Genomic DNA, 288,358 nt, shown 5'->3' with positions numbered 1-288,358 from the left:
TGGGATATGACCCCCAAAGTAACAGGCAACACAATCAAAAATAGACAAATGGGATTACATCAAAATAAAATTTGCTGCACATCAAAGGAAACAATCAGTGGAGCAAAGAGATAATCTATGGAATGGTATAATATATTTGTAAAACATATGTTTGATAAGGTATTAATATCCTTAATAAATAAACAAGCCAATTCAATATTAAGAAAATAAATAAACCAGTTGAAAATAAATGGGTAATGGGACTGAATGGACATTTTTTTCAAGGAGACTTACAAATAGACAAGAGATGTACAAAAATTACTCAACACCATTAATCATAAGGGAAATAAAAATTACAACCACAATGACATATCACCTCACACCTATTAGGATGTTTCCTATCAAAGGCTCCAAGATAACAAGTGTTATTGAGGATTTGGAAAAAGGGGAGCCCTCTTATGCCATTAGTGAATATGCAAATTAGTTTCATCCATTTGCAAAACAGTAGGGAGGTTCCTCAAAAAATTAAAAATAGAACTACCATATAAACCATCAATACCAGTACTGGGTATGTATCTGAAGGAAATGAAAGTATGTCAAAGAGATATCCATACTCGCATATTTATTGCAAAATTATGTTGTTGTTCCGTTTTAACCCCATTGACTTCCTTGGAAGCTGGCTAAAGCAGAGGAGGTCAGCATGACAAAGATTCTTATGTTCAGTTATTGCACTGATGAAGCTGAAAGAGGCAAGCACTCTGACCGGTAAAGAGGACAATGCCACCTCGTCTAAAATCTCATCAGCCTTTTTATCGTGTTTACATAATCATTGACAATATAGCATTAGCTGAAAATATGATTATTTAGGAGTCAAGGAATCTATGTCTCCACTCTTGACATATGGGTGGTCTCACTTAAGACCTAAGAGGAATAATGTATAGGAGAGTAGACAAAGAGTCAGTGTTAATATTAACTTTTAAAAGAGGAGAGATGTTACTTTTTAATCTATACTGCTGAACTATTTCATCTAGCCCAAATGGCTGCTTTCTATCTAATCTTTTAACTTGTTCAAAACCAGTTAAGCATGTTATACTTATGGCTGTATTCAGCATTCAAAATAAGGAGCCAGGATCTTGCTGTTTAAACACCTCACTCATAACTGCCAAGTCATGGAAACAGCTCAAGTACTCATCGACCCATGAATGGATTAACAAATTGTGGCTTATATATACCACGGAATACTATGCAGCCATAAAGAAAGATGATGTCACATCTTTTAAGTTTACATGGATGGAGCTGTACTCAATACTACTATGAAATCAATATGTAATCATCTACATATTTATACAAATGGTAAAACATGACTGTAGTTCAGAAAGAAGGAGGGAAGCAGAGGGAGAGGGTAGGGGAGATGGGAGACCTGGATGAGGGAGGGTATTTGGGGGGAACCTCACCCATTGTGCATAATGCAATGGTACATTTCAAAACTATTAAGAATAGAGTATAAATGTCTTACCACAAGAAATAATTAAGCAAGGAGATGGTTATGTTAATCAAATAGATGTAAGCATTCCACATTGTATAGCAAATCAGCACATATTACCCCATAAATGCATTAATGTACACAGTTATGATTTAATAAAGGAAAAAAATGAAAAACTAAGATTAGAAGAGAACTTCTTCAGTAGTATAAAAAAGCATCTACAGTTGATTGGATAGATATAATGTGCTATATTCATATGATGGAATATTTTTTAACAATAAAAGGAAATGAAGTGCAAAAAAAAAAAAAAAGGGCAGTGCCTGTGGCTCAAAGGAGTAGGGCGCCGACCCCATATGCCAGAGGTGGCCAGTTCAAACCCAGCCCTGGCCAAAAACTTCAAGAAAAAACAACAACAACAACAACAAAAAACTCCCTAAACTCAAAAAGTAAAATAACATAAAATAAACCCCTCACAAATGTTTACCACTTTTTTTCCTTTAGAATTTTTCTAGCCTGTCCCCACAACATTATTCACAATACCAAGAGATGGCAACCTAAGTGTTAAACAATGAATAGATAAAGAAAATATGGATATATATATATATAATGGAATACTATTCAGCCATAAAAAACAATGAAATTCTGTCATTTTTCACAACATGGATGAACCTGGAGGACATTAATTTAAGTGAAATAAGCAAAACACAGCAAGACAAATACCACATAATCTTATTCATATGTAGAATCTGTAAAACTTGATCACATAGAAGTAGTGAATAGAACTGTGATAACAAGAGACTCTGATGGTAGGGGAGGGAAAGGAAAAGTGTGAGGAAGGTAATTTGGTACAAAGTTATAATTAGAAAGGAAGAATAATTTCTGGCACTCTATTGCTCAATAGGATGACTCCACTTAATAATGTGGTAGCTATCTCAAAATAGCTAGAAGGGATGATTTTGAATTTTCTGACCATAAATAGTGAATGTTACTAAGGTATACATGTATCATAACATCACATTTTACCCTATAAATATGTGTAATTATCATGTTTCAATTAAAAATGAAAATAAGGAATACTTTATTCTTAGCAAAGCATCACAACAGTGGAGAACCAAGAATTCTATGTACTCAATTCTGATAGGACAATTAATAATCTAGTACACATAGAGCAGAGAGGGAAGGAGGGAGGGGGTCGGGGGATATGGTGTGTAATACCCCTTTTGGAGGCTGGACACAATTATAATAGGGACTTTACCTAGCAAATGGAATTAATGTAACCTTGTTCTTTGTACCCTCAGTGAATCCCCAACAATAAAATAAATAAATAAAAATGAAAATAATTTTATTTTTTTTAAAAAGGTAGACTTTAGTCTTTATCTACAGGACACTGCAAGATATGAAATTCCACATAGAAATAATAAAACCCTTTCAGAGGACGAGTTCTGTACAGTATGTACAGTTTGGAACTGTTCAAGTATTGTTTTACTTTAAAACATGCTACCATAACAAACCACTTTTAAAAGAGTTCTTAGCAGAGAAATAGTAAAACAAACTTATACCAAACATAGTACACAACAATTATTTTGTGCCTTAGCTATACAATATAAAAGTTAAAAGTCCCAAGATTCCCAATCCAGAACTTGGAAGGAATAGCCATCAGAGGTAGTTTCTGGTACTACATTTTGATCCCCCTCTTCCTTGACAGAGAAATACTTCTCAACTAAGTTTAATCAAGCCTGGTATCCAGACTCATGTTTATGGTTTTGTAAAGCTTCAATATTGTCCAAACCTCCACATTCTTCAATCATTATACTAAGTTTCTTAGTTTCACCTAGAAAAAATAAAAATAATTTAAAAAATAGAATAGTCAAGCTGGCATATTGATCTTGGACTTCCAGTCTCCAGAACTATAATAAAATAAATTTCTACTGTTGGAGACAAGAAATGAAAATTGCTTTAGAATGAAATAGATGTTGTGGAAAACACAGTACAGTGACACCCACCCACCCCACAAAAAAAAGGAAAACTGACAATATAATGTATTTATTAAGTTGCTGAATCTATCATTCCCAAATAGCTTCCTACCTCTGGACTTCTGAGTAAGATATAAATATTATTATAGTTCATACCAGATCAGTTAAGATTTTCTATAACTTATGGATGAAATCATTCTAACATACAATGTCCAAAGCTATTTTAAGTGGTGGTGCTATAACAAGGTTTTATTTTCTTTTTATTCTTGCTAACTTTCATAAATATTTTACAATACATAAGAATTACTCACTGAAAGCCTCAAGAGAATGAAAAGAGATGAAGTTAACAACTTAATGGGACATCTCAAGCAACTGGAAAAGGAAGAACATTCCAACCCCAAACCCAGTAGATGAAAAGAAATAACCAAAATTAGAGCAGAATTAAATGAAATTGAAAACAAAAGAATTATACAACAGATCAATAAATCAAAAAGTTGGTTTTTTGAAAAGGTAAATAAAATAGATAAATCTTTGGCTAACTTAACCAGGAAAAAAAAATAAAATCTCTAATTTCATCAATCAGAAATTACAAAGATGAAATAACAACAGACTCCTCAGAAATCAAAAAAATCCTTAATGAATATTACAAAAAACTTTATTCTAAAAAATATGAAAATCTACAGGAAATTGACCAACACTTGGAAGCACATCACATGCCAAGACTTAACCTAAATCAAGTGGAAATGTTGAAAAGGTCAACATCAAGTTCTGAAATATCATCAACCATATGAAATCTCCCTAAAAAGAAAAGCCTGGGACCAGATGGCTTCACGTCAGAATTCTATCGAACCTTTAAAGAGGAACAAATACCTATATTACTCAACATGTTCCAAAACATAGAAAAAGAAGGAAGACTACCCAATATGTTCTGTGAAGCAAACATCACCCTGATCCCCCAAAAATGAAAAGACTCAACGAGAAAAGAAAATTATAGACCAATATCACTAATGAATATAGATACAAAAATATTCAACAAGATCATAACAAACAGAATCCAGCAACACATCAAACAAATTATACATCATGACCAAGTCGGTTTTATCCTAGGGTCTCAAGGCTGGTTTAATATACCTAAATCTATAAGTATAATTCAGCACATAAACAACTTAAAAAACAAAGACCATATGATTCTCTCAATTGATGCAGAAAAAGCTTTTGATAATATCCAGCATCGCTTCATGATCAGGATACTTAAGAAAATTGGTATAAAAGGCACATTTCTTAAACTGATAGAGGCAATCTACAGCAATCCTACAGCCAATATTGCATTGAATGGAGTTAAACTGAAATCATTTCCACTCAGATCAGGAACCAGACAAGGTTGCCCATTGTCTCCACTGCTCTTTAACATTGTAATGGAAGTCTTAGTCATCACAATTAGGGAAGAAAAGGTGACAAAGGGTATCTATATAGGGTTAGAAGAGATCAAACTTTCGATCTTCACCGATGATATGATTGTATATCTGGAAAACACCAGGGATTCTGCTACAAAACTCTTAGAAACAATCAAGGAATACAGCAGCATCTCAGGTTACAAAATCAACATTCATGAATCAGTAGCCTTTATTTATACCAACAATAGTAAAGCTGAAAAAACAGTTAAGGACTCTATTGCATTCACAGTAGTGCCAAAGAAGATGAAATATTAGGGAGTTTATCTAACAAAAGATGTAAAAAATCTCTGTAAAGAGAACTATGAAACTCTAAGAAAAGAAATAGCTGGAAATGTTAACAAATGGAAAAACATACCATGCTCATGGCTGGGAAGAATCAACATTGTTAAAATGTCCATACTACCCAAAGCAATATACAATTTTAATGCAATCTCTATGAAAGCTCCACTGTCATACTTTAAAGATCTTGAAAAAATAATACTCCATTTTATATAGAATCAGAAAAAAACACGAATAGCAAAGACATTACTCTGAAATAAAAACAAAGCAGGAGGAATCACATTACCAGACCTCAGACTATACTATAAATCGATATTGATCAAAACGGCATGGTACTGGCACAAAAACAGAGAAGTAGATGTCTGGAACAGAATAGAGAACCAAGAGATGAATCCAGCTACTTACCATTATCTAATCTTTGACAAGCCAATTAAAAACGTTCCGTGGAGGGCCGCGCCTGTGGCTCAGTGAGTAGGGCGCCGGCCTCAAATGCCGAGGGTGGCGGGTTCGAACCCAGCCCCGGCCAAACTGCAACAAAAAAATAGCCGGGTGTTGTGGTGGGCGCCTGTAGTCCCAGCTGCTCGGGAGGCTGAGGCAAGAGAATCGGGTAAGCCCAAGAGTTAGAGGTTGCTGTGAGCCGTGTGACGCCACGGCACTCTACCGAGGGTGGTACAGTGAGACTCTGTCTCTACAAAAAAAAAAAAAAAAAAACGTTCCGTGGAGAAAAGATTCCCTATTTAACAAATGGTTCTGGGTGAACTGGCTGGCAACCTGCAGAAGACTGAAACTTGAGCCACGCCTTTCACCATTAACTAAGATAGACTCTCACTGGATTAAAGATTTAAACTTAAGACATGAAACTATAAAAATACTAGAAGAGAGTGCAGGGAAAGCCCTTGAAGAAATTGGTCTGAGCAAGTATTTTATGAGGACCCCTGGACAATTGAAGCAGCTTCAAAAATAAACTACTGGGACCTGATCAAACTAAAAAGTTTCTGCACAGCCAAGAACACAGTAAGTAAAGCAAGCAAACAGCCCTCAGAATGGGAGAAGATATTTGCATGTTCTGTCTCCGACAAAGGTTTAATAACCAGAATCCACAGAGAACTCAAACGCATAAGCAAGAAAAAAACAAGTGACCCCATCGCAGGCTGGGCAAGGGACTTGAAGAGAACTTCTCTGAAGAAGAGAGGCACATGGCCTACAGACATATGAAAAAAATGCTCATCATCTTTAATCATCAGAGAAATGCAAATCAAAACTACCTAGAGATACCATCTAACTCCAGTAAGACTAGCCGACATCACAAAATCCCAAGACCAGAGAGGTTGGCGTGGATGTGAAGAAAAGGGATCACTTCTACACTGCTGGTGGGAAGGCAAATTAATACATTCCTTTTGGAAAGAGATATAGAGAACACTTAGAGATCTAAAAATAGATCTGTCATTCAATCCTGTAATCCCTGTACTGGGCATATACCCAGAAGACCAAAAATCACATCATAACAAAGATATTTGTACCAGAATGTTTATTGCATCTCAAATCATAATTACTAAGTCATGGAAAAAGCCCAAATGCCCATCAATCCACAAATGGATTAATAAACTGTGGTATATATACACAATGGAATATTATGCAGCCTTAAAGAAAGATGGAGACTTTACCTCTTTCATGTTTACATGGATGGAGCTGAAACATATTCTTCTTAGTAAAGTATCTCAAGAATGGAAGAAAAATTATCCAATGTACTCAGCCCTACTATGAGACTAATTTATGGCTTTCATATGAAAACTATAACTCAGTTATAACCTAAGAATATGGGAAAGGGGGAAAGGGAGGGGGGGAAGGATGGATGGAAGGAGGGTGATTGGTGGTATTACATCTGTGGTGCATCTTACAAGGGTACATGTGAAACTTAGTAAATGTAGAATATAAATGTCTTAACACAATAACTAAGAAAATGCCAGGAAGGCTATATTAACCAGTGTAATGAAAATTTATCAAATTGTTTATAAAACCAGCGTATCATGCCCCATGATTGTATTAATGTACACAGCTATGATTTAATATTAATAAAAAATGAAAAAATAAAATAAAAAGAAAAGAATTACTGTTAAAATTGGAGGAAAAATAGCTGTGACTTTCAAATAATATTTTTTCCATAAAAAATATGTGCTCATTACAAGGAACATATGAAAAAAAAAAAAAACACAAAGCAATCAAAATTAATTGTAACCCCTTACTTGAAAATAATCACATTTGTTGTGATTTCTAGTCTTCTTTCTATATATGTACATTTTTTACAACAATGAAATAAAACTCTACATAATCTGTTCTTTTCACTTGTTATTTTTTGGATGCTTTCCATAAAATTAAATACATTTCTGTAATATATTAATGATCACATAATACTTCATCATATGAATATACCAATATGTACATCCTTTTTTTTTTTTTTTGACAGAATCTCACTTTTTCACCCTTGGGATAGTGCTGTGGAGTTATAGCTCACAGGAATCACAAACGCTTGGGCTCAAGCAATCGTCTTGCCTCAGGCTCCAAAGTAACTGGGACTACAGTAGCCTGCAACAATGCCTGGCTATTTTTGAAGACAGGGCTTGCTGTAGCTTAAGCTAGTCTTGAACTCCTGAATTCAGGGAATCCACCTGCCTCTGCCTCCCAGAATGCTAGGATTACATGCATGAACCACCATGCCCTGTGTGTGCATTCTTACTGGATAATAAGGTTGCTCTTACAATTAGACATTTTAATTTTATTATTATTTTTTATTTCACAATATTAAGGGGATACAAATTTTTTTTACATGGATAGTTGCTATAATGCTTAAGTCAAGTCTACTAGTGTTGTCATCACATAATTATTGTTCATTGCATATATTAGGTATGTTTTGTCCCTCCCTTCTCCCCTGATTAATTCCCAATGAGGTTTACTTCTCTCTGTTACCATGTCTGCCCGTTTATTATTTCCAAAGAATTAGAGAGTACATATAGTGTTTGTTTCTTCATTACTGAGATACTTCACTTAGAAAAATGATCTCCAGTTCCATCCACATTTCTGCAAAAGACATTAATTCATTCCTTTTTATACTTGAGTAGGACTACTTTTTCTTAGGGTAGATGCCCAGTAGTGGGATTTCTGGAATGAATAGTCTGTCTATATTTACTTCTTTGAGGAATACTCTTACTGTTTTCAATAGAGGTTAAACTATATGTGTTCCTTTCTCTTTGCTTCCACACCAGTATCTGTTCTTTATTTACATTTTAATAATAGTCATTCTGATAGTGGTAAGGCGATATTTCATTGATTTAAATTTGCATTTCCATGATTACTAATGTTGAGCATTTTTTCATAAGTTTGTTGGCTGTTTGTTTATCTTCTTTTGAGAAACTTGTTTTTCCCTATTTAATGAATTTTGTTTTCTTGCTCATTTAAATTTTTTGTAGATTCTGGATATTAGCCCTTTATCACATCTACACATAGTTTCCAAATGCAAACTCCCATTCTGTAGGTTGTCTATTTATTCCTATTATTTCCTTAGCTGTGTGGAACGTTTTTTTTAATTTAATCAACTCCCATTTATTTATTTTTGTTGTTCTAAAAATTGTCTTTGGAGTCTCACTCATAATTCTTTGCTGAGGCTGATCTCTAGAAGAGATTTTCCTACAGTTTATTTTAGAATTTTTATGATTTAATGCCTTACATTTAAGTATTTAATCTATCTTGAATTAACTTTGTAAATGGTGATAGATGGAGGTCCTGTTTCACTCTTCTGCATGTGGCTATCCAATTTTCCCAGCACTATCTACTGTGTAGGGCTTCCTTTTCCTGATATATGATGTCTACTTTGGTCAAGATGAGTTGGTTGTAGGTAGATGGTTGTATACCTGGGTTGTCTGTTTTGTCCATTGTTATATGTCTGTATTTTTGTACAGATAGTATTTTGTACAATAAATACCATGCTGTTTTGTATGCTACAGCCATGTACTATAATTTGTAGTCTAGTAATGTGATAACTTCATTTCTTTTTGCTTCTGATCTATTGACTATTAGGACTCTTTTTTGGTTACAAATGAAGCAAAAAAATATTTTTTCTTAGATTTGTGAAATGCAACATTGCTATTTTAATGGGAATTTCACTGAATTTGTGAATTCTATTGGGCAGGATTAACATTTTAGCAATGCTTATTCTACTTATCCATGAACATGAAATATTTTTATGTTTGTGTCTTTTTTTTAATTTTCTCTATACATATACATGTGTTTATTTGGTTTTCACTTTTTCCCATCACAAAATTAAAAAGGCTTAAAATTTAATAACAACAATATTTAAGATAAAGAATGGAAACAAAAACCTCATAAAGAATGAAGATAAATACATTCAGAAAATAAATCAGACAATTACTTCAATAAAATATTGAACAATAATAATAATTATAAAATGCAAAAAAAGTAACATTCTCATTGTCAGATAAGAGTATGTTTATCATAGAATGCTTTGACTCTGAGGTTCACTATAAAGTCATCAGTTAACTTCTTCTTACTTTTTAACCAAAGTCTCAAAAAATAGACAACTAATGTTTATAAATAAAAATAGAAGATAATTTCAAAAAACAGATCATGCCAAATCTTAAAGACAATAGAAAAATAAGAAATATTTCAAAATAATTCTACTTCATCTGGATATACATGATATTAAAATTGGAAGAAATTTATTATAAAGGGAAATTGCAAACATATTTCACTTATAAATGAGGATGCAATATCCTAAACAACATATTAACAAGTTGAATTAAAACTTAATGATCAAGTAATGTACTTTGGTCAAAATTAAATCCAATTTATGTGAGAATTAGTCACTATTTTCTTTTATTTTTTTCTTTTCCTTTCCCTCACACCCTCCCTCCTTCTCTCTCTGTCTGCTCTCCCCTTCCCCATGCCCCACGGTGTCATTAATTGTCTTCATATCAAAGTTGAATACGTAGGATTCATGCATCTCCATTCCTGTGATGTTTCACTAAGAACAATGTGTTCCATCTACATCCAGGCTAATACAAATGCTGCAAAATCTCCACTTCTTTTAATGGCCGGATAGCATTCCATGGTATACATGTACCACAGCTTGGGAATCCATTCTTGCGTTGAGGGGCATTTAGGCTGTTTCCACATTTTAGCGATTGTAAATTGAGCTGCGATAAGCAGTTTACTACAAGTGTCTTTATAATAAAAGTTTTTTTATATAAAAAAACCTTTTTTTAGAGCTGCAATAAACAGTCTAATACAAGTGTCTTTATAATAAAAGGTGTCATCTAGAATTTTTTGCATCAGGGTTTCATGGTTATCCTTATAAAGAACTTTCACCTCCTTGATTATGTATATTCCTAGGTACTTTATTTTCTTTGTTCTATTGTAAATGATATTGAAACCTTCATTGGAATTTCAGTTTGACTGTTATTGTTGTATAGCAATGCTCCTTATTTTTGTGCATTGAGTTTGTAACCTGAGACTTTGCTGGGTATATTTATCAATTCTAGGACTCTTTTGGTAGAGTGTTTATATTTCCCAGATAAAATGTTATATATTTCCCAGATAAAAGGTAATATCATCAAGGAAAAATAATAATTTTACTTCCTTTGTCTAGATTTGGGTACAATTTATCATTTGTTTTAATTGCCTGAATGCTCTGTCTAGGATTTCCTATTCTGTGTTGAATAGAAGTGGTGGCAGATCTTAGGGAAAATACTTTCAATATTTTCTCATTTGGTTTTATGGTGGCTGTGAGTTTGTCATATCTGGCAATTTTGAGATATGTTTTTTCTATACCTAGATTATTGAGAGTTTTAATCTTAAAAAAGTTCTGAATTTTGTTACATGTTCTTTTTGCATCTATTGAAATAATGATATGATATTTACTTTTGCTTCTTTTTATGCAGTGAATCACATTTATTGATTTACCTAGGTTGAATCATTCTTGTATCCTTGGAATGAAGCATATTTGGTCATAGTGGATTATATTTATGATGCGTTCTTGAATTCATTTTTTTTTTTACCATTTTGTTTAGTATTTTTACATATATATTCATAATGGATATTTATCTATAGTTTTCTTTTTTCCTGGCTTTGGTATCAAGGTATAATGGTTTAATAGAATGAGTTAAAAGGATTCTTTCTTTCTTCAAGTTATTAAATAATTTCTGTAGGAGAAGTACTATCTCTTCTTCGTATGTCTGGTAGAATTTAACTGTGAATCCATCTATTCTGAGGCTTTTTTTTTGTTAAGAGATTTCTTTTATTACTGCTTCAACCTCACTGCTCATTATGGATTTGCTCAGGAGTTTTATTTCATCCTTATTCAATCATGGGATGTTGTGTCTTTGCAGAAATTTGTCCATTTCCTCTATGTTTTCTAATTTTTGTGCACAGAGATTTTTGTAGTACTCACAAATGATATTTTGTGTTTCTGTGGTACCGGTTGTATTATCTCCCTTTTCATTTCTGATTGGGCCTATTTGAGTCCTTTCTCTTCTATTCCTGGTTAATCTAGTAAAAAGCATATTGATTTTGTTTATTTTATCAAAGAAACAACTTTTTGTTTTATTAATCCTTTATTTTTTTCAAATTCATTTAGTTCTGCTCTGACCTTTGTTAAATCTTTTCTTTTGCTGTCTTTGGATTTGGTTTACTTTTTATTTCTAGTTCCTTGAGATATGATATTTGATTGTTAATTTGTACTCTTTCTGTCTTTTTAATGTAGGCATTAATGGGGATGAATTCACCTTAAGAATGCTTTTGCTCAATCCCGCAGATTCTGATATCTTGTTTTCCTTTTGTCATTCAGTTGGAGGAATCTTTTGATTTCCATCTTATTTTCATCATTGACTCAATAATCATTCAGCAATAGATTGTTTAATTTTCATGATTTTTGTGTAGATTTGAATGTTTCTCTTGAAATTGATTTCTAGTTCATTCTACTATAGTCTGAGAATATACATCATATTATTTTGATATTTTTGAATTTGAATAGACTTGTTTTGTGGCTAATATGTCATAAAAATTGGAAAATATTCCCATATATTGATAAGAAAAATGTTTCTTTAATAGTTTGGGGGTAGAATATTCTGGAAATATCTGTTAGTTCCATTTGTTTTGTAGTCCTGTATAAGTTCAGGGTTTCTTTATTTTCTACTTAGATAATCTGTACACTTCCATCAGTGATGGGTAGAAGTCCACCATAATTATGGTGTGTGTGTGTGTGTGTGTATACATGCACACACACATATAAAACTTTTCTCAGATGTAGTAAAATTTTCTTTATAAATCTGAGAACTCCAATATTAAATGTGTGTGTATATATATGTATATATATTTATATGTATATATATACACAAACAAACATTGTTATGTCTTCTTGTTGAATTGGTCCCTTTACTATTGTACAATTATCACTTTCTCTTTCTTCACTGTTGTTGATTTGAAGCCAATTTTACCTGGGGTAAAATTTTTGAAGCCAATTTGAAGCCAATTTTACCTGGGGTAAAATTTTACCTGCGATACATGAATACTGCACTGCTCTCCTTTTGTTTCTGTTCATGTGGAGTATTATTTTTTTCCCCTTCCCATCACCTTGAGTTTTGTGATCCCACATTAGGTAGAAGTGTTTCCTGGAGACACTTGTTAATATTTGTTTTGTGTTGTTCTGTTTTGTTTAATTCCGTTCAGCCAACCTATTTCTTTTGACTGGAGCATTCAGACCATTAACATTGAGTGGTAGAATTGTTATGTGGAATGCTGTGCTGTCCATCATGTTGGGTAATATTTTACTGCTTTGTTTTCCTCTTGTGCTATTGTTTTACATGAACTGTAAGCTTTAGCTTTGGGGTAATTTTGCGCTAGTGGGAATATAATGTCCTGGTCTGAGTATAATGCAGTTCTGAGTATTTTCTGTAAGGCAAGTCTGCTCTTGACAAATTCCCTCAGTATTTGCTTGTCTGGAAAAATCTTCATTTCCCTGATTATTATGTAATATTGTTATGCAGGATACCAAATTCTAGCCTAGAAGTTATTATGTTTAAGAAAACTAAAGATACTCCATGAATCCCTTTTTGCTTTTGAGGTCTACGCTGAAAAGTGTGCAGTTAGCCTAAAAGGTTTTGCTTTGTAAGTTAATTCTTGCTTTCATTTTGCTTTGTATACAAAATTTTCCTTCATTTTGACTTTGGCCAGGTTGATTACTATGTGTCTTGGAGATATCTTATTTGGTGTAAATATACTTGTTGTTTGATGATCATCTTGTTTTTGGATGTCTGAATGTCTGGAGATACCAGCAAACTTTTCCTCAGTAATTTTCTCTAACAGATTTTCCAAGATTTTTGCTTTTTCTTCTTTTCTTTGAGGGATATCTATTATTAATGTATTAGTTTGCTTTGTGTAGCAACATATTTCTCTAAATGATTTTTCATTCTTTTTGATTCCCTTTTCTGCATCTTTGAATGACTGCATTATCTCAAAAGCCTTGTCTTCAAGCTCCGAGATTCTTTCTTTTGAGAGATTACACATACACTTTTCAAAACAATTGTAGATTACTTAGATTAACTTAAATCAATATTTTTAAATTCAGTTTTTGAGTTTTTCCTTCTTATTATAAAATATGATATGTATACAAAAAGTATATAAGACATATATATACAATATAATTAAATACTTACAAGACAAACATTCATATAACTACCACTCAAGTTAAGAAATAAAGTATATTCAGAACTTCAAAAGCACTGCATGTGTCCTGCACAAAGTTCTTTTTATTTTCTGAGGGAACTATACCTTAAATATTATGATCATTTCCTTGGTTTTATTCATAGCTTGACAAACTATGCATACATTTCTAAATTATTTATTTAAATTTTGCTTTTTTCCAACTTTATATGAATAGATTGAAATGCATGTAATCTATGTGTCTTGCTTCTTTCTCTCAACACTATGTTTTTTATGTTTGTATATATTATTGCAGGATGACATCTATTGTACGAATTTATCAAAATATGATATCCATTTTACTGGTCAGTATCATTTATACTGCCACCAGTTTTTTAATATTATGAGCTCTGCTGCCATAAACCTTTTTGTACATTCTTACTGGTATGCTTGTGAACAAAATTTTGTATGCTGTTAATTTAGTCATGGAATTAATCATAAAATTAAAGACACTAATTAAAAACATTAATTAAAATTAATTAGATAATGCCAAACTGTTTTCCAGAGGGGTGGTACTAGTTTATAGTCAAAGTAGAACTGCATGATGATTTCAATTGATTTACAACCTTTCCACAATTGAAATTGTTTAAAGTTGTTTCCCAATCTAATAGATGTGTGATAGAGCATCTCATTTTAGTTTTAATTTCTACAAGCATGATTGCTAATGAGTTTCAACATAATTTTTTATCTTAAAATTAGATTTCCTGTTAGTGTTTTTTTCATTTTATTTTTATTTGTATTTTTAATGGCTTCTAGAAACTACTTGTGATTTATTAGTTGTATGTGTTATAGACATCGTATTCTACTTTCTACTTGTCCTTTCATTCTTATACACTCTTGATCTCTTGATGAAAATGGGGTTGTTGAACTCACAAAACACCAGATGCTAGCATGGATGTGGAGAGAAGGGAACATTTCTACCCTGCTGGTGGGATTTCAAACTAATACACCCATTTTGGAGAGAAGTATGGAGAATCCTCAAAGACCTAAAAGTACACCTTCCATTTGATCCTCTAATCCCATTACAAAGTATCTACCCAGAAGAACAAAAATCATTTTACCACAAAGAAATTTGCACCAAAAAATTTATTATGGCTTACTTCATAATTGCCAAGTCGTGAAAGGAATTTAAGTACCCACCAATCCATGAATGGATCAACAAATTTTGGTATATGTATACCACGGAATACTCTTCAGCCATTAAAAAAAAGATGGAAATTTTACATCTCTTACATTTACCTCGAAGGAGTTGAAATACATTCTTCATAGTAAAGTATCATAAAAATGTAAAAATATGTATCCAGTGTATTCCATACTAATGTGAAATAAATATATAAATAATTACACGCTTACGATAACAACAAAACACAAAAATAGCCCAGTATAGGAGAAGAGGGAGGCAGGAGTGGGATAAGGAGGAGAATGATTGGCAGAAGAGGGAGGACACGAGGTGGAATCACACCTAATGTGCACATTATGAGGGTGTATAACATGCCCCCTGGGTGAGGGGTCTATACTAATGGAAATTTACCCAGAAAGTGAGAACAATGCAAAAATTTGTCTCTCATATTAATATGAAATAAAAAATAACAGAAAAGGGGGTTGTTGAAGATAAATGCTTTTTTGCATATTTCATGTGTGGTCCAATAAAATATGGTACATGTATACCAAGTAATACTATTCAGTCATAAAAAAAAGATGGTGATCCAGCATCTTTCCTGAATGGAACTGGAAGCCATTCCCCTAAGTGAAGTCTCACAAGAATTGAAAAACAAACAATACATGTACACACTAAACTGAAACTAGTTGACTGGCACTTTTGTGCTCATATGGAAGGAAAACACTATGAAATGTATTATTAAAAACTTTCCTATGTGATTCTCTTGCACATGTAATATCCTGAAAGTTTTATATTCTTACATTTCCCTTTAATTTTTTAATTTACCATATGCGTCTATGTATTTGTGTGTGTGTGCACATGGTTATATGTACTGTCTAAGATTAAGATCCAATTTTATTTTCTCTACATGGATACTCAATTATCTCAGGATCACATATTAAAAAATCTATCTGCCAGGAACCTACCCAGCAAAGGTTATTAGAGACACTGGGAGTAGACCATGCAAGATGAGAAACAAAAGACAGAAAACTAAGGGATCAGGAGGGCTTTTCTCAGTAGGAACAGCAATCTCAGCTTTATTGCATAGCTTTATATACAGTAGACTGAACATATGATCTTGTCATAATTGCATAATTTGATTAAAAACAGCCTAGGGTGGTCCCCCACACCCTCCCTGTCTCCAAGCTGCACAGTGGGTCTCTAGCCCTGCAGCCAGTGCCCTCCCTACCTCTGCACCAGCCTGCCTGACCAGAGACTGCTGAGGCTGAATGCTGCACCCCACCCATCCAGAGACCGCTGAGGCCATGCACAGTACCCCATTGTCCAGAGACCACTGAGGCCATCAGCTAGGCACTGCTGAAGCCGAACGCTGCATCTGCCCTGCCTCTGTGCCAGGCCCATGCCTGATCAGAATTGCCAGTGGAGTAGTGTTCTCCTTGCTGAAGTCACCAGGTGCTGGACACTGCCAGAATTGCATGCAATGTACCCCGCCCTACTGCCAGATTCATGTGCAGCACACTCCTGGAGATGCCCCTATACCCAGAATTCTTTGGCTTTGGCAGTGGCAGAGGAGCTGTGCAGGGGCACTTCCCAAAAAGATCCAGCAAAAATAGAGTGATCACACCAGGGTCTAATCTTGGAGAAATACCCTCTCGACTCTGTGCACTGCCAGAGGAAACCAGAACTCACTCTATAGGGATATTAGAACTGCTAAGCAGCAGTGGCAAAGGTGCGGTGGCTGAGGGAGATAAGAATTTGCTGGCCTGGTATGCTCAGGATTAGTCTGAGCCCAAGTGGAACACTCGCCAGTGGCTATTGAACACCCGAGGCAGGCAGGCCTCGGCTCCACCAGGTGGCTGGTAGCCAAGGGCAGTGGCCAGGCCTCGGGGGCATTGACCTTCCTTTCACTCTGACAGGCACTAAACCCTGGCACTTCGCATTACTGGAGGGAGCAGGACTGCAGCCCTGCGGGGTCACCAGTGATTGGGCATGAAAAGTGAACAAAGTGGAGAAAAATAATCAGGCCCCAGATCCTACTGTACTACTGGGTGGGCCTTTCTGACTCTGTAGAGCACCAGAGTGAGCCAAATATGAGCAGCCAATAGACCTCTGCTATGTAGCTGCTGGAGACCTTTCAAACTCTCTCACCTGAGAGTTCATACTGACTGGGTCAATTGGTTCAGAACCCTTAACTTGGGACAATCACCCAAGCACCGTCTTGGGTGATACACTGGTGTGTAGTAACAGGAAGGGACGATTTTCCCATTCCAATTGTTATCTGGAAGGTGGAGTTGCTTAATTGCTTGTATTCACAGCTAAGATTTCACCAGAGTAACTGATCCACCAGGATCAGACAAGAACCAGTTGAATACAAGACTGAGCCACCTAACCCCACCACATCAAGCAGGTTTCTCCAGCCTCAGACTGTAATACTGTACAGGTCCTTTGCAAACCTAAAGAGGAAAAAGCTGCAGTCATCAGTCCCAGATCCTTAACAAAGGGCTGGTTAACCACAACTCCAGGAAACCCCAATCCAATCTCACCTTACCACACCACCTAGCCAACAGTGAAAAACAATCATCAGGCAGAATCAGCGGAAAAACTCTGGCAACATGAACAATCAGAGTAGATCAACTTCCCCAAGAAATGATAAAGCAGACACAGCACAAGATCCTTTTCACAAACACATGGCTGAGATGTCAGAAATCAAGTTCAGAGATTGGACAGAAATAAGATCAACAAAATGGAGGAAATGATGAAATTAGAATTCAAAGCAGAAATTTGAAAGATGTCTCAAGAATTCAACAAATTTAAAGACAAAATGACCAGATATTTTGACACATTAAAGCAAGAATTTGCCACCCTCAAAGATCTAAAAAATACAATAAAATCCCTCAGTAACAGAATGGAGCAGGCAGAAGAAAGGATCTCCGATATTGAAGACAAAGCTTTTGAATGCTCCCAAACACTCAAAGAGGAAAAAAGGTGGAGAACAAATATGTATCATTCTCTCAGAGACCTCTGGGATAATTCAAAGAGGTCTAATATTTACCTTATATGAATACCTGAAAGTGATGAGGTTGCTGCAAAGGATACAGATGCTTTGCTTCATGAAATAATTAAAGAGAATTTTCCAGACATACCCAGAGATTCTGACATTCAGATAGCAAACAGTTATAGCAAAAGCTAAGCAAAGGTTTAGAACACTGGCATGACTCAACCCAAATAAAAATTCTCATAGTCACATTATAAATAATTTTGCTAAAGTTAATATGAAGGAGAAAATTCTGAAAGCTGTAAGAAGTAAGAAAACCATAGCATACAAGGGGAAGAACATTAGAATAACTGCAGATCTCACTATGAAACCTTTCAAGCTAGAAGAGGGTGGTCATTGACATTTAATCTCCTTAAACAAAATAACTTTCATACAAGATCCCATATCCAGCTAAACTGAGTTTTATCTATGATGGAGAAATTAAATACTTTAATGACATTCAGATGTTGAAGAAATTTGGCATAAGTAATTAGCTCTTCAGGATATTCTCAGACCTATCCTCCATAATGAACAATACAATCCTCCACCAACAAAGTAATATCACTCAGAAACTTTTGATCAAATTCTAACTTCCATAGTGGCAAAAGGATTAAAAATGTCCACTGGACTTTCAAAAAACTGACTACCAAAAACTGTCTGGCTTATCGTTACTCTCAATTAATGTGAATGGCTTAAATTGCCCTCTAAAGAGACACAGGTTGGCTGACGGGATACAAAAACTCAGGCCAGACATCTGCAGCATTCAGGAATCTCACCATACCTTAAAAGATAAACATAGACTCAGGGAGAAGGGATGGTCATCTATAATTCAGGCAAATGAAAATCAGAAAAAAGTAAGTGTTGCAATTTTATTCTCAGATACAATCGGCTTTAAACCAATTAAAGTAATAAAGTACGGTCACTTCTTAGTTGTTCAGGGCAACACTCAACATGATATTTCAATTATCAACATATATGCACCCAACCAGAATGTGCCTCAATTTATAAGAGAAACTCTAACTGACATGAGCAACTTGATCTCCACCAGCACCATAATTGTTGGAGACTTTGACACGCCTCTAGCAATGTTGGATAGACCCTCAAAAAAGAAGCTAAGCAAAGAAATTTTAGAATTAAACTTAATCATTCAACATTTTCATCTAATGGACATATATAAAACATTTCTTCCTAACAAAACTGAATACACATTCTTCTCATAAGCCCATGCATCATCCTTCAAAATTGATCACATCTTAGGTCACAAGTCTAACCTCAACAAATTTAAAAGAATAGAAATCATTCTTTGTATTTTCTCAGACCATCACAGAATAAAAGTTGAATTCAGTAACAACAGGAATCTCCACATGCATACGAAAACACGGAAACTAAATAATCTCACGCTGAATGATAGCTGGGTCATAGACGAGATTAAGAAGGAAATTACCAGATTTTTTGGAACAAAACACTAATGAAGAAATGAACTATCAGAACCTCTTGGATACAGCAAAGGCAGTCCTAAGAGGAAAATTTATAGCGTTGCAAACCTTCCTCAAGCCTTTGGAAAGAGAGGAAGTTAATAACTTAATTGGACATCTCAAGCAATTGGAAAAGGAAGAACTTTCTAACCCTAAACTCAGCAGAAGAAAATAAATAACTAAAATTACAGCAGAACTAAAAGAAATTGAAAACAAAAGAATCATATAACATATCAACCAATCAAAGAGTTGGTCTTTTGAAAAGGTCAATAAAATAGATAAACCATTGGTTAAACTAATCAGAAGTAGAAGAGTAAAATCCTTAATTTCATCAATCAGAAATGCTAAAGGCCAAATAACAGACTCCTCAGAAATTCAACAAATCCTTAATGAACACTACATAAAACTCTACTCTCAGAAGTATGAAAATCTGAAGGAAATAGATCAATACTTGAAAACATGCCACACTCCTAGACTTAGCCAGAAAGAAGTGGAAATGCTGAACAAGCTTGTAACAAGCTCTGAAATTGCATCAACTATTAGAAATCTCCCCAAAAAGAAAAGCCCAGGACCAGATGGCTTCACATCAGAATTCTACCAAACCTTTAAAGAGAAACTAGTACCTATGTTACTTAATCTTTTCCAAAACATAGAAAAAGAAGGAATACTTCCCAACACATTTTATGAAGCAAATATCATTCTGATACCCAAACCAGGAAAATATCCACCAAGAAAAGAAAATTATAGACCAATATTTCTAATAAATATTGATGCAAAAATATTCAATAATATCCTAGCAAACAGAATTCACCAACACATCAAACAAATTATACACCATGACCACGTGGATTTCATCCCAGGGTCCCAAGGATGGTTCAATATACATAAATCCATAAATATAATATGTCGCATGAAAAAATTAAAAAACAAGGACCATATGATTTTCTCAATCAATGCAGTAAAAGCTTTTGACAATATCCAGCATTCTTTCTTGATCAGAATGCTCAAGAAAATAGGTATAGAAGGAAAAATTTTTAAACTGATAAAGGCCATCTACAGCAAACCCACAGCCAATATAATAGTGAATGGAGTAAAATTGAAATAATTTCCACTCATATTAGGAAGCAGGCAAGGATGCCCACTGTCTCCACTGCTTTTTAACATGTAATGGAAGTCTTAGCCACCACAATCAGGCAAGAGAAGGCAGCCAAGGGTATTAAAATAAAACCAGAGGAGATCAAACTCTCAGTCTTCACAGACAATATGATTATATATCTGGAAAACCACAGAGAATCAACTACAAAACTCCTAGAAATGATCAAGGAATATAGTAACGTCTCAAGATACAAAATTAACACTCATAAATCTGTAGCCTTTATATACAGCAACAATAGTCAAGGGGAAAAACAATCAAGGATTCTATTCCCTTTACAATAGTGCCAAAAAAGATGAAATATCTGGGAGTGTAACTAAGGATGTGAAAGATCTCTATAAAGAGAACTATGAAACTCTAAGAAAAGAAATAGCTGAAGACGTTAACAAATGGAAAAACATACCATGCTCATGGCTGGAAACAATCAACATTGTTAAAATGTCTATACTAACTAAAGCAATTTACCGATTTAACGCGATCCCTATTAAAGCACCTCTGTCATATTTTAAAGACCTGTAAAAATTAGTACTTCGTTTTATATGGAAACAAAAAACCCACGAATATCCAAGAGATTACTCATAAATAAAAACAAATCAGGAGGAATCATGCTTCCAGACTTCAGACTATATTATAAATCGATAGTCATCAAAACAGCATGACACTGGCACAAAAATAGAGAGGTAGATGTATGGAACAAAATTGAAGACCAGGAGGTGAACCCAGACACTTATCATTATTTGATTTTTGATAAGCCTATTTAAAATATAAATTGGTGGTAAGATTCCCTATTCAATAAATGGTGCTGGATGAATTGGCTGGCAACTTGTAGAAGACTGAAACTGGACCCACACCTTTTTTCTCTAATAAGAATTGACTCTCACTGGTTAAAGGACTTAAACTTAAGACATGAAACTATAAATATTCTTAGAGAGAGTGCAGGGGAAATGCTTGAAAAAATTGGTCTGGGAGAATACTTCATGAGGAAGACACCCCGGGCAATTGAAGCAACATCAAAAATACATTACTGGGATCTGATCAATTTAAAAAGCTTCTTCACTGCCTGGAACACACTAAGTAAAGCAAATAGACAGCTCCAGAATGGGAGAGGATTTTTGAAAGTTATACTACCGACAAAAGTCTGATAACCAGAATTCACAGAGAACTCAGTCTTATTACTAAGCAAAAAACAAGTGATCCCATTTCATTGTGGGCAAGAGACTTGAACAGACACTTCTCTGAAGAAGACTGGTGCAAGGTCTACAGACACATGAAAAAATGCTCATCATCTTTAATCATGGGAGAAATGAAAACCAAAACTACTGTGAGATACCATTTAACTCCAGTGAGAGTAGCTCACATCACAAAATCCCAAAACAACAGATGTTGGTGTGAATGTGGAGAAAAGGGAACACTTCTGCAATGCTGGTGGGAATGCAAGCTAATACATTCCTTTTGGAAGGAAGTTTGGAGAACACTCAGGGATCTAAATATAGACTTACCATTTGATCCTGCAATTCCTGTTCTAGGTGTATATCCAAAGGACTAAAAATCATTTGGCAATAAAGATATTTGCACCAGATTGTTCATTGCACCTCAATTCATAATTGACAAGTCATGAAAGAAGCCCAAGTGCCCATCGACCCATGAATGGATTAATAAATTGTGATATATGTATACCATGGAATACTATGCAGCAGTTTAAAAAAATAGAGACTTTACCTTCTTTATGTTTACATGGATGGAGCTGGAAAATATTCTTCTTAGTAAAGTATCTCAGAAATGGGGGAAAAAAAGTATCCAAGGTACTCAGTACTACTGTGAAACCAATTTATAATAACTCACATTTACATATGAAAAATGAAACACAAATTTAGCCTAGGACGAAGGAGGGAAGGGGAGGGAGAAAGGAGAGGATAAGGTGGAAGAGATAGTAGGGTATAGTATGGGGACCACAACAATGGAGCACATTGCTAGTACAAGTTGGTTCTATCATGTGTAGAATACAAATGTCCTAATGCTATAATTGGGTAAATGAGGAGAAAACTATGCTGATTAGTATGATGTAAGCACTCCAATTTGTCAAAATAATCAACACACTGAAATTGGCATAAATGTATTTATCATATATGTTCAAAAGACTTAATAAAAAAATTAAGTAATCATATATACTATATTTTTCTTTCTTTTTTTTATTTATTTATATTTTTTTATTAAACCATAGCTGTGTACATTAGTATGATCATGGGGCCCCATACACTTGGTTCATATATCGTTTGACACATTTTCATATTTTTCATGCATTTAAGCAATAAAGGAGTTCCAAATATTGAGATGCAGTTTTTTAGAAAAATGTTATTGTATATATATAAACACTTACTGTTATTTCCATGCAGCACAAAAATCTACATCTGCCACAAAAGTTTGAAGTTATTGCCTGTTAAAAAGTTACAAAAACATGAATATGTTAATTTGAAATACAATAAACTCTAAATTGCAATAACTAAAAAAAAAAACAGCCTAGGAGCCTAGGGGCAAAACAGCATCCTCAGCAGTCTGTTGTGATCAAAGGGACATGGCTGCAATCTAATCTGGTTCAGAAACCAGTCATAACAGGAAAACCACTGAGGCCAGGTTTTCACTCAGTCCTTGACTGAGTACATTTCCTCAAACTTGTCAAACTGGGTGGCTGTGCCTTCCAGGAGGTCTGCTCCCAACAGCTCCCCCTTCTTTTCTTTCTAAGCTCATGAAGTGAAGATAAGCCTTTAATCCTTGGACTACTGTGAAGGTTCTCCAGAGGGCTGTAGGAAATACACACAACAAGATCAAAACCATTGTCCCCAATCCAATAAAGGCATATATCACTTATGTGTGATATATGTGTGCCAAAGGCCAGTTTGCAACTGACCTCCAAGGGTAGACAACATTGTCATAGTCCAGTCCCCAGTGGTCTCTCCCAATTGGAGGAGCTGCCCCACCACTGAGAGCAACAAAGAAGGGGACTTGGCTTCATTCATTACAGCCAAAAAGGGATGAAACCAATCATATACAGAAAATGAGGTGCCAAAAATATTGTGGATAGCTCCAGGGGTATAAGAACAAGCTCTCCACAGAGGGAAGTCATTGAAAGAATGTTCATACTCTGGTAATTGTAAGGGAGGTAATTGTAAGAGTCTGGGGGAGATACCCCCACAGTGATGGCTTACAGCTGTGGGAAACCGTAAAAAGTCATGTTCCACTCAGAAAAAGGAAGTATTGGATTTGAGCCAGATGGAGTTCCCCCACTGCTGTGGCTCAAAATCTTGTACAGTTCCATGGCCACCTTTAAACATCTGTGTGATTCACTGGATGAGTCATACACACGCGCAGAGGACTCAGTATAATTATAGAGAATCTGTTGAGTATCAATGGGTTCCCCATCAGGGGGCTCAAACAAAAGGTATTGTTGACAAAGACTGGCACATTAGGATCATCCCAACCAAGAGGGCAAAGAAGAAGGGGATCCGGGATATAAACCCAATAGGTTTCCCCTCCCACCATGCCAACCTACAATGTTAACAGTGCTAACAGCCACAAAAAGGTGATCAGGCATGGGCACTGTTCCCTGCCTCCAGATTAGGTCCTCCACCTGAGAGGTCAGCTGCTTCACGTGTCCCCAGGTCGGGAGCTGGGATGACTGGTTTCCCTGAGATTGTCTGGAGGGCCCATTTGCTGCATTGTCTCAGTGAGGGGGAGCAGGATCCTCGAGCCTCATTTTCTTGAGAGAGGGAATCAGGCAACTGGGATTGCTGCAAGGGAAACCCCATTGCCTTGATGAGCCTTTCCAGAAGCCAGCGGGGTCCATCCATAGTTACTGGAAAGACACAAACATGCCCACATCCCCAAATGAGCACTGGGTTAGGGCCAAACCACTGTCCTTTGAGGGGATCCTTCTACTTAACCCAGGGGAAAGAGCCAGGACGGGGATGCCAAACTCGGTCCACTGCAGACCAGCCTTCCTGATCTAATGAAAGAAAATTAAGGACAAAAAGGATATGAGAGAGATAGTTTTGAGGTGTCAGGGGATACAACTCACCCTTTTTAATTTTTTTTTTCCAATTGGTGCTTTAAGCATGCATGAGACCATTCCACAATGCCCTGGCCATGACATGACCAACATAACCAAGCCCACATGACAGAGAGAATCAGCAATGGCATTGACTTCAGCTAAAGACCCAGGCAAAGCAGTATGACCAACATAATAGGTGGCAGATTGGGCATGCAAAGTATGCTGAACCTGTAACAAGAGTGTTTGGGGAGCTGAGTCTACTGAGGGGCCAATTGTGGCTTCTTCCAAAATCTGCAAACAGCTAAAAACCCAATCACCATCAGTGTAAAGGTTAAGGGAATGGGAAGACTTTTGAAAATCCAAATGAGCAGTGTCTAGCTCGACCCCTTGGGTGGAAAAGAAAGAAGTACAACGGTTAAAAGTTTGACCATTTAAAACTATAAAGCAGCATAGCCAAAAGAGGATCCATCAGTAAATGCAAGGTCTGCATAAGGAAGTGGGACAGCCGAATGAAGGTGAGAAAAAATTAAAGGGTATTGGCTTAAAAATGAAAGTAGCTTGGATCCAAGGTAATTATAAGTAATCTGGCCTGTAAAACTGGCAGAGGCAAGCTGTCAAGCAGTATTAAACTGCCACAATTGACTCACTTGTACTGCAGTAAAGGGGACTATAATAAAATGAGAATCAATCTCACACAATTGATGTGCACAGGTGTGTGCAGCAGTGATGAGTTGAGCAACTAAATCAGGATAAGGGGACAGCATGCAGTGTCGAGAAGACAGCAAATGCAGCCATTCTATAGGGGCTTCCTGACAAAAAAACAATGGTAGGAAATGAGGAAGTATCCAAAACTATAAACATTAGAGGAGAAGCATAATCTATTTGAGCAATCTGAGCTGTTTTAAAGCCTGCTCCACTAGTGTTAAAGCAGCATGTGCTGAAGGAGTAAAAAGAATGGGGAGAAATGGTAGAAGGGTCTCCCCATAAAATGTCAAAAAGGGGAAGTAACTCATGAGTTCTGATATGAAGTTATGGGCACAGCCAATTAATATCACCTAACCATTTTTGAAAATAATTCAAACTCTGCAGACGAGAGGTATCCAACACAAGGCATTAAGGGTGCACAGTACTTTGGAAAACTTTCATACCCAAATAATCCAGGGGATAAGTTTGTTGAATTTTTTCAGGGGCTACAACCAAATTACGCTGAGCAAAATGGTGAGTTAAATGACTCAGCATTTTAAACATCTCAGGAAGGATGAGACAAAAGAATATCATCCATCCACAGAATACCTGTGGATACTGCTGTCAGAGGGAGAAGAGAATTTAAGCTACAAATTTTTGGCAAAGAGTAGGACTGTTAGCCATTCACTGAGGTAGAACACACCATTGAAAATGATGCATAGGCTATTGAAAATTAACAAATGGAAGGCTAAAAGAGAAATGCTGGCAATCCTGGTGCAACAGGAGTAGTGAAAAAATAATCCTTAAGATCAATAACATAAGCAGCCAGGAATTAGGCATGGCAACAGAGGATGGTAATCCAGGCTGCAAAACTCCCATAACTTCTATAGTAGCATTAACTGCGCGGAGGTCCTTTATAAACTGCCATTTTCTTGATTTTTTTCTTAATAACAAAAAGTGGGAGTATTCCAAGGGTTATTACAAGTTTCAATATGACTAAGGTCCAGTTGTTCTTGTACAAATGTCTAGGCTGCATGAAGTTTTTCTTGAGTCAAAGGCCACTGATCTACCCAGACTGGGTCAGATGTTTTCCATGTAATGGGATCCACAGTCAGACGAGAAGCCACAATCAGTGGCCTTAAGGAAAAGGCTCAAAACAGAGGCCCTAGCATCAGGACCATGCAAAGGCTGGGTTATTCCCTGAGCATGTTTACCCAACCCTGATAGGGAATTAAAATCTTGTTTAAGCATCAGATTAGATAGTTTCATTTGGGCTGACAAAAAGAGCTCCCAATTATTTGAGAACATCCCTCCCCCATAAATTGCATGGAAGGTGTTCTAGCACAAAAGGTTGGAAAGTACCAGAATTACCTTCAGGGTCAGTCCAAGTAAGGAGGGCAGAGCTTTGGAGGGGATTTTGACTCATACCTATTCTTTGTATATGAGTTATAGACGTGGTCAGAGGCCAGGCTGAAGGCCAATGTTGCTTTGACATGAATGAAATATCTGCCCCAGTATCAAGGATACCCGGGAACAAATGGCCTTGAATAGTAAGTGTGAGTTGGAGGACTTCCTGAGAAATAGCTGCTCTGACACAATAGGCATCAGAGGACCCAAAGCCCTCAGATCCTCTGCTCCATCCCTTTTGAAGCTGCCTACATTTTTTGAAAGTTTTAAAGAGAATGGGTTCATGGTATTGCTGATTAGAAGCTGGATCCACATGAATAGGAAAAGTATGAAAGCCAGACATATCCTCCCAAGCTTCCCCTGCCAAATGCAAAGCTTGCTGCAATGGAGTAGCAAATGGGGAACAGCATCCCCAGTGAGCAGCAAAGGGGAATCTGCTCAAGGGGGAGAAGCAGGAGCAGGGGGACCAGAAGGTGCAGGAGCCAGAGGAGCATACGGAACAACAGGAGCTGTAGAAGGAGGGAACATAGAGGGATTCCACTTCTTTTTCTTAAAGGCAGCATGTAAGGCTGTGAAAGCTTTAAGTCTTTAGTAGGCACTCCCTCAAAATCATCACTATAATTTTCATTCCCAGGAGGCTGCTCTTCCTCCTCAAGCTGTTGCACTTCCTCCGGTGACAAATGATCTTCTTTAGGGAGAAAATCAGGGGCATCCCAATCATTGAGAGTGGGCTCAGAGGGAGTGCACTGAAGGGGACTCATGTGCTCAACCTCAGCTTTTGGGTTGAGGCAATCTTTCACTAAATTATAGATGGTGAAAGTTTTGATGAGGATCCCATCGGCCCCTTGGGCAGTATAATAAGCTCTCAAGTGGGACTCAACTTTACCCCATGTATCCTGATTAACAGTTCCTTCCTCGGGGAACCAAGGACATATCTCCTGCCGAGATGCAAAAAAAATGCTCCAATTGATGAGTCTGCACCAGGGCTCCAGGAGCTGTGAGCATAGACTTTAACACTTGCACATACAAATCATAGTCCTTTGACCCAGACTGTCCCATGCTTTACTCATGACAAACAATGCACCCCCTTAATATAACTAAATTTACAGAAGTATATGACCTACTTTACATTAGGAACTCACCTATGAGTCAGCCACAGCACTGCAAAAAAAACTTTCTCCGGGTGTCCTGTGGAGTCAGTATTCCTCAAGTCCCCATTTGGAGTATCACCTGCCAGGAACCTGCCTGGGAAAGGTTATTAAAGACCCTGGGATTAGACTGCACAGGATGGGAAAGCAAAAACAGAAAACAGTGGGATCAGGAGGGCTTTCCTCAATAGGAACAGCAATCTCTGCTTTATTGCACAGCTTTATATACAGTAGATTGAAGGCATGATCTTGTCATAATTGCATAACTTGATTAAAAACAGCCTAGGTACAAAACAGCATCCTCAGCAGTCTGTTATGACAAAAAGGGCATGGCTCCAATCTAATCTGGCTCAGAAACCAACCATCACAGGAACACCGCTGAGCCCAGGTTTGCACTCGGTCCTTGACTCAAGTACATTTCCTCAAACTGAGCAGCCTTGCCTCCCAGGAGGTCGGCTCCCAACATCTATCCTTTTCCTGACTGATCTACCAATATCATGTTTGTCTATGTATGTGTGAGCTTGCTTCTGGATATTCTAGATGTTGCAATAAATTGCTTTGGCTATAAAACTTCCACACTATATTAATTACTTTGATTTTATAATAAATCTAAATATTTGACAGAAAAAGTTTTTCTATCTTGATCTTCATTAAGTGTTTTGACTATTTGTGGTTCTTTTTATTTCCACAAATTTTACAATCCACTTGAAAAATGTTTAAAATGCTAAAATTTATATTTGGATTACATCATTTTGTAGAAAACTTAGCTTTAGAAAATATTCAATAAAAAGATTTATTGGAAAAAAGGAAGGCAAGATGGCTGACTGGAGCCAGCTTTCCACAGAAGCTCCTGTCCAGAGGAGAGTTAAAGGACAGAAGTTTAGCAAGTAAGCCAATGGTTTGGAGCTGACCCAAGAGAGAAGGTTGAAGAACACACATCAACCCTGCTGAGGTGAGGTGCAAATTCAAAGATACAAACAACAGGTACAAAATCCATTGCCAAGCAGATGGGAGTCCCCTCTCCCATGAGAATGGCTTGCAGTACTCCATACAAACAAGCGAGCAGAGTTCAAAAGTCCTGCCATTTTATGCTACAGGAGAGACCCTGTAAAAAAGGGACCTCCTTCCCCTATGCAATGGTGCCTCTGGCACTCTCCTGCTAGTCATAAAACTATATATATTCTCCACCGGCAATTCTGAACTCCCAGCACACCCCTCCATTTTCACCCTGAGGTCTGGAAGCCTGTCTCCCATGGGGTTCAGATTCTTGGGTATTTTCTTGAGAGGTGTGGACAGGGCATGGACTGTGCTGGTCAGTTCTGATTCTGCAGCATGTGAGTAGGGAGAAGATGGTCAGCTGAGAGGGAACCATACAGGAGCAGTGATGCCCCGAGGCACAGAGCAGAAGCTGCAGTGGCAACAATAGGGCTCACACACCTGGGGATTTTCTGGAGTCACAACCCCTCTCTCTCTGGGCAACCAGAGGAGGCCGGGCATCTTCTCTGGTGGGGGCCATTAGCAGGACAGATCTGGGATAGAAATGCAGGCCCTGTGAGTAAAGTGTATGCATGAGGCGGTACTGGACTGGGCAGAGAGCAGGAACTAGGATACACACACACACACACACATACAGCCAACTCTCAGGGTAGGGCTGAACCAGAGGACTGCTTTACTGAAACTAAGACACACCCAGCACTCAGGGGATTATAGCTGAGACAAAGGCAAGCAGGCAGAGACTGGAACTGACAGCCAGGTGTAAGCTCTAACCGGACTGCCCCAAGACAAACTATAGCTGACACTGGAGAGTGGCACAGACTGAGCCTGAGTTGCAGCTTCTGTGAACTCAAACTGTCTGATCCACAGGGGAATATAGAAGGGACAGAAGTAAATTCTGTGAAGTTGTTCTGTTCTGTCAGCAACATCAATCGGTGCAGGGCTGAAACTGAGTGAACCACACCAGCCTCCATTAAGCACCCGAGGTTGTCAGTCCTCACCACCCCCTGCCGGATACTGGCAGAGAGCAAAGACCTGGCTGAGGAGACATAGATCTCCCTGTGACTGAGGCAGGTACAAACCCCTGGAGAATCTGCTCATTGGAGGGAACTGGGTCACAGCCCTGTGGGGTTATCAGTGACTGGGTGTGACAGAGGTGCAAGGTGGGGAAGAAGGCATCAACCTTCACAGACTAATTTATTTGCTTGGTGGGTACTTCTGAACTCCCAGAGCACTGGAGTGAGTCTAACTGAAGCTGCCAACAGACCTCTGAAATCTAGTTGCCTGAGAACTTTTAAAATCTCCCACCTGAGACAGGAGTTTACTGAGACAATTGATTTGGACCTCTTGAACTGGGCCAATCACTCAAGGACTATCCAAGTGGTACACTGGGTGTGTGGTTGTGGGAAGGTTTGATTTTCATTTACAATTGCTGCCTGTTGGGGGTGGGTGGGTGACTTAATTGCTGGTATTTCTCCACAGCTGAGACTTCACCCCAGAGTAACTGATTCACTAGGGTTGGACAGAGACCAGTTGAAAACAAGACAGAGCCACTTAGCCCCACCACACCAAGCAAGTCCCCAGTTTCTCAGGCCATAAGGGTCCTTGGCAAAGCTCTAGGAGAAAAGGTACAGACACCAGTCCCAGATTTGTGGCAAAGGGCTGGTTAATCACTACTCCTGGAGGCCCCAGCCCAACTTCTCTTTATCTGCTCATCTAGTCAAATGGTGATAAATAATCAAGAGGTGGAATCAGTGGAAAACCTTCAGTAACATGAATAACCAGAGTAGATCAACCATCACAAGGAAAGATATGGTGAACACAACTGAAGATCCCATTCATAAACAGATAGCTGAGATGTCAGAAATCAAATTCAGAATCTGGATTGCAAAAAAAAAAATAATAATAATAATAAAATAGAGCAATACTTGGAATTAGAAGTTCAAGGAGCATTTCAAAAGCTGTCTCAAGAATTCAACAAATTCAAAGACAAAATCACCAAAGATTTTGACACATTAAGACAAGAATTAGCAGCCTTCAATGATCAGAAAAATGCAGTAGATCTCCTTAGTAACAAAATGGAGCAAGGAGAAGAAACGATTTCTGACATTAAAAACAAAGCTTTTGAATGATCCCAAACTCTCAAAGAGGAAGAGAAATGGACAGCAAAAACAGATCATTTTCTCAGAGAGCTCTGAGATAATTCAAAGAAAACTAATATTTGCCTCATAGGAATACCTGAAGACAACGAGGTGGCATCACAAGGCACAAGGCTATTCTCCATGAAATTATGAAAGAGAACTTTCCAGACATGCCAAGATATTCTGAAATTCACATAGCAGACAGTCTCAGAAACCCAGCACAACTCAACCCGAATAAGACATTCCACAGGCACACCATAATTAACTTCACTAAACTTAATATGAAGAAGAAAATTCTGAAAGCAGCCAGATGTAAGAAAACCATAACCTACAAGGGTAAGAATATTAGAATGACTGCAGATCTCTCTGCTGAAACCTTTCAAGCTATAGAAGAGTAGTCATCAAATTTTAATTTCCTAAAACAAAATAAATTTCAACCCAGGATCCTGTATCCAGCTAAATTGAATTTCATTTATGATGGAAAAATTAAATACTTTAATGACATTCACATGTTGAAGAAATTTGCCATCACTAAACCAGCTGTCCAGGATATTCTCAGATCTATCCTAAATAACAACCAGCACAATCCTCCACCACAAAAATAAACTCACTCAGAAACTTTTGACCAAATTCTAACTTCCACAGTGGCGAAAGTATTAAAAATGGCCATTGAACTTTTGAAAAACTCAATACCCCAAATTCTGCCAGGCTTATCAATATTCTCAATTAATGTGGATGGCTTAAACTGTCCTATAAATAGGCACAGATTGGCTGACTGGATACAAAAATTCAGGCCAGGCATCTGCTGTGTACAAGAATCTCATCTTACCTTAAAAGATAAATATAGACTCAGGGTGAAGGGATGATCATCTATATTCCAGGCAAATAGAAAGCACAAAAAGTCAGGTGTTCCAATTTTATTTGCAGATACAATAAGTTTAAACCAACATAAGAAAGGAAGGATAAGAATAGTCACTTCATATTTGTTAAGGGCAATACTAAATATGATGAGATTTAAATTATTAATATTTATGCACCCAACCAGAATGTGCCTCAATTTATGAGAGAAACTCTAACAGACGAGCAACTTGATTTCCACCAGCTCCTTAATAGTCAGAGAATTTAACACTCCTTTGGCAGTGTTGGATGGATCCTCAAATAAGAAGCTGAAGAAAGAAATTTTAGATTTAAAATGAACCATTTAACCTTTGAATTTAACAGATATCTACAGAACATTTCATCCCAATGAAACAGAATACACATTCTTCTCATTAGCCCACAGAACATACTCCAAAATTGATCACATCTTAGGTCACAAGTCCAACCTCAGTAAATTTAAAGGTATAGAAATTATTCCTTGCATCTTCTCGGAACACAGTGGAATAAAGTTGAACTCAGTAACAGCAGGAATCTGCATAATCATACAAAAACATGAAAGCTAAATAACTTTATGCTGAATGATAGCTGGGTCATAGATGAGATTAAGAAGTAAATTACCAAATTTTTGGAATAAAATGATAATGAAGACACAAATTATCAGAACCTCTAGGATACCGCAAAGGAAATTTATAGCACTAAAAGCCTTCCTAAAGAGAATAGAAAGGGAGAAAGTTAACAACTTAATGGGACATCTGAAGTAACTGGAAAGGGAAGAACATTCCAATCCCAAACCCAGCAGAAGAAAAGAAATAACCAAAATTAGAGCAGAGTTAAATGAAATTGAAAACAAAATAATTATACAACAGATCAATAAGTCAAAAAGTTGGCTTTTTGAAAAGATCAATGAAATAGATAAACCTTTGGCAAACCTAACCAGGAAAAAAAGAGTAAAATCTCTAATATCATCAATCAGAAATGGCAAAGATGAAATAACAACAGACTCCTCAGAAATTAAAAAAATCCTTAATGAATAGTAGAAGAAACTTTATTCTCATAAATATGAAAATCTGAAGGAAAATGGCCAATACTTGGAAGGATGACACCTTCCAAGACTTAGCCAGAATCAAGTGGAAATGTTGAACAGGCCTCCATCAAGTTCTGAAATAGTATGAACTATACAAAATCTCACAAAAACAAAGGCCCAGGACCAGATAGCTTCATGTCAGAATTCTACCAAACTTTAAAGAGGAACTAGAACCTATATTACTCAACTTTTTAAAAATATAGAAAAAGAAGAAATACTACCCAACACATTCTATGAAACAAACATCACCTTGATTCCCAACCAGGAAAGGACCCAACAAGAAAAGAAAATTATAGACCAATATTTATAATAAAAATTGATGCAAAAACATTCAATAAGGTCCTAGCAAACAGAATCCAGCAAAACATCAAACAAATTATATACCATGACCGAGGGTATTTTATCCTAGGGTCTCAAGGATGGTTCAATATACGTAAGTCATGAACAAATAATGTTCATGTCCTGAATTATATTTCAGGCAATATTTGTACAAAGGCTATATTTGTAGCATCCTACTACAAAACTCTTGGAAATGATTAAAGAATAAATTAGCATCTCAGGTTACAGAATCAACACTCATTAATTGGTAGACTTTATATACACCAACAAGAGTCAAGCTGAAAAAACAGTGAAGGACTCTATTCCATTCACAGTAGTGCCAAAGAAGATGAAATATTTGGGAGTTTACCTAACAAAGGATGTGAAAGATCTCTATTAAGAGATCTATGAAATTCTAATGAAAAGAAACAGTTGAATATGTTAACAAATGGAAAAACATGCCATGCTCATGGCTAGGAAGAATCAACATTGTTAAAATGTCCATACTACCCAAATCAATATACAATTTTAATGCAATCCCTATTAAAGCTCCATTGTCATACTTCAAAGACCTCGAAAAAATAGTATTTTGTTTTATATGGAATCAGAAAAAAACCTTAAAATAGCCAAACAAAGCAGGAGGAATCATGCTACCAGACCTCAATTTATACTCTAAATTGATATTGCTTGAAACAGCATGGTACTGGCACAAAAACAGAGAGTTAAATGTATGGAACAGAATAAATAACCAAGAGATGAACCCAGCTACTTACCATTATTTGTTCTTCGACAAATCAATTAAAAACATTCAGTGGGGAAAAGATTCCGTATTTAACAAATTGTTCTGGGTGAACTGGATGGTGACCTATAGAAGACTGAAACTGGATCCACACCTTTCACCATTAACTAAGATAGACTCTCACTGGATTAAAGATTTAAACTTAAGACATGAAACTATAAAAATACTAGAAGAAAGTGAAGGGAAAAATCTTGAATAAATTAGCCTGGGCAAATATTTTATGAGGAGGACCCCCTGGGCAATTGAAGCAGCATTAAAAATACACTACTGGGACCTGATCAAACTAAAAAGCTTCTGCACAGCCAAGAACACAGTAAGTAAAGCAAGCAAACAGCCCTCAGAATGGGAGAAGATATTTGCAGGTTATGTCTCTGACAAAGGTTTATCAACCAGAATCCTTCGAGAACTCAAACGTATTAGCAAAAGAACAGGTGATCCCATCGCAGGCTGGGCAAAGGACTTGAAGACAAATTTCTCTGACGAAGACAGGTGCACATCCTACAAACATATGAAAAAGTGCTCATCACCCTTAATCATCAGAAATGCAAATCAAAACCACTTTGAGATATTATCTAACTCCAGTAAGATTGGCCAATATCACAAAATCCCAAAACCAGAGATGTTGGTGTGGATGTGGAGAAAAGGGAACACTTTTGCATTGCTGGTGGGAATGGACACTAATACGTTCCTTTTGGAAAGATGTTTGGGGAAAACTTAGAGATCTAAAAATAGACCTGCCATTTGATCCTACAATTCCCCCACTAGGTATATATCCAGAAGACCAAAAATCACATTACAACAAAGATATTTGTACCAGAATGTTTATTGCAGCCCAATTCATAATTACTGAATCATGGAAGAAGCCTAAGTGCCCATCAACCCATGAATGGATTAGTAAATTGAGGTATATGTACACCATGGAATATTATGCAGCCTTAAAGAAAGATGGAGACTTTACCTCCTTCATGTTTACGTGGATGGAGCTGGAACATATTCTTCTTAGCAAAGTATCACAAGAATGGAAGAAAAAATATCCAATGTACTCAGCCCTACTATGAATCCAATTTATAGCTTTCATATGAGAGAATTATAGCCAAGAATATAATATGCCAAATTATAGCCCAAGAATATGGGGAAAGGGAGAGAGGGAGGATGGGTGGAGGGAGAGTAATTGGTGGGACCACACCTATGGTGCATCTTAAAGAGTATATGTGAAGCTTAGTAAATGTAGAGTATAAATGTCTTAACACAATTAAAAAAAAAAAAGATTTATTGAATCTTCCGATCCTTGAGCATCGTTTAATCTCTTACAAAATGTACATCTTGGCCATTCAGCTGCAGAAGGAGGGAGTGGCGCCCAGAGCTGCTGGAGGATTTAAATCTATCTGGACTATTGTGACCCTTGCCATGATTTATTAATTCATATTCATTCTCATATCTCCATCCACAATGTAGGATGTGGCAAAAAAAGAAGTATTGCTTTTAGGTATCAGCATATGGAAATCGATGAACCAGTTCTTCCCTCTGAAGTCAGTTCATATCCAGTTCCCTACCAGGTGACCCTTACATTGCAGATCTCCTGCAAGTGGCCGATAACAGAAGCTCCCATCCAGAAGGACAGTTAAAAGACAGAAATTTAGCAAGTAATCTGGTGGATTAGAGCTGCACATCAACACCACTGAGGCGAGCTGCAACCCCAAGAATACAAACAAAAGGTACAAAATCCATCACCAAGTGGATGGGAGTCCCCTCCCCCATGAGAATGGATAGGAGTGCCCAGCAAACGAACAAGCAGAGTTCAAAGTTCCTCCCACTACACTCCATGGGAGAGACCCTTTAAAAACTGGAACTACCTCCCCTACTAGGGTGCCATGGCATTCTCCTGCCAGGCATAAAACTGTATAAAACTTTATATATTCTCTACCTGCAATTCTGAGCTCCCAGCACTCCCCTCCACTCTCACTCTGAGGTCTGGAGGCCTGTTCCCGAGGATTCCAGATTCTTGGGTGATTTCTTGAGGGGTGTGAACAGGGCCTGGACTGCAGCTGGTCAGTGCTGATTCTGCGGCATGGGAGTGAGGAGAGTAAGGTCAGCTGAGAGGGAACCATGACGGACCGGCGTTGCCCTGAAGCACAGAGCAGCAGCTGTTTTTGGCAACAATAAGGCTCACCCCCAGATATTCTGAAGTCACACCTCCTGTCTCTCTGGGCAACCAATGGAGGCCGGGCATTTTCTCAGCTGGCAACCACCGTGGAACAGATCTGGGATGGAAACGCAGGCCCCAAGATTAAAGGGTTTGCCTGAGGTGGTAGAGGCCTGTGTGGAGCGTGGGGACTAGAAAATGCATGAGCAGAGATGGTAGATTCCCAGGGTGGGGCTGACACAGAGGACCATCTTACTGAGCCTAAGATGCACCTGGCCCTCAGGGGATCATCAGTCTATAGACAAAGGAAGGCAGGAGGTTAGAACTGGCAGCTAATTGTGTTGCGAATACACACCTGCAGGAGCAAAGACAGGGCCTGAAGCACAGGTTCTGGGAACTCAAACAGCTTCTCTTCTGCAGGGGAATTTAGCAGGGGCAGAAACAAATTCCCTCAAAGTTGTTCTGTTCTGTCAGTAACATCAATCAGGGATGGGATGGAACTGAGTGAACACCCCCAGCCTCCATCAAGCCCTGGAGGTTGTCAGGCCTCACCTCCCCCTGCAGGATAGAGGCAGAGAGCAGCAGCCTGGCTGAGGAGATATGGATTTCATTGTGATTCAGGCAGGTGAAAACCCCTGGAGTATCAGCTCATTGGATACAACTGGGTCACAGCCTTGCCGGGAGGGGGGGGGAGGGGGGTATCAATGATTGGGTGTGACAGAGGTGCAAGGTGGGGAAGGAGGCATCAACCTTCCCAGAATAATCTACTCTCTGGGTGGGGCTCCTGACTTCACAGAGCACTGGAGCAAGTCATATTTGAGTTGTCAGCAGACCCCTGCGATCTAGTTGCCAGAGACCTTTGAAACTCTCCCACCTGAGACAGGTGCTGACTGAGACAATTGATTTGGGCCTTTTGAACTGATCCAATTGCCCTAGGACTATCCAAGTAGTGCCCTGGGTGTGTGGTTGTAGGAAGATTTGATTTTCCTTTTCCAATTTTTACCTGTGGGGGGCGGGGTAACTTAATTGCTGGTATTTCTCCACAGCTGAGACTACAACCCAGAGTAACTGTTTCACTAGGGTCAGACAGAGACAAACTGAAAACAAGACAGAGCAACTTAGCCCCACCACACCAAACAGGTCCCCAGTTTTTCAGGCCATAGCACTGTATGGGTCCTCAACAAAGCTCCAGGGGAAAAGTCAAAAGGTCTAAAATAATCATAGTGCAGAATCACAGGGAAAACTGGTAAAATGAACAACCAGAATAGATCAACCCCCACCCCCACCAAGGGAAGATATGGCAGATGTAACTGAAGATACCATTCATAAACACCTGGCTGAATGTCAGAAATCAAATTCAGAATTTGGATTGCAAACAAGTTTAATAGAATGGAGGAAATTTTGGAAACAGAAATTCAAGGAGCAATTCAAAAGTCAGAATTAGAAATTCAAGGAGAAATTCAAAAGTTTTCTCAATAATTTAATGAATTTAAAGACAAAACACCCAAAGATTTTGATGCACTGAAGCAAGAATTTGCCAGACTCAAAGATCTGAAAAATACAGTAGAATCTCTCAGTAACAGAGTGGAGCAAGCAGAAGAAAATATTTCTGACATTGTAGACAAAGCTTTTGAACGCTCCCAAACTCTCAAGGAGGAAGAGAAATGGAGAGCAAAACAGATTATTCTCTCAGAGATTTCTGGGATAATTCAAAGAAGACTATTATCATTTGAATCCCTGAAAGTGATGAAGTGTCCTCAAAAGGCACAGAGGCCATTCTCCATGAAATTGTGAAAGAGAATTTTCCAGACATGCCAAAAGATTCTGAAATTCAGATAATAGACAGTTTCAGAACCCCAGCATGATTCAACGTGAATAAGACATCACCCAGGCATATCATAATTTACTTCAATAACGTTAATATGAGGAGAAAATTCTGAAAGTAGCCAGATGTAAGAAATGCATTACCTACAAAGGGAAGAATATTAGAATGACTGCAAAACTCTCTGCTGAAACTTTTTAAGCCAGAAGAGGGTGGTCATTGATTTTTAACCTCCTAAAACAAAATAACTTTCAACCCTAAATCCTGCATCCAGCTAAACTGAGTTTCATTTATGATGGAGAAATTAAATACTTTAACGACATTCATATGTTGAAGAATTTTGCCATAACCAAACCAGCTGTTCAGGATATTCTCAGACATATCCTCCACAATGACCAGCTCAATCTTCTACCACAAAAGTAAACTCACTCAGAAACTTTTCATCAAACTCCAACTTCCACAGTGGTGAAAAGATTAAATATGTCCACTGGACTTTCGAAAAACTTTACCAGACTTATCAATATTCTCCATTAATGTGAACGGCTTAAACTGTCCTCTAAAGAGGCACAGGTTAGCTGACTGGATACAAAAACTCAGGCCAGATATTTGCTGCATACAAGTGTCACATCTTACCTGAAAAGATAAATATAGACTCAGGGTGAAAGAATGGTCGTCCATAATTCAGGCAAATGGTAATCAAAAAAAAAGCAGGTGTTGCAATGCTTTTTTTTTTTTTTAGGTGTTGCAATTCTATTTGCAGACATGATAGGCTTTAAACCAACAAAAGTAAGGAAGGATAAGAATGGTCACTTCATATTTGTTAAGGGTAATACTCAATATGATGAGATTTCAATTATTTATATTTATGCACCCAACCAGAATGTGCCTTAATTTATAAGAGAAACTCTAACAGACATGAGCAACTTGATTTCCTCCAGCTCCATAATAGTCAGAGATTTCAACAATCCTTTGGCAGTGTTGGATAGATCCTACAATAAGAAGCTGAGCTAAGAAATGTTAGATTTAAACCTAACCATCTAACATTTGGATTTAGCAGACATCTACAGAACATTTCATCAAAACAAAAATGAATACATATACTTCTCATCAGCCCACAGAACATACTCCAAAATTGATCACATCTTATGTCACAAGTCTAATCTCACTAAATTTAAAGGAATAGAAATTATTCCTTGCGTCTTCTCAGACCACCATGGAATAAAGGTTAAACTCAGTAACAACAGGAATCTGCATACTCATACAAAAACATGGAAGCTAAATAAACTTATGCTGAATGATAGCTGGGTCATAGATGAAATTAAGAAGGGCTTCACATCAGAATTCTACCAAGCCTTTAAAGAGAAACTAGTACCTCTATTACTCAACCTGTTCCAAAATGTAGAAAAAGAAGGAAGACTACCCAACACATTCTATGAAGCAAACATCACCCTGATCCCCCAACCAGGAAAAGACCCAACAAGAAAAGAAAATTATAGACCAATATCACTAATGAATATAGATGCAAAAATATTCAACAAGATCCTAACAAAAAGAATCTAGCAACACATCAAACAAATTATACATCATGACCAAGTAGGTTATATCCAAGAGTCTCAAGGCTGGTTCAATATATGTAAATCTATAAATATAATTCAGCACATAAACAACTTAAAAAACAAAGACCATATGATTTTCTTAATTGATGCACAAAAAGCTTTTGATAATATCCACCATCCCTTCAAGATCAGAGCACTTAAGGAAATTGGTATAGAATGGGCATTTCTACAGCCCCTACAGCAAACCCACAGCCAATATCATATTGAATGGAGTTAAATTGGAATCATTTCCACTCAGATCAGGATCCAGACAAGGCTTCCCATTGTCTCCACTGCTCTTTAACATTGTAATGGCAGTCTTAGTCATCACAATTAGGGAAGAAAAGGTGACAAAGGGTATCCATATAAGGTCAGAAGAGATCAAACTTTCGCTCTTTGCAGATGATATGATTGTATATCAGGAAAACACCAGGGATTCTACTACAAAACTCTTAGAATTGATCAAGGAATACAGCGGCATCTCAGATTATAAAATCAACATTTATATATTGGTAGCCTTTATATGTACCAACAGTAGTCAAGGTGAATAAACAGTTAAGGACTCTATCCCATTCACAGTAGTGCCAAAGCAGATGAAATATTTGGGAGATTATCTAACAAAGGACGTGAAAGATCTCTATAAAGCGAACTATGAAACTCTAAGAAAATAAACAGCTGAAAATGTTAACAAATGGAAAAACATGCCATGCTCATGGCTGGGAAGAATCAACATTGTTAAAATGTCCATACTATCCAAAGCAATATAAAATTTTAATACAATCCCTATTAAAACTCCACTGTCATACTTTAAAGATCTTGAAAAAATAATACTTCCTTTTATATGGAATCATAAAAAACCTCGATAGCCAAGACATTACAAGAAATAAAAACAAAGCAGGAGGAATCACCCTTCCAGACCTTAGACTATACTATAAATCAATAGTGATCAAAATAGCATGGTACTGGCACAAAAACAGAGAGTTAGATGTATGGACCAGAATTGAGAGCCAAGAGATCAACCCAGCTACTTACTGTTATTTGAACTTTGACAAGCCAATTAAAAACATTCAGTGGGGAAAATATTCCCTATTTAACAAATGGTGCTGGGTGAACTGGCTGTCAACCTGTAGGGGACTGAAACTAGACCCACACCTTTCTATCACCATTAATTAAGATAGACTGTCACTGGATAAAAGATTTAAACTTAAGACTACTATAAAAATACTAGAAGAGAGTGCAGGGAAAAACCTTGAAGAAATCGGTCTGAGCAAGTATTTTATGAGGAGGACCCCCCGGGCAATTGAAGCAACTTCAAAAATACACTACTGCTACCTGATCAAACTAAAAACTTCTGCACAGCCAAGAACACAGTAAGTAAAGCCAATAAACAGCCCTCAGAATGGCTGAAGATATTGGCAGGTTATGTCTCTGACAAAGGTTTAATAACCAGAATCCATAGAGAACTCAAACGTATAAGCAAGAAAAGAACAAGTGACCCCATCGCAGGCTGGGCAAGGGACTTGAAGAGAAACTTCTCTGAAGAATACAGGCGTACGACATATGAAAAAATGCTCATCACCCTTAATCAGAGGAATGCAAATCAAAACTACTTTGAGATATCATCTAACTCCAGTAAGATTAGCCCATATCACAAAATCCCAAGACCAGAGATGTTGGCGTAGATGTGGAGAAAACGGAACACTTCTAAACTGCTAGTGCGAATGCAAATTAATACATTCCTTTTGGAAAGATGTTTGGTGAGCACTTAGAGATTTAAATATAGATCTACCATTCAATCCTATAATTCCTCTGCTAGATATATACTCAGAAGACCAAAAATCACATGATAACAAAGGTGTTTGTACCAGAGGTACAAAAGATGTTTATTGCAGCCCAATTCATAATTGCTAAATCATGGAAAAAGCCCAAGTACTTATCGATTCATGAATGGATTAATAAATTGTGGTATATATACACCATGGAATATTATGCAGCCAAAAAGAAAGATGAAGACTTTACCTCTTTTATGTTTACATGGATGGAGCTGGAACATATTCTTCTTAGTAAAGTATCTCAAGAATGGAATAAAAAGTATCCAATGTACTCAGCCCTACTGTGAAACTAATTTATGGCTTTCATATGAAAGCTATAACCCAGTTATAACCTAAGAATGTGGGGAAGGGAGAGAGGGAGGAGAGGAAGGGTGTAGGATGTGTGGAGGGAGGGTGATTTGTGGGATTTCACCCGCTGTGCATCTTACAAGGGTACATGTGAAACTTAGTAAATGTGGAATATAAATGTCTTAACACAATAATTAAGAAAATGTCCTGAAGGCTTTGTTAACCAGTGTGATGAAAATGTGTCAAACGGTCTATAAACCAGTGTATGGTGCTCCATGATTGTATTAATGTACACAGCTATGATTTAATAAAGAAAGTAAAAACTAAAACATACATCTTTTTAAATTGCTTTATAAAAATTTTATATTTTACAATTTTTCCATAGTAGTTATGCATATCTTTTGTCAGATTTATTCCTAGATATTTCTCGAGGTTTTTGTTAATGGTATTCCTGTAAATTTTTATTTTCTAATTGTTTGATGCTGAAATACAGGAAAAAATATTTTTATATTGATTTTTTGTACATTACCTTGCCCAACTTTTTGTCAGTTCTAATAACCTTTCTGTGTATTTGTTTAAAGTGCCTATATGCAGAATCATATCATTTTTGAAAAATGGCATTTGATTTATTGTTTTCATTTATAATATATTTTAGTTATATTTCTTACCTTGTTACACTGCAAGGATCTCTAGGACAATGCAGAATTGAAATAGTGAAAGAAGACAGACTTACTTTTTTTTTTTGAGACATTGTCTCACTCTGTCACCTATACTAGAGTGCCATGTCATCATCCTAGCTCACATCAACCTCAAACTGCTCAGTTCAAGTGATCCTCCTGTCTCAGTCTGAGGAGTAGCTGGAACTAGAGGCACACACCACAAAGCCTGACTAAATTTCCTTTTTTTGGTAGAATTGGGGTCCCTCCTGTTCAGACAAGTCTCCTTCTCCTTTGCTCAAGCAATGCACCTGCCTTGGCCTCCCAGAGAGCTAGAATTACAGGTATGAGCCACCATGCTCAGCCACAGACAAATATTCTTTTATCTGTTTTTGTTTTAATCTTTAGCAGAAAGCTGTTAACATTTCACCTTTAAGTTATATTTTTGCTGCTTTTTTGTGTAAAAAACACATAATGGATTAAGGATGGCCCTCTCTGTACCTTTTTTTCTGAGAATTTTTATTATGAGTGGTGGTTGCATTTTATCAAATGCCTTTTCTGTATCTAATAAAATCATTTTTTAAATTTTAGTAGATAATCTTTGAGCAGTTTTGGGATTTCAGCAAAATTTAGTGGAAGGTACAGAGATTTTCCATAAGGTTTTTGCATTCTCATATCTGTAGCTTCCCCTATGATCGACATACCTTTAAAAAGAGGTACATTTGTTACAATTAATGTTCATACCTTGACACCCAAAGTCCATAGTTTATATTAGGATTCGCCTTTAGTAGATTCTATGAGTTTGGGCAAATATATAATGTATCTACCATTATATACAAATATATAATGTATCTACCATTATGTTAACACACAAAGCAGTTCAACTGCCCAGAAAATCCTCTTTGCCTCACCTACTGAACCCTCCATCTCTACAAACTTGGAAGCCATTCATTTTTTATTATCTTGATAGGGTTACTTTTTTCCCAGGGCATCATACAACTAAAATCATATAGTGTGTAGCCTTTTCATATTGACTTCCTTTATTCATTTATGTACATTTAAATTTCCTCCATGCCTTTCCATGATTTGACAGTTATTTCTTAATAGCCATGAATAATATTACATTTTGGATGTACAACAGCTTATTTATCATTTTTCTACTGTGGGACAACTTGGCTGCTTCCAATTTTTGGCAATAATGAATAAAGCTGCTAAAAACAGTCATATGTAAGGTTTTTTGTGAATATAAATTTCCAATTCCTTTGAGAAAATATTAAGGAGGTCTATAACTAGATTCATTTTTCATATATGTGTGACCAGTTGTTCCAACACATTTTTGAAAATAATTTATTTTCCCCAGGTATTTTCCTTTTCTTTTTTGTCAAAGATCAGTTGACAATATTTATGTGTATCTATTTCCAAGGCCTGTTATACTCTATTGCTTCATTTTACCACTCTTTCACCAATGATACACTGTCTAGATTACTATAAATATAAATCTTCACACAGGGTAGTTTCAGTCTTTCAACTTTGTTCTTCTTCAATATTGTGCTGGCAGTGCTGATCTTTTGCCTCTCCATATAAACATTAGATTCAGTTTATTGATATCCACAAAATAACTTTCTTGGATTTTGATTTAAATCTATAAATGAAGTTGGGAAAAACTGACACCTTGACAACAATGAGTCTTTTCATCCATGAACTTGGAATATATTTTCATTAATTAAATTTAAAAATTTTATTTCCTGAGAATTTTGTCATTTTCCTCATCACTATCTTTTGCATATTTTATTACATAGATTTATACATAATTAATATATTTTGAGGATACTAATGTAATGGTGTTATGTTTTTAATTTCAAATTATACTTGTTTATGTCTGCTATGTCAGAAAGTGGTTGAGTCTTATGTATAATAAACCCTGTATCCTACATCCTTGCAATAGCTTTGCTTATTAGTTCCAGGAGGATTTTTGTTGATTCTTTCATGTTTTCTGCAGAATTATAATGACACACCTGAACAAACACTATTTTATTTTTATTTACTAACAACTATTCCATCTATTTTGTCCCATCTTATGGCATTTTCTAGGAATTACTGTTGAAAAGCAACAGCAAGAAGAGATATCCTCACCTTGTTTCTGATCTTAGTGGGAAATCTTCTAAGATATTAATTGTGGGAATTTTCATAGATATTCTATATCAAGCTTAAAAAATTCTCTAATATTCCTATTTTACTCAGAGATTTTAACATGAGTGGGTATTAAATTTTGTCATATGCTTTTTCTGCATCTATTGATATAATCATGTAATTTCTTCTTTAATTAATTATATTAATTGGTATTAAATATTGAACTTGCCTTGCAGACATGGAATAAATCCCACTTTGTTTATTTGCTAATATATTGTTGAAGATTTTTGCCTCTATGTTCATGAGAGATACTGTCCTGTCATTTGCTTTCTTGTAAAACATATGTCTAGATTTAGTATTAAGGTAATTCTGACCTATAAAAGGGATTAAGAAGTACTTCTTCTGCTTCTACCTTCTGAAAAAGATTGTAGGTAATTGATATAGGTTTTTCCTTAAATGTCAATAATCTGTGACACCTTGTGGGCCTAATTCTTTTTATTTTATAAGGTTATCAATTATTAATTCAGTTTATATAAGAGGTATGTCCTGGGCGGCACCTGTGGCTCAAAGGAGTAGGGCACCAGCCCTGTATGCCATATGGTTCAAACCCAGCCCCGGCCAAAAACTGCAAAAAAAAAAAAAAAAGTATGTCCTATTCAGATTATTCAGATTGTCTGTCTTCTTATGTGTTTTTTTGTTTGTTTGTTTGTTTTTTATTGTGCCTTTCTATGAATTGGTCTTTACATCTAGGTTATTAACTTTGTATGCATGAGTGGTTTATAGTATTCCTTTACCTTTTTTTTTTTCTTTTTTTGAGACAGATTCTCACTCTGTTGTCCCAGATTGGAAAGCCCTGACATTACATAGTTCACAGCAACCTCAAACATTTAGGCTCAAGCAATTCTCTTGCCTCAACCTGTCAAGTAGCTGTTACTACAGGCACCTGTTAGTCATTTATTATTTTTTAATGTCCATGATATCTCTAGTGATGCCCACTCTATCATCTCCAGATGGATATTAATAATTTGTGCTCTCCCTCTTTTTTGTATACTTAGCTTAACTAAAGGCTTACAAATCATTGTTTTCAAAGAATGAGCTTTGGTTTCATTGTTTTTCCTCTATTGATTTTCTGTTTTTAATTTCATTGATTTCTGCCCTAATTTTTATTACTTATTTTCTTTTGGGTACCTAGAATTTAAGTTGTTCTTTGTGTTTTCATTTTCTAATTTTAGATGATTGACTTTAGATTTTTTCAAATTTTCCAATGTGTTATTTTAATGCTATAAGTTTTCCTCTAAGCACATCTTTTGCTGCATCCCACAATTTTGATAAGGTAGGTGTTCATTCATTTCAAGCTATGGTTTGAATGTTTGTTCCCTTCCAAACTCATGTTAAAATTGAATTACCATTGTAATAGCACTGGGAGATAAAACCTTTGGAGGGTAATTTGGTCATGAATTTTCTGACATCATGAGTGTAATTAAAAGCATAATACAAGGAAAAGTTTGACCTCTCTTGTTCTCTGTCTTTGTCCACCATGTGATGCATTCCACGTGTCTTAGTATATTTTCTGTTATTCAGAATACTTGAAAGTGGGTGATTTATAAAGAAAAGAGTTTATTCCTTACAGTTCTGGAGGCTGAGAAGTCCAAGGTTTAGGAGAACCACCTGCTAAGAGCCTTCTTGCTGGTGGGGAGACTACCTCATATCTCTTTTCTTCTAAAAATGCCATGATCTCCCATTAAACAATCTCTCACTAGTCCATTAATTCATTTGCTACAGTCAGATGTTGTTTCCATCTAAGTCTAAGGTTGAAATTTAATCCCCAGTGTGGCCATTTGGCGAGGTGCAGCCTGATGGGAGGTGTTTGGGTCATGGGGGTGGATCATGGATGTCTTTTGCATGGGTTAGTGCTATTCTCAAATGAATGAGTTCTCACTCTTAGTTCCTGTGATCACTTGTTGTTGAAATGAGGCTTGAACCTTCCCTTTCTTTCTCTCTCACCTCCTTTCTCACCATGTGATCTGCACACATCAGTTCTCCTTTGCCTTTCACCATGAGCAGAAAACAGCCTGAATCCTTTGCCAGAAATAATGCTGGAGCCATGCTTCTTGTACAGCCTGCACCATAAGAAAAATAAAAATATTTTTTAATGTAAATTACGCAGTTTCAGGTATTTGTTTATGGTAACACAAATACATCAAGATACCATCAACCCATTAAACTATGAATGGATCAATCCATTCCCTCATGATCCAATTACCTCTTTAAAGGCCTTACCTGTCAATATCATCACATTGAGGGTTAAGTTTTAACATGCATTTGGAAGATACATTCACACCATAGCATACCACATGCTGATGCTTAGAAAATGCCATTGACAGATGCTAATTTTGCCAGAATTACTCTCTATGCCAAGTCTTTAGTGTCCAGGTTCAAAGGATGAAACCACAGACCATGCAGATAAGCAACAGGATAGAGTTTACTAATGGAAATATTGATAAGCAAAAAGGAAGTAAGCAAAAGAGAAGGAACAGAACCTCTGGAAGTGGAGAGAGGGAGCTCAAGTGGGTATTCAGACTAGGGACTTTAAATCCTATCCTGCAGGCAGGGGATTTGGGGGAAGTATGTCACAATTGGCTAGATGTTTTCAGGCAGAAAATAATCCTAAAATTAGCACAGGAATGTGGTCCTTGCAATTTTTGCCTCAGGCAACAAATTAGAGTATGATCTCCCTACTTAAGGAGGAACCACCCGGAATCCATCAGGCTTCTTTGTTCATCATTTTGCTTGAATTCAGCCTGAAAAAGGGTTGTGTCTGGAGATGAGGGAGGTCTAAAATGGGACTGATTTCTGAGTTCACCCATATCTAGAAAATGGGGGGGTGGGTCCCTGTCAAGCTCTGAGTAGAGAAGCCCTTTATCACTAGGCTCTTAATATTAGACATCTCACCTGCAGACTTGTGAGAAACTACATTTCTGTTCCTCATAAATTATCTAGTCTAAGGTGTTCTATTTTAGCAGCACAAATGGAATTAGTACCAGAGAACTGGTGAGTTGCTATAATAAATACCTAAAAATGTGGAAGTGGCTTTGGAACTAGGTACTGGGTAAAAGCTAGAACAGTCTTGAAGTAAAAGCTGAAAACAGCATGCTGTCATGAACATAGCATTAAGAGTGATTCTGGTTGTTATCAGACAAAAAGGGTCCTGCTACCTATTACTGTGAGCCAACATGCAGAGACAGGGATAGGTCCTTCAAACATTATTTGTCAGAAGGATGGGTTTCTGAAGTCTCTCCAAGACTGTTCTGTTCTTCCATTTTCAAAATCATAGTTTTAAACATAAAAGTTAAAAGCAAGAACCTTACTAACCCTATTTTAAACAACAATGATTAGCACTTATCTTAAACAATAGTATAGTCATAATACATAATAAACAATAATTGACAACCCATTATTCAAAACAACATTTCTAATTCAAAATTCAATCTCTTAAATCAATCGCCCTAAACTACCCAAGTATATATCTACAAGTTAAAGCTAAATTTCAAAAGAAGAATGGGAGATACGAGGTAAAGGTCACATGGGACCGAAACTGACCAGAGCAGCTGTGTCATGTTGGCCCTAGTTTGACTGACTCCATCTTATATGCATTCTCATGGTAAGGGTTCAGAAAAAGAAAATAGCTATAAGGAAAGTCTGAATCTTCTTAGAGATTACTGTGGTCTTGAACAAAATTCTAGTAATACTTGGGGTCACTTATAACTATTCTGATGAGATTGCACATGAAAATGATGTGCAAAATATTGAAATTGAATAATAGCCACCCTACAGTAAAGTGGCAAAGAACTTGGCTGAATTATGGCCTCTGTCCTAGCACTTTATGGAAGGTAAAACTTAATAGCAGTGAACTAAAATATCTGACTGAGGAAATATCTAAGCAAAGCATTTAGGGTGCTGCATGGATTCTTTTAACTGCATATAGCAAAATGAAAGAAATAAATTATTTAAAACAAAAAATTATAATTAAAAGGAATGCAGACTTTAAAGATTTGAACTCCTGAGTTCAGGCGATCCACCCACCTCAGCCTCTCAGAATGAATAGGATCACAGGCCTGATCCACTGTGCCTGGCCCAGAACGTATATTTTCCTCTAACTTCTTTTAAGGTTTTTTTCCTTAGCTATGATTTTCTGCAGTTTGATAATGATATGCCTAAGTGTAGAGAGTTATTGTATTTTGGAAGCTTTTACATTTTGTGTTGTTTTTGCTGTATTTGTCCTGCTTGGTTTTTACTGAGATTTCTGTACCAGTGGTTTGGTATATGATATAAAGTTGGAGGAAATTCTCAGTAATTATTATTTCAAATATCTTTTTTGTTCCTTTTGCTCTTTCTTCTCCTGCTGGTATTTGCATTACACATATGTTAGAACTTTTGTAGTTGTCCACAGTTTTGGGGTATTCTTTTCTGCTTTTTTGTAGTTTTTTCTTCTCTTCTCTTTTTAGTTTTATAAGTTACTATTTAGATATACTGAAGCTCAGAAATTCTTTCTTTAGCCATTTCTAATCTGATGAACCCACCAAAGGCATTTTTCACTTCTTGATTATTTATTATATCTAACATTTCTTTTTGGTTTATTCTTGCAATTTCCATTACTCTTCTTATATTTGCCATCAATTTTTGCATGCTAACCACTTTATACATGAGAATTTTTAGCATATTGATCATAGTTATTTTAAATTTCTAGTTTAATAATTACAACATACCGACCATCTCTGAGCCTAGTTCTGATGCTACCTATCTAGTTTCAACCTGTCTTTTACATCTTTTAAAATGCCTGATAATTTTATTATAATATGATAGGCATACATGATAAACTGGGCAAAATAAACTATTATGAATAGGCCTTTAGTAATGTTGTGGTAAAGGTGACATAGGGAAGCAATCAACAGTCTTATAATTAGGTCTTAGTTTTTTTTTAATCAAGCCTGTCCTCTGTACTTTATAAGTTCTTCTAAGCCCTGACCACCATTAATGGGACAGATGGCTGAAGGGGACCAGAGTTGGGTACTTCTCTTCACTTGGATGGAAAACTAGAAGGGGTATGGAATTAAATATTTCCCTTCCCACAAATTAAAAGCTAGAGCTAGCTGCAGCTAAGTATTTCCTGTATTTTAAGTCAGTTGGGCACTTAAAATTATAAAACACCAGGCGGTGCCTGTGGCTTAGTGGGTAGGGTGCCTGCCCCATATACTGAGGGTGACAGGTTTGAACCCAGCCCTGGCCAACTAAAACAGCAGAGGCAACTGCAACAAAAATAGCCATGTATTGTGGAGGGTGACTGTAGTCCCAGATACCCAGATACTTGGGAGGCTGAGGCAAGAGAATCTCCCTACCCCAAGAGCTGGAGGTTGTTGCGAGCTGTGACACCATGGCACCCTACTGAGGGCAACAAAAACAATAAATTATAAAATACCAATAAAAGGAATTAAAGAGGATATAAATATATGAAAAGATATCCCCTGTTCAGTATCTGAAAACATTCATATTTTTAGAATGCCAAAATTACCCACAGCAACTACAGATTCAATGCAATTCCTGTAAAAATATGAATTATATTCTTCACTGATATACAAAAATCAATTCTGCACTCCCATGTTCATTGCAGCATTATCCACCCTAGCCAATACATAAAATCAGCCTAAATGTTCATTGATGTATGAATGGAAAAAGAAAAATAGAATCTTTTCTTGATATGCGAACATTGAGAAAGTTTTCCACAACAAGACCAGCTCTACAGGAAATACTTCTTCCTGTTCTGCACACTGACCATCAAAATGGACTGCCAGCAAAGTAAACACTCAGATACTAAAGGAAAAAAACCTAGTTTCCATACTGACACAAAAGATAAAACCAAGCAATGGATTTTCACAAAATAATATGGCTGGAGCACCACCACAATTATCAATTCTCTCAATAAATGTTATGGCTTAAATTTAAGCCAGAGGCATCATTTGGCTGATTGGATTTAAAAAAAAAAAAAATCATCCATTTTCTATCTGCAAAAACACACTTTGCCTCAGAGGGCAACTTAAAACTCAGAGTTAAGGGATAGAAGACAATTTTTCAGGCAAATGGAATTCAAAACAAAAGAGAGGTTGCCATTTTATTTTCAGATACAAGTGAATTTAAAGAAACTACAATAAAAAAAGACACTGATGGGCACTTCATATTGGTAAAGGGAAAAATACAGCAAGACATTTCAATATTAAATAGTTATGAACCCAATTTAAATGCTCCCAGATTTCTGAAATAGATCTTAATTGCTCTGAGCAATATAATATTCCATAACACCATAATTGCAGGGGATTTTAACACTCCTTTTACAGAACTGACCAGCTCCTTTAAAGAAACTAAATAAAGGTACAGGGGACTTAATTGTGACCCTGGAACAACTGTGCTTGATAGATGTATATAGAACCCTCCATCCCAAAACTAGAGTATATGTCCTTCTCATCAGCCCATGGAACATTCTCCAAAATTGATCATATCTTAGGACACAAAATAAACCTCACCAGAATCAAAAGAATTGAAATTTTACCTTGTATTTTCTCAGACCACAGACTTTAAAGGTACCCCAAACAAAAATGTTCAGCCCCACATGATGGCATGGAAATTAAACAGCCTTATGCTGAATGATAGTTGGGTGCAAGAAGAGATAAAGGATAAAATCATTAACTTTCTTGAGCAAAACAACAATGAAGATACAAGCTACCAAAACCTGTGGGATACAGCAAAAGCATTCCTGAGAGGAAAATGCATCATTCTAGATGCCTACATATGAAAAACAGAAAGAGAGCACATCAACAAACTCACAAACTATCTTATGGAACTTGGGAAGAAGAACAATATAAGCCTAAACCCAATAGAAGAAAAGAAATATTCAAAATTAAATCAGAGATTAATGAAATTGAAAACAAAAGAATCATACAGAAAATTAATGAAAAAAAAATTTTTTTTTTGAAAAAACAAATAAAATAGATAAACCTTTGGCTGGACTAACTAGAAATATAAAGTAAAATCTCTAGTAACCTCAATCATAAATGATAAAGGGGAAATAACAACAGATACCACAGAGATACAAGAGATTGTCTCTGAATACTACAAGAAGCTCTATGCACAGAAATTTAACAATGTGAAGGAAATGGATCAATATTTGGAATCACACTCTCTCCCTACACTTAGCCAGAAAGAAATAGCTCTCTTGAATAGACAAATTTCAAGTACTGAGATCAAAGAAGCAATGTAAACTCTCCCAACAAAAAAACCCTGGTCCAGATGGCTTCACAGAAGAATTTTATCAAAACTTTAAAGAAGATCTTATACCCATATTTCAGAAATTATTCCAAAAAATTGAGAAGGAAGGATTATTGCCCAATACTGTGTATAAAGGAAATATCACCTTGATATTAAACATCACCCTGATACCAAAACCAACAAAATATCCAACTAAGAAGGAGAACTATAGACCAATTTTGCCAATGAATATATATGCAAAAATCTCAACAAAATCCTAGCCAACAGAGTACAGTGTTAGACCTAGACTAAGGTGAAAAAATACTGTCTAATTCCTGGCAAATTTCTGGGCTACAAGCCCTCAACAAAATGGAGTAAGTCTGGTTCACTCCCGAGATAGATGGGAAAGTACTCATGGATTACTTATTTGACTAACTCCCTGAAAAATGGACCGGGAGGTACCAACTAGCCCCACACTGACCTTTAAGAAATACCAGGTGGGAAATTACTAAAACAAAGATGTATGATTAACTAACCACAAAATTCTGCTTCTGTACAATGCTTGCTAACCTACACAGATGCACCTGGAAAGCCTTCCTTCCAACTAGGAAGACCAAGCCTTAAGAATTCGACCCTTTAAGTACTCGAGACTGCTCTCTGAAACCCCATTTTAGGACACTCAGGCAGTCACTGTCTGGCTCTTCAATAAAAGGACTCCTCTTCAGGGCGGCGCCTGTGGCTCAGTGAGTAGGGCGCCGGCCCCATATGCCGAGGGTGGCGGGTTCAAACCCAGCCCCGGAGGCTGAGGCAAGAGAATCATGTAAGCCCAAGAGTTAGAGGTTGCTGTGAGCTGTGTGATGCCACGGCACTCTACCTGAGGGCGGTATGTGAGACTCTGTCTCTACAAAAAAAAAAAAAAAAAAAAAAAAAAAGGACTCCTCTTCAAATTTGACTTGTCTGGTGGTATATTCTTTGAGAGTATGACTGGGCATAACAACAGATTTTCATCAAGAAAGTCATACATGATGATCAAGTAGGTTTCATCTCAGGGTTGCAAGCCTAGTTTAGCATACACAAGTCCACAAACACAATCCACCATATAAACAGAAACAAAAACAAAGACTATATGATCCTCTCAATAGATGCAGAAAAGAATTCAATAAAATCCAGCGTCCTTCTCTAATTAGAATGCTGAAGAGTATAGGCATAGCTGGCACATTTCTTAAACTGATTGAGGTCATCTAAGACAAACCAACAGCTAATATTTCACTGAATGGAGTAAAACTGAGAGCTTTTCAACTTAGAACTGGAACCAGACAAGGTTGTCCTCTATCGCCACTACTATTTAACATAGTGCTGGAAACTCTAGCCAATATAACCAAGCAAGAGAAAGATAAAGGGCATACAAATGAAAGCAGAAGAGGTCAAACTCTCCCTCTTTGCTGACGATATGATCTTATTCTTAGAGAACCTCAAAGACTCAATGACAAGACTCCTGGAAGTGATCACAAAAATCAGTAATGTCTCAGGATATAAAATAAATGTCCACAAGTCATTAGCCTTTGTATATGCCAATAACAGCCAAGATGAGAAGCTAATGAAAAACATAATACCATACACAGTAGCTTTGAAGAAAATGAAATACCTAGGAATATACCTAACAAAGACATGAAGGATCTCTTTAAAGAAATTTATGAACCCCTAAAAAAAGAAATAGCAGAAAATATTAACAAATGAAGAACACACCATGCTCACAGCTAGGAAGAATTAACATTGTTAAAATGTCTATACTTCCCCAAGCAATCTAGATTTAATGCCATCCCTATTAAAATATCAACATCGTACTTTCAAGACTTGGAAAAAAATAGTTCTTCGTTTTGTATGGAACCAGAAAAAAACCTGTATAGCTAAGGCAGTTCTTAGTAATATAAACAAAGCTGGGGGCATCAGCTTAGCAGACTTTTTGCTGTACTACAAGGCCATAGTGATCAAAACAGCATGGTATTGGCACAAAAATAGAGACATAGACATTTGGAATTGAATAGGAAACTAAGATACAAAACTAATATCTTACAGCCACCTAATTTTTTTTTTTTTTTTTTTTGTAGAGACAGAGTCTCACTTTATGGCCCTAGGTAGAGTGCCGTGGCATCACACAGCTCACAGCAACCTCCAACTCCTGGGCTTAAACGATTCTCTTGCCTCAGCCTCCTGAGTGGCTGGGACTACAGGCATCCGCCACAACACCCAGCTATTTTTTGGTTGCAGTTTGGCCGGGGCCGGGCTCGAACTCGCCACCCTCGGCATATGGGGCCAGCGCCCCACCGACTGAGCCACAGGCACCGCCCCAGCCACCTAATCTTTGATAAACCAAACAAGAACATACACTGGGGAAAAGAGTCACTATTCAATAAATGGTGCTGGGAGAACTGGCTATCCATATGTAAAAGACTGAAACTGGACCTGCCCCTTTCTTCACTGACAAAAATTGATTCAAGATGGACAAGACCTAAATTTAAAGCACAAAATGATAAAAATCATCATGGAAAGCATACTCACAAAAAAATACTCGCCGATATCAGCCTGGGGAAAGACTTTATGAAGAAGACTTCCTTGGCAATTACAACAACAAAAATAAACAAATGGGACGCAATTAGACTGAAAGGCTTCTGTGCAGCTAAGGAGATAACAACCAAGCCTAATAGACAACCTTCAGAATGGGAGAGGATATTTGCATACTTTGAATCAGAGAAAAGCTTTACAACTAGAATCTACCAAGAACTTATATTGATAAACATGAAAGAATCCAACAATCCCTTATATCAATAGGCAAAAGAGATATGAATAAAACCTTCTCTAAGAAGGACAGATGAATGGCTAACAAACATATGAAAAAAATGCCATCATCCCTAATTATTAGAGAAATGCAAATGAAAACCAACCTAAGATATCATCTAACCCCAGCAAGAATACCCATATCACATCTCAGGACTGCAGATGCTGGCATGGATGTGGAGAGAAGGGAACACTTTTTCACTGCTGGTGGGACTGCAAAATAATACAAACTTTTTGGAAGGAAGTATGGAGAACCCTCAAAAAACTCAGACTAGACCTCCCATTTGATCCTGCATTCCCATGGCTGGGCATATACCCAGAAAAAAAAGAACATCTATACTAGACTGTTGAAGCACAATTTACAATAGTCAAAATGTGGAAATAGCCTAAAAGCCCACCAAGTCAGAAATGGATTAACAAGTGTGGTATATGTATACAATGGAATACTATTCAGCCATTAAAAAAGAGGGAGACTTCACATCTTTTGTATTAACCTAGATGAAAGTGGAACGTATTATTCTTAGTAAAGCATCACAACAATGGAGAAACAAGAATCCTATGTATTCAATTCTAATATGAGGACAATTAATGACCCAATTTATGGTGGGGTAGGGGAAAGGGGAGGGTAGAGAGAGGGAAGGAGGGAAAGGGCTGAGGATTCACTGCGTGTGACATACCTTTTGGGAAGTGACACAATTATAAAAGGAACTTTACCTAACGAGTATAATCAATGTACTCTGGTTCAAAAAACTAAAAGAAAAATATAAAGGAATAGGTTACTCACCTTATGAAATACTATATCACAGCACCCCTCCCATTTTAAGACATTTACCAGGGACCCTGAGATAAGTGGAAAAAACAAAATTGACTAACTTACTAACCAACTAATGTCACTGAGAAAAAATAACAATACAAAGATTTCAGAATGTGTGAATAGATATCCTGTTAGTTTATCATCTCCAGTCCATCCTCACTCTCCAGGTAACCAGGTGTGGATTAGATATTGGAGCCTGAGCCTGCTGAAGCCATGATGAAAAGGCCCCTACTTGGGGATCCTGTCCACACCAGTGACAATGAGGGCTAATGGCATCCCTGCCTGGATGCATCGCTCACATGTGAAACCAGCAAGTGATGGGGAGTGGTTGGTCCAATGACACCCAGAGTATCACCACTGTCTTACCCTGAAAAAACAGAATACAGCCCTGCACCAGTCACATACCAGGAACTAACTGGCCTGCACATGGCAGAAGCTTGAGGATGAGCAGCAGCGGCTTGGGACTGATTATTGATTCTTTGCTTTGGATTTCATCACTTTTCTTCTTTAATCTAAGGTATAAGACATGATGAAGGTTGTGAAAATGTATCCAAAAGGTAACTCAAACTAGAGAAACTGTCAAAATTGTATTATTGGTTTATTGTTATTATGAATATACAGGAAATCCTGAAGGTACTTGCATATATAATAACACCCAAGATCAGATATGTGTGCAAGTGGGCCAGCTGTTTGCTACAGTCCTTCTAAACACCCAAAGCAAACTGAATTTGTTATGTGGCATATTGATATCTCTGGAAAGATAATTACTCGAGTTAAAACAAAAGGAGTACCTAAACAAATAAAAAAATCATTAATAAGAATTTTGCAATGTATGCAGACATATTTTCAATAATAACTAGAAGTTTTACATGTAGAAAGACTGTATATTTCTAAAGAATTATTTCTATGTATTTCAGATTTTTTGTTGTCATGTTAACTTTAATTCTCTTATTGTTAGCAGTATATACAATGGATATTTGTATATTGAAATTTAAAAATAATAAAATAATAGTAAACATTTAAAAAATAGATAAATCTCAAAAATATAATGTTAAATAAAAAAAGCAAGTTGTAAAAGGATATGTAGAGTATGATGTCATATGTTTAGAAATAAAAAAAAAATTACCTGTTAAATAAAAGAGAAAAGTGAAAAAGCATCAATAAAATAATAACAAAAGTGGGGGGTAAAGGACCCAGGTAATCTGGATAAAATATGGGCTTTAGTCAATAATAATAATACCAATACTGGTTCATTAATTGTGACAAACCATGTATCCTGCAATGTAACATGTTAATAGCAGGAGGAACTGGATATGAGTATATTGACAACCCTGTACTCTGTTTGCAATTATACTGTAAATCTAACTGCTCTTAAAAAAAAAGTTTATTCTAAAAAATGCATGAAAATCTGGTATGCCCCCTAAAAGGCAAATTTCTTAGGTTCTTTGAGAGGGTGAGATCCCTTCACACCTCCTTCTATCCAAACTAAAGTCATTCACTTTTTTCCTTTCATGGCCTCCTAATGTTCCAATTTTTGAATCTGTACTTATTTGCACATTTTATTATTTAATGTTTAGACTGTAAGCTCTCAGCAGAGTGATTGTGTCTGCTTTATTGACCACTGGATCCAGCATACAGTGTATGCTTAATAAATGCTTTTCCATTTTAAAAAGAAAAACAAAGAGAAAAATGCTGTATAAGAATGGAATACAATTGAGCCATAAGAAATAATGAAATTCTGTCACTGTGACAACATGAAAGAATCTAAAGAAGAACCTGTGTTCAGTTAAATAAGCCAGACAGAGAAATACAGGTATAATATGATCTCACTCCTGCAAAGTCTTAAAAGTTTATCTCATAGAAGTAAAGAGTATAACAGTGTTTACTAGAAACTAGGAGTGGGATTGAGGTAGAGAAGAGACTGGAGAGAGATCACTTATGGCAGCCATTGGATACAAAGTTACAAAGGTCTGGTATTTCATTGCACAGCAGCATCACTATAGTTGAAAATTATGTATTATATATTTCAAAATTGCTAGAACATATTATGTTAAATGGTCTCATCACAAAGAAATAATAAATGTTTGAGGTGATGAATATGCTAATTACCCTGACTGGATCATTGCACAGTGAATACATGTATTGAAAAACCACATTGTACCCATAGCTGTGAGTTATGATGCCAATGCAAATGCACTCAATCCAGGGCAACAGAGTAATCTCTGTCTTAAAAACAAAAACAAAAACAAAAACCTACACATAGAACTAAAATTATAAAATCAACAAAAGAAAATCAAACTCTTTACAATTTTGAACTAGAGAAATATTAAGTATATTAAACCAATAACACAACATATAAATGAAGAAATAAAAATAAATTAGACTTTGTCAAAGTTAAAAATCTCTTCTTTGAAAGTTATTGTTATGACAATGAATATACAAGCCAAAGACAGTGGAAAATATTTGTAAACTGAATATATAACAAAATACTTTGGTTTTTTTTTCCTTCTTTTAAGTCATATATACATAGATCATGAATACATTTATGCATGTGTGGGATTCCATGTGTTGATTTTTTATACAAATTAGAGTGGTTACATCCAACTAATTATCATAGCTTTCACCTCATTTACTTAATCACTGTGTTAAGACATTTTGTTCTATACTTGATAGATTTGACTTGTACGCTTGAAATATGCTCCATACGTGTGGTCCCATGATTTACCGTCACTCTATCAAACATCCCCCCCCTGCCTGTCTCCCCTTTTCACCTTCATCCTAGGCTGTAGTTGTGACTCATTTTTCATATGAAAGTGTGAGTGATTATAAATTGGTTTCATAATAGTACTGAGTAGATTGGATATATTTTTTCCATTCCTGAGATACTTTAATAAGAATATTTTCTAGTTTCATCCATGGAAACATGAAAGAGGTAAAGTCTCCATATTTTTTAAGGCTGCATAGTATTCCATGGTACATACACATACCACAGTTTGTTAATCCATTCATGGGTCGATGGACATTTGGGCTTCTTCCGTGACTTGGTAATTATGAATTGGGAGAACCTGACGCAAATATCTTTGTTGCTGAATTATTTTTGGTATTTTGGATATACATCTAGAAGAGGAATTGCAGGATCAAACATCAGGTCTACATTTACATCCCTGAGTGTGCTCCAAACTTCTTTCCAAAAGGAACATACTAGCTTGCATTCCCACCAGCAGTGCAGAAATGTTCCTTTCTCCACATCCACACCAACATCTGTAGTTTTGGGATTTTGTGATGTGGGCTACTCTTAGTGGAGTTAGATGATACCTCAAGGTGGTTTATGTTTTCATTTCTCTAATGATTAAAGATGATGAGCATTTTTTCATGAACTTTTCTTCTTCAGAGAAGTGTCTGTTCAAGTCTCTTGCCCACAATGAAATGGGATCACTTGTTCTTTTCTTATTAATAAGTTTGAGTTCTCTATGGATACTGGCTATTAGATATTTATCAGAAACATAACCTTCAAATATTCTCTCTCATTCTGAGGGCTGTCTACATGCTTTACTTATTGTGTTCTTGGCAGTGCAGAAGCTTTTTAGTTTAATCAGATCCCAGTAATGTATTTTTGGTATTACTTCAATTGCCTGGGGATCCTCCTCATAAAGTATTCTCTCAGGCCAATTTATTCAAGTATTTCCCCTGCATTCTCTCCAAGAATTTTTATAGTTTCATGATTTAAATTTAAGTCTTTTATCTTGCAAGAGTCAATTTTTGTTAGAGGAGAAAGGTGTGGGTCCAGTTTCATTCTTTTACAAGTTGCCAGCCAATTCCCCCAGCACCATTTGTTCAATAGGGAATCTTTCCCCCAATTTATATTTTTGATAGGCTTATCAAAGATCAAATGACTATAAGTGTCTGGGTTCATCTCTTGGATTTCAATTCTATTCCATCCATCTACCTCTCTGTTTTTGTGCCAGTACCTTGCTGTTTTGATAACATAGATTGATAGTAAAGTCTAAAGTCTGGCAGTGTGATTCCTCCTGATTTGTTTTTACTTCTGAGTAATGCCTTGGCTATTCGAGGATTTTTCTGTTTCCATATAAAACAAAGTACTATTTTTTCCAGATCTTTAAAGTATGGCAGAGGTGCTTTTGTATGGATTGCATTAAATCTGTAGGTTACTTTGGGTAGTATGGATGTTTTAACAATGTTGATTCTTCCAAGCCTTGAGCATGGTATGTTTTTCCATTTGTTAACACCTTCAGCTATTTCTTTTCTCAGAGTTTCATAGTTCTCTTTATAGATACCTTTCACATCCTTTGTTAGGTACATTTCCAGATATTTCATCTTTTTTTGGCACTATTGTAAGGGTAATAGAGTCCTTGATTTTTTTTTTTCTGCTTGACTATTGTTGGTATATATAAAGGCAACAGATTGGTGAGCATTGATTTTGTATTCTGAGATGCTGCCATATGCCTTGATCACTTCTAAGAGTTTTGTAGTTGAGTCCCTCGCATTTTCCAGATACACAATCATATCATCTGGCAAGAGTGACAGCTTGCATTCCCACCAGCAGTGCAGAAGTGTTCCCTTTTCTCCACATCCACATCAACATCTGTAGAAGAAAAGCATCTGTTCCAGTCTCTTGCCCACACTTGATCTCCGCTGATCCTGTTTGGATACACTTAATTGCCTTCTCTTGCCTGATTGTGATGGCTAAGAGTTCCATTACAGTGTTAAAAAGTAGTGGAGGGGGTGGCGCCTGTGGCTCAGAGGAGTAGGGCGCTGGCCCCATACGCTGGAGGCGGCATGTTCAAACCCAGCCTCAGCCAAAAACTGCAAAACAAAACAAAACAAATTGACTCTAAAAAAAAAAAAAAAAAAGTAGTGGAGACAATGGGCAACCTTGCCTGGTTCCTGATATGAATAGAAATGTATTCAATTTTACTCCCTTCAATATGATATTGGCTGTAGGTTTGCTGTAGATGGCCTCTATCAGTTTAAGAAATGTCCTTTCTATACCTATTTTCTTAAGCGTTCTGATCATGAAAGGATGCTGGATATTATCAAAAGCTTTTTCTGTATTAATTGGGAGAATCATCTGGTCTTTTTTTTTATTTATGTGATGTATTATATTTATAGATTTATGTATATTGAACCAGCCTTGAGACCCTGGGACAAAACCAACTTGATCATGGTGTACAATTTATTTGATGTGTTGCTGGATTCTGTTTCCTAGGATCTTATTGAATATTTTTGCATCAATATTCATTAGAGATATTGGTCAATAATTTTCTTTTCTTGTTGGGTCTTTTCCTGGGTTAGGGATAATGGTGATATGTCTTCATGGAATGTATCCCACACGTTCTGGTAATTTGTGTCTTCATTATCATTTTGTTCCAAAAATTTGGTAATTTCCCTCTTAATCTCATCTATGACACAGCTATTGTTCAGCATTAGGTTATTTACTTTCCATGTTTTTGTATGAGGATGCAGATTCCTATTGTTACTGAGTTCAACTTTTTTTCCATGATGGTCTGAGAAGATACAAGGAAAAATTTCTATTCTTTTAAATTTGCTGAGGTTAAAGTTGTGACCTTAAGATGTGATCAATTTTGGAGGATGTTCCATGTGCCTATGAGAAGAATGTGTGTTCAGTTCAATTAGGATGAAATATTCTGTTGATGTCTGTTAAATCTAATTGTTGAATGGTTACATTTAAGTCTAGAATTTATTTGCTTAGTTTCTAATTGGAGGATCTATCCAACACTGCCAGAGAGGTGCTAAAATCTACAACTATTATGGTGCTGGAGGTTGTAAAGTTGCTCATGTCTGTTAGAGTCTCTTTTATAAATTGAGGAGCATTTTGGTTGGGTGTATAAATGTTATTATTTGAAATCTCATCCTGTTGAGTGTTTCTCTTGACATAAATGAAGTGACCGTTCATATCTTTCTTTATTTTTGTTGGTTTAAAGACTATTGTGTCTGAGAATAAAATTGCAATGCCTACTTTTCTGTTTTTCATTTGTCTGAATTATAGATGTCCATCCTTTCACCCTGAGTCTATATTTATAATTTAAAGTAAGATGAGATTCTTGAATGTAGCAGATATCTAGCCTGAATATTTGTATCCATTCAACCAAACTGTGCCTCTTTAGAGGGCAATTTAAGCCATTCAAATTAATTTAGAGTATTGATAAGCCTGGTAGTATTTTGGGTGTCAAGTTTTTCAAATGTCCAGTGGACATTTTTAAATCTTTTACCACTTTGCAAGTTGGGATTTGATCAAAAGTTTCTCGGTGAGTTTACTCTGGTGGTGGAGCATTGTGTTGGCCTCTGTGGAGGATGGATCTGAGAATATCCTGGATAGCTGGTTTAGTTATGGTAAATTTCTTCAATATATGAATGTCATTAAAGTATTTAATTTCTCCGTCATAAATGAAACTCAGTTTAACTGGATACAGGATTCTGGGTTGAGAGTTATGTTCTAGAAGGTTAAAAGTTGGTGACCATCATCTTCTGACATGAAGTTTCAGCAGAGAAATCTGTAGTCATTCTAATATTCTTCCCCCTGTAGGTTATGGTTTTCTTACGTCTGGCTGCTTGCAGAATTTTCTCCTTCATATTTGCTTTGGCGTTAATTATAATGTATCTAGGAGATGTTTTATTTGGATTGAGTCGTGCTGGGGTTCTGAAACTGTCTGCTATCTGAATTTCAGTATCTCTTGCTATGTTGGGGAAGTTCTCCTTAATTGTCTCTTGGAGTAGAGTTTCTGTGCCTCTTGGAACATCTTTTTCTATTTCAGGGATTCCTATAAAGTGAATGTTTGCTTTTTTGAGTAGTCTCAAAGTTCTCTAAGAGAATGATGTTTTTGTTTTTGTTTTTGTTTTTTTTTCTCCACTTCTCTTTGAGCATTTGGGAGTGTTCAAAAGCTTTGTCTTCAAGGTCAGATATTCTTTCTTCTGCTTGCTCCATTCTGTTACTGAGGGAGCCTACTGTATTTTTCCTATCTTTTGGTGGGCTGCAAATTTTTTTCTCAATGTGTCAAAATCTTTGAGAATTTTGTCTTTTAATTCATTGAATTCCTGAGACAATTTTTGAATTATTCTTAGATTTTCAAATTCCAACTTTATTTCCATTCTGTTAATCTTATTTGCCATCCAAATTCTAATCTCTATTTCTGACATCTCAGCCATTTGTTTATGAATGGGATCATCTGGTGTGTCTGATTTATCATTCCTTGGGGGAGTTGATCTACTCTGGTTATTCATGTTGCCAGAGTTTTTCTGCGAATTCTGCCCCATGATTATTTTTCACTGTTTAGCTAGATGGGCAGGTAAGATGAAATTGGATTTGGGGCTCCTGGAGTTGTGGTTAACCAGCCCTTTGCCAAGTAGATGAGACTAGTGACTGTAGCTTTTTCGCATGCAGCTTTTCAAAGGACCAGTACAGTATTACAGTCTGAGACTCTGGGGACCTGCTTAGTGTGGTGAGGCTAGATGGCTTTGTCTTACATTCAGCTGATCCTTGTCCAAACCTAGTGGATCAGTGACTCTAGGTTGGAGTCTCAGCTTTGGAAAAATACAAGCAACCAAGACACTCCACCCCCCATGGGTAACAAATGGAAGAGGCAAGTCAACCCTTTCCATTACCACACAACCAGGGTACAATCCTGGAGGATCCTTGGATGATTGGCCCAGGTCAGGACTGCCAAACCAATTGACCAAGACAGTACTAACTCTCAATGGCAGATTTCAAAAGGTCTCCAGCAACTAGACATCAGAGGTCTACTAGCTGCTCAAGTGTGGCTCATTCCAGTGCTCTGTGGAGTCAGAAGGGCCCACGCAGTAACAGAGTTGGACCAGGGGTCCTGGTGTCTCTTTCCCCTCCTTATTCCTCTTTCACACCCAGTCTCTGGTAACCCCACAGAGCTGTGGTCCTGTTCCTTCCAATAAGCAGATGTGCCAGGGCTTTGAGCCTGCCAGAGTCAAAGGAAAATCAATGCCACCTAGGCCTGGCCACCACCCTCTGCCACCAGCTGGCTGGGGGACCTGAAGCTTGCTTGCCTTGGGTACTCAATGGCAACTGGGGAGTGTTCCACCTGAGCTCAGTCCAAACCTGAGGATAACAAGTCATCAAATAATTTTCTTCTTCATCCACCACATGTTTGCCCCCAGCTGCTGTGCAGCACTGGAATTCCTATGGGAAAGGTCTGGCTTCCTCTGGCAGTCCTCAAAGTTGGGGAGGTGTGTCTCCAAACTTAGAGCCCTGTAGGATCACTCTACTATTGCTCAATTTTGATGGGAAGCAACCCTGCACTGCTCCCAGGCAGCTCCCATGGCCAGAGTGGTGGCTCTGGCAAGGTGGGGCACAGGGCAGCTCTGGCAGTGTGGGGCTCAAAAGTCTCCTCCTGCAGCTAGTTTGCACTTTCAAAGAGCCAAGTCTGACATCCTCCCACCCCTTTATCTGTCTGTACTACTGCTGAGCTCACTGTTACAGTGCAGCTTTTCTACCACAGCCCTTGCAGTGCCTTGTTCTGGCAATGAACCACAGACATTCTGATCTTTGCAGGTGTTAGGCCTCTGGACCATCAGGCAAGGATGAAAGTGTGGACTGGAAGTTGTAATGGGGAGGTAAAACATTAGTTCAACTTTCAAGCCTGGGAAAAGAGTGCTCAGGGTCACTGCAGGGTCCCTCTGGAGAAGTAGTCCCCACTTCCAGCATCTCTCTCCAGTCGGGTGAGACAAAAGGTCCTCAGTTCACCTCTTGCCTGTAGCAAACGCAAGACAAGCAAACAAAAAGAAAAGAAAAGAAAAAGAAAAACCTCTCTTGTAAGAGGAGATGGACACTCCTTTTCCTTGGGATGAGTTTTATACCTGAAAGTTACTTTCTTAGAGTCACAGCTTGCCTCAGCAGAAGTTACATGCAGTTACCACTCTTCTCTCTCAGCTTGGCTCCCAGTCCTCAGCTTTATTGGGTTCTTTCTGGTCATTATCCTTCTCTTTGGAAGGGAGCTTCTGTGAAAAGCTGACTCCAGTTGGCCATCTTGTCCCCCCATGGCTTTTTTTTTTTTTTTTTTTGAGACAAAGTCCCAATCTGTCACCCTGGGTACAGGGCCATGGTACCATCATAGCTCACAGAAACCTCAAACACATGAGCTCAAGGGCTCCTCTTGACACATATTTTCTACTTTTAATAGAAACAGGGTCTTGCTCTTCCTCAGGCTGGTCTTAGACTCATGAGCTCAAGCAATTTGCTCACCTCAGCCACCGAGAGTGCCAGGATTACAGGTATAATCCACCACACTCAGCCTCTAATAAAATACTTGTCTTCAGAATACAGTAAAAAGTCTCTCAAACCCTAGCAATAAAGACAATCTCTTGAGAGGAAAAAGAAAGATTCTAACAGAAAATAAACTAAAGAAGATAAAAGGATAGCAAATAAGTATATGAAAATGCTCAGCATGGAGTCTTTAGAGAAATTCAAATTAAAACCATGATGAAGTAATTGTGGTTCAGGCCTGTAATCCCAGCACTTTGGGAAGCCAAAGTGGGAGGACCCTTTAAAGATAGACATTTGACATCAGACTGAGCAACTTATTGAGACCCTGTCTTTACCAAAATATTAATACATAATTAGCCTAGTATGAGAGCCAATGCCTATAATCCTAGCTATCTGAGAGGCTAAGGCAGGAGGATCATTGGCACCCAGGATTTCAAGGTTGCAGTAGGTTCTAATCATGCCAGTGCATTCCATCCTGGGAGACAATGCAACACTGTCCTCAAATGAAAGAAATAACATATAAAACCATAGTGAGATACCATTAAACCCCAATTAAGGTGAAAATAAATGTTATAGTAATTAAAAACTTGATACTACCAAGTACTGTAAAGGATAAGTAGCAACTAGAACTCTCTACCATTGCTGGTGGAAATGCAAACTCTCAGTACAACTACCCTGAAAGATAATTTAGCAGTTTCTTTTAAACACATACTTACCATGCCACACATCAACATACTTCTATGTATTTATCCTAGAGAAATAAAAATGTATGTTCATGCAAAAGACTGCACTCAAATATTTTTTTCAGCTTTATGTATAATTATTGAAATTTAGAAATGGTCCAGATCCCCTTCAACAGTAATACAATGGAATCCTACTTAGTAGTAAAAAGGATTGAAATATTTGGATAGATAACAGCATGGATGAACCTTAAATTCACTTTACTAAGTCAAGTTAGCCAGATTTTAAAAGCTACATAAAATGTGATTTCATTTATATGACATTGTGGAAGAGACAAAAACCATTGAAATAGAAACATATTTTTGATTGTGAGTGGTTAGAGATGAGAATAGTGATGATTATAAACGAAAAGCATGCAGAATTTTTGGAGTGATAGTTTATGTTGGTATAACTGTGGTGGCAACTACATAAGTCTATGCTTTTATCAAAATACATATAACTGCACACAACAATGAGTGATTTTGTTATATGTAAACTATATTTAAATCCTTCCACCTTGAAAAAAAATCTCTCTAATACTTGAAGTGAAAACTAACAAGTTGTGACATGAAGAGGTTTATTATGTAATTGTTCAAAATTTCTATTTCTCTATCTTTCTTTTGTTCTTTTTTCCTTTTTATTTTGAGAGAGAGAGTCTCGCTCAGTCACCCTGGTGTTGTGTTGTGGCATCATAGCTCACAGCAACTTCAAACTCTTGTGCTCAAGTGATCCTCATTTCTCAGTCTCCCAGGTAGCTGGGACTATAGGTGCCTGCCACAATGCATGGCTTCTATTTCTATTTCTTAATAGGATTATTTTGATTTGCAGGTTATAGATGGGTTTCTTGATTTCCAAGAATATATACCTTTTAAGGATTTATTTCTAGCTTAGTTTTATTGTAGTCACAAAATATGTTATAAATTATTTCATTTTCAAAAAATAATTGCTATTACCTTTATGACCCAATATAAAGTTCCATTTTAAAATTCACCATGCCCTTTAAAAGAATGTATATATGATGCCTTTTGGAGGTACAGTATTTTGTGTATGTGTATTAGCTACCTGCTATGATTTGTAGAGGATTTGTCTGTACTGACAAAACTCATGTTGACATTTTATTCCCATTTTACCAGTGATGAATAGTGGGCCGTAGTGAGAGGGGTTTGGGTTGTGTCGGAGGGTCCCTTATTAACAGCTTGGTGCTGTTCTCAAGGTAATGTGTGACTTCTTGCTCTCAAGAGACTGGATTTGTTCTTTTCAATTTTATGTATTTTTATGTATTTTTATTGTTTCAGGTTAATTTGAGGGTACAAAGAATTAGGTTACAATGTTTGCATTTGCTAGGTACAGTCCCTCTTACAATTATGTCCCATTGCCAACAGGTGTGCCATAAACCCTAACATTGTGCCCATTAAGTGGGCACACATTCATGCTATTTTCTTGTTTCCCCACTTCTCACCTTGAATTGATTTGAGTTTTTATCTTATGATAGTGTGGATTAGATCATCTACTGGCTTCAAAACAGTATTGAGTAAATTGGATACTTTCTTTTCCATTCTTGTGATACTTTACTAAGTAGAATGGTTTTCAACTCCATCTAGGTTAATACAAAAGATGTAAAGTCTCTTTTTTATGGTTGAATGTTATTTCATGATACATGATACATGTTATTTCATAATTCCTGTATTGCTGGGCAGTTAGGTTGTTTGAACACTTTGGCAAATATAAATTGAGCTGCAATAAAAAACCAAGTGCAAATGTTCTTATGACAAAATGATTGTTGTTCCTCTGGGTAGATGCCTAGTAATGGGATGGCAGGATCAAATGAATGGTCTAATTTGAATTCTTTGAGGATTCTTCATATTTCCTTCTAAAAAGACTATATTCGTTTGTAGTCCCACCAGCAGTGTAAAAGGTTTTCCCTTCTTTCCACATCCATTCCAGCATCTGCAACATTGAAATTTTGTGATGCGGGATATCCTCATTGGGGTTAGGTGACATCTCAGGGTGATTTTCATTTGCTTTTCTCTGATCCTTAGCGAGGATAAGCATTTTTTCAAATGTTTGATAGCTATTAATCTCTCTTCATTAGAAAAAGTTCTGTTAATTCTCTTGCCCAGTGGTAGATGTTGTTTACTCTTTTTGTTGATTAATTTGAGTTCTCTGTTGATTCTAGTTATTAACTCTTTCTGTGAGATTAATACCATGCAAATATCTTTTCCAATTCTGAAGGTTGTCTTTTGGCTTTTCTTGTTACATCCATAGCTGTGCAGAAGCTTTTCAGTTTAATTAAATCCCATTTTATTTTGTTGTTATTGTTGCAACTGCCACTGAAGTCTTCTTCCAAAAATCATTCCCCTGTCCAACATCATCATGGGGGTTCTACACATGTTCTTTTAAGATTTTATTATTTAATGTCTTAGATTTAAGTCTTTTACACATCTTGAGTCATCTTGTAATAGGTGAAAGAGGTGGGTCCAGTATCAGTTTTTGTTGTTGTTGTTGTTCGTTTGTTTGTTTTTGAAGTTTTTGGCCAGGCCCAGGTTTGAACCCACCACCTCCAATATGTGGGGCATGAGCCCTACTCCTTTGAGCCACAGGTTCTTTCTGGTCCAGTATCAGTTTGTATATGTGGTTGTCCAGATCACCCACCACCAGTTGTTGAACAGGCACTCTTTTCCCCACTCAGTGCTTCTGATTTGTTTTTCAAGATCAGATGGCAAGTAGAGACTGGTTTCATCTCTTGGTTTCCTATTCTGTCTCATTTTTCCATGTCTCTATTTTTGTTCCAGTACCATGCTATTTTGATTACTGTGGTTTTATAATATAACCTGAATGGTTGTATAGTGATCCCTCTGGCTGTGTTTTCATTGCTAAAAAAAATACTTGCCTACACAGAACTTTTTCTCATTCCATACAAAACTAAGTACTATTATTTTCAGTTTTTCAAAGCTTGATTTTGGATTTTTAATGAAGATTGTATTGAATATGTAGATTATGTTGGGTAGAATATATGTTTTAACTATGTTGAATCTACCCAGCTAAGAGTATGGTATGTTCTTCCATTTGTTGACATCTTCTGGAATTTATTTTTTTAGGGTTTCATAATTCTGTCTGTAAAGATCCTTCACCTCTTTTGTTAGATATATTTCTAAGTATTTCATTTTCTTTGAAGCTATTGTGAAGGGAATTGTGCCTTTCGTTTGTTTCTCAACTCGGGTATTATTGGCATGTACAAAGGTTACTGATTTTTGGACATTGATTTTATACCTTGAGATGTTACTGTATTTCTTAATCATTTCTATGAGTTTTGCAGTTGATTTTCTGGAGTTTTATAAGTAAAAGATCAAATCATCATCAAAGAGTGACAGTCTGACTTTCTCTGCTCCCATTTGGATATCCTTCATATCCTCCTCTTGCCTGATTGCAATGTCTAGAACTTCCAGAATTATGTTGAATAATAGTGGTGATAGAGGACATCCTTGTCTGGTTTAATTTCTAAATGGAAAAAATTTCAGTTTTACTTCATTCAGTATATTAGCTGTGGGTATGCAATAGATGGCCTCAATTAGTTTAAGAACTATGCCACCATGTCTATTTTATAAAGTGTTCTTCTTAGAAAATGATGCTGAATTTTATCAATCACTTTTTCTGCATCTATTGAGAGAATTATATGGTCTTTGTTTTTGCTTCTATTGATATGATGAATTCCATTTATGGATTTGCATATGTTAAAACAGCCTTGCATTGCTGGGATAAAGCCTACTTAATTGTTATGCATAATTTTTTTAATTCATGCAACATTTTATTTATTTCCTCAGATATGTATAAATTTTTTAATGTGCAGGTGTGATCTATTAGCAAAAATTTGGTTGAGTATTTTTTCATAATATTCATTAGCAAAATTGGTCTGTAGTTCTTTTAATTGGGTACTTTCCTGGTTTTGGAATCAGGGTGCTATATGCTTCATAGAACATGTTGTGGAAGACTCCTTCCTTCTCAATGTTTTGGAATAGGTTTTGAAGGATATGTAAAACCTCATCTTTGAAGGTTTGATAGAATTCTTGTGTGAATACATATGGTCCAGGGCTTAGTTTTTGTTGCTGGAAGATTTATTTATTATTTCTTCAATGTCAGATCTTGATATTGGTCTGTTCAAAAGATCTATTTCTTCCTGGTTAATCAAGGGAGATAGTGCGATTCCAGGTATTGGTCCATTTCCTCCACTTTGTCAAATTTCAGAGCATAGAGTTTTGGGTAGTAGTCAGAGATAATCTCCTTTATCTCTCTAGTATCAGTTATTATTTTCCCCATATTTTTTCTGATCAAAGTTATTAAAGAATTTGCTTTTCTGTTGCTAGTTAATCTGGCCAATTATTTGTAAATTTTATTTATCTTTTCAAAGAACCAACTTTTTGTTTCATTAAGTTTCTGAATGATTCATTTGTTTTCAATTTCAATTATTTCTGATTTAATTATAGTTATTTATTTTCTTCCGATAGATTTAAGATTATATTTCTCTTCCTTTTCCATTTATTTAAGATGATTCATTAGGTTGTTTATGTGCTCTCTTTCTGTTTTTCAGATATAGGCATCTAATGTGATAGATTTCCCATTTAGGACTGCTTTTGCAGTGTCCCACAGGTTTTGGTAGCTTGTGTCTTCATTTTTGTTATGTTTGAGGAAGTTAATGATTTCCTGCTTTATCTTTTCCTTGACTCAAATGTCATTCAGCACAATGTTCTTTAGTTTCTATACCTTTATGTAGAGATAAATATTTTTGTTGGGGTTGAGTTCCACCTTTATTGCCTTGTGGTCTGAAAAGACCCAAGTTATAATTTCTATTTTATTTTTATTTTGTTGTGTTTTGATTTGTGTTATAGGATATGATCTATTTCAAAGAATGTTTCATGGTCTGTCAAGGAGAATATATATCCCTTACCTTTGGGAAGGTGTATCCACTATATGTCTATTAAGACCAATTGTTCTAGGATCATGTTTAAATCCTGTGTATCTTTGTTTAGTTTCTGTTTAGAAGATCTGTTCAGCTCTGCAAGTGGGGTGTTAAAATACCTTACTGTCTGGTATTATAGGATATCAAATTGCTCAGACAAATTAAGGTCTGTTTCATGAACCTTGGAGCATTTAGGTTGGGTGCATAAATATTTAGAATGGAAATGTCTTCTTGCATTGTTCCCTTGACTGGTATGAAGTGTCCATCTTTATATATTTTGTCTGTAGTTGTTGTAAATCCACTCCTATCTGAAAATAAGATTATGACCCCTCCTTTCTTCTGATTTTCATTTGCCTTAAATATTGTTTTTCATAATTTCACCTGAGTCTTGTTTGTTCTTTGAGGCTAGGTGTGTGTCTCCTGAAGACATCATACAGATGACTTGTGCTTTTTTATCCAATCAGCCTGCTTGTACCTCTTCAGTGCGGAATTGAAGTAATAACAATTTATTGGAAGAATTGATAAGTGTGGTGGAGATGCAGCCGTCTTATTTTTTGAAAGTTCATTGCTTAGCTTTGTCATTTGCATCATTGTGAAAGCTAGGTTTTGTTCTGTAGTTTGTGGGTATTTACTTTGCTATTGCTCCATTGTGATTGTCAGTGTACAGAATAGGTGTAAGTATTTTATATAGGGCTGATCTTGTTGTGGCAAACTTCCTGAATATTTATATATTAGTAAAAGATTTGATTTCTCCTTAAATTTTAAAGCTTAGCTTCTAAGGTTATAGGTTTCTGAGCTGAAAATTATTTTGTCTTAATAGGTTAAAGGTAAATGACCATTCTCTTCTTGCTTGAATAGTTTCAGATGAGAAGTCCAGTAGGTGTTCAAGTGATGCTCACCCCTGGCTATGTGCAGAATTTTCTCTTTTGTCTTGACTTAGGACAGGTTCATGACAATTTGTCTTGTAGAAGCTCTGAGTTGGGATGACTTGGGTTTTGATATATCTCTGAAAGTAATGTGCTGGAGTCTTTGGTGATACTTGGGAAAATTTCATTTATGATATCCCCTGTAGGGCTTCTTCCTATAGGACTTTTTTTTTTTTCTCTTTCTGGGATACCTATAATTTGTATGTTTGAATGCTTTGTGAAGTCTCATAATTCTCTGAGTGAACATTCTGCTTTTTCCTTCTTTCTTTCTGTTTCTTTAATTGTGTTAGGTTAAAGTGCTTTATCTTCCAACTCTGAGATTTTTTATTCTCCATGATCTAATCTGTTATTGATACTTGCTATTGTATCTTTAAGTTTCTTGATTGACGCCTTTATTTCCTTAAGTTCTGCTACATCCTTTCTATATTTTTTTAATATCTTTTATTCCTTATTTGGTTCTGTTTTTATATTTCCTTTTGGTTTTACACTTTCTCAGCAACTTCCTTCATTGTGTTTACCATCTATATTTTAAATTCTCTTTCTCTACTTTCTATCATTTTTTTTTAATAATTGGAATACTCTGTAGTAGCTACCTCATAATCCCTTGAGGGGGTTGCTTTGTTTTAGTTTTTAATGTTGCCAGGAATTTTCTGTTGGCGCTTTCTCATGAGTTTTTTTTTTTTCTTGTCCCCTTCATTCCCATACTTTTTCCTTTCACTTCCTTCTCTTAAATTACCTTGTCTCTGTATTCTAGGTGTTTAATTATCCTATTTGTGTAGGACCAAAGTAAAGGCAAGTGTGAAGAGCAAGAAGGAAGAAAAGATAAAGAGAAAAGAATAAGGGGTGGGTATCAAAGGAATTATTGCCATAAAAATAAAATAACAGAAATAAAGAGATAGGAGTAATAGGGGTGTTCAACAGCATCCTTTGACCCACACCTACAATTCCCAGACTCTGGCAGTTGGGTAGGGTAGGTCCCTCGAAGTCAGGAGCTCCTTATCAGCCTGAACAAAAACAAGATCCCACCTCCACCAATAGAGAAGGAAAAACAGAAAAAGAAAACAGTAGTATGTAACAATTGAAACCTACCAATAGTGTCCTTCCAAAATCTCAAGCTATAATGACCCCCTAGACAAGAGGATCAATGTCTCCTTGAGCTCAACCAATGCTGTGGTAACTTAGCCTAGGCCTCAGTGTGAGGCTGTGTCCATAAAATGGAATATAGATTGACAAAGAAATAAAATAAATCTGAAAATTAAATAATAATAATAACATGTATTAAAGAAAATAAAAATCAAATTATATAATATGTTAAAATAAAATCTTAAAGAACCCCCCAGCAGCTGATTGACTGAAACCCCTCTTGGCCAAGGGAATCCCTTAAAACTGAGTTGCTAGCCAGGAGGAAGGAGATCAGACATGCCACATCATGTCCCACCTTCTTAGAGATGTCCTTTGTGATTTATTAACAGGACTAAAGCTATGCAAGACTCATCTACAGGTCCTCAAAATATACAACACACCACTTGAATCTGGGAATCTGTTCTATAGTTTGTCTCTGATTAACAGAATCTTTTCTTAACTCAAACATTATTTTTAGATGACTGCTGGTCTATTAGACAGCCCTTAGTTCTTTTAGCCAATTGTCAACACCTATAACCTGTGGGCTCCCACTTGGAGATTTCCCTTCTTTTTTGGCCAAAGCAATGTGTGTCTTCAACATATTGGTTTATTAATTTACCTGTAATTCTTGTCTCCCTGAAATATATAAAATTAAACTGCAATCCCATCACAGCAATTCCATATTCTCAAGCATTCTTGGGTGTGGCTCTGTGTCATGGTCCTCAAATTTTGCTCAGAATAGACAACTTTTAAATTACTTTACAAATTATGGACTAAATTTCCATTGACACTTTCAAATTTGAAACATTTTTATTTTATTTTATTCCTTTTATCCATTGGCCAGGACATCACATATGACATTAAATACGTATGGTGAGAGCAGACATCTTGTTAATTCCTTACTATAGAGGGCAAAGCATTCAGTCTTTCACCATTAAGTATGATATTTACTGTAGGGTTTCCTTTCCTTATCTCTCTTTTTTTTTTATTAAATCATAGCTGTGTACATTAATGTGATCATGGGGCACCATACACTAGTTTCATAAACTGTTTGACACATTTTCATCACACTGGTTAACATAGCCTTCCTGGCATTTTCTTAGTTATTCTGCTAAGACATTTACATTTCACATTTACTAAGTTTCACCTATACCCTTGTAAGATGCACCACAGGTGTAATCCCACCAGTCCCTTCCCTCTGCTCACCTCCCCCCTCCCTCCCCTTCCTTTTCCCCTTCCCCCTATTCTTAGGTTGTAACTGGGTTATAGCTTTCATTTGAAAGCCATAAATTAGTTTCAGAGTGGGACTGAGTACATTGGATACTTTTTCTTCCATTCTTGAGATACTTTACTAAGAAGAACATGTTCCAGCTCCATCCACGTAAACATGAAAGAGGTAAAGTCTCCATCTTTCTTTAAGGCTACATAATATTCCATGGTGTACATATACCACAATTTATCAATCCATTCATGGATCGATGGGCTCTTGGGTTTTTTTCCATGATTTAACAATTATGAATAGGGCTGCAATAGTACAAATATCTTTGTTATGGTGAGATTTTTGGTCTTCTGGGTATATGCTGAGTAGAGGAATTATAGGATTGAATGGCAAATCTATTTTTAGAACTCTAAGTGTTCTAAATACATCTTTCAAAAAGGAATGTATTAATTTGCATTCCCACCAGCAGTATATAAGTGTTCCCTTTTCTCCACATCCACGCCAATATCTCTGGTCTTCGAATTTTGTGATATAGGCTAATCTTACTGGAGTTAGATGATATCTCAAAGTAGTTTTGATTTGCATTTCTCTGATGATTAAAAAAGATGAGCATTTTTTCATATGTCTGTAGGCTGCGCACCTGTCTTCTTCAGAGAAGTTTCTCCTCAGATCCCTTGCTCAGCCTGTGATGGGATCACTTGCTCTTTTTTTGCTTATACATTTGACTTCTCTGTGGATTCTGGTTATTAAACCTTTGTTGGATACATAACCTGAAAATATCTTCTCCTATTCTGAGGGCTGTTTGCTTTCTTTACTTACTGTGCTCTTGGCTGTGCAGAAGATTTTAAGTTTGATCAGGTCCCAAAAGTGTATTTTTGAAGCTGCTTCAATTGCCTAGGGGGTCCTCCTCATAAAATACTTGACCAGACCAATTTCTTCAAGGATTTTCACTGCATTCTCTTCTAGTATTTTTATAGTTCCATGTCTTAAGTTTAAATCTTTAATACAGTGAGAGTCTATCTTAGTGGTGAAAGGTGTGGGTCCAGTTTCAGTCTTCTACAGGTTGTCAGCCAGTTCACCCAGCACCATTTGTTAAATAGCGAATCTTTTCCCCACTGAAAGTTTTTAATTTGCTTGTCAAAAATTAAATAACGGTAAGTAGCTGGATTCATCTCTTGGTTCTCTATTCTGTTACAGATATCTAATTCTCTGTTTTTGTTCCAGTACCATGCTGTTTTGATCACTAACAATTTGTAGTATAGTCTGAGATCTTGTAACATGATTTCTCCGGCTTTGTTTTTATTTCAGAGTAATGTCTTGGCTATTCGAGGTTTTTTTCTGATACCATATAAAACAAAGTATTATTTCTCAAGATCTTTAAAGTATGACATTGGAGCTTTAATAGGGATTGTGTTAAAATTATATATTGCTTTGGGTAGTATGGACATTTTAACGATGTTGATTCTTCCCAACCATGAGCATGGTATGCTTTTCCATTTGTTAACATTTTCAGCTATTTCTTTTCTTAGAGTTTCCTAGTACTCTATATAGAGATCTTTCACGTCTTTTGTTAGATAAATTCCCAAATATTTCATCTTCTTTGGCACTACTGTGAATGGAATAGAGTCCTTAACTGTTTTTTCAACTTGACTATTGTTGGTATATATAAAGGCTACCAATTTATGAATGTTGATTTTGTAACCTGAGACGCTACTGTTTTCCTTGATCACTTGTAAAAGTTTTGTAGTAGAATATCTAGTGTTTTCCAGATATGCAATCATGTCATCTGCGAAGAGTGAAAGTTTGATCTCTCCTGACCCAATATGAATACCCTTGATCGCCTTTTCTTCCCTAATTGCAGTGGCTGAAACTTCCATTACAACGTTAAAGAGCAATGGAGACAATGGGCAGCATTATCTGGTTCCTGATCTGAGTTGAAATGATTTCGATTTAACTCCATTCAGTATGATGTTGGCTGTGGGTTTGCTGTAGATGGCCTCTATCAGTTTGAGAAATGTCCCTTCTATGCCAATTTTCTTAAGTGTTCTGATAATGAAGTGATGTTGGATATTATCAAAAGCTTTTTTTGCATCAATTGTGAGAATCATATCACCTTTGTTTTTCAATTTGTTTAAATGCTGAATTATATTATGAATATTGAAGCAGCATTGAAGCCCTGGGATAAAACTGACTTGGTCATGATGTATAATTTGTTTGACGTGTTGCTGGATTCTGTTTGTTAGGATCTTGTTGAAAATTTTTGCATCTATATTCATTAGTGATATTGGTCTATAATTTTCTTTTCTTGTTGGGTCTTTTCCTGGTTTGGAGATCAGGGTTATGTTTGCTTCATAGAACGTATTCGGTAGTCTTCCTTCTTTTTCTACCTTTTGGAACAGGTTGAGTAATATAGGTACTAATTCCTCTTTAAAAGTTTGGTAGAATTCTGACATGAAACCATCTGGTCTCAGGCTTTTCTTTTTAGGGAGGTTTTGATGCTATTTCCGAACTTGATATGGGCCTGTTCAACATTTCCACTTGATTCTGGCTAAGTCTTGGAAGGTGACATGCTTCCAAGTATTGATCAATTTCATATTAATGAGAATAAAGTTTCTTGTAGTATTCATTGAGGATTTTTTTAATTTCTGAGGGATCTGTTGTTATTTTGTCTTTGTCATTTCTGATTTATGAGATTAGAGATTTTACTCTTTTTTTTTTCCTGATTAGGCTGGCCAAGTGTTTATCTATTTTATTCATTTTTTCAAAAAACCAACTTTTTGATTTATTGATCTGTTGTATAATTCTTTTGTTTTCAATTTCATTTAATTCTGCTCTAATTTTGGTTATTTCTTTTCTTCTACTGGGTTTGGGGTTTGAATGTGTTTCCTTTTCCAGTTCCTTGAGATATCCCATTAAGTTGTTATCTTCCTCTATTTCCGTTCTCTTCAGGAACGCATGCAGTGATATAAATTTCCCTCTTAGGACTGCTCTTGCAGTATCCCAGAGGTTCTGGTAATTCATGTCTTCATTGTCATTTTGTTCCATAATTTTGGCAATTTCCTTCTTTATCTTATCTCTGACCCAGCTATCATTCAGCATAAGGCAATTTAACTTCCATGTTTTTGTATGAGTTTGCAGATTCCGGTTGTTACTGAACTCAACTTTTATTCCATGGTGGTCTGAGAAGATGCAAGGAATAATTTCTATTCCTTTAAATTTACTGTGGTTAGACTTGTGACCTAGGATACGATCAATTTTGGAGTATGTTTCATGGGCTGATGAGAAGTATGTGTGTTCAGTTTTTTGTGGATGAAATGTTCTGTAGATGTCTGCTAAATCCAAATGTTGGATAGTTAGGTTTATATCTAAGATTTCTTTGCTCAGCTTCTTATTGGAGTATCAATCCAACACTGCCAAAGGAGTGTTGAAACTCCGACTATTATTGAGCTGTAGGAAATCAAGTTGCTCATGTCTGTTAGTGTTTCTCTTGTAAATTGAGATGCATTCTGGTTGGGTGCATAGATATTAATAATTGAAATCTCATCATATTGAGTATTACCCTTAACAAATATGAAGTGACCATTCTTATCCTTCCTTACTTTTGTTGGTTTAAAGCCTATTGTATCTGTAAATAAAATTGCAACACCTGCTTTTTTCTGATTACCATTTACCTAAAATATGGATGACCATCGTTTCACACTGAGTCTATATTTGTCTTTTAAGTTAAGATGTGATTCTTGTATGTAACAATGTATGGCCTGAGATTTTGTATCCATTCAGCTAAACTATGCCTCTTTAGAGGACAGTTTAAGCCATTCACGTTAATGGAGAATATTGATAAGTCTGGTAAAATTTTGAGTATCAAATTTTTCAAAAATCCAGTGGACATTTTTTAATCCTTTTGTCAGTGGGAAAGTTGGTAGTTTGATAAAAATTTTCTCAGTGAGTTTACTTTTGTGGTGGAGGATTGGAATGGTCATTATTGAGGATAGGTCTGAGAATGTTCTAAAGATCTGGTTTGGTTACGGCAAATTTTTACAACATTTGAATGTCATTAAAGTATTTAATTTCTCCATCATAAATGAAACTTAGTTTGGCTGGATACAGGATCTGGGCTTGAAAGTTATTTTCCTTTAGGATATTAAATGTTGATGACCACCCTCTTCTTGCTTGAAAAGTTTCAGCAGAGTGATCTGCAATCATTCTAATATTCTTCCCTTTGTAGGTAATGGCTTTCTTTCATCTGGCTGTTTTGAGAATTTTTTCCTTCATATCAACTTTAGTGAATTTAATTATGATATGCCTGGGGGATGTCTTATTGGGATTGAGTCATGGTGGGGTTCTGTAACTGTCTGCTATCTGAATTTCAGGATCTCTGGGCATGTCTGGAAAATTCTCTTTCATAATTTCATGGAGAAGGGCCTCTGTGCATAGCGAGTTGACTTCATCGGTTTCAGGGACTCCAATGAATTGGATATTGACCTTATTCGAATTATCCCAGAGCTCTCTGAGAGAATGATCTGTTTTTGCTCTCCATTTCTCTTCCTCTTTGAGAGTTTGGGAGCTTTCAAAGGCTTTGTCCTCAATGTCAGAAATCCTTTCTTCTGCTTGCTCCACTCTGTTACCGAGGGATTCTACTGTATTTTTCAGATCTTTGAGGGCTGCAAGTTCTTGCTTCAGTGTGTCTAAGTCTTTGGTGGTTTTGTCTTTAAATTCATTAAATTCTTGAGACAACTTGAGAATTTATCCTCGAATTCCTAATTCCACTTTGTTAATCTTGTCTGCAATCCAAATTCTGAATTCGATTTCTGACATCTCAGCCAGTTGTTTATGAATGGGATCTTCAATTGCATCTGCCATATCTTTCCTTGGGGGGGTTTATCTACTCTGGTTATTCATGTTACCAGAGTTTTTTCACTGATTCTGCCCCATGGTTGTTTTACTCCCTCTGATTTTTTTCCCCTGGGGCTTTGTTGAGTGTCTGTACAGTGTTGTGTCCTGAGAAACTGGGGCCCTGTCTGGTGTGGTGGGGCTAAGTGTTTCTGTCTTGTTTGCAGCTGGTTTCTGTTCCACCCTAATGAAACAGATACTCTGGATTGAAGTCTCAGCTGTGGAGAAATATCAGCAATTAAGTCACCCCACCCCCCACTGGCAAACAATTGGAAAAGAAAAATCAAACCTTCCTACCACCGTGCCCCCAGGGCACCACCTGATTTGTCCTCAGGCAATTGGTTCAGTTCAAAAAGTCCAAATCAATTGTCTCAGTCTCCAGCTGTCTCAAGTGAGAGAGTTTAAGTGGTCTCTGGGAACTGGATCACAGGGGTCTGGTGACTACTCTGGTGTGGCTTGCTCTAGTGCTGCGTGGAGTCAGGAGGAGCCACCCAGCCAATAGATCCGTCTGGGAAGGTTGATGCCTCCTTCCCCACCTTGCACCGCTGTCACACCAAGTCACTGATAGCCCTGCAGTTGGCTGACCCAGTTGCCTGTAGTGAATCGGTACTCTAGGAGTTTTCACCTGCCTGAATCACAAGGAAGTCTGCCAGGTCGCTGCGCTCTGCCTCTCTCTAGCAGGAAGAGGTGAGGCCCGACAACCTCGGGCTCTTGATGAAGGTTGGGGTGTTTTCACTCAGGTCCAGTCTCGCCCCTGATTAATGTTACTGACAGAACAGAACAGAATAACTCTGTGGTTCCCCTGCAGAAAAGAAGCTGAATTGAGTTCCAAACTAGCTTGTCTTTGCTCTTGTATTCAGTTAGCTGTCATTTCTTTCCTGCTGCCTTTGTTTGTCTATAGGCAGACGATCCCCTGAGGGCCAGGTGCATCTTAGGCTCAGTAAAGCGGACCTATGGATCAGCCCCGCCCTGGGATTTTTCCTGGTTTGCAAGTTGGTGTTGCCTCATGCAAATCCTTTACTCATGGTCTGTGGTTGCCCAGGGAGACAGGGGGTATTTTTTCAGAATATCTGTTAGTGAGCCATATTGCTGCCAAAAGAGGGCTGCTGTTTTATGACTCAGGGAACCACTGCTCTGGTGCGGCTCCCTTCCAGCCAACCATCCTCTCCCCACTTCCACACCCCAGAGTCTGCACCGATTGGCTGCAGCCCCGGCACTGTCCACACCCCTCAAGCAATTGCCCGAGAGTCTGGACTCCTGGGGGACAGGCCTCCAGATCTCAGAGTGAGAGTGTAGGGGAGCACTGGGAGCCCAGTGTTGCAGGCAGAGAATACACACAGTTCCACACAGTTTTATGAGTGGCCGTGTTGTCGCCAAAAGACAGCTGTCGCACCGCGCCTCAGGGAACTGCCGCTCCGGTGCAGCTCCCTCTCAGCTGACAGTTGTCTTCTCACTCCCGCACCCCAGATCCAGCACTTACCGGCTGTAGCCCAGGCACTGTCTAGACCCCCCAAGAAATCACCCAAGAGTCTGGACTCCTGGGGGACAAGCCTCCAGAACTCAGAGTGAGAGCCGAGGGGAGTGCTGAGAGCCCAGGGTTGCGGGTAGAGAATATATAGTTTTACACAGTTTTATGCCTGGCTGTATTGTTGCCAAAAGACGGCTGCCACACTGTGCCTCAGGAAACTGCCACTCCGGTGCAGTTCCCTCTCAGCTGACCGTCCTCTCCTCACTCCCATGCCCCAGAGCTCGTGCCTACCAGCTGCAGTCCAGCCACTGTCCACACCCCTCAAGAAATCACCCAGGACTCTGAACTTCTGGGGGACTGGCCTCCAGACCTCAGTGTGAGTGGAGGGGAGTGCTGGGAGCTCAGGTTTGCAGGCACAGAATACACACCTTTCCACACAGTCTTATGCCTGGCAGGAGAACTCCATGGCACCCTAGTAGGGGAGGTAGGTCCAGTTTTTACAGGGTCTCTCACAGTGAAATGGGAGGACCTTTGAACTCTGCCGGGTTGTTTGTGGGGTACTCCGAGCCATTCTCATGGGGGAGGGGACATCCACTTGGTGATGGATTTTGTACCTTTTGTTTGTATCCTTGTGGTCGCAGCTCGCCTCAGCGGGGTTGACGTGTGTTCTTCAACCTTCTCTCTTAGTACAGCTCAAATCCACCAGGGTACTTGCTAAATTTTTGTCCTTCAACTCTCCTACTGGACAGGAGCCTCTGTGGAAAGCTGGCTTCTGTCAGCCATCTTGTCTCCTCCCTTACTGTAGGTTTTTTATAGATGTTCTTTATCAGATTGAGGAAGGTCCCTTCTTTGTCTAGTTTACCGGGACTTTTTAACATACATGAGTGTAGGATTTTTTTCAAATACTTTTTTTGCATCTATTGAGATTATCATGTGATTTTCTTTTCTGGCTCATTTATATAATGAATTATATATTTTTATTTCTTTGAAACAGTGTCTCTCTCTGTTGCCCATAGTATAGTTTCATGGCTTCATATTTCACAGCAACCTCAAACTCTTGAGCTGAAGCAATTCTCTTGCCTCAACTTCTTGGATAGCTGGGACTACAGGTACCTGCCACAATGCCTGCTTAATATTATTATTATTGTTTTTGTTTTTGTTTTCAGTAGAGACATGGTCTTATTCTTGCTCAGGCTGGTCTCAGAACTCCTCAGCTCATGTGTTAAAAACTGCCTTTGTCTCCCAGAGTGCTAGGATAATAGACAAAATCCACCACACCTGGCCTATATTGGTTTATGTTTGAATGTTACACTAGTGTTTTATTACTGGGATAAACCCCTTTTGATCAAAATACATTATTTTTTATATATTGTTGGATTTGATTTATTAATAATTTGTTGAAGTTTTTGAGTTTATGTTCATGAATGTCATTGTGTAGTTTTCTTTTATTGTATTGTCTTTGTGTGTATTTAGTATCAGGGTCATGCTGGCCCAATCAAATTCATAGGGAAGTGTTTCTTGTTATTTTCTGGAAAAGATCATGTAGAAAATGTATTGTTTTTTATCGTTGAATGTTTGGTACAATTCATCTTTTTTCAATTTGGAATGTTCATAACTATAAATTTGTTATCTATAGACAAAGAGTGATTAGTTATCTATTTCATCTTGAATTACTTGTGGTAGTTTGTCTATTTCTCATAAGGAATTTTTCTATTTCTTTGTGAAAATAGAATGCATGCATTTCTTCTAAGTTGTAAAATTTACATGCATAGAATTAATCACAATATACTTTATTATCATTTTAATGTCTATGAAGTTCCCTCATTCACTCATAATTTGGATTATTTATATTTTACCTCTTTGTTTATCTAGCTTGCAGAAGATTATCTATTTATATTTTATTTTTCCCTCAAGAATCTTTTAGGTTTATTGATTTTCTCTATTGTTGTTCTATTCTCAATCTCATTGTTGTCAGCTCTTATATTCATTATTTTATTTATTCCACTTGTTTAATATACTTTTGTAGATACAATATAAATTATATGATTATATCATAATTACTCTTTATAATTTATTTAAATTGTAACACCGATATCATAGGAGTTCACATTTTTTATTTTTTTTTTGTTAAATAATAACTATACATTAATGCATTCATTTGGTACAATGTGCTGATTTTATATACAATTTGGAATGCGTACGTCAAACTGTTTAACATAGCCTTCACCTCACTTACTTATGACATTTCTACTCTACTTTTAATAGATTTGACATGTACTCTTGCAATATACACCATAGATGATGTCCCACCAATTACCCTGCCTCCACCCAGCCTCTCTTCTCCCCACCCCCTCTTCTTCCCTCCTTCATCCTGAACTATAGCTGTGTTTTATCTTTCACATTAAAGTGTGGGTAAACCGTATTATATATTGGTTTCATAGTAGATTGACTACATTGGATACTTTTTCTTCCATTCTTAAGACACTTTACTAAGAAAAAATATGTTCCAGCTCCATCCATGCAAACATAAAAGAGGTAAAGTCTCAATTTTTTAAGGCTGCATAATATTCCATGTAACAAATTGAAGATTTTGCATTTAACTATGGCCTTATATGCTAGCTAAACATTTTAAATTATAAGTGACAGCCTTGCATTCAAGCTTCATTCTAACTTCTTCTTCTTTTTCTTTTCTTTTTTTTGTAAGTTGGTTGAGACTTCTCTCTGTCTATGACATCTGGCTTTTCCTCATTTCTGTCATTTTCCCAATTTCACAAGTAAGGCCCATCTTATATCATACTTTCTACTCTAGACACATCTCTATCTTCAAATCCATGGCAAGTCTTTTCTTCCTTTACCCCAGGAGAGACATAGATCGTGTTATGCATTGCCATTTCTTATGCAGCTTCTAGGCACCAGACACCATGCTAAACACTTCATATGCATTTTATCTAATCTACACACCAAGCTATTTACTAGGAGGCTAATACCCATCTCACTGAGAAGCAACAGAAGTTAATGGAAGTAACAGGGTTTGCCAGGCCATAGGGCTAATACATGGTAGAAACAGGATTTAAATCCAGATTCTTCTGACTGAGAAACCATACTCATCAATACTATAGTATACAGCTTTCTGGCATACTCTAATAGATACCTTACATAGGTATAATAAGTATATTACATGTAGAACAGTTTTATTTTTACCTAGGGTGATAGTATACCTCTATTTCTTTGCAGATTTCTAATCATGTATTCTTGAGCTGCTTAAAAATTCATGCCCAATAGTTAAGTCTCATATATCTGCCACTACAACTTCCTATTTTGTCCAAGTCTTACCCTAATATAATGGTACAGTTCAAGGATTTCTGAACCTTAGCATATATAAGATGCACCAGAAAGACTTTTAAAACAGATTGCCAGGCACCTAGGGTTTCAGATTCAGTATGTCTGTACTACTGCCCAGGAATTTGCATTGCTAAAAATTTCCCAGGTGAATTTGATGCTTATAGTTCAGGGACCTCACTTGAGTATCATTGGTATAGGGATGTGGCTGATCACATTGTCTTTAGTATGTTTTCATAATATAGGTAGAATTACAAACTAGATATGAATTCTCACTTACTGTATGAGTATAGTCTAAAGTATATGAAGAAAAAATAATAAAGAAAAAAATTATAAAAACACAAAATATTCTACACAATATGTATTGGAGATATATTCCACTGAAAATATATTTGCTAATAATTCATGAAAAACACTACACACAATTGATTTATTTAGAAGATCACAATGTACATTAGTTTATGGTAATTTATGAGAACTGTAACAATAAAGGTACTTGTCAAATTATATTTACCAAAGTATTTCTGAAACTCATTTGATCACAAAACTTTTTTTTCTAGGTATAATACCCTGTAGAACTACTGTTATTCAGGAATCACTTTGTTAGAGTTAAGTTTAAACTCTATTCTAAAGTAATCTTTTTACAGGAAAGGTAAAGCATCCATGGGGATCTCCTAGAACCATAAAAGCTTGGTTCTACTGCATTCAAATCATACTGAAGATTTATTTACTCTATCCAGAATCCAGGTATGATTCTCCCTAGTATGGCTCTCAGGACCCAAGATCAGTTAGTTCTGAACAACAGTATGATACTAGTAAAATGTATCTAAAGATGCAGATTACAAGACCATTATGGAGGCATACCAAAGGTCTTTTAGGGATCACCAATATCTACTCTAGGTACATGTATCATCAGACACCTGAAAATCTGATATAGAATTTTTACTTGAATTGATGTCAGATTAAAATGCCTAGATTGTAAACTCTGCCATTCTTTTTTTAAAAAATCAAGAGAGATATCTGTTCATGTTACATCTTACATTCTGAAACATTGCCAAGTCTGTTTCTCAACAGCAGTTCAACAAGCTCAATTTTAAGTTCTGTCAGAAGGCTGGAATGAAGTCCTGCAGGATTAAATGAGTGGGACTCATTTAGTAAAGAACAGATGCTTTCATACAAACATCTCACCTACTTTGAGGCTTCAACTACCTCTTGTGGGGGAAAATTTCTTTCTGCAATAGGTCTGTGGTCTTGGAGAGTCTAAGAATGAACCCAAGGACCACAGAACTGTAGTAAGATAGGATTTATCAAACAGAAAGAAACACAGAAGGAATAAAAAACACCAGACCTTCTGGAAGAGGGAAAGACCCAAGTGGATCTTTTGTCTAGGAGTATGAAGTTTTGAGAATTGCACTTGGCCAGGACTTGGTAGACAGAAGACACCTTTTCAATGTTGATGAGTGTGTTAACAAATGGATGCAGTCCCTCCAGCTCCAGGCACTCACTTAAGAAGAGGCCTGGCTTATATAAAATTGCCCAGGCCTAAGAAACTTACATGAAATTTCTCAGGCCTAGAAAACTGGGGTCCCTGTCCATCCTTGAATGAAGGAACCCCATATCACTCTGGCCAATGCTTATTGACCCTTTACAGTATGTACATACTTGTCCTCATTCATAGAGAAGGCAGGAGTAAAAATACTTACATAACTTAATTTTAACTCTCTTTTTGCCAACTCTCTTCCCCCAGTGTAGGCAGGGCTATGGGGACAAGACACAAAACTAGAACCAGGCCTGTAGACCAGCAGTGGTGTGGGAGGCCATGCATGATGCATGCTCCCCAGGCCACATTTGACACAAACACTGGAGCAACAGGCCTAGGATAGAATTGGGTGAAAGAACCAGGAAAACAGTAATGCTCACAGGACCCATCTCATCCCTCTTTGCCTTCCTTCCCTCCACCCGCTAGCTTCCCTCTGCCCCCCACACTGGATTCAGATAGAGAAAAGATAGAAAAAAAGAGAAAATGGGACTGACAGAAGCTCTGAAACTAGAAAAGTTTTGTAATAGTGCCTGCCACTTTAAAACTTCTCCAGAGATGGTTACACAAACGGCCCAAACAAGAAGACCATGCCCTTCTACAGAGCAGAGCTGTGTCCCCACTATGTCACTTGGTCCCTAAAATAAAATGCTCTAAGAGGCATCTTTTGCTAGAACTCTGAAACCATGTCCTCTCAGCAAAGGAGAAAGGCTCTAGAAGAAAGAGTATAATCTCCTTACAAAAGGAGATTGCATTCCCTTATGAAACCAGTAGTCCCTTAAATCGACATTCTCCATGCCCATGGATATATGGCAATGGCTTTCAACTGACATGTCTGACTTTAAAAGGGGTTCCAGTTTGTCATACGAGTGTGACTTGAAATAACTTTCTAACACATATGAGAAAATTAATTATAATAAATACCAGATCCACATCTTCTAGTCTTCCTAAATTTTAAAGACCTCTATTTCTCTCTCCTATCTCCATCATTAAAATAAAAAATAAAATACAACCCCCTTTATATTTCCACAGTTTCTCAGTTGTCTGGGAAATAAAGTAATCTTACTCATCCTTTTATTACTTCTCAGTTACCCACCAACCAACCAACTTAGAAGGGGTTTCTAGAGAGGAGGGAGGAGAATGTGGAGTATAAGTGCACAAGTGGTTGCTAGGGAGGATGAATAGATGGGTGAAACATATTGGCTTGTAAATTTACCTGAGAGACAGGTAAATTATTTTAGTCAGGTCTGCTAGTATTTTGGGGGAGAAAAGGAAGTCAGTTGCCACCCCTTTGATCTTTTCATAGGGTCTGACTGGTTTTATATAGACAGAGGGAAAGCCCCATCCAAATACTTTCTTATTTCAAATGACTCTTAATTCAAAGTATTCTTTATACCAGCTAGTCATATTTTGTTGTTAAATTTCCTTAGCTCCTTCATATGCAACTGATTTTAAAGATTTGTTTTTCTTTTTTTGAGACAGTCTTACTTGGTCACCCTCAGTAGAGTGCTGTGGCATCTTATCCTACAGCAACCTCGAACTCTTGGGTTCAAGTGATCCTCTTGCCTCAGCCTCCCAAATAGCTGAGACTACACGCACCCACCACAACACCTGGCTACTTTTTAGAGATGAGGTCTTGCTCTGGCTCAGGTTGGTCTAGAACCTGTGAGCTCAGGCAATCCACCCACCTTGGCCTCCCAAACGCTGGGATTATAGGCGCGAGCCACCTCTCCTAGCCATATTTTCAAGATTTTTTAAGGTTGATTTTTGTTGGGTATCTAGTGGACCCCAACCTGGGACAGTGGTCAATAAAGGAAACGGCACTAGGGAAATCACAAAGCTTACACCAAACTCAATGCATAAAACCAGAAGCCAATAAGGGCATACACTGTGTCATGTGCCAGCCACCTGAAACAATGCAGCAATCTGTCCTTCCTGGAATCTTTTTGTTGGGTACATAACAGAATAAGTATGCACAGCAGACAGTAGTTAGAAGTCAAGGTTAAAAATGAGAGAGGGGAGATTACAGCCTCCAGGAAGGTTTGGTAAAGGGTAAACAGGGACATAGTGTAACATAACATCTGAAGTGGCCAAATCTAGGTGCAAGCAGGAGAGAAGGGGCAGAGCAAGTCTCATATCCTCAGGCAAACATTTCAGCTTCTCTAGCCTAAGCTACTAGTTGATGGTCTCAGCTCACCTTCACTGCTGATTTCCTCTTGCAGGGATAGTCAGGTAGACATTCCCCTGCCTGGGCACTTTACCCTGAGTTAGAAGGTCCGTGATGAATTCAGCCTGTCTACCTCCCCCATGAAAAGATTTTCTGCTTTTTTGTACACCCCTCCCCCATGAAAAGAAACCCAAATTTCATTTTAAAGTCATTTAAAAGCTAGCATTTCTGAAATGTATTTTTTTTTATTTTTCCACCTAGAAAAGTTATTAGGTGACCAGATACAGAACAGTTTAAAATTTTATTTATCAGTATAATATAGTAGATAAGATCTTAGCTTCCAAAATGAATTTTCCTGTGCTAAAATCCAAGAACAGTCATTTACTATAACTAGTTATATAATTTGAGGGAGTTTCTCAACCTCTCCATGTATGTCTGTCAGTTTCTTTTTTCTTTTTTTTATTTTTATTAAACCATAGCTGTGTACATTAGTATGATCGTGGGGCACCATACACTTGGTTCATAGATCGTTTGACACATTTTCATCACATTAGTTAACATAGCTTTTGTAGCATTTTCTTAGTTATTTTGCTAAGACCTTTACATTCCACATTTACTAGGATTCACATATACCCTTGTAAGATGCACCGCAGGTGTAATTCCATTAATCCCCCTCCTTCCCCCCCCTCCCCCTCCCTCCCCTCCCTTTCCCTGTCAGTTTCTTATTTATAAGCCCTTATAAAGTCACCGTGAGGATGAAATAATACATATAAAGTTCCTTAAACTGTACCTGGCAGAAAAAAAAAAAAAAAAACTGGCTAGCCAGATGGATTACATTCTCATACTCTAAAGAATGGTGCTGGTATGCTAGGTCCTGTGGTATACATACACATCAAGAAGATATCACTTTCCTGAAGTCACCCTCAGTGAACATTATGGAGTTGGGTGGTGCTAAAGTGTATTGCAAGGCAAAATCTGTTGGGTAAGTAGGCATTATGATTGGAATTTAAGGTAGGAATAAGTGTTGAACACATTTAAATCTCATTATATCAGGTGAGGCACCTCTGAAGACTTGCAGCTAGATATTAAAAAGGCAATCAAGTCCGGTGTTCCCTGGGACACCAATATAGTCAGGATAAATTCCTTTGTAAAAAATGAAAAACAGTGGATAAAAATGTTAAAATGCAAAGCATTTGTGGAATGTTTAGGTTTACCTGACCTTCTCCCTTTCTAAAAATCAATTCATTTAGACAAATCTGCTTCAATGTATGATTGAAAAGCATACTATGCCTAAAGCAAGTAAAGAGGTCCATAAATTACTGGAACTAGATCCCATAGTAATGTCTTTTAACTGTAATTATTAATAGGATTTGGCAATGAATGCAAATGTGTCTGTAAAAAATTAGTGTGTTACTAGACTGATACTCCGTTTTGTTCCAAGAATCTGTAATTACAATACTTACGCTTATAACTACCTTTGCTAAGCTTAAAAACCATGAAAAAGGCACTTTCATGTGATGTTTGTGATTTTTTTTTTTTTCTAACAAGTTTTGGCTGGATGTCTTTGTGAATTTTCAAGCCCATAGGCTTGAAAGCTTTGGCTTCATCCCTGAAATTCTACATGTCTGCTTTTTCCAGACTACTTCTTTATCTAGCAGGCAGTCTAAAAGCTATCTCTTTGGCAAGACAGGGCCCCTCCCGGCAGGGAAACCTGCCAGGTAAATCCACCTTTCAGGGGCGTGTCGATACTATTTCCTGGAGCAATTCCACAGGGTGGCTCCACTTTGCATTTGAGTCAAATACTTTGCTGCCTCTTCTGAAGTTGCCAGACCTGCTCCAGCTGCTTCTCAGGTAATGTTCATGTCTCCTGGCACCTCGGTGAGCAAAAGTGGTTGATAAATTGCTTCTACAAGTTTGCTGCCTGTGCTTTCTTTTATTGTATTTCTGTGTTTATTCTTTAGGGAGAGCATCTGGGGAGTTTCTTGATGACCACTGAGAAGATGAGCTCAAATTATTGGAGTGAGACCAGCAGCAGAAGCTGTGGGACCCAGCAGCCCCCAGAAGTGCTGCAATCCCAGCCCCGGTATTACCACAACTACTATCAGTCAAGCCAAGCCCAGCAGTCGCCAGAAAAAAATGTAGTATATGAGCGAGTGAGAACCTACAGTGGGCCCATAAACAAGGTGGTGCAGGCCTTGGACCCCATCGACTCACAGGAAATTCTCTCTCCTCTCAAAACTGCCTCCTCCTACCAAAATTTGGTTTGGAGCGACCATTCCCAGGTACCATAAAGAGACCTATGCCAGGCTAGTGGAGAGGGGAAATCTGAAACCTGGTTTCTCTTTCTGCTTCTTTGCCTTTATGCAGACTATCTCCTGCTAGATTGAAGTTATATATGCCTTGGACAGTTGCCTCACCCAAATTCATCTCTTGGTTGTTGTTTTACTACTAGTGCCTGAGGTTGTTTGTTTCCAGTTCCAGTGATTTTCATAACCTAACCAGAGCATAGGAGGGCTCATTTTCTGTTGGATTTGATTAGAAGATCTGATCTAAGTTGTCCTTTTTTCCCCTACCAGAAAGCAATTTTCGCCTTGAATACAGCAGATTTTTTAAAACAAGTAACCAATGATTCATTTCACTTCATAGAAACAAACACCACTGTATCTGATCCAAATATCAAATATAGTGATGCAGGGACAATGGTATACATGGAGTAATAAACAATTATTTGTGTTCAGCAAATAGTATACTGCTCCAGGATAAGTGACAGGTGCAAATGTCTGTTGTCATGTGTTTCATCTTCTGAAAATGATGCATTGATTCTACAGCCTAGGTGAATAATTTATAGAATATTGGTAGAAACTATGCTCAAAGGTTGAATATAGGATTGAGGAAGGCATGACATAAGCAAATATATTAAAGCTACAATAGATAGAACTCTAAGACACCTTATAAAATGAAATGATTTAAAACAATTTTTTTTTTTTGAGACAGAGTTTCATTATGTCACCCTTGGTAGAGTGCTATGGCATCACAGCTCACAGCAACCTCAAACTCCTGGGCTTAAGCTATTCTCTTGCCATCAGCCTCCCAAGTAGCTGGGACTACAGGTACTCACCACAATGCCTGGCTATTTTTTTGTTGTAGTTGTCATTGTTGTTTAGTAGGGCCACGTTGGAACCTGCCAGCCCAGTGTATGTGGCCAGCGCCCTAACCACTGAGCTACAGGCGCAGAGCCATGAATTTGTTTTTTTTAAGGGTGCTTTTTAAATGTCAATACCTGTGCTAATAATTTTGCCAAGAAATAAAATGTAACATTGCAAGACTATATAAAATTAATATATTTTTGTCTATTTTCATTCTCTGACCTTCTTTACAGAGCAGATCTGTAAGCTTTCTGGAGTCTGTCTAAACTGGAATTATGTTTTTAAGATACAATTTGTACTGTGATGATCTCAAAATTAAACTAGTGAAATATTATGCTATGTAACCTTATTTCACCAATTAAGAAGAATATGGATTATTTTCCCCCAAAACTACAAATTTAAGTAAGATATGAAGTGACATTTCTACAGTGCATAATACAACTATTTTAGCAACAATTTTCCAAATGTGTAGATAAAACTCAAAACTCCAAATGCCACAATTTTACTCTTTCATTTCACTCCTAGCTTTATCTCAAGGAAAATATTTTTTAAAAATATTGGAATTTACTGTCAGTAATTACCTAGTTGACAAAAACTCCACCTGTATTGAGGTCAAGGGAAAGAAAAATACAAAAATCAAAATATTAGTGTGTTTCAGTGATAATAGCCATGCAAATGCACATTCCAATATTTAGTATTAAGATGCACAACAAAATGGGTGTCATCTTCACTCTATAGTACTATTATCATAGGAATGCTAAAATAATCCTATTTGTCATAGCTGTTTAAACATATTTAGCCTCTTGTCAGCTTGCTGGTAAACTAAAGGTAAATAGATATACATTTAGAAGCTAAAATTTAGGAGATTATAAATATTGATTATAGAAAAATTCGGGGGATCATGCTTTATTGTTTGTTCCTTGGTTCAATGTTCACTTTTAATGACATAGGACCAAGCTGGTTGAGATTCTTAAAAGTTTTTCCTTTTTCCCCCTAATATTTGACAAAGCAATCCTTATAAGACTATATCCTAAAATATAGTTTTCCAATGATGAGTTTATAAAGAACCTTAGTAGCAGAAAATGTGGCCATGGAAACTCTAGTAAGAAATTAGAATGGAGGCACTATAAAGTCTGAGGTTATTTATGATTTCAAAAAAAGGAAAAGTAAGTTCTAGGTGTGAATAGGAAGGTAGAAGTCAAGGTATGTGGTAAAAACAAAATAAAAATATTATTCCCTTAGTGAAACAGGAAGAGAAAATTTCACTATAAAATTTAAAACTGAGTTTGATTATCAAAGGGCATTCACAAACCCATTATGTGGGATTTTGTCAAGACAGCTTTTAGATAGCTGCCACAAAGAATATGACTAGGAAACTATTTTATTTTCCTTTTGCCCTGTTTATTAGTGGGATGGCATTATGGCATCATATAAAATAGTACTTAGATTTGATCTGAAATTACCTTCATGCTGACAAAATAGGTTGTGATGACAGACTTATTATGTACCATTTAAGCAGCACGTTACTCAATACCCTTTTATTCATTTTATGTTTTAATAAAGTCTCTCTTTAATGTGCCATGTTTCAGATGAGTTAATATGTAGCAATTTTTATGATGCCAGAGTTTGTAACTGTGGCAGATAGCAAAATAAGTTTTACAACCAATTGTTGGTCATCATGAATTTAGTTAAACTTTAACTTTCTTTTTAGCTTTTTGGTGTTGGGATAACATGAGATTTTAAAACAAATATTGCCAGTAGTAAAATATGTTCCCTTTGAGAAACCAAAATTGATGTCACTCGGTATTGCTTCCTAAATCTTAATTTTAGTTCACGTAGTAGACATTTTAGATTTAACTTAATGCTTACAGTACGTTAGTATTTTCTATTTCTTGTCTTTTCCTACGTTTTTACCTATTACTCCCTATAGCACTGAAATGATTTTTATTAATATAAACATTTTAAATTTTGCCAGATGTTGTTTTGTTTCTTTTCTATAACTGATCAGATTAGGTATACATGATGGTTTCTTGGTTATTATTTTGTTTGACTAATAGGGTGTTTCTTAGAGAAAATTAAATATAGACATCAGTTGCTGGTGAAATTGTCTAAGTTCATGGTAGGATTAAAATTACTCTGTCTATCCATATAAAAAGATATAATCAAATAAAGATATAATCAAGGTCACTGAGATATTTTAGTCCTGATTATAAAATTATAGAAATTAATGGAAGCTAATTAAAACAAAAAACGTACAGCTCAACCTTTAAAAAAGCTTAAATACTAACCTACCATCATTAACGCAAAATGAAATGCATACTGCCTTAAAGAAACAGTGTTGATAAAAATTACTCAGTAGGCTTACATTTTTTTTTCTTCCACTAATTTAGGTTGTCATAACTTCCATGTGTACAGATGAGCTCTATTTTGTAAGAGAGAGAAATGGATCAAAATAAAATATTTTTGAATCCCCATCATCGAACACATTTAAGTGCTTATTTGGTAGGAAGCACTGTGATTTTCTGAATAAACACCATTTGCTTGTCCAGGGAGAGTCCACAGTGAGGACAGATGCACAGGTTCTGGTCTGTAGGTGTCCCATTTGTCTATCTGTACAGTAGAACCTCCATAGTTGATCACCTCCTTACATTGCCTACCTTCTTAAGTTGACCTAATTCTTATAGACTGGAGGATATGTACCATATGTGTGTGGAAATACACTAGGCCTAGTTCATTATGTTGACCACCTTTGTATGTTGACCAGCTTGTTATAATCCTTTGGGTGGTCAACTTACAGAGGTTCTTCTGTATTATATTATATTTTATTTTAATTATTTTTATTTATTTTTTTGTTTTGTTTTGTTTTGAGATAAAATCTCATTCTAGGTAGAGTGCTGTGGTGTTCTAGCTCACAGCAACCTCAAACTCTTGGGCTCAAGCATTATTCCCTTGCCTCAGCCTCCTGAGTAGCTGGACTATAGGCGCCCGCCACAATGCCCAGCTTTTTCTATTTTTAGTAGAGACAGGGTCTTGCTTTTGCTCAGGCTGGTCTCTAAGTCCTAAGCTCAGGTTATTCACCCAACTCAGCCTCCCTGAGTGCTGGAGTTACAGATTTGAGTCACTGGGCCCAGCTTGTATTACATTTTAAAATATTATTTTGTGTTGTGGCTATTAGTATTTCATGGAATAAAACATATTTTGATAGAAAAAGGATTGATTATATGTAACAAAGATTACCATTCTTTTGAATTTGAATTTGAAATTTGCCACCAAATATAATTCTAGAGAGCAGCCTACCCTGTTTTAAGTTGTGCTCCCAAAGGTGCGCTAGGTCTTATTTTCAGGGGACGTCTTATCTTTCCTGTAAGTAGGTCTTATTTTCAGAGGATGTCTTATTTTCGGGAAAACAGGGCAGATAAAAATGTGTGCTTATGACTGGCCTTTATTCTCAATAATTATTTAACTGGTGCTTACCTTTGTTTATATAATCTTTTATCTTTTTTTAGTTTCAAATATGGTTTCAAAGATTGTGGATTGCCCACCTGCTGTGCCAGGAATTCTAGACACTATAAGAAAAGAGTCCTGTTAGGTGGAGAGGGGTGTGTTGCTTTCAGAAATTGTTTTTCAAGGATGTGGTCACTAAAGTAAATGATTGTTCAAGGAAGTAGGCTCCCTAAACAAAGAATAAGGTCATAGGATAAAGGGACAGGTTTTCAGCTTTGGTCATCCCTTTTGTTCTTACAATTAAAGGAAACTAAAAAAATTTGGGATGCAACTAATTGCTGGGTGAAAATGCACATGACAATTGTCTCTTGTTTAAGGAAGGTCTGGTAAACTACTGGGCCTGTTTTCAGTCAATGGCCCTTACAAACTGTCATTGTGAGTGTGTGGGTGGAACGGAGTGGGTGAAAGGGGCAGGGAGGGGAACTTTTCTTTCACTGTTGTCCAAATCTTTTCTCAACAATTTATGGTATAACAACTAGGAGATTTGCCAAGCTCTTAAACCATATTTAAAAGTTAAAATATTTCTTTTTTTTTTTTTTTGTAGAGACAGAGTCTCACTGTACCGCCCTCAGTTAGAGTGCCCTGACGTCTCACAGCTCACAGCAACCTCTAACTCTTGGGCTTACGCGATTCTCTTGCCTCAGCCTCCCGAGCAGCTGGGACTACAGGCGCCCACCACAACGCCCGACTATTTTTTTGTTGCAGTTTGGCCAGGGCTGGGCCTGAACCCTCCACCCTCAGCATAGGGGGCCGGCGCCCTACTCACTGAGCCACAGGCGCCGCCCTAAAAGTTAAAATATTTCTAAACAAATATATTTCAGCCAACTTTTCTTCATTCAGGAGCTATTCCAACAGCTGCCTTTTTCTGGCTCCCAATGGAGTATATATACATTTCTTAAAGACATAAAACATACACTGCAACATACACTGTATATTTTTATTTTCTCTTCTAGGTTTCTTTAAAAAAGAAGAGAAAGAACCCAGAGTGATCCTCTTAAATGAGGGATTTGGTTTGGAGAGAAGGAGGGATTGGGAATTAGTTCCATTATACCATATTCTGTTGCTTTCTTTACATGACAACAGAATCACAGATTTTATCTGTAATGAAGTGTTTGTTTCATCTAAACAGAAATCATTATACTTTATATGATTCTTGATATACAATGTTCAGTGTAACATCTCAACAATGACCTAAGGCAGCTGTTTAACCATGTTACTGGTTTTGAAGGGTTCTAACAAAAGCATTTTGCATAGTGTTCAGGAATTTATTCAAATGGAAGTTTACCTTGGCAAATTCTATCATTGTAAATGTCAGGTGGTTTTTAAAGATGCTGCCATTTTTGAAACTGTACTGCCTAGGCTGTTTGTAACTCACTGTTATTATTTTCAATGATTCTCATACTTACTGGGATTGAGAGGAGCACCCACAAGGCTCTCATTGTTTTTCTTCTTGGAGTATTATATATCAGTCCTTAAGTAAAACTTTAAAATTCAAAGTAGATAAAGTGATGGGGTCTTGTGTTCATTTCAAAAAGTCTCCAAATATTTAGAGAACAAAGTCCTGCACTACGTGTGCAATGTTCAGTCTATTATCTAAATTTCATTCCCATCAGTCGCTCCTATATCTATTGTACCAGGTTACTGAGCTCTTCAACCAGAGCTATCAATAGGAAAACAAAAACCAATCGATATTGACAGATTTTACAGAATATAAAAGCAGTCACAAAGAACATTGTATGAAGAAAATGCCCAGATAAATGGGTCTATGTGGAATGTCTCAGAGAGAATCCCAAATAATAAATGTGTAGTGATGAGGTAGTCTTTGGCAAAATGTAACTATGAAGCAGTCTAGTTGTAGTTCCTAAGAATGTAGGCTTAGATTTTAAATTTCTTGAGTTTAATTCTTGGTTTAGGGAGTTGCTATATGCCACAGTTGCCTCATCTGTAAGAGTTTTCCACATTACATGGTGGAAAACATAGCATAGTTCTTGACACATAGTAAGCCTTAAACACTGTATTACCTTGAATAAATTACTTGACCTTTTAAGACCTCAGTTTCCTCATTTGTAAATTGGGGATATTGATACTTTCCTCCAGGAGTTTAGTGAGTATTGAATAAGATAACATGTGAAAGTGTCCGTACAATGTCTGGCTCTGAGTTAGTACTCAATTTTCTGTCCTTTATTTATAATATTGGTTTCTAAAAATACAGCCAAACAAAACCACTTTCTACACAGACAAGATTATGCATTAAATGAACAGACTCTAAGGTAAGATTTCCCTTGATGCTAGAAAGATTGGGTAAGCACATGTGTTTGAAAGGCTTATTAGGACTGTCCTAGATAAGAAAGACTAATGAGCAAAGGCATAAAATCAGTTTTCTAAAAAACATGCAAAGTCTAAAGAACGGAATGTCGGTTATGTATTTATAAGGTTAACTTGCCTTACTATCCTTTAGGAAGCCCTACTGGGTACAGTACACACTATCTGGGTGAATGGTACACTTAAAATTTTGACTCAATCTGTACAAAAACAAACTCTACAAACAAAACATGTATACCCCTAATATTCTGAATTTTTAAAAATTTACCTAAAAAATCCAGAGAAAATCCCAAAAAAGAAAATATGCATTTTATTTTAAAAAGAAAATTCTTATGCTTTTAGAATCTTTGAACTTGAACCTCAATATTTTAGATGATGTTTTAAATTTTTTCTTCTTTTTCCTTCTTCCTTTTTACTTATTTTTTTTGTTGTTGTTTGTTTATTTGTTTGTTTTTGTTTTAAGACACATGGGCTCACTATGTTACCCAAGGTGGAGTGCGGGAGTTACTATATTTACTTGCACGATCATAGCACTATTTCCTTGAACTGCTGTCCTCAAGTAATCTCCTACCTCAGCATCCTGAATAGCTGGAACTACAGGTGTGCACCATAGGTGCCAGGTGTCTTTCCTCTTTTTAAAATGTAAAGTGACACCAAACATTAAAGCTTGCTTGTAGTCTACCTCTTACCTAATGTTTCCTCTAGAAATGTACTTTTAATAGGCAGCCACTAGCCAAATATGGCTATTTTTTACATTTAATTAAAACCAAATAAAATTAAATATTCAGTTCTTCAGTCACACTAATCTTGTTTTAAGTGTTCAACAGTTACATGTGGCTAGTGGCTACTGTATTGGACAGCATAGATACAAAACATTTCCATCACTGCAGAGTTCTACTGGACAATGCAGCTCTGTACATTCCAGCCAGTCATTATTGAGGTTTAGAAACACACAAGATCATTACATTCAAAGAAATTTGTGTTGGTACCAATGTGTGATCAATGTGCTGGCAATTTACATGATCAGCTATAATGAGCACATGGGAATGAAACAAAAATGAAGTGATAGCCTCTCAAAGTATGAGAGTGACTATATCAGTAAGAGAATTGAATTCCTAAACCATTAATAGAAGAATTGAGTAAAGGACTTATAGATGTACGCATATATCTATTATGTCTATATAATTTTTTCCAAGAAGCCCACTTTTTTGACAAAGCAAATGGTTAAGAAGAAGAAAAATAAACCTCCTCAATCAGAATGCATCTTTGTTTTAGAGGGTCACAATATCTGGGTTTCATATTCTTTCTTGAACTGTCTCCTACTTACCTTAGGCTACTGAATTTGTTTTTAACTTTGTACGTAAAGATCAATATCATTCCCATTTTTATAGATGCAACTGAGGCACAGAGATGGTATGTGACTTTTTCTAGTTCATCCAGTTAGCATATGATAGAACTAAGATTTAAGTCTAGCAGTCTAGAACCAGGTCTATACTTGTAAACACTACACTATGTTGTATATTCCTGGTTTACCCATTAGACTTGTATTTGTATTGTAGTCTCCAATACCTGGTTCAGTATTATATAGGGTGAGATAATAAAGTTTGTGAACTCATCCTAGAAAATAGGCTACATACCTTATTGCTAAACATCACTACAGTCACCAGATGGCCAAGGGGACTACTTTGAAGGTGACTGTAGTGACATTCAGCAATGAGTTATGCAGCACTTTTCCTAGAATGAGTTCTCATACTTAATTGTCAGACCTTGTATCATGACAGCTCTGATGGCCATTCAAGAAAAAGAATTCCAAAATTTCTTTGAAGGGTGGACTAGATTCTGGTATCAGTGCATAGCTTTCCAAAGCAAGTACCTCAAAGGTGACTGTAGTGATACTCAGCACTTTTTCTAAGACAAGTTTATAGACTTAATTGTCTGACCTTGTATTTCATGATCATTTTCTCATATATGCTATCATTGTGAATCACCTGAAACCCTTTAGTACATAAGCCAAGATATAAATAAACAATGTAAATGAATATACTTTCAAAATATTGTATTATTTACCAAAAAGCATATTTTTAAATATTTTTTCTCATAAATTTTACTTACTGTGTTATATTCAAATATACAGTGCTCCAGCACTGGATAATAAGCTGATCAATCTTTAATCATTTAAAGAGTTATAAGTGCTTTTCAAAAATGATAGAAATACTGTGAAGAAATAAAATCATCTGGTACCTTATTGTGGAATTTATGACCTCAATAAAATGGCATTTCAATTATAATTGACAATTTTTTCAAAAATGCTGATAATCAGGTTCCAAAGTTAGGTTCAACAGGTTCTTTATCTTTTTATTTATTTATTTATTTTTTTTGAGACAGAGTCTCACTATGTCACCCTTGGTGGAATGCCTTGGAGTCACAGCTCACAGCAACCACAAACTCTTGGGCTTAAGCGATTCTCGTGCTTCAGCCTCTGAATAGCTGGGACTACAGGTGCCCAATACAATGCCAGGCTATTTTTTGTCTGGAGTTGTCATTGTTGTTTAGCAGGCCCGGGCTGGCCTCAAACCTGCCAGCTTCGGTGTATGTGACCAGTGCTCCACTCACTGAGATATGGGTGTTGAGCCTGGGTTCTTCATCTTGATAATGTTAAAGAGCCTCATAAGGACAACCCCATTCTATTTTTACAGTCTATCTCCCATTGTTTTTTTGAATAAACTGACATTTTGCCTCCCTCCTCACTCTGCCTTTGTTCATTCTATTCCACCTTGCTTTGGCGATATCCCCTTTCCCTCATATCTCTGTTGGAATCCCACCCAGCCTTCAAAATATATCTGGAAAGTCATCATCTTCATGGTTGAATCTTCTTGCCCTCTTCTCAGTGTGGTATTCCACTCCCATGTCCATTCTAGATGTGGTCTCCCTTTAAAGGTAGTATCACTTTAGATTATTTAACTACAAGGTGACCCAAATACTTATATTACTGAGTTGCATAATATGTATGTGTCCCTTTTTTATCTACCACCATGGACTGCACACTTCTAGAGGTTTAAATTATTTTTCAAATAAAAACTCAAACATACATCACCATAAATGTTTGGGAAATAAAATGTAACAAGAAATTGTATGTAAATTTCTTCCCTCTCCCTCTCCTTTCAATTATCGCTTTCAAAAATGTTTGAATATGGCTACCAGGAGTGGCCTTGGTATTGATACATGACTTAACTAGACCCATTTGTGGATTTCACTCTTCTATGCTCTCTCTTCTGAAAATGTGAAATAACAAAAATTGCCTTTCAAAAAGGCAAACAACACGTGAAATAAACATAAGGAGGCTATTTAATAATTCAATTAAGATTTGACTTGTTTATATTTGATTTATGCTTTTTCTCCTATGGACAAATATTTATCATTACTTATTATGGAAAATTTTGTTAAAGGGGTAGCTAATTATGATATGTCATTACACCATTGCCCTCGGTCTTACTGTGATAACTTCTTTTAATCAAATTATCTTGAAGCTTTTATTTAGTTTGCTTATAGAGATATCTTCCCTTTACTTCTGCTGCTACTAAAATGTCTACATAATCTGCTTTTATTTATTGGATCTTACTCAGTTATACTATAATTGGTTTAGCATGCCATGTATGTGCCCAGACAGTACCTCATAAAAATGACTACAGTTTGAGTATCCCTTATCCAAAATGCATAAGGCCAGATGTGTTTCAAACTTGTTTTTTTTTTAATTTTGGAATATTTAAGTGTACATAATGAGATATCTGAGGGATGAGATCCAAGTCTAAACATAAAATTCATTTATGTTTCATGAACATCTTATACACATAGACAAGGCAATTTTATACATTTGAATAATTTTGTACATGAAACAAAGTTTTTTTTTTTTTTTAAATTCCTTGGTTTGTATCTGTGGAGTTGAACTTGTAATAGACATTTAAGACTTTATTTAGGCTACAGTCCTGAGATTAAAATTGACATACACTTGTTTTATACGGGCTATATATCTTAAGTCATTTTTTGTTTGTTTTTTAGGGCTGAAGGAAATATTTTAACCCCAAATACATTTATTTGACTTTTTTTAATGGGGTCTTCCCTACATTTTATGTATTTTTTTCTTTTATTAAGTCATTATACACATAGTTCATGAATACACTTATGCATTTGTGGGGTACAATGTGTTGATTTCTTTGTACAATTTGGCTTTCACTTCATGTACTTAATTATTGTGTTAAGACATTTATGTTCTATACTTGATAGATTTCACTTGTACACTTGCAATATTCTCCATAGGTGTGGTCCAACCATTTACCCTCCTTCTTTTTTTTTTTTATAGCGTGGGGAGGGAGGGGGGAGGTGGGTGGAGGGAGGGGGATTGAAAGGATTACACATGTGGTGCATCTTACAAGGGTACATGTGAGCCTTGGCAAATGTGGAATGTAAATGTCTTGACAAAGTAACTAGGATAGTGCCAGGAGGGCTATGTCAACTAATGAGTTGAAAATGTGTCAAATATTCTATGAAACAAGTGTATGGTGCCCCATGATCATATTGATATACACAGCTATGATTTAATGAAACAAAGTTTTGATTGCATTTTAATTGCAACCTGTCACATGAGGTCAGGTGTGGAATTTTCCACTTGCAGTAGGATATTGGTGTTAAAAATTTTTTGGGTTTTTGAGCAGTTCAGATTTTCAGATAGGGATACTCAATCTGTACTACTTCTGTTCAATATTCATTCACACATCAAAACACATTTACAACTTTCCAAAGAAAGATTTTTATCTCAAGCGTAGTGTTTATCCACTTCTCTTCTAACAGGCTTCACCTTGGATGCATAGGTTCTCACATACATATTTTTTTAATCTTCATGAACCTAGTTACACCTAAGAATATGTTCTCTAGAAAAGCTCCTTAAATTCTCTACAAACATCTCACATCACTCTTCTGCCAGCCTTCAGTGACGCTAAGTTTCTATAAATTTCTTATTCTTTCAAAGCCCTCCATGATATGACTCCTTTGCCTTTACTTCTAAGGTCTATGTTTCAGCCAAGAAATTGTTCTCTAAATATAGTCTCCTACTTTACACAACTATGTCCTCACTTAAGTTGCTCTTAAATATGAAATACACCATCCACCTTGCTCACCAATCTAGACATGCTGCAGTTATACCAATTTTTCTAGACCTTCCTCAATTGCAACTTTGTGATCAAATCTCTTATAGCCCCAGGTTGAATTTATTTCTTAGACCTCAAAACTCATCTAGTAAACTCCTTATAGCTCTTAGGAAAGACTACTTAATTCTTGTTGATAATCATAGTTTTTATTCCCTACCTGAATGTAATCTAAGTGAGAGTAGTGATTATATTTAGCCATCCTTTATACTTCTCCCCACTACCTAATAAGTAATGAACAAAGTGCAAGTCAGTAACTTAGCTGCATATATAATTAATACCGTAAAATTATGCTTCATATTAATAGATGACCTTTTTTTCCAAAACTTTTTCAAATACAGTTAGTTACTCACTAACACTCCAAAATTAGGTAGAAAAATATATTCTTACATTTATTGTACAAATTGTACAGCGTATAGATAAAGATAGTATTTATTGTGTAATATTTGTCTATAAAACAAATAAAGAAACTGAGGCTGAAATAGCTCCAAAAAACTTGCCCAGGTTAGCACAGCTAATGAATGAATTCCCTGAATTGAGAAACCATCTCCTGACATTTTGCTTACATCAGCTGTCTCCTTAATTAATGTTACTTAGATAATGAAGTGTTCTCAGTTTAAACAGCTTTACATTTTTTGGTTTTGGTAAATTATTTTATGATTACCTTTATTGTATATTTTACCATTTTAATGTTCCATCATAAGAATAGAGAGTATCCAAAATGTAACAGAGGACAAAAATAGTTTTGTTTTTTTTTTTTCTGATTTTCAACGTCTTACTCTGAACTAATCCTAGAATTCAGGGTATATCCTAAGTTTTTTTTTTTTTTATTAAATCATAGCTGTGTACATTAGTATGATCATGGGGCACCATACACTTGGTTCATAGACCATTTGACACATTTTCATCACACTAGTTAACATAACTTTCGTGGCATTTTCTTAGTTATTTTGCTAAGAACTTTACATTCCACATTTACTAGGATTCACATATTCCCTTGTAAGATGCACCACAGGTGTAATCCCATTAGTCCCCTTCCCTCCACCTACCTCCCCCCTCCCTCCCCTCCCTTTTCCCCTTCTCCCTATTCTTAGGTTGTAACTGGGTTATAGCTTTCATGTGAAGGTCCTACATTAGTTTCAGAATAAGGGTGAGTACATTGGGTACTTTTTCTTCCATTCTTGAGACACTTTACTAAGAAGAATATGTTCCAGCTCCATCCACGTAGACATGAAAGAGATAAAGTCTCCATCTTTTTTTAAGGCTGCATAATATTCCATGGTGTACATATACCACAATTTATTAATCCATTTGTGGATCGATGGGCACTTGGGCTTTTTCCATGACTTAGCAATTATGAATAGGGCTGCAATAAAAATTCTAATACAAATATCTTTGTTATGATGTGATTTTTGGTCTTCTGGGTATGTGCCCAGTAGAGGGATTACAGGATTGAATGGCAAATCTATTTTTAGATCTCTAAGTGTTCTCCATATCTCTTTCCAAAAGGAATGTATTAATTTGCATTCCCACCAGCAGTGCAAAAGTGTTCCCTTTTCTCCACATCCACGCCAACATCTCTGCTCTTGGGATTTTGTGATGTAGGCTACTCTCACTGGAGTTAGATGATATCTCAAAGTAGTTTTGATTTGCATTTCTCTGATGATTAAAGATGATGAGCATTTTTTCATATGTCTGAAGGCCATGTGCCTATCTTCTTAAGAGAAGTTTCTCTTCAAGTCCTTTACCCAGCCTGCGATGGGATCCCTTGTTCTTTTCTTGCTAATGCGTTAGAGTTCGCTGCGGATTCTGGTTATTAAACCTTTGTCGGAGACATAACCTGTAAATAACTTTTCCCATTCTGAGGGCTGTTTGCTTTCTTTACTTACTGTGTTCTTGGCTGTGCAGAAGCTTTTTAGTTTGATCAAGTCCCAATAATGTATTTTTGAAGCAGCTTCAATTACCCGGGGGGTCCTTCTCATGAAAAACTCGCCCAGTTCAATTTCAAGGGTTTTCCCTGCACTCTCTTCTAGTATTTTTATAGTTTCATGTCTTAGGTTTAAATCTTTAATCCAGTGAGAGTCTATCTTGGTTAATGGTGAGAGGTGTGGGTCCAGTTTCAGTCTTCTACAGGTTGCCACCCAGTTCACCCAGCACCATTTGTTAAATAGGGAATCTTTTCCCCACTGAATGTTTTTAATTGGCTTGTCAAAGATTAAATACCAGTAAGTAGCTGGATTCATCTCTTGGTTCTCTATTCTGTTCCAGACATCTACTTCTCTGTTTTTGTGCCAGTACCATGCTGTTTTGATCACTATCAATTTGTAGTGTAGTCTGAGGTCTGGTAGCGTGATTCCTCCTGCTTTGTTTTTATTTTTGAGTAATGTCTTGGTTATTCGAGGTTTTTTCTGATTCTATATAAAACGAAGTATTGTTTTTTCAAGATCTTTAAAGTATGACAGTGGAGCTTTAATGGGGATTGCGTTGAAATTATATATTGCTTTGGGTAGTATGGACATTTTAACAATGTTGATTCTTCCCAACCATGAGCATGGTATATTTTTCCATTTGTTAACATTCTCAGCTATCTCTTTTCTTAGAGTTTCATAGTTCTCTTTATAGAGATCTTTCACGTCCTTTGTTAGATAAACTCCCAAATATTTCATCTTCTTTGGCACTACTCTGAATGGGATAGAGTCCTTAACTGTTTTTTCAACTTGACTATGGTTGGTATATATAAAGGCTACCGATTTATGAATGTTGATTTTGTAACCTGAGATGCTGCTGTATTCCTTGATCACTTCTAAGAGTTTTGTAGTAGAGTCCCTAGTATTTTCCAGATATATAATCATATCATCTGTGAAGAGCAAAAGTTTGATCTCTTCTGACCCCATGTGGATACCTTTGATCCCCTTCTCTTCCCTAATTGTGGTGGCTAAAACTTCTATTACAAAGTTAAAGAACAATGGAGACAATGGGCAGCCTTGTCTGGTTCCAGATCTGAGTGGAAATGATTCCAATTTAGCTCCGTTCAATATGATATTGGCTGTGGGTTTGCTGTAGATGGCCTCTATCAGTTTAAGAAATGTCCCTTCTATACCAGTTTTCTTAAGTGTTCTGATCATGAAGGGATGTTGGATGTTATCAAAAGCTTTTTCTGCATCGATTGAGAGAATCATATGGTCTTTGTTTTTTAATTTGTTTATGGGATGAATTACGTTTATAGATTTACATATATTGAACCAGCCTTGAGACCCTGGGATAAAACTGACTTGGTCATGATGTATGATTTGTTTGATATGTTGCTGGATTCTGTTTGTTAGAATCTTGTTGAATATTTTTGCATCTATATTCATTAGTGATACTGGTCTATAATTTTCTTTTCTTGTTGGGTCGTTTCCTGGTTTGGGGATCAGGGTGATGTTTGCTTCATAGAATGTGTTGGGTAGTCTTCCTTCTTTTCCTACCTTTTGGAACAGGTTGAGTAGTGTAGGTACTAATTCCTCTTTAAGGGTTTGGTAGAATTCTGACGTAAAACCATCTGGTCCTGGGCTTTTCTTTTTGGGGAGATTTTGTATGGTTGATGTTATTTCCAAACTTGATATGGGCCTGTTAAACATTTCCACTTGATTTTGTTTAAGTCTTGGAAGGTGACGTGCTTCCAAGTAATGGTCAATTTCCTTCAGATTTTCGTATTTCTGAGAATAAAGTTTCTTGTAATATTCATTAAGGACTTTTTGGATTTCTGAGGAGTCTGTTGCTATTTTGTCTTTGTTATTTTTGATTGATGATATTAGAGATTTTACTCTTTTTTTCCTGATTATGTTGGCCAAAGGTTTATCTATTTTGTTTTCCTTTTCAAAAAACCAGCTTTTTGATTTATTAATCTGTTGTATTATTCTATTGTTTTCAATTTCATTTAGTTCTGCTCCGATTTTGGTTATTTCTTTTCTTCTACTGGATTTGGTGTTGGAGTGTTCTTCCATTTTCAGTCTTTTGAGGTGTCCCATTAAGTTGCTTACTTCCTCTCTTTCCGTTCTCCTGAGGAAGACTTGCAGTGCCATAAATTTCCCTCTTAGAACTGCCTTTGAGGTGTCCCAGAAGTTCTGATAGTTCGTGTCTTCATTGTCATTTTGGTCCAAAAATTTGGCAGTTTCCTTCTTGATCTCATCTCTGACCCAACTATCATTCGGCATGAGGTTATTTAACTCCCATGTTTGTGTATGAGTATGCAGATTCCTGTTGTTACTCAGCTCAAGTTTTCTTCCGTGATGGTCCGAGAAGATGCATGGAATAATTTCTATTCCTTTAAATTTACTGAGGTTAGACTTGTGACCTAAGATGTGATCGATTTTGGAGTCAGATCCGTGGGCTGATGAGAAGTATGTGTATTCAGTTTTGTTGGGATGAAATGTTCTGTAGATGTCTGCTAAATCTAAATGCTGGATGGTTAGATTTAAATCTAGAATTTCTTTACTCAGCTTTTTCTTGGAGGATCAATCCATCACTGCTAAAGGAGTGTTAAAATCTCCGACTATTATAGAGTTGGAGGAAATCAAGTTGCTCATGTCTGTTAGAGTTTCTCTTATAAATTGAGGTGCATTCAGATTGGGTGCATAGATATTAATAACTGAAATCTCATCATATTGAGTCTTACCCTTAACAAATATGAAGTGACCATTTTTGTCCTTCCTTACTTTTGTTGGTTTAAAGCCTATTGTATCCGCAAATAAAATTGCAACTCCTGCTTTTTTCTGGTTAACATTTGCCTGAAATATGGATGACCATCCTTTCACCCTGAGTCTGTATTTGTCTTTTAAGTTAAGATGTTACTCTTGTATGCAACAAATGTCTGGCCTGAGTTTTTGTATCCAGTCAGCTAACCTATGTCTCTTTAGAGGGCAGTTTAAGCCATTCACATTAATGGAGCATATTGATTAGTTTGGTGAAATTTTGGGTATTTAGTTTTTCGAATGCCCAACAGGCATTTTTAATCCTTTTGCCATTGTGGAAGTTGCAGTTTGATCAGAAGTTTCTGAGTGAGTTTAATTTTGTGGTAGAAGATTGGGTTAGTTATTATGGAGGATAGGTCTGAGAATATCCTGAAGAGCTGGTTTGGTTATGGCAAATCTCTTTAGCATATGAATGTCATTAAAATATTTAATTTCTCCATCATAAATGAAACTCAGTTTAGCTGGGTACAAGATCCGGGGTTGAAAGTTATTTTGCTTGAGGAGATTAAACGTGGATGACCACCATCTTCTGGGTTGAAAAGTTTCAGCAGAGAGATCTGCAGTCATTCTAATGTTCTTCCCTTTGAAGGTAATAGTTTTCTTTTACCTGGCCACTTTGAGAATTTTCTCCTTCATATTAACTTTAGTGAAGTTAATTATGATATATCTGGGGGATGTCTTATTGGGGTTGAGTCGTGCTGGGGTTCTGAAGCTATCTGCTATCTTAATTTCAGGTTCTCTAGGTATGTCTGGAAAATTCTCTTTCATAATTTCATGCAGAAGGGCCTCTGCGCCCAGTGAGGCCACTTCATCTGTTTCAGGAATTCCTATGAGTCAGATATTTGCCTTCTTCGAATTTTCCCAGAGCTCTCTGAGAGAGTGATCCATTTTTGCTCTCCATTTCTCTTCCTCTTTGAGAGCTTAGGAGCATTCAAAGGCTTTATCTTCGATGTTGTAGATCCTTTCTTCTGCTTGGTCCATTCTGTTGCCAAGGGATTCTGCTGTATTTTTCATATCTTTGAGGGCTGCAAATTCTTGCTTCAGTTTGTATAAGTCTTTGGTGGTTTTGTCTTTAAATTTGTTAAATTCTTGAGACAGCTTTTGAATTTCTCCACGAATTCCTAATTCCATTTTGTTAATCTTGTTTGCCATCCAAATTCTGAATTTGATTTCTGACATCTCAGGCAGTTGTTTGTGAATGGGATCTTCAATTACATCTGCTGTATCTTTCCTTGGGGGGGTTGATCTATTCTGGTTATTCATGTTACCAGAGTTTTTCCGCTGATTCCGCCCCATGATTGTTTTACTCCCTTTGATTTTTCCCCTGGTGTTTTGTCAAGGACTCATAGAGTGCTGTTGCCTGAGAAACTGGGGCCCTTTTTGGTGTAGAGGGGCTAAGTGGTTCTGTCTTGTTTTCAGCTGGTTTCTATTTGACCCAATGAAACAGTTACTCTAGGTTGAAGTCTCAGCTGTGGAGGAATACCAGCAATTAAGTCACCCCACCCACCACAGGCAATAAATGGAAAAGGAAAGTCAAACCTTCCTACAACCACTCACCCAGGGTACCACCTGGATAGTCCCCAGGTGAGCGGCTCAGTCCAAAAAGTCCAAATCAATTGTCTCAGTCAGCAGCTGCCTCTGGTGGGAGAGTTCAAGAGGTCCCTGGGAACTGGATCACAGGGGTCTGGTGACTGCTCTAATATGGCTTGCTCCAGTGCTGCGTGGAGTCAGGAAGAGCCACCCAGTAAATAGATCAGTCTGGGAAGATTGATACCTCCTTACCCACCTTGCAGCTCTGTCACACCCAGTCACTGCTAGCCCCACAGGGCTGTGACCCAGTCAGTTGTCTGCAGTAAGCAGATACTCCAGGGGTTTGCACCTGCCTAAGTCACAGGGTAGTCTGTGTCTGCTCGTCTAGGCCACTACTCTCTGTCTTTATCCAGCAGGGGGTGGTGTGGCCTGTCAAGCTCAGGCACTTTATGGAGGCTGGAGGTGTTCATTCATTTCCAGCCCCATCCTTAATTTATGTTACTGGGTGAACGGAACAACCCTATGGGAGTTTGTTTCTGACCCTGCTAGATTCTTCTGCAGAGGAGAGGCTGTGAGTTCCCAGAACCTGTGCCTCAGGCCCTGTTTTTAGTCCTGTGGGTTTGTATTCGCAGCACGATCAGTTGTCGGCTGTAGCCTCTTGGCCTCCTTTGTCTATAGGCTGGTGATCCCCTTAGGGCCAGGTGCATCTTAGGCTCAGTCAAGTGGTCCTGTGGATCAGCCCCACTTTGGGAGTTTCCCGGCTCTCCTGGTGTGTTTTCTAGTCCCCGTGTTCCACCCAGGTCAGTGCCACCTCAGGCAAACCCTTTAATCACGGGGCCTGTCTTTCAGTCCCAGGTCTGTTCCATGGTGGTTGCCATCTGAGAGGATGCTCAGCCTCATCTGGGTGCCCAGGAAGATAGGAGGAGAGGGTGTGGGATATCTGGGTGTGGGCCTTGTTATTGCTGAAAATGGCTGTTATTCTGCACCTCGGGGCACCACCGCTCCAGTGTAATTCCCTCTTAGCCGACTGTCGTCTTTTCGCTTCTTTGCTACAGAGTCAGCTCTGGCCAGCTGCAGTCCAGGTCCTGTCTGCACCTCTCGAGAGTTCACCCAAGAATCTGGACTCCTGGCGGGGCAGGTCTCAAGATCACGGAGTGAGAGTGGAGGGGAGTGTTAGGAGCTCAGAGTTGCAGGTCGTAACACCAAGCTCATTGAGACCAAATGAACAAATAAACAGATACAAAGGTTACCAGGCACACTGGCCCATAGATACAGAGACAGACGGAAACACATAGACATACAGGTAACAGCCACGACAACAGCAATATAAGAACAACTGCAATAAAAATAGTGATAATTATAAAATAATTGAAAGAAAGGAAAAAAGAGAGAAAAAAGTGGTGTTAGTAGGAATGTTAAATGAGAAGAAAGAAGAAATTAAAATTAGAAGACAGAAATAAAAATATATTTATATAAAAGTAATAATAAAAAATTATCGAAATCTCCTCTAAGAAAATGCTGAGGAAAAAACAGACAAAAACAAAACGAACAAACAAAAGCCATGAAAACCAAAAAAAAAACAAAAACAAAAACAAAAAACAAAACAAAAAAAGGCACCAACTACAAAAATATTCTTGCGTGTAGAAATATATATATGTCTGCTGTAGGGATCAACTTTCGTAGGAATATATTCATACTGCAATATACTTTCTGGACACAAGGTGGGGCTGTGAGTGGTTCCAAGGCTTATACCTGATTTACATTTTATAATGTTACCATGGTAACCATCTTCCATGGCTGATAGCCATTTTGGAATTTCTGCAAAAGTTTGTCGCCTAAGAATTGTGTAACCTTGGCTGTTCTTTTCCACACAGCACTTGCGACTGACCTTCCCACTCAGTGCAGGTGTCCACGCTTCTCAATTCTTTCCACTCTGTTCCCAGGTTCTCCTGCAAACTGGCGACTGCAATCGGCTCTAGGGGGAGTGGTGCTGAGTTCGCGCAGTCATTGGCGGGCTTGCGGTTTTATCTGCTGTAGCTGGCTCCCGGGGCTGAAGCCAAATTCGCGGCCTCAGCAGCCAAAGCCAGGGCCGCGCCTTCAGTAGCTTCAGGGCTTTAGCAGCCAAAGCCAGGTCCACGGCTTCAAGCTGGGTCCCATGGTTGGAGCGTTCGGGGGACTTATTCTGGGTTTTATGGTTCAGAGTTTCCCTTTTGGATGGGCACCCGCCAGCCCCCTCCAATGCCTGGGGGAAAGGTGCCCGCCCTTTTGGGTAGTTCAAAATGTCTGTTTCCCAGGCAGGATCCCTTCCCTTCAATTGTACAACAGTTTGCCCAGCTCCCCGTGGTTTTGAGTGGCTCTCCTTTCGGATGCCTCCGTCAGTTCAGGAATAATTATTTGTCAATTGGGTTTTGTCAGCATTTATAAGCTGCTGACCTCCGTAGGGGAGGGGCCTGCTGGCCGGCACGGCCGAGCAGGGAAGAATCTCTACAACAGAGTCTGTGATTTTAAATTACCCCTCATATATAACGATCTGCCAGTTCGCTGGGCGTTTCCAGCTGTCTGTCCACTCCAATAATCCACACACAGGGAAGGTCCAGACCACCTTTCTTCTCACCTGATGGCTTGGGAGAGGTGGGCTACACATCCGTCCTGTCCGCCATCATGCTCCGTCCCCCGCTATATCTTGTTTTTAAGGTCCTGTTTAAAATAACTAAAGGAGAGTAATAGCTCTCCAGATTCTGCTTTCCCTTCTTTCTCCACTGCACTGAGTTTCTCAAAAGCAATCTCACTAAGATAAATGCTCTTATTTCAAACTAATAACTGAGAAATTTGGAGTATTTGGACTTCTCCTGGTTAACTCTGAAAAGCAAACAGTTGGAAACAAGATCCATTTTTATGAATAATGAATTTCCTGGGGAAAATAATTTTCCAGCTCCGATGTAGAGTGTACTAAGTTATGGCCAATTATCTCAAGCATTATAGTAAAATTATCCCAATAAGAAAGCAGATTTTAATCCACTCTGATCTTAAAATTGGTAATGCCATATGTACTTTATAAAAAGCAAAGGAGGAGGAGGACAGGAGGAGGGGGAGGGATATCTGTTACAACTTTCACAGAGACTTGAAGCAGTGCAGGAAAAATAGGCCCTGATTTTGTATTACGACTGGCACCACATAATTATAAACAAAATCCTTTTTAACCGGAACTATACATAAATAAAGTTAGAAATGAAGTATAATGATTATATATTTACCAGGTCTGAGCCACAGGAATAAATGACTAATTAATATGCTAAAGTATTTTTTATCAGAAAAAGTAAGCTTTTTTTCTGAAAATTGAAGGGCTTGGATGATGTAAATATTAAATAAAATTCAATGTTTTTTTGAGTTTAAAGACCTGTCACTACACTCTATAAATATATCATGCATTCTACAAGCAAACTCTTTTTGAGTTTATAGAAGCTTAAACTATCTAATCAGAGCTGTTTTTCACACACTTTTGGGTGGGCCTTTTTCTTTTGACAGTAAGTACTTTAAAAAGACCAATATCTAGCTTCCTTTTATAAAAACTACTTGAAGCTAACCATATAATGACATTCCTCAACTTGAAAAACAGAAAATATAATGAGGCAAGTTATAAATATGGCAAAGTATAGTGAATTAGAGCATGAGTCCTGGAGTCAGGCTACCTGAGCTGGAATTATATCACTTTAATATTAGATGTGTGATATTCCTCTAGTTACTTAAGTATCTCTTAATAACTTTACTCTTATGCATAATGGGGTAGTATTAGTATCTTCCTTATGAGGTTGTATTGAGTGTTAAATAAAATGATCTATGTAATATGTTTGGTAAAGAAGCTCTGAATAGGTGAATAGGTGTTAGTTATCATCATCATCATCATCAAAGGAAAACAAAACTGAGGAATTTAAAGGCTTTAGCATTGTTTGTATGAAAAAAAAAATCATTGGGAATGATTTCCAATAGCCACAGATTATCAGAAATAGATCTGATTCATACGCATCCCTTTCCACTTTCCGTTAGTTTCTCACAAGAGAATATTAATCCTAGAGAGATGAAATGAGTTGTCTAATACCACACAGCTAGCTAAGAATAAAGTCAGCAGTAAAACTAATGGGTTCTTATTCCCAAGTCTAAAATTATTTGCACTATATCGTAATAACTGCCACCACCACAACCCCAACTTTAATTACTTGTTTATCCAAAATGTGGGGCCGTGGCACAAAGAGCATAAGAACAAAAAGTGTAACTATTTATTGAATTTAATTATTTCAACATGGAAGTTAAGCTAAACCATATACAGGTACATGATACTGAAAATTAAACATTGACTAGTATAGATTATTAAAAAGAAGGTTCAGATTCTTATTCTTGGGATACATTTAAAACTAACAGGTCCTCTTCATTCATTCAAAAACACTGAGATTAATTCCAATGGAACAGACAATGGCTATTTGTAGGGTGACTTGCTTCAATCTTACATACAGCTTGATGTCACTGAAAGTGCTTTCATTGTCAAGATTTTGTTCATTTGGGGGAATTTACTCATACCATCTTACCTAAATCTGTAGGTAATTCCATTGTTCTAAAGAAAATAGTATTTTACCTTTATGGGACAATATCCTTGGGATTGTGTCAATTGATTATAGATTATAGTGAGGTATAGGAAGCTTGAATAATGCTATCAACTTTTTGTACACTAATAAAGCTACGCAGTTTTGTTGATTTGGGAAAAATATAAACAATGCTGGCATAATGGATAGAGTGATTATTTTATCTGACCATTATCAAAAATTATATTTGTTCACTTTTATGGATTTTTTTTAACAGCAGAACCTACTCTTTAAAATTAAACTAAAAGCAAATCAGACAAAGCATAATTAAGAGTCAGCTTGAAGTAATATAAAAGCAAAATCTTAAGTGAGTTTTTAAAAGTAGTTTTCTATATTGGTTTGAGAATTTCTACATTTAATATTTTTGTTTGATAAAATTTTGTCTTTGTTAATTAAAATATATAGTAACATTTGGGTGCATATTAGCAGAATTCTCAAAGGATAAATAAAAATTATTCAAACTAACAGTACAAGGAGAATGTATCGCTGTGTAAGTATACTTTTTTCATTAGGTTACTTGCAAAGCTGGCAAAGTAATTTAGCTCCTTGGAAAGACAGATACTATTTAAGAAAGAACTAAGTAATGCTCTTATTTCAAACTAATCAGGTTGTCATAAAAATAAAGTAAATAAGACCTCAAGAACTTAAGACTTTTAATTTCTGAACTCTACTTTGTTTCTCTTAACAGGAACTCCATTCTACAATTCCAAAAATATCTACTAGTGTACCAAGCACTCTACATATTACCCATAATACAGAACAGGTAAAAGTTATAAGTTAGATTAGATTTTCTATTCTTCTTTTTTTGCAAATCTTGTTTATTTTTTTTTGAGATTTATTTTATTTTTTTATTAAATCATAACTGTATACATTGATATGATCATGGGGCATCATACACTCGCTTCATAGACCATTTGACACATTTTCATCACAATGGTTAATAAATTGTGGTATATGTACACCATGGAATATTATGCAGCCTTAAAGAAAGATGGAGACTTTACCTCTTTCATGTTTACATGGATAGAGCTGGAACATATTCTTCTTAGTAAAGTATCTCAAGAATGGAAGAAAAAGTAACCAATGTACTCAGCCCTACTATGAAATTAATTTGGGGCTCTCACATGAAAACAAATCTTGTTTAGATATGTAAGCAACCTGTAGGTCCGCATGAGACTTACACATTCACACAACGTCAAGAATATAAAATAAGAAAGGGGGATTGATTCTCAAATATGAGAATCAGCTTGACCCATTTAAGAAATGTGAAGCAAGTGCTATGAATCAGATTATTGTTTCATTGTCTACTCATCTAATTGCTTTTAATTTGAGTGTAATTTAGTTTTAGCCAAAAATCTCCTTTAAGTATGGATATTTTAAGGATCTTTGATTCAAGCACAAATAAAATAGATATTGAATTGATTAAAGTATTTACTTTGTAAGTGATAACACTGTAAGTTTATTTATTTTTGAGACAAAGTCTCATTATGTCACCCTCAGTACAGTGCTCACAGCAATCTTAAACTCACAGCAATCTCAAACTCTTGGGCTTAAGCAATTCTCTTGCCTCATCCTTCCAAGTAGCTGGGACTACAGGCACCCACCACAACACCCGGCTATTTTTTGGTTGCAGTTGTCATTGTTGTTCAGCAGGCCCAGGCTGGGCTCGAACCCACCAGCTTTGGTGTATGTGGCTGGCAACGTACTCACTGAGATACAGGTCCTGAGCTGTACTATAGGTTTATATTCAGAGATAATAATTTATACTGTCAGGATTTGCCCTTCTCACAAATGTGCTAATGAATTGAAAAACACACAAAGGTCTATATCTTCCTTAGCCTTTAAGGACAGATAATCTAACTTTAAGGATTATTCCTGAATTTAGCTGTTGTGTATCCAAAAAGTTTCTATAATAATAATTAAGTACCATATTATGAGTTTCATTGTTGTCATACATCAAAAGTAAATGATAAGAAAACAATACTTAAAACACAAATTTAGGGGATATCAGATATAGACGATAGGAGGGAGAGAGATGCTGTTTTAGAAAACAGTCTGAACTTGGACAGGGAGGAGAAAAATGGGCAAAATGTCATCTCTAGACCTTGATTACAACAAAGAAAATGTGATATAATGAAGAACAAATAAGATTATCAAAGGAAAGTTTCCTATCACTTCTCAATTTGGCCTGGACCAGAGCTAGGTCAATTAATAATGCATTTATTCAGCTAACATTTGCTAAGTGCCAAGTATGTATCAAATATTACACAAAAGTAAAATAGATTTGATCATGATTTTCAAGGAAGTCACAAACTAGTATGGGTCAAATACATAACGAACCATGAAATAGTGGGATAAAGGCTATGATTGATTTAGAAATACTTTAGATTAGATGTGTTTCTATACTTTTTGAGTAAATCCTTTTCATATATGTAACCAATCTTTATTATTATTATTTTTTATTAAATCACAACTTTCTACATGGATGCATTTATGGGGTTCAGGGTACTGCTTTGATACACAATGTGAAATGCTTACATTGAACTAAGTAACACATCCATCACAATTATACTCATTTCTTAATAGTTTTGAAATGTACCATTGCATCATGCAAATTAGGTGAGGTCCCCTCAAATACCCTCCCTCCTCACATATACCCCTCCCCTCCCCTCTCTCTCCTCTTCCCTTCTACTTTCTGGACTATAGTAATGTTTGGCCATTCATATGAGTGTGTGGATGATTATATATTGATTTCATAGTAGTATTGAGTACACTGGATACTTTTTTTCCATTCTTGATATACTTTACTAAGAAGAGTATGTTCCACTTCCATCCAGGTAAAAATAAACGATGTGAAGTCTGTATCATTTTTTTTTATTAAGTCATTTGTACATAGATCATAAATACATTTATGTCATTATGGGATTCAATGTATTTATTATTTGTACAAATTGGAGTACTTACATCCTACTAATAAATATAGCCTTCACTTCATTTACCCAATTACAGCATTAAGACATTTGTGTCCTATACCTGATAGATCCCATTTGTACTTGCAATATGCTCCATAGGTGTGGTCCCACTACTAACCCTCCCCCTATTGACACACCACACACCCTTCCCCTCCCCCTCCCCATCCCTCATTCAACCTAGGCTACAGTTGTGTTTCATTTTTCTTTTTTTATTATTAAATCATAACTGTATGCATTGATATGATTATGGGGCATCATACACTCCCTTCATAGACCATTTGACACATTTTCATCACAATGGTTAACAAGCCTTCCTGACATTATCTCAGTTACAGTGCCAAAATATTTACATTCTACATTTACCATGTTTCGCAAATACTCCTGTAAGATGCACCACAGGTATGATCCCACCGATCCCCCTCCCTCTACCCACCACCCCCCTCCCTCCCCTCCCTTTCCCACTTCCCCCTATTGTTAGGTTGAAACTGGGTTACAGCTTTAATGTGAGAGCCCCAAAAAAGTTTCATAGTAGGGCTGAGTACATTGGGTACTTTTACTTCCATTCTTGAGATAATTTACTAAGAAAAAGACGTTCCAGCTCCATCCATGTAAACATGAAAGAGGTAAAGTCTCCATCTTTCTTTAAGGCTGCATAATATTCCATGGTGTACATATACCACAATTTATTAATCCATTCGTGGATCCATGGGCACTTGGGCTTTTTCCATGACTTACCAATTATGAATTGGGCTGCAATAAACATTCTGGTACAAATATCTTTGTTATGTTGTGATTTTTGGTCTTCTGGGTCTATGCCCAGCAGAGGAATTACAGGATTGAATGGCAGATCTATTTTTAGATCTCTGAGTGTTCTCCATATCTCTTTCCAAAAGGAATGTATTAATTTGCATTCCCACCAGCAGTGCAGAAGTGTTCCCTTTTCTCCACATCCACGCCAACATCTCTGGTCTTGAGATTTTGTGATACAGGCTAGTCTCACTGGAGTTAGATGATATCTCAAAGTAGTTTTCATTTGCATTTCTCTGATGATTAAAGATGATGAGCATTTTTTCATATGTCTGAAGGCCGTGCGCCTGTCTTCTTCAGAGAAGTTTCTCTTCAAATCCCTTGCCCAGCCTGCGATGGGATCCCTTGTTTTTTTTCTTGCTGATGCGTTTGAGTTCTCTGTGGATTCTGGTTATTAAACGTTTGTCAGATATATACCCTGCAAATACCTTCTCCCATTCTGAGAGCTGTTTGCTTGCTTTACTTACTATGTGCTTGGCTGTGCAGAAGCTTTTCAGTTTGATCAAGTCCCAGTAGTGTATTTTTGAAGCTGCTTCAATTGCCCGGGGGGTTCTCCTCATAAAATACTCGCCCAGACCAATTTCTTCAAGGATATTCCCTGAACTCTCTTCTAGTATTTTTATAGTTTCATGTCTTAACTTTAAATCTTTAATCCAATGAGAGTCTATCTTAGTTAATGGTGAAAGGTGTGGGTCCAATTTCAGTCTTCTGCAGGTTGCCAGCCAGTTCACCCAGCACCATTTGTTAAATAGGGAATCTTTTCCCCACTGAATGTCTTTTTTTTTTTTTTTTTGTGGTTTTTGGCCGGGGCTGGGTTTGAACCTGCCACCACCAGCATATGGGACCAGCGCCCTACTCCTTGAGCCAAAGGCGCCGCCCCACTGAATGTTTTTAATTGGCTTGTTAAAGATCAAATAGCAGTAGGTAGCTGGATTCATCTCTTGGTTCTCTATTCTGTTCCAGATATCTACTTCTCTGTTTTTGTGCCAATACCATGCTGTTTTGATCACTATTGATTTGTAGTAAAGTCTGAGGTCTGGTAGTGTGATTCCTCCTGTTTTGTTTTTATTTCTGAGTAATGTCTTAGCTATTCGAGGTTTTTTCTGATTCCATATAAAACGAAGTATTGTTTTTTCAAGATCTTTAAAATATGACAGTGGAGCTTTAATAGGGAGTGCGTTGAAATTATATATTGCTTTGGGTATTATGGACATTTTAATAATGTTGATTCTTCCCAGCCATGAGCATGGTATGTTTTTCCATTTGTTAACATTTTCAGCTATTTCTTTTCTTAGAGTTTCATAGTTCTCTTTATAGAGATCTTTCACGTCTTTTGTTAGGTACATTCCCAAATATTTCATCTTCTTTGGCACTACTGTGAGTGGGATAGAGTCCTTAACTGCTTTTTCAACTTGACTGTTGTTGGTGTATATAAAGGCCACCAATTTATGGATGTTGATTTTGTAACCTGAGACGCTGCTGTATTCCTTGATCACTTCTAGGAGTTTTGTAGTAGAGTCCCTAGTGTTTTCCAGATACACAATCATATCATCTGTGAAGAGCGAAAGTTTGATCTCTTCTGACCCTATATGGATACCCTTGATCGCCTTTTCTTCCCTAATTGTGGTGGCTAATACCTCCATTACAATATTGGAAAGCAATAGAGACAATGGGCAGCCTTGTCTGGTTCCTGATCTGAGTGGAAATGATTCCAATTTAACTCCATTCAATATGATATTGGCTGTGGGTTTGCTGTAGATGGCCTCTATCAGTTTAAGAAAAGTCCCTTCTAGACCAATTTTCTTGAGTGTTCCGATCATGAAGGGATGCTGGATATTATCAAAAGCTTTTTCTGCATTGATTGAGAGAATCATATGGTCTTTGTTTTTTAATTTGTTTATGTGCTGAATTACATTTATAGATTTACGTATATTGAACCAGGCTTAAGACCCTGGGATAAAACCAACTTGGTCAGGATGTATAATTTGTTTGATGTGTTGCTGGTTTCTGTTTGTTAGGATCTTGTTGAATATTTTTGCATCTATATTCATTAGTGATATTGGTCTATAATTTTCTTTTCTTGTTGGGTCCTTTCCTGGTTTGGGGATCAGGGTGATGTTTGCTTCATAGAATGTGTTGGGTAGTCTTCCGTCTTTTTCTACCTTTTGGAACAGGTTGAGTAATATAGGTACTAATTCCTCTTTAAAGGTTTGGTAGAATTCTGACGTGAAACCATCTGGTCCCGGGCTTTTCTTTTTAGGGAGTTTTTGTATAGTTGATGCTATTTCTGAACTTGATATGGGTCTGGTCAACATTTCCACTTGATTCTGGCTAAGTCTTGGACGGTGGCGTGCTTCCAAGTATCAGTCAATTTCCTTCAGATTTTCATATTTCTGAGAATAAAGTTTCTTGTAATATTCATTAAGGATTTTTTTGATTTCTGAGGAGTCTGTTGTTATTTCGTCTTTGTTGTTTCTGATTGATGAGATTAGAGATTTTACTCTTTTTCTTCTGATTAGGTTGGCCAGAGTTTATCTATTTTATTGACCTTTTCAAAAAACCAGCTTTTTGATTTATTGATCTGTTGTATTATTCTCTTGTTTTCAATTTCATTTAATTCTGCTCTAATTTTGGTTATTTCTTTTCTTCTACTGGGTTTGGGGTTGGAATGTTCTTCCTTTTCCAGTTGCTTGAGATGTCCCATTAAGTTGTTAACTTCCTCTCTTTCCGTTCTCTTGAGGAAGGCTTGCAGTGCTATAAATTTCCCTCTTAGAACTGCCTTTGCGGTGTCCCAGAGGTTCTGATAGTTTGTGTCTTCATTGTCGTTTTTTTCCAAAAAATTAGTGATTTCTTTCTTAATCTAATCTCTGACCCAGCTATCATTCAGCATAAGGTTATTTAACTTCCATGTTTTTGTATGAGTATGCAGATTCCTGTTGTTACTCAATTCAAGTTTTTTTCCATGATGGTCCGAGAAGATGCAAGGAATATTTTCTATTCCTTTAAATTTACTGAGGTTAGACTTGTGACCTAAAATGTGGTCAATTTTGGAGTAAGTTCCGTGGGCTGATGAGAAGTATGTGTATTCAGTTTTGTTGGGATGAAATGTTCTATAGATGTCTGCTAAACCTAAATATTGGATGGGTAGGTTTAAATCTAAGATTTCTTTTCTCAGCTTCTTGGTGGAGGATCGATCCAACACTGCCAAAGGAGTTTTGAAACCTCCGACGGTTATGGAGCTGGAGGAAATGAAGTTACTCATGTCTGTTAGAGTTTCTCTTATAAATTGAGGTGCATTCTGGTTGGGTGCATAGATATTAATAATTGAGATCTCATCATATTGAGTATTACCCTTAACAAATATGAAGTGACCATTCTTGTCCTTCATTACTTTTGCTTCCAAACTGGCGAAAGGATTAAAAATGTCCACTGGACCTTTGAAAAACTCGATACCCAAAATTCCACCAGACTTATCACTACTCTCCATTAATGTGAATGGCTTAAACTGTCCTCTAAAGAGGCATAGGTTAGCTGACTGGATACAAAAACTGAAGCCAGATATTTGTTGCGTACAAGAGTCACATCTTAACTTAAAAGACAAATACAGACTCAGGGTGAAAGGATGGTCATCCATATTTCAGGCAAATGGTAATCAGAAAAAAGCAGGTGTTGCAATTTTATTTGCAGATACAGTAGGCTTTAAACCATCAAAAGTAAAGAAGGACAAGAATGGTCACTTCATATTTGTTAAGTGTTTCATTTTTCATATGCAAGTGTGAGTGATTATAAATTGATTTCATAGTAGTACTGAGTATGTTGGATTTTTTTTTCCATTCCTGAGATACTTCACTAAGAAGGATATTTTCCAGCTCCTTCCATGGAAACATGAAAGAGGTAAAGTCTCCATCTTTTTAAAGACTGCTTAGTATTCCATGGTATACATATACCACAATTTATTAATCTATTACGGGTCGATGGGCACTTGGGCTTCTTCCATGACTTGGCAATTATGAACTGAGCTGCAGTGAACAATCGGGTGCAAATATCTTTATTGCCAAATGATTTTTGGTCCTTTGGATATACACCTAGAAGAGGAATTGCAGGATCAAATGGCAGGACTACATTTAGATCCCTGAGTATACTCCAAACTTCTTTCCAAAAGGAACATACTAGCTTGCATTCCCACCAACAGTGCAGAAGTGTTCCCCTTTCTCCACATCTACACCAACATCTGTAGTTTTAGGATTTTGTGATATGGGCTACTGTTACTGAAGTTAGATGAGATGATACCTCAGGGTGGTTTAGGTTTTCGTTTCTTTAATGATTAAAGATGATGAGAATTTTTTAATGCACCTTTCTTCTTCAGAGAAGTGTCTGTTCAAGTCTCTTGTCCACAATGAAATGGGATCACTTGTTCTTTTCTTATTAATAAGTTTGTGTTCTCTATGGATACTCTATGGATGGCTATTAGACCTTTGTCTGAAACATAACCTGAAAATATCCTCTCCCATTCTGAGGGCTCTCTACTTGCTTTACTTACTGTGTTCTTGGCAGTGCAGAAGCTTTTTAATTTTATCAGATCCAAGTAATGTATTTTTGGTATCACTTCAATTGCCTGGGGGATCCTCCTCATAAAGTATTCTCCCAGGCCAATTTATTCAAGTGTTTCCCCCGCAATCTCTCCAAGAACTTTTATAGTTCCATGTCTTAAATTTAAGTCTTTTATCTAGTGAGAGTCAATTTTTGTTAGAGGAAAAAGGTGTGGGTCCACTTCCAGCCTTCTGCAGATCACCAGCCAATTCACCCAGCACCATTTTTTCAATAGGGAATCTTTTCCCCACTGAATATTTTTAATTGGCTTGTCAAAGATCAAATACTGGTAAGTAGCTTGGTTCATCTCTTGGGTTCTCTATTCTGTTGCATACATCTACCTCTCTGTTTTTGCACCAGTACCATGCTGTTTTGATCACTGTCAATTTATAGTATAGTCTGAAGTCTGGAAATATGATTCCTCCCGATTTGTTTTTATTTCTGAGTAATATCTTGGCTATTCGAGGTTTTTTCTGTTTCTGTATAAAATAAAGTACTAATTTTTACAGATCATTAAAGTACGACAGGGGTACTTTAATAGGGATCTCATTAAATCTGTAGATTGCTTTAGATAGTATAGACATTTTAGCATTATTGATACTCCCCAGCCATGAGCATGGTATATTTTTCCATTCGTTAACATCTTCAGCTATTTCTTTTCTCAGAGTTTTATAGTTCCCTTTATAGATATCTTTCACGTCCTTAGTTAGACACACTCCCAGATGTTTCATCTTCTTTGACACTGTTGTAAAGGGAATAGAGTCTTGATTGTTTTTTTCCCCTTAACTACTGTTGGTATATATAATGGCTACAGATTTGTGAGTGTTAATTTTGTATCCTGAGACTTTGCAGTATTCCTTGATCACTTCTAGGTGTTTTTAGTTGATTCCCAGGGGTTTTCCAGATATATAATTATATCTTTTGTAAGGAGTGACAGTTTAATCTCCCCTGGTCCTATTTGGATCCCCTTGATTGCCTTATCTTGCCTGATTGTGATGGCTAAGACATTCATTACAATGCTAGAAAGCAACCATCCTTGTCTGGTTCCTGATCTGAGTGGAAATGATTTCAATTTTACTCCATTCAATATGATATTGGCTGTGGGTTTGCTGTAGATGGCCTCTATCAGTTTAAGAAATGTTCCTTCTATACCTAATTTCTTAAGCATTCTGATCAAGAAAGGATGCTGGATATTATCAAAAGCTTTTTCTGCATCAATTGAGAGAATCATATGGTCTTTGTTTTTTAATTTGTGTATGTGATGTATTATATTTATGGATTTATGTATATTGAACCATCCTTGGGACCCTGGGATGAAATCCACCTGGTCATGATGTATAATTTGTTTGATGTGTTCTTGGATTTTGTTTGCTAGGATCTTACTGAATACTTTTGCATCAATATTCATTAGAGATATTGGTCTATAATTTTCTTTTTTTGTTGGGTCTTTTCCTGGTTTAGCTATCAGGTTGATGTTTGCTTCATAGAATGTGTTGGGAAGTATTCCTTCTTTTCCCTGTTTTGGAAAAGGGTGAGTAATATAGGTACTAGTTTCTCTTTAAAGGTTTGGTAGAATTCTGATGTGAAGCCATATGGTCCCAGGCTTTTCTTTTTGGGGAGATTTCTTATAGTTGATGCTATTTCAGAACTTGTTATAGGCTTGTTTAACATTTCCACTTTTCTCTGGCTAAGTCTAGTTGGGTGGCATGTTTCCAAGTATTGATCTATTTCCTTCAGAATTTCCTACTTTTGAGAATAGGGTTTTATGTAATATTCATTAAGGACTTGTTGAATTTCTGAGGAATCTGTTGTTATTTGGCCTTCATCATTTCTGATTGATGAAATTGGGTATTTTACTCTTGTACTTCCGGTTTGGTTAGCCAAATTTACCTATTTTATTGACTTTTCAAAAAAACAACTCTTTGATTGGATGATCTGTTGTATGATTCTTTTGTTTTCAATTTCATTTAGTTCTGCTCTAATTTTATTTATTTCTTTTCTTCTGCTCGGTTTAGGGTTGGAATGTTCTTTCTTTACCAGTTGTTTGAGATGTCTCATTAAGTTGTTGACTTCCTCTCTTTCCATTCTTTTGAGGAAGGCTTGCAACACTATAAATTTCCCTCTTAGGACTGTCCTTGTATCCCAGGGGTTCTGATAGTTCGTGTCTTCATTATTGTTTTGTTCCAAAAATTTGGTAATTTTCTTCTTGATCTCATCTATGACCTAGCTATCATTCAACATGAGGTCATTTAGTTTCCATGTTTTGTATGCGTATGCAGATTCCTGTTGTTACTGAGTTCAACTTTTATCCCATGATGGTCCCAGAAATACAAGGAATGATTTCTATTCTTTTAAATTTGCTGAGGTTAGACTTGTGATCAATTTTAGAGAATGATTCATATGCTGATTAGAAGAATGTGTATTCAGTTTTGTTAGGATGAAATGTTCTGTAGATGTTTGTTACATGCAAATGTTGAATGGTTAAGTTTAAGTCTAAAATTTCTTTGCTTAGCTTCTTTTTGGAGGATCTACCCAACACTGTCAAAGGAGTGTTAAAATCTCTGACAATTATGGTGCTGGAAGAAATCAAGTTGCTCATGTACGTTAGAGTTTCTCTTATACATTGAGTCGCATTCTGGTTGGTTGCATAAATGTTGATAATCGAAATCTCATCATGTTGAGTGTTGCCCTTAACAAATATGAAGTGACCACCTTTATCTTTCCTTTCTTTTGTTGGTTTAAAGCCTATTGTATCTACAAATAAAATTACAACACCTGCTTTTTTCTGATTTCCATTTGTCTGAATTATAGATGACCATCCCTTCACCCTGAGTCTATGTTTATCTTTTAAGGTAAGGTGATTCTTGAATGCAGCAGATGTCTGGCCTGAGTTTTTGTATCCAGTCAGCCAACCTGTGCCTCTTTAGAGGGAAATTTAAGCCATTCACATTAATTGAGAGTATTGATAAGCCAGATAGTATTTGGGGTATCAAGTTTTTTGAAAGTCCAGTGGACATTTTTAATCCTTTTACCACTGTGGAAGTTGGAATTTGATCAAAAGTTTCTGAGTGAGTTTACTTTTGTTGTGGAGGATTGTGATTTTCATTATGGAGGATAGGTCTGAGAATATCCTGGAGAGCTGGTTTAGTTATGGCAAATTTCTTCAACATGTGAATGTTATTAAAGTATTTAATTTTTCTATCATTAATGAAACTCAGTTTATCTGGATACAGGATCCTGGGTTGAAAGTTATTTTGTTGAAGGAGATTAAAAGTTGACTGACCACCCTCTTCTAGCTTGAAAGGTTTCAGCAGAGAGATCTGCAGGCATTATAATGTTCTTACCCTGGTAGGTTATGGTTTTCTTACATCTGGCTGCTTGCAGAATTTTCTCCTTCATATTAACTTTGGCAAAGCTAATTATAATGTGTCTATGAGAATTTTTATTTGGGTTGAGTCATGCCGGTGTTCTGAAACTGTGTGTTATCTGAATTTCAGACTCTCTGGGCATGTCTGGAAACGTCTCTTTGATTATTTCATGAAGTAAAACATCTGTATCCTTTGCAGCAACCTCATCACCTTCAGGTATTCCTATAAGGTGAATATTAGATCTCTTTGAATTATCCCAGATCTCTCTGAGAGCATGATCCATTTTTGTTCTCCACTTTTTTTTCTTCTTGGAGCATTTGGGAGCATTCAAAAGCTTTGTCTTCAATGTCAGAGATCCTTTCTTCTGCCTACTTCATTCTGTTACTGAGGGATTCTACTCTATTTCTCAGATCTTTGAGGGCTACAAGTTCTTGCCTCAAAATCTTTGGTGACTTTGTCTTTGAATTCATTAAATTCTTGAGACATCTTTTGAATTACTTCTTGACATTCTAATTCTATCTTGACTTCCATTCTGTTGATCTTATTTGTTATCCAAATTCTGAACTCAATTTCTGACATCTCAGCCATTTGTTTATGAATGTGATCTTGTTCTGTGTCTGCCATATCATTCCTTGGGGGAGTTGATCTACTCTGATTATTCATGTTGCCAGAGTTTTACCACTGATTCTGCCTCATGATTGTTTTTCACCATTGGCTCAATGGGCAGGTAAGGTGAAATTGGATTGAGAGTTCCTGGAGTTGTGGCTAAACAGTCTTTTGTCAAGGATCTGGGACTGATGACTGCAGCTTTTTCACCCGTAGCTTTGCAAAGGACCCGTACAGTATCACAGTGTGAGGCTGATGAAACCTGCTTGGTGTCATGGGGTTAGGTGGCTCTGTCTTATATTCAGCTGGTTCTTCTCTGATTCTAGAAGATCAGTGACTTTTATGAAGTCTTAGCTGTGGGGAAATGCAAGCAACTAAGACACCCCAACCCCCATGGGCAACACCTGGAAGAGGAAAATCAACCTTTTCTCTTACCACATAACCAAGATAACACCCGAGAGTGTCCTTGGGTGATTGGCCCAGGTTAGGAGTTCTAAACCAATTGACCCAGTCAGTATGAACTCTCAAGTGGGAGAGTTCAGAAGTTCTCCAGCAACTAGATGGTGGAGGTCTACTGGCTGCTCAAATTTGGTTCACTCCAGTGCTCTGTGGAGTCAGAAAGTCCTGCCCGGTAGCAAAGTTGTACCAGCAGGCTGAGTCTTTTTCTTCACTTTGCTCCTTTTTCACGTCCAGTTACTGGTGACCCCAAAGGGCTAAGGTCCTGCTCCCTCCAATAAGCAGATGTGCTGGGGCTTTGCACCTGTCAGAGTTAAGAGAAGGTTAATACCCCCACTGCCAGGCAACTACCCTCTGCCACCAGCCGGCTGGGGGAGCTGAGGCCTGACTGCCTTGGGTACTTAATAGCCACTGGCAAGTGTTCCACTTGGACTCAGTCTAATCCTGCGGGTAACAAGTCAGCAAATACTTTTCTCCCTCAGTCCCCGCACCTGTGCCCCTGTTACTCTGCAGCACCAGTATCCCTATAGAGCGATTTCTGGTTTCCTCTGGCAGTCCTCAGAGTTGGGGAGGTGTCTCTTCAGGATTAAACCACGGCAAGATGGCTGTATTGTTGCTGGATCTTTGTGGGAAGGGACCCTGTGCAGCTCCCAGGCGACTGCCACAGTCAGGGATTTCTGGTTATAGGAGCAGCTCTGGGAGTGTGGGGCACACGGATCCAGCAACAGGGTGTGGGCCAGTGCACACAGTTCTGGCAGTGCCTGGCGCCTGGTGACCTTGGCAAAGAGAGTGCTTGTCTCAGGACTCTGGCCAGGCAGGGCACGGCACAGAAGCAGGGCAGACGTGGGGGGGCAGGGTGAGGAATGCCCGGCTTTAGGAGGCTCTTGCCAGGTGGGGTGGGGTGCTTGGTCAGGCAAGGAGGAGAGCACTGTTCATGGGCCTATTCCCACAGTCTCTGAAGGGGTTATGCTTCTGGTTCATCAGGCAAGGGGGGAAGGGTGGCCTAGAATTTCAGAATGGCAGGGAAAACATTAGTTCAATTTTTCTGCCTGTCAAGAGAGTGCTCAGGGTCACAAAAAGGTCCTTCTGGAGAAGTAAACCCCACTTCCTACAGCTCTCACCCGTGGGGTGTGACAAGAGGTCCTCAGTTCACAGCTTACCTGTAGAAAACCTACAGGAACAAACAAAGTGAAAAAGAAGAAACAAGCAAACAAACAAACAAAAAGCCCACAACTTTCTTGGGGGAGGAGATGGACAATTTTCCTTTGGGATGAATTTTGTACCTGAAGTTCGCTTTCTTGGAGTCACCGCTTGCCTCCAAGAAAGGCAGTGATCTGTAGTTATCTTCTCTCTTGTCTGGGCTCCCAGTCTTCAGCTTAATTGGGTACTTTCTGGACATTATTTTTCCATCCTTTTTATGGCTGCATAGTATTCCATGGTTTACATATACCACAATTTGTTAATTCATTCATCGGTCGATGGGCCTTTGGGCTGTTTCCATGTCTTGGCAATTATGAAATGGGCTGCAATATATATTCTCATGAAAATGTCTTTGTGGTAAAATAATTTTTAATCATCTGGGTATATACCTAGTAGAGGAATTGCAGGATTGAATAGTAGGTCTACTTTTAGTTCCTTGAGAGTTCTTCAAACTTCTTTCCAAAAAGATTGTATTAAAAAGATTGTATTAAAAAGATTGTATTCCCACGAGCAGTATAGAAGCATTCTCTTCTTTCTGCATCCACTCCAACATCTGTAGTTTTGGGATTTTGTAATGTGGGCTAATCTTAATGGAGTTAGATGATATCTCAAAGTGATTTTGATTGGCATTTCTCTGATCATTAAGTATGATGAGCATTTTTTCATGTGTTTGTAGGCCATGTGCCTGTCTTCATCAGAGAAGATTCTGTTCAAGTCTCTTGCCCACATATAACTGGGGCTATTTGTTCTTTTCTTATTGATTGGTTTGAGTTCTCTGTACATTCTAGTTATCAGACCTTTGTCAGAAGCATAACCTGCTAAAACCTCCCATTCTTAAGGTTGTCTGTTTGCTTTACTTACTGTGCTCCTGCTGTGCAAAAGCTTTTTAGTTTGATCATCCCAGTAATGGATTTTTGGTATTGATTGAATCACCTGTGGGGTCCTCCTCTTAAAATATTCTCCCAGGCCAATTTCATCAAATGTTTTCCTTGCACTCTCTTCTGGTACTTTTATGGTTTTCTGTGTTAAATTTAAATCTTTTATCCAGTGAGAATCAATTTTTGTTAATGGTGAAAGGTAGGGGTCCAGTTTCAGCCTTCTACAGGTCGCCAGCCAGTTCACCCAGCACCATTTCTTAAATTGGGAGTCTTTTCTCCACTGAATATTTTTGATAGGCTTGTCAAAGATCAAATGATAAGTAGCAGTGTTCATCTCTTGGTTATCTATTCTGTTCCATAAATCTACTGCTCTGTTTTTGTGCCAGTAACATGCTGTTTTGATCACTATAGATTTATAGTATAGCCTGAAGTCTGGCAATGTGATACCTCCTGACTTGTTCTTATTTCATAGTAATGTATTTGCTATTCCAGGTTTTTTCTGATTCTATACAGAATGAAGTACTAGATTTTCAAGTACTTTAAAGTGTGACAATGATGCTTTAATAGGGATTGTATTAAATCTGTAGACTGCTTCGGGTAGTATGGACATTTTAACAATGATGATTCTTCCCAGCCATGAGCATGGTATGTTTTTCCATTTGTTAACATTTTCAGCTATTTCTTTTGTCAGAGTTTCTTAGTTCTCTTTATAGAGATCTTTCATGTTTTATGTTAGGTAAATTCCCAGATATTTCATCTTCTTTGGTAATATTGTAAAAGGAATAATAGAGTCCTTGATTGTTTTTTTTTTTCAGCTTGACTATTGTTGGTGTACATAAAAGCTACTGAATTGTAAGTACTGATTTTGTATCATGAGACTCTGCTGTATTCCATGATCACTTCTAAGAGTTTTGAAGTTATGTCCCTGGGATTTTCCAGGTATAGGATCTTATCATCAGCAAAGAGTGAGAGTTTAATCTTCTCTGACCCTATTTGGATATCCTTGATTGCCTTTTCTTGCCTGATTGCAATGGCCAAGACTGCCATTACTATGTTTAATAGCAGTGGGTACAGTCGGCATCCTTTCCTCATTCCTGAACTGAGTGTAAATGTTGTCAATTTTACACCATTCAATATGATATTGGCTATGGGTTTGCTGTAGATGGCCCCTGTCAGTTTAAGAAATATCCCTTCTATGCCTATTTTCTTAAGTGTTCTAATCATGAAAGGATGCTGGGTATTATCAAAGGGTTTTTCTGTGTCAATTGAGAGAATCATGTGGTCTTTGGTTTTTATTTTATTGATGTAATGTATTATATTTATAGATTTGCATATATTGATCCAACCCTGTAACCCTGGAATAAAACCAACTTGATCATGTTGTATAATTTTTTTGATGTGTTGTTGAATTCTGTTTGCTAAGATCTTATTGAATATTTTTACATCAAAATTCATTAATGATATTCGTCTATAATTTACTTTCTTTGTTGGATTCTTTCCTGGTTTGGGTATCAGGGTGATATTTGCTTTATAGAATGTGTTGTAAAGTATTCCTTCTTTTTATATGCTTTGGAAAAGGTTGTATAATATAGGTACTAGTTCCCCTTGAAAGGTTTAATAGAATTCTGATGTGAAGCCATGTGGTCCTAGACTTTTCTTTTTTGGGAGATTTTGTATTGTTCATACTATTTCAGTGACTGATATAGGTCTATTCAAGATTTCTAATTCTTTCTGGTTGAGTCTAGGATAGTGGCATGCTTTCATGTATTGGTCCACTTTCTTCAGATTTTCATATGTCTGGGAATAGAGATTTTTTTTTTGTAGTAATCATTGAGTATTTTTTGAATTTCTGGAATTTCTGTTGGTATTTCTCCTTTATAATTTCTGACTCTTTTTTTTTTTTTTTTTAGAGACAGAGTCTCTCTCCTTTATAATTTCTGATAGACAATGTTAGAGATTTTACTTTTCTATTTCTAGTTAGGTTGGCCAAATGTTTCTCAATTTTGTTAATAATTTCAAAAAAAAACAACTTTTTGTTTTGTTGATCTTCTGAATGATTCTTTTATTTTCAATTTCATTTAATTCTGCCCTAATTTTGGTTATTTCTTTTCTTCTGGTGGGTTTGGGGTTGGAATTTTCTTCTTTTTCCAGTTGCTTGAGATGATCCATTAAGTTGTGGCTTCCTCTCTTTCTGTTTTCTTAATAAAGGTTTCCAGTGCTATAAATTTCCCTCTTAGGGCTGCCTTTGAAGCATCCCACAGGTTTGGATAATTTGTGTCTTCATTATACTTTTGTTCCAAAAATTAGGTAATATCCTTCTTACTTTCATCTTTGACCCAGCTATCATTCAGCCTAAGATTATTTAGGTTCCCTGACTTTGTTTGGGCATGAGGATTCCTGTTGCTGTTGAGTTTTATTCCATGGTGGTCTGAGAAGATACAAGGAATAATTTCTTTATTTTTAAATTTGCTGAGACTAGACTTGTGATATCATATCCTAGGATATGATCGATTTTGGAGGATGACCCATGGGCTGATGAGAAGAATGCATATTCTGTTTTATTAGTGTAAAATTTCTGTAGAGGTCTGTAAGATCCATTTTTTCTAGGGTTGGGTTTAAGTCTAATATTTCTTTATTTAATTTATGCTTGGAGGATCTATCCAAAACTGTCAAAGGGGTGTTAAAATCTCCAACTATTATAGTGCAGGAAGATATCAGGTTGTTCATATCTATTAGGGTCTGCTTTATGAATTGAGGAGCATTCTGGTAGGGTACATAAATGTTCATTATTGAAATTTCTTCATGTTGGGTGTTTCCCTTGACAAATATGTAGTGACTTTTCTTATCTTCCTTTATCTTTGTTGGTTTAAAGCCAATTGCATTGCTGCTAAAATTGCCACCCCTGCTTTTTTCTGGTTTCCATTTGTGTGTATTATAGAAGTCCATCGTTCACCTTTAGTCTATTTTTATTCTTTGATATAAGGTGAGATTCTTGTATACAGCAGATACACAGTCTGATTTTATGTATCCAGTCAGGTAGCCTGTGTTCTTCAGAGGACAATTTAAACCATTCACATGAATTGAGAGAATTGATAAGCCTGGATGTGTTATGGGTATCAATGATTTTCGGAAGTCCAGTGTATTTTTTTCTTTTCTTTCTTTCTTTTTTCTTTTTCTTTTTTTTTTTTTTTTTTGAGACAATGTCTACACTTTGTTGCCCCTGGTAGAGTGCCATGGCGTCATAGCTCACAACAACTTCCAGCTCTTGGGATTAGGCGATTCTCTTACCTTAGCCTCCCGAGTAGCTGGGACTACAGGCACCTGCCACAATACCCGGCTATTTTTTTGTTGCAGTTTGGCCAGAGCCAGATTTGAAACACCCACATTCGGTATATTGGCCAGTGCCCTACTCACTGAGCCACAGGCATCGCCCTCCAGTGGACATTTTTAATCCTTTCACCACTGTGGAAGTTGGGTTTTGTTCAAAAATTTCTGGGTGAGTTTACTTTGTAGGTAGAGTGTTGTGCTGGTCATTGGGGAGGATGCATCTTAGAATATGGAGAGCTGGTTTAGTTATGGAGAATTTCTTCAACATGTCTGTCATTAAAGTATTTATTTCTCTATCACCAATGAAACTCAGTTTAGGTGTATAAAAGATCTTGGGCTGGAAGTTGATTTGTTTTAGGAGACTGAAGGTTGATGACCATCTTCTTCTGGCTTGAAACGTTTTGGCTGAGAGATCTGCAGTCATTCTGATATTTCTCCAGTCATTATGATATTTCTCCTTTTGTAGGTGATGCTTTTCTTACGTCTGGCTGATTGCAGAATTTTCTCTTTCATCTTAATTTTGGCAAAGTTTATCACAATGTGTTTAGGAGATGCTTTATTTGGATTGAATCTTTCTGGGGCTCTGAAACTCTCCACTATCTGAAGTTCTGTATCTCTTCCAACGCTTGGGAAATTCTCCTAAAAAATCTCTTTTTTTTTTAATTGTTGAGGATTCATTGAGGGTACAATAAGCCAGGTTACACTGATTTCAATTGTTAGGTAAAGTACCTCTTGCAATCGTGTCTTGCCCCCATAAAGTGTGACACACACCAAGGCCCCACCCACCTCCGTCCTTCCCTCTTTCTGTTTCCCCCCCCATAAACATAGTTGTAATTAATTGTCCTCATATCAAAATTGAGTACATAGGATTTAGGTTTCTCCATTCTTGTGATGCTTTACTAAGAATAATGTCTTCCACGTCCATCCAGGTTAATACGAAGGATGTAAAGTCTCCATTTTTTTAATGGCTGAATAGTATTCCATGGTATACATATACCACAGCTTGTTAATCCATTCCTGGGTTGGTGGGCATTTAGGCTGTTTCCACATTTTGGCGATTGTAAATTGAGCTGCAAAAAACAGTCTAGTACAAGTGTCCTTATGATAAAAGGATTTCTTTCCTTCTGGGTAGATGCCCAGTAATGGGATTGCAGGATCAAATGGGAGGTCTAGCTTGAGTGCTTTGAGGTTTCTCCATACTTCCTTCCAGAAAGGTTGTACTAGTTTGCAGTCCCACCAGCAGTGTAAAAGTGTTCCCTTCTCTCCACATCCACGCCAGCATCTGCAGTTTTGAGATTTTGTGATGTGGGCCATTCTTACTGGGGTTAGATGATATCTCAGGATTGTTTTGATTTGCATTTCTCTAATATATAGAGATGATGAACATTTTCTCATGTGTTTGTTAGCCATTCGTCTGTCATCTTTAGAGAAAGTTCTATTCATGTCTCTTGCCCATTGATATAAGGGATTGTTGGCTTTTTTCATGTGGATTAATTTGAGTTCTCTATAGATCCTAGTTATCAAGCTTTTGTCTGATTGAAAATATGCAAATATCCTTTCCCATTGTGTAGGTTGTCTCTTTGCTTTGGTTATTGTCTCCTTAGCTGTACAGAAGCTTTTCAGTTTAATGAAGTCCCATTTGTTTATTTTTGTTGTTGTTGCAATTGCCATGGTCTTCTTCATGAAGTCTTTCCCCAGGCCAATATCTTCCAGTGTTTTTCCTATGCTTTCTTTGAGGATTTTTATTGTTTCATGCCTTAAGTTTAAGTACTTTATCCATCTTGAATCAATTTTTGTGAGTGGGGAAAGGTGTGGGTCCAGTTTCAGTCTTTTACATGTAGACATCCAGTTCTCCCAACACCATTTATTGAATAGGGAGTCTTTCCCCCAAGGTATGTTCTTGTTTGGTTTATCAAAGGTTAGGTGGTTGTAAAATGTTAGTTTCATTTCTTGGTTTTCAATTCGATTCCAAGTGTCTATGTCTCTGTTTTTGTGCCAGTACCATGCTGTCTTGAGCACTATGGCTTTGTAGTACAGACTAAAATCTGGTATGCTGATGCCCCCAGCTTTATTTTTGTTACAGAGAACTGCCTTAGCTATAAGAGTTTTTTTCCGGTTCCATACGAAACGCAGAATCATTTTTTCCAAATCTTGAAAGTACGATGTTGGTATTTTGATAGGAATGGCATTGAATAGGTAGATTGCTTTGGGAAGTATAGACATTTTAACAATGTTGATTCTTCCCATCCATGAGCATGGTATGTTCTTCCATTTGTTGATATCCTCTGCTATTTCCTTTCTGAGGATTTCATAGTTTTCTTTATAGAGGTCCTTCACCTCCTTCGTTAGGTATATTCCTAGGTATTTCATTTTCTTTGAAACTATGGTGAGGGGAGTTGTGTCCTTAATTAGCTTCTCATCTTGACTGTTATTGGTGTACACAAAGGCTACTGACTTGTGGACATTGATTTGATATCCTGAAATATTACTATATTTTTTGATGACTTCTAGGAGTCTTGTGGTTGAGTCTTTGGGGTTCTCTAGGTGTAAGATCATGTCGTCAGCAAAGAGGGAGAGTTTGACCTCCTCTGCTCCCATTTGGATTCCCTTTATTTCCTTGTCTTGCCTAATTGTATTGGCTAGAACTTCCAGCACTACGTTGAATACTAAAGGTGACAGAGGACAACCTTGTCTGGTTCCAGTTCTAAGAGGAAAAGCTTTCAGTTGAACTCCATTCAGTAAAATATTGGCTGTGGGTTTGTCATAGATAGCTTCAATCAGTTTTAGAAATGTGCCACCTATGCCTATACTCTTCAGTGTTCTAATTAGAAAAGGATGCTGGATTTTATCAAATGCTTTTTCTGTATCTATTGAGAGGATCATGTGATCTTTATTTTTGCCTCTGTTAATATGGTGGATAACGTTTATAGATTTGCGTATGTTAAACCAGCCTTGCATCCCTGGATGAAGCCTACTTGGTCATGATGAATGACTTTTTTGATGATAAGCTGTAATCTATTGGCTAGGATTTTGTTGAGAATTTTCGCGTCTGTGTTCATGAGTGAGATTGGTCTGAAATTCTCCTTTTTGTTTGGGTCTTTTCCTGGTTTTGGTATCAGGGTGATGTTTGCTTCATAGAATGTGTTGGGGAAGATTCCTTCTTCCTCAATTTTTTGGAATAATTTCTGCAGTACAGGAATAAGCTCTTCCTTGAAGGTTTGATAGAATTCTGGAGTGAAGCCATCTGGACCAGGGCATTTTTTGGTTGGAAGCTTTTTTATTGTTTCTTTGATATCAGTGCTTGAAATTGGTCTGTTCAGGAGCTCTATTTCTTCCTGGCTGAGTCTACGGAGAGGGTGTGATTCCAAATATTTATCCATTTCTTTCACATTGTCAAATTTCTGGGCATAGAGTTTCTGGTAGTATTCAGAGATGATCTCCTGTATCTCTGTGGGATCAGTTGTTATTTCCCCTTTATCATTTCTGATTGAGGTTACTAGAGATTTTACTTTTCTATTCCTTGTTAGTCTGGCCAATGGTTTATCTATTTTATTTATTTTTTCAAAAAACCAACTCCTTGTTTCATTAATTTTCTGAATGATTCTTTTGTTTTCAATTTCATTGATCTCTGATTTGATTTTGGATATTTCTTTTCTTCTACTGAGTTTAGGCTTAGATTGTTCTTCTTTTTCCAAGTCCATAAGATCTCTTGTGAGATTGTTTATGTGCTCTCTTTCTGTTTTTCGAATGTAGGCATCTAAAGAGATGAATTTTCCTCTAAAAACTGCTTTTGCAGTATCCCACAGGTTTTGGTAGCTTGTGTCTTCATTGTTGTTATGCTCAAGGAAGTTAATTATTTCCTGTTTTATTTCTTCCTGCACCCATCTGTTATTCAACAGAAGATTGTTTAGTTTCCTTGCCTTTGGGTGGAGTCGAGCATTTTTGTTAGAGTTGAGTTCCACCTTTAGTGTCTTATGGTCTGAGAAGATACAGGGTAAAATTTCAATTCTTTTGATTCTGTTGATATTTGTTTTGTGTCCCAGGATATGATCAATTTTGGAGAATGTTCCATGGGGTGATGAGAAGAATGTATATTCTTTATCTTTGGGATGGAGTGTTCTATATGCGTCTATCAAGCACAGTTGTTCTAGGGTCTCATTTAAATCTCTTATATCCTTGTTTAATTTCTGTTTAGAGGATCTGTCCAGCTCTGTAAGAGGAGTGTTAAGGTCCCCTGTTATTATGGTATTATCAGATATCATATTGTTCAGACTGAGTAAGGTCTGTTTCAAGAATCTGGGAGCATTTAAATTGGGTGCATAGATATTTAGAATTGAAATGTCTTCTTGTTGTATTTTTCCCTTGACCAATATAAAGTGACCATCTTTGTCTTTTTTGACTTTAGTTGCTTTAAATCTACATGTATCTGAAAATAAGATTGCAACTCCTCTTTTCTTCTGAATTCCATTTGCCTGAAAAATTGTCTTCCAACCCTTGACTTGGAGCTTTAATTTGTCTTTTGAAGCCAGGTGTGTTTCTTGCAGACAGCAGATGGATGGCTTGTGTTTTTTAATCCAGTCAACCAATCTATGTCTCTTCAGTGGGGAATTCAAGCCATTAACATTTATTGAGATAATTGATAAGTGTGGTAGTATTCTATTCGTCTTATTTTGTGAGAGTCCATTGCTTAGTTTTATCTTTTGCATCAGTGTGGAGGTTTGGTTCTGTCCTTTAATTTCTGAGTTCTTACTTTGCTGCTGATCCATTGTGGTTGTCAGTGTGCAGAACAGGTTGAAGTATTTCCTGTAGAGCTGGTCTTATTGTGGCAAATTTCCTCAATGTTTGTATATCCGTAAATGATTTGATTTCTCCATCAATTTTGAAGCTTAGCTTAGCAGGGTACAGAATTCTGGGCTGGAAATTGTTCTGTTTAAGTAGATTAAAGGTAGATGACCATTGTCTTCTTGCTTGGAAAGTTTCATTAGAGAAGTCTGCGGTAACTCTGATGGATTTTCCCCTGTAGTTCAACTGGCGCTTATTCCTGGCAGCTTGCAGGATCTTATTCTTTTGTCTTGACTTTGGACAGGTTCATCACAATGTGTCTTGGAGAAGCTCGGTTAGAGTTGAGGCGACCTGGGGTCCGATAGCCCTCTGAAAGCAGTGTGTCAGAATCTTTGGTGATATTTGGGAAATTTTCTTTTATAATATTCTCTAGTATGGCTTCCATTCCTCTGGGGCATTCTTCTTCCCCTTCTGGAATTCCTATAACTCGTATGTTGGAATGCTTCATAAAGTCCCATAATTCTGACAGTGAACGTTCTGCTTTCTCTCTCTTCTTTTCTGCCTCTTTTACTATCTGAGTTATCTCAAAAACTTTGTCTTCTACCTCTGAAATTCTTTCTTCTGCATGGTCTAACCTGTTGCTGATACTTTCCATTGCATCTTTAAGTTCCCTGATTGACTGTTTCATTTCCTTCAGCTCTGCTATATCCTTTTTATATTCTTCATATAGTTCATCTCTGATTTGATTCTGTTTTTGGATTTCCTTTTGGTTATTTTTCACTTTATTTGCAGTTTCCTTCATTGTTTCCATCATTTCTTTCATTGTTTTTCAACATGTGTATTCTAAATTCCCTTTCTGTCATCCCTAACATTTCTGTATAGGTGGAATCCTCTGCAGTATCTACCTCACGGTCCCTTGGCGGGGTTGTTCTGGACTGGTTCTTCATGTTGCCTGGAGTTTTCTGCTGATTCTTCCTCATGGGTGATTTCTTTTATCTGTTTCCTTGCCCTAATTTTCTTTTCACTTCCTCTTGCTCTTTAAGTTCTCATGCCTGTGGACTAAGGGTTACAGGACCAGAAGGGTGAGAAGGTTTAAGAGCAAAAAAGGGATGAAAGAAAGAAGGACTGAGTGATAAGGAAAAAAAAGAAAAATAGAGAATGGAGAGGGTGTGGGTAAAGGGAATATTGACAAAAATAAGAGAGGCACAGAAAGAGGGAGACAGAGCAATATAGGTGTACAGTAGGGTACTTTGATACAACTTTAAAAAAAAAAACACCTTCTGGGGGTGCCCAGTTGGGTGGTTCCTTTGAGGTCAGCAGCTCTTTGCTAACCTGATCAGACACAGTACCCCACCTCCACCAAGTAGAGAGGAAAGACAAAAATGCTATAAATCAAACCAAAACAAGCAAACAGAAAACTTTACGGGATAAAATTGGCTGGAAAAACCAAATAATAGCGGTAGAAACACTAACAAAAATGAAGTTCTATTTATTGAAATAGGCAGCAATGGGAGGGATCTGTATGGAAAAGGTTGAACTTAAAAAACAAAACAACAATACACAACATCAAAATAAAAAAAAACCAACCAAACCAAAAAAAAAAAAAAAAAAACAACGAAAAACACAACAGTATGTATATGTTATTGAATATTGTCTGGGCAACACGTTGTCTTCTGGGGTATGAGATGTTAATCACAGTTCTGATACGACTGGAGGCTGCCAGTTTCTCAAACCCCAGCAGGTAGACACCCTAAATCTCTCTTCAGCCCACTTAAAAGGCACTTTTAACTTGATCACTTACTGAGCAAAAGCTTTCTCAGGGAAGTGCTTGTCGCTGGAATCACTGCTGAAGTGGCTATCCACTTACCCTGTGTGTCAAAACTGGTCTCCCTCTGCCCCCGAGGGTTAGGGCTGCAAGGTGGCTCAGACCCCGCCCTTAGGCTACTTGGTCGCTGGGTTACCAGCTCCCACCCAATTCCAGCTCTGCGACCCTGAGGGTGGAGCTTGCTAGGGCAGTTCGCTCACAATGTCTGCCTGTGACCCAGAGCCAAACACTATTAGCTCTGTCTGGCTCAGCGGCTCAGACTGGGGCCCTATACAAAGGCCAAAGTTCTCTGCACTCCCGCTCAGGCTCTCCCCAAGGCAGTTCAGCTGAGTGCCAAGTCCAAAGACACCAAAACAGTTCACAGGTAAGGCCTTTCTGGTTTGCAGATTCACTGCTACTGAACTTACAGTTGCTGGCGGGTTTAGACGGATTGAACACACGTGACCACTTGCCGGTTTTCCACTGTTTTAGTCCTCCTCTTGGGGTCCAGAAGTCTCTCGCTGACTCCCCGTATCCTCTCAGGGATGATGGTAGGCAGATCCCACCAGCCAGAGATGCCTGGAGTCCTATCTCCCCAGACTCACGGTGCCCAGATGCAAGGAAGCTGTTACTTGACTGCCATCTTGCTCCACCTTCCCCTAAAAAATCTCTTAAAGAAGAGGCCATCCTCTTCTCCTTGGGGAATTCCTATAAGACGAATGTTAGATCTATTGGAGTGATCCCACAACTCTCTCAGGGAATGATTAGTTTTTGCTCTCTGTTCGTCTGCCTCTGAGTGGGAACTTTCAAAAGCTTTTTCTTCAGTTTCAGAGATCTTTCTTCTGCCTGGTCAAACCCATTACTGAGGGATTCTACTGTATTTTGGAGTTCCCCAACTAACTTTTTCATTTCCTTGAACTCTGCTATCTCTTTTCTCATTATGTCCTTATCTCTGGTGACTTGGGATTTGAATTCATTAATTTCTTGAGACAACCTTAGAACTATTCTTTGAAATTCAATTTCTTTTTATTTATATATATATATATACACATTATTAAGTCTTGCAGATAGATCATATATACATTTATGCCAATTTCAGTTTGTTGATTATTTGTACAAATTGGAGTGTTTACATCATACTAATCAATATAGCTTTCACCTAATTTACCCAATTATAACATTAGTACATTTGTGCTCTACACGTGATAGATCCAACTTGTACTTGCAATGTGCTCCACAGTTATGGCTTCCCTACTATCCCCTACTATCCCTCCCATTCACTCCCCATCCCTCTCCCTCCTCTTCCCTCCTTCATCTTAGGCTAAAATTGTGTTTAATTTTTCATATGCAACTGTGATTTACTATAAATTGGTTTCACAGTAGTACTGAGTACATTGGATACTTTTTTTTTCCCATTCCTGAGATACTTTACTAAGAAAAATATTTTCAATTTCTATCTTTTCTTCCATTCTATTTATCTTACTTGCAATCCATATTCTGAATATGACTTCTGACATTGCTGCCATTTGCTATGCATGCAATCTTCACTGTATCTCCTTTGTCATTTCTTGGGGGGGGGGATGAGTGTTAATCTACTCTGGTTATTCATGTTGCCAGAGTTCTTCTGTTGGATTCACACCATGTTTATTTTCCATCATTTGGTTATTAGAACTGGTAGGGTGTGATTGAATTGGTGTTCCCAGGTAGTGGAGATAGCCCCTTACCAAAGTGCTAGACTTTATAATTGTGGCTTATCTCCTACAACCTTACAAAGGCCCTTTTCAGGGTTTTGGCTGAAGATTCTGAGGACCTACTTGGTGAGATAGCACAAGCTAGCTGTGTTTTGGTATCAGCCAACCTCTACCCTATTCTAAGAAGCTACAGTATTAGGTTTAAATCTCAACTGTGAAAAGTTACAAACAGCTGTGACACAGGCCCCACCCTTCAGTTCTTTTCTGCTACAGAACTTCAAAGGTCAACCTCAGAATGTCCCCAAGTGGACAGCTCCAGACTGGGGTTCCAATTAAATTGTCTCAGGCAGTGCAAACTCTGCTTAACAGAGAGGGGTTCAAGGTTCTCCAACAGCACATTTAGAGTCAGGGATTCACCCTTCCACCCACCAGACTCAGTCCATATTTTTGTCTACTTCTCTTCTCACAGGCCCAGTTGGAGCCAGGGGCCATACTTCTGCCTTCTGGTCTCAGTCCACACATAGTTAGCCTCTGATTGCCAGAGCAGTTGGAGTCAGGTGACCCCTCCTATCAGTCTCAGTCCACTTCCTAGAAAGCCTCTGTTCTCATGCTCTGTTGGTGTCAGCCTCTGTTCTCATGCACTGCACTCCTCCCACAGGGTTCTGTCCTCAACCAGTAAGTCTCTGTTCACCAGCCCTGCTGAAGACAGGACCTAGCACTCAGATCTTGGTTCCCACCCAGTTAGCCACTGCTGGAGGGTTCTCCTGGAATCAGGGGACCACACCCTTGCTCTCAGGTCTCAGTCCATGCCTAGCAAGCCTCTATTTGCAGGCCCAGCAGGGGCTGGGGACCAGCCCTATCTGCCAAACTCAACCCACATGGGGCACCCACTCTCCCACTGTGGGTGCAATGCCGGGGGTTCTGCACCCCGTCCTGCCAGACACACCCAAACCCAGTGTTAACACCACCACTGGCCAGGCATATTCATAACCAGGGGACTGCTCCTCCTCCCACCAAGTGTCCCTTTCTTCCCACACCCTCTTTCTTCCTTGTTAGTCACAGATTCCGTCCTGATGGTTGGTGGTCCACACTATGCCCAGATCTCTCAGGACAAGACCAAACCTTTGTGCTGTGCAGGGGGTAAAATTTCAGACCTCCGTGAGGGGGGAAATGGTTGGACTGGGAGTTTGGACTTGTGGGGGGAAATATCTATTCAATTTTATGGCTGATGGTGTGGTGTCTAGTTTCATAAGTGGGACCTCCCTGGAGAAAGAGACCTGGAGTTTAGTGGCTCTCTCCAGCAAGACAAAATTAGAAATCTTTTGTTCCTTGCTTGTTTGCAAATAGCCTGCAGCAGGCCTCCTGCTTGAGGGAGGGGTCTCCCATCCTCTAGTCTATAGGCTTTGTACCTGAAATTTGTTTTCTTCTATGCTCTTCCTGGGAGTTACAGGTTGCTGAACTTCTTTCTTGGCTCAGCTCTCCACCTTTGTCTTTATAGAGTCCGATTCCATCCAGTTTTTCTTCCTCTGCTCAGGAGGCTCTGCCAAGGACTGCTACAAGTTGGCCTTCTTCCCAGACTTCCTCTATGTAACCAATCTTTAGACCGTCATAAGACTTCACACATTTTCACATAATGTCAGCAGCATAAATAAGTATGAATGGGTAGTCTTACATATTAGGATCAGATCAGCCAATTAAAGGAATGTGAAACCAGGGGAGGACCACCAAAGTATAATTGTATCAGGAAGTAAGTCCACTTAAGTCACAGGAGTGTTCACTACACTCATTTTCACTCAGAAAACTATTAACTATGTTACTTTTTCATAATGAAGTAATTTAAAATTGGGTTTACTCTACATATTATTGCCGATAATAAAAATGTGTTTGTTGTAAAAAGTTTTGGTACTATAAAAGAATATAAGAAGCAAAAACAAAACCACTCATGGTTTCCTTCCCCCACCCAAAGATACTACTCTTAACGTTTTGCTGTGTGTTTTTCATTCAAATACAAAAGTGAGGTCATACCATATATACAGTATTATTTCCTCATTTTCTTACTGAACTCATATGAAACTGTGAGTTTTTTCCATAAAAGTTTGTATTATTCAAGATCACTATTTAATGGCTACATATTTCAGCCTATGAATGATTATTTAATCTTTCTTCTTTCCATAGAAGAATGCCTATCTTCCTGTACCTTCATCAGTGCTATTATTTTTTACATTTTCCAGTAGCAGTATAGCATTCTTCTGTTACATTTTTTTATTCCTAGTTTTGTTGAAGACTTTTTGTTAAGTTTATTAACCATTTCATTTTATTCTTTTATAAATTGTGTTATTTGCTCATTTTTCTATTAGTGTGGAAATTTTTTTCCCATCGATATACAAGAACTCTCTTTATATTGATGATATTTACTCTTTTTACCAAAACTATACAAATAAGCCAGACATGGTGGATTGATGTTTGTAAATATGGTGCTTGTGGAAGCCAAGGTAGGAAGAAGGATCATTTGAGGCCAGGAATTCAACACCAGCATGGGCAACACAGTGAGACCTGGTCTCTACAAAAATAAAAATAAAAAAATAAAATATTAGCTGGACACGGTGGTGCATGCCTGTGCGCTTAGCTACTTAGAAGGCTAAAGTGGGTGTATTGTTTGAGCCCAGGAGTTCAAGGCTGCAATGAGCTATAATCTCGCTACTGCATGACAGCCTACGTGAAAGAGTGATCCCCTGTTTCTAAATGAAAAACAACAACAAAAGCTTCAGATACTTGATAACTCCTTCAATTTGTCTGGAAAATTTTTAAAAACATTTTCTGACATTACATACGTAGTACTGAAAGATTAAGCAATTTGCTTAAGGCAAATGGTTCTCAGACTGTGGGTTCCTAGTCCCAGGTTTTGCCATTTTTGCAACCTTAGTCTAGTGGTTCTTAATCAGAATCCTCTGGAGGGCTTGTTTACAAGTTTACAAACAACTTTGTTACAGTGTTTTTTTCTCAGTTTTAATGTTATCTATGGCCCTCTCCTTCAAACACATTGAAAATTTAAATATTTAAGTATTTACATACCTTTTTTGTAGCTCCTCCTCTTTTTTAAAATATAAGATGTCCTTTCCAAAGCAAATGTTTAGTTAATAAAAATTAAGCTATATTTTCTGCTGATCATGTGATGATATTTACAATGAAGCCAATAATTTTAAACCCTCATAAATGCAGTTTAGAAGGTATGATGAGATACCATGAAATGAATGTCAAGTATCCAGCACACCAACTGGGTGCACAGCATGTTTTCCGTTTTCTTTTCTTTTCCTTTTTCTTTCTTTTTCTTTTTCTTTTCTTTTTTTTTTTTTTTTTTTTTTTTTTGAGGCAGAGTCTCACTCTGTTACCCAGGGTAGAGTGCCATGGCATCATCATGGCTTACAGCAACCTGAAACTCTTGGGCTCAAGTGATCCTCTTCCCTCAGCCTCCCACATAGCTGAGACTACAGGCATGCACCACCATGCCAGGCTTTATGTTTCTGAAACTGAACTTAAGTAAATCATAAAATTATATGTCTTCATGCATGCAAATGATTCTGAAAATTTTACTTTGAAAATTGTTCTTTTTTTTTCATTGTGAGACACAGTTTCACTTTGTCATCCTCAGTAGAGTGCCTTTGTGTCATAGCTCACAGCAACTTCAAACTCTCGGACTCAAGTGATTCTCTTCTCTCAACCTCCCAAGTAGCTGAGACAACAGGCACCCACCACAATGCCTGGCTATGTTTTTTAGAGATGGGGTCTCGCTCTTGCTCAGGCTGGTCTCCAACCTGTGAGCTCAGGCAATCCACCTACCTTGGCCTCCCAAAGTACTGGGATTACAGGCACTGCACCTAGACTTTTCCCTATTATTATTGATTGCTCCAAGGTCACTAACTAATGTGATTATATGTAGTCTTTACATTTTCTTCATAGGAACTCCATTCTCCAACAATGAAAGACACTACATACCCACAGGCCATTATTAGGAGATACATAGTACAAAATCCTGAACAGGTAAGATTAAACTCTTTTCCTAGAATATGCAGTATAATTTCTTACAAGTTGGTAGCTTGAATAAGAAGAGTGAGTCAGTTACCAGATCATTAAAATCAGAATGTTGGAGTTCCAGTTATAAAGTCAATTTCTCATCATCAGTATTCAAAAAAACCAAAAATGCCATCTTTAATTCCAGACAACATTGGGCTCACACATTCTTCCTCATAACTGCAGCAGTTCTAAGCAGCTTGGAAATTCCTAGATTATAAAGGCTTACTACTTGTATAGCCTGACTGTTATGCTACAGTGAATTTTTGTGTACTTTGAACCAAAGGAAAACAGACAAAGTTCTTTCACAGGCTTCACATAAAAAAATACAAATTTACACATCAGTGGTTAGAGTCTTTATAATCTATTAAGATTTGCCATTGAGATATGTAACAGAAAGGTAAAACCTCAGGGCGGCGCCTGTGGCTCAAAGGAGTAGTGTGCCGGAGGTGGCGGGTTCAAAACCCAGTCCCGGCCATAAACTGCAAAAAGAAAAAAAAAAAAAAAAAAGGAAAGGTAAAACCTCAAAGTCAAAAGTTCAAATTGTCCCCATGCCTTTGTCGTGTATGGTGTGTGAACTTTTGTGCCTAGCAATGAGCTGATTAGAAAATTACATTATTATATGTTTTACTGAGATACATAACTTCAGATTTCACAGACTAGGATATTGTTTTGTATCTAATTTTGAGGAAAAAAATTATTTTATTTTAGGGGATTCGTTGAGGGTACAAAGAGCCAGGTTACATTGATTGCATTTATTACTTAAAGACCCTCTTATAATTGTATCCCACCCCCCAAAGTGGTACCACACACCGTGTCCCCCACCCCTCCCTCCTTCCCTCTCTCTGCTCTCCCTATCCCCCATCTCCACTGTGTACTAGGTCATTAATTGTCCTCACATCAGAACTGAGTACATAGGATTCTTGTTTCTCCATTGAGGAAAAATTTAAGATAACTTTTTACAAAAAGTATACATACATGGCATACATATTCACCCACACATACACACACACATAATACCCTTCTTTAGCTGCAACAGAAGGTTCTGTGAAGTTATGAGGATATCATTTTCACAGTTGGAAACAGTGTTATCAAGATAGGATTGCATAAATTATTTGCTTTGCTCTTTATTTTTCTCCTGTGATAGAATATAATCCTCCCTCCCACAAGATAAAATGAATTATTTGCCTCAGGTGCAGCAATCAAAGAGTTAAACTAGGGTACCACTTGCTATTATTCTAGTTTGGTGGAAAGGATGTACTAGTTTTCTACTAGTTTCTATCCCTTCTCTTCTTTCCTTCCCTCCTTTCATTCCTTCCTCTCTTTCTCTCACTATTTTATTCTGGGTTTCTTTCTTTCCTTCTTTCCTTCCTTCCTTCCTTCCTTCCTTCCTTCCTTCCTTCCTTCCTTCCTTCCTTCCTTCCTTCCTTCCTTCCTTCCTTCCTTCCTTCTTTCCTTCCCTGTCCTTCTTTCTTTCAAAAGAGTGTTGGTCTGTTGATCAGGCTAAAGTATAGTGGCATCATCACAGCTCACTGCAACATCAAACTCCTGGAATGAAGTGATTCTCCTGCCTCTGCCTTCTGGTAGCTGGGACTAAAGGCCTTTACCAAGACACCTGGCTAACTTTTCTATTTTTTGTGGAAATAGGGTCTTGCTATGTTTCCCAGGCTGGACTTAATGTTCTGGCCTCAAGCAATCCTCCCATCTTTGCCTTCCAAAGTTTGAGCCACTATGCCTGAACACTTTTTAATTTATGAAAAAATCATGTTTTCTTGTCTCCATAACTAGGCAGGCTGCTAGTTATGCATGCACATCTGTATGAACCTATTAAACTCTGAGTTGAGGGGTGATTGCTTTGAACACTGGCTTGACTTTTCATATATCCATGTAAATATTTAAAGGGAATGTTATTACAGCTAAATGAGTTGCCTATTCCTTCTTTTGCAGATTTCAATGTTTAAGCAACAAAATTGAAAAAGTGGGAGAAGGGAGAGGGAGATAGAGAGGACCTGGGAGAGGAAAGTATATCTCTTCCTCTCACCTGGTCAATCACTTTACACTTCCTTGTTCCTTTCCCTTTCTTTCTTTTTTTTCCTTTCACACATAAATTGGGGATTATACATTCATATTTGGATATATATTATACTTGATATCTCAGATTTTCAATGAGTTAGTTCTACATAGTACTTAGTTATATATATATATATAATATATATAACATATATTATATATATATAGATATAGATATATAATATATATAATGAGAGAATTGCTGCCCTTGCCTAGGATATAGCCAAGGAGATTTAAAATATGAAATCATTTGGATTCTAATCCACATTGCCAGTGATTCTTATGTGACTTTGGATGAATCTTTATTCTTTAGTTAATGGGGAAAGGGAAGAATTTGTATTTATTGAATATATAACCTATACTAGGCAATTTATTTATCAATTTTAATCTTAAAAAATTAGAAAACAGAAGCACAGAGAAATTTTGTTGTTTATTCATTGAATATTATTGATTGCCTAGTATGTGCTAGAGATTCTTCTAAGAATTGAGTATAGAACAGTGTCTAAAACAAGGTCCCAAACTTCTTCAACTTAAGATCTTAACTGGTGCAAAACCAGTTTTAAAAAAAAAATTATAAAACCATGGAGTTGGAAGTGAAATTGTACACTGCACAGGTAGTAGAGAAAAATTTACAAGTTAAGAACAATTGATGATGGGGGTATATTAGAATCTAGGTACTCACATGTGCACCTCCTTATCCACAGTGTAGTTACAAAGGTAGAAAAATTTAATGTTTGTATGCAAATATCTAACATATTAGAAAACACTGAGCCTGCCCCTGTAAGAACTCATCAATATGGCTATATTCAACTATAAACAAGCAAATAGTTTTTCAGGAAGAAGACCCAGCAGTGGGTTGAGGAAAAGTTATCATTTTTAAGCTTTTAACTCTTTATGGTATTGATAAATGAAACAAATTTCAATCTCCATGCTTTGTAAATAAAAACAATCTAACTAATTTTGCAAAGTAGCTTAAAAATCCTATCTAGATACATTTCTCCAATTTATCTAGGAATATTCCTTTTTTGTTTGTTCTTTTAAATCTCTCAGGAGAAGATTCTAGTTTAATTACAATATTTATAATAGCTGAGCTTCCTAAATGGTAACTTCATCCTCTTTCACCTCCTGGGTTGTCAACTCTTTATGTCTCCTCTTTGTAATAAAGATGATTCCAATGTAATTCTCTCATTGTGATATCGTTCTCTGTTCAGCCTTTTTATTTTTGGTTGTTCATGATTTTCCTTATTCTCCATTTGTTATCATTTTGTTAAAAATACCTATGTATTCTAGTTAAAGCTTGATCCAAAAATTAAGGAAATTACTTCTGTTCCATCAGTGGACAGAATCCAAATAATAAATTTCATCAACTTTCCAGTGTGGAGCTCCTGCTAGGGGAGCACACTATACAGCCTTCAAATAGAAATTAGGGAAAAAGAAATGTTTCCCATGCCAAGGGAGTTTATAGTTCCTCTCAGGGGAGAAATAAGACATGTCCACAAACAACTGTATAGACTATGTGGTAGGATATGGGGTAGATGCCATGAGAGAAATATACATAAAGTCTTATTGGAGTTCAGAGGTTGGAGATAACATATTGGTTTTGGAGAAATCAAAGAAAGCATTTTTGTGGTATTTAAGGTATTGATATGATCAACATTATTAGTATGATTTTATTAATAAGGAAAGTAAAGTTTAAATAAATATAAATTGCTCAGGGCATATGGCTCAAATTCATCAGTTTCTATCTTTTGTAAAAGCATTTTTTGAGTAGCTTTAACAATATTTGGTAACTCATAGGATGTGGGGACTAAAAGAAGAAAAGTAAGATATGACCCTAAAGGCTGAGCCTGGTGGTTCACGCCTGTAATCCTACCAATCCGGGAGGCTGAAAGGGAGGATTGCTTTAGCTCAGGAGTTTGAGACCAGCCTGAGAAAGTGTGATACCCCAGTCTCTACTAAAAATAGAAAAAAAAAATTGTCAGAAAAGTTGTGGCAGGCATCTGTAGTCCAGCTACTTGGAAGGCTGAGGCATCACTTGAAGCCAGGAGTTTAAGGTTGCTATGAGCTAGATTGACACCATGACACTATATGACATTCTACCCACAGCAACAGAGTGAGTCTCTGTCTCACAAAAAATGAATAAAAAAAAACGAATATGACTCTAATCTTTTCAGCTTAAGACACTGGTGTATGGTGGCCAAATTAAAAGGATTGAGAAGCAAGGAGGAAGAGAAGCTGGTTTGGGAGAGGGGACGATTTGGAGATTTATTTGATCCAGTACAGTTTGAGGTGCATGAAAGGGAAGGTGCCTAAAAAGCAGTTAAAAATAATCGTAAGAAAGATCACATTTGGGATAGAGACATGGGAGTTACTCCTCTTAAACCTATCATTGAAGCTCTGGAAATGAGAGAAATTACTGAAAGGTAATAGAAAAGGTTGAAGTAAGTACATTAAGAAATGCCTACTTTAAGGGAACAAAAAGAAGGAGACACTTTCACAGGTAGAGGTGTTGTCGTGGAGGGATGTAAACAAAGAGTAACCAAAGCAAATAGAAAAAAGAGTGGTAAACTGTATCAAATGCCTAAAGGCCAAAGAGGATGAGGTTTGAAAATAGGGTAGGACCATTAAGAAAGTGATAGCGATATTTGAGAGAATAGTTTCAGTATACTTTCGGAGGCAAAATTCAGATGCCAGAAGTTTGTAGATGAGTAAGGATTACTCTTCTGAAATGGAAATTGGTCAAAGGAAAGAGAAATGGGATGGTAGCTAAAGGAGAAAAGAAAAAACAATCTTAGAGACCTGGGACATTTGTAGATAGAGGGAAGGAACAAGTAATTAGGGAAGCTAAAGAGGGGGAGGCAACAGAGACAAGAGGGAATGTGACTCCAGGTACAGAGAGAGAAGAAACTTCTGGGAAAAATAAAAAAGTAGTACATCTTTTTTCTTAATGAGATGGAAGGACCAGAAAATAGAGATTTTTGAAGTGTGGAGGAAAAAGGAGAGATCTCATTGAATAGATTATCTTGATTTTCTCTGTAAGAAGAAAGTGAGGGAACATGAGCAGAAGAGGTTGAAGAAATAAAAAGACTTGTAATCATAGTTAAGGCAAATTTAATGCATACAAGTATGATCACTAAGTTTGGAACACCTACTTGAAGCTGAATAACTTGAACTTGTAAAATACCAAATCAGCAACCTTTTTTTTTTTGACTTTTTAGCAACCCAATTGGGTTTTAAATTTTATTATTGTCTCTAACACTGAGTAATCTTTATTTTCCTCCCTTTTTTTATTAAATCATAGCTGTGTACATTGATATATTCATGGGGCATCATTCACTAGCTTCACAGACCGTTTACCAAGTTTCACATATACCCTTGTAAGATGCACCATTGGTTTTTTAAAGCATTTTTTCCCAACAAGTCTTTCAGCTCTGAGAACAGCAAAGCAGATGTTGGGGATTATATACTTCGTTAGATATGGGAACTACTGATAGAGGTTTTATAAGTAATAATTAATATTATAAGATTAGTCATTTTGAAAGCACCTGTTAATTTTTTAGGATAGATTTGGCACCAACTGAAACAGGTAGATTGAGTAAAACAAGCTGCCAAAGTAGTAAAACTGTCCAGGAGATTGTTGAGAAATCTAAAATTTCTGGTTAAATTTATTTTGCTGACTTGTTTTGCTCAGCATGGTTTATTTACATTAACATTTAGTTTTACGTTCTTATAGATTTGGGGAAAATAATAGTCCCCTAAATATGGAGGATTTTTGGTTAATAAGTCATTTCAAATAATGAGACCAATGTACATTTTAGAGAGAATCAACACTGTTAGTACCTAAAACATCATTTTTATTTTAAAAAAATAATAATAATAGTTCAATAGTTTTATATTTTATTTTATAAAAATATAAAAATAGTTCTCATTTATAGTGAATTTAAGTTCACAGAAAGCTTCATGCTTTTGATAAATTTGTTTGCCCCTCTTAGAAGGTGGTTACATCCTTAAGATAAAGGTTCATATCCATTCTCAGTTAATCATCTGTTCATTTATTAAAGGGTATTCACTCTGGGTAAAGTTCTTTTCCTCAGAATATTTTTAAACTTGATATCTAAGAAAACTCTAAAAACATTCTCAAAAATTGTTTTAAGTAGAGTATGGATTTTAAATGTTATATTGCTAAACTATTAAATGCCAAAGCCATTGTACATTAAAATTACAGATTAGGGGAACTTTAAAATACATTATTTTATCTAGGTGCAGTGGCTCGCACCATAATCCTAACAATCTGGGAGGCCCAGGCAGGTGGATAGCTTGAGCTCAGGGGTTTGAGACCAACCTGAGCAAAAAGCGAGACCTCATCTCTACTAAAAATAGAAAAAAATGAGGCAAGAGGATCACAAAAACTGAAGCAAGAGGATCTCTTAATCCCAAGAATTAGAGGTTGCTGTGAGCTATGACTCTACAGCACTCTACCCAGGGTGACAGCTAGAGACTGTTTCAAAATAAACAAGTAAATAAATAAATAGTAAAGTACATTATTTAATTTGATATAAATACCCTGCATTACTATCCCTATGCTAACTAAACTGAGCCTCAGAGAACATTAATGGCTTACCTAAGTTTCCACAGCATGTAGGTGATGGAAGAAAAACTGAAATACATGTTTTATGACTCTGTAAATCCCCCTCCATTAGACCTACTTCCACTGATTTTAGCAAACTCAGTAGATCTATAGTAGTCTAAATCTAATTAACTTTGTAATTCTCATCTGTTGACCTCTCTGATGCATTTAAATTCCTATTATTTCCTGAAAATGTCTCTTCTTTTGACTTATGATAATTTTCTCTTCTGATTCTCAGACCTCTGAAGATTTGTCTAGTTCTGTTGTTGATCTTCACGTGCACTTTCAATTATTTACTGTTTTTATCTAGTATTTATAGGCAGGTGATCCTGAAATCTAAATCTTAGCTCCAGATCTGTGTTTTCAAATGTATGTTGAATATCTATATCTGAGTTCCGAACTTCACATATTTTGTAAAAGCATATCTTTGGTAGTTTTTTGCAATCATTTGAAACATGTTAAAGGGATTACTATGAACTACATACTTTTTTTAAATGTTATGAGGAATACAAACATGAATCAAACCTAGATGATTAAATTTAAAACTCATTGTGCCTTAAGGCTTTTATTTTTTGTACCACTGGCCATGTAGTAGATTTCTCAGGTTCAAGATCTCAGAGTCATCTTTGAAAAGTTCTCTCCTTGATAATATCTTTAGGATCTCCTCATCTGTATTCATTCTCTTCTTAATTATCTTCTTGAAGTAAATTCTGTTCACCTCATAGCTCTATTTAAAAGCAATTAAGGCTGGCAGAAGACTGAAACTGGACCCTCAGCTTTCACCATTAACAAAAATTGATTTTCACTGGATAAAATATTTAAACTTAAAGAAAGATGGAGACTTTACCTCTTTTATGTTTACATGGATGGAGCTGGAACATACTCTTCTTAGCAAAATATCTCAAGAATGAAAGAAAAAGTATCCAATGTACTCAGCCTTACTATGAAACTAATTTCATATGAAAGCTATAACCCAATTATAGCCTAAGAATATGGGAAAGGGGAAAGGGAGGGGAGGATAGGTGGAGGTAGGGTAATTGGTGGGACCACACCTATGGGGCATCTTACAAGTGAAATTTACTAAATGCAGAATAAAAATGTCTTAACACAATAACTAAGAAAATGCCAGGAAGGATATGTTAACCAGTGTGATGAAAATATTTCAAATTGTATATAAAACCAGCACATGGTACCCCATGATTACATTAATGTACACAGCTATGATTTAATTAAAAAAAAAAAGACATGAAACTAAAAATACTAGAATAGTGTGCAGGGAAAACACTTAAAGAAATCAGCCTGGGACAATATTTTATGAGGAAGACCTCCTGGGCAAATGAAGCAATACCAAAAATACATTACTGGGTTAAGACGAAAAATACATTACAAAGCATTTGCTTTTTAGATTGATCAGACAACCTTCAGAATGGGAGAATATTTTTGCAGGTTATGCTTCTGACAAAGGTCTGATAACTAGAATCCACAGAGAACTCAAACTAATCAATAAGAAAAAAACAAATAACCCCATTTCTATGTGGGCAAGAGACTTGAACAGAAACTTCTCTGAAGAATACAGGCTCATGACCTACAAAGATATGTAAAAAATACTCATCATCCTTAATCATCAGAGAAATGCAAATAAAAATCACTTTGAGATATCATCTAACTCCAGTAAGATTAGCCCACATCACAAAATCCCAAAACTACATATGTTGCAGAGAGAAGGGACCACTTCTACACTGCTGGTGGGAATGTAAGCTAATACAACCTTTTTGGAAAAAAGTTTGGAGAATATTCAAGGAGCTAAAAGTAAACCTATCATTCGATCCTGCAATTCTTCTACTAGGTATATACCTAGATGATCAAAAATTGTTTTACAACAAAGACATTTGCACCAGGATGTTTATTGCAGCCCAATTCATAATTACCAAGACATGGATATAGCCGAAGTGCCCATTGACCCATGAATGGATTAACAAATTGTGGTATATGTACACCACGGAATACTATGCAGCCCTAAAAAGATGGAGACTTCACATCTTTATGTTTACCTGTATGGAGCTGGCACATATACTTCTTAATAAAGTATCTCAAGGATGGGGAAAAAAAGTATCCAATGTGCTCAATACTACTATGAAATCAATATATAATCACCTACACATTTATATGAATGGTAAAACATAACTATAGTCCAGAAAGTAGAAGAGAAGAGAAAAGAGAGGGGAGAGGTGGAAGAGGTGGGAGGAGGAAGGGTATTTGGGGGGACCTCACCTAATGTGCATGATGCAATAATACATTTCAAAACTATTAAGAGTATAATTGTCTACCACAACAAATAAGTAAGCAAGGTAATGGATGTGTTAATCAGTTCAATGTAAGCATTCCACATTTTATATCAAATCAGTACCCTGAACACCATAAATACATCAATGTACACAGTTATAATTTAATAAAAAATTAAAAATAATAATAATAAAAAAGTAAAAGCACTTAAAGACTTCTCACTGTTTGCAGATAATCAAGCTCTATATGCCAAGTATGTCTCCTATGTGTAACTTCACACTTTTCCAAAGTTGGTGACTTGAATTATTTTGTTTCCTTCATTTGGAATATCATTTTATCGTCCACCTCCTTTATCATATTGAAAATATCATCTTAACCACCTTTCAGGTGCCAAATATCCTACCTGAGCACTTGGCTGATGGAATGCAATCTTTCTTCTTTTAAACTCCATCCCATAAGTTCTTTCTCTGTACCTTTATGGGCACATATCACTTTCTATTTTATATTTTAGATGATTGTTTTAATATAGTATCTAAACCATGAATTGGAAAATATTTTTTTTTAAATGGTGAGACAGTAAATACTTTATGCTTTGCTGTCCACACAGGGCCATGGTGTTCTCAGTTTTATTTTATTTTTTTTAATTTACAGTCCTTAAAAATCTAAATAATTTTTTTAGCTTGAAGATAGTACAAAAACAGGGTGCCATAGTTTGATGAACCCTGATCAATACTAAATTCTCCTGGTATTAATATAAGCCTGATTCATGTTTTATGCCTCATAGCACTTAGCAAAGTACATCATGCATAGCAAGCACATAAATGTGTATTTCATGATTGCAAGTATCTACTAAGGAGGCTCTTTTTACAAAACAAACACACAATATAGCTTCTGTGGGAGTCTTTCTAAATATATCCATTTTTAGATTTGATAATTCATCATCTAGTCAAAGGTAGTCACTTATAATTTGTTCTATCAAAGTCTCCAAGAAATATTTAGTTAAAATACCCTTTATTCAAACTTGAGTACAAGAATTATGTAGCATTTGGTTCAAGAGTATCTTGCCTTCTCAATAACCAGTGTTTTAGTCCAAGTGTTCTAAGAATATTTATAAAAGCAGACTACAAAACTGCTACATTTTGTTGATTTTGAAATGGTTACCATTACACATTACCAGTAACAGGCTTGGCCATATACCCTTCTATACTATTTCCCTATATTACCATATAAATGAATGCACTTTTTGTTTTGTAGCAAAGCAACCAGCTCTCTCTAAGCAATCAAAGACTCAAATGAATAACAAAAGAAGTAAAAAGAATGTAGTGGACATTGTATTTATTGTTGAATCCTGGTCTGATTCTTATTAGTCCTCCTCTGGTTTCTTTCAGATCTTAGACATGTCACCAGCCTATATTTCATTGGCTGCCATCTTCTAAGCACTTGGCTAATTCTACAGTAATTTAGTTGATTATATGGAGATACACAGGGGCTCTAAAAGCTTCTACTCTGTTCTCAATATTCAAAGCATATGTTGTTCTGAGATCCTTAGCCTTGATTATAATTACAAATAATAATTGACACTTCAAGGACACCAAAGTTGAGTCCCCCCCAAAAAAAACCTTTAGTATAGTTCTACCTACTTTATTGCTTAGTTGTACTGAATTATGTTTATTTTTCATTTCCCCGGAAATATTTTAGCAGGGAAAAAAACCTGCCAGTTAACGCAATTTAAGTGAGGTTGACTTCATGTTTGTGTACCTTAGAGAAAACATTGTATTGCCTTAGGAACAGAATAAAAAACCATCTTTCCCACTCCCCACCAATTTCTCCAAAATACTTTGTTAAACATAGTAAAATGTAGTAGGATAAATCCAGACTGTATTCTTTCATAAACTATATGGACTATCTTTAATACCATGTTGCGTCTGTCAGTACATTATTGGGATGTCATTCCACTCTCCTCCTAAAGTCTGCCACTACTTCAGAACCTATTAGAGACTGGATATTTGGTTAATTTAAAGTTCCTCTAAAAAGATAACTTTCAAAACAAAACAAAACAAATCATATCCTTCACTGTCTTTATAGGAACCACTGTCTCCATTTCTGAGAGGAAGCCATTTCTTCCCAGGAAACAATGTTATTTATGAAAAGACAATAAGAAAAGTGGAGAAGTTAAATATAGATCAAGTAAGTAACATTTATTTTAAAATTTGTTTTACATATTTAAACATAAAAGATGTAAAGTCTTCATCTTTTTTAATGGCTGAATAGTATTCCATGGTATAGACATACCACAATTTGTCAATCCATTCGTGGGTCAATGGGCACTTGGTCTGCTTCCACGACTTGGTAATTATGAATTGAGCTGCAATAAACATTCTGGTGCAAATCTCTTTGTTGTAAAATGATTTTTGTTCTTTTGGGTAAATACCCAGTAATGGAATTGCAGGATTAAATGGAAGGTCAACTTTTAATTCCTTAAGGATTCTCCATACTTTTTTCCATAAAGATTGTATTAGATTACAATCCCACCAGCAGTGTAGAAGTGTTCCCTACTCTCCACATCCCTGCCAACATCTGCAGTTTTGGGACTTTGCAATGTGGGCTATTCTTACTTGGGTTAAGTGGTATCTCAAAGTGGTTTAGATTTGCATTTCTCTGATAATTAAAGATGATGAGCATTTTTTATGTGTTTCTTGGCCATTTGTCTGTAATCTTCAGTTTCTGTTTGAGTGTCTTACCCACAAAGAAATGGGATTGTTTGTTCTTTTCTTGTTGATTAATTTTGAGTTCTCTGTAGATTCTGATTATCAGACCTTTGTTAGAATCATAACATGCAAAATTTTTCTCCCATTCTGAAGATTGTTTGCTTTAATTGTAGAGCTTTTACCTGTACAGAAGCTTTTTAGCTTGATCAAATTCCAGTAATTTATTTTTTGTGTTGCTTCAATTGCTGGAGGGGGAGAGACCTCCTCATTAAATCTTTTATCCAGTGAGAATCAATTTTTATTAGTGTTGAGAGGTGTGGGTCCAGTTTCAGTCTTATACAGTTGCTAGCCTGTTCTCACAGCACCACTTGTTAGATAGGGATTCTTTTCCACAGTGAATGTTTTGTTAGACTTATAAAAGATCAAATGACAGTGTGTGGTTGGATTCATTTCTCGATTCTCTATTCTATTCCATACATTTACATATTTATTTTTGTGCCAGTACCACGCTGTTTTGATCACTATAGATTTGTAGGGTAACCTGAAGTCTGATAGTGTGATGCCTCCAGATTGGTTCTTATTTCTAAGCATTGTATTGGCTATTCAGAGTTTTTTAAAGTATGACATTGGTGCTGTGATAGGGATTGCATTAAATCTGTATATTGCTTTGGGTAGTATGAACATTTTAACAATGTTGATTCTTCCCAGCCATGTGCATGATATATTTTCCCATTTCTTAACATCTTCTGCTATTTCTTTTCTTAGGGTTTCAGAGTTCTCTTAGAGATCTTTCACATCCTTTGTTAGATATATTACCAGGTATTTCATCTTCTTTGGCACTACCATAAAAGGAATAGAGACCTTAACTATCTTTTTAGCTTGACTATCAGTGATATATATGAGAGTTACTGATTTGTAGGTGTTGATTTTGTATTCCAAGACACTACTCTATTTCTTGGTCACTTCTAGGAGTTTTGTAGTTGAATCCCTGGGGTTTTCCAAGTATAAGATGATGTCATCTGGAAGAGCGAGAGTTTGACCTTCTGTGTTCTCATTTAAATACCCTTCATCCCCTTCTCTTGCCTGATTGTGATGGCTAGAACTTCTAGTACTATATTGAGTAGTAGTGGTGACAATGGTCATCCTTGTCTAGTTCAAGATGTGATTGGAAATGTTTTCAATTTTACTCCATTCAATATGATACTGGCTATGGGTTTGCTATAGATGGTCTCTATCAGTTTAAGAAATGTCCCTTCTAAGCCTATTTTTTTAAATGTTCTAATTATGAAAGGATGCTGGATATTATCAAAAGCCTTTTCTGCATCAATTGATAGAATCATATGGTCTTTGTGGTGGGCACCTGTAGTCCCATCTACTTGGGAGGCAAGAGAATCCCTTGAGCCCCAAATGTTTGAGGTTGTTGTGAACTATGACACCATGGCACTCTAACAAGAGTGACAAGGTGAGACTCTATCTAAAAAAATATGTGGCACATTATATTTATAGATTTATCTATGTTGAACCAACCTTGTAATCTGGGATAAAACCAACTTGATCATGATGTATATATTTTTTTGATATATCATTGAATTCTGTTTGCTAGGTTCTTATTGAATATTTTTGCACCTATATTATTAATGATATTGTTCTACAGTTTTCTTTCTTTGTTTGGTCCTTTCCTAGTTTGGGGATAAAGGTGATAGTTGCTTCATAGAATGTGTTGGGGAGGATTCCTTTCTTTTCCCTGTTTTGGAAAAGGTTATGTAATATAGGTACTAGTTCCTTTTTGAAGATTTGGTAGAATTCTGATGTGAAACCATCTGGTCACTGACTTTTCTTTCTTTCTTTTTTTTTTTTTTTCTTTTTTTAGATAGTGTCTCACTTTGTTACCCTTGGTAGAGGGCCATGGCAGCATAGCTCACAGCAACCTCAGACACTTGGCTCAAGTGATTCTCTTGCCTCAGCCTCCCAGGGAGATGGAACTAAAGGTGCCCGTCACAATATCCAACTATTTTTAGAGACGAGGTCTTGCTCTGGCTCAGGCTGGTCTCAAACATGTGAGCTCAGGCAGTTCACCCTCCTCAGGCTCCTAACTGCTGGGATTATAGGAGTGAGCGCTGGACCCTCTGACTTTTCTTTTTTGGGTGATTTTGTATAGTTGATGCTATTTCAGTGCTTGATATAGGTCTGTTAAATTTTTTTAATTCTTTAGAGTTGGAACATATCCTTCTTAGTAAAGTATTTTAAGAATGGAATAAAAGTATTCAATGTACTAAATGAGATCAATATATATGTACTATATGAGACTAATATATAAACACACATTCATACAAATTATAAAACATAAATATATCCAGCAAGAGAGAGAGGAAAGGAGTGAGAAGGCAGGGGAGAGGGCAATTGGTGGGAGGAGGGAAGGCATTTGGTGTGATCTCACCTAATGTGCACAATGCAGGGGTACACTTCAAAATAAGAGTAATTATAAATGTGCTACCACAAAAAATAAGTAAGTGAGGTGATGGTTATATTAATCAGTTTAATTTAAGCATTCCACATTGTAACTCAAATCAGCACATTGAACCCCATAAATGTATACAGCTGTGATTTAATAAAAATTAAATTAAAAAAACCTTGAGGAATAAAAAAAAACTTGTTTTTTAAGCATATAATTTTAAACTGTGAACATTTTAATAGAACTAAAATGGCATTTAATTTTCAAGTGCCAGACTACCCTAAGTTATAATAATATATTATTATGTCTACAGCCCTTCATACCATCCTTAGCACATTCATATACATTTTATTATAATAAGTATTATTGTCTCCATTTTACTGAAAGGTAAACTGAAGTCAAGATATGTGACGTCACATAAAAAAGCAATGGTAAAATCTGAACTTAGTGTAGATGCCACCATGCCTTGTATGTTTTCTTTTAAACTAATCTTATAAGAATCATAATTTAAAACACTATAATTGTTCCTAATTCTTTAATATAGAATGAATTCTAAATGAACAATATGTATGAACAGATGTTGAAATACTGTATATTGTAAAAGACCTAGAAAACTAAAGCTTCAAGTTACATTATAAAATTCCATTAAGCTCAAATTGAAAGACCAATTATAGAGTGTAAAGCAGTAGTAGGGCCGTGGTAATTCTATGATATCTAGAACCCCAAGTCCTTCATAGAGAATTGTTACTGTGATAAGCAGGAGTTTCTTAGTGCTTTGCTCAGTGGATATAAGCATGTCCAGCCCAGACAAAACCTTGGACTTGTCTCTTGGATATTCTTTTTTTTTTTGAGGCAGAGTCTCACTTTGTCATCCCTGGTAGACTGCTGTGGTATTAGAGCTCTCAGCAACCTCAAACTCTTGGGCTCAAGCAATTCTCATGCCTCAGCCCCCAATCAGCTGGAACTACAGGTGCCCCCCACAACACCTGGCTCTTTTTAGAGACGAGGTTTCACTCTGGCTCAGGCTGGTTTCCAGGCTGTGAGCTCAGACAAACCACCTGCCTCAGCACCCAGGGTGCTGGGATTACAGCTGTGAGCCACTGCTCCTGGCCTCTTGGATATTTTTGAACTGGGGAGTATATTAGTTTCTTTGAGCTTTTGTAACAAGGTACCACAAACAGTGTGGCTTAAAACAGTATAAATGTATTATTTCACAGTTCTGAAGTCCAGAAGTCTGAAATCACTGCATGGGCAGTGCCATGTGCACTCTGAAGCCACCAGGGCTTCAGACATGCCTATCTCCTAGCTTCTGGTAGCCTCAGACATTTCTTGGCTTGTAGATGCATCACTTCAATCTTCCATCTTCATATGGCATCTTCCTTGCCTGTTTTCCCATCACCTCTGTGCTTATCTGTCTTTATGTCCAAATTTCCCTTATTGTAAAGACATCAGTCGTATTGTATTATTTTATACAATATTTTATATTTATACAATTATTATACAGTATGACTTCATTTTAACTTAATTACCTCTATAAAGACCCTATTTTCAAATAAGGTCACATTTTGAGTTACTGGGCTTAGGAATTTGACATATATCTAAAAGGGGTATAATTCAACTATAATAAGCAGTTAAATAATATCAAATAGGTTTTGATGATAATTATGTTTTCATGTACAGATGAAACTGATGAAATATCCTAGATTTTCCTTTCTGAACTTCTTTGCATTATGCACATTTTTAAAACGTTACACCAGAAAAAGTATACAATATTTATTCTTTGTTTTTTTCCATTTAACATAGCTTGAAAATTATATTTATTATAGAGCCAAAAATATTAAAATGTGAAGTGTTTCACTGTATTAATATAGGCTAACTTTCCAAAGTCAAAAGGAAATATAGCATTGAGTTTATACTTTCAAAGTTAATTGTATCTGCATTCATGTAGCATTATAGTTCAAAATGGAATATTTTCCTTTGAAAACAATCTTCCAAGGCCGGGTGTGGTGGCTCATGCCTATAATCCTAGTACTCTGGGAGGCTGAGGTGGGTGGATTACTTGAGCTCATGAGTTTGAGACCAGCATGAGCAAAAGTGAGACCCCATCTTTACTAAAACTAGAAAAACTGAGGCAAGAGGACCACTTGAGCTTAAGAGTTGGAGGTTGCTGTGAGCTATGACACCATGATACTCTACCCAGGGTGACGGCCTGAGACTCTGTCTAAAAAAAAAAAAAAAAAAGAAAACATTCTTGCAGATTTTTCTTATCATAATAGAATAATAACAAAATAAAAAAGCCAATTCAATTACACCTAAAATCCCCAAACTAAAATAATCAGGTGTCTTTTCTTAGAAATCTGTTCTGCATACTCATCAGAAAAAAAAAAAAAGCCATGGCAAGTAAACAAACAACAGACTGAGTTTAAAAACTGCAAATTCCGGAATATCTTGAGGTCAGTGCAAATTCAGCCTAATACATATCCTGAAAGAAGTCCTTAAGCTAGAAATCATGAGTTCCAGTCCCACAATTGTTATTAATTATCTGTGTCATTATAAGTAAATCATCTTACTTTTCTGGACCTCAGGAGTTTTTTACTACCTGAAAAATTAGTGGGGTAGATAATGATAAAGTTAATGACAGGGATGACAATGATGATGATACAATAATAATAACAAGGTTTATTACTCACCTATTTTGTGCTAGGCAATTTATTGACATTAGTTCATTTACTTCTCATAACATTCCAATGGGATACATACTATCTCCACTTTTACAAATTAAGAAACTGAGACTCTAAAAATTTGCATATACAGTTTCCCAAGAGAGTAAAGTAAGTGGTAGAATCAGAGTTAGATTCCATGTTTTCTGGATCTAAAGCTTCACTCACTGGTTTTTAATGTTTTTTTTTTTTTAATTTCAGGTTTATGTTTCAAAAGCATAAGAACTTTGCATCTCCACTGTTACTCTGATATATTTCTTGATATTGGAAATCACTGCATCATATTATTTTCTAATTGCATATTCATCTTCATCTTTAGTATTGTAGTATTATTCTGTAATTATATATTGAAGTGCCTGTTGAATCATCAAAAGAAAGATTAATTAATATTAGTATTCATTATAGTTTTAGTGTTAAATACAGGGTGACCATAAAGTTTGTTGCAATTTTTCATTTAAAATTAAATTTAAATTTAAATTGTACACAAATTTTATGGTCATCTTGTATAACTGGAATATTAATTTAATCAGAACATACAATTCCTTGGCCAATCTAGATAAGTATTTGAATGGTCACAGCTACCTGATCAAACAAAAATAGAATTTAATAAAAATTTTCTCAATGGAATAATTTGAAAAATAATATATCACTAATTAAAAAAATAGTTTGTTGTTTTTTTCTTGATTAGTAGTTTTTATTCTCAGTGCTTTTTTTATGTGCATGTGTCTTAGGAATGCCATCCTCAGGTTCAATCCCATTATCACATTGTTCAACAACCCCAGATCATCCACTCTCCACATTGTCAACCATCCTATGATAGCCAGCAAATCCAAACCATCACAGGAAGTGATTCAACTTCTACAAACACTGGAAATGAACTGTTTCATAGTAGATTGAGCCAGGTTTATGACCAGGTAAGATCAATCAGCTGATTCCTTATCAAACTGAAATAACATTCTTTTCTTTATTTTTATTTTTTCCTTTTATTAATTCATATACACATAGATCATGAATAGATTTATGCATTTGTGGGGAACAATGTGTTGATTTTTTATACAATTTGGAAAGCGTACATCAAACTAATTAACATAGCTTTCACCTCATTTACTTAATTACTGGTAAGACAGTAATTGGTAAGACAATTCATGTTCCATTCTTTTTTTTATTATTAAATCATGGCTGTGTACATTAATGCGATCATGGGACACCATACACTGGTTTTATAAACAGTTTGACACATTTTCATCACACTGGTTAACATAGCCTTCCTGGTATTTTCTTAGTTATTGCGTTAAGACATTTATATTCTACATTTACTAAGTTGCACATGTACCCTTGTAAGATGCACCACATGTTCTGTTCTAGATAGATTTGACTTATACCCTTGTAATACGCTCCATAGGTGTGGTCCCCCTGTTTACCCTCCTCTATCAAACATACCCCCTCCTCACCCATCCCCCTCCACTTCTCTCCTTCATCCTGGGCTATAGTTGTGATCTATTAGAAAGTGTGAGTAATTGCAAATTGGTTTCGTAAAAGTACTGAGTACATTGAATACTTTTTCTTCCATTCTTGAGATACTTTACTAAGATGAATATGTTCCAGCTACATTTATGTAAACATAAAAGAGTTAAAGTCTCCATATTTTTTAAGGCTTCATAGTATTCCATGGTACACATATACCATTATTTATTAATCCATTCATGGGTCGATGGGTACTTGTGATTCTTCCATGACTTGGAAATTATGAATTGAGCTGCAATGAACAATCTGGTGCAAATATCTTTGTTGCAAAGTTATTTTTAATCTTTTGGATATACACCTAGTAGAGGAACTGCAGGACCAAACAGCAGGTCTACTTTTAGATCCCTAAGTGTTCTCTAAACTTCTTTCCAAAAGGGACATACTAGCTTGCATTTCCACCAGCAGTACAAAAGTGTTCCCTTTTTTCCACATCCATGCCAAAATCTGTAGTTTTGGGATTTTTTTGTCTGGTCTACTCTTACTGGAGTTAGATGGTACCTCAAAGTAGTTTTGATTTGCATTTCTCTGATGATTAAAGATGATGAGCATTTCTCCATGTGTCTGTAGGCCATGCGCCTATCTTCTTCAGAGAAGCTTCTGTTCAAGTCTCTTCCCCACTATGAAATGGGATCACTTGTTCTTTTCTTATTAATAAGTTTGAGTTCTCTATGGCTTCTGGTTATCAGACCTTTGTCAGAAACATAAATTGCAAATATCCTCTCCCATTCTGAGGGCTGTCTACTTGCTTTACTTACTGTGTTCTTGGAAGTGCAGAAGCTTTTTAGCTTGATCAGATCCCAGTAATGGAGTTTTGGGATTGTTTCAATTGCCTGAAGGGTCCTCCTCATGAAGTATTCTCCCAGGCCAATTTCTTCAAGTATTTCCCCTGCACTCTCTCCAAGAATCTTTATAGTTTCATGTCCTAAGTTTAAGCCTTTTATCCAGTGAGAGTCAATTTTTGTTAGAGGTTAGAAGTGTGGGTCCAGTTTCAGTCATAAGGGACTCAACCAAAACTCTTAGAAGTAATCAAGGAATACAGCAGCATCTCAGGATACAAAATTAATACTCACAAATTAGTAGCCTCTATATATACCAACAATAGTCAAGGCAAAAATATAGTCAAGGACTCTATTCCTTTTACAGTAGTGCCAAAGAAGATGAAATATCTGGGAGCTTACCTAACAAAGGATGTGAAAGATCTCTATAAAGAGAACTACGAATTTCTGAGAAAAGAAATAGCTGAAGATGTTAACAAATGGAAAAACATGCCATGCTCATGGCTGGGAAGAATCAACATAGTTAAAAATGTCCATACTACCCAAAGCAATCTATAGATTTAACGTAATCCCTATTAAAACACAATTGTCACACTTCAATGAGCTTGAAAAAATAGTACTTCATTTTATATAGAATCAGAAAAAATCTCAAATAGCCAAGACATTACTCAGAAATAAAAATAGATCAGGAGGTATCATATTATCAGACTTCAAACTGTACTATAAATCTATAGTATCAAAACAACATGGTAGATGTAGTATATAAATGTCTGAAGACAATAACTAAGAAAATGCCGGGAAGGCTATGTAAACCAGTTAGATGAAAATACTTCAAATTGTATATAAAACCATCACATTGTACCCCATGATTGCATTAATGTACACAGCTATGATTTAATAAAAAAAAAAAATGCAAAAAAACCCAACATGGTACTGGCACAAAAACAGAAAGGTAGATTTATGGAGCAGTATAGAGAACCAAAAGATAAACCTAGCCACTTACTGTCATTTGAACTTTGACAAGCCTATCAAAAACATTCAGTGGGAGAAAGACTTCCTATTTAACAAAAGGTGCTGGGTGAACTGGTTGGCGACCTGTAGAAGACTGAAACTGGACCCACACCTTTCACTATTAACTAAGATAGACTCTCACTGGATAAAAGATTTAAACTTAAGACATGAAACTATAAAAATACTAGAAGAGAGTGAAGGGAAAACACTTGAAGAAATTAGACTGGGACAATATTTTATAAGGGGGACCCCCCACACCCGGGAGACCCCCCCACCCCATGGGCAATTGAAACAACACCAAAAATACATTACTGGGATCTGATCAAACTAAAAAAGTTTCTGCACAGCCAAGAGCACAGTAAGTGAAGCACACAGCCAACCTTCAGAATGAGAGAAGACTTTTGGAGATTATGCTTCCAATAAAGATCTGATAACTATAATCCATAGAGAACTCAAACTAATCAATAAGAAAAGAACAAATAACCCCATTTCTATGTGGGCAAGAGACTTGAACAGAAACTTCTCTGATGAAGACAGGTGTATGAATTATAAACACATAGAAAAATGCTCATCATCCTTAATCACCAGAGAAATGCAAATCTAAACCACTTTGAGCCCACAACACAAAATCCCCAAACTGAAAATGTTGGCATGGATGTGGTGAGAAGGGAACACTTCTACACTGCTGGTGGGAATGCAAGCTAATACAACCTTTTTGGAAATAAGTTTAGAGAATACTCAAGAAACTAACAGTAGACCTACTGTTTGGTCCTGCAATTTCTCTACTAACTACGTACCCAGAAGTTCAAAAAATTATTTAACAACAAAGACATTTGCACCAGAATGTGTATTGCAGCCCAATTCATAATTGACAAGACATGGAAACAGCCCAAGTTCCCCTCAACCCATGAATGGATTAATAAATTGTGGCATATGTATACCATGGAATATTATGCAGCCATAAAATAGATGGAGTCTTCACATCTTTCATGTTTACCTGGATGGAGCTGGCACGTATTCTTCTTTGTAAAATATCTCAAGAATGGAAAAAGAAGTATCCAATGTACTCAATACTACTATGAAATCAGCTACACATTCATATGAATGGTAAAACATAACTATAGTCCAGAAAGTAGAAGGGAAGAAGAGAGAGGGGAGGAGTAAAAGTGGGGTAGGAGGGAGGGTCTTTGGGGGGGGATTTCCTAATGTGCATGATGCAATGGTATATTTCAAAGCTATTAAGAAAGGAGTTAAAAAATAAGAAGCTCTAAGAGTTGTGATTTAGTAATGGAAAATATTGCTAACTGGAACAACAATTTATGTTCAGGAAATTTTACCTCATTATTGACTACTAGTCCTAACAAAGACTTAACAATAGATGAGAATCTGACTTCCCTCAGTCTTTTCTTCTCCACACTTTTGAACGGACCTTGGTTTTGGATCCTAAAACAGCTGGTGTGATCTTTGTTTAATAATTTTTGCAAACATGTTAATTTTTATAAGGAGATGTAATTCTGCACAAAAGACTTGCCTAATTAATTTTACCTTCATTTTCTCAGAAAGACCTTTCACTGAAGAACTGATGGCTAAGATCCAGAGGTTTAAATAGAACTCAAATACCAGCCTCTAACACTACAAGTAGTTCACTTAAGTTGCTGCAATTAGAATAGCCTCTTCCTCTTATGTAGGAAGGAAGGTATAAAAGATCCCCATGATATTCTTGAGGAAGTGCTGCCTATATATACCCTTGTTGACTGTCTTAACAATTCTTCAGTAGCTGCTTTAAGAGAGAAAGTAGTAAGAAAATTATTTCCAGAGTCAGCTGGCATTGGAAATCAGTTGTAATCAGGCAGATGATTTCTTTCAGTTCAACAAGTATTTACTGAAACAGTTATAAAGTGTATAATCAGTATTGTGCTAGATACTATAGGATGTACCAAAAGGTATGACTCATTTTCTTACTCTTAAGTTTATTTATTTTGTGATAGGAAAAGGGTGCTAAGCATAAAATTATATGAAAACAATACAAGATGATTGAGCACAAAGAGATAGATTGAATTAGTTTTTTGGCTGGCATAGGGTCAGTTTTCATGCAAGTTGTACATCTTGAGATGAGTTTCAAAGGATGGGTAAGATTTGGACACACAGGCGGGGAGAGTATTTTAAGCAGCAAACAATGTGAGTGAAGACTCATAGGCAGGAATAGCAAGGTATGTGCCCAGCACAGTGAAATATACTATGCTGGAGCACAGAAAAGGTTGAAAACATACAAAGGATTGCTGTATTTATGTAAACATTTAAAGGTTTTACATTGAACATATAGTTATAGCTATATGGGTCTATATATTTGTTTTCATACAGTATCTCTATTTAAATACTATATACATACACACAAACACACACATACTCTTACAGTACAACCTCTGTGAGTTGACCACCAAGAGACTATAACAAACTGCTTAATATACAGATGTGGTCAACATAAAGAACTAAGCCTACTATATTGATATATACATGGGGTGCACATACGTATGTACATGGGGTGCACTTCTAATCTATGAAAAGTAGGTCAATATAAGGAGGAGGTCAGTGTAGGGAGGAAATCAGCTATGGAGGTTCTACTGTATTTATGCATTACTTGTTCATTCTATGACATTTAAATATACTGTGTGATGAGATTGACTACAGGTTTACCTATTTACTCATGCCTCCATATAAGAGAATTTACTCTGTTTAGGAGATAATCATTACTTCCCTAGGAAAGTAACAACCAAGTGTACATCGGTAAGATAATTAACATTGTGGTGAATTCATCCAGACTCTTAAAAACAAGGCTATACATACCTTAAAATATGTTATGATACTAAACTGTATTTTGTATCCTGCTTTCTTTTCTTTCACTGACTTGTATCTTGTAAACTGTTTTCATGTCACAGATGTAATTATGAAAGCTTATCTGTGCTTACTTAGAAATTCTTCCATTTACCTCAGAAGGTATGGATTTTTAAGATCTGTGTTTAAAGGACAAGTTAAAAAATATCAGTAGTCAAATTTGAAGTACATTTATCATTCATATACTCAAGAATAAATGTGATTTTAGGGCACTTGGACCCACATGCAATATCAAAGTAGTGTGGAGTATGGCCTAAGTTATTATCCTACAGGTAGTGTATTTCAGGGGAGACAAGGTGGTTAACTATCGAAAAGATTGGTACCAAATTATGTGAAACTGGCTCGGCGCCTGTAGTTCAGTGGTTAGCATGCCAGCCATATACACTGAGGCAGGTGGGTTTAAACCTGGCCTGGGCCTGCTAAACAACAACGACAACTGCAACAACAACAACAACAACAACAACAACAAATAGCCGGGCATCATGGCAGACACCTGTAGTACTAGCTACTTGGGAGGCTGAGGCAAGAGAATTGCTTAAGCCCAAGGGTTTGAGGTTGCTATGAGCAGAGCAATATAGTGAGACTGTCTCAAAAATTAAATTAAATTAAATTAAAATTTAAAAATGATGTGAAACCAATAGAATATGTCTTATTTAGGATACCATTCATGATAATTTGTGTTTAGGATTTCAAATGTCTCTGACGTCTACAAATTTTCTACACTTGTCCTTGAAATACTCTTTCCTATGTCAGATTGTCTAGATACTAGTCCAAATAACAAATGGAGAGATTCCAAGAAGAAATACATAAAGACACATTGTATTGGGTAGAGTTGCTCAATATATGTTTAAGACATACTAACAAATCAAACTGGCTTTTACTGAGAATATGTAAGTACAAATGAAAGTAATTCTTCTATGGTTAGTGTAATTTTAAAAATTAGTATGTCAAAGAGCAACATGCACTCCCTTATGTATTTATTGTAGCACTATTCACAATCACCAAGACATAAAATCAACCCATATATCCATCAACAAATTAATGCATAAAGAAAATGTGGCATATATACAAAATAGAAGAATATTCAACCTTTAAAATAATGAAATCCTGTCATTTATGGCTGAACATGGATGGCCCTAGAGGACAATACATTAAAGTAAAATAAGCCATGGACAGAAAGATAAATGCTGCATGTGTCACTCATATGTGGCAGCTAAATCTGTTGATCTCATAGAGGTAGAGAGTAGAATAGTAGTAAATAGAGACTGGAAAGGGAAAGGTTGGTTACCAGACACAAAATTATAGCTAGATGGAGGAATAAGTTCTATAGGGTGTTCCAAAATACCCCTAAAATCACCATAAATAGGGAAAATGGGAAATTGTAGCTAAATATACCTTTATTTACAAAATATTTATATAAAATTTTACAAAATATTCTCTATGTGTTGACTACCTGTTTGTAAAATTTTATAATGAATATCTTGTAAATAAAGGTGCATTGGCTACAATTTCCCATTTTCTCTATGTATGGTGACTTTAGAGTGATTTTTGGAACAACTTATAGTACTTTAGAATACTGTAGGGAGATTATAGTTGATAAAAATTTACTCTATATTTTTAAAGAGCTAGAAGAGAGAATTTTGAATGTTCCCAAGATGAAGAAATGACAATTATTTGAGGTGATGGATGTGCCAGTTACCCTGTTGTATACAAGTTTTGAAATACCACATTGAAATTCATAAATATGTACAATTCTTGTGTCAGTTAAATTTTAACTTAAAAATTAGTAAAAATTAAAATTCATATTTTCCTTCTCCATAGAAGTAAGGTGAGTAACCCGTGTAGTGGTAATCAGAAATTCAGAGAATTTTATTTCTTATTTTACTGTTTTGTTTAAGTACTTAAATTCAAGAATTTTTAGATATTCAAATTTTGCATTCAATTAGATCACATAGATTTGAGTGAAATGAAATTAAAAATGTTATTTCCATATTGATTTTTTTCTTTAAATTACTCCCATGTTGAAAATTATATACCTAAGATGCAAAGAAAATTAAGTGGCTTGATTTACATGATTGCTTTAACATGTTACTTTACTGTTTTTCATTTCACACCAAAATACCTATGAATTTGGAAAAACTTACATTGTTTATAATTGTGATTGATTTTTGTTTCAGGTGGTAATTCAGGATGATTGCCCTGATAAATTGGACCCCAAATATTTTGGAGAGTTGCTTGCTGATCTAAGCCGTAAGAATATGGATTTGTATCATTGCTTATTAGAACATTCGCAGAGAATTGGAGGAAGGTACTGTAAACATACTTTTTGCATCAATGTTGTGTGGAAGATTTTACAACATTGTAGTGTTTTTTAAATAGACTTTATTTTTATGAGAAGTTTTAGGTTCACATCAAAACTTTTATACTTCTATTTTTTTTATTTTTTTGACCATGTAAATTTATTTTTAAATTTTAATACCAAAGGGGGAAAACTCATTAAAAGGTATTGTCTTGTACTGGGTGACAGGTTTTTAGACTTGACACCAACAGCCCAATTTATACAATAAAAATAATGACAAATTGGATTACATAAAGATTAAAAAATCCTCTCTGAGCTTACTCCTTTCTGCCAAGGAAGCATCATTAAAGTCCCTCTTTTCACTGTCATTTCTAAGTCAGAGTCTCCAAAAGAGCCCAAAGAGCTGCAGAAGGTATTCATTAGATGGCTGAACTTTGAAATTACTAATGAGAGTCAGACCATTCCATTCCATTAAAAATGGAAGGTTAAAATATGCAAAATTGTACTTTTAATGGCTTAACAGGGCAACTATATGAGAAATTTTGAAATTTGAAAGTGTCTCATCATAAGAATTAATGATGTTGGCTCAGTGCCCATAACTCAATGGTTAGGGCACCAGCCATATACACTGGGGCTGGTGGGTTCTAACCCAGCCCGGACCTGCTAAACAACAATGACAACTACGACAACAACAATAACAAGAATAGCCAGGCATTGTGGCAGGCACCTGTAGTTCCAGATATTTGGGAGGCTGAGTGAAGAAATTGCTTAAGTCCTAGAGGTTGCTATGATCTGTGACACCATGGCACTCTACCAAGGTGACAAAGTGAGACTCTGTCTCAAAAAAAAAAAAAAAAAAAAGAATTAGTATTTATGAAATTCATCAGACGGATCACAAAAGCCCTTTAGAATCAGTAAAAAATTCTGGTTATAATTTACTTCTATTATAATTTACTGTGATGGTAAATGCAACCTCTTTGACAAGTAGCTCAAAAAATGCATAGTATATTATGACCTGTTTTAAGATATTATGCTGGGCATGAAGTTCAAAAAAATTCTTGGTATATTATGACTCATTTTAAGATATTATGCTAATGATATAATGTACAATCCCACTGCCAACATAACTGTTGAATTTTCCATTTGTGTATGCTCAACATATGGAAGCCAGAGTATAATATATATGAGTGATATTTTCAACACATATATGTGTTCAACTGTGGCACAAAACTGGGAAATCACCACAAATTTAAAATAATCTGGAAAATGAAGTAAAGTCAGCACAATTTTTTCTAATTCAGACTTTCTAATAACTAGATTCTTCTACTTTGTAAATATTTATTTAATATATTGTTTCACATAAATGGGATGACATTATATATACTACTCTTTATACCTTTTCACTAAAAAAATCATGTTTATTTTCCCATGTCAATAATATTTTTAGTGCATGGGATGTATTATTTCTTAGTATTTTGTCTGTCTCTTTGTTCTCCATATATTAGCTCCCTCTCTCCTGCCTTTTTCTGTTTTCATGTTCATGATGGCATTCTCTTATGATTTCCTGCAACTTCTTTGCATCTTTAAATAACTGTCCCTCCGACTTAGCAAAATCCCAACTCTGGATCACTCTAGCTCTCTACCTTACTTATTGTGTATTTGTACCATGATCTCCTCCATCCAATACCCAACATTCAATATCTTTAGAATGCAGAGGGCTCCATGAGGGCCATTTTATCTACCCTGGTGTCCTTGGTGCATAGCATAGCAACTGGTTTAGTGTGGTGCTAAATAAATATATTGTTCAATGAATGAATGCATTCTTTACTGCTACATCCGTGCCCCTGACCACTACTGGAGAAAAGCAGAGTTGTTTATTTGAAATAGTGCTTTATAAACACATGATTTCCATTCTTAGCTAGGCCTTCATCATTGTTTCATCCTAATCAACACCCTCTCTCAATACCCATTATCCAAACAACTCTCCCTTGCTCCCATTATCCAAACAACAATTTCACAAATTATCTCTTTACACAAGTCCACTATCTTAAAATCTTTCCCCTGACTCTTCATGGTCATTTAGCATATACACTATGTTCCAGGCACTGTGCTAAGCACTTTATCTACCTATTTATTATCTAATTCGTACAATAAGCCTACAGAGCTTCAGATGGAGACTAAAAGAGAATAAGTTGTTAAAATAAAGTCACACAGCTCCTAGGTGCTTGACAGGATTCAAACATTTTGAGTACTCTTACTTATAAGCTATTGTTACCAGAATTTCTTCCTGCAGTAGGTTCTTGGTCTTGAGGATTGGAAGAATGAACCTATGGACCATAGATAGTGGTAAGATAGCATTTATCAGATAAAAAGGAATATAGAAGTAAAAAAAGCACCAGAGCTTCTGTCAGAGGGAAAGGCCCAAGTGAGTAGTCTCCACATGGGTCCTTTGTCTAGGGGTATAAGATCTTGAGAATTAAATTTGGCCAGGACTTAGCAATTGGGAGACACATTTTCAATGTTAATTAGCATATAAACAAATGAATGAATGGAGTCCCTCCAGGTGGGGCAAAATGGCAGGGCATTCCCTTCATGAAATTGCCCAGGACTAGGAAACTGGGGTTCCCTGTCAAGCCTTGAATAGAGGAACCCTGTGTCAATTCTCACTCTCTGACTAGATACTCTAACTGCTGTTAGGGACAAATAGATGTTGACTCAATCTTAACTGCTTTCTGCTGGATTAGGCCAAAGATAGAAGGGGACAGTTAGGGATTCTTAGGAGGTGGGTGATCCAGGGGTCCACAGTAGAATCAGGTCTTGGACTGTTACTATACACTGTTTATGTCCTGATGAGGTCATCTCTGTAAGATACAAATCTGATTAGCACATTAAAAGGTACTGGTAGGCTTGGTGCTTGTAGCTCAGTGGTTAGGGCACTGGCCACATGCTCTGGGGCTGGTGGGTTTGAACCCATCCCAGGCCTGCTAATAAAAAAAAAAATAGCCAGGTGTTGTAGTGGGTGCCTGTAGTCCCAGCTACTAGTGAGGCCAAGGCAAGCGAATCACTTGAGCCCAAGTATTGGAGGTTGCTGTGAGCTATGATGCCAGAGCACTCTATTGAGGGTGACAAAGTGAGATTGTCTCAATAAAAAATAAGTAAATACATAAATAAATAATAGTTAAGGGTAGAACAGTGAAAAGAGGGAGTTAATTACAAAGTCATTGATGACAGGTTGGAAATAATAAAGCTAGAGATTTCAAAAGAAAACCAAATTTGGGTGGCACCTGTGGCTCACTCGGTAAGGCACCGCCCCCATATACTGAGGGTGGCGGGTTCAAACCCGGCCCTGGCCAAACTGCAACCAGAAAATAGCCGGGCGTTGTGGCGGGCGCCTGTAGTTCCAGCTACTTGGGAGGCTGAGGCAAGAGAATCGCTTAAGCCCAGGAGTTGGAGGTTGCTGTGAGTGTGTGAGACCACGGCACTCTACCGAGGGCCATAAAGTGAGACTCTGTCTCTACAAAAAAAAAAAAAAAAAAGAAAGAAAAGAAAACCAAATTAACACTTTCTTTCCTGGTTTATAAATAGTAACTCTAAATTTTCTTTACACTCACAAGTGCAGGTGGACTATAATTGATTCTCTCCATAGTCCACTTTTGTAGAAGGTGGTTGGTTTCAAGATTTTGCTTGTAAATAATGTATCCAGGAATCTATTCCCATAACTTTAATAGTTGTGGGAGAAGACAAGATTACAGGAAAAGGACCATCCCAACTTTGGATCCAGGAAGGTGGATTAGGGGGAAGAGTTTTGATTACAACTAGATCGCCAGGAGAGGAAAGCTCTTTTAGTATTGATTGTGAAAATGTATAAAAAAACATGTCAAGGTTAGATAGTTTTTTATAACTCTTCTCTAGCTGCATAGATCTGTGCCATAATTTGTTGGGCAATCATGTCCTATTTTCTCATTGGAATCAAAGAGAAAAGTGGCAAGATTTAAAGTGGTAATGTGCATAATTGTAACACCAGCCTTTCCATCAATAAGACTTGATATTTAAGAAGGAGATTGTTTGACAGCTACAGATTTCCTTTTGAATTTAGAAGTCCAGTAAGGTCATGACAAGTATAAATAATTAGGTCTTTTCCTAAAGTTAGCTTAGTTGTCTTTGTGGTTAAGAGGGCTACAGCTGCTACAGCTTGTAGACAGTGTGGCCATCACTTGGCCATAGTGTCAATCTCTTTATTAAGATAAGGTATAGGTTGTAAAAGTGGACCCTGGTGTTAATTACCTGCTAGGGTAATTCCAGTCTGCTCTGTAGATTCTGTATTATGGATATTAGTCCAGTCTTAGCTTCTGCTTTTGTAGGATATTATTTTTTAGTGGTATAGATGGTGGGATTTTTTTTAAACTTAATTTGGGCCAGTTAAACATATTTTGCTCTTTCCAACTGTCTCTCCGTAGCCTATACTTCTGGATTAATTTTTATCTCTAATAAGGGAAGACATAGTATAGGTTTTTGTCCTGTATTCATATCAATGATTGTTCTTGGTTTAGTTGGTAAACCAACTAACCCTCTCCCAAATGGGAACAGGACCGTCAGGCATGATTAGGAAGGTATGAGAGAACAGCAGCCAGTTCCCCCAATTTCAGCTTAAAGTCTGAGAGAAGAATTTAGTACTGGCTTTCCAGACACCTTTTGTATACTTATAGATTTAGGGAAGAGAAGACAAGGAATAGAGTGGAGTATAGGAAGGAGGCTCTAATGTCCAGGAGAAATTCTATCACTTGGCTCTTCATGATGAGGTACACCTGGGGCTTTTGAGTGATGATGACACAAACTGGAGCCATGCGAAAATGTTCCAGGCACTCACAGTCCAGTTTGGCTGCTGATGGGGTTACTATGCCAGAAGGCCTTCACCTCTGGGGACAGGCTGCCATTCTGTGGTCACCTTCGTATCCTGGACAGGGTCTGTTGGTTTTCCCAGCAGCCAGTACTGCCAGGGGCAATCTCTCTTCAAATGGCCATTTCAACCACATTAGAAGCACTTGTTCTTAGCTCCTCTGGCTTCCCTCTGCACCTGAATGGTGCCCGTTTGTCGGACTGCCATTATTAAAGCTGTCATTATTTTTTTATTCCTTTTTTTATTCTCTTCCTTCTGATCTCAATTATAATTAAAACCACTGTGGCCATTTTAAGAAGGTTCTCCAGGTTATGATTGGGGCCTAGAGCCAATTTTTGGAGTTTTGTTTTAGTACATGGGGCAGCTTGAATGATAAGTTTATCTTTTAAAATAATTTGGCCCTCTAAGATGTTGAGTGAGCATGTTTTCTCATTACTTCTCTAAGCTGACCCATGAAGGCTGAGAGACTTTCATTTTGCTCCTGGTAAATAGTAGACAACTTAGAATAATTCATAGTCTTTTACTTGGATCAACATAAACCTTCCAGGGTACATGTTAAAAAATGTTTATGCCACCAGTCATCTTGTTTCTCAGGGTCCCATTCAAGATTCTCAAAGGAACTGCCTGTCTTCCTTTGGTGTATCTGTCCCTTTTCTCAGATGACATTCTGCTATTAGTATTGGACATGAACCACAAATCACCCCAGTTTATAGCCTCATCCAAGACTTCATTTTTCTCATTCAAAGTTAAATTTTGATGTAGTAGTAGTATTATATTTCTGTAAGAGAGGTCAAAGATTTGCCCTAACCCTTGGAGAACATCTGTGTACCTATCTGGGTCTTCAGAAAATTTTCCTAAATCAACCTTGATTTGTTTTAAATCTGTCAGACAAAATGGAGTGAATACTCTGGTATTTCCCCTTTTGCTACCAATATTCTCAGTCAAGGGACATAAAGAAGGATACAGTTGCTTTCTCGGGGTCCCAACAGGATCAGAAGAAACTCTTGGAACACACTCCTTTATGGAGTTTTCTAAAGGTATGGATGAAGGTGTGAAAGATGTACATTGCAGGTTTGAACTATGTGGTGACAGTATCTCTCTCAGGAATCCCTGGCCATTTGGGGAAATTACTACAGCCAGGAGAGCTGGATCTATCTGACAGGTTTTATACAGTTAGTGATTGTCTCTGAGAAAAAAGTAAGTTTGCACATAGGATACTTCAGACCACTTCTCTTTTTGTTTACCATAATTTAGAGTACCGTCTGGTGAACATTATTCACAATTAGAGAGTAGATACTAAGGCAAGGCCTGGATGCAGAAGACCATATATTCCTTCCTGAGCATCTGGGGATAAAATACTTCCTAATACTTTAGAAGACAGACCAGTGGGGTGTTCTGGCAGCACAGGTACAAAAATCAGGTATCCAGGAGCCACAGTGTTCTCACCTGATTAAAGTTCTCTTGGCAATAGAACACATTACTGAGGTCTTCTCCTAGAGAGAGAATGTTACCCATCTGTGGGAAAGAACAAACGTCCAGAATCTTAATCAACCCCAGTCTATGTGTTCCTAGATTGTCAAAGTGTCCTCTGACCAACCAAGGAAGTCTTCTGGCCAAAGAAAAGGAAGCATCCTTCTGCTGCTTGGGGAAGAATTCCTGAGGAGGACAATCTCTCTGTCCTATGCACTTGTCTGGATTTAGCCATGGTTATCAGTGTAGCACTTTGTATACCTGTGGGCTCTCCAGTGCTTATTGCAGCTGGCAGCACAGACCAAAAAATCAAGTATATAGGAGGCTGGTCCCACCTGATGCAAGTTCTGCCCCTTTTCTGCACTTGGAATTGAGTGTATACCTGTCAATCCAAGTGGGAACAAGCCCTGTCATGCAAAAAACGGCTGCATGGTACATGCGTATGTAATCTTTTTTTTTATTTATATTTTTTTTATTAAATCATAACTGTATACATTGATATGATCATGGGGCATCATACACTCGCTTCATATGTAATCTTAACAAGCTTTTTCTAAATTCCCAGTAAGACAGGAAAATAGGCTTTTTATCATGAGCAGGTCTTAAATGCTATGTTTGCCACCATCTTTTCTTTCTGAATAGTTAGCAAGGCAGCAATAGTCAAACTCAGTAAAAAACAGGGTTGAGAGACATTTTAAAATTTTTGCATGAGAATTAGTTATAAAATTAGCTGAAGTCTTAGAGAAACCTGGAATGTCTTCGAACTTTTCCATTTACACTAATAGATCAGAAAAAAAATCAAATATCCAGAGTCTTTTACTTTACCCTTAATTTTTAAAAGGTTTTCTTTCAATTTTCTGCTTTTCTAAGAAGAGAATGAACTGTACTCTAGGGTTTAGGGCTGTTCTTGCCTGGGGATGTTCCCTGGGCTTCCCCAGGTAGGCTCCTGATTGCCCAGAGAGCCCCTGTACAGGAGTCATGTTGCTCTTTTGTTCAGAGCCTGCTTCTTGGCCTCTAACCCCTCTAACCATTAACACAGTTTAGCATTTTTCAAAAACATGCAGAAAAGCCAATTGAATTTAATTTTGTAGTGAAAGGCAATGAAAAAGGACATTACAACATCTGAAAAATACCAGAGAGAGCCAGTAAAAACTTAACTAAATATAAAAAGTGATCCCCTACCAACTTTCAAACAAAGCAAGCAAACTGCAAGGAGAAAGAGAGAAAGTGGCAGGGGTCTGTAGAAATAAGTAGAAGAGGTTTGGGACCCAGGAAAATATGAGTGGATAGTAAAAGAGCTGGGAGAGCACATTTTCAGAAGGTTTTCCAGTGCTATGGGGTCAGAACCATTTCTAGGGACCCCAGCACTTCTGGGTGCTACTTCTGTTTGCTCAGCTCTCAACCAGAGAAAAGGAGTGGAGACAGAATGGGTTCAGAAGCCTTCTAACATTCCCTTCAGCTCCTTTCTTCTGGAGCTAAGAAGAATTAGAAAGTTCATCCCTCAACAGTTTTTAGCCCATGACCTGGAGGTCAGCAGCCAGGCTGTGCACTTTTAGGGGCTAATGGGCATCCAGATTATTAGTTTCCATTATTATGATTATAGAAAAAAAAAAAAAAACAGGATAGAGTTAAATGGTCCCATTGCTTGCTACAGATCTTCAATCCTGGGTGGGCCCCCAAAACGTTACTGGACTTTCTTCCTGCAGTAGGTTCTTGGTATGGGGGATTGGAAGAATGAGCCCATAGACCACAGATCAGTGGTAAGACAGTATTTATTAGATAGAAAGGAATATAGAAGGAATAAAAAGCACCAGAGCTTCTGCAGAGGAAAAGACCCAAGTGGGAAGTCTCCACATGGGTCCCTTGTATAAGGGTATAAGATCTTGAGAATTACATTTGGCCAGGACTTGGCAGATAAGAGACACATTTTCAATGTCAGTGAGCATAATAACAAATGAATGAATGCAGTCCCTTCATGAAATTGCCCAGGCCTAGGAAACTGGGGCCCCCTGTCCAGCCTCGAACAGGGAACCCTGTATCACTATGACTCAGGTTTTCTGCAAAGCCTTCTCTAAATGTTCAATTGGTCGAGGTGTTCCTTTTCTGGTTCTTAATCATGCCCTGTGAATATTGCTGTCAAACGATATAGGTAGTCCCCAAGTTATAAACATCCAACTTACATATACATCACACTTATGACTGTAAACAATATAATACTCATAAGCAATTACTTAGATGGTAGCAACTAATGTACTAATGTACTAAAACTGTTTTACTTTGAAATAAATATTCTGTGTTACTGTTGTAATGTGTGTACTAATTAATGTTTGATTTGAGAAGTATGTTCACCATATGTATTTAGAAAACAATTCTACCAAGTAGAGAGGGAACAAGTGGACAAAAATAAAGACCTGTCTATTGGCAGAGACAACACTAGATCTTTCCAATTCTCACAATTCCCAAAGGAGTAAGTGCCAGTCTGACAGAACTGCTAGAAATTCTCTTGAAGATTTGCTAATATGGCTTTTTAATTCCTGTGGCCATATCCTCATTATGATGCTGGAAATTCTATTATCCCGCTAGAATTTTGGTCTTTTTACTTAAGATTTTGACCCTATGTAGAGATTCAAATACCCTTCAAGCCTCATTGTTGCCAAATATACTGTAGTATAGATTGAACGAGTCACTCGGGTTTATCTTACAAGTTTTGATTTTGACAAAAAAGGTAGGAAGAATTTGAAAACACTTTGGAGAGGAGTTGAAATCAGTACTGAAAAGGAACAATATGAGAAGTGGAAAAGACAGGGGGAAATAGAAAAAAACTATTATCAGGCTGGGTGCAGTGGCTCACACCTGTCGTCCCAGCACTTGGGAGGCTGAAGTGGGTGGATTGTCTGAGCTCACATGTTTGAGACCAGCCTAAGTCAGAGCAAGACCCCCATCTCTAAAAAATAGCTGGGTGTTGTGGCGGGCACCTGTAGTCCCAGCTATTTGGGAGGCTGAAGCAAGAGGATCACTTGAACCCAGGAGTTTGAGATTGCTGTGAGTTAAGATGCCACAGTACTCTACCAAAGGTGACCAATACTCTGTCTAAAACAAACAAACAAACAAACAAACAAAAACTATTAGTGGTATTTATTCACCCAGGTAGCATTTATTGCCAAGCCCTGAGGATTTCTAATGTAGCCACAAATGAACTGGTGCTAGTGGATGGTACTAACAATTTATGCATATTTTATTGTCTTATTTTTCAGATGTTGTTCATTTTAATAGATCAGCTAATTGCAGAAAAATTATTTTCATTTGTGATTATAAATTGAATAAGTGCCATTATGACATATCAAAAAGCAAGATAAAATTAATAGAAGGCAATCATTTATATATAATCAGTGAATACATTTTCCTAAAGTTGTCTACCTTTTTTTTTATTCTTGCAGCAAACAGGACTTTGAGTCTACTGATGAGGTAAGTGCAAATATAGTCAAAAATTAAATATAGTAGATAACAAAGTAGATTCTGATGTTTGTGTTACCAGGCCAAGGAGTCCATCCACTTATCACCCATGCTAATCAATGAAGAAGCAGATGAGAGATCGACAATTCCACTTTTATTTACAGAAAAGCTAGCAATTCCAGAGAACAGTGATGGTATCTCCTCAAAGAGCTGTTTTGCCTTCTTGTTTCTCTTTGATATTTTTATACCCTCATAGCAAAAGCATACATTAGTAATGTTATTAATCAGCATAGTATACATTAAACAGATTCCCCCGTATTGGTTACAAAGTCAATATATCTCTTGCTTTCAAGGTGCTGTATCTTCACAGTATTTAAATTTTTTTAATTAATTGATTTTTTATTTATTTGGAGACAGAGTCTCATTCTATTTCCCAGGCTTGAGTGCACAAAATCATAAACTTACTTAAAACATTATGAGATTATTTTGGTGGGACTTGATTGCACAGTTCTTGAGAGTGAACATTGTAGATTACAACATTGTGTCATAATGTCACATAAAATAAACATACATGGACTCTCACTATTGTATGAATGTGTGGCTTCAGTTTTATAGCAGTGTGTGGCTTCCAGTATGCTATTTTCCAAGTGCAAAAAGTCTAATTGACACCATCACATGTTACATACACTCATGGTGCCTTGGTGGGGCAGTGATTATCAATAATATTTTAACCTACCATTGCAACATTAGGCCATTTAATATTACTTAGAAGTCAAGAAAGCATTCTTATTTGATTATTAATGGTACTTCCACATCTCAGCATCACCTCACACATTGCCTGCTGCATTTTACAGTTGGTCATCCACCTTGCCCTGCATTGGTAGCCAAGATATAGAAGGGCCCAAACCTTGCTTCTTAATTTTCTTGTCAATTAATTTTAATAATGAAAGTAAATGTAATTTTGTATCTATTATTATTTTTTAATCCCAGCATGGCTTCTACTTAGTTTCAAAAGGAAAACAGAACCCTCCAAAAATAAAAATTATGGATGAAGGAAGATTAAAGTTGAAAGATGAATTTTTTGTGGAGGCAAATAGGGAATTTGTGCAAGTTTTCAAATACTATAATTTGAAAAGGCATTATATACAAAAACATGCTGCAAACTTCAATGTGTATGAAGGATTATGTTGTGTCTTGAAGATAAAATAGCAGAATTAAAATAATCTGTCCTCAACAAAAATTTTTTTAAAGTTACAACTCAGATGCATTCCATTGTAAAAGCTAATTGTGTGGTAACATTTAATGGCAAAAAAATCAAAACCATTTACTGATGATAAGTTTATTAAGCAATGTATGGAAAGTATGGTAGATAAAATTTGCCCTGAAAAAGAGGGGGGATATTCTAAAATCAGTTTGTCTCACGCTGCTGCAGACAGGTGAATTGAAGAAATTGGAACATCTACTGAAAGAAGGTTAGAGAGTAAAGCTACTAATTTTAAATGTTATGGTTTGGCAATGGATGATAACACTGATGGTACAAATATGACTCAACTTTCCAGTTTATTAGAGATACTGATGATGAATATAATATCACTGAAGAGAAGGCTTCATTAGTGCTATTAAAAGACACAACTGAATCGAGATTTATACAAAGTAGTAAAAAATATGTTAAAGTGATTTCATTTGTCCATTGTCAACATAAATGATACAGTTACTGATGATACCCCTGTGATGATAGGTAAGAGAGGGACTTGTAAAATTAATAGAACATGATGAAGTTGCTGCCCAAAAGTCATGTTTGATGAAATATCATTGCATAGTACATAAAGAAAATTTATGTTCAAAAGCTTTAAAAATGGATAATGCCATGCAAATTTTCATCAAGACTGTGAATTTCATAAGGGGTAAGGGATTGAATCATATTGATGCTGACTATAGTGATACCATTTACTTTTCAGAAGATGGCTAAGTTGAGGCCAAATGTTGAAAAGATTTTATGATTTGTGGCATATTATCAAGTCATTTATGGTATCAAAAACCAAATTTTGCCACAACTTGTCAATGAAAAACTGGATTAGAGATTTAGCACTTTTAGTGGATTTAACTGCTCATTTAAATGAGTTAAAACGTTCATTTTCAAGGTGAAAACTAATTTATCAATATAATTTTTAAAATCATAATAGTGTTTCAAAATGAAGTGAAATTATGGAAAGCTAAAATTAAGGCAAATAATTTTATACATTTCAATACATTGGCTAAACACAGACCTGTAAATAGCAAAAAAGATTCAACCTTGATTTTTGATTTGATAAAATAATTTGAAAGATTTTAATATTTCTGGAAAAGTATCAATATTTTGGTGCATTTGCCACTCCATTTTCAGTTGACATAAATATGTTACCAGCCAATTTTCAAATGGAATGCATAGAGCTACTATCTGACATTCAACTTAAAGAAAAATTTGCTCATATCTCTTCACTGGACTTTTATAGATGGTATATTCCCAGAGATAAATATCCCTTGTTTCACAATTACGCCTTTTTCATGTCATTACACTTATATTTGGGAACAATTATTTTGAAGAATGAAGCACCTTAATAGTAAAATTAGAACCAAACTATCTCATAAGCACCTTGAGAACTCACTGAGAATTTCAAGTACTTCCATTGAACTAGATATTGATGCTTTAGTTTCTCCAATACAATGTTAAATATTCCCTAGATTTATGTTACCCACTTTTCTATTACTTTTACAATAAAAATATCAAAACAATTTTAGTATTTAGATATGTACATTTTCTGTATTAATGATCACACACTTGGGACCTACTCAATCATTTTTAAAGATTCTCTGAATGGGCCACTACATAATTAAGATTATTATGTGAACACTTCTTTGCTTATCTGTGGTGGTGGGTATGACCATAATTATGTATGAAGGTATGAAAGTTCTCTCTCTCTCTCTTTTTTTTTTGGGGGGGGTAATCAACTTTCCTTAGTATTTGCATGTTTAATGTATGGCCCAAGACAATTCTTCTAATGTGGTCCATAAAAGCCAAAAGGTTGGACATTCCTGATCTACATGATTAACTAAATAAACAGTAAATTTAGTTTTCAACACATTATTTGTATGTGCCACACCAAATAGCCTGTAACCTTGAAGCCCTAAAGTGTTAAATCTATCATATATGTACATTTTGTTAATAATTGCTTATAATAGAATAAGTAATCATATAGAGAAAGAACTGCAGGGTATTCCAAAATCTCCATACATAGGCGAAATTAATAAACTTGAAAAATGGCAGATATCTAGAAATGTGTTTGTCATGAGTGGGATAAGACTTTGTGTGTGTGTGTGTGTGTGTGTGTGTAGAAAGAGGTAGCCAAAACATAGAAAGTATTTTATATATATTTTGTAAAATTTTGTAATGAAAATCTTGTAAATAATGGTATATTTAGCTACAATTTCTTATTTTCCCTCTGTACAGCAACTTTAGGGACACCCTGTAATTTTAGTGCAATAAAAAGAACACTTGCTTCTTTGTGTCAATTTTTATCTTTATTTCTAATGTATTGCAATATTGCATTCATTGCAATAATTCAGTAAATCCTAAATTGCCTCTAAAGGGTACTTTCATCGATTCAGCTTCTCACTTAAAATTAGTTGAAACTTCTCAATGTTGCTGTGGCACCATCAAAATCTTTCAAAAGTCATCATAGCTCTATGTAAATTCTCAATAAATCCTAAAACAATGCATTTTTAATTCAAAAAAATCAGCCTCAAAAATGGTATATCACGCAATAAAACTTCCAGTTGCTGACAGATACAAAGAATAAAGTGCTTAATGGTGTTTAATAGACCATTTTGTTTTTAAATTTCTCCTTCTAAAAATAGAACTGGAAGGCTCTGTGCCCATAGCACAGTGGTTATGGCACCAGCCACAAACACCAAGGCTGGCGGGTTTGAGCACAGCCCAGATGAGCTAAACAACAATAACCACTGCAACAAAAAAACAGCCAGATGTTGTGTAGTCCCAGCTACTTGGGAGGCTGAGGCAGGAGAATCACTTAAGCTGAAGAGTTTGAGGTTACTGTGACACTCTATCGAGGGCGACATAATGAGACTGTCTCAAAAAAAAAAAAAAAAGAAAGAAAGAAAGAAAGAAAAGAAATGGAAGATCTAATTTGTTTTCCAATGCTTTTCCCTAAAATGCCTGGAATTCAGGTTTTTTATGTAGAATAAAAAAGAATAATTGATTTTTTTTAAGTAAAAACTGATAAGGCTAGAAATGAAAATGTGAATTAATCATTTAATAACCCTAACAATATGTACCATTAACACAAAAGTCTGTGGACTGCTGACACTAAAATTAAAATGCTAATGTATATCTATTCATTACATGAGCATCTCTTTTCTTACAGTCAGAAGACATTGAATCACTGATTCCTAAAGGATTGTCTGAGTTTACAAAACAGCTAATTCGCTATATTCTGCAGGTGAGATGGGGTCAGGAGTAGATGTGTGAGAACTATACTAACAAATGGCATTCTAAGATGCTTCCCTTAATTAAGAACAGAAAGTCACAAGTAAAATTACTCATTCACAAGAGTTGATTATACTTTTATTAGGCAAGCGTTGCATTATTGTTTAGTCAGACTATCAAAAACTAGTATTTAATGACTAGTATTCAGAGCAACATTCTAGAAATACTACTTCCTGCTGTGGAATGGCCTTATTCCCTCCTCAGAGTTTAGTACAACCTGACTGTAATTTGTAATCTTTTTGTTGTTGTTGTTGATGTTGTTGACTCAGAAAGAAAATTCACAAACTATTTACAAAGGATTAACAAGTATAATATATACTGTTAGGTAATTGTCCCAGAGAAAGCCCTTCCCCAAGAAAAGCCCCTTCCTACTTTCTACAGACCAAGACTAGCTCTCTCACTCCTAAAGTTACAGCTACCTGCTGAAAATTTCAAACTTACGGCCTGCCCCTAATGGCCCTTCTCGCCAGAGCAGTAACTCGTTATTGGCTATTCTACCCTGTTTCCCTGAAAATAAGACAGTGTCTTATCTTAAGATGTGCTCCCAAAGATGCGCTAGGTCTTATTTTCAGGGGACGTTTTATCTTTCCTGTAAGTAGGTCTTTTTTCGGAGGATGTCATATTTTCAGGGAAACGGGGTACTATCCCATCACCATTCTGAGACTTCCCTAACTAAACCTATATAAAGATAGGTCTCTCACTCCTCTTTCTCTTTTTTCTCTCTCGCGCTCTCTCTCTCCCCTCCTCTCTCACCATCTCTCCTCCTCTCTCTCTCTTTTCTTTCCTCTCTCTCTCTCCTTTTCTCTCCTCCTTGGTGCTGCTCTGCAGCATTCTTCCCTTGCCAATAAAAACCTTTCGTACAAGCCTTGGTGGTCTGTGAGATCTCTGCCGGTGGAGTACCCCCCTTTCACATATGAAACTCAAACAACTCAATACAAAATAACAAATCTTGTTTTGAGAAATGTCTATTCAGATTTTTTATCTAACTCATACTTTTTGCTCTCCTATCTCATTCCACCATATACCACACCCACCCCACCATTGATAGGGAGAGATAGACAGGCCAGAGCCTTGCTTTTCCTGAGTTGTGGAAGGCTAAAGATCACTGGAGCAGTAAATTCCCTCATGATGGAGAAAACACAGATCAAGATGGATGCTAAGAACATATAGCTAAAAAGAATAGCCTATATATTTACAAGAAAGGATTCAAAAAATAATCTAGTTTTATATGATAGGCCAATTTATAAGATTAATATTTAGTCTTAGACCTTGGTTGATAATCCAAATATTAATTCTAGTATCGTATTTGTGAAACTTAAATGAAATATTATTTTAGTCACTCACAGTATGTAATACACAGAGATAATACTACAGGAAACACATATGCTCCTTAGAACCTGCATCTGTGAGACCTCCTTGATAGTACCCCTAGTGTTGGGGTTTTCATCCAGTATGTGTTCTAGGCCTATTTCTTTGAAAAACTCATTCTGAGGATTTTTGCATCTAGGTGTCTGACAGACATTGGTTTATAGTTTTCTTTCTCTCTCTTTTTTTTTTTTTTTAACTCTCTCAGGAGGGCTTCATAAGATGGATTGGGAAGTGTACCTTCCTTTTATATTTTCTAGAAGGGACTGTAGATTTGCTGTTAGTTCCTATCTGAATACTTGGTAGAATTTTCCAGTGAAAATATCAGGGCCTACAGATTCGGTTTTGGGGAATTTAAAAAATATATAAATTAAATTCAATGGTCTTTTTCACATTAAGAGATTTATGGTAGGGGGAAGTAGTCCATTTAATCTAAATGGTCAAATTTGTGTATGTGTGGTTATTCATAATATTCTAACCTTTTAATGGCTGCAGGATAGTGTATTGTCAACACCTATTTAATTCCTTATTCTGATAGTTTTTCTCTTCTCTCATTCTTCTTCATTAATCTTGCTACAGTTTTATTTTATTGATTATTTTTCAAAGAAGCAAACTTTAGTTTCATTTGGGTTCCCTATTCTCCTGGTTTCAGTTTCATTGATTTCTGTTTTAAAATTGCTAAAAGAATGGATTTTTCAAGTTCTTACAACAAAAATGATTTTGTTATTGTTTATTATTTCATTTCTTTACTTGTTATTTTTTTTGCTCTTCTTTGTCTAGTTGCTTAATACAGAAACTTAACTTATTGATTTTAAACTTTTTCAGTTTTCTAACATAAGCATTTAATGCCATAAATTTCTCTCTTAGCATGGCTTTAGCTGTGTCCTACTAATTTTGTGCTGTATTTTCATTTCTTTCAGTTTTATGTACTTTTTTATTTATCTTGGTACTACTGCCTTGACCTGTGGATTATTTAAAAGTGTATTGTTTCAATACAATTTGTTGTGTGACCGGAGACACGAACGAATAGCAGCTTTGCCGTGGGTGTAAACTCACTCCTGTAATTATTAAGTCAAGAAACAGACTACACGAGATGAGATGGCGTGTAGCAAAGATCTTTATTCAGGGGTTTGATTTTATACCTTTCTAGTCATGTACACATTTAATCTATTATCTGTTATTTTCACCATTACCTCAATTTACCTATCTGAAATCTACTAAAAAGGAAATATCCTGTTACCACATCAACACAATCACTTTTGCAGTAAACATCTTCTTCTAAACACTGACTAATCTCTGGGCAGGTATTCAAACAAAATCATAAAGAAGAAAGTGGCCACAGGGGAACAGAGTTAATGGAAGAATATCTTCAAGCATTCACTCAGTTTACTCAGTATGAAGTAATGACTGTGTCTTTTCCTCAAGGCAGAGCACCTATAGAACTCTGACAATATGTTGTTAACATACGTCAACCTTCTGGCCCGTATCTCTGAGGAAGGGTGGCATGCCCTTTGATCTCAGGCTTCACGGGGTGTATAGCTTCAGAGAAATGGCTTATGGAATAACTCCAGGGAAGCCAACTCTGCATGTATCCCAGGATGGGTCCAGGTCCCTTAAGCCTATGGAAGAAAGCAAGTCATTTTAAACTCACACTGAATTCACTTTGTATGCTTGATGTAGGATATGTTTATTTCTAAATATTATCCTACAGCTTTCCAAAAAAGTTTGAACTGAGGGGAGGGAGAGCAGTGGGGGTAAATTTCCACCCAATGGATATGTTGCATTGTTGCATGGGTATTTTTCACACTGTCTGGGTGAAGGACAACCATACAAATGCAAACTATGTAACCGAAAATGTATGTATCCACGTAATAATCAGAAATAAAAATAAAATAAAATTCAATTTATTTAGAAATATCAAGAAAAGTATATTGTTTAGAGATTTCAAAGTATTTAGAGATCTTCATATTTTCTTTCTGCTAGTGATTTATAGTTTGATTTCCTTGTGGTCAGGGGACGTATTCTGCATGAGATCAATTCCTTTAAAATGGTTAAGTTTTGTTTTATGATCAAATATATTGTCTATTTTAGTATATGTCCTATGGCCACTTTAAAAGAATTTGTGTTATTAGGTAGAATGTTCTATAAATGTCAATTAGATTCTTTGATTTAATTATGTTGTTTAGTTATTCTGTATTCTTTTTTCTTTCTTTCTTTTTTTCTTTTATTTCTTTTCTTTTTTTTTTTTTGAGATAGAATGTCACTTTGTTGCCCTCAGTAGAGTGCTGTAACATCACAGCTCACAGCAACCTCCAGCTCTTGGGCTTAGGTGATTCTCTTGCCTCAGCCTCCTCAGTAGCTGGGACTACAGGCATCCTCCACAATGCCTGGCTCTTTTTTATTGCAGTTTGGCTGGGGCCGGGTTTGAACCTGTCACCCTTGGTATATGGAGCCAGCACCCTACCCATTGAGCCACAGGCACTGCCCAGTTATTCTATATTCTTGATCATTTTCTCCCTAACAGTTCCACCAGTTACTGAGAAAGGGATAGAGAAGTCTTCGTTATAATTGTGGATTTATCTGTTTCTCCTTTCAGTTCTCCCATCCAAGTACTAACCAGGCCCAACCCTGCTTAGCTTCCGAGATCAGATGAGATGGGATGCATTCCGGGTGGTACGGCCATAGACCCTTCTTTCAGTTCTATAAGATTTTGTTTCACACATTTTGCTGCCTTTTTATTTGCTGCATAAACATTTAGGATTGCTACATCTTCTTGTTAGATTGATCCTATTATTATTATGTAGTATCAAACTCCATCCTTGGTAATTTTCTTTGCTCTGATCCTTGGTAATTTTCTCTGTTCTGAACTGGATTTTATCTAATATCAGTAGAGAAGCTCCTGCTTTCTTTGAATTAACAATAATATGGTATATTTTTCCAACTTTTTAATTTCTTTTCTTAAATTTCAGAATATCACAGGAGTACACATGTTTTGGTTACCTAGTTTACTTTAGTATATTTTAAGTCAAAGTTGTAAGTGTGCACTTTTCTCTGAAAGTAAAGGATGTACCTGATAGGTGTGAGTTTACCAATCTCCTTCTCTCTCCAATGTACCTGTTAGGTATGAATTTACCCATTTTCGTTTCCTTTCATATATGACAGTAAACAAGGGTTTTAAAGCACCTGTCACAAAATGATTCAAGAAGAAACTACAAGCAGATTTAAAACAAAAACATATAATGTCTCAACAGCAAAATATAAAGTCTCAAAAAATAAATAGAAAATACATGTGTAAAAGTGAAAGTGTGAAAGTAAAAGACGATGGGTAAATTCATATATATGTGAAATTAAATATGCATATGAAATATACATATGAGAGTATACATAATAATTTTATTATATTATAAAAGAGGATGGGTAAATTCAGGTATATATGAAATTCAATATATATATGAAATATACATATGAGAGTATATATAATAATTTTTATTATATTTGAAGTAAGTTTCTTATAGACAATATACGGTTAGGTCTTTTTTCTTATTTATTCACTCTGTCAATCTCTGTCTTTAATTGGTATGTTTTCTAAAAATTACAATTATTGATATATTAGGGATAGATGTGTAAATTTTTGGTTTTCTCTTTGTTCTATTTATTGTTTACCAGTTTTCTTTGTCCTGCTTTCCTATTGATTACTTAAACTTGTTTTAGAATTACTTTTTGATTTGTCTCTAATGCTTTTGAGGACATCTTTTTTAAGTATAGATTTTCTTTTAGTGGTTGCTCTAGATATTATATATCCATACCTTATCTCAATGAACAGTGTCAATATTTTAACAATTTCAGTGAATGTAGAAAAGTTTGCTTCCTTTACTTCTCTTCACCCTCTACATTTATAATTATCTTAAGTATTCCCTCTACCTCCAATTAGAACTACATTAGACAGTGTTATATATATACATATTTGTATATGTGAGTGTGTATATATATATACGTATATATACACACTTTTTTTGCTTCAACTATTGAACATAATTTAGAAAACTCAAAAGAAGTAAGAAGACTTTTGTATTTACCCATATTTTTTCTTACCATGATATTTTGTCCTTCTTAATGTCCCAAATTTCTTCTGTTACATTTTTTTTACTTTTTAGAGAACTTACTTCGGCTATTCTTTCAGGGTATGCTGACTAGTGACAAATTATTTTCATTTTTCTTCATCTGAAAATGTGTTTTTTTTCCTCTTCATTCCTAAAGGATAATTTCACTAGATACATAATTTGTAGTTCACAATTCTTTTGTTTTATCACTTTAAAAAAGCTTGTCAGTTCCTTCTGTCCTCCATGTTTCTAATGAGAAATCTGCTGTCATTTGACTTATTATTCTGAATAGTTAAGGATTTTCTTGTTGCTTTCGAATTTTTTTAATTTGTCTTTAGTTTTAAGAAGTTTGACTCTGATTCGTTTGTCCATGAATTTCTCTTGGTTTATACTGTTTGGTATTTATTTAGCTTCTAGCATATATATGTTGATGGTTTTTGCTAATTTGAAGAAGTATGCATGAATTTTTGACAGTATTTTTTCAGCTCCACTTTCTTTCTTTTTTTTTTTTTTAATTGTTGGGGATTCATTGAGGATACAATAAGCCAGGTTACACTGATTGCAATTGTTCGGCAAAGTCCCTCTTGCAATCATGTCTTGCCCCCATAAAGTATGACACATACCAAAGCCTCACCCCCCTCCCTCCGTCCCTCTTTCTGCTTTTCCTCCCCACCATAACCTTTTCTTTCTCCTTTTCTTTTGGGACTCTGATAACATCAAAATCAGATACTTATAATACCATAGATCCCTAGGCTCTGTTTATTTTTTTTCAGTCTATTTGAATTGATATTAGAATTATGTACTTTCTATTGTTCTCAATGATTGATTCATTCCTGTTTTTTTCTATTCTACTTTTAAGCTTATTTGCTGAGAGTTTTTTGTTTTGTTTTTTTCTCTGATTGTTTTAGTTATTGAATTTTTCAGTTCTAAAATTTCTGTTTAGTTACCCTTTATACATGTATTTTCTATTTCTTTGCTGAGGCTTTGTATTTTGATGTTGAGACATTGTATGCTTTTGTTTTAAGTCTGCTAGTAGTTTCTTCTTGAATCATTTTGTTACAGTTGATTTAAAATCCTTGTCAGATAAGCCTAACATTTCTGTTAAATTGATGTTGGCATCTGTTTATTGATTTTTCTTAAGAGCTGATATTTTCCTTGGAAAATCTTCTTTCCTTAGAATAAACATGCAATTTTCAATCAAACCATAGCATTTTTGCTACTATCTTATGACATTCTGGATCTCACTCAAATATTCTATTTTTGCCAGACTCTTCTGATGCTCTGAAACATCAGAGAAAGTACAGGCACTGCCTAATACTACCAGCCAGGAGTGGAAGTCAAAGTTCCCCTACTGAACTCCTCTTGATATGATAGGGTGAAATACCAAGCTTCTTTCATGATCTCAACTGATATCACAATGCTTAGGGTTTTCTTTTTGCCAGGGGGTATGAAAGCCACATCTCACCACTTAGCCTTCTCTGACACCAACCTGATGAATCGTGTTGGTGTACCTCCCCATGCCTGCCATGGGGAGATGTCTGGGCTCACATTTTGGCCTTTGATGGTTTGGGTGTAGGTAGAGTTGTAGCTTTTCCTGTGTTGATTAACTAAAGTAAAGTGGTCACAATCTGAAAGTTTTCTGTCTTGTTAGGCTGCCCCTTTCACTCTCCTTTGGCTATAGAAAGAAGGTTTTCCTCAGGACTTTCGTTGATACATCTGGATTATCACCTTCCCCAACATCGGCCTGATAATGAAGCAAAAAGAAAATCCAGCAACTCACTGTTGTGTCATTCATCCGGTTTCAAGTTCCGTAATCAGTCTTCTTTCATTTCACTATTCTATGTCTTTTTATATTTATTTTATGAATTATGTCCAGGGTTTTTAGTTGTATTTAAACAGGAGGACTAGGGGAAAATATTTCAATCTTTCCAGAAGCTGAAGTTGCCAGTTTTTTAAACCATTTTTCTTTGAAGAAAGGAGAGTAACCTAATGGAAAGGTTTCTCTCAACTGGGCCAGTGGCTCAGGCCTGTAATGCTAGCACTATGGGAGACTGAGGTGGGTGTATTGTTTAAACTCAAAAGTTCAAGACCAGCCTGAGCAAAAGTGAGACCCTATACTAAAAATAGAAAAATTGAGGCAAGAGGATCACTTGATCCCAAGAGTTGAAGGTTGCTGTGAGCCTTCACACCGCAGCACTCTACCCAGGGTGACAGCCTGAGACTCTGTCTCAAAAAAAAAGTATCTCTTTCTCTTTGAAAATTTGAAATGGTTCTATACTTTAGAGTTAAATTTAATTAGTGTTATAGTCTCACCTCAGGCAAGATATATGCACTTGGTAGTACACTTAAAGGGAAGATTCATTTTATTACTTGAAGGTTGACTATCTCTTCTCTTCTGATTTTTTTTTTTTTTGAGACAGAGTCTCACTTTGTCACCCTTGGTAGAGTACTGTGGCATCATAGCTCACAGCAACCTCAAACTCTTGAGCTCAAGTGATTCTTTTGCTTCAGCCTCCCAAGTAGCTGGGACTACAGGCACCGGCCATAACACCCAGCTATTTTTAGAGATGAGGTTTTGCTCTGGCTCAGGCTGATCTTGAACCTGTGAGCTCAGGCAATCCACTTTCCTCGGTCTCCCAGAGTGCTAGGATTACAGGCATGAGCCACCACACCCAGCCATTTCTTCTAATCTTTTAAATAAACACAAGAAAAATTTAAACCTGGGCAGTACCTGTGGCTCAATGAGTAGGGTACTGGCCCCATATACCAAGGGTGGCAGTTTTGAACCCAGCCCCAGCCAAACTGCAACAAAAAATATCCAGGCATTGTGGTGGGTGCCTGTAGTCCCAGCTACTCAAGAGGCTGAGGCAAGAGAATCACCTAAGCCCAAAAGCTGAAGGTTGCTATGAGCTGTGATGCTATAGCACTCTACTGAGGGTGACAAAGTGAGACTCTGTCTAAAAAAAAAAGGAAAAGAAGAGAAAAGAAAGAAAGAAAGAAAGAAAGAAAGAAAGAAAGAAAGAAAGAAAGAAAGAAAGAAAGAAAGAAAGAAAGAAAGAAAAATTTATACTTTGTTGATAGGATTCTGTTTTGTAAGAAAGATGATACTTTCTCAAGAAAATAATAATAAGCCCTTGTTCTAAATACATAGGTATCTCTTTCTTCAGGGAAATTGCTTGGATTATGTAAACACACTATTGACAAAATACCATGTATATAGTATAACTATTCTATTATTGTCATATAAAAAGTAAAATTATTAATAAATTTGCTGATAGGAGCACAAAAATAAGATTACTCTCACTTCTATTGCCTGTTTTCACATGTTAGTAAAAGTAAATCATTAATTATTTTTTCCTCCAGATGAGAAATATGTCTGATAAGTCACTCCGGCTAGTGCTGTCCACATTTAGCAACATACGGGAGGAGCTTGGGCATCTACAAAATGACTTGACAGTATGATTTATTTATATTTTTCTTTCCAAAGCCTTCTTAGTTCCTATCTTCCTAATATAGAAATAAATATATTTAGCCCAACTTTCAAAAGTTTAGTACAGCGCAACAATATTATGCTCCCTCAGACATAGCTAAATTATTTTCTTCAAATAGTTAATTAGTGTTGAGAGAAGAGAAAAGAGCTGTCCAATGTATAAATGAAAAAAATGTTGGGTGTGCACTTAGTATTTAGTTTATCACTAAGATAATTTAATATGTACAGCCAGGGATTAGGCTGCAAAATTAAAATAATGTGACTCATTGAAGGTGAATTTCACCATTTTCCATATAATAAAGCATACTCTAAATTTCTATTCAAAAACAATAACTTTAAAATTTCTTTCTCCGAGAAACTTAATCTTTTCTATTTTAATCAGTATTCTTGGTGCTATCAGCTAGATACATTCAGAATGTTTTACATATAATGAATAAGTTTTTGAGGATTTTGGAGTAGTGTTTTTGCTGTTTTTTGAGTTATGATGAACACATTTTAGACTCTAAATTAAAGATTTCCCACTTGCAAGGATTAAGAAAGATTTTTTTGTACTTTGAGCAAAAACATTAAAATATTTCAGAAGGTTCTGCTTCATTGCACTTAGATTTAGTCATTCCAACAAAATGTCTCCTTCAGCACAGGTTTTTAATGTTTCTATCCTATTCTATCTCATATTTTGCTTAACTTTTAAGAATTTTGCTTTATTAAGCAAGTACAAATGAAAGAAGTGCTTATTTAAATCTTCCAAGGTAAATTGGTCTTTGTATTATGTAACTGTTGACAAGTATCTGTAGTTCTGAGTCATAATAAATAATTTATGCTTTTAGTCACTGGAAAATGACAAGATAAGACTTGAGAAAGACTTAGCTTTCAAAGAAACACAAATAAAAGAGTATGAAGAACTCTTGGCATCAGTGAGAGCAAATATTTTCCAGCAGCAGGTAAGTTGATGCTTTTATTGATTATAAACTAGATCAATAGATTTTCACATGTACAATTACTACATTAGAATTACAAGATACAATCCAGGTAGGATTAAGGCTTGATGGAACAATTTTTTCTTATGAGAATTGAGTGGCTTTTGGTATTTACAATGACTGGAATCTCTCCTAGAACAAGAGATAATGTTGTACATTTTAGATATAAAGTATATAGATGGTACAAAATTATCTGTGTGGTTAGATGTCAAAAATTGTGTAAGTACCAAAAATATAGGTTTGCTTATATATTTAATTTACTAACATGTCAATGAAAAAAAGCTTTTGCAAATATTAATGCATGTTTGTGCAGTGAATAAATGAATGAATAAATTCTAGAGGAGCTCTCCAGATGTCTGAGCAGAAATGATTCCTAGAAAATTGTAATGAGTCTTAAGGTTCACTTCTTACAAATTTCCACTCCTATGACAGCCTCAAATTCTTGCTCAGTTACTAGTTTTCACATAAGTAATCAGGCATATGGTTATATAGTAATTTTTGTGCCTACTAGAAGGCAGGATACAGTATTGTGAAAGAACAGCAAGAGTCTGATTATTAAATTGGGACATTGAAAATTCATCTAGTATTGATTCCTTCTCACTAATGTTAGGCAAGTTAGACTAGAAGCAAGATTATATTTTACATGGCTAATTTAATGTACCATCTAAGGGCAAAAATATAAGAAAATTTGGCACCAAAAAATATCTTTTTGATTTTAGCTGGTTGTCACCGTATTATAGGATTGTATCTATAATCCTATCACTTTGAGAGTCTGAGGTGGTAGAACTTCTTGAGGCCAGGGGTGCGAGACCAGCCTAGGGAACATAGTGCGACCCCCATCTCTATAAAAAAATAAAAATTAGCAGGGTGTTTCCTGTAATCCCAGCTATTTTGGAGGCTGAGGCTGGAGAATTGCTTGAGCTTGGGTGTTCAAGGCTGTAGTGAGCTATGATTGTGCCACTGAACTCCAGTCTGGGTAACAGAGTGAGAACTGGTTGCTAAAAAAAAAAAAAAACGCTTTATTTGATTGAATGAATCAATTAAAAGAGCACTCCCTCACAGAAAGTAAAATGCATTTGTCTCATTTACTTGTGTCTTCCTTACAGCAAGGACTTCAAGACTCAAGCTCAAAATGCCAGACTCTGGAAGAAAACAATCTCTCTCTTCGACATACACTATCAGACATGGAATATAGACTAAATGAATTGAAATGTTGTAAACATAATCTAGAGCAAGAGAATAAAAATCTTAGAATGCAGGTATTAAAACTTTGTTTTTTTTATTTCAAATTAATATGAGAGTACAAATTTTTAGGTTACATTGTTCTCACTTCCAGGGCATAAAACTTTGTTTTAAATATGTAGTATTGCCTTAGTTATGCCATTGTAGCCTTAGCATTGAAAATAATAAATATATTTGTGTGTGTATGTATTTATATATTCTACTTATCTTTTTGTTTTGAGACAGAATCTCACTCTGTTGTCCCAGGCTAGACTGACAAAGGATTATAGCTCACAGCAACCTCAGACTCCTGTGTTCAAGTGATCCTCTTGCCTCAGACTCCCCAGTAGCTGAGACTACAGGCACCCAACACAATGCCCAGCTAGTTTTTCTATCTTTAGTAGAGATGGGGTCTCACTCTTGCTCAGTCTGGTCTCAAACTCCTTGGCTCAAGAGATCCACATGTCTTGGTCTCCCAGAGTATTAAGAAAGGCGTGAGCCATTGTGCCCCAGCCTATTCTATTTATCTTGAGAAAAAACAAGGACTGCTTTCTAATGAATTAACACACAGTTGGGTCTTATCTCACTGACATTTGAGCTTTTTAACACAGTTTCTGAAAATTACTTTCATTATTTCAGTCTTATTTCATCATGTGGTTTTCATCTGATAATAATCCTTTTAATATAATGTGTATTTCTTTCATAATAACCTAATTACAGAAAATGATTTTATCTTGTGTAGGTTTCTGAGACTTGCACAGGCCCAATGTTGCAGGCTAAAATGGATGAGATTGGCAACCATTACATGGAGCTGCTAAAAAACTTGAGAATGGAGAAAGATAGAGAGATCTGCAAGCTCATGGTATGTTGATCCTACAATGCGTAAATGCACCGATCAGCACAAAGAAGATAAAGATGGTTTCAAGCTTAAAGCTACAAGGAAAAATCAACTGAAGTCCTAGAGTTTTAGGACTACAGTGTGCTAGAGAATCTTTCATTTTAAAATGACATTATTATGTATAAAGTATAACTGTTTTCTAGTTTAGCTTAATCTTTTTCTAGGAAAATAAAAGAGGAGATTCATTCCCATGTTTTGTTTTTTAATTTTTTTTTTTTTTTGGAAGCCAGTGGAGAACTCTCTGTGATTTTGCTGAAAGCATGCTGATGTGGGCCAGAGCAACGTTTAAGATTATCCAACAAAGCCACAGTTGGATTCATAAAAATTTGAGGGATGATAAATAACAAAGATTTTGAGGGATGATAAATAACAAAGACTTTGTTAAACATGAGAATAGAAACAGTGTTGCATTTTATGTACCTATAATTGGCATCAAAATTAAGATGGCATTTGCAAGAGTAAGTATAAATTACCTTATCTTGTAATTCTAGGTTGAATTAACCTAGTGTAACCCTTAATTTACTGTTTTTTGAATGTACTAAAATATACTTATGTATTTTAATTAACAAGATAACCACATACTTGTTTCTCCAAATGTCAGTGTATAATCTTTACCAAATATTAAAATGAAAAAAAATTGTTTAAAAAACTTACCAATTTTTTTGGAAAATTTCTTCCACTGATTTCTTTTTCATTTCAATGTAACTAATACAACTTTAAGCTAGCAGCACTCTGTGCACACATACTAGGTAAAGAGGAAAATGGATAAGATCTGTAGACAGGAGACCTGTTTTGGAGTGGCACCTATGTGACCCTGGGTCATTTAACCTCTATGGAACTCATTACCAGTTTTGTAAATAAGGATTATAGTGATACTTATCTCACAGGGATGCTGTGAGGACTGAGATAAGTTATGCAGAGGAATATTTTGAGAACCAAAAATCAGGACATAATATTAATTATTTATGTTGGAATTTTCTTAATTAGTATTTGAAGGGATAGAAAGTGCTTATGTTCTTAGCTTTATTTGAAATGTTGTAGCCCAAGACTGTTACTTATATAATGCTTAGCCCTAAATATCAAAGACATTTTAACAAAAAAGGACAAATTTCTAATTGGCATTTCAATTAACATTTTATACACATAAAATTGTATAGAAGTTTTTAACCATTGGTATTCTACTTTTCTTTTCATAATTATCTATGTGAATTTGTGTCATTAAACCTCCATGAAACTCAGTTACGTATTTTATAAATAAAGGTTATAATACTTATTATTTTTAATCCTTAGTCCCAATTAAACCAGTACCAAAAAGATGTTTCAAGAAAAGAAGGAAGTTGTAGTGACTTCCAATTTAAGCTTCATGAACTGACAGGCTTGCTGGAAGAGAAGGATTCCCTTATAAAGCGTCAGTCAGAGGTAAAAAAGGAAGGGGTGGGGTGGAGAAAAATAATACAAATTAGTCCTATAGGATAAATACTTCCCATGGACTAGAAAAAAGCACATTTCCAGGATTCACGTTATTACACAAACTAGAATGTAAATGCCTGTGAAGAAGTGGAAGATACATATGATATTTCAGGAAAAACTATTAAAATGAAATCTAGAATGAAGCAAAAAGTAAGCTCTATAGTACACTTAGTATTTTAATACATTTATTTTATATATCATTATCAGTGAAACTCCCAATAAGACTGCGAGCTCCTTGGTAGATTACGAGCTGATTCATCAAAGTACTGTGTTATATTCCCACCTGAATCTAAAGCTTGTAGCCCAGGATCTGACATTCAATAGGTACTGAAGGAATTATCAAAAACAATGGGCGTATATTGTATTGCTGATATTGAATAAATGGTGCTTGTATTAACTTTCAGTGATGGACTTCCTGTTAGTAATCTATATCTGCTTTCATATCGAGGTTTCAATACTTTTCTGCTATGGTTATACTTTGAAAGCTTTCTGGGACAAAATTTTTACATCTTCATGTTGAGAAACATACCCATTCAATGTCAAGTAATCTCAAGTAATAGATACAGGTATACTATATTAGTTAGTGGGTTCCTGCATATCTGTATAATATAACTTGTTAGGTATGTGAAGCAACACTACATGATATTATTAAACAAATAGGAAAAGAACAATCTTATCTCAAGGCTGAAAAGGAAAGAGGGTAATTTCTCTTCATAAAATTGATAACTATCAAACATACCTCTTACCTCATGTTTCTACTTTCCATCAAATGATTTGTGTTGTCTTTTATTTATAAGGAACTCTCAAAGTTGAGACAAGAAATACATTCATCTCATAATCAACCCTCCAGTGGTGGAAGGACTACTATTACTACTAAAAAGTAAGGCATTTCTAAATAAAATTTGAATATGACTATGGTTATTATGTAGTCAAAGTTATTGCATGTTTAATTGATACATATTATATAGAGTTAATTGCATATTAATTGATATATATTATACAGAGTTTTCTGCTGGCCATTCTACTGAAGAATGAATATTCACTGTAAAAGTTAAAAACAATTTTTAAACTGATTACATTAGTTATGACACTTTCCTTTGCATGTAACAGAGATCCATCTTAAACTGGGAATTAGTTAATTCACTTAATTGGTGTTGCTTGGCACCCAGATGAATTTGTGTACTAAAAGTATATCTTTATGTCTGTCTTTACATCTTGACTCAGCTCTTTCCTTTGTAGATGTCATTTTAGGATCCCCCTTCATAGTAGTAATATGACCATAGTTTACATTTTAGCAATTTACTAAACCAAAGTGTAAAGTTACTACGAATAGTTTTAGAAAAAGTCTATTTTTAATAATTCATATAAATGGAGTAATACAATATATGGTGTTTTGTGACCAAATTCTTTCATTTTGCATAATATTTTCAAGATGTATCTGTGCATTAGTATGTGTCAGGACTTCATTCCTTTTTGTTGCTAAATAATATCTTATTTTATAGATACACAACATTTTATATATTCATCAATTGATGGGCATTTCAGTTGTTTTCAATTTTTGGCTATTGTGGATAGTGCTGCTATGAACACTTGTGTATAAATTTGTGTAGTGTATATATATTAATTTATTTGGAATATGTACATTGGAGTGGAATTTATGCATCACTTGATAACTCTGTTTGACAGCCATACTATTTTCTAAAGCAGCTGCATCATTATACACTTACACCCTTCTTTGCCACAACTTGTTATTTTTTTTAAATAATTTTATTATGATATAATTCACACCACACAGTTCAGTCATTGAAAATGTACAGTAAATGTTTTTTTTGCATATTCACTGAATTGTGCAACTATCACCACAATTTAATTTTAGGACACATTCATCATCTCCCCAAATTGCCCTGTGCCCACTAACAGTCACCTCCCATTCCAGCTTCCCCTCTCAGCTCTAGGCAGCTACTAATTTTTCTATCTCTATAGATTTGCTTATTTTGGATGTTCCATATAAAGTGGAATCATGCAGTATGTGCCATTTTGTGTCTGATTCTTTGATATAGCATGTTTTCAAGGCTTATTCCTGTTGTAGCATGTATCAGCATTGCATTCTTTTTATTGACAATAATATTTCATTGCATGGGTAAACCACATTTTAGTAAACTGTTCATCAGCTGGTGGATAGTTGATTTGTTTCCACTTTTTGGCTATTGTGAATAATGTGGCTATGAACATTCTTGCACAAACTTTATTTTTCAGATTGATATAAGGGTACAAATGTTTATGTTATGTTGTTTTCATTTCTAAAGTAAAGTTCAAGTTGTCTTTGTACTCTTTTGGTGGGTGTATGTTTCCAAGTCTTTTGGTATATACCCAGGAGTAGAATTGCTAGGTCATATGATAACTCCATTTAGCATTTGGAAGGACTGCAAAAGTATATCTTTTTTATTTTCAATCAAATACTTAGGGGTTATCTCTGGACTATTAATTTTAATCACTTACGTATATATTTATCCTCATTTGGTACCATATCTTTTGATTATAGCTTTCTGGTAATTTTTTTTTTCTTAATTGGGGATTCATTGTGGTACAAGATGTGTCACACACTGAGACCCCACCCCCTCCCTCTTTCCCTCTCTCTCCTCTTCCCCACCCCCACCATGTCATTGTCATTGATTGTCCTCAAATCAAGATCAAATACATAGAATTCATGCTTCTCCATTCTTGTAATGCTTTACTAAGAATAATGTGTTCCACTTCCATCCAGGTTAATTTAAATGCTGTGAAGTCTCCATTTTTTAATGGCCAAATAATATTCCATGGTATACATGTACCACAGCTTGTTAATCCTTTCCTGGACTGGGGGGCATTTAGGCTGTTTCCACATTTTGGTGATTGTAAATTGAGCTGTAAATTGAGTCCACGTGTCCTTATGATAAAAGGTTTTTGGTTTTTTTTACCTTCTGGATAGATGCCCAATAATGGCATTGCAGGATCAAACAGGAGGTCTAACTTGAGTTCTTTGGGGTTTCTCCATAATTCCTTCCATAAAGGTTGTATTAGTTTACAGTCCCACCAGCAGTGCAAAAGTGTTCCTTTCTCTTGCACATCCACACCAGCATGTGCAGTTTTGAGATTTTGTGATGTGAGCCATTCTCACCAGTGTTAGATGATATCTCAGGGTGGTTTTCATTTGCATTTCTCTGATAATTAAGGATGATGAGCATTTTTTCATATGCTTGCTAGCCATCCATCTGTCTTCTTGAGAGAAGGTTCTGTTCATCTGTCTTCTTTTTCCAATTCTGTACGATGGCTTGTGAATTTGTTGATGTGCTCTTTTTCTGTTTTTCGAATGTAGGCTTCTAAAGTGATAAATTTTCCACTTAAGACTGCTTGTGCTATATTCCACAGGTTTTTGCTAGCTTGTATCTTCATTATTGTTGTGCTCAAGGCAATTAATGATTTCCTTTTTTATGTCTTCCTGCACCCATATGTTATTCAGCATAAGGTTGTTTAATTTCCATGCCTTTGTGTAGGGCTGAACGTTTTCGTTAGAGTTGAATTCCACCTTTAATGCCTTGCGGTCTGAAAAGATGCAAGGTAAAATTTCAATTCTTTAAATTCTGTTGAGGTTTGTTTTGTGTCCTAGGATATGATCAATTTTGGAGAATGTTCCATGGGCCGATGAGAAGAACATATATTTTTTAGCTTTGGGGTGGAGTGTTCTATATACGTCTATCAAGCACAGTTGTTTTAGGGTCTCATTTAAGTCCCTTATATCTTTGTTTAAGTACTGTTTAGAGGATCTTTCCAGCTTTGTAAGAGTAGTGTTAAAGTCCCCTGTTATTATGGTGTTATCATATTGCTCAGACTAATTAATCTGCTTCAAAAATCTGAGAGCATTTAAGTTGGGTGCATAAATATTTAGAATTGAATTGTCTTCTTGTTGTATTTTTCCCTTGCCCAATATGAAGTGTCCATCTTTGCCTTTTTTGACTTTTGTTGCTTTAAATTCACGTGTCTGAAAATAAAATTGCAATCCCTCTTTCTTAGCCTCTCTTACTTTTGTCAACACTCCCTTTTAATCATCCCCTCTCCTTGCCCTTTCTTCCTTTCTTTTTTAAATCTTTTTTATCCTCTTGCTCTTCAATCTTTTCATCCTTCTGGTCATGTACCAAAAGGACTCATCAAAACCTTAGGCCAGAGGCACAGTAACTTAAAGAGCTAGAGGAAGTGAAAGAAAAATTAGGGCAAGGAAACAGATACAAGGAAACACTCATGAGGAAGAATCAGTAGAAAAATCCTGGCAACATGAAAAAACAGTCCAGAGCAATCCCCTCAAGTGACCATGAGGTTAGCTACTGCAGAGGATTCCACCTATAGGGAAATATTAGAAATGACAGAAGGGGAATTTAAAATACAGATGATGAAAACAACAAAGGAAATTGCTGAGAAAGTGGAAAATAACCAGAAAACTATGAATGAAATTGCAAAGAAAGTGGAAAGTAACCAAACAACAATGAAGGAAAATGCTGAGAAAGTGGAAAATAACCAAAAGGAAATCCAAAAACAGAATCAAATAAGAGACGAATGATATGAAGAATATAGAAAGGATATAACAAGCTAAAGGAATTGAAGCAGTCAATAAGAGAACTTAAAGATGCAATAGAAAGTATCAACAACAGATTAGATTATGCAGAAGAAAGAATCTCAGAGGTAGAGGACAAAGCTCTTGAGATAACTCAGATACTTAAAGTGGCAGAAAAGAAGAGAGAGAAAGCAGAACGTTCACTGACAGAATTATGGGACATTATGAAGCATTCAAACATATGAGTTATAGGTATCCCAGAAGGGGAAGAAGAATGCCCCAGAGGAATGGAAGCCATACTAGAGAATATTATAAATGAAAATTTCCCAAATATCACCAAAGATTCTGGCGTAGTCCCCTCAGAGGGACATTGGATCCCAGGTTGCCTCAACTCTAACCTAGCTTCTCCAAGACACATTATGATGAACCTATCCAAAATCAAGACAAAAGAAAAGATTCTTCAAGCTTCTAGGAGTAAGCACCAGTTGACCTAAAGGGATAAATCCATCAGGGTGACTGCAGACTTCTCTAATGAAACTTTCCAAGCAAGAAGACAATTGTCATCTACCTTTAATCTACTTAAACAGAACAATTTCCAGGCCAGAATTCTATATCCTGCTAAGTTAAGCTTTAAAATTGATGGAGAACGCAAATCTTTTACTAATATGCAAACATTAATGAAATTTGCCACAAGACCAGCTCTACAGGAAATACTTCAACCTGTTGTACACATTGACCATCACAAGGGACCCTCAGCAAAGTAAGCACCCAGAAATTAAAGGACAGAACCTAGCTTTCACAATGATGCAAAAGACAAAACTAAGCAATGGACTTTCACAAAATAAGATGAATAGAGCACTACCACACTTATAAATTATTTCAATAAATGTTAATGGCTTGAAGTCCCCACTAAAGACACATAGATTGGCTGATTGGATTAAAAAACATGAGCCATAAATTTGCTGTTTGCAGGAAACACACTTAGTCTCAAAAGACAAATTAAAGCTCAGAGTCAAGGGTTGGAAGACAATTTTTCAGGCAAATGCAATCCAGAAGAAAAGAGGGATTGCAATCTTATTTTCCGACACATGTGGATTTAAAGCTACTAAAGTCAAAAAACACAAAGATGGTCACTTCATATTGATCAAGGGAAAAATACAACAAGAAGATATTTCAATTCTAAATATTTATGCACCCAACTTAAATGCTTCCAGATTCTTGAAACAGACCTTACTCAGTCTGAGCAATATGATATCCTATAACACCACAATAACAGGGGACTTTAACACTTCTTTCACAGAGCTGGGCAGATCCTCTAAATAGAATTTAAACAAAGATATAAGAGACTTAAATAAGACCCTAGAACAACTGTCCTTGATAGATGTATATTGAGCACTTCATCCTAAAGATAAAGAATATACATTCTTATCATTGCCCCATGGCACATTCTCCATTTGTTATTTTTGTCTCTTGGATTGTAGTCATCCTAGATGGTAGAATGTGGTATCCAATTGTAGTTTTGATGTGTATTTTCATGATAACTAAGGTTGTTTAGCATTCTTTTATGTGCTTATTGGTCATTCACATATCTTATTTAGCGAAATGTCTATTCAAATTATTTTTCTATTTTGTAAAATGGATTGTCTTATCCTTGGACTCCAATAGAATTTTATATATTCTAATACAAGTCCCTTATCAGAAATATGACTTGCAAATGTTTTCTCCCACTCCATGGGTTGTCTTTTCATTGCCTTGATAGTGCCATTTATAGTATAAGTTTTTAATTTTGTAAAAGTCTAATTCATCTATTTTTGTACTTCCTGTACTATTGGTACCACATGTAAAAAACTATTACCTCAGTCTAGGTCATAAATATTTAAATATTTAAGCCCATGATTACTCCTAAAAGTTTTATTATTTTATCTATTATATAGATATATGACCCATTTTGACTTTTTTTATATGTTGTGAAGTAGGGGTACAAATTTGTGCATGGGGATATCCAGTTGTCCCAGAATTATTTGTAGAATGTGCTGTTCTTTTCCCTATTTAATTGACTTGACAACCAAATGACAATAAATGCAAGAGTATATTTATAGGCTCTCAATTTTAGTCCATTGGTCTATTTGCCCATCTTTATGCCAGTGCCACACTATCTTGATTACAATACCTTTTTAGTAAATTTTGAAATCAGGGGTGTGAATTTTTAAACTGTCCGTCTTTCCATGACTGTTTTGGCTATTTTTGGTTCCTTGCTTTTCCATATAAATTTTATAATTTTTTCAATTTCTGCAAAAAATCTTATTGAAATTTTTATAAGAATTTCATTGAATATTTAGGACACTTTGAGTGATACTACCATATTAGCATGCATCCCTTTTCATTTAGATAATTTTTATTTATTTATTTTTATTACTTGGGACTCAATGAGGGTACAAAGAGTTAGGTTACACTGATTGCATTTGTTAGGTCACGTCCCTCTTATAATTTTATCCCACCCAGAAGAGGCGTGTCATACACCATAACTCCCCACTTCCTGCTCTATCATTCCCTTATCTCCCACCTTGTATTAGATCATCTACTGCCTTCATATTAGAATTGAGTACATTGGACTGTTGCTTCTCTATTCTTGTGATTCTTTACTGAGAAGAATGTGTTTCACCCCAATACAGGTTAATATAAAGATGCAAAGTCTCCATCTTTTTTAATGACTCAATAGTATTCCATGGTATACATATACTACATATTGTTAATCCATTCCTGGGTTAGTGGGCATTTAGGGTGTTTCTATGTTTTGGTGATTGTAAATTGAGCTGCAATAAACAGTCTAGTGCATATGTACTTATGATAGAATGATATTTTTTCTTCTGGGTAGATGCCTAGTAATGGGATTGCAGGATCAAATGGGTGGTCTAATTTGAATTCTTTCAGAATTCTCCAGACTTCCTTTCAAAAAGGTTGGATTACTTTGTAGTCCCACCATCAATGTAAATATTCCCTTTTCTCCACATCCACACCAGCAAATGCATCTTTAAGACTTTGCTATATGGGCCATTCTCACCCATAGGTGGTATCTCAGGGATTTCTTTTCTTTTCTTCTTCTTCTTCTTTTTTTTTTGAGACAGAGTATCACTTTTTCACCCTGGGTAGAGTATTGTGGCCTCATAGCTCACAGCAACCTCAAACTCTTGGGCTTAAGTGATTCTCTTGCCTCAGGCTCCCAAGTAGCTAAAGTTACAGGCACCTGCGACAAAACCTTCCTGTTTTTAGAGATGGGCTCTTGCCCTGGCTCAAGCTGTTCTCAAACCTGTGAGCTCAGCCAATCCACCTTCCTCGGCCTCCCAGAGTGCTAGAATTAAAGACATGAGCCACCGCACCTGCCTTATTAATGAGGGTGGTTTTGATTTGCATTTCTCTGATGATTAGGGACAATGACCATTTTTTTCATATGCTTGTTAGCCATTCGTCTGTTTTCTCTAGCAAAGATTATATTCATGTAATCTGGCATTGTTGGATCTTGTGTTGTTGATTAATTGGAGTTCTTTGTACATTCTAGTTATCAAGCTTTTGTCCAATTCATAATATGCAAATTTCTTTTCCCATTCTGAAGGTGGTCTGTTTGCTTTGATTGTTGGTTCCTTAGCTGTACAGAGCTTTTCAGTTTAATTAGTTTATTTTTGTTGTTGTTGCAATTGCCATGGAAGTCTTCTTCATAAAATCTTTCCCCAGGTGGATATCTTTAAGAGTTTACACCACACTTTCATTGAGGACTTTTATTGTTTCATACCTTAGAGTTAAATCTTTTATCCATCTTCAACAAATTTTTGTAAGTGGTGAAAGGTGTGGGTCCAGTTCCAGTCTTTTACATGTGCTTATCTGGATCTCCCAACATCATTTATTGAATAAGAATTCTTTTCCCCGGTGTATAGTCTTGTTTGATCAAAGAGCAGGTGGCTCTAAAAGGTTAGTTTATATTCAGCTCCAAATTTCAATGTCTCTATTTTTGTGGCAATACCATGCTGTTTTGAACACTATGGCCTTGTATTATAGCCTAAATTCTACTAGGGTGATGCCCCTGGCTTTGTTTTTATTACTTAGAATTGCCTAGGTTACATGTTTTTTTCTCCCTGGTTCCATACAAAATGAAGAATTATTTTCTTCCAAATTTTAAAAATACGATGTTGGTATTTTAATTGGGATTACATTGAATCTATAGATTGTTTTGGGTGGAATAGACGTTTTGACAATGTTGATTCTTCCCAGCCATGAACATCGTATGTTCATCCATTTGTTAATATCTTCTGCTGTTGATTCTCTTAGGGTTTTGTTTGTAGAGTTCCTTAATCTTTTTTGTTAGGTATATTCTTAGGTATTTCAATTTATTTGAAGTTACTGTGAAGGGAATTGTGTCCTTGATTAGTTTTTCATCTTGGCGGTTATTGGCATATACAAAGGCTAATGATTTGTGGACATTGATTTTATATCCTGAGACATTACTGTATTTTTTATCACTTCTAGGAGTCCTTGTGATTGAGTCTTTGGGGCTCTCTAAGTAAAAGATTATATTATTGGTAAAGAGAGTTTGACCTCCTCTTCTTCCATTTGGATTCACTTTATTTCCTTCTCTTTCCTGATTATTTTGGCTAGAACTTTCAGCACTATATTGAATAGTAGTGGCAGTAGAGGACAACCATGTCTGGTTCCAGTTATAAGTAGAAAAGTTTTTAGTTTTACAGCATTCAGTATAATATTAGCAGTGGGTTTGTCATAGATGGCTTTGATCAGTTTAAGAATTGTGCCACCTATGTCTATATTCTTAAGTGTTCTAGTTAGAAAAGGATGCTGAATTTTATCGAATGCTTTTTCTGTATCTATTGAGATCATATGGTCTTTGTTTTTGTTTCTGTTGATAGGGTGAATTACATTTTTGGACTTGTACATGTTAAACCAGTCTTGCATCCTGGGATGAAACCTACTTGATCATGATGTATGACTTTTTTAATATGTAGCTGTAATCTATTGGCTTGGATTTTATTGAGAATTTTTACATCTATATTTATTAGTAAAATTGGTCTGAAATTCTCCCTTTTAGTTAAGTCTTTTCCTGGTTTTGGAATCATGGTGATATTTGCTTTATAGAATGTGTCGGGGAAGATTCCTTCCTTCTCAATTTTTTGGAATATTTTCTGCAGTATATGTATAAGTTCCTCTTTGAAGGTTTGATAGAATTATGGTGTGAAGCCATCTGGACCAGGGTATTTTTTTGTTGGGAGATTTTTTATTTTTTCTTTGATCTCAGTGCTTGAAATTGTTCTGTTCAAAAGATCTATTTCTTCTTGGTTAAGTCTATTCTCCACATTGTGGAATTTCTGGGCATAGAGTTTCTTGTAGTACTCAGTGATAATCTGTTGTATCTCTGTGGCATCTGTTGCTATTTCCCCTTTATCATTTCTTATTGAGGTTATTAGAGATTTTACTTTTCTATTTCTAATCAATATGGCCAAAGGTTTAGCAATTTTATTTTTATTTTTTGAAAATCCAACTTTTTGTTAATTTATTTTCTGAATGATTATTTTGTTTTCAATTTCATTAATCTCTGATTTAATTTTGTTTGTTATTATTATTTTTTACCTTCTGCAGAGTTTGGGATTAGATTGTTCTTTTTCCAATTCCACAATATGGTTCATGAGTTCGTTGGTGTTTTTGTTCTGTTTTTCAAATGTAGGCATCTACTACAATAAATGTTTCTCTTAGGACTGCTTTTGCTGTATGCCAAAGGTTCTGGTAACTTGTGCCTTCATGGTTGCTATGTTTGAGAAAATTAACAAAATGGAGCACTATTTTCTCAATTTCTTCTAAGTATGAAGTTGTTATTTAAATGGAGATTACATTAAATATGTAGATTGTTTTGTATAATATAATCAATACTTTTAACAGTGTTGATTCTTTCCAGCAAATAGCATGTATTTTCTTTAATTTTTAATGTATTTTTCTATTTCCTTTCTCACAGTTTCATAATTCTCTCTGAAGAATTCCTTCCTTTCCTTTCTTAGATATACTCCCAGGTATTTCATTTTATTTGAAGCTATCATGAAGGATATTGTGTCCTTGATTTGCTTCTTGGCTTCATTGTTATTTGCTACTGATTTCTGTACATTGATTTTCTACTCTGTGACATTACTATATTTCTTGATCACTTACAGGAGTATTGTGGTTGAGTCTCTCGGGTTTTCTAAGAATAATATCATATCATCAGCAAAGAGCAAGAGTTTGACTCCTCTGCCCCCATTTGGGTGCCTTTAATATCCTTCTCTTGCCTTATTGCATTGGCTAGAACTTCCAGAAATATGCTGAATAGCAATGGTTATAGTGGACATTCTTGGCTGTTTCCAGTCATAAGTTTTACTTCATTTTCAGATTTACTTCATTCAGTATGATATTGGGTGTGGGTTTGTCATAAATGGCTCATCTATTATGTTGCTGTAGGAAATCATATTGTTCAGACAGGTTAGGATTTGTTTTGTAAATCTGGAAGCATTTAAGTTGAATGCACATATACTTATAATTGATAATTCTTATTATTATATTTTTCCCTTAACCAGTATATAATGTCCATCTTTGTCTTTCTTTACTTTTGTTGCTTTAAATCTATTTGTATCTGCAAATAAAATTGTAGCTTTTCCTTTCTTCTGATTTCCATTTGCCAGAAATATTGTTTTCCAACCCTTTACCTTGAGTCATCTTTTGTCCTTAGAGGTTAGATGTGTATTCTGAAGACTACATATAGTTGGTTTGTGCTTTTTTTTTTTTTTTTTTTTTTTTTTTTTGGTTTGTGCTTTTTTTATCTAGTCTTCTAGCTTGTGCCTCTTTAATGGGGTATTCAGGCCATTCATATTTATTGAGGGAATCGATAAATTGGTAGAATTCTTTTTATTTCATTTTTTGGAGATCTGACACCCTGTTTTATCACTTGGGCCATTGTGGAAGCTATATTTTGACCTTTAATTTCCAGGGATTGTAACTGGTGGTCCATTGTGATGGTCTGTGCATAGTATGGGTTTGAATACTTCCTTCAGAGCTAGTTTTGTATAGAATATTTCCTCAATAATTGTTTGTAAGGAAAAGATTTAATTTCTTCACCAAATAGGAAATTTAGTTTGGCAAGATACAGGATCCTAGGCTGGATGCAATTTTGTTTGATAAAGTTGAAAGTCCAAACCCAATCTCTTCTGGCTTATAAAATTTCAACTGCAAATTCAACTATCCTCTGATGAATCTTCCCCTGAAAGTCAGCTGGTGCTCAATCCCGGCTGCTTGTAGAATTTTCCCTTTCATTTTGACCTTGTCCATGTTCAGTACAATGTGTCTAGAAAATGCTCTGTTTATATTGAGATGAACTAGGGTTCGATATCCATGTAAAAGGAGTATGTCAGAATTTTTGGTGATGCTTGGGAAATTTTTAGTTTTGACATTTTCTAGTAGGGATTCCACACTTTTGGGTCACAATTCTACTCCTTCAGGAATACCTATAATTTGTATGTTTGCACATTTAATGATGTCCCCTAATTCTCTAAGAGATTGTTTTGCTTTTCCTCTCTTCTTTTCTGCTTCTTTAAATAACTGAGTTTATTCAAGAGCCTTAACCTCTAGCTCTGAGATTCTTTCTCAAGAGAAAGGGAAAGGTGCAGTAGAGAATATCAACTCTACTCTTTTTCAATTCCTTAAGCTTCTAGATATCCCTTCTAATTTTTATCATGTCTTTCATTCTTTTCTTCGGATCTTTTGAATATCCTTTGGGTTGTTGTCCACTTTTCCTTTAATTCCCTTCATCATTTTACCCAGTCATACTCTAAATCTCTTTCTCTTATTTGCACAATTTCTTTATAGGTGGGATCCTCTGTAGTAGTTGCCTAATGATCCCTGGGGGTGAGAGGGTTGTTGATTTGTTCTGGTGCTTCATGTCACCAGAATTTTCTTGTTGTTTCCTTGTATGTGTTTTGTTCTTGTGCACTCCTTTACCGTACTTTATCCCTCACTTTCTCCTTCCCCTTAATTTTCTTTGTCTCTGTGCTTGTAGGTTGTAGTGGTCTTCTGGTATAGGGACAAAAGGGAGAGATTTTCTCTTGCTTGACTTCACCAGATAAGACTTTCAGCACTGTGCTTAATAGCAGTGGTCATAGTGGGCATCCTTGTCTAATTCCAGTTCTAAGTGTAAATGCTTTCAGTTCTACTACATTCTATATTATATTGGCTGTGTGTTTGTTGTAGATTGCTTCTATCAGTTTAAGAAATTTCCAACCTGGCTTTGCACCTATAGCACAGTGTTTATGGCACCAGCCACATACACCAAGTGTGGCAGATTCAAACTGAGCCTGGGCCAGCTAAACAACAATGACAACTAAAACAAAAAATAGCCAGGTATTGTGGCAGGTACCTGTAGTGCCAGCTACTTGGGAGGCTGAGGTAAAAGAATCACTTAAGCCCAAGAGTTTGAGGTTGCTGTGAGCTGTGACACTAGGGTACTCTACTGAGGGTCACATAGTGAGACTCAGTCTAAAAAAAAAAGAAAGAAAGAAATGAAAAAAAATAAGTTTCCAACCTATGCATAGTTTCTTAAGTGCTTTTGTCAGAAAATATGCTACAATTTGTCAAAAGCCTTTTCTGCATTAATTGAGAAAATCATATGGTGCTTATTTTTGATGTTATTTATGTGGTGAATTACATTAACGGATTTACATATGTTGAACCAACCTGCATCCCGGGGATAAAATCCACTGAAAACAGTGCAAAGGGAGGACAGAAAGAAAAGTAAAAGGAAAAAGGTTAAGAAAAAATGAAAAGAAAGCAAGACAGAAGAAAACACGAATATTAATGGCTTTGTGTAGGGTGCAGTGACCCACACCTGCAATTCTAGTACTCTGGGAAGCCAGGGTGGGTGGGTACCCTGAGGTCAAGAGTTCCTTATGAGGCTGACCAAGAACAAGATCCTACCATCACCATATATAGAAATAAATCAGTCACATCTCATGGCAGGGACCTACCAATATTATCCCTTCAGAGTCCAAAACTAGAGAGACGCCAAAGCTCAGGCATTTGAGGCCTTTGTGAGCCATGCCAATGCCTTGGAATCCCAACACAGGCCTTCTCAAAGCAAGTCTCTGTCCTAGAAATAAAATATAGAACAAAATGGAGCAAAACAAATCACAAAAATAAAAAAGGATTTTTTGTTTTTATTTTTATTTTTTATTTTTTTATTAAATCATAGCTGTGTACATTGATATAGTCATGGGGCATCATTCACTAGCTTCACAGACCATTTACCAAGTTTCACATATACCATTGTAAAATGCACCGCTGGTGTAATCCCACCAATCCCCTTCTCTCTACCCAACTTCCCCCTCCCTACCCTCCCTTTCCCCTTTCCCCCTATTCTTAGGTTGTAACTGGGTTATAGCTTTCATGTGAAAACCCTAAATTAGTTTCATTGTAGGGCTGAGTACATTGGGTACTTTTTCTTCCATTCTTGAGATACTTTACTAAGAAGAATATGTTCCAGCTCCATCCATGTAAACATGAAAGAGGTAAAGTCTCCATCTTTCTTTAAGGCTGCATAATATTCCATGGTGTACATATATCACAATTTATTAATCCATTCGTGGATTGATGGGCACTTGGGCTTCTTCCATGACTTAACAATTATGAATTGGGCTGCAATAAACATTCTGGTACAAATATCTTTGTTATGATGTGACTTTTGGTCTTCTGGGTATATGCCCAGTAGAGGGATTACAGGATTGAATGGCAGATCTATTTTTAGATCTCTAAGTGTTCTCCATATCTCTTTCCAAAAGGAATGTGGATCAAAGATTTAAACTTAAGACATGAAACTATAAAAATACTAGAGGAGAGTGCAGGGAAAACCCTTGAAGAAATCTGTCTGGGTGAGTATTTTATGAGGAGGACTCCCCCGGGCAATTGAAGCAGCTTCAAAAATACACTACTGGGACTTGATCAAACTAAAAAGCTTCTGCACAGCCAAGAACACAGTAAGTAAAGCAAGCAAACAGCCCTCAGAATGCGAGAAGATATTTGCAGGTTATATCTCTGACAAAGGTTTAATAACCAGAATCCACAGAGAACTCAAATGCATTAGCAAGAATAGAACAAGAGATCCCATCACAGGCTGGGCAAGAGATTTGAAGAGAAACTTCTCTGAAGAAGACAGGCACATGGCCTTCAGACATGTGAAAAAATGCTCATCATCTTTAATCATCAGAGAAATGCAAATCAAAACTACTTTGAGATACTATCTAACTCCAGTGAGACTAGCCTATATCACGAAATCCCAAGACCAGAGATTTTGGCACGGATGTGGAGAAAAGGGAACACTTTTGCACTGCTAGTAGGAATGCAAAAAGGATTTTTTGGTTGTTGCTTGAGAGATTTATGAGGGAAAGGTGGGGGGGAAAGCTACAAAAAGAAAGAACATAGGAGACAAATGAAAAAAGGAAGAAAAAGGACAAGAACACCCATAACAGAAAGACCTTGATACAAAAAAAAAAAAAAACGAAAGAAAAAAGGGGAAAAAATCAAAAACTAAAAAAAATATAAATCGATATATTGCTTGGACACCAGGGAGCACTACGAAAAGAGAACCTATGTATATGGCAATATATTGCCTGGACACCAGGAGGCGCTGCAGGGTTAGGAAATGAACAACAACAACAAAAGCATGACGATTCTGCTGTGTGATGGGGGCAGGAAGTTACTACCTACCCTGTTTCCCCAAAAATAAAACATCCTCCGAAAATAAGACCTACTTACAGGTTTCCTTCTGGGTGAAATATAAGGCATCCCACGGAAAATAAGGCCCTCCCCCAGGCTCTGTCTCGGAATGAAAATTAATTTATGTTAAACTGGTTGCTAGGGCCACCCCTACTGGCATCTAGCAAACAGTGATGTTAAGCGGAGTCCTGACGTCACTGCTGTGTGGAGTCAGAGCCGGAGGTCCGAGTGAGCTGTGAGCGCCGGGCAGGAGAGAGGAGGAGACTTTTTCAGATGCCTGTAGAAGAACAGGAGGATCAGAGTGGACGGGTCGCGGTGAACAATAAATGTGTACCGTATTCTTCTTCATGGAAAAATAAGACATCCCCTGAAAATAAGACCTAGAGCATCTTTGGAAGCAAAAATTAATATAAGACACTGTTTTATTTTGGGGGAAACAGGGTAGTTGCCCTGGAGACTTAGTCTTATTTTCCTGGTTTATTTGATTTTAATCTGAATGGGGTTGGGGCACAAGCCTTCAATCTCCATAGGGTTAGGGGCCAGAACTTAAGCCAGACTTCATGGGAGACATGCCTCAACACTCCAAACAATTCTCTGAGACCACAAAGGGGTAGGTGCAGTTGGCTTGATCTGCCCAACTGACCTGTGTCTCCATAGGAGTCAGTCCAACGGTGCAGGCAAAGCTCAGAGCTAGTCAAGCGCTGGACCCCTGGAAACTGTTCTTCCCCTGCAACTACCTCTCCTACAGTAACGGAGCCCTGGCTGCTGGCCTTCTGCCAAGCAGTCCTGGAGTTCAAACTTACCTTCCAGGTGCCATTCAAGATTGTTTGTCACCTGGGCCCACGCAACATTGTTCCAGTAAGCTTTTAAGTTCAAAAAGCATAAAATGCCTTGCCCGTCTCCAGCCCTTTACCAATGGACTCCTTTCTGTGTGCACCCTGGAGACCAAAAGGATCTCAGATCCTGCTCATTTCACCCCATTCCCCATGGGGTGGATGGACCCTCCCAGAGTTCAGTCCAGTCCCCAGTCGGCACCTATGGAGTGCTGTGGTGGGGAGGGGGAGACTCACCTCAGGATTGATCCCTCAGGGATTCCATGTGTAGGCTTTGTCCTTGGGACACCCGACTCCCTCACACACACTTCCTGTGCAGGTTTTCCTCTGCTCCTGACTTCCTTGGTTCCTGGAGTCCCTTGCTTTCTCAGTGTTCCCTCACAATGATGATTCTGGACCAGACAGTCCAGTAAGAAGTGGCTGGAGTCCCATCACCCTGATCTTACTGCCATCTTGGAGCTGAGCCTCATTTTCCTTTTCATTCTATTTTTTTTTCCTCTTTTGCCTTTGTATTTCAAATAGTGTGCCTTCCTGCTCATTAATTCTTTCTTCTGCTTGATCAACTCTTCCATTAAGAGACTTTGATCCATTTTTCAGTTTGTCAATTGAATGCATCAGTATTAAAATGTCTGCTTGATTTTTTTAAAAAATTAATCTCTTTGTTAAACTTCTTTGATAGGTTTCTGAAGTTTACCTATCTCCATCGCTCTGGGATTGTTCACTAGTACCTTAGTTAGCTCATTTGGTGAGGTCATGTTTTCCTGGGTGGTTTTTTTTTTTTTTTTTTTTGGTTTTGTTTTGTTTTTTGATACAGAGCCTCAAGCTGTTTTCCTGGGTAGAGTGCCGTGGCATCACAGCTTACAGCAACCTCCAACTCCTGGGCTCAAGCGATTTTCCTGCCTCCACCTCCCAAGTAGCTAGGACTACAGGCGCCTGCCACAACACCTGACTATTTTTGTCATTGTTGTTTGGCGGGCTGGTCTGGATCAAACCTGCCGGCTCAGGTGTATGTGTCTGGCACCTTAGCCGCTTGAGCCACAGGCACCAAGCCTTCCTGGGTGTTCTTGATTCTTGTGGATATTCCTTAATGTCTGAGTACTGAAGAGTTAAGTATTTATTTTAATTTTTGACATCCTTCTTGAGGCTTTCCAGATATTCATAAGAAATTTAGTTTTGTGATCTAGTATTTTGGACACGATAGCTATATCAGTGCTGGGGACACCCTAAACCCATCAATGCTGTGATTTTTGTAGACTCCTGGTGTTACTGCTTTAGTGGACTTGGGTAAGATATGGAAGAATTCCTTGAATTACTAGGGAAAGTTGTTTATTCTTTCCCCTTATTCTCTGTGCTGGGATGTTGGAGTTAGGGGAGGAGTGATGTGGGCACTACTCCATTTCCACTGCAGCTATTACTACTTCAGCTGACATCTAAAGCTAGCCCAGTCTCATTCAAAGCCCAGGATGACTGTTGTCTGGCTGCCTTTGATGTTTATTCAAAGCCCTAAGGCTCTCTAGTCAGTATGTGGTGAATCTTTCTTCCCTTCTTGGTAGGGTGTTTCCCTATGGGACAGGTTGAATGTAGCAATGCCATCAATAAACTAAGACCTGAATTTAGGGACCTCGTGAGTCTGCTTGAGCTCATGACCTAGTTGCAAAGCAAAGAACTCTGAACTCTTTCCTTTCCCCAAGTGGAAGAAGAGTTTTTCTGAGCTACACTGTCTAGAGTTGGAATAGGGTTGACATAGGCACTGGCTTTGCTCCAGCTTCTGGTGTCTCTCTGTGTCATGTACATTCCATGTCCACTGTCTCTGAGCCAGCATAGCCACTAGAATTGCCCAAGGACTGCATCCCTTGTAGTTTGACTACCTTAGGAATGTATTCCAGCCCACAGGCCACTTTTTGTCAGCTGGTTGTGGGGTGGAACTCAGGTTTTGGGATAGAGGAGGCACCTGGCGAGGTTGATTCTAAATACTCCCTCTATGGGAACCTGCATTATTCTGCCTGTACTGTGTTCCCTTGTGATGGGGCAGCCTTGAGTTCCAGTGCAAAGTCTCATAATCACTTGATTGTCCCTCCCTTGGGCACACAGATTCTATCTCTACTGAGTCCACTGGTGTGGCACTACTGGGACTCATAGAATGAGTCGAGAAGTATGTACTACTATTTTATTTTCTGGAAAAGTTTATAATAATTACTATCATTTCTTTGTTAAATTTTTACTAACTAGCGAAGCTATACTGGGCTGGAGATTACATTGTGTGAAAGTATCTGATTGCAAATTCAATTTTTAAAGTTGTCTTATAGTTCGGATTATCTATTTCTTTTTGCATAAGCTTTTATAGTTTGTATCTCTCAATGAATTTATGCATTTCACCTAGGTTATCAAGTTTTTTGGTATAATATTCCTTTGTTACGCTTTCAAAGATTGTAGGATCTATAGTGATACTCCTCTTTTTCTTGATACTTATAAATTGTGTATGTTCTCTCTTTCTTTGGTAATCCATCTGGCTAGAGCTATAGAAATTTTAGTGATATTCTCAAAGAAAATATTTTCCATTTAACTTATTTTCCTCTACTGTTTCCCTGTTTTATATTTCACTAATTTCTTCTTATATGTTTATTTTTTTCTTATGTTATTTTTCCACTTATTCTCTTTTTTCCAGTTTCTAAGCTTAGGCATATATGCCATTAATTTCAGACCATTCTTTTCTAATATAAGTTTTTACTGCTATAAAATTCCACTTAAGTACTATGTTAGCTGTATCCCAAAATTTTGATAAGTTGTGTTTTTATTTTCTAGTATTTTTTTATTTCTTTTTCATTTATACATTGATCCGTGAGTTATTTAAAATGTTATTTATTTATTCATTCATTAATTGTTTCAGAGTATTGTGGAGGTGCATACATTTTGGTCAAGTTCTGAAATAGTTGGGAATTTTCCAAATATCCTTCTGTTGATGATTGCTAATTTTTTTATTATGGTCAGAGAACATACTTTATATATAATTTCAATAATTTTCTATTTATTGAAACTTGTTTTGTGGCTCAGAATACGAATTCTTCTGGTAAATGTTCCATATGTTCTGGAAAATAGAATGTGCATTGTTATTGACGGGTAGACTTTTATAAATGTCATTTTGATCAATTTGGTTAATAGTGTTGTTTACTTTCACTTATTTTCTTTCTACTTCTTATAGCAACTATCTTGAAAGGTAATCCAAAATCTTGAATTCTAGTTGTATATATTTTTTTCCTTTCAGTTCTATCAATTGTTTCACATATTTTGAATTTCTGTTTTGAGTGTTATGTTCTATTGATGAACATTTAGGATTGCTACATGTTGTTGATGAACTGATGCCTTTATCATTAGTCCTTTTTCTGTGTACAAATGCTACTAGATTTGAAAGCTACTTCATCTGATATCAATATAACCATTCTAGCTTTCTTTGGCTTAGAGATTGCATGTATATGTGTTCCTCTCCTTTTACTTTATTAGTTTCATTGTATTTAAAGTGTTATGGCATATGGTTTGTATTTATAAATAGCATATATAATTGGGTCTTGAATTTTGATATAATTTAATAATCTTTTCCTTTTAATTGGAGTGTTTAGATCTTAGATATTTAATGTGGTTATCTAAAATTGAATTTAAATTTATCATCATGCCATTTGTTTTCATTCTATTCCATATTTCCTTTGCTCCCCTTTTACTCTCTTCCTTAGGATTATTTTTTCATGATTGCATTTCATGTATTTTATTTGTTATTTAGATATACTTCCTTTTATGATTGCAATAGAGCTTACAGTATTATTCTTTGAGTCTACCTTTACATAATACACACCATCACATGTAACTTTAGGTTAGTAAACTTCCATTTCCCCTTCATGATCTATTTGCTATATATATATATATATATATATATATATATCCCTCAAATACATTATTATTTGTTATTTCAACAATTATCTTCAATTATCTTTTAAAGAAATATTAACAATAAGAAAAACAATGTTGTAAACTTGCCTGAATATTTACCTTTTCTGGTCCTATGGATTCGTTTGCTTAGATTCACATTTTTATCTTTTATCATTTTCCCTCTGTCTTAAGGACTTCTTTAATATTTGTTATCACATTGCTTTTCTGGTGAAGACTGCTCTTAGCTTTTTATGTCTGAAAACAGTATTTTGTCTTCATTACTTCAAAAATATTATTTGCTGTGAATAAACTAGTAATCTGGTAGGTTTTTTTTTTTTTTTAAGGAATTTAAAAGTCTGATTTTACTGTCTGCTGACTTTCATTATTCCTGAGAAATTTTCTGGTTGTCTTACTATTTTTGTTCTTTGAGTAATGTTCTTTTTTATTTTAATATTTTAAAGATTATCTACAATAGGTTTTCAGCAATTTTATAAAGATGTACCTCTTTGTAGTTTTCTTCATGTTTAGTCTCCTTGAGGTTCAGAGAATCTTGGATATGTGTTTATAGCTTTTCATCAAATTTGGAAATAATTTGGTTATTTCTTCAATTATTTTTGTCTTCTTGCCAATCCTTCAGGATCTCAATTATACATAAATAAGGAAGATCACTTCATATCTTCCACATATCACTTATGCTATGTACAATTTTTTGTCTTTTTTCTTTATGTTTTATTTTGAATTTTTTTATGTCTTCAAATGTACTAGTCTTTTCTCCTGCAGCATCTAATCTGCTGTTAATCCCATCTAATATATTTTTTCATCTTTGGAAGTCCAGCACGGATCCTTTTTATATCCTTCATTTCTCTACTCATTGAGATCCTGATTTCCTCTAACTTCTTGAACATAAATATTTTGTTTCTAAGAAATGTATCTTTGCCTACTCATTTTTTTTTACCAGTGTTTTTTCTTGGTCTATTTCTACTAATTCATTTTTCTCTTCACTGTTAATAATATCTTCCTGTTTGATTACATGAATACTAACTTTTTCTTTTTTTGCAGTTTTTGGCCGGGGCTGGGTTTGAACCCACTACCTCTGGCATATGACCCTACTCCTTAGAGCCACAGGTACTACCCTCATGAATACTAACTTTTTATTGAGAGAGATATTATAATTTTACATAAAGTTTTGATTTTTTTTTTTTTTTTGGTATTACTTAAATATTTGGGGTTTTGTTTTCAAGTAGTTAAGTACTTGGAAACAATTTAATATATTTAAGCCTTGCTTTTAAACTCTTGCAGGAACAACCTGCAATCCAAGGCTACTTTCATCCTGCTGCTAAGGGAATACTCTCCTGTGGTATCTATCTGATGCCACCTATATTAGGAAATTTTTCCACTCTCAGTATGGAACACAAAGTATTACCATCCCTATGTGAGCTCCAAAGATTGCCAGACTGTTCCTTTCCAGGAGTTCTTTCCTCAGTCTTGATAGCTTCCTTCCTGAGTATACTGATCAGTATTTACCCAAGACTCCTGAGGAAGTCTATATATATGTCCTGACCTTTCTTAATCTATGTAGCTTTCTCCTATCTGGTATTCTGCCCCACACATTCTAGCTTCCTTTGACTAAATTTACTCTAACCACGGTCATCTCAACTTGATGAAACTGCTAGAATCTGTTTGGCTTTCTTTTCCCTATCCTGTAACCAAGAAAATCTCTTCAGGTAGTGAGCAAGCCACTTGTCATTTGTTTTCCTTCTTTAAGAACACTGTCTTGTGCTGCCAGTGGTCCATCAGAGCCAGAAGCAGAAGTCTCTTCCCTTTATTTTCTAGATAATAATTGTAGTAAATCTTTGTCCAATTAAAGGGGATTTTCTTTTAAAAACAATTAAGTCATTCAGAGCTAACCTGGGTTAATAAGGGCAATCAAACTAGAAACAACAAAAAATGAATAAGACACTTATATTCCACATTTACCAAGTTTCACATATACCTTTGTAAGATGCACTGCTGGTGTAATCCCACAAATCCCCTAAATGTAGAAGGTAAGTGTCTTGGCACAGTAACTGAGAGAATGCCAGGAAGGCTATGTTAACCAGTGTGATGAAAGTATGTCAAACGGTCTCTGAAGCTAGTGAATGATGCCATATGATCATATCAATGTACACAGCTATGATTTAATAAAAAATAAATAAATAAAAAATAAACCCATTCATAAGAAATAAAAAGGAATCTCTAAAAAGACAAAAAAAAAATGAATAAGTTATTTTCTCATGCAGCCTATAAACCTATGTTTATTTTCTCATGAAGCCTATGTTTTAATGTATAAACCAACTCTTTTCTTGTGTATAGATACAGGACACAATATCCAATCCTGGGCCTTCTGTGTGATGACTATGAATATATACCACCAGGTAGTGACACACGGACTATTGTCATTGAGAAAACAGAAGACAAATGGAGTTGTGTAAGTTCACTTGGGCATTTTTAGGCCTATTTTGGCTATTTCTTAACTGCCTTTATAAATTAAGGTAAAATATCAAAAGAACTAAAAACCTTGAGTATTTTTTTTCTCAAGATTTTCAACATTTCCATAGTGGGAATTAAGGAACTCTGGAAAGATTCAGACATAAGGTAATATAACTGATTATTTAAACTATAGTAAGTTAGGATTTTTACCCTAAAGAGAAAGATTAGCAGTATCTTAATTTTATTTCCTTGCATATCTCAGGAGTTACTGAACTGATTCCATTCAAATTTTCTAAAAAAAAGTTTCCCTTTTTCTAAAACAGGTAGCAAATGTCTTATACAATAATGAAGGGAAGTGGAGGTAGAGAGATGCATGTTTTAATAGAATTTGTCTTATATAATCTTGAATGTGGTTATTATTACTGTGGGATTATATTTTTTAGGATTTTAAAAGAAGAGGCATTTTTTTCCCACTAGATTATAAGATAGATACTCCAGCTTTAAATTCCACAGTAATAATGAGGCTGCTGAAGAGCATGTTGTATTTAAGGTACTATAATATCTACCCTTCCTTCTAAAACATCCTCCACGATGACCAGGTGATATGAACCCTAGCAGTTTTCTAAATGGTCCAGTCCATTGCTAAGGATTAACTTTCTTCTTATGAAGGACTGAAAGCTACTTTCCTAAAACTTTTACTTTTTGACTTATTAACCTTTAAAGTAGCGATCATGAAACAGGGGAGACACAGTTGCCTCTCAATATCCATGAAATCAATATCTGCAGATAATCATGTCCCTGTGTAAAATGGTATAGCATAGCATTTGTATATAATCTATGCAAACCCTTGCATATACTTTGAATCATCTCTAGATTACTTACAATAGCTACCACAATGTGAATGTTACGCACATACTTAGTAGTTATTATTGTACTGTTTGGGGAATAATGACAAGAAAATAAATCTGTACATGTTGAGTACAGACACAAATTTTACCCAGATATTATTCATTTGTGGTTGGTTTTCATCTTCTGGGTTATCTACGGGTACAGAAGACATGGACATGGAGAGCTGACTATATACAGTATATGTATATTCCCTAGCACATTTTTTTTTTTCTCCAGGGGCAATTCTACCACCTTCAAGATATTTAGCACTGTCTGGAGAAATTACCAAGTGTTTGAGTATTATTGACATCTAGTGGGTAAAGGCCAAGGATGGTGCTAAACATACTATACATTGTGCAAGACAGTCCTCCAAAACAAAGAATTATCTAGCCCAAAGTGTTAATAGCACTGAGGTTGAGACACTCTTCTAACAAAATAGAATGTTCTTGAGTTATTTTTCCTAATTATATACTCCTGCACTACTGTAAGAAATTCTAATAGTAATCCACTGATAGTGATCATAGGAATGTATGATGTATCCTCAAGTTCAATAGACAGAAAAAAGAATGAGAATCTAAGCTCTTAAATCATACAGAATCTAACTTAAAACATTGTGAAAATGAAAACTTTTGATTTTTTTATATTAGAATTTCCCATATGTTAATCATCTTAGGTACTAAAATTAGGCAAAACTAACTACAGTTATTGAAGTAAAGAAGAGATTATTCCTGGGGAGGTATAACTGATTGCAAGGGAGCACAAGGAGGGCTTCTAGAAGGTATTAATAATGCACTATTTCTTTATCTGGATAATAGTTGCATATGCATGTTCAGTTTGGGAAAGTTCATTTAGTTGAATGCTTGTAGTATGACCATTTTTTTCTACATGTTTATAATATTTCAATAGAAGTCTTAGATGCTTATGAATATTATATGACCAATAGATAGATATATAAATATCAACCAAAGAGACTGTAGAACCTTTTGAAGAAATTTTAAAATTATACTTCAGATGCATAGTTAATAAAATGAAGCCTCTGTCAAATAATTCATTTTGAAAAGTACTCACAATAATTAAAATATAAAAACGTATTTTGGTCAAACTAGCTCAAATATTTGAGTAAAAAAAAATCAGAAATTTCTTATCCCTTCTTTAAATACAACTAAGCTATCAGCCTTGTAAATATGGTTGTTTTAATGTAAGCAACCAATGTTTAATAATCCCAAAATAAGAATAACTGAATAATTTGAGCTTTGATATATGCTGTTTCTCTTAGGTCAGTAATTTGTTGAAAATTACTTATTACTAATTTGATAATAAAAATGAATACTGAGAAGCAACTGGAGCTACTTACCATGGGTACCCCAGAGTTGGCAACAGTATGAGTACTGCTGAAGAGTCTATAGAACCAGTGCTATTATTTGTCTTTTCATAAAAAATATGCATCAATAAACATCAAACTTGATAGGAGTCTGAAGGGAGTATAGACACTGATAGGAAGTTCAAAATGTATTTAAGTTCATAGATGATAGACCCATATTTATTAACAGAGATTTGGGAATATTTAACCTCTAAATATGACACTAAGGAGGAAATCAACTCAATCCTCCTTCCCTTCTGCTTAAAGTTATGTGAAATATATACCTTGACTAAAATTAGGTAAATCACTGTTCCATTAAATATGTATATAAAATAGTAAACAAAAGTTGAATGCATACCACTCGGTTTTATACATGTCAATTTAAATAATTTTCTGTAACTATGTACATGTAATAACAATGTCTTAAATTAAAAACCAGTTGTAAGATAATTTTTTTCTTTTCTAGCCATGAATGAATTCACTTTAAAGTATACAACTCAAAGGAGGATTTTTTGTGTCTGCATTAATATTTTGTTATTTTTCCATCACCAAATGCCAATCAAAATTTGAACCATGCTACTTCTCAACAAATCTAATGAATTAGTTCTGCAGATGACTGTTTCTCCAGCCATTTATGAGACCTGAATCCTTTCTATAACATCTGTGTATTCAATATAACAACATATAAACTAAGAGAGGGTCATGCTTGTTTAAACTTTGATTACAGATACTGTAGAACATAACCTGTTATTTTTCACATCAGCTGTTTCCTGGATACTAAATTAATTCATTAGGGTAGAGATTTTACAATTTATTTCATTAGGATATTTTCTCTGATATTAGATGTGCAGTTCAGTTTTTTTTTTTTTTTAAGAAAAAGACAACTGAATTAAAAAATAGTTTAGCACATGATAGATACATTGTCTATATTTGCTTTTCTCATATTAACACTTATGACTAAAAGAAATGCTTTATTACATGCTATTTATACCTTTTGGAAACATGACTAAATCAAAGGTGATGGTTAATTTCATTTAGCAAGGAAGTGAGATAAATCTTTTTAAGCAACTACATCTACTGAATTGTATATTATGTTATTCTGGTTCTAACTACATTATGTTCTGTCAAGGCATATCCTCCCGAAATGAGCCCAACCACTTCCTTAAAAACATAATGCTATATGGTAGTAGTGAGTAGAAGGAATATAGGATTTATCATAGTGGTATACAAATATAATATTGAAATATTACATAGATATAAAGGCTTGGGAATAAAAATTGCAACAACAAATATTTGATAGCTGTATCCTACTTGGGAGAAATATTTTGTAGTAGAGTATCTAATGTACTTAGAAACTTGTTAATTAACTGGGCTCTAATAACCTTAAAAAGTGAGTATAAATATCTTTTAAATAAATTGCAAGAATGAAATGTCTTAATTTCCACCTGTCTGGTTAAAGTGAATAATTAGTAAATATTAAAATTCTGTCTTTGTAAAAGAATGTAGATTAAGGCAACAAATATATTTGGGTTATATGTGAGTGAAGTTTTGCAGAAATATCTCTGCAAATATCCATATAAAATTCTATTATGCTTTATAATTATATTCTAACAATTATCTATTATAGTAAGAAACTTAAGAATAGATGAGGCACTATACTAAATCAAAGCATAAATGAGAAAATGCTCTTAGTATTCTTTTATAGAAATATTCAAATATGTCTTGATATGAAGCTAAATATCTTATATTAATACTTTGGCTAAAATGTTAAGCTCTGTAACATAATTTGATATAATTCTATCAATATTGTCATAAAAATTTTAGTATTCATCTATAAGCTATCTAGTCTTTACAATTTTTCCTTGGCACAGAACAACATAGCAGTTTCTCCTCTGCTAACTAATATATGTAAATGTAACAAAGTGTACTGTTACCCACATATTACAAATGATATAAGGGGAAGTTTTTATTAACAATAGAAAAGTGCCATCAATCTGAACAAGAGAATAGGTGTGATTTTTCCAAAATATTAAAAAAATGACCATGTCCAAAATTTGGGGGCAGTTGCAAAGTCAGCACTTTATTGGCCCACTTGATCCATGAATAGTAAGTGGGGTCATAATAAGGTCCTTATCGTACTTAACAATTTTTAAAATTCTAATATAAATTTTAATGATATAGAGATGTTCTCTGTATTTAAATGATCATTTAAATATTTATTCCTTTTCCAATTTGTGATTAAGATCAAGAGAAATAGTAGTAATACATTTTCCTCTCATAAGTTTCACTCAGCTTATCTATGAATACTACAGATTTCAGGTGAGAAATGCTTATTTATGTAATTTCTATTCCAGTATATTGTTTGCTGTAGGTTTGTCGAATAAAATAGAGACTGTGCAATGACATGCAGAGTAATTTGTTTATGTGTCTAAGTGAAATATGTTAATTATCTGTTACGTGTTTTGTGAAAGTCCAAGTAGGAAATGTACAGGAAGGACTTTTAGCTTAGTTGTATATTTATATCAGGATATTATGATTGCTCTCATTGAAAACAGAACAAAACAACTTCCTGATGTGGACTATTTTAACTTAGTTCGAGCTCCAGTTGATGCAGGGTTTTGCTTTAAATTAGAACCTCTTTGATTACAAACTTAGTTTTCTAAGTTTCATAACACACTTGTGACAAATGTCATTTCATATAGCATTCATCCTATTCTTATAATGATGCATTCATTAACTGTATTACTTTTTCTTAACATGGACAGTAGAAAAGGAACATAATAAGGCTTTAGAAAATTTGACTTCACTACCCAAATCACCTTAACAAAAAGCCTTCCTCATACCATTTTCCCATTATTTTCATCTACAAAGACGACATGTTTCTTTTAAAAATAATTCTCTTGAAAGTAAATATGATGTGAAAATATTTCCTCACAAGGTACATTTCCCCCACCACTAATAAATTTAGTGGATTTTCCTAGTACTTTTTTGTCTGATTGAAAAAAATAAGTATTTCATGTTCATGCTAGTATAAACAGTAAATAGCAAATATTTAAATGAATGTAATTAACAATAGCATCTTTCTTAATAAAAAATTTAGTATTTAGTCCAGAATAAAAACACACCTCTTTTTAAGTCTATAAAGGAATACTGGAATTGTTACGTAACATAATTAGATGATAGGTATTCTTGGTAATCTTGGATTAGTCTCTTACAATGAGATGTTTATATTCATTATCTTTGTTTCTCATCCTACTACATTAAAATAATTTTCTGTTATTGACATATGTGTTCCTGATATCCTTTACATTAAAGAACAGCCTTTGCAATATAATGCTTTTATTTTATAGTTGGTTTGCTAACAGTTTTGAATACTCCTGGTTTCATATATGCCAAGATCCAACAAAGCAGACTAATTTCTTAAAATGGGAGAATATACAAGCTCTTTGATGTAGTTACCCAAAGGGATCTGATGATTCAGCCATGCTGATAGTGGGTACTATTGAAATCTGGTATGACAGGTCCTGGGAATCAGATGAGGTTACTAAGACTTACAAAGTAGAAAGTAGAAAGGCTGTTCCTCTGCCTTCATAGAAAATGAGTCATCTTTCCCCCTAGAAGTAGGTGTATTAAAAATTGTTATATCTTCCTTTAATAAATCTTGCAAAGATCTATGGGATTTGCTTCAAATTATACCAGTGGGGGAAGGAAATACCATCAAAATAAGCCAATCAAGGGTGAGGAAGAATATAAATGAAACAAGCTTGGACATGAATAATTGTTGAAACTTGGTTGATGGCTATTGAGGTTCATTATATTTTTCTATTTTGTATATGGTTATCTACATTTAAAGATATAAATATATCTGCAAGAGCAATTCAAAATTAAAACTAGTGGTTATCTTATGTGAGACATGAAGAGTTAAATTTAAGGGCCCTACCTGGGTAACAATTCCCAAATACTTTCCTCTCCTGATATGACATTGGCCATTTAGAAATGACCCTGTACTATTCTTGAAAAATAATTTTTCAGTGATTACCAACTTTTTTTTCTTATGAAGGTATTTTAACCTGTAGAGCTACATTTTCTTTTTCTTTTTATTTTTATTAAACCATAGCTGTGTACATTAGTATGATCGTGAGGCACCATACACTTGGTTCATAGATCGTTTGACATATTTTCATCACATTAGTTAACATAGCTTTTGTAGCATTTTCTTAGTTATTTTGCTAAGACCTTTACATTCCACATTTACTAGGATTCACATATACCCTTGTAAGATGCACTGCAGGTGTAATCCCATTAATCCCCTTAGAGCTACATTTTCTAGACAGAATCTGTTCTGAAATAGAAAAGCCTTGTGCCTCTAAAATGTGTATTTTTTTTATTGAGCAATAATAATAATAATACAAAAAAAGTAACATTCATGTTGTCAGATAAAAGTATGTCTATCATAGAATTCTTTGACTCTGAGGTTCAGTATGGAGTCATCAGTTAACTTATTTTTTTCCAAAGTCTCAAAAAATAGATAACTAATATTTATTAATAAAAATAAAAGACAATTTCTTTTTTTTTTTTTTGGTAGAGACACAGTTTCACTTTACGGCCCTCAGTAGAGTGCCATGGCATCACACAGCTCACAGCAACCTCCAACTCCTGGGCTTAAGCGATTATCTTGCCTCAGCCTCCCGAGCAGCTGGGACTACAGGCACCCACCACAACACCCGGCTATTTTTTTTTTTTCTTGCAGTTCGGCTGGGGCTGGGCTTGAACCCACCACCCTGGGTATACGGGGCCAGTGCCTTACCGACTGAGCCACAGGTGCTGCCCACAAAAAGAAAATATATAAAAGATAATTTCAATGGGCGGCGCCTGTGGCTCAGCGGGTAGGGCGCCGGTCCCATATGCCGGAGGTGGCGGGTTCAAACCCAGCCCCGGCCAAAAAAAAAAAAAAGATAATTTCAAAAAACAGATCATGCCAAATCTTATAGACAATAGAAAAAGAAATACTTTATAATCATTCTACTTCATCTGGATACACCTGATATTAAAATTGGAGAAAATATATTATTATAAAGGGAAATTGCAAAAATGTTAACTTATAAATGAGGATGCAATATCCTAAACAACATATTAACAAGTTGAATTAAAAATTAATGTTCAAGTAATGTACTTTGGTCAAAATTAAATCCAATTTATGTGAGAATTAGTCACTATTTTCTTTTCCTTTCCCTCACCCCCCCTCTCCTCCTCTGTCTCTCTCTGGGGAGAGCAGACAGACAGTAAAATCTGTATTTTTAAGACTTTTTTGGTAGCATGGGCTAAATTCTTAACTGCTCTACCTGGGCTTACGTTTTCTATGCCTAATTTATAAGTAGAAGAAACTCCATCTACCTTACTTCCACTATACTATAACCACAAACAACTGCAATAACCTCTTAACACAGCCTCCAGAGTGATCTTCAAAATGTAAATCATATCATATTACTTCCATGCTTAAATTCGCCCAATGGCTTCTCACTTTAAACTTTTCACAGATCTGATCTCTTACTAGTCCCCCTCACTAAACAGTTCCCAGCCAAAGCTTGTTCTTCCTCAGGCTATTTGCACTTGCAGGTTTCCTTCCCTTGCTCTCCCACAAGATCTTCATGACTAGCTCTTTCTTGCCACTCATGTCTCAACTCAAATGTTATGTCCTCAGTAAGCATTGCCTCTGTGCACTCAACCACAATTATCTGTTTAAGCGAAGTTGACAAAGAATGCCAGAATTACATGGGGTGCTTTTGTCAACCACTTCATTACGTTTATGGTGGCCATGCACAGGAGCTTAATAGAAATACAGAAGAGTAGTCCCCACCACATAACTACTGAATTAGAATATGTGTTCTAACAAGCTCCCTTGGTGATCTCTGTAGACATTAAATTTGAGAAGCACTGGCCTAACATGTGAGGCCAATAGATTTATTTTTCTTTTAATGACTATTAAATAACAATTAATAACCCAATTGACAAAAAGTCTTAACTAACAGTAATATGTATATATACCTAGTAATATGTATATATACTAGTTATACTATATATAACTAGTTTGAATATAGCAAGTTATTTTTATGTTCATTTGCATAAATCTTTCCCAAATACTTAATTCAATACTCTTTTTTGGATGTATACTGGAAACATAATTAGATGTATTCATTTCATAGGATTATGTAATTTATATAGGTTAAGAACTTTTCATTTTCTCTGTAATACTAAATCTCAAGTCTTAAAATGGGCACCATTATAGTGTTTCATTATGTTTTTTTGCAAATAACATATACTCTTGAGAAATATGCATGCCATAATCATCATAATTGTTTAAATTCCTAGCTCCTTTAGTTGTCAATGAACAAAATTCAACAAGACATTAAAGAAAGGACCAAATTGCCTAAGAGAAATTTGAATTGAAAGTCTTTTAATAAAGAATGAACATTACAACACAACTTTAAATAAATTCATAAAACCTTGAAGTTCAATAAATGCTTTTTATTGTATGCTCATTTCAATGAGTAACATTTACAAATAATAATCCCACATAACAGTGACAATCTTATTTTACAGCGTGTACATCATTTACAGCCACATAACACACAATTTTAGATTTTCCAAATTTAATATTCTGAATTTAAGAAAGATAAAAAATTTATTCTCAAGGAACAGATTCTTAGCTGGTGCAAAAACAGAAAGGTGAACATTATTCAAAACACAAAGCCACAATATAGAATGAAGTAAAAATTACATTTCAATTATGTTGAACAGCTTAATGTAAACATGAAGCAACTAAAACTTAAAAGTACACATCATATGCATTACATTTATGAACAGGATTTTCATTAAATTTTCCTAAACCAGCTTTTAATATTAAGTGCCATTTTGATTTGCAGCATGCTAACACAAAGCGTTGTTAAAGGGATGCATATTTTAAATTTATACACTGTAAACTGAATAGCCACCTCCAAACTCCATTAGCAGTACATTGTTCTTTTAAATTCTGCATAAATACTGCCTCACACTGAAAATGCATGTTAATAATATGGTATATAGATTTTAAAAATCAAACATTTCAATAATGGCATAAAATTGCACCTTTAAACATTAGAGCAAGTAAGACTAGAAAGATCATACTTGCTAAGACTGCCTTAAAAAAGAAAACCTCTAGACATTATAATATTTAAGAAAACTGTGTTCTCTCAATTTAATCTTTAGATCATTAAGAAATACAGTGCTGATTTTGTTTGCAACACTACTGCTGCATCCATTTTTTAGAAAGCCACATTTGACTCAAATATACTTTTGTCATATATGCCATACTGAACAATCAACTTGAATGTCTAAAAAAGGGGGGATTTAATCCTTAGACTTCAGCACAGAATGCTATATTTTAAACATCTTATCCTGTGGTAAAATTAGCAGCTCTGAAATTCTTTTTTAACAGTACTGAATTAATCTAACCTGTTTTCCAGTGAATTTTCTTTTAATGAATACACAAAACTTTTGTCATTTCTGGAATTCAATTTCCAGGTATAATATAAAACTCAGTGAGTAAGTAACCAGTGGATGACTGCATTTTATTTCCCCACCCAATTTCTAAAATTGCTAAAAAGTGAGGCTTGTTTGCTATTGCAAAGCATTGCTAAACTCATCAATTATGTACTCTCTTTTCAGAAACATTTGACTGTAGAATGATCAGCCAATAAAATATTTGTCTCTGCTTTTCCCCTCTAAAGTTTAATTATACACCTAATACTATTAAATAGACACTTCAGAAGTTTTCTGTGACCATTCTATGGTGCTTCTTATATTCTTTAATAAATTTTCAAAGGGCTATGGAGGTCCCCTGTCAATTCAAGTGTTTTAAGATCTTTAATACAAAGAATGTAGTTATAATTTAATATGAAGCTTTGAAACCAGATGAAAGTTAGTGGGATTTTTCTCCCAAGTAGAATATCATATTTTCTAAATAGCTTCTTTCTTTATTCTGATTATTACATGAGAGCCTCCTTGTGGTGCCTCATAATATGCTGATTCTTTTCTGATGGTCTTCGGAATCCCTTCTTACAGAATTCACATCTGTGTGGGTAGTCTTTCGTATGTATTGATATCACATGTCGTTTAAAGCCAGATGCATCTGTAGTGCTGTATTCACAATACTCACATTGGTAAATCTTCCTTCCTGTGTGGGTCTTCATATGCTTTTTGAGCTCGTTTTGTTGTCTGAATCCTCTCTTGCACCTTTTACACTTCAATGACTGATCCTTAGTATGAACTGAAAGGATATGACCACTGAGAATAAATGGATCTGATGTTTTAAAGTCACAGTGCCTACACTGATGAATCTTCCTACCCTTGTGGATATCACTATGCTTTTTAAGCTCAGAAGGACGATGGAAACCTTTATCACAGACCTCACATTTGTGAGGAAAATCCTTAGTATGCACAGATATGATGTGCCGCTTAAGGTCACTTGAGTTGGTGCTCTTATGGTCACAATGAGGACACTGGTGTGTCTTATGTCCTTGAAACAAATCCAGATGGCGTTGAAGCTCCCTCTCGTCACCAAATGCTTGGGGACAATGCTCACATTTATGCGGCAAATTGTTACCATGCTTAGACTTAATGTGAGTTTTCAGATTTGACTGATCTGCACACCTGAAGATACAATACTGACACTGATATGGCTTCTCACCAGTATGGGTTCTCATATGTTTCTTGAGTTCAGAAGGATGTCGAAAACCCTTCCCACACTCAACACAAACATGAGGAAAATTCTTACTGTGAACAGCCAATAAATGTCTGTTCAACAGTCCTTGCTCTGCTGTTTCATAGTCACAGTATTTGCACTTGTGCATCTTCGGCTCCTTGTCTCTTAAGATAAGTTTATTTGAACTGAGTGGACTAGCCTCTCTGTATCTTCGTGTGTATTCTGTAAATTCATGAGTTTTTTCAACTTTATTTATAAGCTTATGGCTTTCTAAGTGGTTATGGAAACTCACTTTCTTGTTAGTTGTAAAGTCACAGTCTGTACACTGATATTTTTTTCTCATCAAATGATCAGGATGATTCTTCATGTGTCTTTTTAAGAATCCCCTGGATTTAAACTTTTTTGTGCAAATATGGCAAGGGTACACTGTCAGAGGCTGTCCATCAGGACCTATTATAACAGCTAGATAAAAAAAAAAAAGGAAGTTGTGACATTTGGTCAGACTGTTTTAAATGATTTTACAACAAAGGTGCCAAACAGCTGGCATTCACTATGTGAAATCTAAACCAGTTAAACAAAATCTGCAGAATAAAATTGTACACTAAAAGCAATTTATGGTAAAGTCACTCACTAAAAAGTAATGAGAGGCACTCTCCTATGTAGCATTCATATGCCAAAATGCTATGTCACACATATACTGAAAACCAGAAATAGACACCATATATTGTTAAACCAAACTGAACATACCCTTTAAAAACATATTTTGAATAAAGAGAAAATGAGCATAGCTTTATTAAGTACTAGTCACATACTGTTGAAAAAAAAATTCTCTACATCATACACGAACAGGTACTTGGTAAAGACTGCTATTTATTTATTTATTTTAATTTTTTTTTGGGGGGGATTCAATGTGTTGATTATTTGTACAAATTGGAGTATTTACATCCTACTACTCAACATAGCCTTCACCTCATTTACCCAATTACAATGTTAAGACATTTGTGTTCTGCACCTGATAGATCCAACTCGTACTTGCAATATAAGACTGCTATTTAAATAACAGAGCTTTTCCTTTTGTTAAATACTTCCACACCTCAAATCATTTTAATATTTCATAAAGCACAGTATTTTACCTGTTTGCCACTGCCTGGTTTCTCCCCTTCTCCTTTTCTTGGCTTTTTGTTTAAGTACTTTATTTGTATTAATGTTATCACAAATTTGAAGGTACTGGGCTGCTGTACTACTTCTGTTTTCCAACACTGAGTCCAAAGTATTTCCTGGAAAAAAAAAATTGACATACTATTAAGCTACACATATTTACATTTTTTGGTTCTATTAGATAAACTGGTATAGATGACACAGTATCTATTCCCACAGTATCTGTGGTAATAAATTGTACAAAGTATATCCCATCTTCTCATGATCTTTCTTTCTCTCTGATACACAGATGTGTACATGCCAACACTCTAAATAGGATAACACATGAAATTAAAGTGTTATCCTTTAGGAATAACATCCTAAAGGAATTAATCTGATAAGATGAACGTAATATAAGAAATTGAATTTTATGACCTTAAAAAATCTTAGCATCGGGCGGCGCCTGTGGCTCAGTCGGTAAGGTGCCGGCCCCGTATACCAAGGGTGGCGGGTTCAAACCCGGCCCCAGCTGAACTGCAACCAAAAAAAAAAAAAAATAGCTGGGCGTTGTGGCATGTGCCTGTAGTCCCAGCTACTCAGGAGGCTGAGGCAAGAGAATCGCTTAAACCCAGGAGTTGGAGGTTGCTGTGAGCTGTGTGATGCCACGGCACTCTACTGAGGGCCATAAAGTGAGACTCTGTCTCTACAAAAAAAAAAAAAATCTTAGCATCAGAGCAATTTCTCACCAATAAAGGCTGATGAAATTCAAAGGATTTAGCAAGAAATATACATGTATCAGTGAACCATCATAGTCACGGTAACTAAATGTAAAGCATAAAGAACAAAACATATCTTTGTGTAGATGCTTTAGAATACTATACTTGATATGAAGAGCATTAAGTGAGTTTTAAGATTGATTTTCGGTGTTAGAATAAATATGGTGGGCGATTTACCACAATTTTAGTGGGATCAGTATGTTCAGAAGGAAATAACTAACAAAGTCTGAGTTCTCACAAATACGTTGTGGTATCCGCCAATTGAGTTAAAAAACGTGAACCCACCAAACTGTTAGGTTAGCTTATATGTTGTGATGTATGCATATCACAATTTCTCTGATCTACAATTAAGTTTAGAGAGTCAAATACTTCAGAAAGGTAGAAACAGAATAATCAGACACTTAATAATGAGAAATGTCTCCTTGCTTAAAGAAAAATAAAAGGTCAACTGGAGAATAACACTATATTGAGTGCATTAAAACTAAAAAAATATTAATCTGACACATGGGTTTTATATAATTAAGTTATATAAATCTACTAGATGTTATAGAACTTAAGAAAACAGTGCCACCCTAAGAAAAAGATTAACAGGTAGCTGAAATCATGAATAATTTTTAGTTTTCTGTCCAAATAATTTCTATTATATAATTTTTTCTATGGCAACATTTTATGGCTCATGTAGTAAGCTGCCTGATACCTGTTATCTTGATGGAAATCTAAAATGAACTGCATTCACAGATTAATAAATTTTATATCTATGTATAATTTAATCAACACCCCTAACAGGTGAACTCTTATGTAACTAACTAGAATAATTAGGTATGACAGGCAATTCAGAGTGCAACAAATGTTTAAAGACACAAACTACCATTACCAAGTATAGTATACAAACCAGACATTTAACTCACATCTCAATCTAATGTATAATTCTCTCACCTGATGCTTGACAATCTTCATACCTTCGAGAAACTCTTCTTTCATCTCCTAAAAAAAAAAGACTAATGAAAAACTGACATGCTGATTATAATGATAACTAGAGGATCACATCTTAATCTACAAAATCTCATTTTGCCCACCATTCCTTGCATTAATTTTTTTTTCTTGAGTTCTTCCATTTCTATAGTTAGACAATGTCATACACTGAAAATAAGGGCTGCTTTCAGCATTCTTATAATTTTTAATATCTAGAAAAATTTTAATTTTTAAATTAAAACTGGGTAGATATTTTTGTAAAGTACCCACAACATTGAAGATATTCAATAAATGACTGCTGAATGAATGAACCTTTGGAAGAACCAAATTTAGATGATTTTTTTTTCTTTTGAGACAGAGCCTCAAGCTGCTGCCCTGGGTAGAGTGCTGTGCCATCACAGCTCACAGCAACCCCAAACACCTAGGCTCAAGCCAGTCTCCTGCCTCCGCCTCCCAAGTAGCTGGGACTACAGGTGCCCACCACAACGCCCAGCTATTTTTTGGTTGCAGCTGTCATTGTTGTTTGGCAGGCCGGGCTGGATTCGAACCCGCCAGCTCAGGTGTATGTGGCTGGGGCCTTAGCCGCTTCAACCACAGGCGCCGAGCCCTGTTTAGATAATTTTTTTTTAAGTAAAAAGTATACCTGGACCACTTTGTACATTACATAGGAATGAAATGAAACAGACAATGAGAAAAGATAAGTTTATCTTTCATTATATACTTTGTAAAATAGCATACCTGAATTTCTATTTTCTTTTCAAAATCCCAAATATTATTATCTACAGTGTAAATAAATAAATTCTTTTAAAAGAGGGAGAACTGATTTTCAAAAAAAAATTCCTACTTTAGAAAAATAATTTTTTTTTTTTTTTTGTAGAGACAGAGTCTCACTGTACCGCCCTCGGGTAGAGTGCTGTGGCGTCACACGGCTCACAGCAACCTCTAACTCTTGGGCTTACGCGATTCTCTTGCCTCAGCCTCCCGAGCAGCTGGGACTACAGGCGCCCGCCACAACGCCCGGCTATTTTTTGGTTGCAGTTTGGCCGGGGCTGGGTTTGAACCCGCCACCCTCGGCATATGGGGCTGGCGCCCTACTCACTGAGCCACAGGCGCCGCCCGAAAAATAATTTTTTATGGCACTCACTTATACAGGTAGGATTTAAAATAGATCTAACTGAAAAACAATGCATTAAGCAAGGTTCGTTGTAAATAATACAAGATACGTGGTAGAAAAATCATGTAAAGAAACTAGAAATGAATCAATCCAAAAAAAAGTTATATGTTTTTAAACATATAAACAGCCAACTCATGGTGGCATTAGAACAGCATATTTAATAGCCTACAGGCTAATTAAATACACGTTACGCACTTATCAGGTGAAAAAAAATGTCAGTGTCCTACCATATGCTGCAGCCCAGACAACAGGGATAATTGTTTTATTAACATCAGAGTCATCAAGCTGAATCTCAGGGAGAGAAGTTCCTTCCTCTTCCCCTACAATGACTTCCACGTAAACTTCATCTGCTATTTCAGCACAACCTAAATTTTAGAAATAATTGCTTGTTTATAACCCCAAATATTTAATAAATGGGTAAAAATTCCAAACAATTTAACTCTTTCAGCTTTTAAGATTTCAGTTTGGGCTCAGTGCCTGTGGCTCAAGCAGCTAAGGCGCCAGCCATGTACACCTGATCTGGCAGGTTCGAATCCAGCCTGGGCCAGCCAAACAACCATGGCTGTAACCAAAAAAAAGAAAATAGCCGGGCGTTGTGGCGGGTGCATATAGTCCCAGCTACTTGGGAGGCGGAGGCAGGAGAATTGCTTGAGCCCAGAAGTTGGAGGCTGCTGTGAGCTGTGATGCCACAGCACTTTATCCAGGGCAACAGCTTGAGGCTCTGTCTCAAAAAAAAAAGAGATATTTCAGTTTGGTTAATTTAAAAATTTATAAATTTAATTGAAATTTATATTAGGCACTTTTATAGGTTAGTGCCACTAGAAGACAAATCATTTACTAAAATTCTTACTGTCCTCTTAGAATCAAGTCCTACAACAATGGCTTTTTAATGATATAAAACATATGCACTTGAAAGGTATTGATTGATCTTACAGTCCCTCAGGCATTACAACTTTTTTTTTTTTTTGCAGTTTTTGGCCAGGGCTGGGTTTGAACCCTCCACCTCTGGCATATGGGGCTGGCGCCCTACTCCTTTGAGCCACAGGCACTGCCCAGGCATTACAACTTTGTTTTAAAAGTTGTATTCCATAAATTTGCCTGACAGTTCATTGGAACTTCGAAAGCATTTCCCATAGAAACAATATTAGAAAGTAGTCCACACGTTGTACTATAATTGAAATGCAGTACTATACATATAATGAAAAATAGTTAAAAATACTAGTAATTGAAAAAAGTTAAAAAATCATTATAATTAAAAAATGATTATATATAACATCCACATAATGCTAGTGAACAAGAATATGTGGATACTTTTTAAGAGGCTGGACTTTAAGATACTCTACTGAGGAGAAAAAACATTAAGTGAGGCTCATTAAAAAATAATGTTGTGGTTTAAAAATATTTAAACACTTGCCTAAGTTTTCCACATTGCCAGGTAACTCTGGCATCAGTTAATCTAAATCTCAGTCTCCCAACTCCTATTGTGCCCCTTTCCTGGCTTATCAATAACAAATTAAAAGAATTTAGAGACTAAACAGAAATTATTTCACTGAACTCTTTTCTTTTTCATTCCACATCCTCTCCACATATTTGTTTTGATTATTTTCAGCTGTAATATACTGCTCAAAATTAAGGACAGAATTTAGTGTCCCATGGCTTCTAGATAAGGAAAGTTAAGGAACAGATATCAGAATTCAGGATAGGTAGAGACCAATATTGTCAAGGTAAAGAAAGGAATGAAATGGAGGCTCTTGCCCTTCTAGTGCAAAACAAAGTAGTGTTTTTCTTAGCAAGAAGATGGAAGTAGCCTCAGGAAAGGGGTGCATTCCTATACTGATATGGGAAAGCTGGTAGAGAGTAAAATGTTTTCACAAGGAAGCATGCTGCATGGCAGGAAAGAAAACCTGAAGAGCTTTTTTCACCTTGTGGCACTTAGCACTGAGAAACCTTAAGCAGCAACTACTTGGAGAACATTAACAGAGTAAATCAAGATCCTAGCATCTTGGCTTGGAAGAATACTTACACAGACAACTCTTCAGTGACAGAAAGAAAACAACCAGTTATCCCTCCATTGCTAAATCCAGATAGAGGCCAACAGTGCTTACTTCCATGTGGAAAGAACTGGCAGCAGATATAGACAGCTTTCAGTTCAAATCCTGACTTCTATACTTAATACTGGAATGATCTTGGGCAACTGATTTTCCATGCCTCTTTTTTTCCTTCCATAAAACAGGGATGATACCACCTATCTCCGAGATGGCTTGTGAGAATTAAATGAGATAATACATTATACCATATCCAGTAATATACACACAAAGTAGGTACTCAGCAACTATATATTTGTAAGCTCCATTCAATCCAGGAACTATATATTGTTCACCTCTATCTTCCTAGCATAGTATCTGAGACATACTTCATGTTTGCTGATTTCAACATTGCATGTATACACGAATGATCAAAAGGAGCCTTCCCTTTTAAATATTTTTGAAGCAAAGAGACTTTTTATATTAAACTTTTCTCCTATATATATTGTAGTACTTGTATCTCTTAGATTGTTTTTTTAAATGCATAATAGATAATTATAAGTCACTACAGTGCCCTTCTTTTCTTACTGATATCACCTTCTTCTTGAGAAGAATCTTTAACTGCCATGTAAACCATCTTCTCTCGCTGCATTCGGCTCTGGTCAAGGACTCCAGCTACAGAATGTCCACTGGTATACTCACTCTCTGTGACAATTTCTGTTCCACCTTAAAAATTAAAACACTTATCAAAATAGAGAAGTATCACAGAACGATTTCCTGATAATTCATAAGGTGGAAATAAGAAACATTTTCCTTTAGAAAATTATTTTTTTAATTTCCAAAAGAAATTTGAAAGTCCCAAGAAAATTTTCATATAAGTTACACTTGAAATTTTCAGTTATCACTGAGAAGTAACAATTGGCTAACACATCACACTTATATGCCAAGTACTACATAAGTCTTTTATATAAATTTACCCACTAATGTATAGGATTAAGCCCTACTTGGTAGTTACTATCATTATGGCCGTTTTATGGATGAAGAGAGGCAGAAGGAGCTTACGTAACCCATTGATGGGTTACGTTCCAGACCTAGGATTAAAATCAACCAACCTTCCTCTAGAATCCATGCTCTTAAACATTCATTTAATTTCTTAATCTAAACCAAAGCCTTTCCACTAATTTGTTTTGATATTTTCAGCGCTAATATTTTACTCTTTATATTCAAATACAATTTGTTATAATATACAATCCTCAAACAGACCTACAAAAAAAAAAAATCTGTGCTTTGAGGACAATTTTAAAATGGTCCCCAGGAAAGATAAAAATAAATTCTAATTCCTATTATAGCAAAATATGAAAATTAGTCTTTGTACCTATCTCGACATCATCTTCAGCTTCTGCTTTAAATATGTATACTTTTATTACTTCTGAACCAAACCCATCTTCTTTAACATCTTCTTGTGAACCATCATTGCCGATTTTTAATGGTGTGTTCCCCATATGCTCTAATTTCTCCCCAACATCATCCACTGTAAAATAAAGGAGGAACTGGTTCAGTCGAAAAGAACTATGGGTAAGTATTAAGCATAAGTGAAAACATGAAATAATGTGTTAAACCACCTACCCACCATATTCATTTGATGACCTATTAACATGGAAGTGTTATGCTTCATGGAAAAATAGATACAAGGTCAGTTATATTACATTATCAAAATTGTATAAAAAAATCTATTCATGGATTTCTATTTTTGGATACAAAATACTTAATAACCATATAGTTTAATTAAAATTGCCTGAGAAAAGATTAAATATTCACCTATCACTTTCAATATTTTTAGATAAATCCCAACACCAAATGTAGTAACAGAAAAATTAAAAATATAAATACATATTACTCATAAAATAAGCTCTCATAAACAGCTTCCAAATTAAACAGTAGTTGTTTCTAAAACCAATTAACATACAAGACCTAAGATTTTAAAAAGAGGAAACAGAGAAACAAATGATTTGATAAAAGTCTTTTTATAAATCATTATGAAAATAGAATCTTAGTCAATACTGTAATATCTGTTGAGTCAACAGAAGATGACTTCAAGCTGGAAATTTTGTATACATCTAGATTTAGCAATGTATGTTTTATTTAAAAAAATTATATACAAGGAAATAACTAAATGGGTGATTTTACCTTTTTCTTTATTAAAAACCCAATGCTTCAGTGCATATGAAAATAATATACAAAGGTAAAACAGCAATATTTGAGAGTATTACTTGCATTTTAAGTATACTTAAAAGATTCTCTGCTATAGTCCTTAATGACAACATTTAGTTTCACACAAATACTACACATCAACTATGCAACATAGAATATATTAATAAACTTTGTCCTATGACCATAAACCGCATTCAAGCAATATATCCCCTTAAATATTGTGTCTATCATTTTTATTTCAATGCTGTTCCTATAAAAACGGAAACATTACATTGAAATCTGCTTTTTATACATATATAATATATATCACATACCATATATGAAACATAAAATTCTGAAGCCCCTGAGTATACCTAACAATACTACACCTAATAAAAACAGAATGAAGTGTTATTAAAAAGCTTTTAACTTGATATAAGAAATTCACCAAAATCTATATGGGTCAAAGTCTAGATTATCCCTACTTCAATTTTAAATTTGATACATATAACTTAAAACATTCTTTTGGTCTTTCAAAATGGTGGCAAACAACACATTTCAGAAGTTCTTTTAACATTGCAAAGCTGCTTTAACTTTGTAATTAAATACAAATTATTACATACTATTTAAGAGTGAATAGTTTATTGCCTATGAAAGAAAGCATCCAAATGATCAAAATAAACTAAATATTTTCATTATATTACAGCTCCTAATTCTATTATCGTTATTTTTTCACAATGTTTTTGACAATGAGACAAACTAAGATGAAGAAAAAAATGATAAAGTATATGATGTTAAAGTTTATAGCCCCTCTTATAAAATATGGTAAATGAGATGATTAAAAAAACTAAGTAAGTTTTCAGAAAAAGTACTTTCATATTCTTGGAAATAAATACCTAGAATATACAAAAAGTTTTTAAGTCTCAAAAATATGAATTACTTAGTTTGGAATAACTTATGATAAGTTAATTAAATAATTAAAAATGCTCTCATTTGATAAATCCTGTTTTATTATACATGAATGTCTTAAAGTGACAATGGTTCCCTCTGGGATGAGATGAATTAAAACTATAGTTCACAAAATTAAAGCTCATAAACGAACTACATAATTTTTGGGGATTCTCCATACTTCTCCCTAAAAAGGCTGTATTAGTTTGCAATCCCACCAGCAATGTAGAAGTGTTCCCTTCTCTCCACATGGAAAATCCTCAAAGATCTAAAAGTAGACTTTCCATTTGACCCTGCAATCCCATGACTAGGTATCTACCCAGAAGAACAAAAATCGTTTTACCACAAAGACATTTGCACTAGAATGTTTATTGCAGCTCAATTTATAATTGCCAAGTTGTGGAAGCAACCTAAGTACCCATCAACTCATGAAGGGATCAACAAACTGTGTATACTATGGAATGTTATTCAGCCATTTAAAAAGATGGAGATTTTACATCTTTTACATTTATCTGGATGGAGTGAGATACATTCTTAGTAAAGTATCTCAAGAATGGAAAAATAAATATCCAGCGTACTCCATATTAATATGAAATCAATATATAAACAATTACATGTTCGTAAGAACAATAAAACATTATTATAGTTAAGTTTGTTTGGGGGTAGAGAAGCAGGGAGAGGACATTTGGCAGAAGGAGGGAGGGCATGAGGTGGGATCTCACCTAATGTGCATGTTGTGAGGGTGTATAACATGCTCCCTGTGTGAGGGGCGATTCTACAAATGGAACTTTATCCTGGAAGTGAGAACAATGTAACCTAAATATTGTACCCTCATATTAATTTGAATAAAGTTAAAAAAAATAAAAAATGCATATTTTGGCAAACTCTCAATAGTTTTTTAGCATAATTTTAGTTTTAAGTGTTGAAATTATTGTTGCTATTCTCTCTGATTCCATTTTCTGTTGCTATCTCTGATTCCATTTCTACTTTTTCTTAAGGTTCATACTTTAATGTATCCATTATATTCTACTTAGATTGGGTTCCTCAGAATGAGCAATTTAAAAATTACTGAGTAACTGAATATGTTGTGCATTTCAAGTTAATGGATGATAAAGTTATTAAAAATATTGGTGTACAGTTTTAGGAGGTAAACCATTAACTTGAATGAGATTTGTTCTATATCCTTTGTTACAGAAAGGACAAAATTAACAAAGACTTATTAGGAAACCTTATTTACATTAAAAACATATCTTCAAAGACTCATCTCAATGCACTTAATATTCGAAATACATTAAATTCAAACTTTAACTTTTTTGTTGCTTGGAAGGCATGCAATCAATATTCAACCACCATAGGATTGTTTCTTAACCCAGCAATTAAGTAAGTAATAACCATTGCAAAATTCAACTGGCACTAAATATAATATAAAAGAGTAAGGTGCACTGTTTGCCAGCACTGCAAATTTTGGTAACACTCAATAGTCTTTTATAGTCCATTGGCACAATTTGATTAAAATTTCATTTTAGTAAAGTGTGCAATATAATATTCATTTATAAAGCTAAGTAAGTTTTCTGGCTTACTTTTTGTTACATTTACCAAAATTATATAGTGGGTATGATATCATAAGTATACAGTATTCTGATATGCCACAGGAATGGGATCAGGAAATGTACAAAAGATTTGTATTTCACAATATAGGGAAAAACAAAAATTTAGTTGTGTTTAGATTGCGAAGGTGTGTCACTCCCAAATATATACCCAAGGAAACTGAAAATATATGTCCATACAAAATGTGTACAAAAATCATCATAGCAACATTATTCATAAAATCCCAATAGTAGGAACAACTCAAATGTCCATCAACTGATGAATGGATAAGCAAAATGTGATATATCCATATAATGGATTATTACTAGCAGTAATAAAGGAATTAACTACAGGTGACTCTTGAGCAACATGGGCTTGAACTTTGTTGAGTCCACGTATATGCGTATTTTTTCTGCCTCGGCCAAGTGAGGCAGGCCAACCTCCTCTTCCCCACATTCTCACTCTACTCAATGGGAAGGTAATGAGGATAAGACAATAATAAAGACTTAATAAACAATATATATTTTTCTTCTTTATGATTTTAACAGTCCTTCCTCTAGCTTACTTTATTGTAACACAGTATATTATACAGTATAAAATACCGTATTATATAAAATACCAAGTATGTGTTAACTGACTGTTATAGGTAAGGCTTCTGGTCAACAGTAAGCTGTCAGTAGTTAAGTTGGAGTAGATGTAAATTTCTGACTGCATGTAGGGGTAGGGGTCAGCACCCCTAACTCCCACATTGTTCAAGGGTCAACTGTACTTACACATGCTATGACATGAATGAATGACCCTTGAAAACATTAAGTAAAAGAAACAAAACACAAAAGCCCACACATTGTATGATCCCATTCATATGAAATATACAATATAGGCAAATTTATAAAGATAAAATTAATGGTTACCTGAGAGTGGATGGAGTGGGGTACAACTGCTAAAAAGTATAGAATTTCTTTTTGGGGTCATAAAAATTTCTAAAATTAATTACGGTGATGACTGGACAACTCTGTGAATATACAAAAACTCACTGATGTGCACACTTTAAGTTACTGAATTGTATTCCATGTAAATTATATCTCAATAAAACTGTTATATTTTAAAAAATTACAAAGGCGTTAACTTTGTTCTTTTACCACTGAAATTGTTGAAGTTTGAATGAGATCTCCCATTATGCCCCTATCAAGATATTTTGCTTCATACAAAATTGTGTTCCTGGAAGAAATATTAATTTATTTTTGTCAGTAAAAAGTAATTTCAAATACATTATATTGGCTAATTACAAAGGAACTTCTCTGCTCCAGGGAAGCTATTTATTTATTTATTTTTGCAGTTTTTGGCCAGGGCTGGATTTGAACCCGCCACCTCTGGCATATGGGGCTGGCGCCCTACTCCTTTGAGCCACAGGCGCACCCTCAGGGAAGCTTTTTATAAAGAAAATAATCATCCACAAATGTCTTATCGGTGTTAGATAATTTTTAAGAAGAACACATCTCATCTGGGACATTTATAGACAGATAATTTCCAAGTTACTTACCAGAAATGAGAGAGCCTATTATCTGTTTAAGGTAAAGAATTTGTAAGGTTTGGCTTGAATATTGAAGTAAATTCAGATGTACCTAAGATACTGAGAGAAGATAAACTAACTGTAAAACTCAACTACTGATGAGGTTTCCTTATAGGAGTATTTAGGGATTCAGGAATAAGGCAAAAGTCTGTTTTACTCAACTGTGTCTAGTATATATTTTGAAAATCTCTATTAAAAAAAAAAAAAAAAAAAACAGAGAAGAGGGCTTCTTGAATTAACACTGAGGTCTTTCAAGGCAATTTATTCTGTAACTCCTGAAAGATTTGATGGCTAACAGAAACCAACAGGCAATGGAAATGAAATAAAGACTAAGTAAGGGGGGAGCACCTGTGGCCCAAGGAGTAGGGCGCCAGCCCCATATACAGGAGGTGGTGGGTTCAAACCTAGCCCTGGCCAAAAACTGCAAAAAAAAAAAAAAAAAAAAAAAGACTAAGTAAGGGAGGAAGAGATAAAGGAAAAATAGAATAAAATAAATAGAAATGGTTATAGTAAATAGTCTCAAATTGAGTATTTTAACCATTATAAAAACAGCCAAGGTCTGACTGATGGGATAATGGATATAAAATTTCAATTTTATATATTTGTACGGTATATTTTCCACAATAAAAGTAATTAAGTTTTAAAGAAATTATTAAAAATGTTGCTGTTTCTTTACTTACGATTAAGTAGTTAATCCCCAGCCTAAATTTCCCCTAAAATAAGCCCACAGTATCTCCAATAATAATAGAGCAAAACAATGTTCTTCTTAATTTTCAGTATAATTTTGTTAATCTAGAAGGACAGAGGTCCTTGCATTTGACATAAAACAAAACAAATACTCTAACTTAAAATATTCCAGAAATGTTAAAAAACAAACAAACAAACTTGGGCAGAATCAAATCACAGAAGATAATGTAGCAGGAGTGTCCAACCTGCAGCCCACAGGCCACATGCTGACTTTGGGAGGACATTTTTGCTTATCTCTGGTGTCAGATATCATGAAAAGTATGCATAGATTTTTCTCTCTCTCTCTTTTTTATTTTTTTTTTTGCTAATCAGTTTTCATTAGTGTTTGTGTATTTACTGTGTGGTCCAAGACAATTCTTATTCTTCCAATGTGCAGCAACAGCCAAAAAAAAAAAAAAGGTTGGATGCCTACGAATAGTGCAACTATTCACAATATATGATGTCTAAATTTTTGATTACTTTAATGCCAAACAGTTTAATTTAATGAATACCCACTTGAAGGCATATTGAATTTATTTCAGTACAGAAAGACTACTAATTTTGTTACATAGTTTTATATGATAACCAGTACAACTGAAGATTTTTTTAATGTCAGGTTAAGATGTAAATATGAAGTTGCTTTAGTAATCCACATCTATTTGAGAAAAGAAATAGCATTTGCAGTCTTTTAGTGGTTTAAACCACTCTCTTAAAAACAATGTAAATTTCACCTTCAAAAGTGCTTAGAGTAAAAAAACGTTTAACATGCATGTTAAAATTCAGAATCAAATTTAAAAATTAAATAAATTTAGTTTCATTTTTAGTTTTAAATTCACTGACAAACAATATTCAATCCCTTTATACATACTTGCATCCGCAGTCTACCTGGTGATTCAGGTGTGCCTCAATCATTTTTGTATATACCATGCTCATGACTGGGAAGAATCAACATTGTTAAAAGGCCTCCACTATGCAAAGTGACAGATTTTATGCAACCCTCATGAAAGCATCAATGTCATACTTTGATGATCTTGAAAAAAAAAGTCTTTGTTTTATATAGAACCTGAAAATCCTGAATAGCCAACAAAATTCTATGAAATAAAAATAGCCAACAGAATTCTATGAAATAAAAACAAATCTGAAGGCATCACATCACCAGAGTTCAGATTATACTACATGTCTATAGTGATCAAAACAGCATGGTATTGGCATAAAAAGAGACATAGATCTATGAAACATAACAGAAAACACAGACATGAAACCAGCCTCATATTTTCAGCTGATCTTCAACAAACCAAACAAAAAGCATACACTAGGGAAAAGAATCCCTATTTAACAAATGGTGCTGGGAAAACTAGTTAGCCACATGTGAATGACTGAAACTGGACCTGCACCTCTCACCACTTAGAAAAATTAATTCATGCTGAACAAAAGATTTAAATCTAAACACAAGACAATAAAAAGTCTAGAAGAAAGTGTGGAAAAAAAAAAACAAACTCTTAGCAGCCTTGGGAAAGAATTTATGAAAATCCCATTGGCAACTGCAGCAACAATGAAAATAAATAAATGGGACCTGATAAAGTTGAAAATCTTCTGCACAACTAAGGACAATCAACAAAGTAAATAGATAACCTTCACTTGGAAGTTATTCACATGTTAAATCTGATAAAGGGCTAATGACTAGAATCTACAAAGAACTCAAATCAATAAGAAACAAGCAAACAATCCCATTAATCATTGGGTAAGAGACAGAAACAGAATCTTCTCCCAAGAGAACAAATGGCCAACAAACACATTAAAAAATACTCATTGTCCCACCAACTGAGCCACAGGCGCCACCATATGCCGAGGGTGGCGGGTTCAAGCCCGGCCCCGGCCGAACTGTAACCAAAAAAAAAAATAGCCGGGTGTTGTGGGGGGCGCCTATAGTCCCAGCTACTCAGGAGGCTGAGGCAAGAGCATCACTTAAGCCCAGGAGTTGGAGGTTGCTGTGAGCTGTGTGAGGCCACGGCACTCTACTGAGGGCCATAAAGTGAGACTCTCTGTCTCTACAAAAAAAATAAATAAAAATTAAAAAAATAAAAAATACTCATTGTCCCTAATCATCAGAGAAATGCAAATCAAACCCACTGTAAGATTATCACCTAACCCCCATGAGAATAGCCCACATCACAAAATCCCAAAGCTGCAAATGCTGGCATGGAAAGAACTCAAAGTAGACTTTCCATTTAATCCCATAATCCCATTACTAGGTTATCTACCCAGACAATAACAATCATCTTACCATGAGGACATTTGCACTCAAATCTTTATAGCAGCTCAATTCACAATCACAAAGATCTGGAAACAACCCAAATGCCCATCAACCCATAAATGGATTAATAAACTGTGGTATATGTATGCCATGGAATACTATTCATCCATAAAAATATGGGAAACTCTCTACCTTTTGCATTTACCTGGAAGGATTTGAAAAACATTGTCCTAAGTATCTCAAGTATAGAAAAGCAAGCATCCTTTGTACTCATTACACAAGTTGAAACTAGTAGATTGACAACCACATGAGAGAAAAATACAATCAAATTCAAGAAGGGGGAGAGGAGAAAGGGTTGGATAAGTTCCATCTACTGGGTACAATGTAGGGGTATATAGAACACTACCTGGGTGAAGGACTCAACTGCAACTGGACTTTACGTTACAAATGTAAACAATGTAACCTAATTGTATGTACTTCATATCAGTCCAGAATTAAAAATAATAAGAAAAAAAGAAAGAAAAGAACAGGCTGGGCATAGTGGCTCATGTCTGTAATCCTAGAGCTCTGGGAGGCCAATACCAGAGAAGCACTTGAGGTCAGGAGTTAGAGACCAGTGTGAGCAAGAGTGAAACCCTATCTCCACCAAAAATAGAAAAAAATAGCAGGGCACGATGGTGCCTGCCTGTGGTTCCACCTATTTGGGAGGCTGAGGCAGGAGGATGCCTTCAGCCCAGGAGTTTGAAGCTATGGTAAGCTATGATGATGCCACTGCATTTTAGGATGGGCAACAGAGCAAGCCTCTCTCAAACAAACAAAAAAACAAAGAAATTCTCCATGGAAAAGTAAAAGTATTTAACTAATCATTACTACCTACAGTATAATCCCTCAAATTTAGTAAATAATAGGTTAATTTCTTTCTCACGCTCCATACATAACTTACCATAAGATTTTTATTATTGCTGTTGCTCTTACAAATCTATCACTTACAAAGAGACAAAATATTCTGACCTTTCCCCTTCAGATTAAATGTTTTAAGGTTCTCCCAAAGCAGGTTAAAATATGTATGTTCAATAGCTTTGCATGAAATATATACACACACACATAGTTAGACAAACAATATAAACACAGGGAGAACTGTAGAACAGGATCTGAATTTATTTTTTACTTTTCGGTATTTAATTAAAACCATATAACATTTAACATATGCTTAAATTCCTAAGCAAAACTAAATTTACAACTCTAGGGCCTGCTAGAATGCTGTGACTGCATAAAACAAAGTTCCTACTTAAAACAATATATATATACATATATATATATATATCACTAAAATTTTGTATCAGTTAATGTTCTTGTTGAGTCTACCAAATCTATATTTCTATTTGAAGATACTAATAAATTACACTATTTTACTTCATTTTGAGCATGAATTTTTATTTAATTAAAAACATGAATAAACTCAAGAAACCATCTCAAAACAATTATTTTTCAGAAAGATTTCCCTTATGACTTTTATTGAATATATTCCCATCCCAGAAAACCTTTTGAGATTATATCAATCAATTTATTGAGTAATTATAGACTTTATGTTCCACTTACAAGATATCATTAAGTAGTCTTCAGAAGTGCTCTTGATGTCATCATCATCGTCATCTTCAGTTTTTATAGTAACTGTAGAACCAGGAACACCACCAGCTGCTTGAATCACAGTTTCTGTATCTGAATTAGTTACAAGAACCTCCTCTGATACCATCGTGGGAGAGTCAACTCCTGACACGCAATCTTGGACCACATGTTCCAAGTGTCCATCAGGACCAGTAACAAGGTCAGCCACAAAAACCTGCTCAGGTACCCTAACGGTTTCTGTAATTAGTTCAGAAGTCAAGATGTGATCACCATCATCTTCTTCTAAATCATCTTCAATGGCAACATCAGCTTCCAGTACAGCTTCAGGAACAATCACACTTTCTGTTACTACATCAGTCTCTGTGATGATATCAGGCCCATGGACAACTTCAGCTGCAAGGCCATGATCAAGAGTTATACCATCATCTGTGACAACATCAGAAACTAATACAGCTTCAGGAACCGAAACAACAATATGATCTCCATCGATATGCGCAGTACCAGCCATTCCAGCCACTATAATACAAACAATTATCCAAAAAAGATGAAGTTATTTTATTAATTAAAAATACTATATTTAATATATCAAATTGTATACAACTTTTCTTAAATACTAAATAGTCCTGGCCAAATATATCATTTTAAATACACTGACAATTTAACTGCAATAAAAACCATTACCATCCAGGAACTGGAAAAATCTGAATTAAGATCTTAAAAATCATGTACATTATTTTTTAAGTAAAATATAAAAGTCAATTGAAACAGCTAAAATAAAAACAGTGATAACAGCACAGGCTGGTGAGGATGTTGAGAAACTAGATTTCTCATACCACTGGTAGGAATGTAAAATGGTAGCAGCCACTCTGGAAAATAGTTTAGCAGTTAACTTATTAAACTAGACATGTGTTTACCATATAATTTAACAACTGCAATCTAGGAGACTTTTCCCCAGAAAAATTAAAACATTTCTAACAGCTCATAGTAGTAGCAGTAGCTGTTACTTGTAGTAGCAAAAAACTGGAAACACCCAAATGCCCTCCAACAGGTGAAAGATTGGTTAAACCAACTCTGGCATATCCTTACCACAGAATAATTTTCATTAGTAAAAAGGAAGAAACTATTGAATCTTCTCCGTAAAATTATTTTGAGTGAAAAACATCAATCATCAATGGTTAAGATACCATGTAATATATAAATGAAATAGTTTATAATATTCTCAAACTAATAAAATTATAAGTAGGGAAAGACAGATTAGTGGTTGTCAAGTGTATATGTGTATGTGTGTGTGAACACACAGGAATAGCATATGTATAATAATATGCTATATAATAGAAGAGTTCTGTTGTTTTCATTGTAGTGGTATTTACATGAATCTATATGTGGGATTCAACTGCATAGAACTCAATACACAGATGTACACAAATATACATAAAAACAATGAACACTGAATGAGCTCTGTAGTTAACAGTAATGCACTAATGTTAATTTCTTGGTTTTGATACATACGTAATTGTATTACAATTACATAAGGTGCTACCTTTAGAGGTAGATGAGTAAGGACACATGGGATTTTGTGTACTTTTTTTTCCTACTTCTTGTAAGTCTGTAATTGTTTCAAAATATTAAAATAAAAAGGAAACACAAACATAAGAGGATACTAATATGTTAAATTGAGCTAATAAAATATTCTATTATAAAGTTATGTATTATAAAGTCCCTAAACTTCTTGAACTTAAATAAAAATAAACTAGAAGTACTCAAGAACAAAACATCAATCACCACATGTTCTTATTTTTAAGTGAGCACTAAGCTATGGGTATGCAAGATCATACATAATGGAATAATAGACACTGGAGACTCAAAAAATGGAAGAAGGTAGGGTGAGGGATGAAAAATTACCAAATGAATATGATATATACTATTCAGTTAGTATGTACACTAAAATCTCAGACTTCACCACTATATAATATATCAATTCAACAAGATTCCACTTATGTCATGTCTCCTAAATCTATTTAAATTTTAAAAAGAAAAAAACTATTACATCCAGAAGTGGAAGGCATGTTTTGTTTTTTTTTTTAATTGTGTTTTCAATGGAGAAATACATCATCTGTTTACAAAATAGCTCTTGAAAAATACAAGGAGTACAGATACTATAAAACAAAGCAAACTCCAGTCATGAGACACTACATATATCATGCGAAAGCAACAGTCTGATCTCCAGGTTATGAAAACTAGAATTAAAAACTCACTACACAGAAAAGATCCAAGTTTCCAGCTTGGTAAAACTTGGGTGCAGTTACATGGCATGTTTTAAACCTCATTTAGTGGAGGAAAAAAATCCTACTCACATTATACTAAGATTTCATTTGATAACTATAAATCTGTAGGATAAAATTTTACTGTTTTTCTTGAGCAGTATGGTAAACAACAACTCCTACCTACCTTATAAATATTGTATGAGCAAAAAAAATCCCTTCATGAAGAAGTCTGTTATGTTCTGCCTCCCTGAGATGGTACAGTAAACAAGGGAATTTGTAGACCTGGTTATAATAAATTATCTACATGAAATCATACAGTATACACTTTTCTCATATAATTATCACTCTCTATAAAATAGTACCTGAAAAAAGTACCGTTTGCTATAGTGTTCACTACTTGTAACCAATTCATTATGGAAGTTAGTCAATAAGGCAGAATGGAGACCATGGATATCCTAACACTCATCAAAGAATAAGGTAAGAAGGGAAAGTTGAGCTTTCATCAGAGCTCTTGGGTTTATTTTCCTTTCAACCCTTCTGAATTCTTCTCCTCATTCTTTTTTTTTTTTTTTTTGAGACAGAGTCTCAGCATGTCGCCCTGGGTTAGAGTGCTATGGCGTCACAGCTCACAGCAACCTCAAACTCGTGGGCTTAAGCTATTCTCTTGCCTCAGCTTCCCAAGTAGCTGGGACTACAGGCACCCACGACAACACCTGGCTATTTTTTGGTTGTAGCTGTCACTGTTGCTTGGCAGGCCCAGGCTGGATTCGAACCTTCCAGCTCCAGTATATGTGGCTGGTGCCCTAGCCACTGAGCTACAAGCACTGAGCCTCTTCTCTTCATTCTTAAACTTGCATCTATTTTTTTTATTTATTTTTATTAAATCATAGCTGTGTACATTAGTATGATCATGGGGCACCATACACTTGGTTCATAGATCCGTTTGACACATTTTCATCACACTAGTTAACATAGCTTTCGTAGCATTTTCTTAGTTATTTTGCTAAGACCTTTACATTCCACATTTACTAGGATTCACATATACCCTTGTAAGATGCACTGCAGGTGTAATCCCATTAATCCCCCTCCCTCCACCTACCTCCCCCCTCCCTCCCCTCCCTTTCCCCCTTCTCCCTATTCTTAGGTTATAACTGGGTTATAGCTTTCATGTGAAGGTCCTACATTAGTTTCAGAATAAGGGTGAGTACATTGGGTACTTTTTCTTCCATTCTTGAGACACTTTACTAAGAAGAATATGTTCCAGCTCCATCCATGTAAACATGAAAGAGGTAAAGTCTCCATCTTTTTTTAAGGCTGCATAATATTCCATGGTGTACATATACCACAATTTATTAATCCATTCGTGTATCGATGGGCACTTGGGCTTTGGACACAGTTATATAATCCTGGAAATCCACTGGCCATTTCACAGATGGGGAGGAGAAGGGGATTTACATTTTACATTTAACAACTGGAAATGTGCTTTTTACAAGGAAATATTAGATTTTAATCCTATAAAATTCATGGTATTAGAATTCTACATATGTAAAATATAAATTACATTTCTATATTTTCACAAATGAATGATTTAAAAGATGGAGAATTTCATTTATTTTAGAGCAATGTTGGAGATTAGCCTGGCTCCTGAGGGTAGACCACAAAAAAGGATGGAAGGATAAAATAATGCTAATGCTGGCCTGGGTTCAGATTAACCTGGTTGAATGGATTCTAAGAAGATCGAACAGAATGGTCTTAAGTGCTTTTAAGTTCATCTAGCCTCTAATAGGAACTTACATGTCAAAATAAATCAGATCTAAAATGGAAAACATCCAAATATGAGAGCATACCATGAACCAAATGATCCCAAGGATCCTATACCAAGAATTAATAATTCTCCCACAGGGTATACAGACATATTATTCAGATGAAGATCTAAGATGTCTCCTATTAAATTTTTCCCTTTTATCAGTTTACCTATTAGATTTCATTGAATTTCTAAATAAATCCACTTATTTATCTATATATTAATTATATTTATTGAGCACTGACTACATAACAAGTGACTTGCTAATACTTTTACATATTTTATCTCATTTAGTCCTCAGAACAATTGTATAAGAGTTATCATCCTCGTTTTAAACATTAAAGAACTATAACAAGCTTGCCCAAGGTCCAAGCTGAGAACTGAACTCACTGTTCAACTTCAGATTGGCTTTTATTTCTACTTGCCTAGGAGGAAGACAGAGCTTATTTACCCTACATACTGTTTTGTAAAAAGATTTATGAGTTTAACAAAGTGAGGCACTACTAAATGAATAGTTTGAGACAAAGAGTAAAAAGACCTATTACAGTCCCTCATTTGAATTTTAAAGGATTCACTAAGTAGCATTAAATGACATTAAGAATTTTTCTTACTAGCTTTTGAAATTATAAATAAGAAAAAGTCACTTAAAAATATGAAATCAAATAGATAACCAGAGAGTAAGAAACAAGTCCTGGTTTAAGTATCTCTCTTTTCATTTAAATGGAATACCTGCATCAGCACCAGAGTGATAGCATAAAATCAGTTATTTTTTGTTTGGTCTGTTTTGGACCACCACCTAAGGATGTTTTGCTATTTAAGTCCCAAAGCAATATAGACTTTCTACAGCATTAACATTTTAAAGAACTATTTAATTCAATGGCAGGCTTCAAAGACAACCGTTATACTGAAACACCAGCAAGGTTATCACACAAAGCATATGTTGTAAATTTTTAAATCTCAAATATCCTTCAAATTAAATTGGTATAATAAATTCTGAATTTATGATTCAGATTCTCTGCATAGTAGTCACTGTATATTCCCAACCAAGAATCTTAAATAATCTGGAAATCTTGTGCCACATAGTGTTCTTATTTTGTTAGCTCTACCTGTGTATGCTAAACACTGTATTTCACAAATATCATTAATTTACAGAGCTGCAAATATCTAAACTTTAACGCTAACAGATATTTAAAGAGAACATATCTAATTTCTTACGAAATTTTAGAATTTAAAAATCTTAATACATAGATAAAATAATCAATAATAAGAGGGCTGCTTTTGGGAGAATTCTAAGTTACCAGAGCTAAAATTTCCAAAAGTCCTCCCAATAAATGTCTCTTTAGGTGTAGACCTATTTGACACCTTTGAATTTCATAAAATATCATATGAAAGGAAAACACCTATGTCAGAAGTTGCCTTCAGAATTATATATCAAAAAATATTAAGAGTATCTGTCTTTTAAGATTCCAGAATTTATTTAACAAGGACATGTGGAAACAATCTATTTTAGGTCAACACAAATGAGTGAGGATTACACATATTAGCCATTCTAATATAATCTCACCAAAAGCAATTTCGTTGCTACTTATTTATATACCTCCATTGAAGAGAACATAAAGATGAAATTCAAAAAAAAAATGCATCATTTCAAAAAAGCCAATATCTGAAAATACTACTACTAGACAGTTGAATCATGAACAGGTATATAACAAAAAACAGTGGCTTCAAAAATTTTTTGTGATACAAAACGCTTCATTTACTTTATTAAATTCCTTTTTAAAAGCGCTTTAGATGATACTATGAAAATACCAAGTAAAAGGAAGTAGTTCTCAAACTTTTCCATTTTATTACTTCATGAAGAAAGTAAATAAAAATTTTGCTTTCTATCCCATAACATATTTATATAACTGTGTGGAGATATATGTGTACATGCATATTTTCCCCAATTCTAATGAAAGGGATTCCAAGATGATGTTCTGTTTATCTTATAGTTTAAAGTATGTCTTGGCACACTGCCACATGCCTCCAAAGGCACTCATACTCTAGTCTAAGATGCAAAGCTTTAGGTCAAACAAAATTGTTCTAATACATTAAATATTTCAACAATCAAAATGTGAATGGATGAATGAATAAACAAAATGCGATTTACCCATACAACAGAGTATCATTTGGCAATTAAATAAAGTATATACTGATAAATGTTATAACATGGATGACACTGAAAACGTGGTAACTGAAAGAAGCTAGACACAAAAGGCCATATATTGTATGATTCCATTTATATGAAATGTTCAGAATAGGCAAATACAGAGACAGATTAGTGGTTGCCTAGGGCTAGTGGGGAGGGAGAAGATGAGAATGAGGTCATTTTGTAGGATGATGAAATATTCCAAAATTAGGTAGTAGTAATGGCTATACAATTTTGTGAATATTCTTAAAACCACTGAATTGTATACTTTAAAACTGGTGAATTACATGGAATGTAAATCATATCTTGAGATATAATTATTGTATCTTGATTATATCTCAATAAAAAGAAAAAATATATATAAAACATTTTATTTTTATTTATTTATTTTTTTTGCAGTTTTTGGCTGAGGCTGGGTTTGAACCCACCACCTCTGGCATATGGGGCTGGTGCCCTACCACTTTGAGCCATAGGCGCCACCCCTATATTAAACATTTTAACACATATGTTCTACATCCTTAACAACTAAAAGGAAATAAGTACTAGAAGTAATAATATAGGATTAATTAAGCCTCAAGACACTGAGGAGGAATAAGGCAAAGGAAGTAAGAGGAACACTAAATATTGACCAGCACCAATCATATTTTTCATTCTTTGAAAGGAATCACATTTTACTTGCTAAAAGGCAACTTCTTTATGAGTTAAGGAGGTTTGGGCACTTTATCAAATATTGCAGGGTAGGTAATATTTTGTATTAAATGAAAAAAATACACCAATTTTTTTCTGTTTTTAAAATAACTTATTTTAAAAGGTTAAAAAATAAAATTGACATTTCAACTAAAGCTTATTTACCGTTCTGAAATTTGAGTCTTCTGATATTCTGAAAACTATCAACTCTCTACCAAAGAATTCATAATGGCATCTTTAATCTCTTACTACTTTTTGGCCCTATTGTCCTTCCTCTAGAATTAAATTTTGTACATTTTTTTCACCCAAAATCACTTCTAAATAATCCATAATCAATAACTCACTTATCTTTTAGAAGAATAAATTCATGATTCCTTTGTATTTCATCAATAAACTATACAGTCACCTCAAACCTTACCACATTCAATCTTGAATTACACAACTTTATTCATCAAACAGAAATGTAAAAAAAAAAAAAAAAAAAAAAAAAAAAAAAAACAACAACTGGAGAGGACCTTAAATGTAATCTAGTACAACTCCCTCATTATAAAAGTGAATTCAGAAATTTACCCAAGTTACATAGCTAGGCACTGCCATAATTAGAATAGCTTTCACTCCCATTACCATGGGCTTTACAAAAGGGGACCAAATGACAAATTAAGAACATTAGTAGCATTTTCTTAATTAAGCAAAGTATCACTAGTTCTAGTTCTCCATCACTGATTTCATTTTCAACAACTCTGCATTACCTCACGTTTCCTACTTTTTTATCTCAATTTACCATTAGTCTTCTCTGCTTTCACTCCAATCTTGTCTTCAATGCTCATGATCCCATTACTGCCTCTTAATACTTCAGATACCTCTGTTTTCAGACTAAGCCTGGCCAAATTCAGTTTGTTTGTTCACTGTCAATGAAGTCTTAGCATCTTCATCAAAATGACTACTGTTAAGAAGCTACTGAAAAACTTGGCCAAAAAGTAGGGAGTCTTTTCTTTTTTAAAAATAAAGTATACTAATGGTAAAAATTTCTGAGGAAATAGCATCAGAATATAATTAATAATCTAGTGCACAATTTTGGACATTACTATATAAGCATCTAAATTACTTGACTGATAGAAGCACTTCCTTTTCCAGTTTTATTAACAATGCAACTTAAAATGTATTTTAGAAAGCCAATTTAAAATTTTCTACATGTGACATCTGATACATACTATCATAATATGATATAATCATGCAGTTCTTAATGCAAATCTAGTTTTTCATCTCCAATAACATATTACCATTATATTCTAAATTTCCTTACCTCCACCTTCCCATAAATTTTAAGAATGATTTTAAGTAGAATGCTCACACATAACTTTAAGAAAATAAGCTCTATAAATGTATGTTACTAGTAAAAGAACAATTTCTCATTATAATTCTCTTCTTCCTCAGTTTATTTTCAATTCTTAGTGTGTTCTTATTTTTTTTCATTTTGGGGGATTAATTGAGGGTACAAAGAACTGTTCTTACTTTTTTAACAAAGAAAGGAAAATGCAACAAAGAAAATGCTTTACCAAAATCCTGCATAATCATGGTATGGGCCATTCTAGAGTCTGATGTGTGTAATCCAAGACTTCCACCACCTGAATCCATACTAGCAAAGTTCCTTCATAAATATCTGCAAAAGAAATAATGTTAAAAATACTTTAAATACATTTAGATCAAACTCCAATTTTTTGAGCAAAAAAAAAAAAAAGCAATTGAAAACCTCTCAATCAGGTGTGCAAAGCTTATTACAAAACAAAACAAACAAAAAACCTTAATTAGATGTTTTATGTGGCAAAAATGAAAGAAAGGCCAAGTGGAAATAAACCAAAAAAAAAAAAATGGCAAATAAGGCACAATGAAGGCAATGAGTCATAGAGAAGTGATAGAAGCAAGCAAAAGAACACAACTGCAGTATTGAGGTTCCAGTTAAAATATGTTATAAAGTAAGAACAAGATGGCAACAGACAATAGTTGGGGTATTTATACATTACTAGAGGCCTCAGATGTCTAGTATTAGTGAATTTCATCCAGTGGTTCTCATCCATTTCTTCCAGACCCAGTTCAGCTCTGCAGCGAAGCTCTGCAGATAAACTTGTATTCTGATTGCCGGGGTTCTACTTATAATGTAAAATGTTCTATCCCAGTATCCCTGGAGTTCTGTGAACCAGTAAGAACTTCTGGCCTCACTCTACTACATTCTCTTGTCTCATAGTTTTGAGGACTCATGAAACATGACTGCTACCTAAATATGGTAAAGATAAGATCAATCACATATAAATATTTAGCAAGTTGGTTCTTTCAGCATTCATTTACTTGTAACTGCACAATTGATTTTTTTCCATCAGTGATGAATAAGATTATGCTAGCTTCATGGTATTTTGGAAATAAGGGCTCAACCTATTTCATTTCAAATGACTCATCCTATATTTAAGATTATCCAACAATATGAACACAAAGTCATATGCTTTCACTCAGTATCTTTCTTACATATCTTAATTTCCCCTTCAAACACAAGACTCTAAGTAAATCAACAAAAAAAACCTATTAATTTCATGAGGCATTTATCTCATTTTCACTTGTAAGTATTTAAATTGCACAAAAAAATGATGTTACATCATTAATGAAAATTGTAGAAAGCTGCCATGCAAAACAACTTAATCTGTCTTAAGTATACAGGGATCACTAAGGTTTGTTTTTTTTTTTTTTCTTTCCATGCCTTAAAGTAATTTAGGTATTTAGGAGGCAGCAGAGCATCACAGAGTTACTCCTAACAATTAAGTTGTGTGTGTGTGTGTACTACAGAAATAGGTCACATAATTAGGTGACATTTCCATATGTCAAACAATTCAGACAGAATTACTATGTGAGCAAAATTATACATTTTTAGAAATTCTTAACTGTGTTTTATCTTTTCACAAATACCATTATGCTTTCTGCCTTGCTGTTAGGCAAAATGAGGTCCAGAGGCCAAGAGCATTCACAATAAATTACCTGTGTGTTCACACAGATAAATTAAAATGCCATTAGGACTTAAATCTTAACATTTAATACAGTGTACTATTTTGACTTCAATTAAAACTAATTGCTTTCCTTATCAAATAACTAATAGAACAATTACAAGTGTCTTAACATGCTTTAAAAACTTGATTTTGTTTAATTTTTAAATAAAATAAAACATTAACTTGTTAATCACCTTTATATCAGTGTCTTGTAGAAACTGTAGAGGTTTTTACATATTGGAAAGTAAAATTTGCAGCAATTTCTTTTTATTTTTCCTTTTGAACTATGTTATTTTCTTTGGGAAAATGTTTTCTTTACCTATTATAAAAATACAATTAAAATTAGATATTTTAAAACACTTTAAACCAAATCCCTCACACAACTTAAACGTGTTTTTCTTTACACTTGAATTTGTGAGGTGAAGACTGAGAAAGGCTCATATGCTCAAATCAGTAGTAATCTAAAAGGCAACCAAAGGGATTCCAACAGAAACAACTACTGATTATAATACAAGCAACATTATTACATTTAGGATTTAACCGCTTGATTAAACCAGAATCTTTTTCAAAGCACATTTTAAAAATCACTAGCAACAATGTATTTTGGAAAGTAAAAGAGAACCAAGGGCAAACTTTATCATTGCCGATCCGTACAGAAAAAATCTGTGCTATCATTAAATGAAGTGTAAAAATTGCAAAACATAGTGCAACTATCACAGGAAGTATTTCACGGTCTGAATACCAAACCGGAGCACCCTTTCCACATGTAGGACATTTTAATAAGATCAGTAAGAGTAGCGTTGTTAAGTATTCAATGATCAATAGATAGCTAGGCTTCTTAGTCTTCTCAACAGGGTATTTCACATTCACATTGAACTGAAGTAACCCACCAAATACGTTTCAAGTAAACATCTTTCCATCAATGTAAAGGGAGCAGAAATCACAAGAATAAAATTTTACTTCCATTTGTCTTTTCTAGCATAGCTCATTCAGGACCTAGCTTCTTAGTGATGTCAACAGGGTGACGAACAGAAGAGGTAAGGTGGCAGAGCAAGAGAATGCGAAAGTAGTATTGGCAGAGATGGGAGACAAAGGAGCCCTGGCAAGGAGCATAATTGCAGCGTTGGACGCAGCCCTCTTCCCACATAAGTCTCCTTTTCCCACGACCATACCAAATTTCAATCATTTCGAACAGAACGCTCACATATGCCATTTCCGATATTACCCATCTGACTGGATCTTATACCAAACAGGAGAACCTTCGCAGTGGAAAGAAAGAGACTGACGAAACAAGAATATCCTTTACCCTCCTCCCTCTCACTTGGTGCAGCGGTCGCCACCGCAGCTACCCACGCTGTGCTGCCCAACCCCTCAAAGCTCCTCCTGCTTCCTCTGCCCCACAGTATGGAACACGGCTGGGAACCAAAATGGTGGTGTTTTAGTGAAGGCGACAGTTGCCGCACAGAGCTACCTCCGCTCTCTAGGCTCTGAGGGCTCCTTATCGACTAAAATGCCCGATTCAGTACCACTTCCTCACAAACGCCGACATCCCTCACACGTTCCAAAGGTTACCCTTAGCAGCGGGCGGGGATTGGGGGCGAGTGAAAGGAATAAGAGGGGGTGTCGCCGAGAGAAAATGCTAGGGGGTCGCCGCATTCTTCACTTCGCCGTTTCGTTTTCCGCCATTTTCCCCTCACACTAAACCACCGACGGCCCCAACGACGGCTCTAACTTCCTGGGGCTCTGGCCTAGGGGAAGAGAAGATTGGCTAAAGGGGAAACCCTCAGTTCTCTCAATTCCTCCTGACCCTTCCTGTGGCTAAGGAGAAAAACTGCCTAAGAGGAAGGAAAAGCTTAAGGACTAGACGCCACTTCCATTGTTCCCTTTACCCTACACTACCGCTGGGTGTGAGCCTCTCTTTCCCTTACGCGAGAGACACTGAGCGGAGCGGTTCCAGGTCCCTAGTTTCTCCTCAAGAGTCTTCTTACCTGCTGCTGCTGCTGCTGCTGCCGCTGCCGCCGCTGCCGCCGCCGCCGCCGCCGCCGCCGCCAGTCGGACTACGACCGCTCTCTGGAGTGCTGCAGGGGGCGGCAGCTGTGGCTCTGTAAGGTCCTCACATTCGGGTTTCGGAGGTTCCGCAGGGGGAGCCAATCACAAGCTACTCTGCGTCTGGGAGGCGCGCAGCTTGGTCTTCCTTTATATTGCTGCTGACATGCTGAGGTTGCATTACGTCACACTACCCTTGCTGCAGGGTAGGGGGCCTAACGGAGAGCACGCGCGCGCGCGCGCAACAGAGCCAGACGTCTGCACTGGATTTCTGCTTGGATACTCTATCGACTTGCAGTGACTGCGGCGCTGGCCGAGTCTAAGTGCGCAAGCCCAGATCTTGGCGCGCCCTTAAGGAGTTTCCATGGGAATACTTTCTGTTTCTCAGGTTAACCAAGGGAGACGACTAGGGGGAGGAGAAGAATTAATGACTGAATGGCTACTCTCTGAACCTCTAATATGTTGGACGATGTTAAAAAAAGTCCGCCATACCTTCGTAGATTCGACAAATTAGGCTGACCTGGGTGATAAGAGGTATGCCTCCCCCCAATAAAATCTGTCTGCATTTTGCAGTTTCCCATCCTTCCCTTCATTCCTTTTCTGTTTCATAATGGTAAACAATTCTATGAATAAAGTAGAGTGAAGAGAGCTATAGAAGGGAAAGATGGACAACGGACCAAAATGAAAGGAAACACAATGTTTGTTGAATGTATCGCTTTCAGATTCTCATCTGCAAAAGGTGGGAGAACAGTGAGATATTCAATGGGTGAGGGGTAGGGAAAAGAGTGATGAGATATGACCAAAGGTAGGTAAGGACTAGATTGCATTCACAAAAGTGCCTTATGTTCTGAGAGTTTAGTTTTAGTTCTATAAGCATTTGGAATCGATAACAGTGTTTAAGCATGGAAAGATTAAGATCCTGAAAAAAATAAGGTAACTCATTACCTTTGTGTAAATTATTTGACTATTCACGAATAAAACATGATATTCTACTACATTCTACTTTCCCTGAAACTTTATAACCTAATAATATCGCTAAAGATTTTAAGAAAATTATTGAAGGCAGCATGTGAAAGTCCTGGTCATAGTAGACCAGGATTTAGCAAACTTTGTCTGTAAATGGCCAGGTAGTAAATCTTTTCTTTTTCAAAATAATTAGTAGTAAGCAAAATATTTTTGAAGGCTTAAGAATCTCTTTCACAACTACTCTGCCACTGTAGCCCAAAAGAGGCCATAGGCAATATGTATATAAATGAGCATGGCTGTGTTCCAGTAGAATTTTATTTATGGGTGCTGATATTTGAATTTTAATTCATTTTAATATGTCATGAAAAATTATTCTTTAATTTTTTTTTTTTTTGCAGTTTTTGGCCTGGGCTGGGTTTGAACCCACCACCTCCGGCATATGGGGCCAGTGGCCTACCCCTTTGAGCCACAGGCGCCGCCCTTCTTTGAATTTTTCAACTATTATAATAAAAATGTAGAAACTGTTCTTAGTCGCAGGCCATAAAAAAAAAAAAAAAAACAGGCAGCAGTCCAGATTTGGTGTGCATAGTTTGCTCGCCCTGTATGTATTATTTATTTATGCTTTTATTTTCTCTCCTCCAGGAAGAAAGGTATTTTTTCTGAATGTATTTCCATATATGACATTTTTCTATATTGGATACCCTGGGAAATAGTACTTAATAGTTTTTTCCTGGAATTCCAACAGGACACTAAAAGAATAAAGCTGAGAAGGATGTGGGTTTTTTACATTAATCAGCTTCATGAAAGGTACACTATGGTAGATAATTTTTAAAGCCTTAACCATCCTTGCTCCTCCCTCTTTCTCCAAACAACTGGTCAATCAAAATTTCCTGAGAATTCTACCTCCTTAATATCTGTGGAATTCACACACCCTTTCCCAGTCCTAATACATTACCTTGTTCAGATTCACATCCCTTCTTACCTGGATTGCTGCAGCACCCTACTATTACGTCATTAAATCTGAAATATCCAATTTCTAATCAAAAGTTTAGTTTATTATATCTCAAACAAGAAACTGCAATAATCAAAGTATGCACTTAAACAATTGACACAGTTTTGTCATCTTAATGGTAGTTTGTTTATGCCAGCAGGGAGGAAACCTGGTGAATAAGTGGTGATGAAATCTCAAAAGGCGTTTTCTACAGATTGTTGAGAATTGAATATTTTTCCTTGCAAAAGGTAATCCAAATCCTGGAAGAAGAGGTAGTCAGTTGGTGCAAGGTGGTGACTGTGGAGAATGATAAAGAGTTCCCAAGTCTAGCTTCTATAATTTAAGCAGTGTTGTTTGTTTCAGTGTTGTCTTACAAGAAGACTGGCCTGTCTCTATTGATCAGTCTCTGCTGCTTAATTGCAAACATCCTCATCATGTCATCCAGTTGGTTGCAGTAGACATCTGCTATAATAGATTGACCAGGTTTTGTGAACTTATAGTGGATAATGCTGGAGCTGGACCACCAAACAGACACATTCAGCTGTTTCTGATGAATCAGTTTTGGACTGTGTCTTAGCACTTCATCTTTCTCCAATTATTGTGCCAAACACTTGCAATTGTCAAAAAGAATCCATTTTTCATCACTTGTAGCAATACAGTGTAGAAATGTATATGCCATTTATGTTGTGACAGCAAAGAAAGGCAAGTTTCAAGATTATTTCCCCTTTGATGGTCATTTAATTCACACATAACTCATATATCTGATTCTTTACCTTTGCGGTGTCCCAGAGGTTCTGATAGTCCGTGTCTTCATTGTTGTTTTGTTCCAAAAAGTTGGTGATTTCTTTCTTAATCTCATCTCTGACCCAACTATCATTCAGCATAAGGTTATTTAACTTCCATGTTTTTGTATGAGTATGCAGATTCCTGTTGTTACTCAGCTCAAGTTTTATTCCATGGTGGTCCGAGAAGATGCATGGAATAATTTCTATTCCTTTAAATTTTCTGAGGATAGACTTGTGACCTAAGATGTGATCGATTTTGGAGTAAGTTCCATGGTCTGATGAGAAGTATGTGTATTCAGTTTTGTTGGGATGAAATGTTCTGTAGATTTGTTTCAAATGGTACAATATTGTTAGAATAGTACCATCAAACCTTGCTGATAATTCAAGCATAGGTTGAGATGAGTGCATTTCCACTACAGCTTTCTGTTCATTATCCACCTTGGTCTCAGGTTGCTCAAATGGCTCATTTTCTAGATTAAAACCATCAGAATTGAACTTCTCAAACCATAGATGTACTATGCATTCATTAGTCACATCTTTCTCCAACACATTGTTGATTTTTTTGAGGTGTATGCATCATTGGTCCCATGATTGAACTCATATTCAGAAATAACATGAATTTTTGACTTATCCATGATTTCAGAAAAGTTACTCTAAAAAAATTTGAAAAGGAATCACAAGCCACAACATGCATTTGAAAGAGTGAAGGTGTACCTTCACAATAATGAAATAAGAAGTGCCAATGTGAAATGTCAGAGATTTCAATTGTCAAACTTAGTACCCAAGGAAATTGAAATTTCATATTTAATAACTTAGCAATTCCTCTGTCCCTTTACTCACCAAATACTCCAACCAAAAATCACCAAATCAGGAAAATGTATCAAATCAAACCTCCCTTTTCCATCCTCACTTCAGCTGAAACCCTCACCAGGGGGGCAGCTGTGCTAGCCTTCTGATTCATTCTCTGCTACAAGTATGTATTCCACTGATATCTTTCACAGTGCAGTGTCTACACCACCAGATAATTAACTTGCATAACAAAACAAACAAACAAACCTGATTATCTTACTCCACTGCTTAACTGTTGCTATCAGTTCTTACTAGAAGTCAAGGGTGACATTCAGGCAAGGGGCGGGAAAGTTGTGAAAATCTAAACTGGACAACAGTGGGGAAGATTATCCAATATATGTCCTTTAGATATTTGGTCAACATTTATTTAAATGAGTAAATTGACTACTTTGTAGACGAACTGTTAAAGTGGGTGTTTATGCTATGTTTAAAAATAGTATTGTTTTTATATTCATTTTCGAAGTATCATATTAGCCCCAAGACCAATAATATTAATTAGGTAGTATTAATTCCATAATTTATACTTTGTGTTGTAGCTTGTTTACTTCCCCCAGTAATTTTGGCCAACTAAGAATGTTGTAATATGGTACATTTAAAAACCAAATATTGCTGTCTTTTCTTCCTCATGTGCTTCTGGAGTCATAGTTTTTTGTCAGCTCTATTCTCTTTAGTCTCAACCTCATCTACAAAAACTCTTACCGTTCCTGCTTTCATTGTAACCCGGACAATTCCCAAAGACATAAGCTAAAATACATTAACATAAGCATATTTTGAATCATACCTTATAACTGAATACTATTGTACATTATCAACATTCACATTTATAATTATATTTATGTTTATATTTATATTTACAAGCACATTGACACCAGATAGTAATACTATGTAATCGCTTTGGGTTGATTTGAAATGAAGGAGTCAGGCTTTATTTATAAATCATATAATTTTACCAGGTGTGCTAACACATGATACAATTTCTTAGTAGTAAGAATGGGGTGGTGGGGAAAGTGAGTCCTACCATAATAGACAATAAGGCAAGCCACACTCAATATGCCAGTACAGAGTCATATTCATATCGTGAGCTGCAATTTAGTTTCAGAAAAACAATATAATGCATGACATTAAATTAATGCTATTAATTTATTACTTTTGTTGTTTATTATGTGGTTTTATAATATATTGTATAAGTGACATAAGCCCAGTGCATTTATAATATATTGTATAAGTGACATAAGCCCAATGCATTCAACAGTCTACTGTTGTTCATATTTAAGTAATATTATAATAAAACTACAGTAATTTAAATTAACTTGCAAGTACAATTTTCTTTAAAATGTCCAATAATAAAAAAATAAAAATGACACACAAAATATTTATAAATACTATCCTATATAAAAAAAAAAAACACCAAGACTCATTGGGTGGGTAGCTAATTCTAGATTTGAGATAGAAAATAAATAAAATTAGATTGTGTCATACTGTTGTGTCAGAGAACAGGGAAACCATAAAAGACTAATGTGCTCATGTCGAAAGTATACAGGAGCACCAAAAAATAATAGTAACTGCTAAATAGTGGTGATACATTAAATATGTAAAAATTTCTGAGTTTATTAATGGTACCAATAAAAAGAGATTCTCCCCTCCCAAATGAAAATCTTATTGGTGGAAGTACACAGAACATCAACTTTTACTCTGATCGTTAGCAATTAAAAGAAAAACTGAGAATTTTATTCTGCTTTCCCTGTTCAGTTTCAGAACAACTTCAAAGCCTTAGTTTGGTAAGATAAAGTTCTCCTTTTTACATGAAATACAATTGATAAATGTAGAAGAATTCCAGAAATAAATGTTGAAAATCAAAAATTTACAATCTCTAATGAAGTAACAGATCAAAGCAGCAATCATCAGTGGGTGAAACATGGGATGAAAGACTGATGGAAAACTTTATGAAGGAATTCAGAATATCATCACCTGAACCCTCTAATCAGTTTCTCACCAGCTTTTAGTGTTGTCACTGTTTTTTATTTCAGCTGCTCAGATAGGTATATAGTAATATCTCATTGTAGTCTCAATTTGCATTTGTCTGATGGCTAATTATTAACAATTTTCACGTTCTTATTTACCATAACCTCTTTGATGATGTATCTGTTCAAATTCTTTGCTCATCTTATAATGTGGTTGTTTCTTTATTGTTGAGTTTTGAGAGTTTTAAAAATACATATGCTGGACACATATCAGATATGTGATTTGCAAATATTTTCTACACCTGGTACATGCATTCTTTTTATGATCTTTTGGCAAAGTAAAAGTTTTTAGATTCGATTAAGTCAAATTTGTCAATTGTTTCTTCTATACTTTGTGCTTAGGTGTCAGCTTTAAGAACTCTGCCTAATTTCAGCTCAAAAAGATGTTCTTTTTTTCCCAAAAGTTTCATATTTTAGTTTTTATTTTTAAATCTGTGATCTGTTTTGAGTTAGTCTTTGTATAAGGTATGACATTTCAGCTGAGGTTCATTTTTATGCATATGCATGATCAAAAGTTCCAACATTTGTTAAAAAGACAATTCTTTCTCCAATGAATTGCTCATGTACCTTTGCAACAAATCAGTTGGGCATTTTTATGTAGATGCATATCTGTTGTATTTATTAGGTACTGTTGATCTTTGTGTGTATTTGTCCCTTCACCAATACCGTTCTGACTTGATTACTTTAGCTTTATAGTAATTTCTGAAATTGGGCAATGTGATTCCTCCACCTTTTTTTTTCAAAGTGGAGTTAACTGTTCTAGTTCCAACTCATAAACACGGGATGACTTTCAATTTATTTTTATCTTCTTTAGTCTTTTTCATCAATATTTTGAAGTTTTCCATTTAGAAGTCTTTCGCCTTCCTGGTTGAGTTTATTTTTAAGTATTTATTCTTGTAGATGCTGTTATAATTGGAATTGTTTCTTCTGATAATTCATTGTTGTGTATAGAAAAGTAAGTTATTTGTTTCTTTTTTTGTTTTTTTTTTGATTAGTTCCTTGCTTAATATCATTTTCTTTCTTTTTTTTTATTTTATTAAATCATAGCTGTGAACATTAATGTGATCATAGGGCACCATACACTAGTTTCATAGACCGTTTGACACATTTTTCATCACACTGGTTAACATAGCCTTCCTGGCATTTTCTTGGTTATTGTGCTAAGACATTTACATTCCACATTTACTAAGTTTAACATGTACCCTTGTAAGATGCACCGCAGGTGTAATCCCACCAATCCCCCTCCCTCTGCCCACCTCCCCCCTCCCTCCCCTCCCTTTCCCCCCTCCCCCTATTCTGAATTTTGTAACTGAGTTATAGCTTTCATGTGAAAGCCATAAATTAGTTTCAAAGTAGGGCTGAGTACATTGGATACTTTTTCTTCCATTCTTGAGATACTTTACTAAGAAGAATATGTTCCAGCTCCATCCATGTAAACATGAAAGAGGTAAAGTCTCCATCTTTCTTTAAGGCTGCATATCTTATTTTTGTATCCTACAACTTTAACTAATTTATCAGTTCTAACAGGTTTTTTTTTTCACGTGTGTGTGGCATCTAAAGGATTTATAGATATCTCTTCTGCAAACAGATAATTTAACTTCTTCCTTATCACTTTGGATGCCTTTATATTTCTTTTTCTTGCCTAATTTCTCTAGCTAGGACTTCCAGTACTAACTTCAACCAAGTGGCAAGAGGAAGTGTTCTTACTTTGTTCTTCATCTTTGTTTTTGTTCTTTTTTTTTTTTCCCCCAGGATAACATCATCTTTAATTACATTTGCAATGATCCTATTCTTTGTTTTTGTTCTTGAGCATGATGTTATCTGAGGGCTTGTCACATATGGCTTTTATTATGTCAAGGTAAATTCCTTCCATAGGTAATGTTAAGAGGATTTAAAAAAAAAAAAAAAACTCATGAAAATATTTGAAGTTTGTCAAATCTTTTTTCTGTATCTATAGAGATTATCATGTGGTTTTTATGCTTTCTTCATATGTTGTGTATCACATTAATTGATTTGCATATGAGGGAAAAATTCTGCTTCGTTATAGTGTATGATCCTTTCAATATGCTTTGAATTTGGTTTACTAGTATTTTGTTGAGGATTTTTGCTTCTATGTTCATTAGAAATACTGGCTTGTTTTCTTTTCTGTGGTATCTTTGTGTGGCTTTGGTATCAGGATAATATTGGGCACATAAAATGAGTTTGTAAGTGTTTCTTTCTTTTCATTTTTTTTTTTTTTGAGACAGAATCTAACTCCTTTGTCCTGAGGTAGAGTACTGTGGAGTCATCATAGCTCACAGCAGCCTCAAACTCCTGGGCTCAAGTGAAGCTCCTGCCTCAGCCTCCCAAGTAGATAGGACTACAGATGCCTATCACCACGGATGGCTACTTTTTCTATTTTCAATAGAGATTGGGGGGTCTTGCTCTTGCTTGGTCTGGTCTTGAACTCCTGAGCTCAAGAAATCCTCCCACCTCAGCCTCCCAGAGTGCTAGGATTACAAGCCTGAGCCACTGTGCCAAGCTCTTCTCAGTTTTTCAAAGGTGTAAGAAAGATTGGAGTTAATTCTTCCTTAAATGTTTGGTAGGATTCACCTGAAATACCTGAACTTGTGCTTTTATTTTTGAGGGTAGTTGATTACTGATTCAATCTCTTGAGTGTTATAGCATCCTTTCATTTCAAATTGAAAAATTCTATTTTTCATTTCACCGGTAGATTGGATGTGAGTAGATATAATGATAGAAGTTAAGGATTACTACAAAGTTTTCAGCCTCAACAAATGGAAAGATGGAATTGCTGCAATCTGAAATAGGAAAATCTATAGAAGCAGAGAAAATTTTTCATGAGTTCAATTATGGACCTGTTAAATTTGTGATGTTTGTTACATGTTCAAGTGGAGTGTGGAATTTAGGGATGAAATCCAGGATAGAATTATAAATTTTTTCTTTCCAATTGATACAGGACAGGTGGCCCTGTGGTGCCCCAGCCAGCTCAGCCGACCTGAGCTGGTGGACCTGCCGCCTCTGCCTTGGCGGTCTTGGTATGGTGGCAGCCGGCAGAGGTAAGCGAGCTGGAGGGTAGGCAAGGTGGGGGCCTCCCACCCCTACCTCTACCAGAGGTTCCAATAGCCAAAGGGACTGAACAACTGCTAGGGAGACACTGGCGCCTCAGTGTCTCCTTCCCTTTACATTTATGACTGAATATGGAACCCCCATTTCCTATGCCTAGGTCAATTTCATGTAAGTTTCCTAGGCCTCAATTCCGTGAATGGACTGTGTCCATTCATTAATACATTCCTTCACGTGCCCCAGCAGAAGACTGTGTCCATTCATTTCCTGGCCTAGGAACCCGTGTACCTATATATACCACTAGATGGAGAGAGACAGAGAGAGCTTTTCTTCCTGACTTGGGTTTTCTCTCCAGGAGTTTTAGTGTTTTCCTATTCTTTTCTGTAAATAAATTCTGTCTTACAACCCATCTGTGGTCTGCGGATTTCTTCTTCAAATCACTGAGACCAAGAACCTGAAACTCTAGTATCAGATTTGGTGAGCCAGCCAGGAGATAAGACAAAATTCAGGTAACATATTTGGTAGCCCATATGGGGACAGCAGATGGAAAGAAGACATCTGTGGTAAGTAATGGGTCCGCTTACCTCTATCCTGTTTTTCTCTGTAGCTATCCTACTGGAGATTAATAAATTCAATGCCCACTAGCCTGTAAATGTGCATAGTGCAGATGCTGACCTCCAGGTCACGGGCAAGAGGCTGTTGGGGTATGAACTTTCTTATTCCCCTTGGCTTCAGAAAGGAGGCGAAGGGACTGTTGAAATAATGTCAAACCTATTCTTTGTTTATTCCTTTTCCCTGGTCGAGTGCCAAGTAAGGAGGTAGCACCCAGAGGCCCTGGGGTCCCCAGCAACAGTTCTGACCCCAGGACTGGGGAGGGCCTTGGAAAACTCGTGCTCTCCCAGCTTTTACTATCTTCTCTTCTCTTCCATGGTCCCAAACATTTCCTATTTATCTCAATAGACCTCTGCTGCTTCTCTCTCTCTCCTTGTAGTTTACATGCTTTGTTTGAATGTTGGTAAAGGATTGCTGTATTTAGTTGGGTTCATTACTGGTTAATTCTGTTATTTTTCAGACATTTTAAGTGTGCTTCAAGTGTTGTAGGTGTGTTGTAAGGTCTTTTTGTATTGCCTTTCATTGCAGAACTAAATTAAATTGGCTTTTTATGTGTCTAAGAAAAAATACTGATCTTGTTAAGGAGAAGTCAGCTCCAAATGAGGGGCAAAATGACTCCCCTCCACAGTGTGTCTGAGCAACCAGAGGCCTGTGAAGGGAAGCCCGAGATGACCCCCAAAGGTGGGAAAGGCCCTGAACCTTGGCTACCACTCAGTCTCTTAAAAATAAAGAAGACCAATGAGGATGACCCTGGGTATTTGATTTCTTCTGATGTAGGGAAATTTAAGATAATTCTAGATTCCTCTAGAACCTCGGCTAAGTGCAACTAATTGTAATACAAAAAATTCCACAGGGTCTCTCAACTCAACCCTAAATTATTGTTGCCTTGCTAATCTTTGGGAAGGAAAGGGAATTTAGATAAGTATAGCATTTAACACCAAAACCTGCTCATGCTGGAAAGTCTACTTTCCTTTTTGTTACAGGGAATTTAGAAAAAGCTTGTACAGATTCTATAGAGTTAAATGTGCAAACATCACACAGCCATTTTCTCCAGGATGGGGCTCATCCCCACTTTGATTGATAGTCTGAGGCTAGTGGGGAGAAGGGGCAGAATATATGGATCAGGCTCCCTGATACCTGATTTCTGGGAGTTGTGCTGCCTGCACGTTATAAGCACAGGAGAACCAGCGGGCACTAAGCACTACACTGGTAAGAGTGGCTAATTCCAGACAAGTGCAGGGGCTGAGGAGGCCACTCTCCTCAGGGATTCTTCCTCAAACATTGGAAGGATGCTTCTTTTTGTTTGGTCGGAAGGCTCCTTGGATTGGTCAGGGGACGCTCTGACCACTCAGGAATATGGGGTGGGATTGATTAAGATGCTGGAAGTTTGTTCTTTCTCACAGATGGGTAACATATTCTCTCATCAAGAGAATACCCCGCTGGGCTGTATTCTGGAGCACTGGGACATGTTTGATCCCCAGACGCTGAAACAAGAATGTATGGTTTTCTTCTGCACCCAGGCCTGGCCTCAGTATCAACTCTCCACTGGTGAACAATGGCCCCCAGAGGGTACTCTTAATTATGACACCATTAGATGCTTTTTGTAAACAGGAAGAAAAGTGGTCTGAAGTGCCCTATGTGCAAGTGTTCTTTTCCCTCAGGGACAATCCCCAGCTGTGTGAGACCTGTCATATAGATTCTGCTTTCTTAGCTATAGTAACTTCCCCAAATGGTCAGGAATTCTCAAGGGAGACAACATCACCACCTAGTTCAAACCCTCCATTTACTTCTCCTACACCTTTCTCTGTGTGTTCATAAAACCCTAGGAGGGAGGCTGTCCCAAGAGTTTTTACCGATCCTACTGGGACTCCCAGAAGGCAACCATATCCTTCTTTGTGTCCCTTGGTTGAGACTGCGAGTGGTGAAAGGGGAAGTGTGCAAGTATACACTCCGTTTTCTCTAGCAGATTAGGGCAAATTAAAGTTGATTTAGGAAAATTTTCTGATGACCCCGATAAGTACATAGATGTTCTTCAAGGGTTAGGACAAAGCTTTGACCTCTCTTGGAGAGACATAATATTACTATTAGATCAAACTTTAACATTTAATGAAAAAATGCAGTCCTGGATGAAGCTAGGAAGTAGGGTGATTTGTGGTTCATGTCCAATACTGATGGCAGTATGTCTCCTGGAGACAGGGACAGATACCCCACAGGAAGACAGTCAGTTCCCCTTCAGAATCCCGAATGGGACCCTGAGAAGGAAGGTGACTGGTGGCATAAACATTTTCTTTCTTTCTTTCTTTATTTTTTTATTAATATTAAATCATAGCTGTGTACATTAATGTGATCATGGGACACCATACACTGGTTTTATAAACAGTTTGATACATGTTCATCACACTGGTTAACATAGCCTTCCTGGCATTTTCTTAGTTATTGTGTTAAGACAATTATATTCTACATTTACTAAGTTTCACATGTACCCTTGTAAGATGCACCACAGGTGTAATCCCACCAATCACCCTCCCTCTGCCCATGCTCCCCCCTCCCTCCCCTCCGTCCCCCTTCTCCGTATTCTTAGGTTATAACTGGGTTATAGCTTTCATATGAAAGCCATAAATTAGTTTCATAGTAGGGCTGAGTACATTGGATACTTTTTCTTCCATTCTTGAGATACTTTACTAAGAAGAATATGTTCCAGCTCTATCCAGGCCCAAGTGCCCATCGATCCATGAATGTGGTATATGTACACCATGGAATATTATGCAGCCTTAAGAAAGATGGAGACTTTACCTCTTTCATGTTTACATGTATGGAGCGTAAACATTTTCTAACGTGTATCCTAGAAGGTTTACGTTGGTCCAAGAAAAACCCTGTGAATTATGCCAAGTTGTCTACTATTTGCCAGGAGCAAAACGAGAGTGCTTCAGCCTTTCTTGAGAGGCTTAGGGAGGCAATGAGAAAACACACCCAATTGACACCTGACTCCATAGAGGGTCAAATTATTTTAAAAGACAAATTTATCACTCAAGCAGCTCCATACATTCAAAGAAAACTCCAGAAATTGGTTCTAGGCCCAGATCATAACCTGGAGAATCTTCTTAAAATGGCTACTATGGTCTTTTATAACCGAGATCAGGAGAAAAAAGGAGGAAAAAGAGAGAAGGGAACAAAAAAGAATGACAGCTCTCGTAATGGCACTCCAACAAATGAACACCTTTCAGGGGCAGAGGGAAGCCAGAGGAGCTAAGAACAAGTGCTTCCAATGTGGTCAGACTGGCCACTTCAGAAAAGACTGCCCCCAGCAGCACCACTGGCTTGGCAAGCCACCTGGCCCCTCTCTAGAATGTAAGGGTGACCACTGAAAGGTGGCCTGTCCCCAGAGGTGAAGGCCTCCTGGGACAGTGATCCCATACACACCCAAACTGGACTGAGGGTGCCTGGGGCAGATTCTCTTGGCTCTTGCTTGTGTCATCACCCCTCAAGAGCCCTGGGTTTGCCTTATAGTCGAGGGCCAAGAGATAAAGTTTCTTCTGGACACTGTAGCAACCTTTTCTGTACTTCTCTCTAACCCTTGTCTTTTATCCCCCAAATCCGTAACTATATAGAAGATGTCTGGAAAGCCAAATACCAAATTTTTCTCTCAGCCTTTAATCTGCAATTGGGATGAATGGCTGTTCTCTCATGCCTTCCTAATCATGCCTGAAAGGTCTACTCCCATTTTGGTAAGGGACATATTAACTAAAGCAGGAAAAACCATTTACATGAATATGGGACAGACCTATAGTATCTCTTCCCTTATTAGGAACAGAAATTAACCCAGAAGTATGGGCTACTGAGGGACAGGTGGGAAGAGCAAGATATGCTCAACAAGTCCAAATTAAGTTAAAGAATCCCACCATCTATCCCAATCGAAAACAATATCCTCTAAAAACAGATGTTAAAAATGGACTAATACTCATAATACAGAATCTAAAGTGACAGAAATTATTAATACCTTGCAACAGTCCATGTAACGTTCCTATTCTAGGAGTGCCAAAGCCAAACAGAACTTGGAGACTAGTCCAAGACCTCCTCATTATAAATGAAACAGTCATTCCTCTCTATCCTGTAGTTCCAAATCCATATACGTTATTGTCTCATATCCCTGAAAAGGTTGCCTTTTTCACAGTCTTAGACTTGGAAGATGCCTTCTTATGCATTCCACTTCAAGAAAAATCCCAATACCTTTTTGTTTTTGAGGACCCCTCTGACTCCAACATTCAGCTTACTTGGACTGTGTTACCCCAGGGATTTAGGGACAGCCCTCACCTGTTTGGACAAGCTTTGGCCAAAGACTTGAGTCATTTTTCATATCCTACAGTGACTCTTATTCAGTATGTGGATGACATTCTTTTAAGAACATCAAATGTAGAGGAATGCCACAAGCCACACAAGCTCTCTTAAACTTTCTAGCTGATTGTGAGTACAAAGTTTCCAAGGCTAAAGCCCAAGTATGTGTCCCGGAAGTTCACTATTTGGGTCTCCAGCTTGCATAGCGGAAGAGAGCCTTGGGCAAAGAAAGAGTAGAACCAATATTGGCTCACCCTAAACTTTGAACTCTCAGACAACTTCGAGGCTTCTTAGGAATCATAGGCTTTTGCAGACTCTGGATTTCTGGATACAGTGAAAGAGCCAAACCACTGTATTCATTAATTAAAAATGCTTAAAAGGAAGGCCTAGTCACTTTAGAATGGGAACCGGAAGCAGATAAGGCATTCCAACAGTTAAAAAGTGCTCTTTTATAGGCCCCTGCTTTGAGTCTTCCCACTGGACAACAGTTTAATCTGTATATTACAGAATGAACTGGAATTGCCCTGGGAGTTTTGGCCCAATACTGGGGTCCAGTTCTGCAACCTGTAGCATATCTGAGTAAAGAAATTGACACCGTGGCCAAGGAATGGTCACACTGTCTATGAGTTGTAGCAGCTGTAGCACTCTTAACCCCAGAAGCAACCAAACTCACCTTAGGAAAACATCTAACTATTTACACTTCTCATGACCTTACTGGACTTTTAAATTCCAAGAGCAATCTCTGGCTGTCAGATAACTGCCTTCTTAAATATCAAGCCTTATTACTAGAAGGACCAGTGCTGCAATTATGCACCTGTGCTACTTTAAATCCTGCCACTTTCCTCCCTGAATCCCATGAGGAGATAGGGCATAATTGCCAACAGATTATAGCACAGACCTATGCAGCTAGAGACGACTTACAAGAAACTCCCCTATCTAATCCTAAAATGATTTTATATACAGATGGCAGTTCTTTCATAGACCATGGAACTCGAAAAGCAGGCTATGCTGTAGTTACTCAGTATGCTGTCATAGAAACTGGGTCTCTCCCTCCAGGAACCGGTGCACAATTAGCTGAGTTAATAGCCTTGACCCGTGCTTTAGAAATTGGGAGAAACAAACAAGTCAATATATACACCGACTCAAAATATGCCTTCCTTATTTTACAAGCCCATGCTGCTATTTGGAAGGAAAGACAATATCTCACTTCCAGTGGTTCTCCCATAAAATATCATCATGAAATAGACAGGTTGTTACAAGCTGTTCATGCGCCACAAGAAGTAGCAGTTATTCATTGTTAGGGACATCAAAAGACCTTACATGAGGTTTCGGAAGGTAACCAACTCATTGATAAAGAGGCTAAAATGGCAGTGCATAAAGGAATAATTCCCCCTGTAGCACTCCTTATTTGGGAGGGATCACTTCAGAACCATGCACTTCAGTATACCCAAAAAGAGAAGGAGTGGGCTTTATCCAGAGACTATTAACTACTTCCATCAGGCTGGTTACAAAATAAAAGTAGACTTTTGTTATTACCTGCTGCAAGCCAATGGAAAATACTTAAAACTTTACATCAGTCTTTTCATTTTGGCACTGACAGTACCTATCAAATGGCTAAGGCTCTCTTTCAAGGCAAAAACATATTCACAGCCATAAAACAGATAACAAGGACTTGCAAGATATGTCAGAGAAACAATCCTTTACATCACCATCTAGCTCCCCCATTTATACAGAGACAGGGTAGATATCCAGGTGAAGATTGGCAAATGGATTTCACTCACCTCCCTAAAGTACATGGAATACAATATTTACTTGAATTTGTGGGTACTTCTACTAATTGGGTTGAAGCATTCCCTTGTAGGACGGAAAAAGCCCGGGAAGTTGTGAAAGCTTTAGTACATGAGATTATCCCCAGGTTTGGACTCCCTTGAAGTTTGCAAAGTGATAATGGGCCAGCCTTCAAGGCAATAGTAACACAAGGAATATCTAAAGCTCTGGGCATAAGATATCACCTGCACTGTTCTTGGAGGCCCCAATCCTCTGGGAAGGTAGAAAAAATGAATGATAAAATCAAAGGACAATTATGAAAGCTAACTCAAGAAACTCATCTCCCTTGGACTAAATTACTTTCCATTGTTCTTCTTAGAATAAGGAATTTACCTCAGAAACTTGGTTGTAGTCCATTCAAATGATTATATGGGAGACCCCTTTTTTTTTTTTTTTTTTTGGCCGGGGCTGGGTCTGAACCCGCCACCTCCGGCATATGGGACCGGGGCCCTACCCCTTGAGCCACAGGCGCCACCCGGGCGACCCTTTTTAACTAATGATTTATCACTAGATCTGGAGACTATAGAATTAGTAAAACATATCACTTCTTTAGCTAAATTTCAACAGATCCTTAAAAACCTCCCAACTACATTTTCACATTTGACACTGAAGGAACTTTTCTCTCCTGGGGATCTCGTCATGATCAAAACTCTTCCCTCTAATTCACCTTCCCTAACCCCAACTTGGGAAGGCCCCTTTTCTGTTATCTTGTCTTCTTCTACAGCTGTTAAAGTTATGGGAGTGGATTCCTGGATACATCATTCACGAGTAAATCCTGGAACACTCCACCTTCTGCAGAAGCAGACTATGAAGTCCACCTACACTTGTGAGCCAAAGGAAAATTTGAAGTTATTATTTAGAAAACAGCAAGAAAAATGTTAATATAAGTTTCTTGTAGAGTCACTGAATTAGTGCTTCTAACCTGATACTGTTCTACCTTTGCCTTTTACTGATTGTACTAATCAGATTTATATTTTCCAGAAATATCATCAAGCCACATACAGTAAAGATGGTTCTTGTCCAAGACCTGATTCTATTGTGGACTCCTGAATCCCTCTCCCTCCAGAGAAACCCTAACTGCCCCTCCTATCATTTGCCCAACTCAGCAGAAAGCAGTTAGATCGAGTCTTCGTCCCTTTTCCCTAACAGCATTTAGAGTTTCTACTCAGAGAGGGAGAATTGATACAGGACAAGTGGCCCTCTGGTGCCCCATCCAGCTCAGCCGACCTGAGCTGGAGGACCTGCCGCCTCTGCCTTAGTGGTCTTGGTGTGGTGGCAGCAGCAGAGGAACCAGCGAGCTGGAGGGTAGGCCAGGGGGAAGCCTCCCACCCCTCCCACCCCCACCCGAGGCTTCAGTAGCCAAAGGGACTGAACAACTGGTGGGGAGACACTGGCGCTTCAGTGTTTCCTTCCCTTTACACTTGTGACAGAATAGGGAACTCCCATTTCCTATGCCTAGGTCAATTTCATGTAAGTTTTCTAGGCCTCAATTCCGTGAATGAACTGTGTCCATTCATTAATACATTCGTTCACCATGCCTCAGCAGAAGAGACAGTGTCCATTCATTTATACGTACATTCACCTTGCCCCAGCGGAAGACTGTGTCCATTCATTTCCTGGCTAAGAAACCCTTGCACCTATATATATATCACTAGATGGAGAGAGACGGAGAGAGAGACAGAAAGAGCTTTTCTCCCCGACTTGGGTTTTCTGTCTGGGATCTTTAGTGTTTTCGTATTCTTTTCTGTAAATAAATTCTGTCTTACCACCCATCTGTGGTCCGTGGATTTATTCTTCAAATCACCGAGACCAAGAACCTGAAACTCTGGTATCACCAAAAAAGAGTATAGATACAGAATAGAAAGACTGAACTCCTAGAAAAATGAATGGTTTAGAGATTATAAAAATGAGAATAAACTATAAAGGATATTAAGAAAAAGGACAGCAAGGCACAAAGAAAAGTAGGAGAGTATGGTGTTTTGGAAACTAAGTGAAGAAAGTGTTTCAAGGAGAATGGAGTGATGCATGAGATGTTACTGATAGTTCAAGTAAGATGGGAACTGAGAATTGACCACTGGATTTAGCAACATTGAGGTCATTGGTGACCTTAACAAGCAGTTTCAGTGGAGTGGTAGGTGTAAAAATCTATTTGGAATGAGTTCTAGAAAGAGTGACATGAGTGCAATTGGAAACCATAAATGTAGAAAACTGCTCTGAAGAGTTTTCCTATAAAGGTGTCAGAGAATGGGGCAATAGCTCAAGCGAGATACAGGGATGTTTAGAGGGTATTAGTGTTTTTTTTTTTTTTTTTTTTTTGTAATGTGAGAAATTATAGCACATTTCTGTGCTGATTAGTACTGATCTAGCAGAAATGGGAAAACTAATAATGGAAGTGGGAAAAGGATTACTAGAATTAAATCTTTTAATAGGTGAAAAGGCATGTGCTCTAACACACATATGAAGGGCTCTGCCTTACTTAGGAATATGATAATAGCAAGAGTGGAGGCAGAATATGTGTGCACTGGTGCAAGTAGGTCAGTTGGAAGTTCTCTTGTGATACTTGTGGAAAATTTCTCTGTAAAAAAGGTTTCATGGGCGGCGCCTGTGGCTCAAGGAGTAGGGTGCCGGTCCCATATGCCGGAGGTGGTGTGTTCAAACCCAGCCCCGACCAAAAATCACAAAAAAAAAAAAAAAAGGTTTCATTATGGAAAAGTCCAAACATTTATGAAAGTAGAGAGAGTAGATTAATGAATCTTCATGTTCTCATCACCCAACTTAAAAAAATTATCCATTCATGAAATGTTTGTTTTTTCTGTAACCCCAATTATACTTCCTTTCTTTACCAGCTAAGATTGAAGTAAATACCATTTATCATATTGCAACCATAAATATTTTATTGCATGCCTTAAAAGATGGTGCTTTAGAAATACAACCACATTACCATATCTAAAAAATTAATTACAATTTCTTTTTTTCTGATTTAAAATTATATTACAAAGCTGTAGTAATGAAAAAAGCATGGTTGTGGTACTAAAACCAGACACAAAAACCAATGAAATTGAACAGAAAGCCCAGAAATAAGCTTAAGTACATAGGGTAAACTAACCTTTGACAAAGAATACAAAATGGCAAAATGATAGTCTCTTCCATAAATGGTGTTGGGCTAACTGGATATCCACATGTAAAAAAATAAACTTAGATCCTTGTACCATACACAAAAATCAACTCAAAATAAATTAATGACTTCAATTTCACGTCTGAAACTGTGAAACTACTGGAAGAAAACAGGGAAAATGCTCCATGAAATTTGTGTTGAAAGGGAATTTTTGGACATGACACCAAAAACATAGGCAACAAAAGGAAAAATTATCAAATGGAACTAAAATGACATCTAAAAGTTTCAGATTATTATGGGGGTACATATGTTTTAGTTATATTGATATCAGAGTTTCCTTTTTAGTAGGTCATTGGTCTCAGTGATTTAAATAATGAATCCATGGTTCACAGATCAGTGGTAAGACAGGATTTATTTTACAGAAAAGAATACAGAGAAGAAGTACCACAGCTCCTGGCAGAAGGAAAAACCCAAGTGGGAAAAAAAATCTCTGGGTCTCTCCCTCTCTCCCCCTGGGTTCTTTGTCTAGGGGTATATATAGTCACATGGGTCCTTTGTAGTTACATTTGGCCAGGACTTGGTAACAAATGAATGAACAGTCACTCTGCTGGGGGCAAGGTGAATGAACACATTAATAAATGGATACATTTCCTTCTGCTAGGGGCAAGGTGAATAAACTCATTAATGAATGGATACAGTCCATTCTTCAAATTGGCCAGGACTAGGAAACTTACATGAAATTAACCAGGCTGGGGAAATGGAGGCTTCCTGGTTCAGCTGCAAATGCAAAGGGAGGGAGACAGAAGCCGGGGGTGGAGACACCACTGAGCTCTCTGAGCTGGAATCTGTAGGTGTTCCCCAGCAGTTGTCCAGCCCCTCCAGCCACTGGATCCTCCTGTGACACCCTCCACAACCCGCCAACCCATTGATTCCTCTGCTGGCTGCCTGTACCAACATCTCCAAGGCAGAGACTACAGGTTTTCCCCTCAGCTCTGGCTGTGCTGACTGGGACACCACTCACCCTGTATCAATTCTCCCTCTCTGAAGTAGCAGCTCTAGGTGCTGTTAGAGGAAAAGGGTGAAGACTTGATCTAACAGCTTCCCGCTGAATTGGGTGATGAGATAAGGGGGAAGTTAGTGTTTCTCCAGAGGGAGGGTGATCCTGGAGTCCACAACAGAATCAGGTCTTGGACTGCAACCATCTTTACTGTTTGTGGCTTGATGACATATTTTCTGGAAGACATCAATCTGATTAACACATTAAAAGGCAAGGGTAGAACAATGAAAAGAGGGGGTTAATTATAGTGTCAGTGGAGTCAGGTTGGAAAAACAAATTCAGTGATGTTAAAAGAAAACTATAATTAACACTTTTCTTACTGTCTTCTAAATAATAACTTCAATTTTTCTGTAGGCTCACAAGTGTAGATAGACTGGTTGATTCTTTTCGTGGTTCATTTTCTGTGGGAGGTGGTGGGTTCCAGGATTTTTGCTCATGAATTATGTATCCAGGGATCTATTCCCATAACTTTAACAGCTGTAGAAGAAGACAATAGAAAAAGAACCCTCCCAATTTGGGGTCAGGGAAGGTGAATTGGAGGGGAGAGTTTAGATCGTATGTAGATCTCCAGGAGAGAAAAGCTGTTTTAGTGTTGAATGTAAAAATGTAGTTTGGAGGTTTTTAAAGATTTATTAAAATTAAGCTAACGAAGTAAGATGATTTACTAATTCTGTAGTTTCTTGATCTAACAATAAATCATTAGTTAAAAAGGGTCTTCCATATGGGTGGTGCCTGTGGCTCAAAGGAGTAGGATACTGACCCCATATGCCAGAGGTGGCAGGTTCAAACCCAGCCCCAGCCAAAAACTGCAAAATAAAAAACAAGGGAGAGTCTTCCATATAATAATTTAAATGGGCTACAACTGAGTCTCTGTGGTAAATTTCTTATTCTAATGAGAACAATGGAAAATAATTTAGTCCAAGGGAGATGAGTCTCTTTTGAGTTAGCTTTCATAACTCTCCCTTGATTTTGTCACTTTTTTTCTTTTCCTTTTTTTTTTTTACCTTCCCAGAGGATTGGGGCCTCCAAGAACAGTGTAGATAATATTTTATGGCCAGAGATTTAGATATTCCCTGTGTAACAGCTGCTTTGAAGGCAGGCCATTATCGCTTTGCTAACTCTGAGGGAGTTCAAACCTGGGAATAAACTCATGTACTAAAGGCTTTACAACTTCCTGGGCCTTTTCTGTCCTGAAAGGGAACCCTTCAACCCAATTAGTAAAAGTATCCACAAATACCAGCAAATATTGTATACCACGTACCTTAGGGAGATGAGTGAAATCTATTTGCCAGTCTTCACCTGGATATTTATCTTGTTTTTGTATACCTGGGGGAGCTAGATGGTAATATGAAGGATTATTTCTATGACATACCTCATGTGTCCTTGTTATATGTTTTATGGTTTTAAATAAATTGTTTCCATTAAAGAGAGCTTTAGCCATTTGATAGGTACTCTCAGTGCCAAAATGAAAAGACTGATGTAAAGTTTTAAGTATTAATGAATGAATACAGTCCTGTTCATGAAATTGGTCAGACCTAGGAAACTTACATGAAATTGACCAGGCCTGGGAAATGGAGGTCTCCCTGTTCAGCCACAAATGCAAAGGGAGGGAGACAGAGGCTGGGGGGCAGGGGGGAGGAGACACCACTGACCTCCCTGAGCTGGCAACCTGGAGGTGTCCCCCCAGCAATTGTCCAGTCCCTTCAGCCAATGGATCCTCCTGTGACATTCCCCCACCCTCCAACCCGCTGGTTCTTCTGTTGCCTGCTGAGCACCAACACCCCCAGGATGGAGGCTGCAGGTCCTCCCCTCAGCTCTGCCTGCACTGACTGGGGCACCACCCAGCTTATATCAATATAGTTGGCTTTTTGTATGGTTAAAGTGAGTTATAGGTGTGTCCTTCACCCAGAGGGTGTGCTATATACCCATGCAATTTACCTATTGGTTGGGAATTTACCTATCCCCTTTTCTTCTTCTCAACTTAAATTTAATTGAGTTTTGCTTCCATATGAGCATAGAGGTGTTGATCAATTAGTTTTAATATAGTACTGAGTACATGTGGTGTTTGTTTCTCCATTCTTACAATATTTCACTTAGAAGTATTGTCTCCAATTCTTTCCAGGTTGTTGCAAAGATACTATATCTCCATGTTTTTTCATGATTTAATAATATTCCATGGTATACATATGCATATACATATATATAATCATTTATTAATCTTCTCATTTAGTGAAGGGCTCTTAGGTTGTTTTCACATTATGAATTGTGCTGCTATAAACATTTGAGTGCAAGTATCTTTATGATAAAATGTCTTTTTTTTTTTTTTTTTTGCAGTTTTTGGCTGGGGCTGGGTTTGAACCCACTACCTCTGGCATATGGGGCCGGCGCCCTACCCTTTTGAGCCACAGGCACCGCCCTAAAATGTCTTTTTATTTCCTTTCCTTTGGGTAAATATCTAATACTTGGATTGCAGGATGTAATGATAGGCCTAATTTTAGTTCTTTGAGTAATCTCTATACTACTTTCCGTAGAGGTTGTACTAGTTTACAGTTTGACCATTAATGATCTGATCTTTTCTTTTCTTTCCTTCCTTCCCTCCTTACTTCCTTCCCTTCCTTTCCTTTCTTTCTCTCTCTCTCTCTCTCTCTCTTTTTTTTTTTTTTTGAAACGAAGTCTCACTATGTGCTAGGGCATCACAGCTCACAGCAATCTCTGACTCCAGGGCTTGAACGATTCTCTTGCCTCAGCCTTCCATTTAGCTGGGACTACAGGCACCCGCCACAATGCCAGGTTATTTTCTTGAGCAGTTGTCGTTGCTGTTTAGCTGACCCAGACCAGGCTCAAACTTGCCAGCCTCTATGCATGTGGCTGACACCGTAACCACTGTGCAACAGGTGCCGAGCAAATAATTTCTCCCCCCTTTTTTTATTTTGGGGGATTCATTGAGGGTATAAAGAACCAGGTTATATTGATTTCAATTGTTAGGTAAATTCCCCCTTATAATTGTGTCCTGTACCAAAAATTTGTGTCACTCACCATGAGCCCCCACCTCTTCCCTCTTCCCACTGTCTGCTCTCTCCTTCCTCCACCTCCCTGCCTAATTTTCTCTCTCTGATCTCCCCTTCCCCTGCTCTGCACTGTGTACTAGGTCATCAACCGTCCTCATATGAGAATTGAGTACATAGGATTCTTACTTCTCCATCCTTGTGATGGTTTACTAAAAATAATGTGTTCCACTTCCACTCAGGTTAATACAAAAAAATGAAAAGTCTCCATATTTTTAATGGCTGACTAGTATTCCATGGTATACAAATACCACAGCTTGTTAATCCATTCCTGGGTTGCTGGGCACTTAGGGTGTTTCCACATTTTGGCGATGTATGTTTGTTTGTTTTTGTTTTTGCAGTTTTTGGCCAGGGCTGGGTTTGAACCTACCACCTCTGGCATATGGGGCCAGCACCCTACTCCTCTGAGCCACAGGTGCTGCCCAACATTTTGGTGATTGTAAATTGAGCTGCACTAAACAGTGTACTAGTGCAAGAGTCCTTCCAGTACAAGAATTTTTTTCCTTCTGGGTAGATGCCCAGCCATGGGATTGCAGGATCAAATGGGGGGGGTCTAGCTTGAGTTCTTTGAGGGTTCTGCATACTTCCTTCCAAAAAGGTTGTATTAGTTTTCAGCCCCACCAGCAGTATAAAAGTGTCCCCTTCCCTCCACATCCATGCCAGCATCTGCAGTTTTTAGATTTTGTGAGGTGGGCCATTCTCATTAGGGTTAGATGATATCTCAGTGTGGTTTCAATTTGCATTTCTCTAATAATTAGGGATGGTGAGCACTTTTCATGTTTGTTAGCCATTCCTCGGTCTTCTTTACAGAAGCTTCTATTCATTTCTCTTGCCCGTTGATATATGGGCTTGTTGACTTTTTTCATGTGGATTAATTTGAGTTCTCTATAGATCCTAGTTATTAAGCTTTGGTCTGATTCAAAATATACAAATATTCTTTCCTATTGTGTAGGTTGTATATTTGCTTTGTTTGTTGTCTCCTTAGCTGTAAAGAAGCTTTTCAGTTTAATTAAGTCCCATTTGTTTTTGTTGTTGTTGGAATTGCCATGGAAGTCTTCTTTATAAAGTCTTGCCCCAGGTCCATATCTTCAAGTGTTTTTCCTATGCTTTTTTGAGAACTTTTATTGTTTCATGTCTTAAATTTAGGTCTTTTATCCATCTTGAATCAATTTTTGTGAGTGGAGAAATGTGCAGGTCCAGTTTCAGCCTTTTACATGTGGATATCAAGTTCTTCCAGCACCATTGATTGAATAGGTATTCTTTCACCCAGTGTATATTCTTGTTTAGTTATTAAAATTAGGTGGCTGTAAGATGTTAACTTCATTTCCTGGTTTTCTATTCGATTTCAAATGTCTATGTCTCTAATTTTGTGCCAGTACCATGCTGTTTTGACCACTATGACCTTGTAGTATAGCCTATCTTCTGGCATGCTGATGCTGCCAACTGTGTTTTTATTATTAAGAACTGCCTTAGATATACAGGTTTTTTTTTTCCTGCTTCCATACAAAATTAATAATTACTTTTTCCAAGACTTGAAAGTACAATGTTGGAATTTTAATAGGGATGACACTGAATTTGTGGATTGCTTTGGGAAGTATAGACATTTACCAGTGTTGATTCTTCCTAGCCAAGAGCATGGTATGTTCTTCCATTTGTTAATATCCTCTGCTATTCCTTTTCTTAGGGTTTCATAACTGTCTTTATAGAGATCCTTCACCTCTTTTGTTTGGCATATTCCTAGGTATTTCAGCTTTTCTGCAGTTATGATGAAGGGAGTTGAGTCTTTAATTAGCCTCTCATCTTGGCTGTTATTGGTGTATACATAGGCTATGGACTTGTAGACATCGAGTTTATATCCTGAGACATTACAGTATTTCTCATGAATTCCAGGAAGCCTGTTGTTGAGTCTTTGGGGTTCTCTAAGTATATGATCATATCATCAGCAAAGAGGGAGAGTTTGACCTCCTCTGCTCCCATTTGGATTCCCTTTATTTCCTTCTCTTGCCTGATTGTATTGGCTAGAAATTCCAGCACTATTGGTAGTAGTTAGCGTTAATAGGGGATGTCCTTGTCTGGCTCCAGTTCTGAGTGGGAAAGCTTTCAGTTTTACTCCATTCAGTAAAATATTAGCCATGGCTTTGTCACAGATGGCTTTGATCAGTTTAAGAAATGTGATGCCTATGCCTATAATCTTCAGGTGTTCTAATTAGAAAAGAAAGCTAGATATTATCATATGCTTTTTCTGCATCTGTTCAGAGGATCATATGGTCTTTGATTTTAGTGCTGTTGAGATGGATTTGGTGCTGTTGATTTTGAATTCTGTTTCTGGAATTTGGTATGTTAAACCAGCCTTGCATCCCTGGAATGAACCCTACATGATCATGAGGCATGACTTTTTTGATGATAAACTGTAATCTATTGGACAGGATTTTGTTGAGAATTTTTGCATCTCATTAGTGAAATTGGTCTGAAGTACTCTTTTTAGTTGAGTCTTTTCCTGATTTTGGTATCAGGGTGATGTTTGCTTCATAGAACATGTTGGGGAAGATTCCTTCCTCCTCAATTTTTTGGAATAATTTCTGCAGTATTGGAATAAGCTCTTATTTGAAGGTTTGATAGAATTCTGGTGTGAAGCCATCTGGATCAGGGCATTTTTTGGTTGGGAGAATATTTTTATTGTTTTTTTGATCTCTGTGCTTGAAATTGGTCTGTTTGGTAGATATATTTCTTCCTTGGTAAGTCTAGGAAGAGGGTGTGATTCCAAATATTGATCCATTTCCTTCACATTGTCAAATTTCAGGGCATAGAATATCTTGTAGTGTTAAGAGATAATCTCTTGCATGTCTGTGGCATCTGTTGTTATTTCCCCCTTATCATTTATGACTGAGGTTACTAGAGAGTTTACTTTTCTATTTCTAGTAATCTGGCCAAAGGTTTATCTATTTTATTTATTTTTTCAAAAAACCAACTCCTTGTTTCATTAATTTTCTGAATGCTTCTTTTGTTTTCAATTTCATTAATCTCTGATTTAATTTTTGTTATTTGCTTCCTTCTGCTGGGTTTAGGCCTAGATTGTTGTTCTTTTTCCAATTCCATAAGATGGCTTGTGAGTTGTTTGATATGTTCTCTTTCTTTTATTTTTTTTTGGATATAGGCATCCAAAATGATAAATTCTCCTCTCAGGACTGCTTTTGCTATATCCCACAAGTTTTGGTAACTTGTGTCTTCATTGTTGTTATGCTCAAGGAATTTAATGATTTCCTCTTTTATTTCTTCCTGGATCCAACTGTCATTCAGCATAAGGTTTTTCAATTTCCATACTTTTTTGTGGGGTTGAACGTTTTTGTTGGAGTTGAGTTCCACCTTTGATGCCTTGTGGTCTGAGAAGATACAAGGTAAAATTTCAATTCTTTTTATTCTGTTTAGGTTTGTTTTGTGCCCTAGGATATGATCAATTTTGGAGAATGTTCCATGGGCCAATGAGAAGAACATATATTCTTTATCTTTGGGATGGAGTGTTCCATATGCATCTATCAAGCACAGTTGTTCTAGGGTCTCATTTAAGTCCCTTATATCTTTGTTTAATTTATGTTTAGAGGATGTGTCCATCTCTGTAAGAGTAGTGTTAAAGTGCCCTGTTATTATGGTATTATAAGATATCATATTGCTCAGACTAATTAAGTTCTCTTTTAAGAATCTGAGAGCATTTAAGTTGGGTGAATAAATATTTAGAATTGAATTGTCTTCTTGTTGTATTTTTCCCTTGCCCAATATGAAGTGTCCATCTTTGTCTTTTTTGACTTCAGTTGCATTAAACCCACATGTATCTGAAAATAAGATTGCAATCCCTCTTTTCTTCTGAATTCAGTTTGCCTGAAAAATTGTCCTCCAACCCTTAATTCTGAGTTTTAGTTTGTCTTTTGAGGGTAGATGTGTTTTCTGCAGACAGCAAATGGATGGCTTGTTTTTTTATCCAATCAGCCAAACTATGCCTCTTCAGTGGGGAATTCAAACCATTAACATTTATTGAGATAGTTGATAATTGTTCTAGCATTCTATTCATCTTATTTTGTGAAAGTCCATTACTTAGTTTTATCTTTTGCATCATTGTGGAAGCTAGGTTCTGTCCTTTAATTTCTGGTGCTTACTTTGCTGTTGGTCCATTGTGATGATCAGTGTGTCGAACAGTGATATTTCCTTTAGAGCTGGTCTTGCTGCAGAAAATTGCCTCAATGTTTGCATATCAGTAAAATATTTGATTTCTCCATCAATTTTAAAGCTTAGCTTACAAGGATATAGAATTCTGGGATGGAAATTGTTTTGTTTAAGTAGATTAACGGTAGGTGACTATTGTCTTCTGGCTTGAAAAGTTTAATTAGAGAAGTCTGCAGTCACCCTGATGGATTTGCCCCTATAGGTCTATTGGCTCTTACTCCTGGAAGCCTGCAGAATCTTTCAGTTTTGACTTTGGACAGGTTAACCATAATGTGTCTTGGAGAAGCTTGATATTTGTTGAGGTGACCTGGGGTCCAATATCCCTCTGAACAGAGTGTATCAGAATCCTTGGTGATATTTGGGAAATTTTCATTTACAATATTCTCTAGTGTGGCTTCCATTCCTCTGTTGTATTCTTCTTCCCCTTCTTGGATACATATAACTCATATGTTTGAATTCTTCATGAAGTCCCATAATTCTGTCAGTGAATGTTATGTTTTTTTCTTTTTATCTGACAATTTAACTATCTGAGTTATCTCCTGAGCTTTGTCCTCTACCTCTGAGATTCTTTCTTCTGCATGTTCTAATCTGTTATTGATACTTTCTACTGTATCTTTAAGTTCCCTAAATGATTGCTTCAATTTCTTTATCTCCGCTATATCTTTTCTATATTCTTCATATCATTCATCTCTTACTTGATTCCTTTTTGGATTTCCTTTTGGTTACATTGTAGTTTCCCAGCAATTTCTTTTTTTTTTTTTTTAAGGTATCTTTTTTTAAAATCATAGCTGTGTACATTGATATATTCATGGCGCATCATTTACTACCTTCACAGACCGTTTACAAAGTTTCACATATACCCTTGTAAGATGCACCGCTGGTGTAATCCCACCAATCCCCTTCCCTCTACCCAACTCCCCCTCCCTCCCCTCCCTTTCCCCCTTCTCCCTATGCTTAGGTTGTAACTGGGTTATAGCTTTCCTGTGAAAACCCTAAATTAGTTTCATAGTAGGGCTGAGTACATTGGGTACTTTTTCTTCCATTCTTGAGATACTTTACTAAGAAGAATAGGTTCCAGCTCCATCCATGTAAACATGAAAGAGGTAAAGCCTCCATCTTTCTTTAAGGCTGCATAATATTCCATGGTGTACATATACCACAATTTGTTAATCCATTCGTGGATCGATGGGCACTTGGGCTTCTCCCATGATTTAGCAATTACAAATTGGGCTGCAATAAACATTCTGGTACAAATATCTTAGTTATGATGCGATTTTTGGTCTTCTGGGTATATGCCCAGTAGACGGATTACAGGATTGAAGGGCAGATCTATTTTTAGATCTCTAAGTGTTCTCCATATCTCTTTCCAAAAGGAATGTATTAATTTGCATTCCCACCAGCAGTGCAAAAGTGTTCCCTTTTCTTCACATCCGCGCCACCATCTCTGGTCTTGGGATTTTGTGATATAGGCTAGTCTCACTGGAGTTAGATGGTATCTTAAAGTACTTTTGGTTTGCATTTCTCTGATGATTAAAGATGATGAGCATTTTTTCATATGTCTGAGGGCCGCACGCCTGTCTTCTTCAGAGAAGTTTCTCTTCAAATCCCTTGCCCAGCCTGCGATGGGATCCCCTGTTCTATTCTTGCTAATGCATTTGAGTTATCTGTGGATTCTGGTTATTATACATTTGTCCGAGACATAACCTGCAAATATCTTCTCTGATTCTGTGGGCTGATTGCTTGTTTTACTTACTGTGTTCTTGGCTGTCCAGAAGCTTTTCAGTTTGATCAAGTCCCCGTAGTGTATCTTTGAAGCTACTTCAATTGCATGGGGGGTCCACCTCCTAAAATACTCCCCGAGACCGATTTCTTCAAGGGTTTTCCCTGCACTCTCCTCTAGTATCTTTATAGTTTCAGGTCTTAAGTTTAAATCTTGGATCTAGTGAGAGTCTTTCTTAGTTAATGGTGAAAGATATGGGTCCAGTTTCAGTCTTCTACAGGTTGGTAGCCAGTTCACCAAGCACCATTTGTTAAACAGGGAATCTTTCCCCACTGAATGTTTTTAATTGGCTTGTCAAAGATTAAATAACGGTAAGTAGCTGGATTCATCTCTTGGTTCTCTATTCTGTTCCAGACATCTACTTCTCTGTTTTTGTGCCAATACCATGCTGTTTTGATCACTATCGATTTGTAGTATAGTCTGAGGTCTGGTAGCGAAATCCCTCCTGCTTTGTTTTTATTTCTGAGTAATGTCTTAGGTATTCGAGCTTTTTTCTGATTCCATAGAAAACGAAGTATTCTTTTTTGAAGATCTTTAAAGTATAACGGTGGAGCTTTAATAGGGATTGCATTGAAAGTATATATATTTCTTTGGGTAGTATGGACATATTAACAAAGTTGATTCTTCCCAGCCATGAGCATGGTATGTTTTTCCATTTGTTAACATTCTCAGCTATTTCTTTCTTAGAGTTTCATAGTTCTCTTTATAGATATCTTTCACGTGCTTTGTTAGATAAATTCCAAAATATTTCATCTTCTTTGGCACTACTGTGAATGGGATAGACCCCTTAACTTTTTTTTCAACTTGACTTTTATTGGTATATATAAAGGCTACCGATTTATGAATGTTGATTTTGTAACCTGAGACGCTGCTGTATTCCTTGACCACTTCTAAGAGTTTTGTAGTAGAGTCCCTAGTGTTTTCCAGATATACAATCATATCATCTGCGAAGAGCGAAAGTTTGATCTCTTCTGACCCTATATAGATACCCTTG

General features: G+C 36.2%; 2 protein-coding genes across 15 annotated transcripts; one reads left to right on the top strand and one right to left on the bottom strand.

The window, feature by feature from the left end:
* Positions 1-89,021: 89,021 nt before the first annotated feature.
* On the top strand, positions 89,022-224,178 carry POF1B (POF1B actin binding protein). Of its 6 annotated transcripts, XM_053581026.1 has the most exons (16): positions 89,068-89,092; positions 89,203-89,523; positions 142,747-142,827; positions 153,923-154,024; positions 160,449-160,631; positions 168,098-168,228; positions 178,024-178,051; positions 182,461-182,535; positions 191,411-191,503; positions 192,365-192,478; positions 193,621-193,773; positions 194,478-194,597; positions 195,924-196,052; positions 196,901-196,983; positions 218,577-218,691; positions 221,408-224,178. In XM_053581026.1, exons 2-16 carry the CDS (start codon positions 89,227-89,229, stop codon positions 221,411-221,413), a joined length of 1,710 nt encoding a protein of 569 aa, XP_053437001.1. In that variant the 5' UTR covers positions 89,068-89,092; positions 89,203-89,226; the 3' UTR covers positions 221,414-224,178. The 6 variants fall into 6 exon arrangements, with proteins under 6 accessions (XP_053437000.1, XP_053437004.1, XP_053437001.1 ...); XM_053581025.1 differs by lacking the exon at positions 221,408-224,178 and having other exon boundaries at positions 89,022-89,092; positions 218,577-218,715; XM_053581029.1 differs by lacking the exon at positions 191,411-191,503 and having other exon boundaries at positions 89,066-89,092.
* Positions 224,179-227,448: 3,270 nt separating this feature from the next.
* Positions 227,449-258,808, bottom strand: ZNF711 (zinc finger protein 711). 9 transcript variants are annotated; one of them, XM_053580360.1, is made up of 12 exons: positions 257,959-257,979; positions 256,832-256,956; positions 255,630-255,880; positions 255,165-255,268; positions 246,639-247,181; positions 237,140-237,295; positions 236,353-236,490; positions 233,968-234,105; positions 232,531-232,578; positions 230,815-230,958; positions 229,974-230,143; positions 229,089-229,246 (listed from the first exon to the last, which is right to left on the bottom strand). In XM_053580360.1, exons 4-12 carry the CDS (start codon positions 255,241-255,243, stop codon positions 229,223-229,225), a joined length of 1,440 nt encoding a protein of 479 aa, XP_053436335.1. In that variant the 5' UTR covers positions 255,244-255,268; positions 255,630-255,880; positions 256,832-256,956; positions 257,959-257,979; the 3' UTR covers positions 229,089-229,222. The 9 variants fall into 9 exon arrangements, with proteins under 9 accessions (XP_053436327.1, XP_053436326.1, XP_053436330.1 ...); XM_053580352.1 differs by having other exon boundaries at positions 227,449-230,143; positions 255,625-255,880; positions 257,959-257,976; XM_053580351.1 differs by having other exon boundaries at positions 227,449-230,143; positions 257,959-257,976.
* Positions 258,809-288,358: the final 29,550 nt, after the last annotated feature.

The sequence above is a fragment of the Nycticebus coucang genome, chromosome X (assembly GCF_027406575.1).
Source record: "Nycticebus coucang isolate mNycCou1 chromosome X, mNycCou1.pri, whole genome shotgun sequence".
NCBI lineage: Eukaryota > Metazoa > Chordata > Mammalia > Primates > Lorisidae > Nycticebus > Nycticebus coucang.
The sequence above is the reverse complement of the archived record's forward strand: the minus strand, read 5'-3'. Positions and strand labels throughout refer to the sequence as shown.

Excerpts from the sequence above, each read along its gene's own strand:
- ZNF711 (XM_053580354.1), bottom strand. The coding sequence starts at position 255,243 with ATGGATTCAGGTGGTGGAAGTCTTGGATTACACACATCAGACTCTAGA. Across the intron at positions 237,296-246,638 it reads AGACTACTTAATGATATCTT|TGGATGATGTTGGGGAGAAA; the intron begins GTAAGTGGAACA and ends TTTATTTTACAG. Across the intron at positions 232,579-233,967 it reads TGTCTGGGCTGCAGCATATG|GAGATGAAAGAAGAGTTTCT; the intron begins GTAGGACACTGA and ends TTTTTTTTTTAG.
- POF1B (XM_053581025.1), top strand. The coding sequence starts at position 89,227 with ATGACCACTGAGAAGATGAGCTCAAATTATTGGAGTGAGACCAGCAGC. Across the intron at positions 178,052-182,460 it reads ACTTTGAGTCTACTGATGAG|TCAGAAGACATTGAATCACT; the intron begins GTAAGTGCAAAT and ends CTTTTCTTACAG. Across the intron at positions 191,504-192,364 it reads ATCTACAAAATGACTTGACA|TCACTGGAAAATGACAAGAT; the intron begins GTATGATTTATT and ends TTATGCTTTTAG.